This window comes from Anser brachyrhynchus (assembly GCF_964034855.1).
Source record: "Anser brachyrhynchus genome assembly, chromosome: Z".
In the NCBI taxonomy this organism is placed as follows: domain Eukaryota; kingdom Metazoa; phylum Chordata; class Aves; order Anseriformes; family Anatidae; genus Anser; species Anser brachyrhynchus.
In genome coordinates this window covers 19,729,376-20,017,733 of record NC_137697.1, presented here as the reverse complement: position 1 = coordinate 20,017,733, position 288,358 = coordinate 19,729,376, and the positions used below count along the sequence as shown (strand labels likewise).

At 39.2% G+C, this 288,358-nt stretch overlaps 4 protein-coding genes and 1 long non-coding RNA gene across 17 annotated transcripts in view; 3 read left to right on the top strand and 2 right to left on the bottom strand.

The window, feature by feature from the left end:
• The window catches only part of DMGDH (dimethylglycine dehydrogenase), an 88,562-nt gene extending 2,454 nt beyond the window's left edge, over nucleotides 1-86,108 (bottom strand). Inside the window, exons 1-16 of one of the 9 annotated variants that reach the window (XM_080573098.1) lie at nucleotides 85,810-86,108; nucleotides 85,644-85,730; nucleotides 78,815-78,886; nucleotides 51,605-51,770; nucleotides 44,609-44,707; nucleotides 43,215-43,379; nucleotides 42,592-42,796; nucleotides 35,514-35,762; nucleotides 34,081-34,279; nucleotides 29,015-29,184; nucleotides 28,727-28,880; nucleotides 27,652-27,817; nucleotides 24,506-24,636; nucleotides 22,070-22,287; nucleotides 21,042-21,199; nucleotides 19,924-19,983 (exon numbers count right to left, since the gene is read on the bottom strand). In XM_080573098.1, the coding sequence (XP_080429224.1) occupies nucleotides 19,924-19,983; nucleotides 21,042-21,199; nucleotides 22,070-22,287; nucleotides 24,506-24,636; nucleotides 27,652-27,817; nucleotides 28,727-28,880; nucleotides 29,015-29,184; nucleotides 34,081-34,279; nucleotides 35,514-35,762; nucleotides 42,592-42,796; nucleotides 43,215-43,379; nucleotides 44,609-44,707; nucleotides 51,605-51,770; nucleotides 78,815-78,858 (2,184 nt within the window). In that variant the 5' untranslated portion in view covers nucleotides 78,859-78,886; nucleotides 85,644-85,730; nucleotides 85,810-86,108. Of the gene's footprint in view, nucleotides 1-19,923; nucleotides 19,984-21,041; nucleotides 21,200-22,069; nucleotides 22,288-24,505; nucleotides 24,637-27,651; nucleotides 27,818-28,726; nucleotides 28,881-29,014; nucleotides 29,185-34,080; nucleotides 34,280-35,513; nucleotides 35,763-42,591; nucleotides 42,797-43,214; nucleotides 43,380-44,608; nucleotides 44,708-51,604; nucleotides 51,771-52,756; nucleotides 52,918-55,330; nucleotides 55,435-55,583; nucleotides 55,781-78,814; nucleotides 78,887-85,643 lie in introns of those variants that run through there. The other 8 variants (XM_080573099.1, XM_080573102.1, XM_080573103.1 and 5 more) reach the window with 8 other exon arrangements.
• On the top strand, nucleotides 53,117-70,864 carry LOC308185247 (betaine--homocysteine S-methyltransferase 1). Its single transcript, XM_080573130.1, has 8 exons — nucleotides 53,117-53,256; nucleotides 56,763-56,895; nucleotides 60,665-60,783; nucleotides 63,962-64,153; nucleotides 64,743-64,890; nucleotides 65,733-65,915; nucleotides 69,235-69,463; nucleotides 69,960-70,864. The coding sequence occupies exons 1-8, from the start codon at nucleotides 53,218-53,220 to the stop codon at nucleotides 70,132-70,134; spliced, it is 1,218 nt and encodes a 405-aa protein (XP_080429256.1). The 5' UTR covers nucleotides 53,117-53,217; the 3' UTR covers nucleotides 70,135-70,864.
• Nucleotides 86,109-99,334: 13,226 nt separating the features above from the next.
• JMY (junction mediating and regulatory protein, p53 cofactor) lies at nucleotides 99,335-191,130 on the top strand. Of its 2 annotated transcripts, XM_080573095.1 has the most exons (11): nucleotides 99,335-100,546; nucleotides 119,305-119,478; nucleotides 139,910-140,060; nucleotides 142,176-142,345; nucleotides 151,992-152,157; nucleotides 156,300-156,487; nucleotides 164,771-164,857; nucleotides 167,263-167,358; nucleotides 168,642-169,194; nucleotides 171,584-171,894; nucleotides 174,814-191,130. In XM_080573095.1, the coding sequence occupies exons 1-10, from the start codon at nucleotides 99,713-99,715 to the stop codon at nucleotides 171,889-171,891; spliced, it is 2,727 nt and encodes a 908-aa protein (XP_080429221.1). In that variant the 5' UTR covers nucleotides 99,335-99,712; the 3' UTR covers nucleotides 171,892-171,894; nucleotides 174,814-191,130. The 2 variants fall into 2 exon arrangements, with proteins under 2 accessions (XP_080429221.1, XP_080429220.1); XM_080573094.1 differs by having other exon boundaries at nucleotides 171,584-191,130.
• HOMER1 (homer scaffold protein 1) lies at nucleotides 189,262-277,225 on the bottom strand. Of its 4 annotated transcripts, none has more exons than XM_080573134.1 (9): nucleotides 277,129-277,225; nucleotides 254,408-254,564; nucleotides 247,060-247,191; nucleotides 242,380-242,472; nucleotides 235,103-235,245; nucleotides 211,033-211,189; nucleotides 197,522-197,632; nucleotides 195,930-196,010; nucleotides 189,262-191,929 (listed from the first exon to the last, which is right to left on the bottom strand). In XM_080573134.1, exons 3-9 carry the CDS (start codon nucleotides 247,159-247,161, stop codon nucleotides 191,741-191,743), a joined length of 876 nt encoding a protein of 291 aa, XP_080429260.1. In that variant the 5' UTR covers nucleotides 247,162-247,191; nucleotides 254,408-254,564; nucleotides 277,129-277,225; the 3' UTR covers nucleotides 189,262-191,740. The 4 variants fall into 4 exon arrangements, with proteins under 4 accessions (XP_080429260.1, XP_080429258.1, XP_080429257.1 ...); XM_080573132.1 differs by lacking the exon at nucleotides 277,129-277,225 and adding an exon at nucleotides 276,059-276,584; XM_080573131.1 differs by lacking the exon at nucleotides 277,129-277,225 and adding an exon at nucleotides 275,688-275,966.
• On the top strand, nucleotides 275,521-280,047 carry LOC308185254. The gene is made up of 2 exons (XR_013943220.1): nucleotides 275,521-275,729; nucleotides 277,613-280,047. It is a non-coding gene; the product is annotated as an uncharacterized lncRNA (long non-coding RNA).
• Nucleotides 280,048-288,358: the final 8,311 nt, after the last annotated feature.

Below are 288,358 nucleotides of genomic sequence, written 5' to 3'. Positions count from 1 at the left end.
AAAGAAAGCCCCTTTCAATGATGCTGACAGTTCAGACAGAGGATGAAACAGTAATTAGACTGGATCTGTGCAGGAAATATGAGGAATAGTGTGTTACAAATTCTGCCTTTTTTTTTTCTCATTATTTTTTAATTTAAAGGCATAGATCAGACACAACAAAAGATTTGCATTTTACTAATTTGTCAGATCCACATCATCCTGGCCTGTGGGCAAGAAAAATAATAGCAGTTACGAGTTCATCTAGTTTTACAGCCTTTGCTGAGAAGATGAGTAATAGTGAAAGCTATTTTAAGGCACATGGTCCTAGGTCAGTGTGACAGTTCTTGTACATCTGAAGCAGGATTTTTAGTCATTTGATGAGTGCTTAAGAGAAGGAAGTGAAATATTGTTGAAGATAAAATGCAATTTCTGGTAATGTTCTTTAACTTCTGCAGAGAATTATACAAACTAGATCCATCCTAGCACTATATTTGAAATACATCTATAGTTAGTGCTCTGCTTATGGAGAGAAATTCAAAATAAATAGTTCTAAAGTGCTGTACTCTGGGAATTTGTCATTGTCACTCCTTATGCGTCAGCACTGAATCATTATTTTGCAGTAATAACAGAACTACAAGTACAACGTATTGTACTTGGAATACAGTATTACACAGTTAGAACATGTTCTTATTACTATACAGAATCACAAAATCATCTAGGTTGGAAGAGACCTCCAAGATCACTGAGTCCAACCTCTGACCTAACACTAACAAGTGCTCCACTAAACCATATCACTCAGGGCTACATCTAAATGTCTTTTAAAGACCTCCACGGGTGGTGACTGAATCACTTCCCTATTCCCTGGCAGTCTATTCCAATGCCTAACAACCCTTTCAGTAAAGAAGTTCTTCCTAATATCCAACCTAAGCCTCCCCTGGCGCAACTTTAGCCCATTCCCCCTCGTCCTGTCACCAGGCACATGGGAGAATAGACCAACCCCCACCTCGCTACAGCCTCCTTTAAGGTACCTGTAGAGAGCGATAAGGTCGCCCCTGGGCCTCCTCTTCTCCAGGCTGAACAAGCCCAGCTCCCTCAGCCGCTCCTCATAAGACTTGTTCTCCAGACCCCTCACCAGCTTCGTCACCCTCCTCTGGACTCTCTCGAGCACCTCCATGTCCTTCTTGCAGAGAGGGGCCCAAAACTGAACGCAGTACTCGAGGTGCGGCCTCACCAGAGCTGAGTACAGGGGCACAATCACTTCCCTCGCCCTGCTGGCCACACTGTTTCTTGTGCAAGCCAGGGTGCCGTTGGCCTTCTTGGCCACCTGAGCACACTGCTGGGTCATATTCAGCCGACTATCAACCAATACTCCCAGGTCCTTCTCTGCCAGGCAGCTTTCTAACCACTCGCCTCCCAGCCTGTAGCACTGCTTGGGGATGTTGTGCCCCAGGTGCAGGACCCGGCACTTGGCCTTGTTGAACTTCATGCAGTTGGCCTCAGCCCATCACTCCAGCCTATCCAGATCCTCCTGCAGAGCCTTCCTACCCTTGAGCAGATCGACACAGGCACCTAACTTGGTGTCATCTGCAAACTTCCTGAGGGTGCACTCAATGCCCTCATCTAGATCATCGATAAAGATATTAAAGAGAACTGGCCCCAGTACTGAGCCCTGGGGGACGCCACTAGTGACCGGCCTCCAACTGGATTTAACTCCAGTTAAATTGAACTGGATTACAACAGCAGGCATGTTTCCAGCCACACGTGGTTCAGAGGAACATCTCTGCAGAGCCTTGCAAGGACAGAACCCCCCGGCACCTCGCTGCGCACAAGGGGCTCAGCAGCCACTGCACAGCGTGCTTGCGCTCCAGCCGCCTGAGCCTTGTGCATGCCACACCACTGCCAGCCTCTCCCCAGAGGGCTGCCATTCCCCCCTCCGCCCCACAGATTGTGGGGAGGTGCTCCAGCTGACCCAGCCTGGGCCAAAGGTGCCACGAGGGACTCCCCCTGCAGAGGCAAAAATGGAACGCCAAGAATGCCTTTTTCCAGAGAGAAAGCCGAAGAACATGGCAAAGCTGGCAAACCGCAGCCTGCTGCACCCTGAGGGGCAAGGGAAGAGCACACCCTGGGCTGGAACAGCTGGGAGCTGAGAGCTGCAACGTCCCTGACAGCAGTTTTGTTCAGCGGGATCCAGGGCCACGTTGGACAGCCTTGGGTGTGCCTCCCACTGCGCGCTGCAGCCTCTCTCGCCTCCAGATGGGTCACTGTTCTCTGCAACGTGCCGTGCCCTTCAGCACACTTTCCCCCTCTTTTTCTTGGGGAAGAAACCTCTGACTTACTCTCACACCTTCGGTATTTGTGGGTAGGGAAAGGAGGAGAAAATACTCTGTATAGAAATGCCTTCTCCTTCTTATGGGGAGGCAGCAGGCCATCCAGGCAGTGTTCCCTCATTCCCATTACAATTGCCTGCTTTATTCTAACCTGGCTCTCCGCAAGAACGCGGGCTGAACTTCCCAATGGCCTGATGTGCTCATGCAGCAACATGGAAGCTGCTCTGCAAGCTCCGTGCATTCACTGATGGTCAAACGAAACCAAATGCCACTTTGTCCTGGTAAGCGACCAACAAGGGTCACTGAAGTCTGTCGCTGGGGCTGGGGACCCACTGCGTGGGGAACTCCGCTGGCTTCAGCAGAGCCCCTCTGCATGACGTCAGGCAGAATTCTGACCAGAATTGGACTGATTTTGGTCACACCAAGACTAGAGGTCAGACTGATCTTAACAATGTCCTTCAGAGTTTCCTTTAGGAGTATCCTTTCTGTTAAGGGAAGTGTCCCTGCAAATGATGTATAAAATTGACACCACTTCAGCTGCTTTCATTTTTAGTAGAGTTTTGGGATTTCTTAGTTTTTCCTCAACTTTACTCTTTAGCTGAAATAAAGTTCATTTCAAAGCAATTTCTGCTACAGCTACTCGATTCCCCTCCCCAGAATCACAACCCGGGGCTTTGGGCTTTTCCATGTTTATTATTCACTTAGTTCTTCCTTCGTGCTTCCACGGTGGGCAGGAACAGACGTGTCCCCCTGCGCGGCGATGGGGGGCAGCCGGGGGGCTCCTCTCTGCTTGCCTCTCCTCTTCCAGCCGCACGCACAGGCAGCGATGGGACGGAACCGGGACACGCTCCTGGCCTCTCCCCCTCGGCGGGGAGCTCTCAGAGCTCTGCAGGGCAGGCAGCACAGCCCCACCCGGACCCCAGCACGCTCCCACAGCCTGCTGGCACGGCCCTGCAGCCCTGCACACACCCCTGGGCGCCTTTTCCACCACCCGGCCCAGGCCTGGGCTCCGTATCACCTGCTGCCACCCCACAGTGATGCACTGCCCATGTCACAGCAGGCAGGGGGTGCCCCCTGTCACAAAGGGGCGCGGACGGCCTCGGCCCCGGAACACTGGCCCCAACGGCCACGCAGGCCTGAGATGGCTGCCCGTGCTGACAGGGAGGCTGCTCAGCTGCCTGCTCCTGCTGCTCCAGCCTCAGCTCTGGACACACACTCAGCCAGAGGAACTCAGCTCGTCTCTCCTCTCTCCTCAGGCCCACACCTCAAACGGCTTTCAGCACCCTACAGGACACTGACCGAACCAAACCACCGCACACACCTGGCCACTCCTTTCCAGCACTGTGCCGGACAATAGTCCACGCTCTACAGGACAGGTAACATCACCCCAACCCACACCCTACCATGATCTCATAGCAAGCAGACAGGTGACACGTTCGGGCCGGGATGGCAGTGACCGCTCCATCAGGACAACGGGACACGGACAGCCTCGGTGAGATGCTAGAGACTCTTGGGCAGAGAGGCAGGGGCTGCCCGTGGTCACAGGGGGATGCTGCTCCGTTTGGTGCTTCTTCTCTTTCAGCCAGAATCACGCAGCGACGGGACCAGACCATGGCACAATCCTGGCCTCACTGCCCTCGACCACTCAGCTGGAAGGAAGAGCTGCCAACGCTCTACAGGACAGGTAAGATCGCCCCAACCCACACCCTACCATGGTCTCATAGCAAGCAGCCAGGTGAGACGATTGGGCCAGGACGACAGTGACCGCTCCATCAGGATGATGGGAAGACGGACGGATGTGGTGAGACGCTGGAGACCCTTGGGCAGGGGCAGCCCATGGTCACAGGGGGACGTTGCGCGGTTTCTTCCTGCTCTTTTAAAGCCAGACACACACGGCAATGAGACCAGACCACGGCACGCTCCTGGCCTCTCTCGCCTTGACAACTCAGCTCGAAAAGATGCCAGCACTCTACAGGACAGATAAGACAGCCCCAACCCATTCCCCACCATGGTCTCACTGCCGGCCGGGCGGTGATGGCTTGGCCCAACACAGCTGACTCTTGGCTGTCAGGAGACACAGGCTGGACGGCATTAATGTCAGGCTGGGAGAGCCTTAGGCTGGGAGGCATGGTCTGCTCCTGGCCACAGGGGAAGGCTGCTCTCTTTTGGCTTCCTCTCTTACAGCTGGAAACACACACAGCGATGGGACCAGACCATGGCACGATCCTGGCCTCACTGCCCTCGACCACTCAGCTGGAAGGAAAAGCTGCCAACGCTCTACAGGACAGGTAACATCACCCCAACCCGCACCCTACCATGATCTCATATCAAGCAGGACAGTGACACGCTCAGGCCAGGACGGCAGTGACCGCTCCATCAGGACGACGGGACACGGACAGCCTCGGTGAGACGCTAGAGACTCTTGGGCAGAGAGGCAGGGGCTGCCCGTGGTCACAGGGGGATGCTGCTCCATTTGGTGCTTCTTCTCTTTCAGCCAGAATCACAGAGAGATGGGAACAGACCACGGCACAATCCTGACCTCACTGCCCTCGACCACTCAGCTGGAAGGAAGAGCTGCCAATGCTCTCCAGGACAGGTAAGATTGCCCCAACCCACACCCACCACAGTCCACAGCAGACAGACAGGTGACATGATCGGACCAGGACGGCAGTGACCGCTCCATCAGGACAACGGGACACGGACAGCCTTGGTGAGACGCTAGAGACTCTTGGGCAGAGAGGCAGGGGCTGCCCGTGGTCACAGGGGGATGCTGCTCCGTTTGGTGCTTCTTCTCTTTCAGCCAGAAACACACAGCGATGGGACAAGACCACAGCACGCTCCTGGCCTCGCTGCCCTTGAGAATTCAGCTGGAAGGAAGAGCTGCCAACGCTCTACAGGACAGATAAGCGATCCCCAACCCATACCCCACCACAGTCTCACAGCATGCCAGAAGATGACACGGTTGGGCTACGAGGGGCATCTCCTGGCCGTCAGGGAGACGTGAGATGGACAGCCTTGGAGTGAGGCTGGGAGAGCCTTGCTCAGGGAGGAAGGGATGGCTTTCAGTGTTGGCAGGGGGTGGCTGCTCTGTTTGTCACCTCCTCTGTTACAGGTGGACTCACTGAGAGTGAGGGAACGAAGCCATGGCACACTCCTGGCCTCTCTCTTCCAGCACTCTGATGGAGAATTCACCACGCTCTCCAGGACAGATAAGATCACCCCAACCCATTCCCCTCCCCGGTCTCACTGCCTGCGGGAAGGTGATGGGCTTGGCCCAACACGGCTGACTCTTGGCTGTCAGGGAGACACAGGCAGGACGGCCTTGCTGTCAGGCTGCGAGTGCCTCACGCAGGGAGGCTGGGACTGCTCCTGGCCATGGGCTGGGGCTGCTCTTTTTGATCATTTTCCTTTCTCACCCCATCACAGAGCCCCGAGCACACCAAGGTGTGCCACTCTCCCTTCCCTCCTCTGCCCAATCCATCCACGGCCACTGACCTGGAAGCTGCTGCAGCTTTCTACAACCGCAGCCACCGAAGGAGCAGGAAGCACACAAGGACCCCGTCTCTACCCTACTGTGGTCCTACAAGCACAACAACGGGCCCTGCAGCTATGGACAAAGAGAGCTCGGCACGCCTCCACGCCACCCCACCCCATCCCATGTCTCTCTCTAATGTTGCTCAAATAAACGTTCTGATTCACAACCTCATCGGCTGCTTTTTCCTGCCCTTCCTGGGGAAACCTTGCGGGGCTTTGCCTTTTGCAGAAGGAGCGAGTGCACCAGCCTCCTCTTCTTCAGACACTGGCATCAAGAGTATTTCAAAGCAGATTAAGGGTCCTAATTTAAGACCGGTGTCTGCAGGCGTGGGTCTGGAAACCAGTTTGCTCCCTCTTTTACCAAGGGACCACACGTGTATAAGGAAGGAAGAACACTTAACACAAAAACCTCATCTGCTCTGATGGAACTGCTTGAGGGAATTCCCCTTCCTGACATGCGCTCTGCACCCAACGTGCAGCCGCTGGGGGGGCTGCCCCGCAGCTGTAAATCAAAGAGAACCATGCTTTCTACCTGGGAAATTAAGCGCCTCTCATAGCTTTGCTGCACATTTCTCCCACGCACCAGCCTTGCCAGGGCTGGCCATCACAGCTCACTTTAGGCCAACTTCTTCCCAGTGGGCTTGGCTACCTCCTGGTTACAAACCTGACTGCCAGAAGCAAACTGGGACTGATTAAAAACAAAAGCCCAGGGGACGGCGCTACTTTTGCACACTCACGTTCCCGACTCTTGTAGGAGACGCATCCAGAAATGCCCCATGCACTGAAACACAGACCTGCGCTGGGAGGGAACCTACAGAACCTTTCTACCCTCGAGCAGATCGACACATGCACCTACCTTGGTGTTGTCTGCAAACTTACTGAGGGTGCACTCAATGCCCTCATCCAGATCATCGATAAAGATATTAAAGAGAACTGGCCCCAGTACTGAGCCCTGGGGGACGCCAGTAGTGACTGGCCTGCAACTGGATTTAACTCCATTCACCACGACTCTTTGGGCCCAGCTACCCAGCCAGTTTCCAGCCGAACGAAGTGTACGCCAGTCCAAGCCAAGAGCAGCCAATTTCTCGAGGAGAATGCTGTGGGAAATGGTGTCAAAAGCCTTACTGAAGTCAAGGTAGACCACATCCACAGCCTTTCCCTCATCCACTAAGCACGTCACATTGTCATAGAAGGAGATTGGGTTCGTCAAGCAGCACCTGCCTTTCAGAAACCCATGCTGACTGGGCCTGATCGCCTGCTTGCCCTGCAAGTGCCACGTGATGACACTCAAGATAATCTGCTCCATGAGCTTCCCTGTCACTGAAGTCAAACTAACAGGCCTATAGTTTCCCAGGTCTACCTTCCGGCCCTTCTTGTAGATGGGTGTCACATTTGCTAGCCACCAGGACCTTCCCCGATAGCCAGGACTGCAGATAAATGATGGAAAGCGGCTTGGTCAGTTCTTTCGCCAGTTCTCTCAGCATCCTAGGGTGGATCCCATCCGGCCCCTTCGACTTGCATACATCTAAGTGCTGTAGCAAGTCGCCAACCATTTCCTCATGGATAGTGAGGGGCATAGTCTGCTCCCCATCCCCTTCCACCAGCTCAGGGTACCGGGTATCTAGAGAACAGCTGGTCTTGCTACTAAAGACTGAGGCAAAGAAGGCATTACGCACCTCAGCCTTTTCCTAATCTCTGGTCACTAAGTTTCCACCTGCATCCAGTAAAGAATGGAGATTCTCCTTAGTCCTCCTTTTCGTGTTAATGTATTTATAAAAACATTTTCTATTGTCTTTAACAGCAGTAGCCAGATTGAGCTCCAGATGAGCTTTGGCCTTTCTAATTTTGTCCCTACACATCCTTACAATGTCCTTATAATCCTTCTGAGTGGCCTGTCCTCTTTTCCAAAGATCATAAACCCTCTTTTTTTTCCTAAGCTCTAGCCACAGCTCTCTGTTCAGCCAGGCCAGTCTTCTTCCGTGCCGGCTCATCTTTGGGTACGTGGGGACAGACCGCTCCTGAGCCATTAAGATTTCCTTCTTGAGGAGTGCCCAGCCTTCCTGGACTCCTCTGCCCTTCAGAACTGCCTCCCAGGGGACTCTGCCAACCAGCGTCCTGAACAGCTCAAAGTCTGCTCTCCAGAAGTCCAATACAGCGGTTTTACTGGTCCCCCTCCTGACTTCACCAAAAATAGAGAACTCTACCATTTTGTGGTCACTCTACCCAAGACAGCTCCTGACCACCACATCTCCCACCAGTCCTTCTCTGTTTGTGAACAGAAGGTCCGGTGGGGCACCTCCCCTGGTAGGCTCACTAACCAGCTGCATCAGGAAACTATCTTCCACACTCTCCAGAAACCTCCTAGACTGCTTCCTCTGAGCTGTATTGCATTTCCAGGATATGTCTGGGAAGTTGAAGTCCCCCATGAGGACAAGAGCTGACGATTTTGCAACTTTTGCCAGCTGCCTGTAGAATTCCTCATCCGTCTCCTCATCCTGGTTTGGCACTCTGTAACAGCCCCCCACCAGGATGCTTGCCTTGTTGGCCTTCCTGCCGATCCTAACCCATAGGGACTCAACCTTATCATTCCCAGTCTCAGTCTCGAGTTCCACAACATCAAAACACTCTCTAACATAGAGAGCCACACCACCACCCCTTCTGTGCTGCCTGTCCCTTCTGAAGAGCCTATAGGCAGTCATTGCAGCACTCCAGTCATGGGAGTAGTCTCACCACATTTCCGTGATGGCAATCAAGTCATAGCTAGCCTGCTGCACAATGGCTTCCAGCTCCTCACGTTTGTTGCCCATGCTGCTTGCATTCGTGTAGATGCACTTCAGCTGGGCCATTGCCTGCTCCCCAGGCCCTGACATTGTTCTCCCTGGCACACCTCTAACAAGCCTTAATCCCTCTCTGTCCCTCTTCCTACCTAGTTTAAAGCCCTCTCAATGATCCCTGCCAGCTCCTGTGCTAGTGTCTGTTTTCCCCTTCGAGACAGGTGGGACCCATCTGCAGTTAGCGGGCCGGGTGCCGAGTAAAGTGTCCCATGTTCAAAAAAAAAAACAACTAAATTTCTGTGTTGGCACCAGCCTCTGAGCCACCTGTTTATCAGGTGGTCTTTCCAAGTCTTCTCTGTACCCCTCCCCGCCACTGTAGGGATGGAGGAAAGCATGACCTGTACTCCCACTCCATCTACTAATCGTCCCAGTCCCCTAAAGTCCCGTTTGATAGCCTTCAGGCTTCTCTCTTCAATATCATCTCTGCCAGCCTGGACTATCAAAAGAGGATAGTAGTCAGAGGGGCAAATCAGGTTGGGAAGCTTTCTGACAATGATGTCCCTGACCCTGGCACCAGGGAGGCAGCAGACTTCCCTATGGGTAGGGTCAGGTCAACAAATAGGGCCCTCTGTTCCCCTGAGAAGGGAGTCGCCTACAATCACCCTTCTTTCTTTCTTAGTGGAGGCAGTCCTGAGGTGTGGAGTCGACTTCTTTGCCCTAGGCATCCTCCTGGGTAGACTGTTCACCTCATCCACACCCACCGGTCTCTCAAGCTCCAGGGCCTCAAACCTATTGTGTATGGGCACCTGGGGAGGCAGGGCCGCTAGGGAGAGGGGTTGCCTGCGACATCAAACAGGGACCTGTTTCCATTCCTCCTCATTTCCTAGGTACGTCTTGTTCAAGTTCACATATGTCTGTGTACAGGCTCTGACGAAACTATTAATGCACTGATGAATTTTGAAAGATTGGACTATGCAAGCAATTGTACAAAACAGCTGATGTCGCGAACCAGCTAAGGACAAGTTAGACTGAAAATCATTGTGGATCAACTGAAGATAAAGGCTGATGCCCCATTTTGGGGAAAGGCAGCATGAAATACAGTCCAGATCAGAAAAAGACAGGACTGTGAGGATTGACTTGAGAACTCTCAAGATGCGTTGGAAAAATATAAAGCAAGGCTCTCAAATCAGACAGTAAGTAGCTACTGGGTAGTTCCTTGTCACTTTTCACAGAATTGCTTTTGTGTTACACAGGAATATTTATGACAGGAATAACCTACAAGTAGAAACCCAAATGAGATGGTATACCACAGCATGACACACAGACTAAAATGCTTTTCATTAGACAGAGAGATACCTAAGAAGCAAATATACTACAGGTGAAGTTAGCGCTGAATCAACCCCTTCCTGAACATGCCAATGTAGCACTTGGTATTTAGTCTTAAGGAATCTAACTGTGGAACTAAACACAAGTATTCAAATAAAATGGCACGTGACCTAGGGCCTCCATCTGCTGAACCAGGAGAAGATAGGTCTCCCTTCAGTCTCATATCTTATTTACAAGCCCAGTGTGGATGTTACGGCTGGCACATTAAGGCATCTAAAATGGCAGTAGGAATGTCTTTAAATCCCCATCCTTAGGTCTCTTAGTAATGTCAGAGTGGTGTCATACAGGACTCTCAGAACTAGCTTCTGACTGTATTATTTTGCTAGATTAATTAATTAAAATAATTAAATTCTTCTAATTTATGCCCTTTTCCTCTATTGAGTCACCCTCCAGTTTTGCAAAACCAAAAAGAATTGTAACCCACAACTTTGGGAATGTGGTATCACATATCATTGACATAGTTTTGTACTGACAGCATGGATTCTTTTTTGTGGAGTATTCATGTACTTGTAAATGCACGGATGTAGAGAGAGATGAAAGCCCATTAAAACATGTATCATTTTCATGGGTTTTTGTGTGTGTTTTCTTTTTTTAATTCAAAGTTTCTGGTTAATTTTTACCTCTGTAATTTCATATTTTCAAGTGGAAAAATATTTTCTATAAAGGTTAATGCAGCAATCATAACCAGAGCCTTGAATATGACCTGGTAGCATATGAAGTGCTGCTTTAATGGGTCATTTGAGATTAACTGTAGAGATGACAGTTAACTCCTGTTAACCTACTTGTAATCTTGATAGTGACAGCAAAAAATAAACAAATAAATAAATAAATTTGACTTTAAGTTGTTAATTACCTTTTAGATATAGAAACAATTATGGAAAATTCTAAGCAGCTTGCCAGTTTTAGAATCTATGTATTTCTGGAATGTTCTTTGCCTATTCATTACAGACACAAAACGAAATTCTTGCCCAGTTAATTTCTGCTAGGCCAGGCTTTTGACCCAGATCACTGTGTAGTCCTTATGCTACCTGGAGATAGATCTGGGGGCTTTCATGCAATGGGCTTGTTCTGTGTGGATTTATATTCCTTGAAGTTTAAAAATTTTCTTGTCTTTTTAGAATTCAGGCCTGCAAAAATAACCCAGAGGTACAGACTCTGCAAAATACATACACATCCACAACCACACGGTCTGCAAAAATGAGTATATAAATTTATGTGTACATACATACATGAACATACACTTATATGAATGTTATATGAACATAGCTAAAAATCTATGACTGGACATATGTGTATATATAATATACATCTCTGAATATATACATATGTATATATATACATACACACACACACACACATTTTAAAAACATTTAAAGCAACCTCTTAAGAAATTACAGCTATATGAATACAACTAAATCAGTCTTCTTATTCTACAGTTTGTGGGTATCCACATCAATTGTACTGACCACATTTCCACCATTATTCATTTTTGATTTATGAGCAAGTGTATGTGTATGTGTGTGTGCATGAGGTTGTTCATTCCAATCCAAACAGTATTTTGGAAATTGACTCATTCGAACTCATAGTGTCTATTCTTGGTAACTGCTTCCTGTTTCTAGAAGAAGAATAGTCAGTCTGTTTCTATTTCTTTTAGGTTGTCACACTAAACGTAATGCAAGATGAAATCCCATTCAAAACAGCATAAATCACTAATAGAAATATTCTGAAAAAGAGAAACAAAGAAAAAGGAAGAAAGAAGAAAACAACAGAAACAAAGAACAGAAACAAAGGGAAACACCAAACAATTCCAACGTCAAGTGTCAAATATAAATGAGCTCCTATTGTTCCTATATAATCACTTGACATGGAGAAACAATACAAAACTTTTACTACCTAGTATAACGAGAGTCTCATTAAGCTAAGCCTAAAATACAGAAGAATTTTCATTATCTTGGCAAGAGTTCCCAAAGCATTAAGATGGGGCAGATGTAATGTTTTTCACAGTAAGTAAAAACACTTCTTAGAAGCGAGAAACAGACAACATTTATGACTTAGCTGTATGATTTTTGAGTGCATTTTGACAGACAGAAGCAAAAAAGAAGGGTTGTGATTTTTACTTTATGTACTGGTATTAAGAAAAAATTGTATCACAAAGACAAATCAGTTAAGATTTTCAAATAGCATATAGCTTCAGGAAGCCCATAGATTATCTCATCTATCACCATATCAAAGAGATATTTTTGCCTTACCCTTCTCCTCATCAGGCTTTCATATTGCAACAGTTACCAAGTGTTTACTAGCACAAGATAAAACCACTTTTTTTTTTTTAAAAAGACATTAGGAGACATTAACCAATTAGGTGATTTGAGGCACAGTGTTATATCCTGAAAAGTTTAATTTAGTTCAAATGTGTTTCAAATGTGCTTGATTTGCAAGGCGTACAGATACTATTTCTAATTCTTCATTAAAATCTCTTGTTGCTTATGGGATGCAAAAAATATAAATTACCTATAAAACTTTCAATTTTCTTTTTTAAATTGTGCAGCTTAATAGAATTAAGTGTGGGTTTCTAGGAAGACAAATGTCATATCCCTTCAACATTAATTGGAAGGAAAGATATGCAAATATCTTTTAATAACAAAGTATTGTAATTTATTTGGTATCCTGCTTATGAATGTGGGCTTGAAGCCAAATTATGTACACAAAGCCACCCAAATGAGTTAGGCTGCACCAACAGCTGCTGCAATCTGCTATAACCATTGCATTACAACACACTGGAGACAGCATTAATGCAATATTTTGAAATTAATTATTTTTACTTGGATGCTCTTGAATTATTTCAGGGTATCACTCCAAATGATATCAAAGGGTGACAACTGAGGATCATTTTACTCCACAGGTAGCAAACATCTGATAATTTTATTTTTCTGCAGCAAACCAAAGCTGCAGTTTACACTACACAAAACAGTTTTCAAAGGGATTTATGGACAGTCAGTATGTATGGCACCTGCATCACTGCATCTTTCATTCAATCTGTCTAAGTCCTTCTTGTATGCAAATGACCAGCTCTAAGAAATTGGTATTAAATAAACTGCTGATGAAAGGTTGAATTATTTTGGCTCACAATTCCTAGCTCAGTGGTTGTCTATTTTGTTATGTGATCCAATGAACACAGAGGGAGTGACCTAGGAGTGAATTTTATACAGATAACAAAATCACTGGAGATATTTTTCCACTGTATTTCATGCTCTGTGTAAATTAATGGGATAAATCTTCTGTTTTCATGACCCTCTGTACACCAGATGAAGTAGCAACAGAATATGATAGAGTATTATATAGAGTATTCCACACCTAAATCTTAATTTGAATAAGGACAGGATTTAGGTGGAAAGGTACGTTGAATAAATGTTATAGGCATATAGAGTGAAAGTGAGAGAGGGAAAAAAAAAAAAAAGTTGTCCTCAAATACACTGGATCTAGTACCTCTTAACTGTCACTCTATTCTTTTTCATATCCTTCTACCTTTCCCCAACCACATTATCCCTTCTTAAGTAAAATCTCTTTCTTCTCCCCTCTCTCCTTTTCTTGCTTGGAGAAGAGGTGGTACAAAACATAGCCTTGTTCCAGGTTGTGGAGTGGGGTCAGTAATCACTGCTATGTTCATTCCAGTCTGAACAGGAGGGATGCGAGTCACAGAAAGGGAAGGATGGACAGACATTGACAATAAAGGGGAATTAACAGAAGCTGTAACAGGTTGGCCTGTCCAGCACTGAAGGGCTTGAGCTGTGCTCCCTGCACACTCAGTCAGCAAATCGAGACTGCATTATATGCTTTATACTGCAAGAAGAAACAAGAAGATAAAAATCAATCACTTGCTATGATCTTCCAAATATGGTTCCCATTTTAAAGTCAGTGGTTGTTTAAATAAAACAAAATTCAATTAAAAATTGGAAACATGCAAATGGATAAAAGAGGTTGTTTTTCTGGTAACCCCTTTTCACTCCTTGCCTCCAACCCTCTGAAACCTATGAGTCTCCTGCAGGTGAAAGGTTTTGATTTCATAACACTGCTTAACAGTGCTACAAGCTACATGATCTAAGTGTAGAGTCAGAAAGTAGTACCAGGTCATAACGACAGCATTTCCCACTCATGATGATATAAATGACTACGTATGCTTCAATGCTGCAGAGAATCAGAGCCAGCATGTACATCTTACTTTCTGCCAGTTCAACTCTTTTGTTGTTCTTTCTCAAAACTGCACTTGTAAAACGATGAAAATAACTTTTTTTCCTACAAATATTCATTGTTCTGTGCTTTACAAAAGCAGAACACACCACTTTAAACTGTGGTAACACAATGAGTTGGACTGACACAACTGAGGGGCAGTTCTGGCAGAGTGGAAAGGAGGGAGACGAAACAACTGTAAAGAGAAGGGCGTGAACATGTAAGACTGAACTTGCTACTTGAACTTGACAAAGGAATAAAATGGTGGAGGCACAATTTAAAGCTGTTTGTCTTAGTTTCCTATGGGATAAAAAGTCATGTATAGTTGTGCTGGAACCTAGGTCAATGTTCAGGGACTGTATCTTTGATTTACAGTTATTCACCATCTGCATTCTGCTGGGGATGTCACTCAACTTCTATTCATAAAAAATAAGGAAGCAACTAAATGCTCACATGTCCAGTAGGTGCAAACATAAAAGCCACCATAGAAATCCAATGTAAAAGTTAGAAGAGATAGACACTTGTTATCTTAGAAACATTGTTTGACATCCAAATGCAGGCAGTCACTGTGCAGGCTTGGTAGAGATGAGAGAAATAGTGAGAAGTCAACAGGGAAAGAAGCCAAAATGAAGCAGAATGCTAAAAAAATTGAAAGAAAGGAAGGAAGGAAGCGCTGATATAGTGGGCCTAAGAAAAGAAAAAGCAAAGGGAGAGAGATTGTGGGTAATGTGTAATCTGGAAAGAACACAGATTAGAAAAAAAAGAAATGGTGAATCACAGAACCGTTACAGTTGGAAAAGACCTCCAAGATCATCTGGTCCAACCACCACCCTACTGCCATTGTCACCCACTAAACCGTGTCCCTAAGCATCACGTCCAACCTTTCCTTAAACACCCGCAGGGACGGTGACTCCAACACTTGCCTGGGCAACCCGTTCCAGTGCCTGACTGCTCTTTCTGAGAAGAAATATCTCCTCATTTCTAACCCAAACTTCCCCTGGAGCAACTTGAGGGCATTCCCTCTAGTCCTATCACTAGTTATCTGCGAGAAGAGGCAGACCCCCAGCTCCCCATACCTTTCTTTCAGGTAGTTGTAGAGAGCAATGAGGTCTCCCCTGAGCCTCCTCTTCTCCAGACTAAACAACCCCAGTGCCCTCAGCCGCTCCCCATAGGACTTGTGTTCCAGGCCCTTCACCAGGTCTTCACCAGGACCTTGGCCATGTTGAACCTCATCTCATCAGCCTCTGCCCATCGACCCAACCTGCCCAGGTTCCTCTGCAGGGCCTTCCTACCTTCCAGCAGATCAACACTTCCCCCCATCTTGGTGTCATCTGCAAACTTACTGAGGGTGCATTCAATTCCCTCATCCATAACATCAATAAAGATATTAAAGAGGATGGGGCACAACACCAAACAAATAAATTGCCCCAGTAAATAAACAGGAATTCAATAAAGAAACACTGTCTCTGATAAAGGTATTCCTACTAGTGGAAACAAATACTAAATATTAGCTAACGTCTCACACTGAAGCCTGGAAGAGCACATTAGAACGGAATCCAAAGGGTTTTTCCATCATCTGCTGCATTTCCCCCCCAGTGAGCTGTTGCTGCAGACAGTGCCCAAGAGATGGCAGTCTTGTACATAGTATAGCAAGTAATAAAAACAAAACCAAACCAAAACAAAAACAAACAAAAAAACAGTTAAATATGGAATTTTGTAGCAGTATACTCCTAAAGATTGTTGCCACTACTGGATTCACGTGGAAAATCATTCTGAAAGAGTTCCTTGTTTTTCACTCTAATATGAAGTTTATTGGGTCCTCTATGCTCAATAGAAAATCAGGCTGTTTTAAGAATAAGCTACTAACAATCAGCCACTTGAGAAAACTGCAAATGCACATGTTCGCAGATTCTGAAGACACAAGCATCTTCTGGAAAGACGAAGGAAGTAATATTTTTTTTTCTGTATGTCAGTAGTGAACATAATAATTGGTTAGAACTTTAAAGTATGGTAAGAAAATATTTTCTAACATAAGGATGGTGAATTGTTAGACTAGACTGCCCAGGGAGACTATAGTACCTTCAGGACTGGGAGGGCTCTTTAATTTTACGCACAAAATTTTATACATACAACAAGGTAAACAAAGCATGAGACTCCGGAATTAACATATGGTAATTGCTTATCTTTTCTATGGTATTTGACAAAAGAGTTACATTTAAACCATGATTTTGAGAAATAAAAAGCATTTAGAGGTGATATACCACCTGAACCATATAAAATATAGCTCTGACCACCTGAACCATACAAAGTTCAAATGTCAGGTGGAACTAAAACGGTAGCCTGGTATATGAAGCAAAAAGAGTTGCAACTTTTTCTTTTCTAAAGATACCCTGTGAATTTCCTGCCACAAAGTCAATTAGGACCGTATGGAATATTTAGTAGCAGTGCTTATTCATGAGAAGAAATATTAGTGAGTGAGGCTATCTAACAAAGAACATTTAGTAAAACCAGATGAATAAAAAGATAACAGGTATTAAAAAAAAATCCCACCCCTGAAACGGGAGATTTTCTTAAGAATTTATGAAGATGACGTGCCCACTAAATTGGAAATCCTACTACCATACGATCTAATCACAGACCATCCTGCTCATCTGAGCAAGCAGCTAACACCATCAGAAGAAAGGAGTACTAAGCAGAAGCCAGAGGAAGATATATAGAACAATACCATCTCTCTAGTCTTACTGATAAAACGAAACTTGCCACAGAAATCTTGAGGAAACAGGTTTACTTGCTGTTATGCTATAATAGATTGTGAAGAAAAAAAAAAATCAACTTAAGCTTTGAAGATTTTTTTCCCGCTACTCATCACAAATAAAATTACTAGTCTATATGTACCTGAAGATGATGTATACACTAAGATATTTAAACACAGAGAAATACAAGAATTTTATGGGGAATTTACATCTCTTCATATTTATTTGCCAGACATTTGAATGTCCTTTTGTGGAAATTAAAATAATTCTGATCGTATTACCTTCATTGGCATTTGGTGGTTCATTCACTTTAATCTGTTTATGAGCTGTTTACATTTTCCATGACGTATCACTCAAGATTCACTCATATTGAAGTTAAGTCTTTCTGTCCATTTTGTGAGCTATTTCAGCTACTTGTTGCACAGTAAGAAGCATTCTCTAATAACTAGCTGAATAGTTTATTTTGGTTTTAATTTACAGAAATAATCCCTCTCTCCAGCTGGGGGTGAATAGTTAAAGGAATAATCCCTGTCAGAAATTTCCTGCACACCAAGAATGCAAACAGAAGAATTTGTTGCTTATCTGATGGACTTTTTAAAAAAAAAAAGTTTACTTGACAATAGGAGCAAGCGATAATGAGAGGTCTATGCCATGACGAAGGGACACCAAACCAGAGGCAGAGAATTGTAACTAAAAATGGGACTCACAACCCCAAGCTGCCAAGAAGCAGAGTAAACAATCTCACATGGCGCCTCATGCTACAGTGTTTAGACTGCTTCCAATATCTGAGTTAACTCAGGTACCTCCGCAGTGTCAACATGCAGTCACAACTGCCCTCTTCTCTGAGTCAATAAATAAGCATCGATTATTTCCTTCTTCACATTAGTTCAAAAACACTGGCAAATGTTTAGGCATCTGCATCTGTGCTAGAGGTTCACTTCACATGTATTTGTCTACCGTGATGAGTAGCCATGCAGAGAAGAGTGCAGAGCAGTAAAGAAAGAATTGCTTCATGCACGTTAGTGCCTTTGCATGTTCTGCATGGGCATTTTGGCATATAAACTTCCCCTGCCTATGGCTGCTTTCCTACCTATACTTAAAACAAAACAAAACAACCAAACAAACAACGAAATAAAAACAGGCATATCAAATGGAAGTGCAGAGAAAAACAAGTAGCAATAACATTATTTTCCATTGCATCTCTCTGCTAATGCTCTCCTCAAGATGGGAAATTCCTTGATGGTTAAATAAAACATTATCCTTACACACAAGGCTCCGTATTTCCTTTGCATATGACATTTCCTCTGACCAGGGCAAAATTACACAACCCAATGGAGACAGCTATAGCTTGACTACATGTAGGAAGGGCCACTGTCATCCATTCCAGTGGATGAGCTCCATAGTTGGGCAGGAGTAACTTCAGAAGTTGTATTTCATGCTAGAGCACACACTGATGTTAGACTGGGGCAAGAATGGATATTTTATCAATCCTGCATTAAAGCAATCACGATTTAACACATACGGAGAGGTTCAACACTTTGAGAGTAAAAGCATATTCCTGTGTTCATTCCTCTTATAACCAGTACACTCCTCACATATAGACAAAAGCACCATTTTATGTTTAACTTGAGTCTGCAACTCTTGCCTACCCAAAGATAAAGATCTATAGCTTATTTGGAGCTGTAACTTAAAGTTTGGGATTCTTTTTATCAGTTCCACAGTGCCTCCATATGACATAATAAAAATTATCAAGTGTCATATATTATCTGATTTAGTATCCTTTTCAGGTATAAGGAAAATGTAAATAAGAATATAATTTGTCCCTGTATTACACTAAATCATTATAAAAAATGAATACTTCAGAATAACTACTTTTTCTTCTTACTCTCCCTTATGTAAAAACATTGGCACTTTCTCTATTTTACAGATGAAATTCCAAAGCTAAAGATTAAATCACAACTATCCCCTAATTCAGGGCACCTAATGTGAAATACCTAAGACCTGTTTTTTAGGTTAGAAACTTCACATCTACTGTGCAGGTAACAGCTGTGTGAGTCATTAAGCTATCTGGTAGCAACAAATGGCATTAGAGCTGCACAGCAAAGGTTTCACAGCGTTTTATCGAAAATTCTTCTTTTTGACAGAGTTTGGACACATGGTTTGTTTTTTATTTGGACTAGAAAAGAAAATTACAAGCAAATTCTCTATCTATTAGAGTGCAATAGAGTTTGATTTCCTAAAATATTAATATCATATGAAAATGGGGTTGTTAATAAAGGGAGATAGGATAATAAGTTTTCACTTTTATCACACATTTAAATTCAACTAGTCTCATTCTCTGAAATTCAAATCAGACAGGAACAATTTATGATGGAGGATCACATCAGAAATTCTATCAAGAACTACATTTTTTTACCAAAATGCGAACTTATATTTGACTCAAATCTGAGTTGTCAGTCAGCAGTTCTTCTGAAAAATCCATTGTTTTTTTTTCAGTGATTCCTCTACCAAAGTGATAGGCAGAGATAAAGGTGCTACAGACAACTCCTTTAACAAGACTAAGCAAGTTAAATGTTTTCATAATATGAACAGGCTTGTTCAGCTTTTTTATGGGTAATATATGCTTGCAAAAGCACGTAATAAATTTCTCTAGAAAAATAAACCACACTCAAAGAGTTATTTTGATACAGATTTAAATTAAATTAAATTTATTACTTAAATTTACTACTCTCAAATTTCTGGTCTAAGATATAATTTTGTTACCAAGAAGCATGTAAATATACATGTATTTAAGATACTTCATAATTATTCTCGAATAATGTGAAAATAGTTAGTTCATTTTCTAATACCTATTCTATTCTACAGATAATTACATTTTTCATTTCATACACTTAAAGGAATAACCTTGTACATAATGGAACAGTTTAAAAATCATAGGACATATACCTTGTTTAGCTTTACAAAATATTCCAATCCAGCTTCCAAGGGATTTGTGTCACAGTTCATCTGTTAAAAAAAAAAAAAAAAAAGCCATCTATACATGAGGGACTGTCACAGGTTTTACTTTCATTATTATTATTATTATTATTATTATTATTATTATTATATGCATTCTTCTTTTTACTCCTGGGTCAATGTCATCTACACTACTGATGTGCAGCCTCCATTTTAATACACCATAAATTTCCTATATGTGATCTGAAGCAGAATATCTGCTATTATCCTTAATATAAAGCATAGATTTGTAAATCATTCTCTTAACTTTCAGTATGCAAAGTAATACACACTTCAATAAGAAACAAGACTCTAGAACCTGCAGAAGCCTGAATAACTGAGGTATAAACATTAACTGTAACACACCAAAATGCCTTAGCTGGAGATGAAAATAAAATACAATGCCAGCTATTTTTATCACCTTCCCATCAAGGGGAAGAGGGACATATGGTTTGTTAGGCAGCAAGAATGAAAATAGTTATACATGGAAAAAGAGAAAGGATTCCCAAATGTCCAGCATTTCACCTTCGTGAATTCTTTCCTTTCCAAAGAATTAGAAAAAAAATCAGGTAAGTGGAAATTATAATGGTTTTCCACAAATTCTCTAGCTCCCCTGAGTAGTTCTTTACTGTGGATGAGCAAATTCAGCAAAAAGAAGCTAATGGGAAATGAAAAAGTTCCAAACACATTATGAAGCAAAAATAATTGGCCTCTCATGACATAGTTACTACAAAAATAAAACATTTTCAGAACCTATCAGCCAAATCTTTGATTTTAGAAGACTAGAGCTCAGCAAAACCCTCATAATTTTGCACAAGATATAAAAACATCAGTGAATCAGCATAAGTGCCTCTTTACCAGTAATTAAATGTTTGTAGTAGTTATCTTTATTTAGAAAAGACACTGTTCAGAATAACAGTTTTTTCCTGTTCAAAGTAAATTTTATTTTCATGCTAAACTTAGAAACTGGAACAAATACCATCTTTGTTAAGTCTAAATATAAGCTGTATAGTCATAATGAAATAAAGAAAATAAACAGAGAGAATAATTAAAAAGTTTTATTTCCTGACCTCTGCCCCCCAGGCTCGGAAGCCCTTTTCTAGCCTTAAAGCATTCAGAGCATATGTTCCAAAGTTGTCAATTCCCTCTTTCTGGCCAGCTTCCATGATTGCACTGTAAAGAGCTACAGAGTCTTCTTTTCTATGATACAGCTCCCAGCCCAATTCACCTGTTTGACAAACAAGACTAGCAGTTTAATCAACTCAACAATGAAACAATCCTAATAAATGCAGTCTCTTCACTGGTAAAAGTGGGGATCACTGCTGTGTTAATTCACATTAGAGGGTCAATTCTGCAATCATATAGAAAGTCAAATTCCCTGCAGGAACCAAAAGAGGATTCATGCCCTAGATCTTAAGCAGAGGCACTATTATTCTAATTTAAACTGTAACTGAAATCTACATGGAAGGGGGAGGGGGAGAAGAGGACAATAAAACATAACTGGTAAGGAAAGGTCATGTAATGAAGTCAATTAGCAATTAAGTTTAAAGGCATTACAAGCAGATGATGAGTTGGCAAATGAACAGCAAATGTAACAGAGTGTAAATAATAAAGTGAGCATGTTTCGTCATATTTACTACACTTCAGCTGCTTCAGAATGCTCTGAATTCAGTTCATTGCAGTAGAGATGGACATAAAAAGAAATAAAAAGTAACCGAGAAAAACAAATACTCAGCACTTCAGTGTTACATTTTCAAAGCACTTGACAAACAATAACATACGGTAATCCAAAAACAATTCCTGACGTTGGTTTTGCAGCAAATACCACAGAGGTTATCAGAACTGGCCTTTTGTTCTGTAAAATAAATATTTACACCATAGGGTATTCTAGAGAAAATGGTCTTGGAAAATTTGGAACAGACCATGACCAGAACACATCTGAAAAATCAATGTACTGCATTTCCTCACACTTTTAAAAATAAAGTGTGGTGAACCTACTACCTATGAATACATATTGAGATGTATTTTTCAATCTATTTTTAGTTATATTTTTTGGCCTCTTTCCTTCTTTATTCTGTCTTTCTTCTCTATCACTTACCTGTGTATGATATCCTAATGGCAGTAACAGCAATATCAGAGAGTTTCAAATGTTTAGATTGGAGAAACTTAAATGAAACGTCACTCAGATCCTCAGCTGTCAACTTCTGGAGGACCTGTCGTGCATATGGACCCGCTACACCAAGTACTCCCATCTCATCTGTCACGTTTTCTATTTCAACTTTGTATCCACCTCTCACTATCTCCTCTTCTATCCATCTGCATGTAAAACACAACAGTGATGTTAGCTTTATGCATTAAAAATAACTGATTCATATAAACATTAAAAATGAAGGGTTTTTTTTGGTTGTTTTTTGTTTGTTTGTTTGTTTGTTTGTTTTGTTACTGTTCATCTTCTGTTGGGATAACTGGTATAGGAACTCAGGTGTCTGTGGTACAGTAAGGAAAGTTCAGAATTTAAATTGGTGGAATCCCAAAGTCCCAGAATGGCTGAGAGTGGAAGGGACCTCTAGGGGTCATCTGGTCCAACCCCTGCCTCAGCAGAGACACCCAGAACACGTTTACCAGGACCATGTCCAGGCAGCTTTTACATATCTCCATGGAAGCAGACTCCACAACCTCTCTGGGCCACCTGTGTCTGTAACGCACACTATAGGCTCATGTTCACCTCGGTGTCCACCAGGACCCCTGGGCCTTTTCTGCCAAGCTGTTTTCCAGGTGGCTGGCCCCCAGCATTTATTAATGCAAGAGGTTGTTCCTCCTCAGGTGCAGGACTCTGCATTTCTTGTTGAACATCATGAGGCTCCTGCCAGCCCATTTCATCAGCCTGCTGAGGTCCCTCTGGATGGCAGTACAACACTCTGGCGTATCAGTCACTCCTACAGCTTTATGCCATCTGCAGTCTTGCAGCGGGTATACTCTGCCCCATCATTCAGATCATTAATGAAGATGTTATACAAGACTGGACCCAGCATTGACCCCTGGTACGCCACTGGTTACTGGCCTCCAACTAGACTTTGCACCACTGACCACCACCCTCTGGGCTCAGCCATTCAGACAGTTTTCAATCCACCTCCCTGTCTGCCTATCTAGCTCGTACATCAACAACTTGTCTACAAGGATCTTAGGGGGGACAGTGTAAAAGGCCTTACTGAAGTCCAAGTGGACAATATCCACTGCTCTCCCCTCATCTACTAGGCTAGCCATTCCATCATAGAAACTTATCAGGTTGGACAAGCATGACTTCTTGGTGAATCCATGCTGACTACTTCTTTTCTATTTCCAAGATAAGAAAAAGAAGTGATATCCTAAGACTGAACAGAGATCTGCCTTTGGATTCAGAATGTGTTAATAAAACTCGACATACTAAAAGATACAAATACATCGAACGTAAGAAACCTCAAGATAAATTTCTGTGTTAACAGAAATGTACAAATGGGATTGTTGCTTCCTGAACATAGTATTTACAGTACTGCCGGGAAGTTTAGTTTTGAGTCTTGCTTTAATCAAATGCATCATCTGGGCACTGTCTTTCAGGAATCTCACAAAATAAATAAAAGGAATGTATTTAAAATAATATAAATTACTGATTTGTTAAAAAGTGTTTAAAGATTTCAGCACCAGGGGAGTACCAAATAGGATGGCAGAAATTCTTTAAAAGTAAATACAGTAGGCCTACCCTTTTTTACTTGCATTTGGTTCCTGAATGTGCCAATGGTTCATTGGTTCAATACACAAGCAGTGTATTATCCGTCATGTGTTAGGGTAGCAAATTCCAGTCTTTTATGTATTGATTCATTTTGAAGAACTGATTTTTCATCAATCTCCCATAAGAAAAAAAAAAATCTTTTTTTTTTTTTCAGTATGTGTGTACAGCCACTAATAGCCTTAGAAATGTTCCAAGGCTTCCAATGTGCATGTAATTGAAAAAGCAAATGAAAATAAGTCAACCTGCAACTGCTTCTAGCTCCTTTCTTTCTTTTATTTTGCTTTGTGACACCAGAGCCCAAAGCAGAGAACATTATCACAGTATCAGGAAGACTGTATTACCCATCTCTGCTGGCCAGGCCAGTGTCTCTGGGGTCAACCATGTTAAAAGGCAATTTTCTTTTTTTACATAAGAGAAAACACTAGAAAGGAACAACCGTGCTGTGTTCCACCATACAATGCCAAATACAAACAAGCTCAATAACAAAACAAGAACTACTCACACTAGAGTATATTACATATTACTATCAGTAAATTATCCTGTCCACCTTTTACACCAACAATTAATCCAGTATTCAACTGCTTATATTTCAGGATTCAGCTTGACTGAGTTTCTAAGAAACCAAGATCAATGAATAAGTAGAATTCTCTTGAACCTATTGCAAGGATTATTGAGTAATAATTAAGAATTTGGCACTTAATAAAAAAGATTTCTATATTAATGTGACTGTACAGCACTATGTACTTACTGTATCAAAAATAAACTCACCTCAGATCATGGAGTTCTGACCCTGAGCCAGTTACAAGCATAAATTCTCCTGGATACAATTGAGAGACTGTTAGCTCAGCATAAACTTTTCCTCTTGGTGTTAACATATGGCTTATATTTGTGGTACCAACCTACAGAAGAAAATTTTCAATATTAAGGATGCAAATTAAAATCTTTGAATTCTTAAACATTATAAAATATATGGAAACATACATTTACTTTAAAGAATAACTTAATATGTTTGTTCTGCTGTGCCTTAATAGGAGAGGTTACATACACAATTGGCCAAGTTTAAGATTTACAATGGAAATTTCATATTTTTCTTCATAGCAAAAATGAAAATTTTGAAATGAGATAAATCAAGACCTTCATAAATATTTGTTATTTGTTTATTAGACAAGACATTCTCAATAATAGATTTTCAGTGCAAACAAAATCAATTTCAGTTTGTTTGCTGATCATCAGAATAAAAAATTCTACTTGTTATTGTCATAAATAATCTTTTTCAATCATGTGATTGACATTTTCAGAGACAAAAATATAACATATCCTTTGCTCCTTACTTAAAGAAAAAAAGATATTGAGCTGGGTTATGCTTTTGTGGTCCTGATTTATGCACATTTTTCATATTTTATGCAGTTGTTGACTATTAATCTACATCTCTGTACATTTCGATCAGATACTGTGTAGAAATGTGATCTCTAAAGGCAAACTTTCAACAGCTACTTAGCTGTGGCTACAACACGTATGCATGTTCATACAGATACTATCCATACAAACAGAAATGTGAATGCACCATAGCTGTTGTTCTGGTCTGATTCCAGAGACAGAATTTAATTTCTTTCAACTCATTCTGTGTCCATAAGAACCTTGTCAATCACCCAACCAGGGGCCAGATTCCAGCCAATAAGTGGAAAAAGTAAAAATATTGCAGATACTAACATTCCTTTGCAAGGTCATGCTACATAAACAGAGTTGTTGTTACACTACAGGTGCATAGTCAAATCTTCACAGTCTGATGCTAGTCACACCCAATCTGCTTGTGATAGAAGAGTATTTCCAGTAACTTCACTGCACTATTTTATGATGCAGACAAGCATGAATGGCACCAGAAATCAGACAGCTTAAATAATCAACTGTTGTGAAAGCTGGATATTTAAGTGGACTCCTAAGCTGTTCATTTTGTTTGCTATCTTTCTTTTTAGCTTCAGCAACACTTATTAAATTCCATAGAAAGCACTCGATATGTCTTCATGGTTTCCTGTTTAATCTTGCTTTCCCTGCAACACTTAAATATATTCAGCAAGTGTTATCCATGCCAGCTGATGACACAGTCACCTCACCTCTAATCCAAACTGTAGAAAAGACAAACATCAATCTATATTGCTATCACAAAATGAATACTGTAAAATATATGACTGTATGGCAGTTCAGGTTCTCTTTTCTGCCAAACCTATGGGACACCATTCTTGTGTATAGCCTTTCCATTCTGTTGGCTCTGACTCCATGAGTCCATATCTACCTCCATGACTGTAGTTTCAGTGTACTTAATGTTTCCCTGTACTTACTTCCTCTGGTGTCTGAAGCAGATAAAACCATAATATACAGGGGAAAAAAAAAAAAAAGAAAGGAAATAAAATCTGTGCTAAAATGACAGAATCCCACTTCAGAAAGGAACAATCTGCTAGCTGGAGGTGTATCTCTGAAGCTAGACATTCTGTGAGTGTTTGACAAAGCATGAAAACAAAAGGGACTTGTGGAGCGCTACCTGACTGGTAATGGGTCTGAGTCTTTACGTCCCACTACCCTTCTCTGACTCTTGCACTGTTCTGAAGTACAGTTGGAAGAGACACAGTGAACTGTTGCCATTCACAATAGGTCTCCTTCCAAACCTGATGGAGTAGCACTATTAAACACTAGCCAGCCAACCAGGCTGGTAGCAAGACCTTGTTGTTTTTTTGTTGTTGTTATTTTGTGTGGTTTTTTGTTTGTTTTTGTTTGTTTGTTTTGTTTTGTTTTGTTTTAATTGTTTTGAAACAGAAGTGCTGAGGTACTGCAGGCCAACTCCTGTTCTCATCCCTGCCATCAGAGTGGTTCCAAAGAGTGTTTATCAATATGGTGGCAGGCACTTTGTATATATAAGTATAAATATACATAATAAATATACATATAACATATATAATATATATATATATATATTTAAAAAAAAAAAAAAAGAGAGGACTGAACTGAGGACCAAGAATCAGAAACCTGAGCTATGTTGTCAGTGTGCCGTTTTTGGTAACAGGATCGTACTCTGAGGATCTTAGAGCAGAGTCAGACTTGTGAAGAAAGGACAGATGTGACTCTGAAAGATGAAAATGCTGAATATTTGCAACCCTGCCTGCTCTAGACAGGTAGCTATAAAACAGAGTAAGTATGAGGGGAGTAAAAAATAAGCATGAGCACATTTAAAAAAAAATGTTCCTTTGGCCATCCAGGAAGAATACAAAATCCCTCTATGGTCAGGCAAGAGCACATCCCACTGCTATCCTCTGCTACTTAAAGCTGCCATAATGTGGCACAGTCTTAGGCAGGCAGTTCCCATGCAAGTCTTAGCATGGGAGTTATTCTTGTATGGGAGTAGCATGGGAGTATTATTGTAAAATAATTCCATGTATCATTCCTATGGTCCTCTTCATATCAAGATTTGAAACACAGGAAGTTCTGTCCAAACCTAAGAAAACATTTTTTAATGTCAAGGTGACAAAGCACTGGAATGAGTTTCCCAGGGATGTTTTGGAGTCTCCATCCTTGGGGATATTCAAAAAAAAACATTTGGACATAGTCCTAAGCGATCAGGTCTAGGTGACCTGCTTTAGGTTGGACAAGACGATGAGAATGAGGTCCCTTGAGCACCAGCAACTCTATGACTCAATGATTTGTGTCAAAAGGTACTTTTTCCTGGGACTATGTTAGTACAAACTCCAGTGTTTGTGCTCTTAACTGAGTAAAATGTACCTCCTGACACAGGAATTTCTCCAAAGGACCTGAGTGCTTGGTATCTGAAAGATATTATGACAATATTATGTCTCATTTTCCATTTCTGAAACAGATCTTTCTTTGTCTAAATCCTACATTAAAACAGTTATCATCATCCCATTTACCTTTGGAACAACATTTGCAAATAGGTGATCCAGCAGCTTAACAGAATCAGTGCCTTTTACTTTAAACTTGCCAAATGGTGACAGGTCAATTACACCAACTTTTTCCATAACCTGTTTATACTCACGACCCACTGGGTCAAACCAATTTGTGCGACGAAAGCTGGGTCTGAAACAGAGCATTTATAGACATAAAACACAATTTGGCCATTTTGTGCTCTTTTCAGCAAAATGTAGCCTTCAGTTTCATCAGTTTAAAAATCATTCAAAAGATTCAACTCTCCTAATTGTAGGTAACTTACACAATATTTTCCTTGGACTAATATAGCTTAATTATTAAATCCTCTAACAACAGAAAAGATATGGGTTGATATTTTATCAACCACTTTGTAATAAACTGTGAACTGTTCAAATGTTGGAAGAAGTAGTAGTCTGTCATGTGTAAATTTACAGCATACTTTGTTGCTGAATCATTTATTTGATTTTAAGGTGTCAAAGGCTTTATATCTCAACAGCAGAGTGTGTCTCCTTATTCCTTTATGAGCCTCATTTAGATTGGGACTACAGTAGCCCTGGGGAAAACATTTGCAGCGTGCTCCCTGATGTAAGCAGGTAGGCAGGCACAGAAAAATAAAATAAAATAGGAAGGAGGACTGAACTTCTCCTTTCCTGATAATTATACAGACAGGAATGAGCTTTTTCATGAAAACATTACACTGCACCAAGGGAGAAAGTACAGATTTATTTTTTTTTCTATCTCTTTTGATAGAAAAAAAAATCTCTTTTGATAGATTTTAGAACATTTTTTTTCTATCTCTTTCTTGAGGTAGGCTGCTTTCTAACACCCCATCTCTAGAACACCTACAAGTTAACTCGATCTGTGTTTTGCAATGTCTGCATTAACAGAATGAAATGGATTCTAAAATATGGAAAAAACAATAACAGATCTACCGAACAGATATCTTTTAGCAGAAATGAATGATAAATGTAAGATTTCCATTAAGTTTAACTCAGCTTGCCCTTGCTGACAATTTCTTAGGGGAAAAAAAAAAAGAAAAAAAAGTAATATTTCATTTACTTATATCCAATCTCATCTCCAGGTTTGTAAAACCAGTGGGGTTGCTCCCATCCTGCATGAAAGCCCATGGAACATTTTGACCTCAGCAAATCATAGAGGGCACCGGCTCTCTCTGTTGGTCTCCCAGCAAATCTTTCCTCTTTAGGGTAACCAACTAGGGAAGAAAAATAAATACTTTACCAGGACAGAACGCATAAAAAACATGTATGCAAACAGAGAAATCTAGAGGCAGGCTTTGCTGGAATTCATTTGCAGGATATAAACACAATTCAGAAAATATCTTCTTACCAATGTTATTAAAACCATAAGATTCTCTTGCTTTGGCTGCTGTGTATTCTGTGGTGGTCCACTTTCCATAGCGATTAGGGTCTAATTCTATCAGGTCAAATGGAGGTTCCCCCTCAAGGATCCAGTCACTCAAGTACTTTCCTATGCCCCCAGCATGTATAATGCCATACCTTAAAAACAGAAAAAGTCCTCAAGTGCTATGTCTTTTTTTTTTTTTTAATCAATACTAGCTTATATTACTAATACATCTCCTATTCCCTCCCCTCCCCCCTCTTTTTTGGTTTGTTCCATTTTGTCTTGTTTTCCAAGGTTATATGTGTTATTGACAGATAGTTCTACTGCACCACTGTCAGTAGCAGAAGTCCACTAAAGTATGGCAGTTATGGTGCTAAAGATTATAGAAAGCTCTTACTTTCTCTGAAGTTCAGAATTTAATAATCTTTTCCAGGAATGTTAACAGTTAATACTAAAGAAAGTTGTCTAACTTCTGATATCCATAAATAAACTTTCTAGCCATAAAGTACCTCTTCTTTGTTGATTAGATTCAATTAAACAAGACTCAGAATTGAAAACCATACTGAGACATTATAGTAGCTATGATGAAGATTTACATTACAGTGGCAAGAACAACTGCACCAAAAATAAGGAGACGACATTACCAAGCAGCTTTAAAGAAACTGGAGTAACAGAAGGACTTCTTATATTGCTCCACTGAAAACCAGACAATGTAGTGGAACTGGGGGTGAAACTAGGAGAATTTTGCAGCGGTGCCAGAATGGAGAGCTGCCTTTTCTTACTTGATATGCCTTCTCTGTTCTCTGCTACGAGAGAGAACTGGTTCCAGAACATTAATGCTAAAAAAATACACAAGTAGGAATGTTCTGCTACTAGTCTGTAGCAAAAGCCTGTCCTGTTTCTACCTAGTAAGTGTGTGAAGCATCAGGCAGTAGAGGAGGTCTCTTGTTAGAAACCTGTATTAAAGGAACCATACCAGACAGCAAAGGTAAGTACTCAAAAGTTATGAAATGATAGATCAAAGGTTTTCTTATTTAAGTATTTCGTACATAATTTGACCTTTCAAAATGCTCAACATCTTGATGCCCAAAAGGAGAATTCTATGTGTGAAATATGCTTCTACCAGGTAGCTGAACTGGACAACTGGTAGACAAGGAGCTTCAGTGTACTGCAATATGTGTATGTCACCACTCAATATACATGCAACCAAACAGCACTATGTAATGCTGAATTACAGGCAAGATTATACATTGAAATGGTTAATGACAAATAATTATTAATAACAAAAGATTTAAAATGTTTGATGTTAATATATCCATGAATTAATTTACCGTGTCTAAAAAAGGGCCTAAATATCCTTCTGTCATGTGAAAATTAATTATTAATTATTTGTGACATGCTCCAATGAGCAGAACAGAAAAATCCTTGAAGAAATATGAAGCCAATGGAAAACCAAATTTAGATTAGCATGCAGAAATTAAATCACAGAGACTCACACTGAATAGTGATGCCAAAACTTGAGCTGGTGCTCATCAGCTCTGCATTCAGAATTCTAGGCCCTGAATTAAACAGTCCAAGATCTTATGAAAAAAATAGAATGTAATCATTTAATCCCAATGCATATGTGTAAGAAGAATTGGTCCTGGCACTTAGTCCTGGCACTTCCTAACTGTAGAATGCCTGACTTTATAATCTTCATGATATTGGTTTGATACAGTAGTTTTTTTATCTTTTTGTTTGTTTGTTTAATAAAACTAATATCAAGTAGTTGAGTGCATGTAGCAGTTCTGCAAAACATAACCCTTTAGGACATTCAGCAGAAATCTTCAGATTCTCACCCCAGTTGATATAGAAAGGATGACTGCTTGTCAACTGCCACTCTATAAGTACTACAAAAGAGCTAGCCATTTCTGGTGTTAATTTAGTTAGACTCACTTGGGAAATTCATGTGTGCAAGTTTTGTGAGCACAGCTATGATGCCTTCAGGACCAGCTCCAGAAGTTTTAGCCAGCTCAAGTCTCTCTGCACCATTCACTAAAGCCAGAAGCACAAAGACCATTGCATGACTGTGGATGGAAACAGACCAAATGCACTGGAAATTTTTAGGTTTATTTGAAGACTGAGTTGATGGCAGGGTAACCTTGGGAACAAGACAGACCAGGAGGCAGCCCAGCAATGTGGATTTGCTAGGTCAGGTGGAGCAGTGCACCTTGTCTGACTGGTCTCCACATTTTGCAGAGCTTTTCAGCATTGTCTCTGCTCATTTAGTTGATTCTGTGCGTGCTCTCCATTGGGCCTACATCATCAGAAATGTTACGGACTACCCAGGGTGCCCAAATCCTTCATCAGCTGAGATAAGGAGAGCTGATAGTATTAATATATCCACTGCCATTCTTCTAAGAAGGAATGACGTACATGGTTTGCAGGGATGGGATAGGATGGGGTGGGATGGGATGTTACAGGTGTAAAGAGTGTTACTGCTTAGGAGTCTCTGACTTCATATGAAGATTTCAATAAATTGTGCTTTAGTGAACACGAATTGCCCTCTGCTCTTCTCTCCTTTCAATCCATGCCAGCCTTGCTTTGCTCTGTGGTCTTCCCCACTGTCTCTTTCCTGTTCTTGTGCCTTACTGGTTTGTGATATATTGCTTCTCACCAATTTTTGGCTCCTGAAACTTTTCACTCCATTCCTTTTTTCCTAGGAAATCTAAGTCCCTGCACACCATGGTCCCTTTTCTAGTGACTTTGTTCAGCCATTTTTCGACCCCATTTCTGCAGGAAAACTCCTATTCAGTCTCTGGCTTTAGAATACTACTGTAGATAGAACTCATGAAGACTTAGTGAATCTCTGTCAAGTGTTATGAGCTGTAACTTCTCTGAAGGCTTGTGAATGGGCCTTGCAGATAGATTTTGTGAAGAATGGCAGAAAGGCATATCTTTAGGAGAAAGGTCACTTCTGCCAAACATGAAGTTCATTCTCAGCAAATGAGGAGGTTAGAGTTCTTCAGAAGAAAGACTTCCCCCCAAACCTGAACATGGCAAAATGGCATATCTTCCAATAATCTCATTCTTTTGAAAGATTATACTGCTTTGACACCAAATAGGGTCAGAAAAAAAAATCCAGCTTATTGTTAACACTTTCAAAGCTATAAGTAACCAAAACCAGTCTTAAATGGGAAGCATTGAGCAACCTTGATAATAAACAGTGCTACATGCCCTGCTAACTATACTTATTAACCTCTTTGCACATTAAAATGTCTAGCATGCTGCTAATTTTAGATAATAAAAATCCTCTAAACTAACAGCACTAAGTCCTCTGTCACAATGTCCCTGCTAGCTGATTGTGAGATAAGGATTTGCTAATGCACACAAAAAATTACAACACTGGCAGAAACACTGCAGTGACCCAGAAGCGCAGAACAGAGTCAAAAGTCCCTGAAAAGCAGACAAAGCAATCCAGTGACAGCAACATAATTGCGACCTGTGTCTACACATTTAGAGATTAATCAAATTCCTGAAATAAGTTGTTTTAAGAAACTTAAGCATGTAACACCGGTCTCTGGTTATTCCTACACGGAACTTTGACTCTGCTCCTATTGATGCCAAATGAAGGAAAACAGGCTCCAAAGTCTGGCAACACGGTAATGAACTTAAACAGTCTTTCTGGTGAACTAGGACTAGGCAAACCACTTTTGTAACTATAAGATCTGCAAATGTTACTAAAAGATAACAATTTTGTTGGTTCTTTTTTTTCAATCCAAGCAGCAAAGGTGAACACCTTTCACAATGAATCATTGCAAAATTACCAAACCCTTTTATTTTGAGGGCCTCGGAAAGCATGTTAGTGATACTGCCTTATCTTACGATCTGAGGGTTTGTTTGGTTTGGACTGAAAGAAAACTGGAAAAACTTAGCTGGATTTTGAACGGCAAATTAGGCAATTGGAAAAGCAATGTAAACAGAACGTGTTCAATAACATGTGCCTAGAATTGCATTCAGTTCATTCTATCCATCTTGAGACAACAGGCAAAGTGAGACAACTAAAGAAAAGTCAGTAGGAGCTTTACCACTGACTTCAGTGGAGCCAGAGTATATAAGATGCAAATCACACTCAAAATAAATGTCATAGTGGGCAGGAGAGAATAAACAACACCAGAAAAACACCCATTCTTGTTGTCACACTAACCTCGTCACATTAACATCTTCATTTGCTTTCTTCCAACACCCAGCAACATCATTTCTCAGCTCAATCTCCAACAGTCAGAACTATGACTGTATCCCTAGAGCAGTAAGTCATCCAGTGTGCCTTCAGTCCTCTATGCTTAGCATGCTTTCAACTCTTCACCCAAAAGTTATTACTTCTGATTAGAAGTTCTTCCTGTAACAATCATTCCTGCCACAATTTCAGTGACACCATTTTCCACATACCAAAAAAGTATTGAACACAATGTAATTGAAAGTGATGCATAAAATGAACTGGAAAGTGTACTGCAAAGACCAGCACTTTCATGGCTTCAGCTTGCTCCACAGACATTACCAAGTCCTACCCACTTCTTGCTGCTTCATAAAGTGTCACAGATAGTAGCCTCCACAATAAAAGGAGGAAACAGATTGAAAGAATTGTGAGAGTTATGAAAAAGAAGAAAGAGAGAAGGATAAGTTCACAACATGTGGGTAGTGGTTATTAAGATTATTTCCAAACATCTTTTATATAGGTACAAAGAAAAGAGAAAAAGAAAAAGAAAAAGAAAAAGAAAAAGAAAAAGAAAAAGAAAAAGAAAAAGAAAAAGAAAAAGAAAAAGAAAAAGAAAAAGAAAAAGAAAAAGAAAAAGAAAAAGAAAAAGAAAAAGAAAAAGAAAAAGAAAAAGAAAAAGAAAAAGAAAAAGAAAAAGAAAAAGAAAAAGAAAAAGAAAAAGAAAAAGAAAAAGAAAAAGAAAAAGAAAAAGAAAAAGAAAAAGAAAAAGAAAATCCATAAAAATTTTGCAAAGTTCAAGCTAGCTATCATTTTAATAACAAGACAGACAAAAGTTCTCACAAAGAAATTTACTCACCCAAAACCAATAGCTACCCAGTAATTTCTTACACCCTGATGTGGTCCCACCATAGGAAGAATGTCTGGAGAATAGGTGATAGGACCTGCAATTGTGTTTATGATGTTTGCTTGTTTCAGAACTGGGACCATTTCCATAGCAGCCTCAATGTGTTCCATTATTCTGTCTAAATCAGACTCAAAAAGTTCTTTTCCAAAACCTGCACAAATATTTGACTCATTATATACTTGTTAAATACACTGAAAATACATTTTAATCACAGTTATGCAATCTAAATACATAAAATTTATACGGAATTTATCAGTTAGTATGTTCAAGCATATACTATCCTACCTAAGAAAAACGGTGTGCATAAAACCTTAGTTACTTGCAGGATCAAGTACACTGTCACTGCAGTTACACTGTCTTTTACACATATTTGTTTAACCCTAAGGTCACACAAATTCAACAATGAAGTAGAAAGGAAGTGGAGAAACACAGAAACTTCATCTGTGTTAATAAGACCCATTTATTTTTCTCAATATGGCAACAATTTGAGGAGGGAAACAAAGATATTGCCTGTGTCAGCTTATTTCTTCCATGGCACTTTGTGAATTCCTGGATACATTTCAGCCTTCAGCCTGTGCTCTAAGAATTACTGAACATGACTCTGTAGAAGGACTTGACACTAGTGGAGACAAAAAGCTTACTAAGCTAAAACAGTGCAATCCACAGCCCAACAATATTAATTAATTTGTTCTTCCTTAAGAAACACTTTCTGTTGTTTTTTTTTTTGTTTTGGTTGGTTGGTTTTTCTTTTTAAACTTCATGACCATTCACTTAAGATAAATTTCTGTGAAAAATTGAATGTAAAACTGGAGCCTAGGTATAGCACAGTACTTATTTTTATAACCATCAGTATGTCAAGCTTGGGATTTTTCTTTACAAAAATTCTATACATACCTACAGCTCATTTGTACTTATATCTTAGCACAGTATTTTGTCTAAGCCATTCCTTTGCTGTATCTGTGTTCCTTTTTGACAACTACATTGTCTCCAAGGGAACAGCGAAAAATTCATAGCCCTTGCCAGTATGTTGGAGAGAGCTGTAGCTTAAAAAAAAATTAAAACCTATTCAAATGCAAAAACGTATATTTAGTGATTGGATTTAATCACTACACACAGACACCTATTCAAAGAGTAAGATAATACTATGTTGTAGATGTATACTTTGTGCCTATTTCAAATAGCCTTTTTTATATTACTTTTTTATTTCTATTTACTTGGAACATTAGAGGTCACAGCTACTCTTTGAAATAGTTTTGCATTGCAATCCTGCATTGCCCATGTTTTCTATTTTCCAATATATAAGGCAATGTGACATAGTGGGATTTATACATATTAAAATATATGATAGTGCTTATCGAGTTTGAAGGTGTAATGTACTTAGTTACCTGGTGGGACTCCATTTGTTACCCAAGAGTCCTGCAGCTTCATCTTCTTTTCACTTTCATATGGACCAAATAAAAGACCATCTCTTTCCTGTCTTAGGTAATATGATCCTTCTAAGTCACGAATCACAGGTAATTCTCTTCTTAGGGCTTTCACTTCAGGGATGGTTGATGTCACAACATACTGATGGTGGACAGGTATAAGAGGGTGCTCCAGGCCAACCATCTTGCCTATTTCACGAGCCCAGAAGCCTACAGAAGACAACAAACAACACACTAACATTCAAAGATTTTCCTTTCAATTAATGGAAAATAACAGTAAAACATTTTCAAGAAGCACAGTGCTTTGTGGAATGTGACAAAGAAATTTTTTTTACACACTTTCACTTTTAAAATTATTTTTCATACTATCCAGCACCATTTTCACTCCATAATTTCATGCTCTTGTTCCTAATTATGCTACCATAAATTACTCTAGTTTACAGTTATTCAAAAATGTAACTGGAAAAATATGAATTAGGCTTTTAAAAGTTCAGAAAGGAATTCAATGATCAGTTCCACAAAACCCACAGTTCATTTCAGTAAACTAGGACTGCAATGCACAAAAATCAAAAACACAAGCAGAATAAATTAGTTCATCTATAGGTGTTATCCTGGACTCTTACTATCAATCAAAAGAGCTAGTGTGCTTTCCCAAACAGTAGTCAAGTGCTAACACAGCAAGGTAGTACTTTCAGCTGGCTAATCCCCAGAATTCATTTCCCTCCTTTTTCACATGCATCATGTAACTTGTATTACTTATGCCTTTCATGTATTAATCAATTCACTATGATGTTCCTATTGGCAAGTAGTTAGCGCACTCTCCCATAGGTGTCCAATTAAAAGTTCTGATACAGGCTGTGATCAGAAACAGTAAGAATCAATTTCCCTGCCCCTGAAGCCTGCTCAAGGTCTTTCATGTAAACTCCTAAGCATACATTAAAGAAGGACTAATTCTTCTCTGTTAAAGTCCTTCCAGACTAGCTGCTCGTACCTGGTAAGACGCATTCACTTAGTGATGTATCAGTGTCGAAGCCAAGGAGTAGAAACTATTTATCTCTGCCAGGCTTATTAGTTAGGACTTTGCATCATGGCTCAAGTCTGCTGTGAGATCGGAGTGTATAGATGAGAGAATCCAGCAGATACAATTGACTGTGATGGCAGCTGCTCTTAGAGATTGGAATACTCTTTAACATCGCTCTCTTGACTCTTTGTAAGAAGGAATGTAGGTCTCAGAAGTAGGAATGAAGGGGGTAAATCCAACAGAGCAGGAATTTCAGGGGAATCTGTGGGGTCAGGAGTAAGGGTTGGGAGAAGGCAATACGGAAGATGAAGAGGTAGGAGGGCCTTTCAAAGAAAAGGCTACATGCTGTATGCCACCCAGGAAAAGGAGGCAGTTCAACCGGGTTCCTGTGTAATCAGCTAACTCCCAACTTCATGAAAAACTATCTCCAGCAAGGTTTCCCACTTAACACGGCTGCCTCTTCTCCTGGGACCTACACACAAGGATGCCCAGCTTAACATGCAATTTTTCTTCCTTTTTGCTGCTTACTTGGCTTCAGACCCAGATGTTCCTACCTCTCTCTTCAATTCTACCTTTTCCAAGAACTGGCTAAATTTTAGCTCTCAGGGCCCTGAGGGCACTAACAGGTCTCAACAGTCCTGAGCAGCCCCATTGGGACTTTCACCCACACACCTCCCCATGGGGCCTGACGCCCCATTTCTGCTCAGCTCAGGGACATCAGTACCAGTCTGAGCTGGTTTGATCGGAGGAGTGCCTGTTTACAGCTCTGTCACAACCATGCCCGTGCCTGGCCATGGACCTCATTGATCCAGACCCTGATCCGTGGACTACTTCCCAGCTTGGCCTCACCCCAGACTCATCACCGTGGACCTGCCTGTTGATCACTGGGCAGTGTCTGGCCCTGGTTACTGTCACCAGACCTGCTCTCGACCTGCCTTGTCTGCAGGCTGGATTTGTCACTATGGCTGCCTGTGCCTCTTCCCCACAAAGCAGTCTGGAAATCTGGACTCTGGGTGGATGCCAAATGCCAAATGCCTGCCCAACTCCCTCCATCATGCCATTTAGGACAGAGCCCTGGCTGGCAAGGCCCATGCCCTACCAGCCCTGTTACCACTCCTGGCGCCTTCTCCCACAGAGAGTACCCAGCCAGTGCAGCTAGCTGACATCGACTTGGGAATACAGCCGCTCATCTCTGGCACGGCCAGAGTGACTGGAAAAGATAAGTTGGGCTGTGCTGGCTTGGAGCTATTCCCTGCACACAAGCAAGCCTCTGGGTCTAACACCCACATATAAAAAAAAATAATAATAATCCAAGGACAAGGTTTTCTGTGGTAAATCAGCTGACAACTGCTAACAGACAGGTAAAGCAAGGGAGAATGAAACCAAGGATCATGACAGAGAGACTTGGTTAATTAAAAGCCCCTGCCCAGTAAATGGTAAAAAACGGTATCTGTTGTACTTCATTTATCATATGTAAGACTTTGCTTCTTAACTGAATCCTCAATACTTGGAGGAGACTCACTGACAGAATAGCTGTTCTCTTGGTAAATTAGCTGAGGGAAGATCATGCAGCATACAGTGATTCAAAAAATCTTTTAAAACTACTGAAACCTGATTTATGCTCCCTTATATAGAGAACAATCAAAAAATGCTAATGAAGTTGAATTTCTAGCACATCTTCAAGGGCTTCCTCAATTAAACATGACAAATACACATTTGAATTTAAGCATAGGCTAAGGGGACCTGGAGATGACCATTATGGAAAAAAAAAAAAAAGAAAGAAAAAAAGAATGTATGAATGCAATGAATGTATTTACTCTCATTTGCTAGCCATTCATGTACAGTGTCCTGCTCCTACCAAGTCCAGCCATTGACTAGTCAACTACAATTACTGTTTAGGGAACTTCTTTTGATTTGTGTATTTCCATGTCACCTCCAAAGAAGACTACTTTAAGGTAAGGTCAGTTAATGAGAAAAGAAGGTGAAGTAGCAAAAAATTCCACAAAATCTAGTATCATACACTGTTTTTCTGCCAAAATTTTTTAGACTCAAAAGAGATATTTGGAAAAGAAATAATACTCCAGAAATGCACTCTGAATAATTTCACTATTTTGCTTACATGTTAAAACAGAATTAGTGGGAAAACATTAAAATAAAAATATTCAAGCTCCTCAGAGAAAATAAAAATGGCAGACAATTTTAGATCTTTGAAACTTATTTTTTTTCTTCCAAAATAATATCAAGTTTCTTAACCATTAAGTTTCCAGAAGTATATCACAAACACAGCTGATTTTAAACTGCTGTTGAATTAAAAGCAAATACTTTAGGCGTGCTTAAAATCAAATTTAAATGCCATAATTCTAAAAAATATATATTCATACATAGACTAAATGCTTATTTAATTGGTTAGAATAACAACAGCTGGCATTTACTAAATGAAATATATCATAGTTTCTTTTTTTTTAAGTTTTTGAACCATGTGCAAAAGCCATTACAAACTCAAAAAATGACAAAAGATAGAATATGTTCTCTAAAAATTCTAATTGGAAGCAGATGTCAAGTCCTATCACACAGAAGAGATAAATGAAAGCATGAATTATATCTCAAGGACATTTATAAAGATAGAATTGTAGAGATTGCAAACATCTGATGCTGAAATATTTACTGATGGTATTACTGAGTATAACTATTGAACTATGTAATCTGACTCTCTCTTGTGTTTTAAAAGAAGAGAAAATATTCCATCACTACATGTATATAAATGGTTTTATATGAATTGTGTACAGGCCTGCACGTGTGCATACGTATGCACGTGCATATTGTATAAATAAACTACATTCACTTTTTTTTTTTGCAGAATTTAATCAATCTTTATATTATAAATAGGCTGAAAAACACTCTAGCTGGCTCAATACCAGTTAATTTATGTCAGGGATTATTTATTAGGCATCTGCTTTCTTCCAAAATGGAAATCTCACATAAGGAACAGCTAAAGATTGGTTGAAACTAGTTTGTTCCAGTTCCACTGCAGATGTCGGTTGGGGGATGAGGGAGGAAGAGAGAATGTGGAGAGCCTTCTGATATATTCTTCTCTACTCATATTGCAACATGAGCCTAAAATATGAGCTCTGAATTATACCAGTCATGATCTGTAGTGGAATGAAGCAAGGCTGAGAAGAAGAATGAATGTTAGCTGAGGGAACATTTATAAAATATATTGGTTATACGGTATTAATTTCACATCCCTAGCCAGAATGTTAAGCAACATGTGCTTCAAATGTTCATTTTGGCTGAACAGTTAGCCATGTATTGTTAGTTTAATAAGTTATTAAATAAAAAAAAAAAAAAAAGCACTATGAAAATTTCATAAGGACTCATTCTGATTTTTACAAATAGACTTTGAAAAGCAATTACTGAAAAACTCTGCCTAATGTCTACTTGATACATAAGCCAAAGAAAGACAACTACACTACAAAAATAAATAAATAAATAAATAAATAACATCTGTGACACTTTGTACATATGATGTAGAGTCAGTATTTTGGAATAATAAGCACCTACAAGTTTGAGGCCTAAATAAGAGGTCTAAATGCCAAAAGAAAACCCTGCCTCTCCGTGCCATAATCTTGAATTGTTTCCAGACTAATAAATCCATCCTGTGTAACAAATGACACAAGTATCCTATTAGTAAGAGAGCTTGTGACTTTTTTGTCTGAATGCTGTCCCATAATTCATGTCCAAAAACCATGAACTGTGAGTCCATACGCAATCTAAATATTGATGTCTTTCATCTTCTAAGTGCTTGACTTTTTGGTCTAAATAAAATTATTTTTTTGGTTTCCCGGTCTGTGTCATTGCTTGCTTTCTAACAAGCATACTGAACTCCTTACCTAGTCCTCTTTCTCTCCAAAATGTTGTTATGTTGCACTACATTGACATCATGACAGCTCATGAGCGTGCAGAGAACCTCAAGGTGAACTTTTCAGACCCCTGCTAGTTTAGCAAGGCTGATAGCCATAGCAGGTGATCACATGTACGTGGGAGGTATACGATGAGAAAGCACACTTTTCAGTGTGAAATGAATGCCTAGAATGATCTAACACAGGGCTCTCTGCATTCCAGACATGGCAAGAAATGTCACCCAGTACATACCATTTTTCTGTCCAGAGCACAACCCTTTTATCCCATTCCCTCCAAACTTCTCTCTGTGCCAATCTTCTCTCTTCCCTAACCCTGCTTTTCCTGTACCTGCTTTTCATCTCAGTCTCAAGCTCTTTTTCAATCACTCTTTTACAATACTTTTTCATCTAGTTGTCTCTCTCCACGTGCAAGTCAGCTTTCCTCTTTTGTCAAATCCTGTCCCATGTGCCTCATCTTCCTTCCAATCCACTCACATTCACCTTTCCTTTGCTTGTCTGACAGTCTTCCATCCTCAGACAGCTCAGAAAGTCTCAGTTTTCCAATTCCAGTTTCACCCACAACCAGTCCTCAAATATCCTTCCTAATCTTTTTGTCCAGAAACGCTCCAGTTCCCATAATGAAACATGTCAGATCCTTTCAAGCTATCTCCCTCCACAGTGTCACCCCCACGGTTGCTATCACCACAGTCCTTCCCAGTCTGAGCTTCCTTATTCAGTAAGTCCTCTAGCACTTAAGCTCTCCACTTGCTGCCTGTGCTCCCAGCCACCTCCCGGCATCTTTCCCAAGCACTTTCCCAGCACTCTCCCTCTCTACTCTCCTTCCAGTCCAACTCTCTCATATTTCCAACTACCAGCCATGGTTATTCTCCCACCAACAAGAACAGTACCTGTCTCACTCAACTCCTTCATTTTATCTGCCTTGCATTAGAGACATGCTTTTCTGTTTTGTTTTTCCACTGCACATATGTAGAAAGGAATTAAAAGGATTATATATCCCTGCTCTCAGTTCACTCATCCCATCTAAAGAAGAAAAAGTCTCCTGGAGTCATCACGCCTCCCAGCTGAAACCTGATTATTCACTGGGATGGGATGTATGAAAGACTATTTCAAAAACACAGGTACGATTCAGTTTGAGGCTGTCAGTGTCTGCAAAAATTTTATCCAAATGGTAAATATTCAGCAAATATTCAAACAACTGAAAACAGAAAATCTTCTGCTAGGAGCCATTAGGCACACTCCCTGTGGGAGGTGCCAATGGTCTCACCAGTACTGTGATTTTCTGTAATTTGTATAAAGCAGCATAAAAATAAGTGAAGTTTGGTTTGAATACTGCTTCCTAGACCTACCAACTCATTTGGGAAAACAAAATCAAATCCTGTTGGAAAGATTTCTGAGGCAGAAACATCAGTTTAGCTTCTTTAACAAAACGAGGAATATACAATAAATAAGTAATAAATAAGTAATAATAAATAAGTAATAATAAGTAAATACAATTTCCTTTGAGTTAGGAAATTTTTATTATGTGGAAAAATGTATTATTAAACAAAGTGTATGTTTAAAATACTAATCAAATAACAAAAATTGCTCTTTCAATGATATGTGGAGAGTTAAATCTTAGAGAAGATAATAATGAAATAGGCAAAGTTATCTTATTGGCTGCAAATCCTCAGTCTCCGAAAACAAAAAAAAAAAAAGTGAAGATATTTCTAGTTCATTTGTACATCCCATATCCCTTCCTAAGTAGCTCTCATAATATTTTAGAGGACCACATTCACAGACAGTAACCTGTCTCTTCTACACCACTTACTGCAGACAAGTAAGGGTCTATTCTGCTTCTGAAATCTAACAAGGCAGCCTAACTAGTAAATGCTGGAGACAAGCCAGAAAGTAATATTATTAATGCCTAGTCAAGGACATTTATCTGAAGAGCTAAATTTTCACAATACTGTAAAGTAATAAGCACAGAGTATATTTTACCACAAACCAAATATCCAAAAACGTATACTTATTCCTGTAAACCACACAAATCTGCACAGATCCTCAGCGTCACCTAGTTTGTAAATCAGAATAGTATACAATTGATGATGTTAAATCCTACCTGCAGTGTTCACAATTCTCTTTGCTTGAATTACTCCAAGTGGAGTTTCAACTTCCCATGTCCCATCTGATCGGGGGTTCAGATTAGTCACTTGGACCGGGTAATTCAGTTGGGCACCATATTTTCTGGCTCCTGCAGCCAAGGCCATTGTGAGAGAATAGGGATCAATATGACCATCTCCAGGGTTATACAGGCCAGCTAAAACCTATGTGGAGGTAAAATCACACAAAGTGAAAGAAATTAAAATTTATCAAAGTCAACTAATTTTGTTTCAAAAATGATTTATTTCTTGAATGTGATGTATTTCTTGAGTAAACCTTAAGGAGTCAAATCAAAAGAAATTTTGAAAACATAGCACATTATAAAGGCTACAGCTAACAACTTAACAGTGGTCCTAAGGAAGCAAAATTCCTCAGTTCTCAGATGTAATTAAAAGTTTTCAGTGCCTTAATATTATAGCATACTGTATTCACTAAAATGCACAAGTGATTTTAGTTTATATATTTTTCCACTGAAATAAGAGAATTTCTCATACCATTTGTATAAGTGGAACAGGATCTAAATACCTGCTAGACCGACATTTAAATGCAATGGAAGTTGTTCCATGAAATTATTTTTTTTACCATATCCATGTTCAATAAGGGGAACAGCTCTTGTACTTTCTCAGGAGTAATTAGGTACTGCTCTGTTGGGTGCCAACCAGCTCGAGTCATTTGGTATTTGAATTCATCTACCCTAGTAGGGGTTGAAGCAATTCTGATGCTGCCAGGCTGATGAAACCCCACAGCCTAAAACAAAGAGAAAAAATGAAATACCGTAAGAACTTTTACTTATCTCCATAAATGCATGTTCCTATGCTATGGGAAGTCCGCAGGAATTTTGCCATTAAAATGACTGGAAAAAGACTCAGTGTAAGTTAGGTGCCCTTGGAGGAGCAGGACTGAGATGAAAACTCCTAGAGTTAATTGGCTTCCCAAGTAAATACATGCTATCTGCAAAAGAATTGTAAAAAGTTTTTATTGAATGTCATATTTTTATTAAGATTTGATTAATATCTGAATTTATGAACTCACTTTCAAACCTATAATCAGATACATCTGAAAATAAATATGTAATAATTTGTATTAAAGTTTATCACCTACATAATTTGCTATTGAGAGGCAGCAGAATAAACTTAACAGACGAAGCATCTCTATTGACAAAATGAACAACCCCCCTCCTTTTTTATCTTTTTAATAAAGCAGAAATCCTTATACAGCTAAACACTGAATGCTCACTTTCAGGTATACATAATGTATTTTATCTTTTCTCTGTTAATTAACAGGACATTAATAGGGTTGTATAAGTCTTTTATCAGAACTCACAATGATAATTTGCTGCAGTGTTTTATCTTGCTGTAGTTAAGAGCAGCAGAATGAAGAAAAAAGCACATTGTGACAATTATCAAGTTAGTACTGCAAGGATCATGGAGGTTCTTCTGCAGTCTGAAGCAAGCAGAGCATAGTAAATGAAATCTATGTGGCTGAATGTTGCCAGATAAGGAAGACCACTCCTGTGTTTCTCTGCATACCCATTCCCTAAGTCACTAAATAAAAACATGTCTCTGAAGGGGATGGGAAGAATTACAGCAATCTTCTCAAGTACAGACCATCATATCATATGAAATTATAAGCAGACAAGTTTAAAGCAGGAATGTATCATAATCAATCCATTCATTCCAGATCCTTGATGCTATTTTAACTCCTAGAGCAAGATAAAGTTGCAGACTCTCAGTCTGCTGAACTTCTGAGATGTTTGATGAAAACAATCTTCTTAAACTTTACAGAGATCTGAGAAACTATCTAAAACATTTACTGATTAAACACAAGACTTCAGTATAGTTATGCAGGCAGAATATATTTCAATATAAGGAAAGCCTTATGATAACCCTGAACAAACACATACACCCTGTCAATTCTTTCATGAGACTATTCGTAAGATTGATTTGAATTAATACTTAGAAAGTTAAGGAGATTACCTGCCCAGTCTCTTCTTCCAGCTTTTCATAGAGTTTGATGCTGTAAGCATGGATTTTCTTCAGGTTTATTCCAGGATGAAAGTAGGTAGTTAAACCAGCCTCAAATAAGAAATAAAAACAACACAGAAATACAATTAGAAACGGAGTGTTGTCTTTCCCACCTTCCAACTGTCATTCAAAAGTGAACCGCTATGATACTATAAGGAAAAGCAACACATGTATAGAGCCAAGTGCTACAAAAATAAAAGCAAAATTCTTTCCCTACTCATGGCATTCTTCTCTCTGCATATGTTTTTCCACCTGTCTTTTCTCATCAAATCTGTCAGCTCATGATACTCTTGCAGTTGTCCTCTCCTATGGTTTCCTTTCTTCCTTAAATTATGCAGTTGTCTGTTTCAAATCTTTTGGAAGTGACACACAACTTAGTCCTCGATCAACTGCAGCCTCTGCAATTGCTGAAGTAGCTTAAGAAATTAGTGTATGAATTTTGCACATCATTTTGCTAGGCTTGATTTTAGAAAGCAGATGAGCCCTTTTGGGTTCATACAACTGTAATATCCAGAAGGTACTACAGACTTTTCTGTATTTAAGGAAACTGTTCACCTCCCAATACTACAGACAGCTTTGTCAATATAATGACATTCATAAGTGCAGATATTTAGCAGTTGAAGGAAGTTTAATTCTTACAGACTTAATTTAAGAGTTTAAGTCTTACAGAAGTTAGGTTACATGTCTGCATATCTCCAGAATTTGACATCTCACTAAAGCCCTTCTTCGAAATGAGATAACAGCACTGACAAGTTACATTAGATTTTCAGGCTAAGTAACTACATTGATTTAAATATTTTTATAGTGAGACAAGTTTGCTAACTAAAAAAAAAAACTTATTCATACCTAATGTTTGTTTTAATTAAGAACCCAATTTATATATAATAGCTTCATTTACTTACATAGATGTAATAGAACAAATGTACATTACAAGATTTTTAAAAACAGTTAAGGGAACTAGACACCCGAGTTCACCTTTGAGTTCACTGCCATTGTGAGATAAAAAGAGCAGAGAATCTAAAGGTGAAAAATAAAACACATAGTAGAATTTTGATAGTTTCCTTCTAAGTTGCCTGCTAAGCATATACTGAAACTACCCTTGATTTTCACTCATCAAATCAGCTCTGTGCAACAAATACATAATTTTAAGGCCCTAACTTTTAAAGCTAACTTAATAAACGTATATATATGAACAAAAAAAGTAAGATTTAGTGGTCTATAAATACAGATTCTGATTCAATCTAGTTTAATTTTGCTGAGAACCTATTAAACATTACTCTTCTCTGTAATTAACAATACTCTTCTGTATAACAACATATATTGTATGCATTACACATTCTCATTTTCTGAAACAATGGCCTGTTGTGGCTCATCTTTCTTGTTGCACCTTCACATTTTAGACCCATTTTTTCCTTCAGATAAAATTAGCTTCAAATTTCACTTAGCAAGTTGTTTCCATTCAAATGCCATGGCCCTCAAAAAAAAAAAATTAATAATTCCTAAGTCACTCACTGCCTGAGATGACAAATACTCAATCTCTTCAGAGTATAAGTGTCTGGCATTAGTGATTGCACAGCTTTATGCATGGTGTCAAAGTTTTTCCTACTTTTCTTCATGTGGATTTTATCTTCCTGATACCTTAAAGTTTATATAAAATATCATAGCATACCAAATGAGTGAAATGACATATTTTTCATTTGTGATGGTATTTTATTCATAAATTTGGCTCTGGTTCCCTCAGTATGTTTAGTATTGTTCATTACCCAAATGTTTTAAGTTTAAAAGGCGATCATGAAAATCTGGAGGAGAAAAAAATATCCACTGAGGGCTACATTAAATGCAAAGCAAGCCCCTTGGATTCAGGAAGTCCCTGAGATAGAAAAATAATCTGGAAAAAATATTGTTTGTCCTTTTCTTATTATCATATTGTATCATCATCATATCATCCAGAGACTGGATATTTGACAATGTGTGCATTTGACCTCATTTATTACATGTGGTTTTATGCTGTTGTGAACACTTGTATTTTATTTTCCTCAAACTAAAACCCAAGGCTGCTTCAGTAAAGAATTTGTAATTAAAAATTGCTTGTTTCCTAAAAAAATAAGTCCCAAAGGCCTTTTTGCTATGTATAGAGAATAAAGAAATAAATTAGGCATTGAAGTGTTCACATTTCTTCAGCCATTTACAATAATCTATGGGTAATTCATTCCCTTGTGTCTAGAAATCATGCCATAACATATTATTTCTACTGTCCTCTTTCATTTATGTAAATATTTTCTGGTTGGTCTTTTGTTATTTTTCCAAATGTAGCAATATATTTTCCAGATGTAAGGAAATTCCATTTTAGTAGCCACTGTTAGTGAAGTCATCTCAACCAAATGAAGCATTAATCACCTACAAGTTGGCTATAAAACCATATAAATTCAAGAGCATTTAATTGCAATAATTAAATCAAATCTCTGATATTTTTTAAATAAAGAAAAAAATTCTAAACACATTTAGTGCCCTTTGGCTTCTCATGAAGAATGTTTCTGATTTCAGAAGTGTAATTAGGAGACAAATATAACCTGACTGGACTATATCAAAATTAAAGTAATAGAAACACAGAATAATTTAGACTGAATGGGGACCTCTTGAGGTCCATATCTATGCTCACGCTTTAAGCAGGGTCAGCTACAAGAACAAACCAGGTTGCCCCGGGTTTTCTCCAATCTGGAAAATCTCCAAGGACAGTGACTGCACTATCTCTATGGATAAATATTCCAATACTTTGCATTTGTCCTTGTTAAATTTCGTGACGTTTTCCTCATTCCATCCCTCCAGTCTGTCTGGGTCCCTCAACATAGCAACCCTGCCTTCTGCTGCACTGACTGGTTGCCACAGTTTGGTGTCAACTGCGAACTTGACAAGCATGCACTTTGTCACCTTCTCCAGATTATTGATAAGGATATTAAACAAGATGGGTCCAAGGACAGACCCCTGTGACGCTCCACATGTTTCCAACATTTGGGTGGGGTAAGATCCATTAACCACTACTCTCTGAGCCCAAACATACAAGCAGAATTTTTTTTACCTATCTAGCTGTACCACCATACAGACCATAACATCTTAAGTTAAACATATGAATATTATGGGAGACAGTGTCTCAAGTATTGCTGAAGTCCAGGTAAGTGACATCAGCTGCTCTCCCCTTGTCCACAAATTCAGTCAATTTTAACATAGAAAGCAACTGTGTTTGGTCAGGTATTTTTTATGCTTGGCAAATCTATGCCAACAGTTCCAAATTACTTTCTTCTTTATGAGCTCAGATATGATCTGAAATTCACTCCATGATTTTTCCAGGAACCAAAGAAAGGCTAGCTGGCCTTTAGCTCTGCTGATCATCCCTTTGGATTTTTATAAAGATGGGTACTCCCCCAGCTCCATAGTATTTCAAAAATGATAAAACAGCAGCCTTGCAATGCCATCAGCAGCATTCTTAGATTCAGCCCATCTGCTCCAATGTATTTGTGAGTCTAGTGCTCCTAATCCCGGACTTGATGATACCTGTCCACTGCTGGTAGTTCCTCTACTCCTTGAACTTTTCTTCCAAGCACAGAGGTGTGTGAAACTTTGTCAGTGAAAACTGGCAAAGAAGGCATTGAGTACTTCAGCCTTATCAGTGTCCACTGTGGCTGAATCACCCACCTCATTCAGCAGCAGTCCCACATTTTCCTTGTTCAGCATTTTACTGCTAATGTAGCAGCAGAAGGCCTTGTTGGCTTGCTGTTCCTTGGGAGTCTTAACTCCAGTTGGGCTTTAGCTATTCTAACATTCCCTTTGCATGCCCATGCAGTTTTTCTAAATTACCTCTTTGCAGCTTCTTCCTGCTTCCAATTCCTCTAACTCTGCCATGAGCTTTCTGTTTAGCCTAGTTAGCCTCACAGGACATCCACCTCCTGTCCTGAATTTCAGGGTCGACTGTTCTTGTATATGAAGAAGATTTGCCCTCGGTTTTGCTCCATTTTTGTGAGACAGATGTTGTTGTTGTATATGAACATGAGCTCAGGAAATAATTTTCTGTAGAATGGCCACTATGCTATGAAAATTGACAAAGACTTTAAAGCATTTTTATAGATGAAATTTTTTATATTTTGAACTTTTCTTGTGTTCTTTTCCTTCTATTCCAATCTGTTTCAGATTTTATATTTACTTTACTATTAAACTAGCTTTCTGGAGAAAATGGCATTAATACTGACGCTACCTACATTCAGTCTTATTTCAAGTTTGAATGAGCCTTAACAAGTTTTTATTTGTCTTGTGCTGTGATTTATTAACCATCAGCAGCAAAATCAACTGAACGTTGCGTGAAACAGTATTACATAATAATGATACATTACACATTTTCTTAGAAAACACCTTGTCGAAAAATAACTACACAAAAAAAACAATTTGCTGAGTGAGTTATATATGCATTGTTCAGTCCTTAGAACGTCAGTGAGATTGCAAATGATTTGACTCGCAGTATACTAGAACCCTGCAAGTTCATGAAGTCTAAGTCCTGACCTAGTTTACATACATACAATAATCACTACTTTGTCATGGTTAGATGGCATAAAAAATGAGCAGCACTCACTCTCTTATTTATATCTGCTCATTATTTCATGTTATTCTCATAGCTAATACAAAAATGTGCATGGTTTCTGTCCCGTTTTCATTTCAATAAAATGAGAGTCAGAGAAACTCATCTCACACCTCAGAAGTGGAAGTTTTAACAGCAACACTAACAAGAATATGATCTATATGAAATGTGATCCTGAGTGCTGGCAGAACTTACTGGACTGTGAAAGAGGGAAAATCTGGTACAGTACAGCAATATCTGAACCAGGCTTTTTCAAACTGTGTGGCCGCAGGCAATATACTATGTGCTATATGACATGCGAAATATACGTGTAATTTTCATCTATACCTAGTATTATATCCCTATGAAGAGACCACTGATAAATGCACAGTACCTACTGCAATAAAGAATTGACAGTCACAATTCTGATCTTTTTCATCATGTGAAACAGACAACAATTTTTTCATCTTCAGACACACCACTCTAATATGGAATTCAATGAAGAGCATTAGCATACCATGTATTTTATTTAATAGTTATCCATTTTTAACCTGTCTCATAACTAGGTGTCTTTCTGTGTTCATCACCCCGCAATGCTGCAGCAGGTACTACAAGTAGTAGTACCTCTGAGTAGCCTGGTACAGGCATCTTCTCTACTGTGGTTCCTCCCTGTCTTTACAACAGAGTTCCTCACCCGGTGCTCCATCATTGCGTTCACTAAAACTGAACAGGCAAAAATAATGAAGGAGAGGTTGCTTTTACATAGTTAGGAGCAATAAGCTAGAGTGAGAGAGCATATCAACAAAACATTAGAAACAAATTCCCCCATTCACGGTTTTGGTTTCATATTAAATGAGGGGATTTTGATTATTTTTTACACACACATTGTTCTGTATATGCATTGGGTAGATAGAACTCAGTCTGTGACTCTTTTATGTTTAAGTCAAATTATTTCTCTGAACATTTTATAATTATGATTCATTACACAAGATGCATGATCTGACACTTACTATATACCATGTTGCATTCTGAACTGCATCAGCTGAGGTATGATTGTCTAAAAGAAGTGAAATTACTGATTTTGTTTTTCCTAACTTGATACAGTGTGTTTTCTTCTGTTTTGTTTGTTGAAAAGCAAGTACAATAAACATGCTTATACATTTCAGGCAGTTATTATTTTTTTTAATAATTTTTTACTAACATCCTCTTTTAAGGCTCCAAACCCACAAAGTATCTGCCCTATAATATTTCAAACTTGAGGCTTTCTCCTCTAGGAAGAATGTAAGAATATAAATGGAACACAATGCGAGTCACCCTCCTTACTTTGTTCCTAAAAGTCACTCAGATATTCTAGTTGTAAGCACTGCATAAATGCTCTATTGTATTAACAGAGTAGTCCCAGAGACAGCAAGCTGTTGCTTTTATATGCACTTTTATTACTACACACAGGGATCACTTTCTCCTAACTCCATGTGAGCGTAGATGGAAATGAATGGAAAAAGCATCTATTATTGTGGCAAGCTTTATTTTATTTCATTACACTACCTACTCCAGACATTGACACATACAAAATATGTAGTTACATACATGCATGCTATGCACCACTATATCCATGTGATTAGCATTATTATAGGAGGTGTCCCCAGCTGTCATTATTACATGTATGTCTTTTTAGTTCTTTTCCTTAGACTACAGACAAACAGTCGGCCTTACAAAACAGCAGTGTACAATTGTCGGCTTTGCTCCTCCAAGACTTTTTGCAGTGTCAACAATGGTAGGAAAGAAAGCTCTTGTCTCTAATAAGAAACAATTTCTGAGACAATGATGTTCTCTGAGAACTGGACACTGATGCTGGTCCTTAATCACCTCTCTTTCAGGATAACGCATATATAAAAAACAATTAAGCATAAAATAATGCCAATTTAGAAACTTCTGGGTTTTTTTGCATGGTATTATAACCACTTCCAGTGATAAAGTCTGCAGTATAAACTAGATTACTTATGACATTATAACTTGTTTTTAAAAAAATCCAAGTTGAACTAAAGTTTAAAGTCTAAGTCCACTTAGCTGCCAAAAACATATAATAATATTAACAGTTATCTTCCAGTAATTTCAAAATACAATATTTGTCCCAACTTCTACAAATGAGGAAAGTATACTATGGATAGCTGAACCAACTTTTCAAAACTCACACAGCAGGTCTATACAGAGCTCAGTGCTAAAGTTTGCATCTATAAAATAACCAAGACAATCTCTGGAAAGCCAGGGAATATAAGGGTAATGAAACTTCCACCACTGTTAGATAAACTGTTGTTAATCTGAGAGATTAACAAAATGTTCCTTACTGCATGCCAAGTAGATCCTGCAGTGAGCTCAGATTTTTCCAGCAGAATGACATCCTTCAAGCCAGCCTTTGCCAAGTGATAGGCTAGGCTCACACCGACGCAGCCACCTCCAATGATCACTGTGTCTGCTTTGTCTTTCCGCAAGGAAGGAGATGGATTTTCTTTCCTGGGAAAAAAGAATAACAATTACAGACTGTTTCAGAAAGACAGTTACACATTTGTCCATCTTCATTGTTTTCAGCTCCTATCATTACGTAACTTGGTCCCTGCTTGGGAGTCTAACTTAGAAAGTAACCTGTTCACTCCTATCTGCTTTTAAAGTAAATGCTCCTAAAGGGTTTTATACGTACACAGGACTAAGGAAAACTGCAAAGCAAGTTTGCTTCCACTCACAGCTTTAAATCTTTGCTATTTGTCCCATTTACCCTTATATGTAGTCTTGTTTCAAATGAGAACCTGTACCCCTGTAACAATGCCAAGATCTGGCTTTTCAGAAGTGCGAGTGTAACACGACACAGTCTTTTAAGAATGACTACTTAGTAAAGCTCATTAACACTTTTTTAAAGCGATATGTCAGCGTTCACCAACAGTGAAAATTAATATTTATTTTCAAGTTCTGTGTATCTTAACGTGTTCTACTTTGCCAGTCAGAGCATTATGGAGACAGGTTTTTCTCAATGGCTTGCTTACACCTGCTACAACGCGGTTTCACAACTACTGTAAGCCGGCACAACTCAGAGCTGTCCCCCGGGGCAGCCCATTCGCTTCCATCTTGTGTGACCCCCCGCGTCGGCCGTCCCTTCCGCAGAGGGCCGAGCAGCAAGCCAAGATCAAGAAATGTATCAGGATAAATAGCCAAATGAAAACCGGCCATTTTTTTGGATGAGCGGGGCAAGGTCAGACCTTTTACTGCAGCAGAATACTGTGGCACTACAGTACCTGTCCTTTCGGGACAGCTAATCAACACTCATTTAACTTTATCTCCCCCCTCCTTCTACGCAGCTTTTTGCTCTTTGCTTTCTCAGCTTCTCCGGCAGAAAGCGATAGTGTGTAACCAACTGATCTTTCACCCGTCTGCGCTCAGAAATCCGACCCGCTAGCTGCAGGCATGACGATGCACATGACAAAATGGCATTTTAAGTACAAACTCACCCGCCCTGGGTGCCCGCGCCGCAGCCGAGGGGCCGGGGGGCGGCCGCGGGCAGGGGGCAGCGGTGGCGGCGCGGGGTCGGCAGGCGCCGCAGGGCCGCCCGCAGCAGCGTGCCCATCCCGCACACGGCTCGCCCGCGACACGGGGCCGGCACACAGCCGGATCTGCGCCCCCCGCCGAGGACGGCCCCCGAGGAGGAGGAGGAGGAGGAAGGCGCCGGACCGCCCCCCTGGCCGCGGAGCCGGCTGCCCCCGCCGGGACTGGGGGTGGAGGACGAGGGGAGGGCCCCCCGAGGGGTCAGGGACCGGGCAGGGACGGGACGGGACGGGAGGGGGGTGTCGCCCGCAGCGCTGCCCACCCCCTGCCCGGGCTATAAGAGGGCGGGCGGCTCGCTGAGGGCATCCCCTGCTCCGCACAGAGCCGTCGGGCAGACACGGGCAGCCGGCGTCCCCGGGCGAGCAAGATGCTGCCGATCGCCAAGAGCTTGAAACAGGGCAAGAGGGTAACTCCCCGCATCCCCCGCGCAGCCCCGGACCCCTGCTCCCTCCCCCCTTCTTCCACCCCCCCCCCCCCCCCCCCGCACCTCCTCTGCTCCCTCCTTCAATATTTTTAATTTTGCAGCCCCTGCTGCAAAACCCCCCGCTGCTGACAGCCTCTGCTGGAGGGGCTCGGTGTGACTGCGGGTAGGGGCGTACTGCGAGAACCTACATCACGGGCGTGGTGTGCATATATACCTACGTAGTATACCCATATGGTATACCTATACACCCATATGGTATACATATATACCTATATAGGAGCTATGGCTGTTCACCTTCGGGCCCCTGAAAGCGTTTGGACACCACTATAAGGTGGACGGATAAATTGGGTTGGAGTTAATACTGTGGCAGCTCCTGGGATCTTGGTTTCTCCGAACGCCTAGCCACCAAAGTTCAGAAGCTTTTTGCTGTATAGTGTTTGATATGCAAGCTAACCTGTGCTTGCAACACATATAAATCATGAATGTTGTAAGCGTAAGCCTTCACTGCATGGGGTTTCTCTCTCTAGCATCCTGCCAACACTATTTAAAAGCTCCAAATCGCTCTTCCCTTGATTTATATGACTGAATACCAGCAGTGTTTGTAACATGAGTGCAGTCTCCGATATATGCATGCCCTTTGCACTCTCGTTTAGCTGAAGATAAGCCAATATAAAAAGTTATTCAGGCATCAGCCATTCTGCCTGTTAAGACAAAACTTTGAGTATTGTCTAAATCAAATTCTGGCATGCACCACTACTGCTACCCAGTAGTGGGACGGTGGGTGGAATCATATATTCTGCCTTCCTCTCAGAAGGACAGTGTTATCATTAATAGGACACAACTGTTTTTATTCATTTTTATATGTAACATACAAGTCAGAGAACAGAAGGCCATGGGAAGAAGGCTCAGCTTTGGGCCTTTCACGTAGATCAGTTATAGCTGAAGGGCTCACTGAAGATCTGAACAACCGTTTCGAGCTGCATGTTTCTCTCCACTGATGGAAAGATAGGACATTGGTAGAGCAAGAAGGCTTTACACTTGCATGGTTTGGTTACATTCCTAAAGCTGGTGGGGGGGGATATCTTCATACAGTCACTTGTACTCTTTCCATGGATAGATGTATGAACTATGTGGTGCAATTTCATTCATGGTAGCAGAAGTGAAGCAGTGAAAAGGTGGCTTAAAAGCTTTGGTTAGCATTTAACAGATACCTTTTTTCATGTTATTTAATATCAGATTTGTGCATTATGGACTGCCTGATCATATAATTTTGGTCTGGATTGGGTGTGAGCACACAGCTGTAGTTCTGTTGTACAGGACAAAACAGAGTTGATGCCAAACTTACGCTAGCTATATGTCAGTTGAGCCAATGGTATTTTATCGACTATGGATAAGTAAAAATGGTTTGAGGAGATGATATCAGATCTATAATAAGAAGTCTCAATACAGGAATTATATTTTTGCAGAATTTGAACTGAAAAAAAAAAGCACATTTGTATTAAGTGCTTCGTGCTTTATAGTTATGTCACCTTTTATCTGCTATTAGGTGCTCTTATGCTATGTTTAATATATTGCACTACATTATATATTAAGATATCACTTACTGTTATATCATGGCTTACATTGCTTCTCTGTGTTAAGAAAAAAAAAAGGAAGATTATTTACAGTGTAGTTTGAAAAAGATAGAACTGTGAGGGAAAGCTGCCATTAAATCTTAGAAGTGACTTGTCAAAAAAAAATCCGTCTTAGTTGCACTGCATTGAAATATAATATCCATATATTATGTCAACATGTATCTATTAAATAATCTTCAGTTAACAAGCAATGAATGAAGTTTCTTGTATGTTCAAGATTTTTCCTTCCGCACTCCTGCATGCACTCTGCATACTAAACTTCTGAAGCAGGCTTTGTCTGTTGTCCCTTGGCAAGCAGAGGAAGGAAAGACTCAGTCATTGGTTCCTCGGCTTCTTTTCTCTGGCTCTGTTTGAGGCATTCTGTTACAACTGCGAACTAGTTAATTGCAAGCACAATTTTTACAAAGCCTCTGGACACTTACACGTACAAGAGAGTTGCCCTCTGTTGAGGAATGACTGGTAGACTCACTGGAAATTACTGATTTTGTGGATTCAGTATTGCAGGTTGAGTTTTGCCCGGGTCCTGCTGAAATGAAAATAAAAGCTCATGTACTTGAAGCTGTAGAGTTAATCAGGTCACTATTTAGGCAAATCCAAAACGTGCAATAGATTGGGAAGCAAAATCTGCAAGCCAACACTTGGCCAGGCTCATATGCCTGCACTGCAGCCCCATACCTTTGTTGCCATGTCAGCACCAAAACATGAGTCAAACATGCTGACCCTTTCAGCCAGTCTTTGTAGCCTCAGGGTAGCCAAACACGGCAATGCTTGGTACTGGAACGGGCAGAGGTGGCATGGTGCTCCTTGTTGGAAAGGCATACCTCATCCCTCCTAAAGGGCAGTGGTGCTGAGAAGTCATAGATGTTTCTTTCCTGTATATATGTGATGAGATAAATTAATTAATGGAGGAGAAATTATCAAGAAAGATAATCTATTAAAGGTTGGCGGCTAATTGTTTAAAAAAACATCCTCTCGGTGCACAAGCTACACTCAACTCTATGTCCATAAGGCTTTTCTTTGTCCTACTCCTTCAGATTTCATTTAAGGCTTTTTGGAAAATTTGAACGAGCCAATGAAGCAATGAATGGAATACAAAAAATAATACATATTATGTACAACCAATCCATATTTTTCTCATGTTTTTCATTCTACAACAACAAAAAGACTTGCCTTGTGTTAGGGTCGTTTTCAAGGCAGAAACAAGGTTAATCACAGGGTGTTGTAAGGTTTGGCATCTTAAATTATTTCTGGGCTGTGCAAAATAAGCAGGATTTTCTTTCATTTTCTAAGTCTAGGTAAGCAAACACAGGCCAGTGAAAACAGCCTGTCAGAAAATGGAGGCATTTTGAGGTGTCTTATTTGCTTGGAAAATGTTACATGCTTACTGTTTTATGATGCCTGTTATGTCATCTTCTGTCATGAGCTACTTGTGCTGAGGCTCTGTCAAGATGACATTTGTAGCTAAAGAGCAAATGAGCTGATACTTTATATCACATATATTTTAAAGGAGAACTTGAGACTGTGGTTTATATTCATATAGATGAAACTGTACCGTTGACTTCTAGCTCTGGGGACTATGCCTTTAGAATACAATAAAACTGACTAATGAGAAGTCTTAAGTAATACATATTCATATATTAAAGCCTGATGTTCCTATAAAACAGACTATCTACCATTTTTTCAAGAGAACTTCAAGAAGTGAATGGATTACTTTTTATTACTATGGTAAAGACCTTTCTGGTAGCCCACAATTAATTATATTTTCTTTGTAAATACAGGAAATGACAATGAAGTCATGGAAGCTCATGAAACTGAAGAGCTGTAATTATTAATCTTTTCTCCTGCTTTCTTCAGGGTATTCTAGAGCGCTTAGATTCTGGAGAAGTTGTGATTGGAGATGGAGGATTTGTCTTTGCCCTTGAAAAGAGGGGATATGTAAAAGCTGGGCCTTGGACTCCTGAAGCAACAGTAGAGCACCCAGAAGCAGGTCAGTTTACTGGGAAATGGTAATCCTATAATGAAAGCAAAATGGTTGGATAAATAATAATTATATAGGAATTTGTAGCAGGTTTTAAGTATGGCTTGACAATGTGGAATTAAACACTGTTAAGAATAGCCTAAAATGCATACACCAGAAAATCATTTTACCCCATAATCTGTCTCTAATATTGTCCAGAAGTGTTTGACAAGGGACCAATGAGTAGTGCAAACATAGTGATACCTCTCTAGAATGCTCTCTGTCTTCAATAACTTGCAGCCCAGAGACTTTTTCACACAAAAATGGTATCTTTGTGTTCAATAACATTCACTGATTGCTCTTTCATGGACTTGTCCTGTCTGTCCTAGAGCTGGTATCAAACTTATCATTCACAACATCTTGTCACAAAGAATTAGGCAGGTAAGTATCTGTTTGTTTTCTGACCATTCTAGGATTTTTATATAGTTATAAGCAAATATAGCTTGTTTATTAATTCTTTCTGGAAAACGGTAGCTTCAAATAAGCAATAGGAATAAGCAAATAGGAATAGGAAATGGGAAAGGAGTGTTTAATGTATTTGCCTCCACTATGAAAACAGGAATGATAAACCTCGTAAGAACCTAACCATTCCAATAAAGCAGCACCAGTTCCTGTGTCTACACTATTTAATGGAATAACTCTTTACAGTGGAGGGGAACAAAACAAGCTTGTTGTGTTCAGAAGAGCATTTTGTCTCCGTTTTCAGTACTTGTGAGAGTTTCTATATGGAAGCAACTTTGTAATTTTGCTTTACAAAACTGAATTGTTGGTTTCTAACAATACTGGTTACCTTTCCTGGACCACTTTTAGTTCTAATTACCACATCTGATAAACAGGACATAATCACAAAGCTATTCAATCTGGGGAGGGTCTATTGCCTATGAGCTAATGTCAGCTGGCTTAGCCTGGACAATCGTCCTACTAATTGCTTGCCTTGCTGAGATTCTGCTTTATGCTGGAAACTAGTTCTTGTTGTCAGACAGTGCTTCAAAGGATAAGACATGCTTTCAGTGAAATTTTGTTATTTGGCTTTCTTTAACATGTTTTATGTGAGGAAAACCTCTAGATGAATTCAATATGCTAGATGAGCAAACAGATTTGCATCAAATAACTGACTAGTTGCCATTGATTAGAGCCCAGCCACCTAAATTGCTACTGATTTTCTTGTAACTATTTATAGAACACATTGGCTATGTCTGTAACGCACTTATAACATTTTAATAAACCCTTTATAGGCTATTTATAAATATACCCTTAACTGGAAATGTGTTAATTTCTTTTAGTGCAGTGTGCTGCCTCCTCTCCATTACTGCTTTTTGCTCCTGCATGTTCAAGAGTCATGTTACTTTGAAACATGTGAAGAACACAAGGAACAGCTGGCTAGGCCAGCTGGTATAAAATCCATACAACTACCAGGCCTTCTTCTCTTTGTAAGGAGAGAGGGAAAAGGAGGGAGGTTCTTAGACTGCAGCAAGGCATAAAAAAAAAAATGTGAATCAAAAGCCGTAAGAGAGGAGGAGTTCTGCAAGACTGAAAAGTTCAGAAATGAGATCTAAATATTTGTTCTGAGCCAGATCAGGTATCAGAGCTACTGCTGTGCACAGGGCATATACACTTACTGCCCCCATCTCCTGCTGGATTAATTTTTTTTGCTAAACGTCCAACTCACTGTGAATTGAAAAGAAAACTCAGTGTTCTACACCTGACTCCTAAAATGCATCAAATTATTAACAATTATTTGGCCTTACATGTGGCTGTTATCCTCATTTCTCAAACAGTGGCAGAAAATACAGCTTCATTAACATGCTAGAAGTCACACAAGAAGTAAATTACAGTTTGTTTTTTTGTTGTTTTTTTTTTTGATGGTGTCATGCACACTCTTGTTGACTTTATAATAATGACAATGCATTCTAGCAACAAATGTTTGCCTGAGATTGAATGAGATTCAAGCTGATACTTTACTTTTAAGGACATTCTTTCTCTCCAAATGTGAACAGCAGTCCCAAATGGATCTACATAACTGATAATCTGGGATATCAAGTTTCTTATTTACATGTGTTAGGTTGTTTCATTTACTTGCCTATGTCACTGTCTTTATTCACACAAATCCCAAGTCTTTTTCTAGGAATGCAACAACTTTATCTAAAGACCACACTAACACTGTGGATAAATAAAACTGATTTATTATGGAAATGTCATAGAGCATTTGTGAAAGTATATGTAGATTTCCACCCCCTTTTCCTACTTCTTGATTAGTTTTCATAAGTACTTTTTTATGGGGGAGAATGGAAAAACAAACTACAGACCACTAGAAATATACAGAGACAGACCTTTTAGTTGTGTTTTAATGCTTCAGGAAAAAACAATACTCCCTGCACTAGGAAATTTTTGACTTTGAGTAAAGGTTGTAAGACTGAAATCTGATTCTGATATTTCAGGCAAATTCTAGGGGCTTTTTGAACTGTAGCCATACTACAATCTGTGTTCCTGAATAGGTCTTTTTGGTTGCTGGGAAAAGAAGCATTGTATTAAGTCACAGTGTGGTTAGCCAAGGCTACAACTGAAAATGAAATGCTCTACTAGCAGAGAAAACCAAGGAACATTACACTGTGCTTCACTGAAAGTAAATGTGTAATTGTGTGTTTGGAGATTGACTCTAGCAGCTACTGTTTGAGCTTCTCTGGTGTAGAAGTCTGTGTTTGTTGTAGCTAAAGACAATAATTTTATAATGGCATATTCACACATTTTCCTAATGACACAGATCATCCGTAGGCAATGAGGTATGATAAAACAAGACTCCTGGAAAATTTCCAAACATCTGCCATAGAAACTGAAGTGTTTTCATGTCTGTATGCAATATCTAGGGAATAAATTGCTCCTGCATTTGCTATAAGCTGTTGAGCCTTTCAACTCCATTTTGCATGATTGGTAGTGTTCTGGCAATTATAATTGTTTTGTGGGTGGATATATATATATCCATTTTATATTATATATATAAAATCAATTGACAGCTCCTGTTCTGCTCTTGTGGTGTCAGTTGTGATGCATTGCTTACTGTGATGAAGTCAGAACTGACATAAGAGAGCCTACTCCCACAGTAGTAATGTAGGAAACTTGTCCATTAAAAGTAACGCCAGCCTTTCCTTCAAAAGAATTGTTGGCTCTGTAGTAAAATCATCATGTAACAACTTATGAGACAAATTAAGTCTGTGTTATGATTCACTTTTTTTGGAGCAATGAATCATCTCTTAATCAAGTGTTCGTTTAGTCAGAGAGCTTTGGTCTCAGCTGAGGCTAGGTTTTGCTTGGAGAAGAAAAGTAGAAAGTACAAAGTGGATGAGATTTGATGATCTTTTTGTCTGATATTCCTTGCTATGCTTTATTTTGCCAGTTGTCTGTTTCCCCCTCCCAAACCATGATGCGGTTCTATAAAGTGAGACTGGGAGGTCTGAAGGACTGGCAAGGTGTCAGACAAAACTGAATCTACTGATGAACTAAATAGAAATCCTCAGCCATTCTTAGCAGAGAGTAACTGAGGAGAATGTCTTCTACCGAATGTTCTAAGAGTGTGAAGAAAAGGAGTTCTGCAGACTACTGCTTCTACTCTCTCACAATGACTCTTCTAGTAAATACTGTATCACTTGTTTTACAGTAACATTAATTCAATAAGCATTCAATTTGAGGATAACAATAGTAATAACTGTTCCAAACATCTCTTCGTCTCTTTAATTCTTTACAGTTCGTCAGCTTCACCGGGAATTCCTCAGAGCTGGATCCAATGTTCTGCAGACATTCACCTTTTATGCCAGTGAAGACAAACTGGAGAACAGAGGCAATTATGTAGCTGAGAAAATAACTGTGAGTAAAATACATTTACATCTGTTTTGATGTGATGTGAAATAAGTGGATTCATTTCAAAAGGCTCAGTAAAGAGATTATGGAGTATTTTCAGTTTTTGATAATGGTTTTGATTATATTTGACGACCAAAGTATGAGATAATGCAGTTTCAGAGGTAGGAGCAGTAAGAAAGACAAGGTTAAATGCAAAAACAAACAAAAACACACCAAAAAAAATGGCACAAGGATGAAGAGAGGAAGGAGGATGCCCACGTCTTATTTTTTTCAGCTGAAGAGATTAGATTACTGGAGTTTTCACACAAAGAGTACGGGGAGAACTAAGAGCACAGGGAGAAAAATCAGTTAGGGAAAAAATACTTTAATACCTAGAGAGACAAATCAACTGCAGAAAATGGTGAAGAATCCTAGAAAACAACTTGCTAGTAAGAGTGGAATGTTCACAGAATCACAGAATGTTTTGGGTTGGAAGGGACCCTAAAGACTACCCAGTTCCAAGCCCCTGCCATGGGCAGGGACACCTCCCACCAGACCAGGTTGCCCAAAGCCCCATCCAGCCTGGCCTTGAGCACCTCCAGGGATGGGGCATCCACAGCTTCTCTGGGCAACCTGTGCCAGTGCCTCACCACCCTCTGGGTGAAGAATTTCTTCCTTATCGCTAATCTAAATCTCCCCTCTTTTAGTTTAAAGACATCACTCTGTGTCCGATCCCTACACTCCCTGACAAAGAGTCCCTCCCCAGCTTTCCTAAAGGCCCCCTTTAGGTACTTGAAGCCTGCTCTAAGGTCTCCCCAGAGCCTTCTCTTCTCCAGGCTGAACAGCCCCAACTCTCTCAGCCTGCCTTAACAGGAGAGGTGCTCCAGCCCTCTGATCATCTTCGTGGCCGTCCTCTGGACTCATTCTACTAAGTCTATGTCCATCTTGTGCTGGGAGCCCCACAGCTGAACGCAGGGCTCCAGGTGGGGTCTCACGAGAGCAGAGCAGAGCAGGAGAATCACCTCCGTTGCCCTGCTGACCACGCTGCTTTTGGTGCAGCCCAGGACGCAGCTGGCTTTCTGGGCTGCAAGCACACTTTTCCAGCTCATGTTGAGCTTCTCATCAACCAACACCTCCAGGTCCTTCTCCTCAGGGCTGCTCTCAATCCATTCTCTGCCCAGCCTATGTTGGTGCTTGGGATTGCCTCAGCCCAGATGCAGGGCCTTGCACTTGGCCCTGTTGAACCTCATGAGGTTCGCACAGGCCCACCTCTCAGGCCTGCCCAGGTCCCTCTGGATGGTATCTCTTCCCTCCAGTGTGTCAACTGCAACACTCAGCTTGGTGTCACCGGCAAACCTGCCAAGGGTGCACTTGATTCCACTGCCCTTGTCACTGACAAAGACGTTAAACAGCACAGGTCCCAGTACTGACTCCTAAGGAACACCACTCGTTACTGATCTCCACCTGGACATTGAGCTGTTGACTGCAGCTCTTTGAGTGTCACCATCCAGCCCATTCCTTACCCACCAAGTGGTCCTTCCATCAAATCCATGTCGCTCCAATTTAGGGACAAGGTTATCATGGGGGACAGTGTTCAATGCTTTGCACAAGTCCAGGTAGATGATATCAGTTGCTCTTCCCCTATCCACCAGTGCTGTAACCCTGCCATAGAAGGCCACCAGACTTGTCAGGCACCATCTGCCCTTAATGAAATCACATTGAAATCCTGGATTGCCTATACCCTGCTGTGCTGTCCCTCCAGAAGATATCAGGGTGTTTGAAGTCCCCAGTGAGAACCAGGGCTTGTGAATGTGAGGCTGCTGCTGTGTGTCTATAGAGGGCCTCACCTGCTTGGTCTTCCTGGTCAGGCGGCCTGTAGCAGACCCCCACTACAATGTCCCCTGTCCCTGCCCTCCCTGTAATGCAGACCCACAAGCTCTGTCAGCTCCTCATCCATCCCCAGGCAGAGCTCCACACACTCCAGCCTCTCACTGACATAGAGGGCAATGCCCCCTCCTCTCCCCTGCCTGTCCTTCCTAAAGAGCCTGCATCCGTCCATTACAACACTCCTGTCATGGGAGCCTTCCCACCATGTCTCCGTAATTCCAGTGAGGTCACAGCCCTGCAGGGATGCGTATGTCTCTAACTCCTCTTGTGTATTGCCCATGCTACCTGTGTTAGCATAGGGACATTTGAGCTGGGCCCCCGATGAAGCTGACTTACTGGCTGGAGTGGCAGGAATTCCTTCGTGCTGCTGTTAAAAACGTGCTGCTGTCTTTTAAGACCATTTCTTCAGTAAAGTAAAAACTAACATATCCAGGGAAGGCTCTGTGGCCAATATTGCCCTCTTCAGGCGTAAAGGTAATCTGGCACAGCAGCAAAGCATAATGGTGTTTTCTAATGCTGTGCAGTGAGGAGCTGTAAGATGCTGGGTGCCTTCACTAGATGCAGGGCACAGCTCCACTTTTGGCATCAACATTTCTAGATAGTTCCTTTGAGTCTAGGAAATTTGGCATTGGGAATTTTCTCTGATCCTTTCCTTTGGTCATATTGTTTGTTTCAGCCTCTGGAAAACAGAGAAGATTCTCCTAACAGCAGAGTGAAAAGAATATATTTTTATATATGAAGATATACCAGGCCAGAAATTAGAACAATCTGGACACTAGGGAAACAATTGTGGCTTAAAATTAAGAGATCGCTTTTACCCTAATACTGTTGCACATATCAGTATGCAATATATAGCATTATTCTCAAATCATCATATTTGACACCAGCTCTCAGCTATCTGGGCTTCTTGTTTAATAAAAATAAACACATCTTTTATACAAGTATGAAAGCCTAATTTTTATACTTCTTTCTAGGTAGTAACAAGATTGGAGCCTGTTTCTGTACAGAGGATATAAGTAATTCTGAGTAGGATGAATCATAATTCTTCATATTCTAAGGGGCTAAAAACATTGGTCATTACAAATATTCAGATACTCTGCACAGCTTAGAAGATATTGATGTGGGAATGATTCCAAAGAGGGTGGTTCTGCTTCACTGGGTGGAATTTTTGGGGGAAGATCTTCCTGATCAAATTAAAAAAATACATTTAAATTCTAAGCGAATGTGAGGTCAATATGGGCTTTGATTCTTTTGTCCTCTTCTGTGCTCCATGCATATCTCTGACCAGGTAAAACTGATGTAATCTGTATTCATACAGGGCCAGAAAGTAAATGAAGCTGCTTGTGACATTGCAAAAGAAGTGGCTACTGAAGGTGATGCTTTAGTGGCTGGAGGAGTCAGTCAAACACCATCATACTTAAGCTGCAAGGATAAAGCAGAGGTTAAAGCAGTTTTTCGAAAGCAACTAGATGTCTTTGTGAAGAAGAATGTGGACTTCTTAATTGCAGAGGTAAGACTTAAACAGAAAAAAAAAAAAAGCGTATGCCTTCAACTGGTACAGTGTGTTAACTTTCAGATATGTAGTCTACTTTGGGGAATAAAGTATATACTGCTTCCTCCTTTAAAATTTTATGCTATTCTTTTATTCCAGTAGTATCAGAATTCTTTGTAAATGCCTAGAAAAATCTGCAAGTGTTCAAGAATGGGACATTGAATCCTAAATTTCTATCTCAGTCAAGTCAAATTCTATACTGGCACAAAAAGAATAGGTGAATGTGGTCTTAACTAGTTCCAGTTTCCTCCTGTACTCTGAACAACCAAACTGTGGTGACTAATCTGCATGAAACTAGCTCTTTGGGGGTGAGTCCCTGATTAACTCTCTACGTGGACATTCCTACTCTGGAGCAAGAGTGCCTTTATTTTTTTAGTTTCACTAACTAACTCTTTAAAATCCTTTTTTTTTTTAAACTATGTGGTCAGTGAACTCAATAGAACTCTTAGTGTAAGTCATTGTATTGCTAATGAGTTTGGGGTCTGGATTAATGTGCTTATGCTTCATCTCCAAGAAATGAAACTAGCCGAGTTTAAATTTCTTTCAGTATTTTGAACATGTTGAAGAAGCTGTCTGGGCAGTTGAAGTCCTGAAAGAATCTGGCAAGCCAGTTGCAGCTACGATGTGCATTGGTCCAGAAGGGGACATGCACGGCGTGCCCCCAGGACAGTGTGCTGTCCAACTGGTAAAGGCTGGTAAGAATCTGTTTTAACTGGCCCTTTAAAAGTATGGAATAAAACAAATTTCTTAGGCACTCATTTACTTGAGATACCCATCCATGTAATTAGCTTCCTGATTACATCTGCAGATATAAAAAGTCTCTGTGTTTATTTTGCTAGAGCAGTCTTTTCAAAAAAATAAAAAAAATAAAATAAACAAACCAACCAACAGAGGAAAAAAAAAAAAAAAACATAAAAATGCAGCTATTAAATCTTTATTATCCAGGGTGGTATTGGGAGTAGAAGCCACAGGTAGCTGATATTGCATAGAGCAAAATGCTAAACCTATTCCAGTTTGGATACAGAATCAGCCCCAAGTTCTGTGCTCAGTATTAAGAAACATAAGCAGAATCCAATGCAACCTTTGATTCTCCACTCATGTTTTAAGAAATGTCTGGAGCACAGTTCAAATCCAGGATGAGAATGGGGTTGAAAAAATATGTCCTTTTGCCTATCAAAGGATGGAGGACAAGGGGAAGGAGGACAAGGGGAAGGACAGAGGGCATGAATCAATGGCATGATGGTTGGTACAGGGGTTTTTACTGTATCTATCCTGAGCTACTCTTTTCCTTTGGAGTTAGCATTCACAAGCAAAGGCAGAACTTGTGTTAGGAACCAGCTAGCTAATTGCATTTGTGGCTGTGGATGTTACTCACCGTGGTGTTTCCTCTGGAAGGTAAAGAGGAGTGCAACTGAGATGTAAATGCTCTGATCAGGAGAGCAGAGGCTGGCTCTAAGCATGGAGTGCCGTGGCTGAGAACTTTCACCCCCTCCTTCCCAGGGAGATGTGACTTGAACAATTATTTTCTTCCTCACAGGTGCTTCTATTGTGGGAGTCAACTGCCATTTTGATGCAGATACTTGTCTGGAAACTGTGAAACTGATGAAAGAGGGCTTGCAGGCTGCTAAACTGAAAGCCTACCTGATGTCTCAACCACTTGCTTTCCATACACCCGATTGTGGGAAGCAGGGATTTATTGATCTTCCCGAATTTCCATTTGGTAAGACAAGGGTATCTCTTTTTTATTGGCTGTTTCTTTTTTCTCCATTTTTTTTTTTTTTAGAAAAATTGAAACTGCAGTTTCTCCTCCTGTACAATAGTATTAGTCCCTATTATCTTGTCTAGCACTGTGCTTAGAGGAATTGCAGTGTACTGTTAGGTGAAAGATCATCCACATAGTGAAAGTACTTCAGTAGTATCATAGTATGTGAATGACAGTAAAATTATAATGAAAATTGTTAAAATGCCACAACCTAAACTCCATTATAAGTATAGCTCTTCCTCATGCTATAGAGCCTTGTTCAGAACAGCTGTAAAACAGCTCAAAGAATTGACAAGATCTGGACTTCAAATACCTTTGAACTGGAGCTCCCCCATGTTCTGGTTTGTGACATCTATCTCACAAACCCTATAATGTTTATCTTTATAGGAATTTAATGTCCAGCACATACATGGAAATAGATCATTAGTACAGGTGCATGATTACTGCAACTCAGTCTTGCAAACTATCTAACTTGAGATTAGAGAGAAACCGGAAACAATATGTTCCTAGATGTAGCTAACAAGTGGGTTAGCAGTTTGGAGATGGATTCACCACTGTTATGCTCAGGAGAAATTTTACAGAGACTGAAAGGCTCATCCACTTTTGTATTTAGAGCTTATTTGCACCTGGGATGTAGAAGATCATATCTTCCTAAGATGAGAGGACAAAATCAGCCAAAACATATTTATTTTGATTAGAAAAATACCTTTCTTTTCAAGTACCATGCACTCTTCTTTTCAAGATCAGTCTATGACATAAGGTATTGAAACAATTGAAACTTGAGTTTGTAGCAAAAACTAAGAGAGATGAGATTTTAGGAAGGTCTCTTGGTCTCTCTCTTTCTCTTTTTTTACTTCCTCTCTTTAAATAAAGGAAAGAAAGAATGAAGCCTGAGGTTTTCATTAGATGATAATAGTGTATCTAAATTCTGAATATATTCTGGAATATTTCAAAGTGTCAGGACCTCATTTGTGCTATTCATTCTTTCATATAACTGCTCTGATTGCAAGCAAAAAAGATAGAACAGATGCAGTAAGTCATCAAGTGAATTGAAGGATTCACTATTTGGTTTGTTGTGGTTCTTGGCTTGTCTGTATAAGCAGTCTGTATGAGATCTCATTTTTTAGAAATTTCATGACTCAGTTGGAGAAGCCTGGTTCTGTGAAAATTTTCAATACCCAGATCAATTGATACCAGATAAGCACTTTGATAAATGATTGTTAAACTAACCCAGTTTTTGTGTGTGTGTGTGTGTGTGTGAGAAAGACTATGCAGAAGAGGCATTTAGTTGTTTGAGGTGTGCATACCCTCTGTAAAGACCAAGACCTCAGTTTCTAGAAAAGAATTGTCTATGTTGTATTCACAAACTCCAGCATCAGCTGCCAGCAGTATTTATTTATCATTAGCAATTTTTTCGGTTTTCTGTGTCTTCCTTTTAACTGTAATTGCCCTCAAATGTTAAGGAATAACAGTGTTTTAGAAAGGAATGTGCTGGTCAGTTATCTCATAAGTAGATACATGGAGGGGCTAAATCTAGGAACTGATTACAATCTTCACATTCCAAAGTTTATGAAAACTTCAATCTCTTTTTATCATAAATAACCAAATTGTTAAGCTAGGGATATATATCTCTGAGTAAAGCCAAGAAAATAAATGCTGTAAAATGACAGGAGTGGAAAATAAAATGTTAAATAATTTTCGTGAGGGTAAAAAATACAACAACAAAACATGATCTATGTGGAAACTTCTTTTCATTGAATATTGTTTGCTTTTAATCATCATATTCTACCACATGAGTAGCCAGTTTGTACAGAGGGGTCTATCCATGTTCCTTTAGAGAGGTTAGGCTCTTGCTGTCCTTATGCTTATGATGCATAAAGGACTGATTGTGACAGTGTGGGTGATGGAGAAAACAGTGAAATATTCTATGCTGTTCGCCTGGAGTTTAGTTGCTTATACATGTATCAGCTGCGTGAAAGATGATGCATTCTTACCATTCATCCCTTTGTATCAATTTTGCATTTGCTTTTTAACGATATATAAGAGACAAAGAAATCATCAACAGGACTGAACACAAACTTACATGTATGTGAAAAGCTTTCTAAGATAGTTTCATCTGCTTTTTTTTTCTCACCATTAGACTATCTTAATTTCCTCTGTCCAGCCCCTCCATGTGAGACTAACTTTTATTGAAGAACACTTTTTTTTTCCTTCTGTTTTTTATTTTCTGACCCCTATTTAACTACTCATTGGACTTTAATCAGTTCTGCTTTTTGTCAGCTTCTTGCTTGTTAGGCAGTTCTGGGACAGGGTGTAGGCAGAAGAATCCTACCTCTGTGCAGAGGTGCCAGAGCCTTACTTCCTCACCACAGCTTGTTTGCCTAGGGGAGTGTTCTGTGGCCTGACCTCACACTGTTCTCCCCTCATAACCTTGCTGGTTAATTTCCTGCAGGTGTGCATAAAGAAGCAGGAGGATTTACCTCCTGTATTTTTACTCCTCCAAGTTTCTTTTCCAGTCCTTGGTCTTTTCTTTTCCATTCTGCCACTTGTTGTGCTTCCTTCCCACTCTGGTGTGCTTTTCTTTGTTCTTTTCATCCTCTGTTTGCTGCTTTCCTTCCACAAGTCTTTCCTCTCAGCTCTGTTGTCCCTCCATTCTGCTCACCACTGGGTGACAGGCTCAAAAGAAACGTGTCATCTACACATAGAATTTTCCACAAGGAAGGAAGTGGCATGTGGCAGCAAACTGCTTATGGATGGGAGTATAATTAATTAAGGGATGGGCTAAGAAACAACTGGCTGCCACTAGCTGATCACGGAAAAAAAAAAGTTTAGTAAGCACTCCAGAGGAATAACAAGCAAGCTTATTGCTGTTGCAGGTAGTCCAATACCCTCTCCTCTCACAGATTAGAGTGCAATAATCAGATTTCCCACCTATTGATAGGTCACTGAAAATGTAACACTGAAAGTGCTCTAATACTCCTGTTCAGAACTCTAGCAGAATGGCAAGCACGAGGCCCAGGGCTTGGTCAGTCTCAGAGGACATGAGGTGCTGTTTTGCAAGAGCAAAAAAGCTTAGAACAAACATATCTCAGTAGTGCTTAACAGAACCTAAAATCTAGACTTCCAAAAGTTTGCATCATTAGTTTTAGCTCAGACAGTTCAAACATCTACAGCCACTTTTGCAAACAGCGTGCAAGTGTTTCAACAATGTGATTCCTTACTGAAAAACTGTGGAAATGGAGTGTGCTGGATGCCTAAACTATGAATGTCTTTGCAGCTCTGGAGCCAAGAATTGTCAGTAGATGGGATGTTCAAAAATATGCAAGAAAGGCCTATGACTTAGGCATTCGTTACATTGGAGGCTGCTGTGGATTTGAACCATACCACATCCGAGCAATAGCTGAGGAACTGGCTCCTGAAAGGGGATTTTTGCCTGAAGCTTCTGAGAAACATGGTAGCTGGGGCAATAGCCTGAGCATGCATACCAAACCCTGGGTCAGAGCAAGGTATGTATATGTGAACTGGAAAGCACACCAACACAACCCTTGCTTAGGCTTACATTTGTCCATGCAGCAGACTGGCTTAACTGATAGGGAGGTTTTCTTTATGTTAATAATCTGGAGGAATTAAATCTGATCTGGGAATAATGAAAGAGGTGCAGGGGCAGCAGAAGATTCCCAGAAGTTCTCACACCCCCCCTTTAAAATGAAGAGTTGGTCATAATTAATGTGAAAGTAATTCATGAAAGTTAAGATGGAAACCTAACAGACTATGGTAGAACAGCTTCTAATGGTGAGTGGCTTACAGTGTTCCTTTTGAGGGTGAAAAGATACTTTTTATATGTGTGGCATTTCTTTGCATGCTTTAATTCATCCTTCTGCATCTGAACACAAAATCAGCCTGTGCAAGTCAGATGACCCTTTGTAATAATGATTTAAGCCACAGTTCCTTTAGTATTGCAAGGTGCTGGAACAAATACTATATTTATTTTTATTTATTTAGGGCAAGAAAAGAGTACTGGGAGAATTTGAGGCCTGCCTCTGGCAGGCCATATTGTCCTTCACTGTCAAAGCCAGATGGCTGGGGAGTGACCAAAGGAGCCAAGGAGCTGATGCAGCAGAAAGAAGCAACAACTGAACAGCAGTTGAAGGAGCTCTTCCAGAAACAGAAGTTCTAATCCACTGCAGTTTTCTGAATGTTAGGATGTTAGAACATCTCATGCTTCATGAGAAAATCTGTGAAGATGAATACCCTGTTAATTTATCAGTTAACATGTAATGAAAGAGACAAAATGCATAGAGAATGTGATTATAGATTAAATATGTGAAGCTTTGATAATAAAGTCTTTCTCTGGTCAAATAGTTTAGAAGGAGATTTGGATTCTTATAACAATTGGGCTTCTGTTAGCTAGGTGCCACTTATTGGGTAGACATAGATATACACGGAAAGTAATAATTGGCTCAACTGGCCTGTGCATAAAGGAGAAAGCCACCTCTAAATGGAGTATCAATGGACTTCCACTCTTGAGACTGTTTTCTGTTTGGAATTACGTAGGAGCTTTCTCAGACCTCAGCATTTGCTGAGGGCCACTTCAGGCATGCACAAGCTGCCAGTGCTTCAGACAGAGTTATCTGTAGTCACTTACTTTAGTTAAAGAGAACAAAAGTATATTGGAAAATATATCTTACAATGGAATCAAAAGATAAGAATCAGATCTTGCAGGAATTTCTTACATGCAGGAGAAAGGTTCAGAGAAAACTTAGGATGCAAAAATGACAAGTAAATAATTCATTGTTTTTGTCCTAAGTTATCATGTTCACAAAACTTTTTTCCTTTGGAGACTCTGAGGCTTATGAGATTATTCTGAAATTATATATTAAAAAATGAATAAATTAAAAATAATATGATGGAATAGTACTGTATTATCTTCACACTTGAAATCGTACGATCTCAAACAAAGTAACATAACTCAAGTAAACAACTGTCATTGTCAAATGCTCCAGCTGATTTCTGGATATCTCATTTGAAACACTTGGTTTTATTAAAAATCGAGTATTCTATAGAAAATTAGCAATAAGAAGGTGTGAAAACCCTGTTAGGTAACAGAATCATCCACATAAGTTTAAAAAAAGGAAAGAAAAATTGAACGGTAAATTTGCTGAGAAAGGTTTTCTTAGGAAAGGTATCTCTATACTTGGAAACCATGAAGGACATATTTCCATAGTTTATTTTTGTGAAATACTACACAACTGAGAGTTCTGTCTGAAATCTCATTCCCACCCATCCTGCATTAGAGCCGCTGCCTTCCTTTATGAAAATATTCTTGAAGTTAGAATATTGAAAGCCTTAGTTGGGCTACTTTTTATGTATAAGATTATTTCATTATTTCTATATCCATGCTGATATTCAAAAGTCCAAGAAACATTTCAATATGCAACACTTTACTGGGAAAATTCAAATATATTTTTCAGGCTGTTATTGGCACGCAAATTTTAGAGAAAGTCATCTGCTTTCACCATGTCTTTAGCAGATTGAAATAAATGCAACCTGGAAATTTTGGCTAAAAGCCAAAAGCAGACAAATCAAGAAAGTGAATATTTTTAAATGTAGACTATTTTGGAAAGCATCCATTTACATATCTGTGCATTACATTAAACTCCTTTCCTTCCTAAACCCTTCTGGAAGTTCTCCCTGCAGAAAATGCAACTATGCAAAATCTATGAACCAAAAAAGCCATCTCTTTGATCACCACCAAAATGATCACAGCATTAAAGATATATGCATGACGAAGTGGCTAAAATATGAGCTACAATTGCTAAGGAAGTGCTTTGTGCAATCATTACCAGTTTAGGCACTTCCTGTAGGAAAAGATGCAGCTTGACCATCATACTGTATAGAAACAGCTGGACTGACTTTTTTTTTTTTTTAAAGCCCAAACATGCAAAAATTCATATTGAAGTGAGTGAATTATCGAGGGTGGAAGGACCTTGCAGAGAGATCTGGACAGATTGGAGAGCTGGGCAATCACCAACCGCATGAAGTTTAACAAAAGCAAGTGCCGGGTCCTGCACCTGGGACAGGGCAACCCTGGCTATACGTACAGACTGGGCAATGAGACGCTGGAGAGCAGCCCCGCAGAGAGGGATCTGGGGGTTGTGGTTGACAGCAAGTTGAATATGAGCCAGCAGTGTGCCCTCGCAGCCAGGAGGGCCAACCGTGTCCTGGGGTGCATCAAGCACGGCATTGCTAGTCGGTCGAGGGAAGTGATTGTCCTGCTCTACTCCGCGCTGATGCAGCCTCACCTCGAGTACTGTGTGCAGTTCTGGGCACCACAGTACAGAAAGGACATGAAACTGTTGGAGAGTGTCCAGAGGAGGGCAACGAAGATGGTGAAGGGCCTAGAGGGGAAGACGTATGAGGAGCAGCTGAGGTCGCTGGGCCTATTCAGCCTGGAGAAGAGGAGGCTGTGGGGAGACCTCATTGGGGCCTACAGCTTCCTCGTGAGGGGGAGCGGAGGGGCAGGCAACAATCTATTCTCTCTGGTGAGCAGCAATGGTTGGACCAGATGATCTTGAAGGTCTTTTCCAACCTTAATGATTCTATGATTCTATGACCTGAGGAAATGGAGTCAAGCTGTGACAGGGGAGGTTCAGGCTGGACATCAGGAAGAGGTTCTTCACCGAGAGGGTTGTCACGCACTGGAACAGGCTCCCCAGGGACATAGTCACTGCACCAATCCCGTCAGAGTTTAAGAAGTGTTTGGACTGTGCTCTCAGTCATATGGTCTGAATTTCTGGGGACACCTGTTTGGAACCAGTTTTTGGACTGGATGATCCCTGTGGGTCCCTTCCATCTTGGGATATTCTATGATTGATTCTGTGACTTGACAATACAGAACATTTAAGAACCATAACATTTAAGATAACAATCAAATATTATTTTAAGGACTTACTTTTAGATACCCAGTTTAAAAAGGACCAAATTTTAATAACCAATAATGATGATGAGAAACACTGAGGAGTTTAAAAACTGTTCTAAAGGAGACCTGGCCCAAGGGTAAAGGTGCATGATGCCTGTTAGATTGTTATCTCAAACTGGGCTTAGAAAGAAATTGACCAGGTGCTTTATTGATCACTACAGAACCCTCAACCTCTACAGGAAAACAAACAAACAAATCCCAAACATAAACAAAAATCCTGCAGAAAAGCCAACAAAGTTTTATTTCCGATTTCTTTCTGTGTAACATCTGAGTGAGGGGTTAAGGAGCTGTTAGATTTTTTTTAAGCTTTCTAATGCTTTATTATATGACTAGTTAAGGAAATAAGATGGACCAAGAGCACAATCCTAGGAAATTTGTTTCCCTAGGAAGCCTGTCTGAAAACTTTGATAATTAGAAATGAAAGGGGCTTCAGGCAGCCACAGGCTCTATTTAGTACCATAAGGCAGGATCAGCTGTTCATAGGATACATTTGTATCAACTGTTTGGAAAGGCACCTAACCATAGAGACTCTGTGCCAACCCCACCCAATATGGTTACTTCCCTTGTCTTAAGAAATTGTTCTTAATTTGGTGACCCTGCTTGAGCAGTGGGGCTGGACTAGATGATCTCTGGAGGTCTCTTCCAACCTCAACCATTCTGTGATTCTGTGATTAATCTGAATACTCCTTGATATAATTTGAATACACCATGATGGAATTTTAATCCATTATTTCTTTCCAGATCATTATAGACACGAAGAATTTATTCCCTTTGTCTTCCCTGAAACCTTTTATACATTTGAAGATTCATACACATTCCTTCTTTCTCTCTTCTGATTGAGAGACCCTGTTTGTCCATTCTTTCTCTGTGGCTTCTGTGTCTGTGATTCATCACAAACCCAGAGATCATCTCCATCAGATCTTTTACCAGAGCTTCCTGGGTCTTAGCATTTTTCACATGGAAGCAGAATTGAAATGACCTGAACTTTGGAAGTCTAGGTCCAGAAGTGAAAATACAAAGTCTTTGCTATGTAAACAACAAACCTTTGCTAACTAGGATGAATGTAAGGACAAGAGGGATTTGAACAAGAAATAAGCTTTGGAAACTTTCTACAAGCTCACTGTGCTCCACAGAGAAGATAAATACATTTTCAGTGAGCTCCAAATTTTTTCAGGAATCCCATGCAAAGAATGCTTGATGGCTTAAGAAATTTCAGTTGTACAATCACGTCTCCATCTTGCTGGCTGGCTTGATTTACCTGTAAACTGCAGGAAAGCAAAGATTTGCTTTCTTTTGTAAAGTAGGATGTTCTGGAGTAAGATACAAAATCATGGAAAACACTTTTTTTTCCTCTTGCTTTTGGAGGAGAGTTTTATAGGAATCCTACTGAAACAGAAATCTCCATGTACCATCAAGTTCTTCCAAAAGCAGTTTGTGGCTCATGCCTTCCTACTTCAATTCTATCCATAACTGCAGTGCTAGGTTCAGTGACAGTTTTTAACTAAGCATTAAAAAAAAAGTCAGTTCATATATGTCTTGTTCTACTATATTGACTTGATAAAATATCTAACATAAATAATCTAATTTCATCCTGCAATGTCTTAAATTATTCCAGGTATAGATACTATTGAAATAGGATGAGCAGATTATCATAAAATATATTTTCAGTATCTCACTTTATTAGAAAAAATTCTTCTGTATTGCCTTTTCTTTATGTTCCACTTATTGACATGTTTATGGACAGATGCTTTCTGCCGTAAGTTTTGTAAAGAGAGAGTTTACAGAGCTCCACCTACATGGAGTTCCATGGAATTATGATAACCAGTTTGGTCAACAGTGGATGATCTGTATACACACAGCTCCTGAGACAGAGAGTAATCAATTACGTTCCAAATTCAGGAATCAGAAGATGGAACTCAATATATTTTGGTCAACTTCACCTCAGAGCTTCTATATCCAATAAAGTTGTAAAACTGAAAAGAAAAACAAATTCTGGGTAACAAGACTTGAGGCATTCTGAGCAGAGGGTAGTAGCTAACAAAAGAATTTCAAAGCAAGTTCAAGAAGTGTATATTTGGAATAAAGAGAAGAAGCATAATTCTATCTCATGACTAACAGAGCAATAGCAAATATGCATTGAGCAAAAGATGCTTTACAGGCATTACCAGTTATCAATTGGTTGTTCAGGAGTGTTTTGTAGCATTCATTTGCAAATATTTGCATGTTGTCATTTCAATGCAATGGAAGAAAGAGACGAACTGGCAGCTGAAATACAATAGGAAAATGGTGAAAAATGAATAAACCCTACTTTGCAACTTATCTGCTTGCAAATCCAGAGACCAAACCTGTTCAGCCCTGTATGCCAGTCACTGCCTTTTAGCAGTCAGGTTAATAAACTTTATAGCTGGTGTATTTTCAGCCAAAGAACAAAATCAGGACAGTTTGATACATGGAAGACCAAGAATAAAAAGACTGTACTGTTTCTGAGTCAAGCAGTAGTGTTCTTTTACACTGGGAAGGAAGGGAAGTCTTTTCTGCAAAAGGTGTGCAGTGGAGTATAGAAGGAAGAACATCCTTATTCCCTGATCTACCTACCTTATCCCAAGTCCCACATATCTTGTTGATGGTTCTCCATCAAAGATGAAAACCTCGTATCTTGGGTTCCATAGACAGTTCCATAGTCTGATTTGCCATAGCTGTACCAGCCCTTCCCCCAAGATTTTATGGTCCTATGTAGCTTTAGGGACCCTCATGCTTTAGAACCTCAGGCTATGACTTCTTAATAGCTTGCTGTTACTTATCCTGAGTGTGGTGCAGTTTTTAGACATTTTTAAAAGATCAGACACATTCTGTTGCTCTGAAAATGCTAGTTACAAACAGTGGTACTAGTAAAAGGCTACCTGCAGAGTAATCTAAAGCTAAATCTCTGATAAGCAAAAGCTAAATCCATATGCATTTGCTGATGCGTATCATTAAAGTTGCTGAATCTCTGGAGCTGCCTTTTTTTTTTTTTTTTTAATCTCTCTAATAGAGGAATTTTGCCCAAATAGCAAAGGACTGAAAGTAAAGACTGTGGTATTGTTTTTGCATTTCATGAAACTGGATATAATTGTTGTCATACAGATGACTCCTCTACTTGCCAACTCATTTCCTTGATCAGTGATCAGTACATTAGTAAAATGTAATTGTTTCAAAAAAAAAAAAAAAAGTTATATGTTTCTGTATATTATGCATTATATATAGTTACAGTGTAGTTATGAAAAAAGAAGTCGAAGAAAGGCTTGTATGCAGGAAACCTTGCATTTATTTATTTTTTTATTATTGTTAGTTGGCCTGCTGGAAGATACTACTTTTTCCTCCATACCTTTCTGTAAAAAGGCATTTCTTAGTAGTATCACACTACTACAACTTCATGAAAAATCAAACAGATGTCTTATTATGGCTAAAGCTTTTTTAAAATCTTAGTTTTTACCCTTTAATTCCTGCATAAACTTTTTTTCTGTGTGATGAGATGTCATCGTATTGCAATTTAAATACAGAGGCTTGTTGAAACGTGTAAATGCTGCCTCCTGGCGACTCACTGTATGGCTACAGGATGGGGGAATCTCAAATGGATTCTCAGGCTTATACACAGAAATCAGAAGAGCATTTTATTTGTATCTAACTTCAGAACAGACTTAATCACACCTGTATTTGTTACTTAACAAGGAATTTTTTTCTTCACAAGAACTGCCAAAGATAACTAAGCACCCAATTGTGCAATATTTCATTCTTATTTTCCTGCCAGACAGAAAGAGCTGGAGTATTACTTCAAGTATGCTCAGGCTGGCTCTTATTTTGAAATGTTAGGGAATGTAATATGGAATACGATGTAGACAAATATTTTAAATTATATGAAACAGGGTAGTGGAGAAAACATGAAAATAGAAGGTAGTTAACAAGTGTAAAACCTAAAATATATCTAAACACTGCCTTCTCCTTACCTCCCCTCTAGCATTACTCTGAAGTCCAAACATTACTAAAATGCAGATTTTTCTACATAGCTTAATTCTTAGTAGTTAAGAAATTTAACCAGACACCCTTAACTGTCTGTGTGCTCGTCCTGTACAATGAGGAATACCTAGGCAAAGAGATACTGTGTGTAATATTAAATGCTATTCAACACTGTATCAATCACACAATGGGGCAGAAATTAGCTGACGTGACAGGCATGCAGTACTACATCCACTGTAGCCACTGCTCTCTGCAAGGCTAGGACTTGCCAGGTTTGTCTGCTGTCCTGGCAAGACAGACCTGTGACCGAGAAGCAAATCGAGGCCACATTCTTTAAACCTTCTTACTGTCTTTCTTGATGCTTTTATTCATTTATGAATTCTTTTTGCAGACAAATCTTTGTTATTCCACCCTACTTTGCTACTGCTACACCTATGTTTAATATGACTGGTTCTGCTGGTTGCATGAGGCAGACAGGACTCAAAGATAATTAGTATTTTCACCGATGACCTGAAAGATGATTTGCATTTGTTTTTTGGACCTGAAGGTGTATGTGCTCCATTCTGTTAACACTGATATGACAGCACAAAGGAATGGAAACTGGATTAGCTGTGTTTGCCTGGAAACTAAGCAATCCTTGGGTGGCACAAAGATGATATGTGTGACTCTTACCACCAGCTTCTTCCCAGTTGTGGGAATATGGAACATTCCAAAGACGTGACAGCATGGCCACAATAACTCACACTCCAGCTACCTTTGACTAGAAAATTAAAATACTTCATCAGTTTTGTCATGTAAGCCTTTGAAAAGAGGGTTGCATAGAACTACAAGCAAAGAATTATGATCTATTTACTCCTTACATTCATTCTGGATAGAGTTATTACCAGCTGCACAGGGTTTAACAGCAATGACTTTTAATTTTCACTTGTAATTTCTACCAAAATATTTACTGTATATATACACTGAGATGTTACTGAAAAGCTGTGCATGAAAGTTGTCTTCAGCTGAGGATAGAAAGGAGATAGGAGTGTGTCCAAATGGCAACTGCCAGCTGTATTTTCAAATGGTATGCAGAAAATTGCCTGGCCAAACGAGGATTTGGCCCCTGGTTCAAAGCTTCATGAAGAAACCATGGAGAAATCCTATTTAAATGGATTAGCTATTCTGTTCTCATGAACAGAAGCAAAAAAATTATGGATTTAAATCATTATTCCCTTGGATTATTGATAGCCACACATTATCACTCAGATGAGCATTAAAGGCTGGCAGACCAAAATGCTTTGCTCCAGACCTCCAGGCTGGTCACTTCCCTGTGGCATAACTGCGTAGCTAGGATCAAGGCAACAGACAGACCACATGCATGTAGTCCACTGCAGCAGAGGCAATAGAAGCAAGAATGGGCTGTGTTCACTGTTAGGTACATTTTTACTGTTTATGGCTTCGCTTAATAGTCTGTCTGAAACAGTACCTGCTTTAACAGTGTGTCTGGTTAACAAGCAGTTATTTCTCTGAAGCACAAAGAGATTTCTGAGTAACATTGACTATTCAGTTACTCAGCTAGCTAGTTGCAGCTAATAAATCAAAGCTCTTCTCATTCTTTTATCCTAATATTCTGGCCTCATTTCTAAAAGTAGTGCCTCAATATGTGCTGTGCATGTGATAGATTTACTTATGAATCCAATCCTACAGGCACTCTACAGCTTTGCAAACACATCTGTTAGGACTTTTTTTTTTTTTTCCCCAGCTATATAGAACATGTACATGAAGCTTCTACAAAAGAGCAAAAAATCACATTCATTTACAGGAGCATACAGTGACATTTGTTATAATCTCCAATGAGGTGATGCATGGAATTCATTAAAATAATAAAGTGTGCGATACTCACAGCTCCGTATTTCCTTGAACATGAAAGACAGTAATATTTTCCATGTGAAAACCTGCTGCCCCTCACTGGTTTCTAAAAGAAACAATGGAACAATGCCATCAATCACTCAGAACAGTAAGGACATGCTTAGAATCCACAGCTTTTAGTTAATAACTAAATTAAGAATAGCATGATGTCAAGGAATAGCCTGTAAACAGAGCTAATCATGATGCCTTGTTGGTCTACTTAATTACTAAGCCTAGCACATGCACCTTCTTCCCTCCAGTGTTTGTTGTCATTTCCCGTAGAATGAAAATGAACTTTGAGTTAGATTATAGCTAGAGGTCATAGTTGATCCTGGAAATGGCACAGAGGGAAATGCTGTCGTAAAGAAATTCTGAAATTCTTCAGAAAGACCTATGTTTAGAAACATTTAGTGTTTGCAGCTACAGAATGGAGCAATGTGACCTGCAAGCAGTTCATGTGTTCAAAACAAAATTCTTCAACGAGTAAAGCAAATAAGGCCGGGATTCCTCATCTGAAATAACATCTAGTCTCTTCAACCACTAATAGCATGAATAAACAACAAGGATGTAGCAGAGGGTTATGGTAATGAAAGTGCAATTCATCTGAAGAAGCTTATGTAATTGGATTATATTTATATAACCTCCCTTTTTGCAGCATCTCATTGCTCTGTACTCTTATAAAGTGCTTGATTTTACAAGAATCCAGGCAGGCAAATAACCACTGAACACAGATGGGAAACCAAATTAAAAGAAAGAATGGGAACTACATTCAGACTGATTCACAAAATTAACTTCACTATCATAAACGACTCCTCCATCGGTGCCGTAGGGTCTTCCAGCCTTGTAGAAGCAGTGTTCTGAATTGCTGTGTGCACTCCTAAGCCTGGATACCTCAGCAGTGGCAAAACCAAAGGTTTGTACTGAGAGCAAGTGGCCTGAATGGGGCCCTAAAGAGCTTTTTCATGGTAATGCTTTATTTGAAGTAAAACAGACAGCTGTAGTTAGATGTTTCACAAGTCCTGCTGGTCGGGCAGGAATAATTCTGGGGAAGCAGTAGTTCTGTAAGTAATCCTTTAATGTAATGACAATTTTAGGTGAGCCAGAGGAAAGTGCAGTCTCCTCTATCCAGCTTCCTAAGGTCTTGTAAGTTTTTGGCAGATATTCACACACCCATTTTACCCCATGATTCCTTTCTTCCCCACAGCTAGTTAGTCCCTCTCTTCTCTGCGACCTTTTTTCCATTTAAGAGACCAAAAGCTTTATTTTCAATTCAACTGAAGATGATTATAATTGATGTGAATTATGCAAAGCCTCTTGTCACATTTTCCATTCTGGCTGACTCAAAGCCCTGGATCTCAAACCCCACTCTGCACTGCTGTTCGAGGTCTGATTGTATAGATCAAATCCATTTCTAGTTTCAGAGATCTTTGTCTAGTTGATCATATTAGTAATTATGGTCTGTATGAACATAACTCACAATATTTAAATGTAAGTTAGTGGATGAATACCATCAGATGAAAGTGTCCTTTAGTAAGTCCTTTGTAATACATAAATAACTCTGCTGAGAGCAAAACAAAGGCCCTTTGTGTTATTGCAGAGTGGAGCCAAAAATGTTCTCGAAGCAAAGTTTGTTTTCAATATAATTACATACAGCTCATACATAAAGCAGCTTGCCATGCTGTAGCCAAAAATGTAGTCCTTTAAATTCCATGAACATCTCCATCTATCTATATTAACAATAGAAACAAATATATGGTAAGACTGTTTATATTTCACTGGTTCCTTTATTTTATTCTACTTGATATATTACTTGTTGTCTAAGGACACAGTCCTGCAAGAATCTTACTGCTGGCACAAATATCTGCCTGTACAAATGGCCTCGCAGCACTGGGAGTCCTGTGAGTGAATTCAGGATTGTTTTGATATGTTTTGGGATAGTGCCTGTTACTGATTGTGACTGGGGACTTTAAAAGCTGCAGTGACAGAACAGAGCAGAAAACGTAGCAAATATATTCTAAGATACTACAGAAAAGGATGAAAACAAAATCTTAGATAATTTCTTTATATTAGGTGTGCTAAGAACAGGAGAATATATTCAAATTTCCCTGTGAAAGCTTAGATGCCTAAGAAATTATTTTAGGAAAATGAACACGTCCCCATACACCTGATATTAGCCAGCTGATAGATCAGCTGAAGCATCCTGTCAGGATGATCCATTTGGAGACTTCTCAACAATTAAATAACCCTTCTGCACTTGAACTGATGGAAACAATTCTGAATCCCTCAATGTTAATGGGAGAACACTCCCTCCAAGAAAGCACCATAATTCATCTGGAAAATTTTGTCCTTTAGTTATTTTTCCTTACATACCTGCATCCTTCCATTCCACAGTATAATGACTGTAGAGCCAGATGCCAATCATAACCAATTCTCCATTGTGTTTTCACTTGTATATCAGTATTTAACATCTTTCTTTCTGAATGCAGTAACAGAAAAGCAAGTGATGATAATCCACAGTGCAGTCTCATTACTCAGTAGTGTATGTTTCTTTGCCACTACAACATGTTGATGTGGTTCCAGGAAGAATCACCACTACAGAAATAATTTTCCTTGTATAGAAGTCCATAGTCAGTAAAGGGCTGCTATAGTTGGACAGTAGGGATGTGACGTCTATGCCACACTGAGATGTGGAACAGACCAAAGGAGAGCCAGTAGCTGAAACACCTCAGGACCACAAAAAAGCTTCCTCTAAAATCCTTCCCCTGCTCAGGATAGGTCAAGTCCCTGGAGGTCTCGGATCAAAGTAGACAAGATTTGCACTGAGCACAATTTACTTTGCTAAAAGAACATGAACCATGATGTCACCAAAGGGTCTAGGTCTCTAGAAATTTTCTCTTATTTTGGGGGAAAGTCCATTTCCATCCCTGTTTCTGAATTATTTTTTTTAGTGAAGCAGAAGACAGTTGTGACCCTGACACAACCTACACAACTGGAACAGTACATAGCTATTATTTCCACCAACAGGCTGGGAACCACACCATCAGACATCCATAATCCTCTTATTCTTCCCATCTGCTACTATCACCTGCATCTACTCATGTACTAGCAAAAAAAATGTGAATAAGGAAGGCATCCTAAACCCTTTTGCATTTCTCACACAAGCAGGCAGGCTAGACCACAGTCTTGTCCTAAATCACTATCTGTTTAGCCTAGAAATACTAATGGCACACCAAGCTGTGCAGGAGCATTGATCTGGTTAAGGCTGGGAAGACTCTGCGGGGGGATCTGGACAGGCTAGGTCAATGGACTGCATCCACTTGCGTGGCATGCAACAGGGCTAATTGCTGGGTGCTGCACTTGGGGCATAATGACCCCTTGTAGCGGTACAGGCTTGTGGAAGGTGGCTGGAAAGTTGCTTGGCAGAAAAGGACATGGGGATGCTGGTCAAGAGCCGGCTGAATGTGAGCCAGCTGTGGCCCAGCTGGCCAAGAGGGCCAACAGCCTCCTGGCCTGCACCAGAAATGGTGTGGCCAGCAGGACTAGGGAAGGGATTGTCCCCTTGAATGCAGCACTGGTGGGACCGCATCTTGAGCACTGTCTTCAGTTTTGGGACCCTCATGACAATAAATTGAGCTGCTTTTTATCAAAAAGAAGTAAGATCTGCTCCGAGGATTAATACGCATTTTATACTTATTGTTAAACCCCTGGAAATAAAATTGTTTAAATGACTTCTTGTCTAAATAGTTTCAAACTAACTGGTAAGCTATACTGACAAAAGTACTTCTTGTTCTGAGAGACAAATGAAGAGGTAAACACAGCCATGATAAGTATTCTCTGTCAGGGAAGGAAAACTCTCTATACACTTTTCCAACGTGTGTCACAAGTGAAAGCTGGCAGATACAGGATCCACCAAAGAACCTACAAGTTCCTAAAATCACAGAAACATAGAACCATCTGGGTTGGCAAAGACCTTCAAGATCATCAAGTTCAACCATCAGCCTGACCTGCCAAGTTCCAACACTAAGCCATGTCCCATAGTGCTGCATCCACACATCTTATAAATAACTCCAGGAAGGGGACTCCACCACTTCCCTGGGCAGCCTTTTCCAATGCTTGACCACCGTCTCTGTGAATAAATTCTTCCTAATGTCCACTCTAAACCCTCCCTGGCGCAACTTGAGACTGTTTCCTCCTGTCTAAGATATCACTTCTAAATTTAAAATTGAAGCAGGAAACAAACAAACAAAGAAAAATTAACAATGGGATTTTGGACTCTTGAAACTTTAAGCAAAGGTAACTGTGTCTGCCAGAGCAGGACCACCTGTAGCAAATCTCAAGGTAATGCTGCACCTCAGTTTCAAAACACAGAAACCACATTTATATCTCTGCAAACTAATACCACGCTGGCAGTCTGGGCCCTAAGTTTTATCTTTGGACACTCTACCTGCATTCCAACAAAAATTTCAGACTTAAATGAGGACAATATTGATCAGATTCACTAGATACCTGATGGAAAAACTAAAAAAGTCAAGCTGAAATTTTTACTAAAAATGTCATTTAAATATGTGGAATTTGAACAACTTAGTGCTCACTGAAGAGGACATTTCCAGAAAATGTGTGTGCCAAAGTAGAAGTAAGAATGTGTTTTATGTGGTTTTTTATGCACACCCCTAAAATGGTGTTTCAGTGTACGCTGCAGACACAAGCATTATGGGTTCCTAAAGACAGACCAGTTCAAAGCATTCCTGTTAACACAGTGACTGAAGGTACACACACAAGAAACCATACATGTTTTCTGGTAAAAATGAAAACCTTGGTTTTCGGGAACAGATATTGCTCAGTGCCAAGTTGTGCCATCTGCATAACGATAGAGCCATAAAGGATGATCTATCTCTCTCTATCAGCCAAATTCCCCATGAGTATGTCTTTGATCTGTGGGCAATTGCATGACTTAGCTGAAGTTTCTGGGCATGATAATTATCTTACATTCAGCCTGAGGAAACAATTTAGAAGGACCCCTTTGTTTGGTGATGGCTAAAATAGGAGCAAACCAGTCACCTGGGGACTGAGCCACGCGGAGGCCGCAGCAACCACTGAGCTGCACAGTCCCATGGGCTCTCCCCGCGTGTGGGAAATAGCGCGGGCGTATGGGATTGATTTGAATGCAGAACAGTGTGTGTGCGTGCATGCGTTTGTATATGCATGCATATGTATACATGTGTAACAAACAGAGCAGTGAAGAGAAACTGCTGATACAAACAAGTCAGCAAAAAAGCAAGACCCAAGCAGAGAAACAGCAGCTGGAACGTGACCATGAACAAAAACTAGAGCAAGCAAGAGGTTTGGGGCTGCCTGTGCTGAAAAAGGCTTGGAACTGAGAACAGAGAAACTTGCTCCTGTTACTTGAATTCAAACATACTCAGAGAAATACGCTCTGCTTCTATAAAAGCACTGGATTGCATTAAAAAAACACCTAACTGCATTTTCAGTTTCTTCTTTTACAGGAAATATCCCAAGATTCATCCCAAAAATTATTCATGCCAAAACAGGAAAACAACATAAAGGTAGAAAATTTGGGAAGCTGTTCAGGAACTGGAACTAAAATCTAAAATCAGAAGATTACCTGGAATGTATCTGCAACTAGTTTAATTTCTTGGTTTTGGGTGTATGCTTTTGAAATTGAAATAAGTAATGCCTTCAGCTACTTGATTTATGATAGTTGCACAACACCAGGTCTGCAGCTTATGTTTATATAAAACTGTTGTCTAAAAAAAAAAAAGGGTTGCAATTCAGTTTTGATGAGAGAGAACCTCCTTAGTGCCCTCTCTAGCCAAGTAATACCTCCAGAATGCAGACAGACAGATGTCTTTCTCTGGCCTGCTTGTTCCTTGTCTCATCTATTAGAAAGCAAATAAAACTGCACAGACCAACAACGTTAATGAGAACAGTAGAAGTTCTTACTGAATGAAATCACCATATTGGAAAAGAAAATATACCACATATATATTACAAATCAATTACACAACATTCATGACTTCCCTTACCACACAAAAGAAGATGTAAAAAAGAAGAGATAATGTAGTGATTCAGCTGGACTCGCATATTACATTATATTTCAGGGTATCTGTGTACTGCATATACCACTTTGGTTAAGGTACAAACCTATGTACTTGCTGAATACTGGAATATACACAGAACATTATTTTCCTCCTATTGTTATTGAAAGACCTTATAAGAAGTTGTAAATGATGCTCCTTTTTTTAGAGGTGCCTCCTCCACGTGAGAATCAAGAGGCTACAAAAGGTCTTACAGCAACTGGGAGTTGTAACTAGGAATCAGAAACAACTTGCAGTTAGAAGTCCCAATAGCAAAATGAAAGAAAATGGAAGTAAAAAGTATGCAGAGCAGAGCTAGCCAAAGATAAAGGCACAAATATTATTGCTTTGATTTAAATTGTAATAATTTTAGAGGGAAGAAGGTAATAAAATAAAATATCTTTATAATGCATACACTCATGCACAAGGGAGAAAATGAATTGAAGTTTTTGAAAAAATATTTTAGGGTCAAAATTTCAATAAATTTTTGTCATAAACCAAAAGGGTTTTAAGTCAAATTAGGTTTTCTGAGGAGAATGTAGTAGAAGAAAAATTGTTTTCTTAATCCAAAAGTGCAGTTAGGAACTATTTGGGGCATCCAAAGAAGGCCAAACAACAAGAACGCAAGTGATGGAGTTGGAGAGGAAAGAGGAAAACAATAATCAAATTAGAAAGGAAATAAAAGCAGAGAAAGTAGAACAGTAAGAAGGAATGAATCAAACTGCTTACCTCTTGCTCCAGTGCTCTGAAAGGTTTTATGTCTGACTTATCTTTTACACCTACAGTGTCCTGCCCAAGGATTTCAGTGTTTCACAACTGTTGAGATGCATCATCATAAGAATGCATTTGCCTCACAGTATACCCCACATTCTTTCAACCTTTTTTCTTGACTTGCCTCACACCTGCATCATTGACGACAGTCCATCAAAGTTATTTACAGTGCGCTGCTGTGCCATCAGTCTGTCTGCAACTAGTTCATCACTTCAGATTCCCACCCAGCAGTTTCCTGTCCCTCTGCAGCTGCACCTCCCACTTCCTTCCAGGCTGCATCTCCTCAAGCTGACAAAGTTCGTGATGGTAAAATGGATGCACGTGTTTAAACTGGAGAAACTGCTTCTTTCAAGGTGCTCCAAGACCAAACCAAACAGTATTTATTCCTTATCCAGGCGCCAACTAATTCTTCCTGAACCCAAAAAAGAAAAAAAAAAAAAAAAAAGTGGTGTTGGGGGGGGAGGGGGGTTGGGAGGGGGTGAGGCGCTGATTTTCTTTAAATCTTGTTGATTCCTTCAAATCCTTTTGCCTGCAAGCAAAAAGATGTGCCCAGCTTCTGGGCTGAGAGGCAGAAACTTACATCCCAAATTGTCCAAATGAAAAAAATATGCAATGCTATCAGTATGAAGAAGATGCAGAGTTAATTTGAAATTGTATGGTGAAGATGGGAACTACAAAGTAGACTGTATGGCAGGATATCATGAAGTGTAGGTTAAGAGAACGTGTGCTGCTGGCTGAAGAGAAACACAGCGGTTTGACCTGCCATGTGGAAGCCCAGCCAGACCAACTGTTTTGAACACTGGGATCATCTGGTCCTAAAAAAGAAGAAGCAAACAAACTTAAAAGCAAACAAACAAACCTTTCCTTACAAAATAAGGTTTTCCTCCCAAGTTAAGGAAGAAAATGCTTAATAAGGGCTAGTTAACGTTTACCCTGTATCCATTCCAGCTCATAGAAAAGTGCAATCATTCTTTAAGGAAAACACAGACAGTAGCATGGTAAATTATGGTATTTGAAGAGCGATGCATGGCTGTCAAACTGTAATAGGAACAGCATCTCAGATTATCTGATATCCAATGGCACATGCTCTGAAAGAAGCTCAGACTGAGAAAAGACAGCCAGGAAACATCAGTGTTGAACAGAAGCAGCAAGATGTAAAACAGTATTATTTATAAAAGAAAAGATTAAAGCTAGAAAGGTCTCCAGGTACCCACCAAGGACCATAAAGGACAAGGACTGTGTGACAAACAAACAGACCCACCACTGGGTCTCCTTTCATCAGCCCTAAGGAACATCCTGACAAGAGGTGTGCCTAAGGGGAAGGCGTGCATGACACTGCCTCTTCTGCCAGCTTCAGCAAACGCTGGGCTGAAAGACAACTTGCACTCCTCCTGTCACGTCTCTTCACTTGCGCCCTTTTGTTTCCCCAGTGTAGATCTTCTTGTTTCTGTTCCTCTCCCTATGCCGTCAGCTTATGTCTTAGCTGGCCAGATCACTATTTTCGGCAGCACTGATGCAAGTCTAAAACAGGGAGGCAGAGGAAAGCAATGCCTTTAAACAGCTCAGTGCTTATAAAGGTTAGCCAAATCTTGGGAGTTACTGCGTGCTGTGGTCAGTCTCCTCTAGCAACAACGTTGTAAATTAAAATCAGGAGCAGAAACAGAAGGTGCACTTTCTAACTTGGCCTTTTTTCCCCCCCTTTATTCTTTTGTGGGTGCTTGCCTTAATTTGTCATTGAAGAGGCAGATTTAGGCTTTTACTGCAACAATAATAACAGCAGCTCTGGCTCATCATCTTAATTTCTTCTTCATCCAAAAAGAGCAGTTACTATCATCTTTAATACCAGCTAAAAGACTGCCAAATACAACAGCTTCCCTTATAAGAAACAAAACAAAACCAGCAACCACTACTGCAGCTATGAGGAAGGAAGTAAGAGATGTGGTTAAAATCTCACTCAACCATTTTCCCTGTTCTTTTTTTACTTTTCTTTGTGGCTAACAAATGTTAAAACTTCTTGGCTTTTTTAGATGTGGGTATTTGCTGAAATACATTTGGTTGTTTCTGAATGGCCAGACCTTAACTACTTAGTATTATACAGTGGGTCATGTAAATAAATACCTCTGACCTTCCTGACTCATTTGTTCCAGTAAAACAGGCTTAAAGCTTCTAATTAATACAGGATGTCACTATCATCTTTCCATCCCCCACCAATGACTCCATAAACACTGTGCCATTGTTTCCTCATTATTTTCTTCCTAGTGCTTCTCCTCTCACTGCTACAAGCTGACACTCCTTGGGTTACTTCCTCATCCCTACTGACTTAGGAGCTCCAGTCATTGCCGCTTCCCCCAGGAAAGTGCTCCTGCTACACTAATTCCTTTACTGAGCTGGAAGGCAGTCCTTTATGCCAGACCCCGGAGTCTTTGCTTATTCCTGGTGACATAATCTTTCTGATACCTGAGAAAACATACTATTCCTGGCGATGACAACATGAGGACTGAGTGCCTTCTTATAGTTCAAATCATTCATATTCTTGCCTTCAAGGTTCTGGCCTGCAACAATGATTTGTCATCCCATTTCAGTTCAGAAGGCTCTCCTTTCTGGTCTCAGCAGCCATGGCAGCATGTCCATTTCTTTGATATTTCTTTGAATCTTGGAAAGATTCTCTAAGCAAGCCAGGCTTCCAAATATCCATCCATTCCCAATCTGTTATTCTTTACTAATATAACAAGTTCTAGACAATATAAAGCCAAAGGACTTCACCCAATATTGAAACTGCAGAAGGTAAATCAAGTTAGACACCAGAAAACACTTTACCATTGCAAAGAAAACTAGCCATTGCAATAGTTCACTGAACAAGAAAGAGGAATCTCCATCTTTGGACACTTCAGAAAGGAGGTGACAGGGACATCTGGCAGTGTATTATGTTCTGGGAGAATGGGATCTTTGGCATGATCTGTCCAGGTCCTTTCCAGACATGGTTACTGTTTCTGTAATAAAAATAGCAATGTCTGAACCCATGTAACTCAGATAGCCTAACTTGATTTCTGTTCAAGAGGTCACTTCAAACCAGTGGTCAAATCACACTCAAGCCAGGCTCTTGATAACTGTTTACAAAAAGAAACTTTCCCACTAACTGTGGCCCCAATACTTATGCCCTTTTTGTACCTGACTTTTCCCATAACCCCTCCTCTGCCTCTTAGTGCCTGCTCTGACTGCAAACTTGTTCAGACAAATAGCTTACGTGAAATCTTGGCCATACTACCTGGAATGGAAGATATTCTGTTTAAGTCAGTGAGACAATTCAGGGTAGTGAAGTTAAGCACATACTTGTCTAAAAGATATTAGCATAATAACAGTGCAGATTTGAAGGACGGTGGGGACTCACATTCAGATAGCTGTAATAAGGAATTATAAATCACCTACACTGAAGTTAAACTTTTGATGACTGAAAGATGATGATTGAAGCTTTTGCAATTCTTCAAAGTAAAAACAGGACCCTGCAATTAAACAAAACAAAACAAAAAAAAACAAACAAAAAATTGTTTTCATTGCCATATAAAATTATAAAATACACTCGGTAGTACTCAGAGTCCTCAGGAAATTTCCAAATGAAATTTGGGAAACTGAAATGAAGGGATGATGAACAAAGGCACCAGATGGGGACTCTCCTGTTAACCAGCAAGCTCGCCAGTGAAACACCTCCATTCTCAGAAGGAAATGATAAGTATCTCTCTGTAGCAAGGGTAAACAAAAGATGAGGCAACGGAATTTTTTTATTTGAAATGTTGAACTTCGTTGACATATCTAATAAAATCAGAGGATCTTACAGCTGACATAACTTACTCACAAGTGAAAATCTCCAGTATACTGGTTTCTATCATTAAACATATTCAAAACCTTGGCTGAAAATGACCAAAGGATGGAACACAAATTAAAGTCCATCAATCTATTCTAAAGCCTTATAGAAAACAGGAAGCACTAAAAAGAATGCAGTTGGTAATTGCAAAATAATCAGTGATATTTTAAATAAGCAAAAAATTGAGGGATTAATGGATAAATAAGCTTGCTATGTTAAATCAAATAACAATACTTGAATATTTTTTCCTCCCAGCTATATCTGTCTAGCAAAAGATCTCTCTGTCCCTTGTTTTGAATAGTTAATCTTGTATTTTTGATAACTATTACGACCAGAATATGTCCAAAAGGAATAAATATACAGAATATAGTTTTGGCACAATTAAGCAGAAGGGATTTGCCACAGGACAATGACAATAACTTACCAACAGGAACTTCAATGACAGCTCAGACCTCTTTAGTTCTTGCATCAACAGCAAAGAATGTCAAGATGTGTTTGTCATATGATGCAATTCTAGGAATAAAGACTGGCTGGAAAAGGTGTCAGCTGATAATTAATGACAAGCACATGAGAAGCCATTAATAAAACCACTCCTGCAGATGCCCTGTTCCTCTGTAAAAGAAAACAAGACTGCAGTCTTAAAGCAAATATACAATACTGTTATGAGAAATGGCCTGTGTTATGTACGTTACATCATGTTACATCATGTTAAAATCTAGCAGGTGATCACAGTCTTACTAAGTTTCCTTTCAGTAATGCCAGGCATGGATGAGATTTGTAGAACAGATGCTGAAAGTAAACCTTGGTAATATGAAAAGCAGAGCCTGGGCTAGCAACACTGAAGTGCCAGTGCCACAGCCCATTGCTAAGTGTGCTGTGGTAGCCTGATCTGAGAAAGCAAGGATTACACAGTCACCACCAGTCAGTTTGTGCCTCTGTTACTCCATGTCTTACAATATTTGAAAATGCTGGCCAGTTTTAGCCAAATTTGAAACCAGCATTGAATTGCAAAATCATTCAGCTGGATGATTCTGACAGATTAAATGTCCAAAGGTAAACTAATTTTAACTACCTTGAAGCACCAAATGATTCTGGTTGGATGAGACCTCAAGCAATCTGGTTCACCTGGTGAAGTGCCAAAAGGGTAAATCAATCTTTCACAAGTTTAAAAAAAATAAATAAATCAGTCATTATACGTATATATACACAGATTATATTTTGCATCAGCTGAGTGACTAAGACATACATACCTATATTAACATAGCTTTGGGCAAGTCATAGCACATACTGATTCTTACTCAGATGGGGTGGCACCTTGGGGGAGTGTATGGTGAGTTAGGGTATTGAATTGAGGATACAGAACATAAATCCGTAAGGAAATAGTTTTGAATATTCTATTGCTCATAGTACAAATTGTTTGCCTAAGGCATAAATGTTAGAACTGAAAAGAGTAAGGCTCATCAAATAGGCTACAGAATACTAGTGTTAAGTTTTCTGCATAAAATCTGACACAAGCAACCTTCTGATTTTAATTAAAAAGGCTATGTGTCATTTCTGCCTATAAACATAGTAATGATTTAGATGCTGTTTCCATTCTGAAGGGCCCACAGTCAGAAGCTGAATTTTTGTGCAAAGGATTTCAGATACTGCTTAAGAGGAAAAATATTTATTTCTAAAAATAAAAGCTGCTCGTTTTCTTACAAGTCTGATTTGCTTTCAGACCAGCTATTCATCACCAGTCACATGACAGTAACAAAGAATCAGATCAACAACCACTTTCTACTAATGCTGAACTTATCTGGATACAGAAAAGTGTATTATTTCTAACACTACAACCTCTCTCATCCCACATCCAGGAACTCTGCTGTTTCACTGAAGTATGACAACTTAAGAGGGTTGCCAAACAGCAATGCCCAGTGACGTTACAAAAAGAAACAAAACACATTTCCCCTTTTTCATTCTCCTTTAAACTACAAATTACTGCTCTGTATGAAATCTCTCTTGGACTTCACTACTCTTCCAGATCTGATCATCTGGATTCAAGGGGGGATGTAACCATTCACTGGGAAGCATGCAGGCCCATCAGCACAAGATTTGGACTTCTTTTTACAAGGACTGCTTCCCTTTCTCAGCACTGCCAGTGGGATCACATGGCAATTCAGCTGAAGACAGAACCAGATGAAGATACCATCTGTTTCTCCTGTACTGAGTAACTGGATCAGACTCAAGTATGCAGCAGCTTCGGGTGTAGCTATGTCTACAGACAGCAGCTCATGCTACCCAGTATTTCTCCAGAACAGTTTAATTGGGATGAGAACTTGTTTCATAAGTGAGGCTAAATGTCAGGCCTTCTACTTAGCAGGCAGGAGAACACCTAAGATCTCCTAGATGTAAGGGTCTCACCCTGACAAACTTTGGAGAAGACACCTGGGATTCAGGCTTGCCATTAGAATCAGCAGTGTTGCTGTGACCTTTCACTCCATAAGCTGAGTTTATTCTGTTGTGTAGAGTGTTTACACAGTGCTCTGGTGAATTTTGTTGCAAGACTTTCTCACTAGTATGTATTTTATTTTACTCAGCAGGCTGTTCTCTTTCTTGAACTGTCTCCAACCTCATTGGATCCCCAAATGCTGGAACAAGTATCTGGCAAACCGTAGCTGCTATCTATAATTATTTCTGCTCAAAAACTGTTAAGACTTTAAACGTCTCTCTAGCCTGCTGACTCGTGTTTTATTAGGAGACAGACTTCCAAAATGCCTTGGAAAATACTCTGTGCTTAGTAAACATCATACAAGTCTAAAATGTTTTATGCTGCAAAGTCTGTTGGTATTGGCATTATTCTGGCTTGTGTTTTACCTTCTGCCCCAACTCTGCATCACACGCTAGCATACTCTGTTGCTATTGCGATGACCAAAGATGAATGTATAGATTTTCTGAGATGTTGCTATTCAAAGACTATTTACACCACAGACAGGGCTGTGACTACATCTTGCACAAATGTTTATAAGGCAGCTTTAACATAAGCAGGTTGTATATTTAGAACAGTATAGCTGAAACTGTGGGGAGATAACATACAAGCTGGACATGAACTAGTTTCTGTGGAGAGGCTAACAAATGATTCAAAATGCACTAGGCATTCTTGAGACAGTATGAATAATAAAGCTAATCAATAAGTATTCATGGTCTTCCCTGACCTGTATGAAAGAGAATGATAAACAACAGAATGTTTTGTTGGGAAAAAAAAAAAAAAAAGTAACAGTGCTCCAGTGTTAACAGTGTGATGTTTACAAATCAGAAACTTAATTCAGTAACTACTATGCTTAGAATATTTTTGATTATTAGACTATATTTTACAATTATTTTTCAAGAGTTTTTATCCATGAATCACGCAAGAACAGAACTACCATCAACTAGAAAGTGTTTCTATTAAATTTTACATTTTTTGGATGTATTTTTACTTACGCCATTCACACTTATCTAAAACTTAAGCAATACAAAGAAAGCAGTAAGGATTAACGGGACAGCAAAAGACAAATTTCCTGTCACTCCCCTCAGGTGTTTTGACTGGAAATCTCAAGATTCCTTGTCTGCTGTGATAACTCTGAAAGTTACAGAAAATGCAAACAAATCCTGGCACTTTCTTGGCTCAGTGGCAATTTTTGACACCTTAATAGATGAAATCCATCAGATTCAAGCTAGGACCTCTTGAGTATTTGCTAGAAATGGTATATTTACCCCTCACATAACTGAGTAATTTTTGCCCATTACTTAATCTATTCTTAGCCTTTTAGAGAATGTATTTTACCATCCACTTGTGACCCAAATACAGCATTGGCTGTACATACAATAGCCTGTTATGCTCATCTCAGCCAGTGTACAATGTAATGACACAAGTCCTGCAGAATCTCACAGGGGTCAGATGGCCTGGAAATGTACTGGAAATAGAGTGACTCATCCAGTCTTCAAAGTTTTTTTTCCCTCAGAGCAAAGGAACAGCAGCTTACATGTTTATGGGAAGTGCCAGGATCACACACTAAATCGAAAGCTAAGTAGTCTTCAACCCTCTCTTTTCATCCAAATGTCAATCCAGAATTCCTCAGATAAACCTTTTTCCATATAATCAAATTATTTTAGCAATGACCTCATATGATCTTGCAGACAGATCAGGCTGTTGGTCTGTCAATCTATCTGTTTATCAGGCTGAGAAAGGATGGAAACTCTAAGGCTAATTAAAAACATCTGAATTGTGTTCTTGTCATATGTTGCACTGATTAATCAGAAGGCGGACTGTATTCACTGCCACGGGAACTATGATTTCCTTTTTTTTAGATTCACGTAGGTATTTTGTCTGTTATAACTCAATGCTTGTCCTGTGGTTTGGGGCTTCCCCTATCTAGTTACAAATGTTCTTGATTGACTGAGGTGAATTGTGGATGTGGCTAAGCATATTGCTTCCTCTTTCCTTGAATAACAACACCCAATACTCCACTACAGCCTGTACACTGCTGCACAGCTGGACACACCGTATTCACAGCCAAGCAGGCATTTTCTTTATTTCTCAAAATATATAAACTGGACTTTTTCATTCTGGCCCTCAAAGAAAATATGACTTTTAAGGAGCTATTTACAAATTCCCTTTGTTTAATTATGTGATACTAAATATGACCAAAAAAAAAAAAGGCAGAAATATTTCTTGCATTTTTGCACTTAACACAACTTAAAAAAAATGTTTTCTCAAAACTACAAATTTTTCTTTCCGTCATCAGGATCATTTTTTCTATTCCCATGTACTTGGGTGGAGCCCATCAGAATATGGTTTCTGTAAACAAACAAGTTGAAGAATTGCTTTGTAAACCACTACAGAGAGCTGCAAGCACCATCATTCCCAACTCATCCAGCCTGCAAGACAGGACTGCTCCTGTTGTATCTCTTGTTGCAAACTTTTTTTATTTGCCACAGAGCCTACTAATTACTTTCAAATAACTTAGTAAAATTCTTATTAATCTTGGAATTTTCCCACTATAATAGTACGTCTAAGTTGGAAACTTAGTTTTTGTATCATCTGAGCTTTCAGGGAGGGATTCTGGAGTATTGCTGACATATTTTTCTCCATTGTCACTTACATAAACTATCAATCTCCTTGATTGGTTAAAAGAGAAAAGATTGACTTTTATGAACGATTCCTTTCAAGGAAAGATTGATTTGTATTTAAAGTATCGGATCCTCTCAGCAGTGAGAGAATCCATTTCATGTTCAGCTTATCATATATTCATAAAGCTTACCACACAGTAATAATTGCACGTTCTACAACTGCAACAATATCTGGCTGCAGAAAATTTTTCAGTTTCGAGCCAGCATAAATATCCAAAGTATTCAGTTTTCCTACACAGAATGGATGGGCTTACCAAACACACTGCACCTCTATTGTTTCTCCTGTACAATACAACTCCTTGTACCTGGAAACTGCCCCAAATCTCCTCTTATATCAAAATGGTAGATACTTTCAGAATTTCAAGTGCAGAGACAACTATTACTAGAAAGTGTGCTTTTTGATGGATGTTTTATTGGAAGAGTGTTCCTAAGCCATCACAAAGTCAATAACGCTTTCACGCAGTCAGCTTCTAGTCACACTTCACACAGACATACTCTTAAAAAAAACACAACCTTTTGCCAGAAAAAGACTCCCACTAACAACAAACAGACATGGCTATTTGGCCTGCCCACACTAAAGTTTGAATTACACTATCAACAGAAACCTCTTAAAAATGCTTGTCTGCAATAGTTGCATTAACACAATAACAGCAATTAAAAAATTAATAGCAATTTCAGGACACCTCACAATACTCACAATGCTACAGTACTCTGAAGCATGCTAAGGAATATTCTACTTCATCTCAACTATTTTAAGGAATTGCACAGCTAGTTAACCAAGAACACAACAGTCTTGTATTTGGACAGAAATCATATTACAATAGCGGTAGTTTGGAACTGATCAAACATCAAATCAGGCTTCTCAGCTGAGACCTCGTTTTCTTAAAAATGCTTTGTACTAGAACTAGTTTATTCAAGGTGTTCAAAGATTCAGAGGGGTGTAATTTCGCTTCAGCCTGAAGCATTCTGTAGGAGTTACACGCTAGCTGGAATGTTTGTATAAACACTTAGAGGAGTATTTCTGTTCTTGTTCACAACACCAGCATGCAGAAGACAATTTAGACAGCACTATGAGATCACTTTGCAGTGGTTCTGGTTGTTCAATCCACAGATGACCCAACCTTTTACGACAGACAATTAACGACCCACCCTACACATCCACAAATATGTATGAGCAGTTCCATATTGTATCATCCTATCACCAGCCCTGTTCAGCATTTATTATGTCTGGATCTGCCTAGGCAGTCTACAATCAATGCAGCTGAGAAGCATTCAGTATGTCCCCTTCTGTGCTGAATTTGGATTCTGTAGTTTCCTTGTTTTTCCAACACGAACCTGAACTGAGATCATGTCTAAGAACTAGCATAAACAGGTTCAGGTAAATGATATTGCAAGGCACAAAAATCACAGATAAACACATGCAACTTTGCAAAACTATTTGTCACTGGCTTGCTAACTTAAAATCGTATTAAAAATCACTGCTTGGAGACTGCCCAGGGATAGCAATGACTCAAAGTACTCCCTGTATAAAAGTTCTGGCATTTAACCCAATTCTTTAAAAAAAATAAAAATGACATCAACTAAATTCCCAAGCTTACATTTCAGCTCACTAGCAATAGAGCGCTTGTGGCTCTCAGAAACGTTTGGCTCCTTGAAACATAATAATCTAGCTTGTTGGCTGTGTATCTGCTACTTCCAACAGCCCTGCTCGTGAGGTTTACTCGGCCTCCCCCATGTGCAGTTTCCAGGTTAGCGATGTGATCTACACACTGAAGTGCTGCAGCACTTTCTCGGCAGCAGCGCTGCACAACTCTCCATGCAGCTCATGTTCTCTTAGACGACAGAGGCACTCCCCAGTAATTGTTTCACTTTTCGCTTTTCTAAACTGTGGAAATCAACCACAAGCCAGGGTGATTGGGTGCTACCTAACCCACCTCTGGTTAGTGTACAGAGTCACAGAGTGGTTGAGGCTGGAAGAGAACTCCAGAGGCCATCTGGTGCACCCCCCCTGCTCAAGCAGGACCATGCTCAGATGGCTTTTGAATACGTCCAAGAATGGAGACACCACAATCTCTCTGGGCAACCCATCCCATTGCTCAGTCACAGTGAAGTCATGCTTCCTGACGCTCAGGAGGAACCTCTTGTGTTTCAGTGGTGCCCAGTGCCAGGACAGCACAGCAAAGAGCCTGGCTCTGCCCTCTTTGCGCCGTCCCTTCAGGTATTCATGTACATTGATGAGATTCCCCTGAGCCTCTCCTTTGTCAGGCTGAACTGTCCCAGCTCTCCCAGCCTTTCCTCCTACAAGAGGTGCTCCAGTCCCCTGACCATTTTTGTGGCTCTTTGTTGGACTCTCTGCAGTAACTCCACCTCCCTCTTGTACAGAGGAGCACAGAACTGGACACAACAGTCCAAGTGTGGCATCGCCAAGTGTGATGAGGAGAGAAGAAGGATCACGTCCCTCAATGTGGTAGCAACACCCCTCTCTAAGGTAGTCCAGGATACCAGTACACTCCACTACAAGCCTTGTTTGGAAGGTCATTACTAGCCTTTCAGAATTTTATTTTTTTTTCTGTTTTACTCAGTGGAGTTCATTGACATATTTCTTTTAACCACCTTTATGAACAAATCAACATAGTCTGAAAAGCCTGCCCTATTATATTGCTATGAATGAACAGTTATGCATGTACTGCAATACCGAAGTTACTCTGAAGGTTACTCAGTGCTCCATGACAATGTGAGCTTGAAAAATTGCTAATACCTTGCAAGCTCTTTTTTTTTCCCATAAGGGCACAATTTTGGCAAAATGTAATAGCTGTTGAGATCTGATGGCATAGCTTTCCTGCTGCATTAGAAGAGGCCAATCAGAAACTTGACTGTTGCTGAGCAAGTTTCATACCAGTTTTCACGCTACACTTACCTAGTATCTCCTTTAAATTCTACCAGTTTGTCCCTCCGTTATTAGAAAACAGCCAGGCTAACACTGCTTCAAAGACCTTGGCTTCTGCAGTAGCTGACCTGACATACTAGGACTGATCCTTTGGCTGATGAGGAATCTTGAATCCATGTTTAATTCTCTTAAGACTGGGTATATACAAATGCATCTTCATTATTTTTTCTTTCATGCATTACTAATGACAAAACTGGATTGCTACTTACATTCATCCACTGCAAATTTGCTTCTGAATACTTAACAGAATCAAACTGTAGTTTCCCCACCAACATATTGATTGCTTGTTTTCTTAGCCACTTCTACACGGGGTATAATCTTATCTTTCAGATAATTTCACAGGTGCTTTGATCTGCGCCTTAATTTACAGCAACAGAAGAGAATGTTATTCTCCGAGACGTAAAGCACACCAGTTTATGGTCCTTTCCTTTGGCTGCTGCGCCATCATTTCCTTCTTTTTCCTAACAGCTGTGACTTTTGGTATTTGAGATGTAACTCTCCTGAATACACGAGGTTTCTCAGTTAATGACCTGAGAATGTTTGGATTGTCAGAGGCTCTCCCCAAATACTTTAGCCTCTAAGGACAGGATGCTAGTCAATACCTTAATTTAGAAAAAAACAGTGACGGTGACTCACTCTGTTTCTCTGGCAAGCTCAACTGAAAATGTTTTATTCCCCTGGTGCTTCTTCAATTTACAAAGGAACAGTATCACAGATGAGCCAATGCATACTATCTCATTTTTGATTAACCTATTTTCGGACCTCTATCATTAAGATTTTTTTTTTCATTTATACACAAAGTGAAATGGAATACCCCAAAGGGCAACAAGAAACCGACCGTCGGCCTTAAAATTGCATTTGATTAATCATTCCTTTCAGACTTTAGTTGTCCGTGCTGGCTTCCTGTAACCTTCGACGTGCTCCTCAATACACTTGGAAAACTCCGCGAGGTTTCCACACTGCCAATTCTTAAGTAGGACAGGCCAACACAAGCACAAAACGCCGTGCCTCGGCGCAATCAGTTAACTTCATTTTTAAAGGCACAGAATTGCCCAAGACAGCTATTTCAGAACATGCCCTCCTCCCCAGGTCTCCCTGCAGCTGCTGCGCTCCTTCTCGGCCAAACCACAAACTCCTGCTGCATGGAACACCGCGAGGCACGCTTGATAAGGGCCTTTGAACTACTTCGGTTCGATCTCTTGTCAGAACGAAGCAAGCTGGCGAAGCGACGTGTCCTTCCCGGTAACCACGTAGGAAAAGCGCTCTGTGGAGCGCGAAGAGCAGGAAGCAAGCTCCGTACTGAAAAAAAAAAAACTCTGCCAAGGGCTCAGGGGAGGGCTCGGGGGGGAGGGGGGCCGGGGAGCTGCTGAGGCCGGTACCGGCATGGGCGGAGCCGTGAGGGGGAGCCGTGAGGGGGAGCCGTGAGGCGCCCGCCCCCAACGGCCGCCAACGGCCGCCACCGGCCCGGCACGCGCCCTCCCCGGCATGCCCCGCGCTCCGCGTCCGAGGGAAGGGGGCCGGGGTGAGCGCGAGGGGCGGGGCAGAGGGCGGGGGGGCGGGGCGAGCGGCGGCCAATGGCGGAAGGGCCCGTCGGGGTGGGCGGCGCCGGCGCCGAGTTGCCGCAGCGCTGCCGCCGCCGCTTGTAAACAGAGCCCGCTGCCCACGTGACGCGCGGCGGGTACCTGCGCGGCGGGCGGCGGGGCGGGCGGGCATTGTCCGCCGGCAGCGCAGCGCGGCGCGGCGGGAGGGCGGGCGGAGGAGGACGGGCGCTGCGCCAGCGCCAGCACCAGCACCGGGCGACGCTGCCTCACCTCACCCCCCCCCCTCCCCCTTTATCTTTCCTCCTCCTCCTCGTCGTCCTCCCCCTCCCCGCCGCAGCGGCCCCCTCGAGCGCCCGCCCTAAGATGGCTGATGGTGGGCGGTGAGGCGCCGCGCGGGGCTGCGGGCGGCCGTTGCCGGCCGGCGAGAAGCGGGGGCGGCTGAGGGGCGGCACAGCCCGGCGCGGCGCGGCGCGGCACGGCACGGCACGGCACCACACGGCCCGGCACGGGGCTCGGTCCGCGCGGCGCCATGTCCGCCTTCGCGCTGGAGGAGACGCTGGAGGCCGACTGGGTGGCCGTGAGGCCTCACGCCTTCCAGGAGCGCGAGAAGCACAAGTTCGTCTTCATCGTGGCCTGGAACGAGATCGAGGGCAAGTTCGCCATCACCTGCCACAACCGCACGGCGCAGCGGCAGCGCAGCGGGTCCCGCGACGTGCGGCGCGCCGGGGCCGAGGCCGGAGCCTCCGCCGCTGCCGCCTCCAAGGCGCTGCGCAGGGGCCCGGCCTGCGGCCCCGACCCCCCCGTCCCGGCCCGCAGCCCGCTGCGCGCCCGGGGCGGCCCGTCCCGCAGGCCGTCGCGGGGCCCGGAGGCGGCGGGTGGCGCCGCGGAAGATATCGAAGTGCTGGAGCTGGGCAGGGAGGAGGCGGCCGGCTCGCTGTCGTCGTCTCCGCCGCCGTCGCCGCTGCAGGCAGCCGAGCCGTCCGCTCCCGACGCGGAGCCGGCGGGGGAGGAGTGCAGCTGGGCCGGGCTCTTCTCCTTCCAGGACCTGCGGGCCGTGCACCAGCAGCTGTGCTCGGTGAACTCGGAGCTGGAGCCCTACCTGCCCGCCTTCCCCGAGGAGCCCTCGGGCATGTGGACGGTGCTGTTCGGGGCCCCCGAGCTGTCCGAGCAGGAGATGGACGCGCTCTGCTACAAGCTGCAGGTCTACTTGGTCCACTGCTTGGACACCTGCGGCTGGAAGATCCTCTCGCAGGTGCTCTTCACCGAGACGGACGACCCCGAAGAGTACTACGAGAGCCTGAGTGAGCTGCGGCAAAAGGGGTACGAGGAGGTGCTGCAGCGGGCCCGCAGGAGGATCCAGGAGGTGAGGCTGCTGCGCTCGGTACCGGTCTCCCCGCCTTTTCCTTACTCTGTGACATCTGTAGTTGTTCTCTCCAGCTGCTCTTCTCTGCCTTTGAAGAACAGATCGAGCCATAGGACAAAAAAAAAAAAACTATCTAGTTGATTTTTTGTTTGCTTGTTTTTTTGATGCTTTGAGAATCTACGTAAGAAAACAGGACTTAAGCTTTCCAGGGGGTCTAGGGCCAGGATTTAAGAAAGTGCAGATTCCTCTAGTTATCTCAGCGTGGCTCACTACTTTACTCTGTGCGATCAAATGTAGACATTTGTGAACAAGGATCTGAGGGACTTGGCAATGTCTTGCTGCCAGATTTTTGTTGTTGCGTTGCTTTGCAGCAGGATGTGTTGGAGTCTGATTTCTCCTGTTTAATAGGAGCAGCAACATGTGGTGTTTATTTTGACAGTACAATTTAGGCACTTGAGGCCAAAAAAATTCTAGGTTTTTACAGGCTCTGGGTGATGAATCTGGTATTTCAAGTGAGATGATGTCTTCTGGTGGAATTGGCATAACTACAACTTTTGTTCGTTCTTGGTAAGTTCTTAGAGTTGGGATTTCAAAAAGAAAGCTATCTAATCTTAGAGAGGATTTACAGCGTTGACATTGCTAGAGTCTGACAGGTCTTGGATGTTTCAGGGCTTGAGTGTTTCAGGATGTTTCATCCCACTTCCCCATGCCCGTACTCTGTTTAGACAGAAGCAGTTGAGGAGGTTGATTCTGTTAACTTCTTAGCATCAGTGTGTAAGATTTTTTTCACATCTTTGTGTGCTGAGGTGTATGAGGACCCAGATTTTCCCAGTTAAAAAAAAAAAAAAAGACTTGCATTTGTTTATATGCTTCTGTGGCCTTGGATCAGGATGCACCAAGATCTATCTTGGTGTGACTGTGGATGAATCAGGTTATGGAATTTTTGGTTTTTGCAAATGACATCTAAATTTTGTTGTATCACTGTAAATCAAGTTTGGCTGCTTCAGCTGCCCCCTTATATTCTTGCAGGATTGCGTGTTCAAAAAATGTGTGGTGGTGAATGGTTTTTTTTTTTTTTTTTTTCCCCTGATGGAGTATGAGCACATGCTCTTGCTGTCTGTTTCGATGGCATAGTTTTGAATCTTTGTAGGATTCTGTCCCAGCTTTTCCATAGTGACTGAAGCTACAGAGTACGAGAAAACTGTTGTCAGTGATGAAATCACCATAAGGGCATCTCAATGTAGCATTTTCAGGTACAAGCTTATTTCCAAACCGTAACATTAGGATTTATCGTGGGAAAACAGAAAGAAAGAAAAACCACAAATAGCTATTGAAAGGGAAGAATTCATCATCATTAATTTTTCTATAGTACTGGTAATTAGTCTGATAGTGTTCTGCAGTAGTCTTAGTCCAGAGAATATGCAACCGTATCATCGTCTACTTTTTTCTTTGGCTACATGAATGCTTGGTTGTATGTACTTAGATTCACTTGGCCCTCAGCTGAGCAGTTTTTGTAAAGAGCTGATCAGGACGAGAGAAGTTCCTGTTAAACATGGAGTTTTGGAACTGGGTGTCAAACTCTAAGTGAGTGGTGCTTTTGAAGAAACACTGTTTCAGAATTACTGTGCAAGAGCTATTTGTTTCTTGAAGAATCTCAACTTTGGTTTTGTTAGGACCAATGCTATGGTCAAAAATTAAATCAGGTATTGGTAGGCAATGAAAGCTTTATCCTAGTCAACCCATTGTTCTCTGTTAACATTGAGAATTTGGTGGAGTCAAAATGGCAGAATGTATTTGTGCATTTGACCACAGTACAACCTTCCTTTCCAATGGCAACCAATCTACTAGTGCGCCTCAAGTCAGTATGGCTGTACTTCTGTCACTGCTCATGATGTAAACTGATCCTTCTTTAATTAAATGTAGTTCATGTTTAAGAAAAGACACCAATTGAATGACCTGCTTGACCCTTTTGGCTCTCAGGTTTCTCTTTTCCTTACCTGTTAGTGGTTTGTATGGTCCATAATGTTTTCCTTCTAAGCAAATACTGATATTGCTTGTCATTGAATTCTAAGCGAATGAAGCAGTGGATGATGGGTGCTGCCAGGTATTTCTGAAGGAAAGGGTTTTCATACTTTCAAGCAGAACCTACTGAATCAATGTTTTGTCTCTCATTTTAATTTACTTTTCCATCCGTACTTGAAACCTGCCTGTTAGCTGTTTGGAATGTTGGTTTCCGGCAATTTTAAACAATTTTACCTCTCTTAAGAGAACTTCTGAGGAGAAGGAGAAGGACTTGGCACTGGCAACTGAAATAGTATGAAGGAGCATAATGAATATAGAGGGTTTTCATGTATGTAAAGTTGTGTAAAATACAAGTTAAGAACTCTAAGATTTTGGCTTAACTTTTTAAGATATACAGGAAATAATTATAAACCTCAGAAGTGTAACTTTCTCCAGGACAGTTATTCACTGTGCAGTTACAGCATTATTTAAGAAGTGCTAGTAGTTTCTGTTGACCATCTTCTTTGAGGCGGAGACGCAAAGTGAGCAACAAAACCTCTCATGTTCATTGTTCCAGCATCCCCTATTTGGCCATTTGTTGCTTTCCATAAGTTACACACAAGCCAGTTTATTTTCACAGCAGTTAATAATTGTTGCTTTTTGTAATAGGCATTTTTATCATTGTCTCAATTATAAAACTTTAATAGGCCAGAAGAATGTTACAAGCAGAAACAGATCCAAGATGAGAAAGCTCCTCTGCAAGTATTTCTATATGACGTGAAATTAATTTCTTCTGCATAATTTGCAGTTTAAAATTAGCACGTCTTTTATTTAAAAAAAAAAAAAACACACAACAATTCTGGAATAATTTAGAAACACTAAATTTATGTCACAGTAAATACATGTATCTAAAAGAATACATGTGAGTGTAGTAATATCAAAGATGGTATTGTATCTCTGCTGTGTTGGCAAAAGATTGAATGCAGTCTCAGTATTACTGGATAAAAACTGTTATTATAAACTATGGTTAAGGCTATTTGTTGGCATAGTCATGGCAACAAACACATTTTTTCTATGGTTATCTTTTTACTTGTTCCTGCATAGCAAGTTGTGAATATGGGAACCTTATCTTTACATTTCACGCTTATTTCAGCGTCTTTGAATTAATGGTACTAATGAATCTCTCTTTTTCCTTAGAGTTCTTAATTGCTGTGGCATTATGAAATTTGGCAGGTAATAGTCAATAGCATCTTGAGTGCCAGTTATAAGACTAGTCACAGACTCGCTTTCGTTTTGATGTTTCTCTATGAATTCTTGCGTCTGTAGGCAGACTCTTGAAAGACCATTTTGTGTATCTGTTCTCTGTGTGTTCTTCTGTGTTGTTTTAATATAAAAGCTCAGAAAAAAACTCTTAGTAGATGATTAAATTCTAAAGAAATTCTGAGAGAATCTTATTTTCAGTGGCTAACTTAAGACTGCCTTGGGAGTGGCAGTGTCCTTCCACTGTGTGGTGGAATATCTTACTAAGCACCAGAGTAGCCCTGCGAATTTTTATGTTGGTTGGCTTAGTTTTCTTTTGACTCAAAGGGCTAGAAAGGTTAAGAAAAATTAATGTCAGTCTTTTGTGTGTTTTGTTATAGTAACCACTTCTTTATAAGAAGAATTTTTTTGACAGCTGTTTTGCCATTTTCTTTCAAATTAGTATATATATAATTTTTGAAAATAACTTTTGCACAGCTTTAGTAGGGAAACTGTTTTCAATGAGTGAAATATGACTGTCAAATCACACAGATGAGTAAGTATTGGCTCACGTGTAAATCAAAGGATCTCACATGCTTTCCAAAGGCACTGTCAAATATTTTTATTTACGAGAAAAAAATCTAAATAGTATCCATAGGTTATTCTTTTGTTGTTATTCTAGTATTTCAGTGAAAAATAATAGTTGCAGTAGTCTTAGTAACTTGTGTTTATTGCTTCTGACCACGTGCGTTCAGATCTAAAGTGTATATATGGTAGGTAGTGAGGCACTTCATGAAAAATTGAAGTTTTCCAGAGGTGAGGTGACCTCTCCCTATTCAGTGATCTACTCCTAAGCACAATGTGATTTAAAGAGAGATTTCTACATCAAGGAGTTAAATAATCCAAGAGTAATTAATACAAAACAGTACGAAAAGTATTCAGTGATGCAAAAATTAAATAATAGCAGTAGTGTTTCCATCAAAACCAGTGAAACATCTCTGTGCAAGAGGCAAAGAATCCTGGATTCTACAACAGCTAGATCTAGAAGACACACAAGGTGTTTCAGGAGGGAACAGAACACCAGTTCAAATTTAAACTAGGGTGCGCGGAAGATTAAAATAAAAGATATACTGTAGATTATTGTTGCTATTATTACTTCTCTATCTCTGTTGAAATGAATAGAGCAGGGTTAATTATTAATTACTGCTCAGCAATAGTCTAGAGCATTCTGGAAATCCAAGCCTATTTTTGTTTGAAAGTTGTTTTTATGTTCTCATCAGTTGTAGTGGTTAACACTTGTTTGTGGTACAACTACTTTAATTCACTCCTAAATACTCAGTAAATAAGCCATCTAACCAACGTACTGCTATGTTAAGTTAATAGTAACCAAAATACAGTATGGCAGCAGGTGTAGGGTATGCTCTATAGAACAGGTAAGTAGTCTTCACCTTCCTAAGAAACAGTTGCATGATAATAGTACTCTGGCTAGTACTTCTATTGTTGTCCAACCAAAGACTTTTTTTTTCCCTCAGTGTTAAACCTTGCCAGCCATCATCTTTTTTTTTGTTTATCTAATCTGCAATTGGAGTTATTAGCAATTAGGTTTGGTTGTTACAAACTAGTCCTCAGTTAATAAATATTTTAAAGGCTTGGCATTTTAGTGGTTGGAAGTTCACACCTGACTCATTCTGCAAGCATCAAACACAGTGGTGAGGATACCATGATACATTTTCAGGTAAGCAGAATAAAATGCGGAGTGCTTCCCACGCTTTTCTGTGAATAATAAAAATCTAAGTCACACTTAGAATGAATTCTGTGAATGTAAATACTTGTTACAAGTTAAACACTTTATTATGGTGTGATACCACTGAAAGGCAGGAAACTGATGTAGAGAAGGCTGTATCACTTGAGATGCTTGGTCCTCGTTGCAGGGAGGATAAATAAATACTGCAACAACTTAATCATACGGTGGACTTAAAATTGCTGAAAGTCAAAGCTGTTATTGCATACCATTGTAAAACACATGCTTTAAAATGGCTTCTAGGAATTCAGTATTTAGGGGACATTGACATTACCACAGTCTTTGCTTATCTTAAGCCTGTGAGTTAAACCCTTCTAGGTACTACGCAAAATAACTGTTTACCTTTTAATTGGAGATATTTTATCTCTCATCCTTCTTCTGTTGGATATCTTCCTGACTAAATGTTTGTTTTTTTCTAGTGCCCTTCCCTTTTACTTCTCTTTCATAGGTTGTAGCAAGTTGCTTTTGATTGCTTGTGACTTGTGATTGCAAGTTAATTAAAGTTTTGGGTGCTAGATTTGTTTTTGCCAATATTTTTTTGTTGTCTCTTTCCAGCCTGAGTTTGATATTTCTGGATTGGAAGTAATATTTTTTATTCTTTTTCCTTTTTGCAATCCACTTATGGCATGTATATGTAGACAATCTTAATGTGTTTTTCTAGTTTTGCCTTCTTAGTTTGACAAGAGCTAGCTGAAGATGATGAATACTGCTACCATATCTGAAAACAGTAGAGAGTGTTTAAAATTATACACATTTCTTCAAGATGTATAAATGATATGTGCGCAAAGAAAAGGACTTTTGCTTGGAAAGTTCAGTTTTCCTTGACAGAATGTGAAAAATAAAAGTACATTCTATAGAATATAGCAATACTGTTCAGGATAACCCTTAATCAGTAAGCATAGGCTTAATATTTAGAAACTGAACACAGCAGCTTGTTCTTATAGTTCTTATAGTTTTCTGCCCTATCAAAATACCTGGGAGAAATGCAATATATGCTCTGTTTAACAGTCTGAACCCTGGCTGGGGAATCATTTTTGTCTTGTAGTTGAGGAGGTATTCTAATGAAAAGTTTATTTTAGAGGTAGACTTTACTTTTATAGTTGTTGTAGCTAATAGGCAGTTCTAGCATTTTCATATGCTAGAGTACTTTGACAAGGTGGGTACAACCTATGTGATAAATCCTCTGAAACCCATTATGCTCTTGGGGATTCACAGCCTACCTTATTTCTTAGCTTTTAGATGCTGTGGTGAGTTTTTTCTTCAAATTTACATTACTTTGTCTTCTTGCATATTTTTTCCCCATTTTTACCAGCATTACTTTCCTTCTCACTCCTCAACTGAATGTCCTCCAGGACTTAGGCCTTCAAGTCAATGCCTTTTAATACTGCTTTCAATATCCAGTAACTTTTTTCTCCTCAGTTTCTTGCTGTGATAATATAACACAGGCTGGCTTAGAATTGGAAAGCAGATTCTTTCTAATCGTTGCATCTTCTTACATTTCTTTCTATAAGACACTGCTTACTAGTAGATGGTCTTTGAGGTTTATGTTGTACTTATAAACATAATATAGCTTCCACACAGCTTAAAAAGCCACAGTAAAGCCTTATATTTCAGAAATGGCCAAATCTACTATTTTTCCTCTTTTGGGAGGTGAATGTTTAATCTTAATAGAAACAAACCCTTGCAGTCCACCATGAAACTGCTGTTATTGAAGAGGACTTCAGATAAAGTGGGGACCTGGTGAAATGAAAGATACATATATATAAAACTTCTCTGTTTCAGGAGATGAAAGCTTACCCATAAGGAGTATGTTGGGGAGAGAAGGAAGACAGGGCAGGAGGAAAGGAGAGGGAAGGGCAGTAAATAAAGATATTCTGAAGATATATTTTGAGTAACTCAGTTATATTATGTATATATCTGCCCTGTTGCTCAGAATGCTGTCTGCTAGATAGCAGTAGAATAAGGTTGCATAAGTAGAATAATGCTGCACCTGTTGCTTTAGCAGTTGAGAGTATCTTCTAAATAGGCTCGATCCTCATCTTCCTTCTGTATTTTCTCCACAGAAGAATCAACTATTAAGATTTCTTTCTACTATAATTCTGCTATGGTTGATAGTGTAATGCCACTATGTATTTTTTTAGTACCATACGAAACCAGGAGAAGCAAATGAGCATGTATTGCAGTCAGCAGAGGAACCTGCAGCACCTAGAACATTATTCTGCAGTGTTGGGCAACCAGAGTGCTCAGGATTTGCCAGTAACATGACACCTGTTACATTTCATCCTCCCTCAATCCTAGAAAGCAAATGAACAGAAAGGTAGTTAAAATAGATAAATTTATTTTTTAAAAACTTGTCACAAGTTGTTAATTTACCGTGTAATAAAAGCATGAAAGTAAGGTATTATGCTGTTATAAACCTTTTGCTGTGTTAAGAATGGAGTGTCCAGTTGTTTTGTCCTGCTTAATCAGTGGTCAGCGTGATAGTGCTCTGGGAAAGGGCTGACATACAAGGCCAACGGAACCTGTAGGTTTAACCATGTTATATATACACCAATCTAGATGGTTTTGAGAAAGGGTGACAATATACACTGGAACAATTTATTTGAACTAGTCATATGTTTTGCATAGTACTAACATCACTATAACCATTCAGAACAAAGATCTTGGATAGTTCATTGAAAATCCTGCTCTAAGTGCAACGCTGTTTAATAGCAAACAGTCAAGAATGTTTTAAGAATGGTAAAGAAAGAATTCTTGAGCCCTTGAAAGAAGTAGTAGTATGATCTCATCAGAAATCTGATGTTGATATCTGCTAGAGTATGTGTTAGTCTCTAAGAGTAATTGTTGAAACCCATACAAAACTTGATATGGGATCCTAAAGTCTAGAAAATAGTCCAGATTATTTGGACAGGAGAATGGATGATTTCATAGTATCTTCCAGTCATAAACTGCATAAATTAGCAGGGGAAATGTGTTTTTGTTTTAATTAGTTCGTTGTTGAAACTTGCCTAATTCCCATTTTCTGAAGAATTTGGGCCTGAAATACAAACCAAGCCATTATAAGTTTGCCTGAAAACTCCATGAAGAACTTTAACACATAGTGCTAGATTTTAACTTTCAACATCTCCACAAATGTCTCCTTGTTTTCTAGCTCTTACTTTTCAGCTATGTACATTACTCCTAATAACTTCTTACTAGTGGCACATTTGCGCAGTTTGGATTTTACCTTTTGCTTAAGTCCTTTAGCTATAGCAGCCAGAAAGGTATTTCAATGTGAAGACAGCTTCCTAGGCAAGCTAGCTTTTGAAAATCTTCATCTGGAGCTGTTGAGAGTAGATATAAATAAATTTCTGCTGTTCAACTAGCTATGACTGGTTGCAATAATTTTGGCATAGGTTGTTTTAAATTAAAAACCCTTTTACTGGTAAGCTCCTATCTCTGGGTTTCCTTTTAATCTTTTTTTTTCCTGTTTATGGTATTTGTATAGTAAAAACTATGGACTTTTTTTAAATGTATAGGGCAGACCAACATTCACAACAATTTGAATGCTTAGTGAGCATTTCTGTTTGCTGTTTTTTTGTCAATTCAGTAGCCCATTTTATTGTTTCTTTTTCCAGTTCTGAAAATTGTTATTTTTTTGTGCTACTGTTACAATACTTTTCCAACTGGATTTTTTTCTTTTGAAAAATGTTTCAAGTATTCAACTAACATTTGTTAACTAAAATGAGTTGTAGCACAACTTTTCACATACCTTGCATCATGGTTTTCATCTAGATGCTTTTTGGGAGAGGGCTTTGTTGAACATTCTTCAGTAACTTAGAATTATAGATTATTATGTTAGAGAAGAAAATTTAGTGTTTTTTTCATTTGTTTTTAATACCTCAAAGAACTCTTCATACTTTCTATCTGTTTTAAGGAAATTTTAAAAAGTAAAAAATAAAAAAAGGCATGAATACAGATGCGAGGCTTCTGAAGGAGAAAAATTTGTAGATCAGTTTTAGAAGTTTCTAAAAAAGTTTTAGTTTTTCTACAAACAGCCCTGAGTCTACAGAACCCAAATTGTTGCAGTTTGCTTCTGTAAGAAAGTTATTTTGCCTTTTTTATAGTTGTTTATAATTGGGAGATGTCAGAATTTCAAATTTAACCCTTTGTCACTTTAGAGAAGTAAAATTCAGGAAAATATCCATACATGGGAGGACTTTTAAAAATCCAAAACTACTTAGAATATTGAAACTGACGTGGAAGAGTTTAGTTAATAGGTAAATTGTACATATTATTTCAACTGTGTTATATCATGATGCTTTATCACACATGTATTTTATTTCTCTGTGTCATGTAATACATATACCCATATATATTTAATACATATATCATTTCTCTATGAAAACAGGACTAAAAACAACCCAACTGGATAACACTGCAGAATACGGGTCTATGTTCATCTGATATTAATTTAAATTGCTCTTTTCTGAAATGTTGTGCTGCTACGAAGGTGATATAATAGCTTACTGTTTGTGTGGTATTTGTTGCTAGAGTAGGAGGAAAAATAGTGTGCATGATATGGTGTTTCAGGAGTTTCTTCATACTACAGCCTTTTATTAGTAACAGTGGACTGTAATAGTGGACTGGATGTTGTAATTTTCTTTAAGAAGCTTTAAAAATAGGGTGTAGTCATGTGTAAACCTGTTCCTTTCTTAGACCTAACTTCTCTGGCTTTTTGTGACTTCACTGTTGTATAAGGTGCTGCAGAGTTTGAAACAGTATTGAACTACATGAGCCTTGGGAAGCCATGCAAAGGGCCATTTCAGTTATCCATCAGCTGTTGTCCAAGGTTTAAAGGTGGCTAATCCACAACACCGCTGAAGAACTGGACATGCTGTAATGCAGCGCTTGCTGATGCTGAAGGTGGGGATGGGTGGGATCCTCCTGCAGCTTTGTGTGCCTTCCTGTTCTGCATTTCTGTCCTTGATGATTCAACGCAGCGTAAACCTCAGTAAATTCATCCAATGGAAATAGTTTTTTGCCTGGTGCTTAGTTAGCTTGCTGAAGACATGACAAAGGTGGTGCAGAGGAGGAATGGTGCACCTGAGAGGAGAAGAACATGGAGCCAGGGTGGAGCTGGAAGAAGAAGAAGAAGAGGGGTGGGAAGTGGGATATACTTTCAGTAAGAGCAAGTTCATCTCAGCTTTAAAAAGTAAATTCGGTCTTACCAGTGCCTGGAACCTGTTGTCATAATGCTTTACCTCCTTTGTATTAGATGTTAAAAAGCCTAACATCAGATTAGTATCAGACATTTGAGAATATCTGCTGCCATGACAAACGTATTGTAAAACTGTACTAATTCTTTACTGACTATGTGAGTCCCATGAGTTGACTTCAGTGTGACAATGATAGTATATTTGTTGTTCCCATCAAATTCTCACATTTGTTTTTGTAGAAGAATATTTGTTGTTTAGCAGAGTGGGTGTTTCATTTGTATCCTGACATTGCAAACCTTACACAGAGAAAGTGGTTTTTAGAGTAGTGTTGTAATACTTTGTCAATTAAATGTACTCATTGTATGCGAATATTAGTTAGAGATGGCTGTCAGTTTTGACAGTCTTGAATATGTTTTTCTGATGAATATCGTAGTTCAGAAGCACAGAAAAAGAGGGTCCATGGACCAAAAATTAATGAATTTTATGTCACAGCGTGAACATCTCTTTAATGTATGTTCTAAATATTTTTTTTATTTTGATTGGATTACTGCAGAAAAAGTTACTTAGAACTCATTAGGACACAAAAAACAGCTCTTTGCCAAGCCTTCAGGGTGAGGTGTTGTCTAGAAGTTTTTTGTTCAAAGTTACCATGTTCCAACTAATCAGTGATTCATTACTGACTTTATCTTTTAGTTATTTTACCCCTTTCCAAGGGGAAGGAATCCCAGAGTACCATATTAACTTTGAAATAAGGTAAATATTAGATGCCCCTAAGGGGTCTGTCCTGGAACTGGTACTGTTTAATGTCTTTACCCATGATACACACAGTGGGATTGAGTGCATCCTCAGCAAGTTTGCATATGACACCAAGCTGTGTGGTGCAGTCAATACACCAGAGGGAAAGGATGCCATCCAGAGGGACCCGGACAGGTTGGAGAAGTGGGCCCGTGTGATCCTAATGAGGTTCAACAAGGCCAAGTGCAAGGTGCTGTACCTGGGTGTGGGCAATACCAGACATGAGCACAGACTGGAAGAACTCACTGAGCAGCAGAGAAGGACCTGGGGTTTCTGGTGGACAAAAAGCTCAGCATGAGCCAGCAGTGTGTGCTTGCAGCCCCGAAGGCCAACTGCGTCCTGGGCTGCATCAAAAGAAGTGTGACCAGCAGGTGGAGGGAGGTGGTTGTGCCCCTCTGCTCTGCCCTTGTGAGACCCTACCTGGAGTGCTGCATCCACGTCTGGAGTCCCCAGCACAAGAAGGATGTGGGGCTGTTAGAGCAGGTCCAGAGGAGGGCCACAAGGATGATCAGAGGGCTGGAGCACCTCTCCTGCATGAAGACAGGCTGAGAGAGCTGGGACTGTTCAGCCTGGAGTAGAGGAGGCTCTGGGGTGAAGGCTCCAGGGTGACCTTATCACAGCTTTCCAATACTTAAAGGCGGCTTATAAAAAAGGTGGAGAGCAACTTTTTCGTCAGATAATGACAGGACAAGGGGGAATGGTTTTAAACTGTAAGAGGGGAGATTTAGATTAGAGGTTAGGAGAAAATTCTTTACTCAGAGGGTGGTGAGGCGTTGGAACAGGTTGCCCAGAGAAGGTGTGGGTGCCCCATCCCTGGAGGTGCTCAAGGCCAGGCTGGATGGGGCTTTGGGCAGCCTGCTCTGGTGGGAGGTGTCCCTGCCCATGGCAGGGGGCTGGAACTGGGTGGCCTTTAAAGTCCATTCCAACCTGAGCCATTCTATGTAGATAATTGGTACCTGTGCTGTTCTGAGTAATACACTAAATTCAAATAAATAGCTGGCTTTTATGGGCATTCGTTTGGCATGATAGCTGTACCTCTCTTAAATCATGCTACAACACACAGTATGGTAAGGTGATCAGAGAAGTACCGTTTTATATCATCTTAAAACAAAAGCAACTTTACCACACTATTACACATACGTTTGTCTTGTTCACAGAAAAGGAGATACGTAGTTTTCACTTGTTAACATCTCCCTCTCGAACTTTTAGAAGAGATCTAGCGTGCCATACATTGTTGTCAGAGCTGGCAGCTTTAAGTCTGAGCCATGTGATACTCCCATGAGTTATGTATACATAGTTCTGCTGAGACTTCTATTTAGAATTTTGGGTGGGAGGAGAGAAATTGCATTGTTCAGTAATGCTGCATACATGGAAATAATATTTTGGCTCACTTCACTGCATTAAAATACTACTTCAATTTTTCTTACCCAGTAATTGAGTACTTTTTCTGCTGACTTGTTTTACAGGTAGTACATTGAAATGAGGTGCATTTTGGTAGGCAGTGTAAACGAACTTGACTAAAATGATTTTTACTATCCCAAGAGCTGTTAGTCTGAGCATAAATGAAAATAACTGTTATAACTGAAAAGAGGTTAAGATGGCCAGTCAGCACTATGCTGGTCTTAGCCTTCTGGTCTGCTGTCTGCATTTAGGTACTGTAGTAAAAGACTGTTTTAAACAGGGTTTAAAGAGGATTTAATCAAGTAACTCACTCTATGTGAGCAGCTCTTCACAGCCCTAAAAAGAAAAGTGTGAAACATGTTATGAAAGTGTTCCTTTTTGTATCTTGGGTTTTAAAGAACCTATTTTACTTCTCAAAACCTTTTTGTTGCTGTTTTTTCTTGGTGTTTTGTGTGTGTATGTGTTGCTGTTTGTTTCTTAGAATAGCTGCAAAGTTTGATAAACTTGTTTGTGTGTGTTTGGTTTGATTATTTTAATTAGCTCATTCCTTCTATAAACAGCCATTCAGAAACTCCTCCCCAAAATTCAGACAATAACCTTTGCTACACATTGGCATAGACTTGATATCCCCTATCTTCAAAAGCCTGTTTGAAAAAACTGGACCTTTTGGTCCACTCAGTAGGTAGAGGATTGCTTTAGGTACTAATTATAAACTCTGTGGTTTCCAAAGAAGTTTAATATGTAACTAACTTGTTTGTATCTTCTTTTAATTTTGAGATTGGAAATACGTAGTGCTGCTTCCGACACTTCTCATTCTGAGCAGTAGTACCTGGCTTATTTACAGTGTCCTATAACTCCGTATCCTCTTAGATGGTTTATATCTCAACATTAAAAAATATCTTAGATCTGTATTGGAGAGTCAAGCTCTGGTCTGCTTTGAGTGCATTTATCTGTTATAATAATGCAAGTGGTTCTTTCTGTATTACATACAAAGCCAAGGCTGTTGATGGCAATGCAATCATGCAAACAGAAGCAAGGCTTGATCTTTTAACCACAACATGTGACATTTCAATACAGGAAAATGCATTTAAGAGAGAGGAAAGTAGTTTACCTGTAGAACAGATTTCATGTAGTTGAGACTCCTACTCATTACCATGATATGTATGTGTGCATGATTTGTGCATGCATTAAGAAGATTGTTCTTTGTTTAAAGACAGCTTTAGAAGAGAGAATAGAAACAATTTTAAACCTGTTCTAATGTAAGAGCTCGAAGTCTAAGTTTGGTTGCTGAAATTTTGAATCCCAATTTTATGTACTCTGGAAGTTTTACTTTGTAACTCATTGCCTGGAATTCATTGTAGTCTATTACAAGTTTATCATCAGGTGGATTCATTCTGGAAGTGGCAAGTAATACTTTCAGGCATTTGAGAACTTAATAGGAGAGTATCATAGAATATCCCGATTTGGAAGGGACCCATACAGGTCACTGAGTCCAACTCCTGGCACCACACAGGTATACCTAAAAATTCAGACCAAATGACTAAGAGCACAGTCCAAATGCTTCTTAAACTCCAATGGACTTGGTGCAGTGACTACTTCCCTGGGGAGCCTGTTCCAGTGCACTACAACCCTCTCGGTGAAGAACCTCTTCCTGATGTCCAGCCTGAACCTCCCCTATCACAGCTTGACGCCATTCCCATGGGTCCTATCATTGGTCACTAAAGAGAATAGATTGGTACCTGCCTCTCCACTCCCCCTCATGAGGAAGCTGTAGACTGAGATGAGGTCTCCCCTCAGCCTTCTCTTTTCCAGGCTGAGTAGTACGTTCTGTAATTACTGTTATTTCAAAAATATGTAAAAGCTTGGGAAGGGACTGGAAAATACATTGCTTGTTTTAGCTAAAATCAGGTATGTGTCATGTTGTAGAGTTTTTACAAATTACCCAAAACGAAATGGGAATAACCGTGAAAGTTTTGGGAATAACAGCAAAGGAAATGTAAGAAAAGGCCCTTCACTGATTAAATGAAGCATTGGATTACACCCCCAACTGATGGCAACTTACACATAATTGCACTGTCTTCTGTGGGGCTTTTAAAGGTTTATGGACAAAATATTTTTTTTTAATTCTGAAGACAGAAATAATCTTCGTTATATAGCTGAAATATGTGCTGTTAAATTGGGAAAAAAAAAGCCTGTTTCCTCTGGCTAGAGTCTATCTGCATAATAGTTGCCTAAAATATATGGATTCATTTAGTTGTGAACAATGTAACATCTGTGAAACATGATTCTTAAAATAAATGCAGTATTCAATGGGTATTGCACTAGTCAGGCCTGTACAGGATATTACTCTACCCTCCTCCACCCACTTCTTTAAATAATTTAATTTTAAAAAGTTGTGGAAGTCAAAATTTCATACCAAGGTTGTTGAAGTAAATGAATGGTAGCACTGAATGTCTGTGCTGAGAATTAATCATCAGTGGGACATAAAATATGTCACAAAGCTCGTTCATGTATTTTATGCTAACAGTTTGCAAACTGCACAGTTTGAAGGTACCAGGTTGGTTTAGGCATTTGGCCAGCTTAGCCAATGTCTCCATCTTTCTGAAAGGTAATAGCTGACTTTTTTGTATTTCTAAAACAGCGTATCCTCTAGATACTGCCTGCATGAAAATTGGAACATACAGAGTTAAACAACTTGTGAGACTGTGGAGGGCCAGGTTTGCCTTATGACATTATTAATTCAGTGGATTCTGTGCTAGACCCAGCATTATTGTTATCTGATAGTCCAAGTACTGCCTGGATGGCAGCCAGCTAAGAAAAACGTTTCATCTGACTTGGATCTATGACAGGAAATCTTCCACTGGACTGCTTTATGGAGCAGGGTGGGAGAGGTCCTCCATGCAGCTGGCAGTTCCATCCGTCTGCGATATTAGTGGCCCCTTTAGGACTGGTAGCAGTAAACCAGCCTTCACTCTTCCTTGGGCTTATTAGTCTGTGTCTAGTAGGAGAATCTAAGCTATCAATCTTCTGTTCATACCATGCTGTATCAGTGAAGAGTGTGTTAATCACATCCGCTCCAAAAAGCGGGACAGAGTAGTTTGAGACTTCCATATTCTCTTAAACATTGCGAGTCGTAAATGTCAGTTCAAATGCAAGTCATAAATCTTGTGTTGTTTTTCTTTTCTAGAACTGGATCATGTGATAACTTCTTCACTCTCCCCTTTCCCTCCTGTAGCTTTTAAGCCAAGTGGAATTTGAGGCAGCAGTTTTATGGTGTTGACTTGAGAGGATGAAATGTAGGCATGCTTTTGAGCTGATTCGCAGCTTTTGTAGAGGAAGTTAATGTTTAGATGTTTCCCCTCAAATGCCACCTGACAGCTTTTTATAAGAACATTTTAATAGGTGGGTGCGTGTAATGAGGCTGTCTGTAACCTGTGCTCACAGGTTAGTAATTGTGCTACCTGTTTTGAAGAATATCCTATTTGATAGCTCTTTCGTGTAACCAAATAAGGTGGTGTTTGGTTGTTTCTAAATCAGCTTTGCAGTTTTGTTATGTTTCTTCTGGTAACTGTAGCTTGAATGACACTGCATCACCATTTTCATTGAAAAAGGTCTTCATTAGACACAGGAAATGGAAACTGGGGATTCTTGCTGTAGGAAGGAAGAAAGGTTTCTTGACTTTTGTTAATTTCAGAATATATATATATATTATGAATGAATAATCTGTCCTCACTTGCATTTGTTTTTAAGAGTTTACTCCTTGGGGTTTCGGTGTCTCTGAAGGAGTTGAGGAGCATCTCTAGGCATAGGACTGTGGGACCCCAGGAGCAGACCAAATAAAATTGGACATGGACAAGACCCTGAAATGATGCCCACTTATTTTCTCTATGTGCATGAACTTCGTGATGCTTCTTTACATTATCAAAACTGTTTCTCATTGTGGACATGATTTTCACTGAACAACCAGCTAATCATAAGTAGATGTATGCTGTTAGTGTCCTGAAAATGTATTCGTGCTATACTGATGATCATAAAATTGAAACGGATCTTCATTTCCTGGAACATTTTCACACTGAATTCTGCAAAGTTGTGACTGTCTTCCAGAATATCAGAACTTTTAGAAAGACCGTAAGATTGATCTGTGAAGGGAGGAAAAAAAAAGTACTGTATTGTATTGTTCTGTTCCTGAAATTAGATTACTTAAGATTCTCCTTTAAAGGGTGATAAGTTTTCTCTAATTGTTCCTTTTTGTTGCCTTGTAGGATATGTTTTGTATTTGTTTTTTCAGTATGTTGACAGAGATGATTATAGTTCGGGACTACAGGTAGAGTAGGAAAAGGCTTGAGTATGGCAGCTCTTCCTTGAGGCACTAGAAACAGGCAAGAGGAGCTGAGGAAGATGTTGGCTTTGTAGACTGAAGGGTTAAAACTGCTAGAGGTCTGGAATAATGCATGAAGTCTGTAGAAACTTAGGAGTCAAACCCAAGAGCATCTGGGATGACTTCTGTCCCTACAACTGCAAGCTAAGGCATGCACATTTTGCCCAGAAAGCTCATTAAAATACTGGTTTTACAGACTGCAAGCCACAAAACACTACCCAGTACCTTCAGTGAGAACTCAAACACCACAGAATATTACGCACTGCTGGAAGACAAGAGAAGGGCAGTGTTCCTACCTTGCAGTAGGTAATGATTTCCTAGGTGAAACTGCTTAGGTAATAGAACAAATTGCTGCTGAGAAACATCACATCCATTCTGCACCATCTCTCCAAGACCTCTTTTCTCTGACGAGCCTTGCTGAGGGAAAGCTCTTTTTGGCTTGTTGTCTGACAATCACTTTAATGCCGAACATGTAAATAAAGCTACTGAGAGCCTCCCTGTGTTCTGTCTATAACCTTGGCCAATCTTCAGAGCTTCAAAGGAAGTTGAGGTAATGTTGCAAGGATCTTCAGAAGCAAACTTTACATCACAAAAAAAAAAAAAATATTACTCATTTGGATAACAAAATAGCAGATTAATACAAATGTCATGGAACAGAGTAGACACTATGGTAAAATGTCATGTTTTGACATTCCTGGCATACAAATGAACCAGATGCCAAAGGACTGTTGATCAAAGCTTCGGTTTCTAATCTGCAGTTCCCTCTGTTTTGTCTTTCAGTAATTACACTTGATACAGCTTGGTATACTGAGAATGTTTCATGTAGGATGCTTATTCCATATTATTCCTAATCTATATTAAGTAATCTATATTAAATTTAAGTAAACTTGGACTGTGAATGTATGCTTTTAAATTGTTGATACAAAGAACAAGAGTCTGACTTTAAATATCCGAAAGTTGTGTAAGAGGGGAATTAATTTCAGCTAATCTTGTCTCTGTGAACACATCAAGTACTCCATGTGTCTGCAAGAGATTAGTTTTAGTTAAACATTTGAATATTCTTTTGGAATATTGGAAATGGTAGAAGATTTCTTTTTGGAGAATGGTAAAAGATTTCCAGCAACATGTGAGGTCTGCCCAGGCAAATGCCCAAAATAGATGCAAAGCAAACATAAAAATTGAAAACATACGTTGTAGCAAATTTGTAGAAACAAATGAATTTTCCACTTCACAAGAAATAAAGGAAGGCAATGGACAGAGCCTTCAGATGTTGTTTTATATGAATTAAGACATACTTCAAATAAAACAAAGTTTTTTGGTTTTGTTACTATTAAAAGCTTATAATTTCGTTTTTTTAAAGATATCTAGTGGAAATTTTGTGGATTTGAACTTCATGGGTAAACTGTCTAGGGTGAAATGCAGATCACTGTTCTGTTTCATGTAGATTCTTCTTTGTGTCTGGAGCTGCACTGATATAATGGAGCTATGTGAGTCTAAAGTAAAAGGGAGGCTAGGAAAAAGCAACTAGAAAGCTCAAAATCTGACTTCTGCTTTGACTTCCCTTTCTTTCCCACCACTCCTTCTCGCCATACAACTTTGTGAAGTATGTGAGATAGCATATCTGATGAATACGTTGTAGATTGTCAAACACTGAGTTGCTTTTTGTGCTCTCTTTGTGCTAATTTTCACTATCTTTTCGAGATCTTTGGAGAGAAGAAAGCAATAGGAGTGCTGCACGTTTTGAGTTAAGATTATCAGAAAAATGACCATACTTAACTGGCTAAGTTCAAAATATGGGTGGGGATTAATATATTTTTTTGTTTGGTATGTCAGAGTGGTGATTTTACTGAGGAGGGAAGAGGATAGGCTAAAAATGTTTTTAAACAATTATCAATTTCGGTAGGAATTTTGAGCACATTAATTAAAATTGGTGCTTTTTTTACAGCTTCTGGAGAAACACAAAAACACAGAAAGCATGGTCGAGCTGCTTGAACTGTATCAGATGGAAGATGAAGCCTACAGTAGTCTTGCAGAAGCTACTACAGAGCTCTACCAGTACTTATTACAACCATTCCGAGATATGAGGGAACTTGCAATGCTTAGAAGACAGCAGATAAAGGTATGGTAAAGGTAACTGAACTCGTTAATGGTGAAATCATGCTTTAATTTACTGTTTACTAATTAGTTCTCTTACTGTGAATATATGCAGTTACAGTTTCTCCACTAACTGCTGACTGTATATTTCTGGTTCTTATGCTCAGAGGAGTGCTTTTGAAGAGTGAGAACATCTCTGACATATGTAACTAACCATTACTTGTTTAACTTCTTTGTTTGACTTATTCATTGCTAAATAGGTGAAACTTAAAAATTTATGATTACTGGGATACTAATACATAAAATAGAGACGCATGCTGTACGGTGTATATATATAATTGTTAATTACTTTAAAAGATTCTACAGGAAATTACTTCTCATTTTATTTTTCTGAGAATTTGATAAACCATTAGGAGTCAGTAGTTTCTGATCTTACGTTGTGAAATGTTTAAAAGTATGAAATTTGTCGTAACACTTTAAAAGTATATTTTCTTAAGAGCTACATTAGTATAGCCAGCTGAAGAATACTACATTTGAGTAAAACTGTTTTATGATGCATGTGTGTTACTTAAAAATAATTCTCATCTCTTTAAACTTTTTTCTCATCTTTTAAGTGCTTAACCAAAAGGAACAAATGTCCTCTTCACTGCATTGCAGAAGTACTTTTGATAATCATCAGTTCCTTTGCTGTTTATTAGACTGTAACCTTCTGAATATTTTTAAATCTATATTATGACATAAGAGCTAAAATAAGCCTATTTCATTTAATCTGTATTGCAGATGTCAGTTTATCTCAGCTTGGCACCTTACTCAGTTAGCCAAAGTTCATTTTACTGGATTAGATTCAAAAGATTTTGCTCTGTTTGAGTATAGAATGAGGGAGACAGGCAAGAGGATTTAAGATTCTGAAACTAGTTTTAGTTTGAGCTATTGCTGTCTAAAAGCAATTTTTTTCAGGAAATTCAGCAATCTGAAACTTTCTCAAAATTTATCAGTGAGATAATTAATATAAGAGTATTTGAACTAAGAATACCTTTTACCGATGAATGATCAATGTTGCATAGAGAATTGGGATGAATATTTGTTTTGGGTGTATTATACTGTTGAAGATTATGAACAATAAATTTAATAAAAGCCTTCTTCAAAGCATGTTGAAATATTTTCCATTTTATTCGAATTTGTAGAACAGGAATGGCTTTTTAAAAAAGAATTTTGCTCTTTTGTCAAAAAAAAAGAGATAAATACTGTATTGCATATAGAACATGAATTAAGAGTCTTTTCTATTTTCAGCTTCATTGATCTCTTGTATTTCAGTTTTAAAAAACTCGTTTTTTTCCTTTTTGTGAAATAACCTCAGTAAACTAAAGAGACATGTTCTGTGGTTTATTACTTTATTTGTACATAGTTGCATCTAATGTACATTAAGTTCTCTTCCTAACTTGGCAATTTGTGAGCTATAAAACTTGGTCATCTGTATTCTGTGGTAGAGAAAGATGCCATCTCTTGTTTTTCATTTCATTGTTTGAGAGAAAGCAGTACTTGTATCTATGATGACAAAATATATATTACGCTGTGTAGCTAGGGTGGAGGAACTGGTTTATAAATAGAACTTGTGCTTAAGATGGTTTGTGTTAACTTGCTGCATATGTTTTTCTGGAAGGCTTAATAATGGAATAAAGATCCTTAGGTTTCTATAGACCATTACGGCTGGGCTTAGCTCCATTTTCATACATAACAGAACTATTTCTGATGTTTCCAGTGAGATGGGAACTATGAATGTACACTGCCTGAATATTGTCAAGGAGGAAGAGTTTGGATGTAGGGCAGGGTAAGGAAGATAGAACCTGTGGAGTGAGTTACTAAAATGAAAACAGTAAGTTACAGGGATAATTATACCTGGATACAAATACCAGTACTTGGTCAAGATTGTCTGTGCATTCTGTAATTCCTTTATGTAATATTTTTGCAGCCATTCCGTGTTGGGTACCTGTCTTTGATTTGTGAGGAAGTTGTCTTATTTTATTTTTTATGAATTTGGAGTTTTTAGTAAGCATTTCAGTTAGTTTCATTTTGTCTGTTTTCAAAATAAGATTACGAAGAACGGAATTTATTTACCTATAATCCTTGAGAACAGTGTTTATTGTCCTCTCCTTTTGGAGCAAGACATAAAAATTGTCGAATATCATCTGGGTGTTGAATTTCTGCTCTTACTGTGGAAATTTAGGTGAGAGACAAGCCTGCAAGAGGGAAGTGAGAAACACCAAATTCCGTGTGCTCAGTGGAGACTTGCTAGGGTAGGGCAGCAGAATTCCCTGCAGATTCCTTCTTTAGGTAACATAAAAATTTGTTACAAAAGTTAAAGCATTTAGAAACTAAATTGCAGGGTTCTTGTACGTGATAAAGTCTTTTTATTTTTTTAACCTGATCATATGTTAGTATTTCAAATTGTATTTTGTATTCATTGAGTGTGAAGGATGGGTAACTCAGTATGGATGAGGAATCAAAGCTGTAGTTTGAAGCAGACAGTTTAAGCAGCTCCTCACTTAAATATTGCTGAATTTGGAAAATGTAATGAAAAAGGGATGACTTACGTAATAGAATGACACTCTGGAAAACTGTTTGCCAAAATTCTATCATGGGCTCTAGAATAATTTATGTCTTAGTTGGTTTTTAAACAGGGCATTTATTTATTTTTTCTAAAGTCTCATATAATAGTTTTGAGGGCATGATCTTTTTGTGGTGAAGATTTTGAAAACAAAGTTACGTAAGGCCCACAGAGGACACTAAAGCAGCGCTGATTAAACTATGCCACTTGCGTGGCAATCAGCTCAACCTCATTCTTCTCACTTTCCAAAACAACATTCTCCAGTAGTTGCAGACTAGTGACTTACTGACAACAAGTTAGTGAAAAACATCTCATATAAAAACTATGGTAGTAAGCAGAATAATGGATGAAACACTTCAAAGAATGCCTAAGTCTCTTTCAGTATATCTGTAGCTGAAGATGTATTCTTGTATCATCAGAAATCATAGTTAGATGAACTTGGATTTTGGAAAACCTATAGAGCAGGTAATAAATATTAATCTAAGTTCATGCAAGATGGCTGGATTTGCAAATAAAGGTAATAAACTGTTGAAAATACTGCTTTCTTGTTTGAGAAACTGGTGTGGTATAGTGTATTATGATGTGATAGCTTTTATAGTCTCAAAGCCTATTTAAGAAAGGTTATATTCAGTCCCTGTTCACATTCTGAGCTATAAATCCTGTAGATTCATTATATAGCTTTTCTTTATATGAAATGATACCAAAATGTTTTGCTTATTTAAAATTAGGGGGTTATGGGCTTTCTGAAAAATACTTCTCTAAACAGGCAATCTGATGGAAGGCAGGCTGGTAGACTGAGCAGTGAGGAGCCTGAACTCGTTTTGTATGGTTGCTGACTACAAATCGTAACATATATCTGATCACTTAAATCTGCAAGTGAATGGAATTTAAAACTGCTTGGATATTCAATTGTAAAACTGACTAATAAGATTTTTTAGAAAATTCTATTTGTTTGAATGCCAATCTTCTGGGGAATGTTGCCTTACAAAAGACAGGATTGGATAATAAAATGACAGACGAAGTTGTTAATAGATGAAAAGTAATGAAGGGTGAAATGAACAGAAAGGTGATGACAACATCCAAGAGTATACGTGCTTGTTTGTGTGCACTTAGCTGGAACTCCTGATGCAAAAGTATGACAGTTATCTCAGGCAGTTCTCTGAAAACGACTTGCCATTCAGCATTCTTAAAAAGGATTTTTTTTTCTGAATTATTAGAGGGGAAAAAAAAAAAGGTAAGGGCATTGCATGGAGACAAGGAGGGGGCATTGCCCTCTATGTCAGTGAGAGGCTGGAGTGTGTGGAGCTCTGCCTGGGGATGGATGAGGAGCTGACAGAGCTTGTGGGTCTGCATTGCAGGGAGGGCAGGGACAGGGGACATTGTAGTGGGGGTCTGCTACGGGCCGCCTGACCAGGAAGACCAAGCAGGTGAGGCCCTCTATAGACACACAGCAGCAGCCTCACATTCACAAGCCCTGGTTTTCATGGAGGACTTCAGCCACCCTGATAACTGTTGGAGGGACAGCACAGCAGGGCATAGGAGGTTCCTGGAATGCACTGATGACAACTTCCTTCTCCAAGTGACGGAGCCAACAAGGAGAGGTGCTGTGCTGGACCTCATTCTCACCAACAGGGAGGGGCTTGTGGGGAATGTGAAACTCAAGAGCAGACGAGGCTTCAGTGATCATGAAATGGTGCAGTTTTGTGTTCAGAGGGCAGTGAGGAGGTAGCACAGCAAGCTCTACCGTGGGCTTTTGGGAGAGCAGGCTTTGGCCTCTTCAGGGATCTTCTTGGTAGAGTACCACGGGACAAAGCTCTGGAGGGATGAGTGGCCCAAGAAAGCTGGCTAATATTCAAGGATCACTGCCTGCAAACTCAGGAGCAATGCATCCCAACAAAGAGGAAGTTGGACAAAAGCACCAGGAGGTCTGCGTGGGTGAACAAGGAGCTCCTAGCCAAATTCAAGAAGAAAAAAAGGAAGACTACAGAGAGTGGAAGGAAGGACAGATAGCCAGGGAGGAGTACAGAGAAATGGTTCAGGCAGCCAGGGATCAGGTTAGGAAAGCCAAAGCCCTTTTAGAATTAAATTTGGCCAGGAATACCAAGGGCAACACCAAAGGCTTCTGTATGTACATCAGTGATAAAAGGAAGACTAGGGAAGTTGTGGGCCCTCTCTGGAAGGAAGAGGGAGACCTGTCTATCCAGGATATGGAGAAGGCTGAGGTACTCAATGACTCTTTTTGTGTCAGTCTTCACTAGCAAGAGCACCAGCCACCCAGGACTGGGAGAATGAAGAACTGCCCAGTGTAGGAGCAAATAAGGTTTGAGACCATCTAAGGAACCTGAAGGTACAAAAGTCCATGGGACCTGGTGAGATAAATCCGCAGGTCCTGGGCGAGCTGGCGGATGTAGTTGCTAAGCCTTTGGCCATCATGTTGGAGAAGTTGTGGCAGTCCGGTGAAGTTCCCACTGACTGGAAGAGGGAAAACATAACCCCCATTTTTAAAAGGGGAAAAAAGGCAGATACGGGAAACTGCAGGCCAGTCAGTCTCAACTTTGTGCCCAGCAAGATCATGGAGCAGATCCTCCTGGAAACTATGCTAAGGCACATAGAAAATAAGTAGGTGGCTGGTGACAGCCAACATGGCTTCACTAAGGGCAGACCATGCCTGACAAATCTGGGGACATTCTGCAATGGGGTTACAGCATTGGTGGACAGGGGAAGAGCAACTAACATCATCTACCTGGACTTGTGCAAAGCATTTGACACTGTTCCCCATGATATCCTAGTCTCTAAATTGGAGAGACATGGATCTGACAGAAAGACCTCTTGGTGGGTAAGGAGTGGCCTTCCAGTACCTAAAGGGGGCCTACAGGAAAGCAGAGGAGGGACTCCTTGTCAGAGTGTAGGGATAGGACAAGGGGGAATGGCCTTAAACTAAAAGAAAGAATTAGGAAGAATTCTTTCTGTTAGGAAGAAATGGAAGAAATTCTTCACTCAGAGGGTGGTGATGTGCTGGCACGGGTTGCCCAGAGAAGCTGTGGATGCCCCATCCCTGTAAGTGTCCAAGGCCAGGCTGGACGGGGCTTTGGGCAACCTGGTCTGGTTGGAGATGTCCCCTCCCATGGCAGGGGGTTGGAATGAGATGGTCTTTAAGGTTACTTCCAAGCCAAACCATTCCGTGATTCTATGCAGTTGTGAATGTGTCTCCATATAGTTGCATTGTGAACACTGCAGTTTCTGTTCCTTCCTCCCAATAAGATACTGTAGCATTAGAATAGTTGCAGGATGGCAGTGAGAATGGTAAAGGTATTTCCCGTGAACAGGCTCAGTGCAAGGAGAGTAAATGAATCAGATTGCATGCTTTGAATGGCAAAAAAGGCAATGAACGTTAAGATAAGAAATAGATCTATAAATCATGAATGCTGTGGGAAAGGATATAATGATAGTTGTCCAAGTATTGTATAAATATTGTAGGAGTTAGGTTCCATTCCTTGTGGGTCCTTTCCAACACGGGATGTTCTATGATTCTATGATTTCTTTCACTTTTTTTTTAATAAGAAAAAGCCTTGGATCTGACCTTAGGATAGTGTATTTGGGGAAAGGGTGAAGGAAGATGGTAAACAAAAGTATGCGTTCAAAATACATCTTGATCAAAATACGAAAGGATTTTAAACATGAAGAAACTACTAACTTGTGTCACTCTAGGGGTAAGGATATAAACAGATGTGATTTTTTTTCTTCTGCCATGATAGAGACAGGGAAGGAATAAGAAAGAAGGAAGAGACTTAAAAGCAGACTGTGTAAGGCAAGGAAGGGAGCTTAAGAAGTTCTTCGAAGACAGAAAAACTCACTCATGAGACTGTGAATTTTGCAAGTCCAAGTTTTCCTAAATCTATAAATGGATTGAAATCTAGTACTTTTTTTCAGTAGTATTAAAAAAAACAAAAACAAAAAACAAAAAACAAACAAACATATTTTTCTAACCTTTCATACTTTTTGCTGACTTTATGCTGGACCTATTAGGGCTTTATTTGCAGTTACTACAGTTCTTTGTAGTATTCCTATTCTTGGGTATTTATATGGATTTATTCAGATTTCTTGTCTAATTCTTAAGGGTTCTTATTTTCCTTTTGTTCAGTATATCTGTATATACAAACTGTACATCAAGAATTCATGAATGTGTATATGTGCTTCACATTTTGTTGCATATACTAAGTTTTCATTCACAAAAGGAGTCTACAGCTTCCTGAAACAGTCAATTTAATTTAATTTAACACTTGAGCTCATTTTCTTAAGTGATGTGTTCATGTAACAAGTATTTTTTCCTTCTTTTTTAAATTAACCTTTTGTAGGTGAACTTTTTTTAACCTGAAACTCAATCAGTGGAGTTGAAAAGTTAGTAAAGGTTGTATCACACATGCATGGATAAATAGGGAAGCCAAAACTCAGGGTACAAAAATTAGCCTTAATCCTGTCAATTACTAATTAAAATATTTTAACTGTAATTTAACTTTAGCACTTACATACACTGTCATGGGTCTGGAGGAAAAAAAAAAAAAGAAAAGCAATTGAATAATCCCAATCGTTCCTCTTTACTCTTGTCATAACTCTGATCTTCTATATTTTTCTCTTCTGAATACTTGTTAATTTCTCATTGTTCTCCATAGTTCTGGAAAAAACATTCACCACTGTAGATTGCAGTACAATGACGTTCTTGTTTTGTCTTTTTTCTGTATGTGTTAACATCCTATTTGCTCTTTAGTTTGTTACTGCCTTTACTGCTAATACCTTAATTAAAATATTTCTGTCATTCTCCTATATATCGATGCAGGTAATCAAGCCCTTGGAGTTTTTAATGGTAGTCACAGGCTTCAGATATGTTGTGGATTCAAAGCCCTCTAATCTGAGCTGGTTTGGATGTATTAACATTAAAATTAATCTCAGTATTTGTTAGATAAAACCAGTAGAACTGTAAAGCCCATTTTAAAGCTCAGTGCTTTCACTGCATGTATTTATGGCTGTACATACAGCATTAGAACATCTGTTGGGAAATAACGTTGGGTTCATGTTACTAGCTGGGAGCATAATTAAATTAAAACCTGTAAGACAAGCTTTAAGAGTCCCTGAATGTGTGATGAAGCTGAAATGCATGCTTTTTCTCACTATATATCTGGCATGCTCTGGTTAGTATTTTTTTTTGCCTGCTGGACTGTGTCAAAGAGAGGCAGCTAAGGGGTTGAACTGAAACATACCTTTACGTATGAAGTTGTTTTCCTCTTTGTATATTGCCTCTGCCATGTGTAGTGCTCCCTCAACTTACTTTTTTCATTCCTATGATATAGTGACCTAGTATTAAATCTTGTGGGTTCTTTTCCTTTTCTCCCAGTTATGTCTAGGAAGATAATAAAGGGAGCTGTAGAGATAGGACAGGCGATAATGTGATGTGACCTAAGTCTGTTTTCTGTCAGTCTTGTCCTTTATTGTTCCAGTTGTCTTGAGTCAGGAATTAAAAATATTCAAGAGCCTTGAGGAGTATTTCTGTACTTAGGAGATGTATACTGCATAAAACTTAAGAAAATCTTACAGTTGCAGGCCTGTTTCTCCAATCTTCTTGCAGTAAACCTACTTTTCTCTGTTTAAAAAAGGGATAAAAATGTGACATAACAGCAATATCTCTGAAATTATTTGGAGAAGCATGATTGTGTACTCCAGTAGAGAAGTTTTGCCTCTCCTGTTTCTTCTCACTTTCTCACAGACTAGGCTGAGGACCTCATTTCAGTTTGTTTCCTCTGAAGAACTAATTAGTTTTCTTTCTGATACATACCCATGCAGTGTAGGAATGTGTTTTTGCGATCAGTTACTCTGAAGTGATACCAAATGGAAATAAATGTTTACGATCATGTGTTGACATAAATGGCTTCTGCTGTTTCTTCCTTTTCTTGTGTGCTTTCTGACAACTACTTTTGTGAAAGCTGTAAATATTTTTTTTAGTTTCAAAGCATGCAAAATATGAAAGCCTTATAAAGCAAATCTCATCTTCAGAAAAAAAAAATATTTAGCCAATTTTACAATTAAGCTTGGATTTTTCTCAAAGTGAACACAGTTTTTTTAGGAAGATATAGCTGGAATGTGCTTTCTGAGAAAATAATTGATAGAAAGTAATCTTAGGATGTGAGGAAATGACCCCAAGTTGCAGCAGGGTAGGTGTAGATTGAATATCAGAAAGAATTGCTTCATGAAGTTGTAATGGACTCTCCAGGGAAGTGGTGAAGTCCCTGTTCCTGGACGTATTTAAGAGAAGTGTGGATGTGGTGCTTAGGGACATGGTTTAGTGCTGGACTTGGTAGTTAGGTAGACGGTTGGACTTGATGATGTTGAAGGTTTTTTTCCAACATAAATGATTCTATGGTTGTATGATTTGGCTATGTGATCTAGTTGTGAGATGAGATTTATTTTCTCATAGACCACACTTATTTTAGAACTTTAAGTCCAAATGAGGAACTTCAGAACAAAAAGTGAGTTTGTCCTTTGTTAGATAAACTTCAACTATATCAAAAATTCCTAATTTTTAACTAATATAGTTTTTTACCGAATCAGAAGCATATACATAGGTTTACAAGGAGTATCAATTAGATGATGGCAGTAGATTAACATAGGTTTACAAAAAGTATCAATTAGATGATGGCACTTTTTTAGTTTTTCTTTCTTGCTGTCAATTTTAATTCTTCAGCATCTTCTCGTAGTCATATCTATCATGGACAGTAGTCATTTTGATAACGCAGAATAGAAAAGAACCACTTCAGGTGTAACCAAAAGTTAAGGCATATTATCGAGGGCATTACCCAAATGTCTCTTGAACACTGATAGGCACCTAGCCACCTCTCTATAAAGTCTCTCCCAGTGTTTGACCACCCTCACAGTAAAGGAACTTTTCCTAATGTCCAGTCTGAACCTCCCCAGCACAGCTTTGTGCTCTTCCCTTGTGTCCTGTCATCAGCGACCAGGAGCAGAGGCCAGCACCTCCCTCTGCACGCCCCCTCCTCAGGAGGTCACAGAGAGCAGTGAGGCCGCCTCTCGGCCTCCTCAGCTGCAGATAGGACAACCCGGGTGTCCTCAGCCTCTCCTCACAGGACAGGCCTTCCAAGCCTTTTACAAGCTCTGTTGTCCTCCTCTGGATGCTTTCAAGTAACTTGACATCCTTTTTTATTTTGTGGAGCCCAGAACTGCACACAGTGCTCAAGGTGAGGCTGCACCAACACTAAACATAGCAGGAGAATCACCACATCCGACCGGCTGTGCTGTGCTCAGTGCACCCCAAAATGCGGTTTGCCCTCTTGGCTGCCTGGGTGCGCTGCTGGCTCATGCTGAGCCTGCTGTCAGCCGGTACCCCAGAGCCCTTTCTGCTGAGCTGCTCTCTGCTGTTTCTGTTTATTCTATAAAATGACCTGTGCTTTTTTATGGACTACAAAAACAAAGGATGCTGGCATCATAGAGATGTGCAGTGAGCAAAATGAAGCCTAAATATATTACGCATGCATTGCAAACAGTAATGGAATGCAGTAGCACATAGGATCTTCCTTTAATTTCTTAATGACATTTATTACTGTCACAAATGCATTTATTAAAAGGGATTAATTCTGAAGAGAACATAGAAAACAAAGTCTTCAAAAAGATGGGCCTATTCAAATTGCTGTTTAGTGATCCATGTGTGTTTCCCTTTTCCTCTTTAAACTGTCAGCTAGGATAAACTGCAGATTTGAGAGCATTGTTTCTTCCTTCTTCCTCTTTCATAAAGGTATTGTAGGTGGGTAGGCAAACTGCCATGTGTTCTTCATGAGTCGCAACCTCCATAGACAGCTTGTCTCTTTTCTCCCCAACTTTTTTCTCTATTACAGCTGTCATCTTAATTAGACAACTAGCTTTTTCCATGGACTTTCTATTTCCTAAGATAATATACAACTATAAATAATTAGAGTTGATATATCTTCTATATAAATATAATTATATATTTTAAATTGTGTATTGCAATTTAATACTTATTTGTATATATATATCCTCTTGTGAGCATTTGTAGCTCTTGATTCCCAAGGCTCTTGTCCCGTATTCTTGTAGTTTCTCATTCTGAATTTGTCACTTTAAACTTCAGTTGCTTCTGGTTGATGGGACAAGCAGTGTACTCAGGTCTTCAGTTGTGGATATCCTAAACAACAGTAGTAAGGACTAAACGTAGTGTTTCCTTACGGTCAAATGGTTCAGCTTATTTTCCCATTATTGTAGGCTACTTGATGGCTGTGAAGGGAACAAGCTTTTCAGTTAGTAGTGTAAGGGTTATCCATATGTCCTACCTAGCCACGTTTCTTAAGGAAACAGTTATGGTTTTTTACTTGGCAAAGACTGTTTCCCACTGGTATCTAGATTCTGTCTCCATCTACTGAATGGACATTCCCTTAGAAATGCCCCCACCTCCATCATTTTCTTAGTTCAGGAAGGAGAGGAACAACCTTAGGCATCAGGACATGCTGTGGGTCACCCAGCTGGAGAGCAGCCCTGTAGAAAAGGACCTGGGCATCCTGGTGGGCACCAAGCTGAACTGAGCCAGCAAGGTGTCCTTGCTGCCAGGAAGGCTAGTGGTATCCTGGGCTGCATTAAGCAAAGTATTGTGAGCAGGTTGAGGTAGGTGATCCTTCTCCCGTACTCAGCACTGGTGAGGCTGCACATGGAGTAGTGTCTAGTTCTGGGCCTGCCAGTATACGAGAAGTGGACATACTGGAAAGAGTCCAGTGAAGGACCATGAAGCTGGTGAAAGGACTGGAGCGTCTCTCCTGCGAGGTGAGGCTGAGAGAGCTGGGACTCTTCATACTGAAGAAGAGGAGGCTTAGGGGGACATCACCGATGTCCATAAATACCTGGAGGGAGAGAGCAAAGAGGACAGAGCCAGTCTCTTTTCAGTGTTGCCCAGTGCCAGGACGAGAGGCGGTGTACACAAACTGGAACACGGGAGGTTTTCTCTGAACACCAGGAAGCACATCTTTACTGTGTGGGTGACTGAACATGGGTACAGGTTGCACAGAGAGGCTGTGGAGTCTCCCTCCTTGGAGGTAATACCAAAAAAAACCAAACCAAACCAAAACAAAAAAAAACCACACCTGGATGTGATCCTGGGCACCCTGCTCTGGGTGTCTCTGCTTGAGCAGGGGGATTGGACCAGATGGCCTCCAGAGGTTCCTTCCAGGCTCAGCCATTCTGTGATGGCTTTGGAGCCAGTAAGTTAACATTGTGTGCATGTGGGGAGAGCAATAGTTCTGCTGCCTTATTGAAGCTATGTAATGAAGAGGTCAAAATGCCTGTGTATTCTCCTTGCACATCATGTACACTGGACATGCCTTGGTCGTCTGTTTGTACTACACTTCAGGAAGAATCGTCATCTCCTCACCTGCTCTATTCTGAATGTCTTGCTAATTGACAAGCTGTGTAGCTATAGATGTTAAGCATAAAATCGGGTAGATCAAGGCTCATAAGTGAAGTGCTTCTGTCCTATGTTTCTTTCCAGGTTTCTACTGAACCTTTTATTTAGTGTGCTACTGTTGCAGTAGCCCCAAGGTGTGAGGTTGGTCTGTTCCTGTTCAGGCAGCTTCTTGGGGACCAGCTTTGAAATAGTAGTCATTAGTGGAGAATGCTTCTTGGTATCTTAAATGTGAATGTCTATGAACAGATGCATAAAGGGAAAGTTTCTTATGAGCATCTGTACCACCTTGAACAATCCTCATAAACGTTTACAACTCAATCTTCTTGTGTTTTCCCCACTTTCTAAAGCTTTGCAGAACCATGGCCATCTGCTTATCGTGTAGTGGTTTTACCCAGCTGGGCAGCTGAACTATACCACAGCCACTCTCTCACTCTCCCTCGTTAAAGGGAAAGGGAGAGAAAATAGAACGGAAAGGGCTCAAGGTCTGAGATAAGAACAGGGAGATAACTCAAAAATTATTGTCACGGACATAGGGAGATTAAAAAAGTTTATTGCCTACTACTAACAGACTAGAACAGTGAGAAACTAAAAGCAAACAACCACCACCTTCCCCTCCGTTCACCCTTGTCTACCTCCTCCCACTGAAATGATGTAGGGGAACAGGAAATGGGGGCTGTGGTCAGTCCCTGAAGCTTTGTCTCCACCACTCCTTCATGGTCACTCTGCCCCTGTCCCTGCGTGGGCTCCTCTCCACGGGCTGCGGCTCCGGCCCGGGGCCTGCTCCTGCGGGGGCTCTCCATGGGCCGCAGCCTCCTCCAGGCCACATCCACCTGCTCCACCGGGGGCTCCTTCTCATCTGGTTCCAATCCCCTGCCATGGGTGGGGACATCTCCAACCAGACCAGATCATGCCAAATGAATGCTCATTTATTTGAATTTAGTGTATTACTTGGAACAGCATAGGTACAAATTATCTACATAGAATGGCTCAGGTTGGAAGGGACCTCAAAACCCATCTAGTTCCAAGCCCCTGCCATGGGCAGGGACACCTCCCACTACACCAGGTTGCCCAAAGCCCCATCCAGCGTGGCCTTGAACACTTCCAGGGATGGGGCATCCACAGCTTCACTGGGCAACCTGCTTCTGTGCCTCACCACCCTCTGAGTAAAGAATTTCCTCCTAGCATCTAATCTAAGTCTCCCATCTTTTAATTCAAAACTGTTCCCCCTGATCTTATCACACTCTGCCTGTGTAAAAATCTGTTCTCCATCTTCTCTATAAGCCCCCTTTAAGTACGGAAAAGTTGCAATGAGGTCTCCCCAAAGCCTTCTCTTCTACAGGCTGAATAACCCCAAATCCATCAGCCTGGCTTCAGCCCTCTGATCATCTTTGTGGCTCTCCTCTGGACCCACTCTAACAGGTCCACATCCTTCTTGTGCTGTGTGCCACAACATGAATGCAGTAGTTCCAAGTGGGGCCAAAAAGATGCTTCCCTTTTTTGTTATTTGTAAATACTCGCTCTTTGGAACAGAGGCATGCTTGTATTGTGCCATGCTAAATCTCTAGCTTGTGCTCTGTGTGAATAATGTTTTGGCGTGCAAAACTAGATGAAGAAATGTGAAGAAATGCTACTTTGAGGCTTCTTATTCTCCTAGAAATGATGGCTATCGAGAATGTTACATTACTCAGTGATCCCACGTCAGTTTCTGTATCAGAATACCTCATCTTTGTCTAGGAGTAAAGAAGGAAGACTTTTAACTGTATTTTTGTTCTGCCTCTCAAAGGAGCTTTCTTTTTCATAGTTCTGTGTAAATGGAAAGCATTAACTTACCAGTCATCATTCATTGATGTATACCTACAGTTTGACTTCATTTAGAAATTCTTGTCTGTTCACTCATAAGCATTACCTGTGGAAACTGTGACACGTGTGCTTCATTGAATTACATGTTACAACCTATCTAGTAAGATTAATATTCACTTACAATTTGTTCATGTTTTTATTTTGCCTATGTCTTTTTTAATGGCTTTGGAAGTAGAAGTATGAAGTAGATTAAAGTACTGTATTAAACTACTTTAAACATTTTTCTGTAAATGAATAATTACATAGAATGTATCTCTATATTTTTACTTTCAAAAATCATCTTTCTAAGAGATGGGTTAAATGCATATATAGATGAAGGGATGCAAGACACGGACTCCTGATGGCTCTTGAACAGGAGAAGTTTATTGCCCTTTTTCACTACTACATATACTTTCCCCGTAGCCCCACGTGCTGTCCACGCACCCAAATCTGTCTTACACCTGGTTAGAGACCCTCAGACACACGCCTTGAGCCAGCCAGCAATTGGCCACTGCCCAAAGCTCATCTTTAACACTGTAGCCAATATACTTTATCTCGCCCTTGCTCAAGTTTTTGGTTCTACCGCTGTTTTCCTCCTTATCTCTAACTCAGGGATGTGTGAAACAGCACAAAGCTCCCTGCGAATTCCTTTCCCACAATTTCCCCTTTTTTATTTTCAATCAACTAAACGCTTTCTATAGATTTTTCTATCAATCACCCCAGACGCTGCAATAAGCAAGGTACAATAAGCAACAGGGTGAAAATCGCATGCAGAATTACGATTGTAAAGTAGCGTGCCTACTAGAATCTACATCAGTCAACAAGCCACTAGGCGCTAGGGCTGTTGCTTCGCAGCGATGCTGCTTCTCACTTGCACAGCACAATCATGCAAAGAGGCCTCTTGCACTTCTCATTCATACCACAAGAAAATATAACTTAAAATAATTTGTCCGTGGCTTCGGGAGGTCCTTGTCTGCTCCCGTGGTGAGCAGCTGAGAGTGGAGACCCGTCCGAGGAAAATGCTCGGGGTGCACCTAGGGGCGTCTGTTTCACAGTCGATCCCACATCCGAACAGAGCGGCTCCTGGCGCAAGGAAGGATGCTTTTATAGTTTTGTATAATTACAATAAAGAGATGCATCGCAATAAGGAGCAAGTGTGGCATTGACCATTTGTTTCATGATTTGTTTTTTTTGCCTGAGCAATTAAACCTTACACATGCTGTTGCTCTTTCACATCCCAGGATATCTAATTCCTGTGGCTCTAGGGGCGCTTGCGGCAAGTAGATAGTCCAGTCTTTGTTATCTGCTGGGCTCCCCACCAGACATGTCATGAACGGGTCATTAGCACTAGCCTGGGACAGGCACATCGCTTCTTGTCCTGTCATGTTGGCGAGGGTGACCCAGATGTTGCAGCGTGGTTGGATGGAGACCCAGGGCTGGCAATAACCGATGACAGTGGCGATTGTGAGGAGGAGGCCAACCATGGCCTTACCCCCCTTGCTGGTACCCATCTTGGTCCGTGACCTGTGGAGACACAAGCATACCCTCGACCCCGAGTTATTAGAGGCTGGGGTCCCTTCCAAAGACCTGTATTTAAGTTTTTTACTATTACTAAGGCCTGCTCTGACTATGGCACCCGTGACAGCGTGGAATTCATATTTTTGTAATGTTTTACTGTGGGCGGTACCTCTTTGTGAGGAAAGGGTAATGATAGGTGAGTCATTACATGAAGTGCCTTTCCCAACCTGTTCTGTGGTGTTTCCTGGGTGTCTCCCCCTTTTTGTTTATTTGGCAGTGTTTTCAAGGTGCGATGTGTGCACTCAACAATGGCTTGACCCATGGGGGAATGAGGAATGCCTGTGATGTGTTGGATACCCCAAGTTTGAAAAAAGGTTTGAAGGGAGTGACTACCATAGGTGGGGCTACTGTCGGGTTCTATTTCTTTTGGGATGCCTAGCACCACGAAAGCAACACGGAAGTGAGCCTGGACATGGCGACTAGTTTCACCCACCGCAACTGTCGCCCAAATAGCATGAGAGAAAGTTATCTACCGATACGTGAACATATTTCAAGCAACCAAATTCTGGAATATGCGTTACGTCAGTTTGCCATAACTGTAAGGACCGTAGACCTCTATGGTTTACCATTAAAGACAGGGTCGAAACATGTTGTTGACAGTCAGGACGTGTTTGGACAATCAATTTGGCATCAGTGATCGATATAGTGAATTGTTTCGCCAAGACTTTGGCAGATTGATGGAAAAGGGCATGGGATAACCGAGCTTGCTCCAGCACCTTAGGCACCAGGGCAGTCAGGGTCATATTAGTTAGCTGGTCAGCGTGTGTGTTACCCTCTGCAAAAATACCAGGTAACATGGTGTGACTCTGCATGTGAATAATACAATACAGGTGCACTCGCTGCTCTACCAAAAATAATAGCTCTTTAAATTTTAGAAACAAGTTTTCCTTCGGGATATGTCTGAAATGTGCCCTCTCATTGCGCTGAGCAACACCTACAGCATATTGCGAGTCTGATACAATATTCAAAGGTACTTTTTTTTTCTTTTTTCCTTTTTTCTCTTTTTTTTCCTTTTTTTTTCTCCTTTTTTTTTTTTTGTTTTCTGGCTGTAATGTCCTCGATCACTGCATTGATTCGTCGCAAATCATGCAGTAATCTCCATTTCCCACTCTTCTTCTTGATAACAAACACTGGTGAATTCCATAGGCTGTTTGTCAGAACAATATGTCCTTGTTGGAGTTGTTCTTGAACCAAGTCCTGCAGACTACTACTCAGAAAAGAATCAATTGAGCAATTCTAGTTCCCTTTGATATTGACAATGGTGGAGACGGTGTCCAAGCCATAGTTTGGATTTGTCCATTATAATCGGCATCAATTATCCCTGGCAAAACAAACAATCCGGTCAAAGTTGTACTTGATCGTCCTAGCAGCAATACACTACAGTCATTCCCAATTGGTGCTTTGACGTTCAATGGAATTTTATGAACGTGAGTACACCACAACGTGGCGTCTGTTACTGTGGAGGCATCCACTCCAGCACTCCCTCTGGTTCTTGCTGAAAGGGTGTCCACGGTGGTAACCGTGGCAGCGGGGCTGCAGCGTGGAACCCTGCTGCACCGTGGTACTGCATGGGCTGCAGGGGGACAGCCTGCTTCACCATGGTCCTCACCACAGGCTGCAGGAGACTTCTGCTCCGGTGCCTGGAGCACCTCTCCCCCTCCTCCTTCACTGACCTTGGCGCCTGCAAGGCTGTTCCTCACTCCTCTCACTCTCCCAGCTGCTGTGTGGCACAGCGTTTTTTTCCTTTTTTTTTTTTCTTTTTTTTTTTTTTTCTTTTCTCTTTCTTACATCTGCTCTCACAGAGGCTCAAACAACATCGCTTATTGGCTCAGCTCTGGTCAGCACCGGGGCCCTTACCTAACATGGGGCAGCTTCTAGATTCTTCTCACAGAAGCTACCCCTATGGCCCCCTGCTACCAATACCTTGCCACGTAAACCCACTACATTCCAATATACTCTCACGTTACAATTATCACAATCTTCACAAACTTCACATACATAAAAAAAAAGAATTCCCCACACTAAAATAAACATAACATCATCACAACGCCAACGAGGTGGACAATTTACACACACACCACCCCTCATCCCTTCACCACACTAATATGAAACATTCCTCACAATTGCTGCTTTCTTAAATTCTTCACAACTATTACATTCATAAAAAAAAAATCCAGTCCATGTTTTGCCCATTCCTTCTCTCGACTATCATCCTTGTCTCAAATTCTTTGAGCCCCATGTTGGGCAAATAAAAACCATAAGAAGTTATCACGGATTTGGGGTAGGAGGTTTAAAGAAACCAATCTTCCAGCAGTATCGGACAATAAATGGCACAGAAACTATAGTAATGCTGAGTGATACTGGAGCAAACAATTTGTGAATAGCATATGCCAACAGAAATGTGCCTGTACCAGCAGCCCTTTTAGATTGCGGCGATGATTCACTGAAACCAAGTTTGAAGAGAACTGCAGTCATATCCACACCACTTAACACAGCCAGGTAGAAGATTCCTAGAGATCCTAATGAAATTCCAGCGTGGAATGAAAGCCCTACAGCACCATATTCTTTGAAAACTTTCTTCAGCTGCTGGGATTAATTGAGTTTGTGTTCACTGCTGAGGTCTGTGGCTGCCTTTTCTGGGGGATCCACCCACATCCTTGGCTGAGCTGCCAGCGGCAGGGGGGGGGGGGGGGGGCAGCCCAGAGGGGTGGGCAGCAGCGGTGACGGGTGGGGGCCCGGAGCTGACAGCGGGGCGGGTGGCGGCGCTGGCGGCAATCGTACGGCACCAACAACTGAGCCGTCATAACGTTTTCTAACAGTGGCTGAGTAAATGGTGCGTGTAATCAATATGTAGGCACAGTCTTTCTTAATTCTTCAATTAGGTCCCAGTGGAAGGCATTATATTCATTTGGACCGTTGGGTCGCACCTGTACCGGGAAAGCCATTCCCACCGATCCCCGTCCTTTAGCGCTTCCTGGCGCACCAGCTCCCATCGTTCCCGCGGGTCGAAAGCTCAGGCCCCCAGGGAGACATTATCGGGGGCAGGCAAGGCGGGAGCTGAGGGGGGTCAGCGGGAAGGGGCTCTGCGGTGGTGGTCCGCAGCCCTCTTCCTTGTCATCCCCCAGGTCTATCAAACTGCGCCACTCTGGTGGCCTTGCAGGCTCTGATCTCGGTTCGGCTGCTGTTACTGCCTGGGCAGCGGCGTTCTGTATTTCCTTTTCTGCCTGCCATGATCTTAAAGTCTCAGTCACCAGCCGCCACGTAGTCATCACCTCAGCAGCATTAGTATCCCCACTGGATGCTGCTTCCCGTATTTTTTCCCCTACTTGGTCCCAGGTTTTTACATCAAATACTGAGGAAGCCATTGAGGGGAGCCCTTGTTTTCGCAAAAATTTCAATAATAGCTTTATCTTAAATGGATCGTTTTTTACTCCCCTGGCTATAAGGAGTTGCGTTAGTAGTTTCACTGTAGCCTCTTCCTCTGCCGAAAGGCTAGCTCCCACGATTAATGCCCAGCCGCTCACCTGTCCTTCAGGTGGTGGCCCGGGGCTGAAGCTGCAGTCCAGCTGCGAGCTTGACTCATTCAGCTGGGTTCCCTTCGGACGCTCATACAGTGCTGCTCCTCCCTATCATGTCGGGGTCACCATTTGAAGGGGTGCAAGACACGGACTCCTGATGGCTCTTGAACAGGAGAAGTTTATTGCCCTTTTTCACTACTACATATACTTTCCCCGTAGCCCCACGTGCTGTCCACGCGCCCAAATCTGTCTTACACCTGGTTAGAGACCCTCAGACACACGCCTTGAGCCAGCCAGCAATTGGCCACTGCCCAAAGCTCATCTTTAACACTGTAGCCAATATACTTTATCTCGCCCTTGCTCAAGTTTTTGGTTCTACCGCTGTTTTCCTCCTTATCTCTAACTCAGGGATGTGTGAAACAGCACAGAGCTCCCTGTGAATTCCTTTCCCACATATAGAAGTAGATCTTGAATGTTGTAGTAAACCTGTAGAATGGAATGGTTTTTTGAGATCAGATTGAAGCTTTGTGAAATTGAGATGAATATTTGAGACATTAGAACTTCAGGTGAAAATACCTGGTTACACAGAAGATTATGAGTACTTTTGGCTTTTTTTTTTTTTTTTTTGTGTAGTGAGGTACCTTCTTGACTGAGATAAATGAAATATTCAAATATATGAATATGAAATAGTATTTGAAAAGTAATATTCAAATATTCAACTATAAAAATATAAAAATATTCAAAATCAATGCTTTGGTATTGCAGGATCAACCTTAAATATTTAATTACTTAGAAATACAGTCTGTTTTCTGCAGTGGGACTACTGATAACCTTAACTTTTAAAGAGTGAGTAAAAAATCAGTTTGGGAGAGAAAGCTATAAATTTTACGAATTTTAAAAAGAAACTTCGGATCTTTTACTGGCTTCTTGTAGTTACCAAATTGCTTTGGTCTTAGGAATGAAAAAGTATTTGAATTCCCAGTCCCTGACTCTCCAGAGGGTCCCTTTCAACCTCAACCACCCTGTGATTCTGTGTAAAACCGATGATTACTTCCCAGCACCCCAGCACATTCCCTGTTTCCAGCTTCATTCTGACCTAAGAGATTTAGTTTACTTCAGACCAGAATACCCCAGGCTGGAAAAAAGCCTGCATAAAGCCTGCTTTTTGTCTGAACATATGATATTTAACAAAAAGTTATTGGTAAATCAGATTTATATTGGAGTTTGTTGTGCTTTCAGTAAAAATAGTAACGAAACCACAAATGTACTTTTTCAACAAAAACACTTTTTTCTGTTGAGTAGGACACATAGTGATCTGCTGGTGGTTTTCTCTCCTTTTTTTCTTTCTTTCTTTAAAGTGTTTTCTTAGCCACACTGAAACTGATCGCTGTTTGCAAAATAGCAACAATTTAATCGTGTTGTTAATTATGGTCTGATTTATTTTCAGATCTCAATAGCGAATGATTACCTAGGCCCCAGAAGAATTGAGAGTCTGCAAAAAGAAGATGCCGATTGGCAGAGAAAAGCCCACATGGCTGTGCTTTCTATTCAAGATCTTACGGTTAAATACTTTGAAATAACAGCTAAAGCACAGAAAGGTAGTTATTTTCTACTATCCTATACTTCAAATAAAAGATCTTTATAGTTTATTTAATGTTTGTCATGCTCTGTATTGCATTGTGTGACTTATTTTTTTAATCAGTCTTCTGTAAGAAAAATGCAGTCATCATTCCCATTTGTTTTTTCCTTTATGTCTATTTGTATCTTTCACCAATAAGCCTTTTCAGAACATCATCAGAAGCAGGCAGAACAGAAATTATTAAATAAAGTTTCACAAGCATCTTCTCAGCGTGATTTTATTAGCTGCATTGTACATTTGGAAAAGGTTTAGGGAGCACAGAGTCCCTGATGAATACTGTCTTCTGTATTGGTTATGGCAGACCGCAGTCGTAAGTGTCTATTACCTTTCAGTTCATTTCTTTTTCCTGTCTCCCCGGCCTTTCTGTACATTTTTTCATAGTTCTAAATACCGAGTAACAACTCGGTTTAACTATTCAGTGAAAACTGCTCTGCTTGGAAATCTTTATGGATACAACCTCTGCGGCAGTTTTACTAAACGAGTTGGTGCAGTTAAACAAGGCTGTATGACTTGCATAGACATCCGTATTGTTATCCTTGTACCATTTTAACCTAAATGGGTTAATTAGGGCAAACAAACCTCAGGGTGCGGTTTCATGTTACCTATTTTAGTTTGACTGTGGGCTACCACTTGCACAGTTTATGTCCCACTCTTTTCCCTGCCTGACTGCAGGTTCCTGTCTCTTTGCCTTTAGTGATAGTGATTGTACAACAAGATGAATGAGCTGTACCCCGGGAGAAAATCTTTTTTGATGGGTAGGTTTCCTGTCATCTCCCTGCATGACTGCTAGATCTGCCTCAAGAGAAGCAGTCACTCACTGCAAAACAATTCCTTTCAGTGACAACCCAGGTTAAGGATAACATGAAACTCCACCTTACTTGGAAAAAGTGACTAAACCAGTTCAAGCATGTTGGCATTTAATTAGAGCAAATTCTAAATGTATTTAGTTCCTTTTCTAATGTGATAAATGTGCCAAGTAAAATACCCCCCTAGTTAATAAAGAATGTATATTTATAGTTACTTTATTTTTTTCCACATAATATTTTTATGTACAGCTGTAAGGATTGTGAGAAAGAACACTGGGAAACAAAATGTCTGGAGATTATTGACAACTGTAGAACTTTGGTGTGCAGGTTGTTTTCTTGTTTTGCTATGTCTTTTGTTTTTGTTTTTTTTCAAATGTGTGGGTTTTTTTGGCCTCCTCCTGATTTTAGGGAGGTCTTATATACCAAAATAATAACACATGACAGGGGAAAAAACACGTGACTACAAACAGGTATTTATTACCAATAACAGCATGTAATATCTTTTAACATCTAGGGACCAAATGCTACCCTTTTGGTTGAGTTTCATGGCTTTTGCTTTGCAAGGCTTTTGCAAGTACAGCATCGTGTGATTGTTCTGTATGTTAAAAACGGTGAAAATCTCATGTGTATTAGCTCAGGTGTTGTCTGGGGCTCAAAAAGAGAGTCTGAATCAAGGGCAGATTGTACTTTATTAGTTAATTTAAGTTAACTCTGTCAAATAACTTGCATTTTGATTTTTTAATTTTTGTTATTTAAATTCATTATTCTTGTAGAATTGTAATTGACTTGAAGATGAAATTTTTGTTTTAAATTATAATTCTTGTTTCACTGTGCAAATTTCTATTAAACTTACTACTGCAATGTAGAATTTATCAAGGGAACTGGAGACCAGTATGTGATGATAGAGGTTTTCTGAAGCAGGGGAAATTTGGGATGCAATTTAAGACCACATGGTAACATTAAACAGTGTTTTTACTAAGTCAAGAATTTGAACTTGTGGTTCAGATGTTCAGGTATTATGTATTTAGAATAGTTCCTCTGTGAATAACAAAAATTGGAATTACAGTGATGAAATTATCAACAAATAGCTAATTGTATAAATCCTAAGAATAATTGGATATGAATGTTAGTACTCTGTAAAATGTCTATTCTACTAAGAGAACTCTGTATGTTTTTTGATACAAATGTGTGCATGGTCTCTACAGTAAAATTACTAGAGATTTGAAGACAAAATTGATAAGCTTTCTACTTTTTCTCCCCTTCTGTAGCTGTGTATGATCGAATGCGAGCAGACCAGAAAAAATTCGGTAAGGCAGCATGGGCAGCAGCAGTGGAACGTATGGAAAAGCTTCAGTATGCAGTTTCTAAGGAGACTTTGCAGTTGATGCGTGCTAAAGAAATCTGTTTGGAGCAGAAGAAACATGCATTGAAAGAAGAGGTAAATTTTCATAACAATAGATAGAAAAATTAAACATGCAGAGGAAAAAAAAAGAACTGTAAAGAGTGTTAATGCACTTGAAAGTCATAATTTTTCAGCCTTTAATAATAAAAGTCAGTATTTTAACATTCCCAGCATCCTACCATGTTAGGCGCATCCTACCACGTTAGGCAAATGGAGTTGCAATGTTGGTGTGGTGGGTTTTGTACCTACCACCTATTTATATTTTCCTTTCACCTTTTCCTGTTTAGTCAATCAGGAAGATGGCTTCTACTGTTAATGTTTACAGCAGTCCACTGAAATGAATAGAAGAAAGAGAAAGGGATAGGAACAGAAATATGCTGCTATGTAATCTCCACACTTTATCTCTTAGAGACGTGAACACCTTTTTGGAGTAATTTCTGACAGTACAGATGGAAGAAGTCTGCACATTAGTAATTACATGGATGACTAGCCTTGTTCTACAGCACTTTCTTTGTCTCTGCTTAATCTATTTGTTAAGGCAGTCTTCCAGAGGGGATGGTGGTAGCTAGAGCACTTGAGGAAAGAGTACATGCGTTAAAATTGTGCTTAAATGCCTTAGCAGGAAAAAAAAAATCACATGTATTGGATTTTATTATACCTCCTCAGAGCAAAGGTACTACCAATCCTCTTTTAAAATTCACTGTCTTGTGGATACTAAATGTTAAGAACTTGGCTGTCATACTTATGTTAATGTACATTTTAACCATGGAATTGCTTATTTTAGAGCACTTTCAAATTCATGTTGGCCAGCAAAATTTCACTAACCTGGTGGCTTTGTTATAAAAAGGTTATGCAGAGAACTAAGGACTTTAACACAGTGTAGATTGGTAGGTTTGCAGGCCTAATAGATTATGTACCTATTTTATGAGTTTCTGTAGAAGACAGACAGCTTGATGTTCAAGGAAGAGAGATTAAATGAAAGACCCACAGCATGAAAAATAAAGTTGTCTTCTTTAGAAGGCTGTGTTTGTATTTAGAAAGCCAAGAGTTTTCAGAAAACCTGAGTTTATCAGGCTGAATTGATGAGAGAATCTAGCACTGACAGTTGGAAATATTGTATTTAATATATTCACATGTTTAGGCTAGGTGTGCACTGTCTTTCTATTAGCACATTTTATTTTTTTCCCAGTGGAGTCCTCTTGTGAATTTTTGATAACAGAGATTTGGTTTGGTGAATGAATGATTGTTTCAATGTGGAAAAGCATTCGGGGCTGGATAGAAAAACAAATTATGTTACAGTATAGTGGTGTGATGGAGGTCTCTGAAGTGAGAAGTTGAGGGCCTTTTGGGAAGGAGAGATGAGAAACATCCGATGGGTGTGAGTCAGCATGGTGCTTCAGGATTACAAGGTATTGGGAGTTCTGGATCAAAACAAGCTGATGGGGTGATACAAAGACCAGCTTCTGTTCTGAAATGTCTTTTTTGTGCTTTGAGAATGTAATAGCCCTAACTGTGCAAATTTGGATGTGACAAATGTGACAGGGAACCTCATATTGTAGGTGGCAGGATGCAGTCTTATCATAAAAGAAAATGTTTCTTAGCTGGTGATATATTAGCTGGTTGTTTTGGAAGAGATGGCATTGAAAAATAAATAAAAAGATGATTAGATAGATTTTTTTTTCCTTTAAGCTTGAGAAGTGAAGACCTTCCTGCTGTGTTTGGTTACACAACTTTGCTCCTACTGAGTAGGAAAGGGAGACAAATGGGAAATAATATACTTGTTTTTCTTATACTTAATAATCCCTTATTCTCCCAGTCTAAAATTGTCTTTCTGATTGATTTTTAAGAGGGATGAAAAAATATATCCTTGTTTCTGAAAAATGTTCTTGTTTCTGTAGTTTTCATTTAGTGTGTTAATCAAGCACTTTTTTGTCTCCTAAAATGTGTCCATGCTTAAATACCTAGAAAGCTGCTAAATTTTCCACATTATCTTTATAGGTAGATCATCTGCCTCTTTCTCACCTGAGCAGTAATAAAATGGTTTTCTCTATGTATAATACTTTTAAAAGACTTTAATGAATAATTGCCTGTGGAGGAACAGTATCTTTTGATTTTGGTTTCAGTACAGAGTTTTCCAAATACTGTGCAAAACTTTTATTTGGAGATGATGGAAATAAACACAAATACTACAGACTTGGTAAAGCCTGTGTAAGCTGCAGATAACAGCAGCTGTGTTGGAGCAGTACTGTTAGATTGGTATTCAGGAGGTTTGTTAGTGTAGTACATGTAGTGTAGTTCTTTCTGTTTTCTAGTGATGTCACAACAAAGGTGGAGTTCGTTGGTGACAAAATTGGGAGATTTTTGTTATATCATTGAAATGACATACTGGAAGAGATGGATAATCCTAGAGACTAACATAGCGGAAACAGAATGAAAGTACTGGGGTCAATTCTAAATTAGCCAACTGACATAGTAGAAATGATTTGTACATAGCCATGGCACTGCCAAAAGCATGAACAGTTTCTGGAAATATTTCTGACCTTTACAGCCCTTTATTATTCTGCAAGTGTTGGTCTTCAGTTTAAATACCTCTTCTTCTTCACTGGCATTTATAATCTCTAATTTAGTTACAGGAAGCTGTGCTATGTCTGCTCAGCCTTCATTTTGCTAGAAAAAAGCAAGTCAGGAGAGGCTCTATATTCAGTTTATTGACCTGGTAACCTTTTCAGTAACTGCTCTGCTTTGGGCTTGTTTCTTTAATGGAGATAACCACTGTTACATTTATTACAATTGCAGCAATACACTTCTGTCTTTTGTGTCAATGTATCTTTTGAAATAAAACTTGGTGAGCCCTATTGGATATCATGTAGTCCCTGCCTGTTGACAGGCCTACAGAGACCTAGCACCAGCTGTTCCTGTACCATGCTCTTTTATCAGCAAGGGTCTGTAGCATTATGAAGATTGGGGACTGAAATTTCCCAAAGTCCTGGATGCCAAACCTCTGCTAGACACACTACCAGCCCTCTGAGCTTGGTAGGTACATAGAATCAGAATGGTTTTGGTTGGAAGGGACCCTAAAGATCACCCTGTTCAGCCCCGCTGCCATGGTCAGGGATGTCACCCACTAAATCAGGATGCTCAAAGGCCCATCCAAGCTGGCCTTGAACACAGGGATGGGACATCCTCAGCTTCTCTGGGCAGCCTGTTCCAGTGCCTCCGTACCCTCTGAGTGAAGAACTTTTTCCTAGTATCTAGTTTAAACCTACCCTCTCTTAGTTTAAAGCCATTCCCCCTTGCCCTATCATTGCACTCCCTGACAAAGAGTCCCTCCCCAGCTTTCCTGTAGGCCCCCTTTAGGTACTGGAAGGCCACAACAAGGTCTCTCCAGAGCCTTCTCTTCTCCAGGCTGAAGAGCACCAACTCCCTCAGCCTGTATAGCTGATGGGTGATCTGCCAACCAGCTGTCCCAGATGTGTACAACTCAGGGAGACACCGTCATCTGGTTTGAAGGGAGTATGTAGTTGTGAAGTAAAAGAAACCCTGCTAGAAAGTCATGTGAAAAGTTTCTTTAAAGGATTATGTTGATTAATTTACTTGGAATTACCATGTGGTTATTAGAGAAGAATAGCTGGTCTCCTGCTACTTGATCCTTTTGCACCCTCATGTATATTATTTATTGGATAAAACAATATAAAACAGCTAAAGTTGGCAGTTGAACTAAAAATAAAGTCCTCTTTTTAATACTTAATTTCTTTCTCACTGTGACAGTATTTTTTTTTAAAGTTTTTGCTTATTTTCATGCATGGACTGACGACTACTCTAGTCACACATCAAAAGCTGCTTAAAGAAGCTGACCGTGTCAATTATGGTGCCTTTGAAATAACATTAGTGTCATCAAATTTTAATAAAATGCCAATTTTAATATTTTGACTTATCTAAGAGAAATGGAGATTCCCATAAATCACTAATGCACTTACATATGTAGAAGGAATGTAATTGAAAGTATAGAGTGATAAGGGATTTAGGCAGTTTGCTACAGTAGGAGGAACAGCATATGGCCTCTAACTTTGCATGCATAAATATTTGGGATCTGAACAACATCTGTGAAGTCTGAACGGTTAGCTTTATGGTTATCAGTATTTTATTTATTTATTATTTTTGTACCTTAAAGGAGGCTATAATGAGGTGGGAATTGGTCTCTTCTCCCAAGCACCAAGTGATAATACAAGAGGAAATGGCCTTAAGTTGTGAGAGGAGGTTTAGGTTGGATATTAGAGACTTTTTCTTTACTTTCAGAGACTTTTTCTTTACTGAAAAAGTTGTGAAGTATTGGAACAGGCTGCCCAGGGAAGTGACTGAGTCACCATCCCTGGAGGTCTTCAGAAAACATGTAGATGTAGAAATTAGTAGCATGGTTTAATAGTGGACTTGGCAGTGCTAGGTTAAAGGTTGGACTATATGATCTTGGAGGTCTTTTCCGACCTAATTTGATTTTATGATTCTGTGAAAAAAATCAAAAGAAGAACTCCACACTAATTACATATTGAGCTATTTTATTTCCTGCTTGGTACCACTCCAAATTCCATATGCTTTTCTGAATTTTGTTTGAGGGGAATGATGAAAACTTTCATTTTGAGGCAGACCAGAGTCTGTTTTTGTGGGCTGGTTCCCAAGCCTTGTCCTCATGACAGTAAACAGAATCACTAGATCACAGTGAAAATCCTTGGTAATCCTCTAAGTATGTGAAATAGTTTGGACGAATGGAAGTGAGTGACTGGACACTTAAATTCTAACAAGTCCCTTCCTGCATGTACAGGAATTAGTAACTAGTCTTTTTTTTTTTCCGCTTTAGAAGTGTAGAGCTGAGTTCTAAATATTCACTTCAAAACAATTTAATTTATATGGTAAACATTTAGAGATACTTTAATAAAAATTAATTTCAGCAAAGTACTGCTTGGGTTCTTTATTTTTTTTCATAGTTTCATAATTCTGAAAGTTCTTTCTTTTCCTGTACATTAAGCCTGAATCAAAGATACGTCTGCTTCCAATGACTTTGAATATTTAAGCATGTCTTGGATTTCATGACTGTCATTTTGCTTTTGCCTGCGTTGGATGCATTGGCAAAAATAGGAATTTTATTAGGGATTTTATTCAAGAGAGCATGAGTAGCTATTCCTAGAAAAAATAATATTTTTTGTTGTTGTTGTTGTTAGAAATAAATAGCAGTTTAGTAAAGATGCAACAAAACATTTTTTCACCATGGTAGCTTTCCTTGTACCTTTTCGCAGCCATTTTTCTTTCTGTGCCAGATTTTTGGAAAGGCTAAGTAAAAAACTAAAATTGGGAAATCTTTGAATTTTTATTTAAACACATTTGAGTCAATTTTAATAACAGATTATAAATGATTTTGCTTTCTTCACTTCCAATGTTACAGTTGATGGTGGCAATAAAATAACTGCTCAGTACTAGTGCAAAAACAAGTGGTATTAACTGAATTAATAAGCAGATACTTAAATACAGAAGAAGATTTCTAGCAGGGAGTAGAGGAAGGAGTAACTGGAACAGATTTCCAGTAGGAGTTACAAACAGACTTTTGTGGGAGCTTTTTATTGTTTGTTTGTTTTTGCAAAAGCAGAATAAGAACTACAGCAACAACATGGAAATTACTTCAAGAACTCGCTTTAAGAAAGCAGTTATTTTTATATTTGTCTGAAAGCATTCTACGATGGTAGAAAGCTGGATTTGATGACCCTCTGTGCTATATTCTGTTTGTCTATTTTTTAATTAATTTTGTTGTCTGTTCTCTTAGTATGTGTGCTACAGTTCTTGTAAGAGGCTTTCTGTTTTAATCCATTATACCTTTATTACCTGTGGGGGGTTTACAGATGGTGTTTTTCTTCCATAGAACTATTAGGAAAGCTGGGTTCCTGCTTAAGTTCTTCACTTAGTATGAGTGAGACAACAAAGACCTTAAACAATGTAACTTACATTAGGGCTGCAGGGATTAAATTATTTGCTTGAGTGAATGCAGGCAGTTTAGGTATAGCAGGAAATTGAACTCATATCTCCTCAGTTCTAGTTCTTCATCCAATTGCAAGATGTTTCTTTACTGTAATTGCATTCTCACTTTAAAATTCCTGGTATTTTTATCACTATGTTGATCAGCCTGCGACTTTTTTACGTGTTTTCTTTCCTAGCAAGGATGCAGCACATTACTAGAACAGTTTAGATAACATAAAGAGTCAAACACTCTTAAATTATAAAACAATGCTCAAATTTTCCTAAAAGTGATGATGCTGGTTTATTATCCATATGTACTATCTCATATGAACTTCCAACACAAATGGCTGAAATTAAAGGTCCTAATTTTTCTTTTTCATGAGGCAGTTGTATAGCTAGATTGTATGACATCCATATGACAATATTCTTTTTCCATTGCTGTTGCATCTCAAAACTGAATTATAGTGATGTTGTATTCCTAAAATAGATCTGGTAGTTGGCAGCATCTGTAGCGTATGCTTGCAGGGCTAAGATTTGGTTGCAGAAAGGTCCTTAATGGTGCAGACACTGGTGCAGCTGAAAGAAGTTTGGAGCTGCTATAACTTGATTAGCTGGTACTTTTGAAGATAGTCAGTTTATGACTCTGTACAGTCTTTCTGCAAAATCTGTGGATTTAAATTTGTAAACATCTTTTATTAAAGAATATATATATATATATATTTGTCAGTGAACTATAAAATTCACCCAAATGTGTGTATATATACATATATATCGTGTCTATTGTATATATACACACGTTTGGGTGAATTTGTCAGTTCACTGACAAAGCCCAAGAGTTTTAAGTTGTGACAGAATTTTTAATGACATCTCTACTGGGTCTGGTTGGGATGGAGTTAACTTTCCCTGCAGCAGCTCATACAGTGCTGTGCTGTGCTCTGCACTTGTAGCTAGAGCAGCACTGGTATCACACCAGTGTTGTGTCTGCTGCTGAGCAGCACTGGCACAGCACCAAGGCTCCTTCCAAACTCCCACAGAGCCGGCAGGCTGGGGGTGGGCAAGAGGTGGGGAGGGGACACAGCCAGGACAAGGTACCTAAACTGATCAAAGGGATATCCTATACCATGTGGTGTCACACTCAGCAGTAAAAGCTGGGGTGGGGGGGGGTGTGGGGGGGGGACCCTCTTGTTATGAAGACGCCTGTCCTCCCAGACAGCCCCTATGTATTGAGGCTCTGCTTCCTGGGACATGGCCAAACATCTTGCTCATTGGTGGGAGGTAGGGAACTTTTTTTTTCTTTGCTTTATGCTTCTGCATGACCTTTGCTTGTTCCCCCCCCCCCCCCCCTTTCTTTTCCTTTTAATTAAATTATTCTTATCTCAACCCATGAGCCTTTTTTTTCTTTCCATTGTACTTTCTTTTCCCCCCCTCTTCTTTTGAGGAGGGGCAGAAAGAGAGCAGTTGTGGTGGAATTTAGCTGCCTAGCAGGGTAAAACCAACACAACATAGCATTAATTTGTTGGAAGAAATATCTATGATATATATATATATATATTTTTTTTTAGAATGAGGAAATAATTTTAAAATGCCAAAACACAGGAATCTCTCTGGCAAATTAACACTATCCCTCTAGTAAGGAAAAACTGGAAGGTTCAAGAGGATCTGTTCTTTCGCCCTGAAATTTGCCATCATCACGTCATTTACTGTTTTCATCACAGATAGTAGCTTGATATGGATGTAGAGTAACAGACTGCCATAGCAAGATGTTTTGGTGTCACTGGACTGATAGACATGAACGATGCGTTATTGATTGTAAGATTTATGATAATCACTTAAAGACTTAATGAGCCTTTCAGGCTGATAGCTAATATATCAAAAATGCATTCAGTAAATAACGTAGTAGAAGGAATTTTAAAAGTAGAAATTTCAAGAAGCTATTCACAGTCCTTCCATCTATTAATCTCATATGGAACAGAATATAATTTAGGGAACTGCTCCTTAGTGTTTAATAAAGCTGTGAAATCCATGTCAGTGAACAATGAAGCAGATGCTAAAAGCTTGCATGCTTTTAAAACAGGGGTAGGATAAAGTCATTAAGTAAAATGCAGTCAGTGTACTTAATATAAAAGGCATCTTAAGAAGCCTTGAGCTGCAAGCTGTCCAGGAGGCTGGAGAACCAGTTTAGAGAAGTGTCACTGCACTGCTTACTACATTTCATCCTCCTGCATATTTGCTGTTGTAACCTTTGTCCAAAAAAGGTTATTGAGTAAGACCAATTTTTGATTTGATTCAGTACAGGTATCTTCCTGGTTTATTATAATTATTTCTAAAAATGCCTGATAAATAAATCCTAGGAAACCCATTTGTGGCTATTAATTACAGTCTTAGTCCTTGAAGAAACCACCAAAAATGTAAAAACCTACTAGCAACTGGTTTTTGAATGTATAGTTTGCTAGTTCTCTTTATTTTTCCTTAGCAGATGTTGCTTTTCAATGAGATAGGTAGATCACAAGTCTTAGTAAAAATCACAATTACTTTCATCCTTCATATGGGAGAAATATAAGACCTTCATTTTTGAGAAGGTAGAGAATTTGAGTGTGTGTCTAACTCTTCTGCATGCAGGTTATAGAGCTGCTTGTCTTTGATTTCCTTCCACAGTGAGCTCATAAGATCCACTTGCATGTCAGTGTTTCTTGAATATGGTCTGATTTGCCAACTGTTGAGCAGTTAAATCTTGTTTTGTTGAATGCATGCTTGCCATAGGTGGAAAGGAGAATGATCTGAGCTCACTTAGGTTGTTCCTTGTGTCTTTCCTGGGTCAGACATATGAGACAAGTGGTAAAATATATAAAAATATTTAAATTACATTTTTTTATCATATGAAAGACTCCAGAAACAGTGCTGCTATAAAATTCTGTACATTCTGATGAGACAGAACTTTCTTAAGCTTTCTGGGTCTTTTTCCTTCCAAGCTGCTGTACTAGATAAAGGTTATGAGATTTTTTTTGAGGAAAAAAATAGGAAAAATAGTATAAAGGGCTGCGGCTTGTCAAATGTTCTGCTTTTCTGCTTTGTTATGCCTTTATTCAAGAAGGTTAACTGCGCAATGCAGGAGAATAAAATACGACAAAATGCAGGAGAATAAAATATGACGAAAAGCACCAATTTACCCCCTTGGTCTTTTTTTTTTTTTTTAATTTTTAAAGAAACTCCTCAGTTAAGTTGTTATTACAAGAGGATCAGTACGTGTAATTTTCCCAGTTTCCACCACCTTTCACTTCTTTCCCTTCTTCACCTTTACTGACAATTTTAACTTTATTTTTTTAGATGCTGTTAGCAAACCAACTTTTACACTTTTTGAAGATAGTAGTAATTTCATTATATCTCATTAGAGAATCAAATGGTAGAGTAAATGAATTGTAGGGACATCTCACACTACTCAGTATGTGACTTCGCACTTCAGCAATCACAAGGAGTAAGCCAATGTCTTACCATATGGAAAAAATGTCAAGTATTATAGATGGCTGAAAGTGTGTGCCTGATCAAAACTGATCTTCTTCTCTTGATGTGTTTAATTTTAACATGTTATATTTAGTGTACCAGACTGTATCTAGCTGTACTCATAAAGTCAGCGATGTATTCTTCTTATCCTGCAACTGTGTTGTTTTTTTCTCTTTCCATTTAGATGCAAAGTCTGAAGGGTGGTACAGAAGCCATAGCCCATTTGGACCAGTTAGAAGCTGATTATTACGATCTACAGCTTCAATTATATGAAGTGCAGTTTGAGATCCTAAAATATGAAGAGCTACTGCTGACAGCACAACTTGAAAGCATCAGAAGACTGATGTCAGGTGCTTTATGCATTTTAATTAACACATAATCTGTAAAAGATAATTCTCTTCCTAAGAATCTAGTAAAACCTGCGGGAATGAAATGAGAATGGTTTCTCTACCACGTTGAGCTGGATTTTCTAACGTACTGCTGACATTTGCATTTGTTCATAAGACGAATACATACAGATAGAGAAGTTTTGGTATGGTTGTCATTGTCTGTGTTTGGAAGTAAGTATATAAGGTACTATGTAAGGTTTGGAAAACTAAATTCAGGGAGGAAGATATGTCTTAATTACTGGAATTGTCTCATAAAAATCTGCATTGGCATTACTTTTTTCTTCAGAGTGATTAGTTTCCAAAAGATATTCCTGTAAGTCAGAATTCTTCAGCTAAACTTTGAAGCTTGTTGTATTGCCATCTTACTCATTTAGAGCAGTGGTGCAAATACCATGTTTCCAAAACCTATTCTGTATCTTATACTTACAAGCTACTGAAGTTGTACAGGCAAGTCGTACAGCATTTTTGAATCCAGTTCTGTCTTTGGACCTTTTTGTGCATAAGGTTTTTATTCACATAAATCTGTTTTATCGTTTAGTGAATAGGGCTTGTGGAACAAATTCTGTTGTTATGGATAGAAAAGTCACTTGAGAATAGAGATATGAAGGTAGGTTGTACTTTGACTTGCCTCTGGAGAAAGAAAAAATATACCTATCACTGTTGTGAAAAGAATCCTCCTTTCAGGCTTGTGGTGGCAACAATATTAACTGTTCCGATGGAAGATCAGGATTGAAAATTCTGACTTCAAAGAAATGTGGGAGCTTTGACCACATGCCTCTGTGGAAAGCTAGTTAGTGATTTATAGATGGTTATTTGTACTTGGGAAATCAGTACTGATTGTACTGAAGGAAACCTCTTGAACAGGAGGCTGAGAAGAAATGTGTATCAAAATCCTTTCTCTTTGGTGTAGTGATAGTAAAAACTGAGAGCCTTCAGACATTAAGGCTGCTGTAAAGACATAATTGGTCATTACAAGTTGTCACTAATGTTTTCTTCAGAAATCTCAAAAAATGCTCAGCTCTACAGCCTGACCCAAAATAAAACAAAGCCCCAAGTCAACTAAACAAACAGCCCTCTCATTCCTGGATGGCAGCAAAATAGTTCACTGTTTTGGCTTCCTTTGCTGTTTTAAAATTATAAAGTATTCTTTAATAAAGAAATCTTATATATATATATATATATATATTTAACTAGAGCTGTCTGTGTTAGAATGAATTATTGTTTTTAATAATTCTCAGACATACCAGAAAATGGAAAATGCAGTTCCTAAATGTGTTGAAATTTTGTTCAAATGATTAAGTTACCTCATTGGACTTTACTTGGGCAAGAGGGAATAGAGAAATAAATTGTGTGAAAATTGTGACAATAAAGGAGCTACACCTTTTCCAAACTATTCTATACCTAATCTGAATGAAAGCTTCTCAATGATGTAGTGGTCTTTTTGTATGTGCAACTTCAGTGGGTTAAAGCAGAAAAGTATGGTCTGTGGCATCTTCAGTTATGCTTTCTTTTTAAAGCATACTTACAGTCAGTAAAATAATAGCCTTTTAATTGGGCACATCTGTGTGATTTGAAATGCATGTGTCTTAGTGACTTCTAGAGGCTGTTGCTATTCTTTCGTCATTGACTATATGGGCTCTCTGGAGATGTATTGGGGGGTTTTGGGTTCTGTTCTGATTTACAGGACATTAGCAGTACTATAGGTGAAGTCCCAACTGAGAATTTTTTGAGAGCATGATTTGATTTCTCTGCCAGATTGAATTTGGAGGTTGAAAGCTAGAAGAAAAGTGTTTTCTTTTGTGAATTCAGCACATTGAGTCTGAAAAATATTGAACAAAAATGCATTGCTGTATTTTAAATGGCAGTAGTAGTCTTTTACTGTCATTAATCAAATACCTGTACTAAAATTCAGAAAATGTGAATTTACTAAGTTAAAAATTTTAAGAGTGTTATTCTGTCCATACAAACATCTTTGTAAGATGGATTTGAGGTGGATGCATTGCCATCAACAGAGCAAGCGATAGTGGCTTACTGTTTCAGTTGGAAGCTATTGAACAGTTAGAAATAATGCGGATCTTATCTAAAGAGGAATCATTCTCACTGTTTTATTGAAAGTGTTAGAGCCATTAGAAGTTTAACTACCTACCAAACTTATAGTTAAAATGACTTAGTCATTTTAGAAGCTCAAAAGCTGTTCATAGAAAACTTGTGGAGTTTTTGAAGGAAGTGCAAGAGATTTGCAAAGTTTTTCTTCTATTGGTAAAAAAATAGTTTTAGATGTTTTAGGACTGGTATGTTTGACTGGTTTGCAGCTGAGCTGTTGGGGTTTCATTTATAAATTCGTCCTTAACTCTTCATGAAAGCAAATTCTAAAACAATTTCCATGTAAATTCTCCTTCAGACAGGATCTTCTGTGAAGCTGTTTTATTCACGATTGCAATGACAGGTGTCCTGCCAATTAGGAGTGCATTATAGTAAACAAATCATAACCTTTTAGTCTCTATTACCTGACACTTGATCACCTCTTCTGTTTCCTCATTGGCTGAGTACTACAGGTTCACAAACTACTCGACGCTCCTCTATACCATATATGTACAATTTTTCTTTTTTTCAACCCTTTAATTTCTCCCTTTTCCCTTTTTTTTCCCTTTCTTATGTTTTGAGAACCTGTGATCTTTATTTTACTGTTCCCACACTGCTCATCCTGTTTTTCTCAAGCTTCCACCTTATTTTGGAACAGTGAGGCCTTCTACTGTCCACTTATCTACTTAGCATTTCTCCTTGTTATGACTACACAACTGCCTTGGAATACAGAAAATTAGTTCTCTACTGCAAAAACACAGCTTACTTTCTCACAAAGGGGGTTCTAATGACTTGGCTGTTTTATGTCTGGATGAAACTTTTTTTTTTAACTGAACACTAAAGTAAAGACTTAAGTACATCTGTTTGTATTAATTTTATTTTAGGTTGATATAATTCTGTTATTTCTTTTCTGGTAGTGCCATGTCCAGCTGAGCTGAAATTAGCATGACACAATCAGATTTTTGGTTATAGCAGAGACCTTGCGCACAAATAACATGAACTAAAAACTGCTTTTATAAAACGGTCAGTGTTCTGAAGAAGACCCTGCCTTCTTCCCCAGATAGTCTAGGAGCAGAAGTAGGAGGAAGTTATGGTCTTCTTGAAAGGTAGTTAAAGGAGAAAGGAGAAGGCTTGGTAGTGCTACAGAGGAGTCACTTGACAGTCATGCCGGCTTTAAGTGCTGCTTAAGCCATCAGTAATGCATATCTTTCTTGGTGTATTGCAAGCAACTCCTACTTGCTATGCCAATGAAGCAGGGAACGTGACCTTTTCTGCTTCTTCATTGAAACATTCAGCAAGGATTGATAATTATCACTTTCCTTCTTGGCAAGAGATGAGAAGTCAACATTCAGAGATGAGCTCGATGTTACACTGAGTGCTCCACTCAGGAGGCTAAAAATCATGAGTGTTGATAAAACTATTTACAATGACAAGCCTGTAATGCTTTGAAGGATTGCCTTGAAGTTACCCTCCCACTGCTGCCTCTGAGCACAGGACATGACTGGGAGGTCAAAGACCTTCTGAGAGGATTTTTATCGTTGTGTTGTCTAATTTCCCTCCCATGAAATTAATAGTAGGTTGTGGCAGAAGAATCTCATGCTAAAGACTTCAGAGGGTCTGTATATCCTGAACTTTGTAATGAAGACCAAAGGATATTACTGTGCAGCGTGGATTCCTTATAGTAAAGAGACCCAAAGACGTGCATGGGCATTGTGATCAAGTTATATTACAGACTTAAGCACACGTTTACAGCGTTTATTCTTTAATGTTCTGAGCTTACCTGAATAACAGGTTGTATGTTTCATTTGTATTGATTTCGGTTTGTCATACAACCTTTAAAGCCTTATAGTGCTTTGCTCTTTAATGCTGTTACACTGACCTTTTGTTTCTGTTCTTACTCAGAAATGACTCTAGCATTCTTATGCATTAAGTCTACTTGAGGCTGTTGTTGAACAAAACAAAACATTAATCAAATACAAATTATTGATTTGACTTTTTCATTGCTGACATTTTTAAAACAGAGAAGAGAGATGAAGTGGTATATTATGACACTTACGAAAGTATGGAAGCCATGCTTGAAAAAGAGGATATGGCAACATCTGCACACTTGCAAAAAGAGGAGCTGCAAAAATTGCAACAAAAAATTCGCCAGCTGGAAGCAAGGCGTGGACGTATTTCAGCCAAGAAAGCCTACCTCAGAAATAAAAAGGTACTAATAAATTGCAAATTTCTAGCATAATTAGCAAATTTAATAAAACTTCTAAAGATTATATTTCAAAAGATTACATTACATGCAAGTCTCTTAAAATTTTTGTGGACTATATTTAATAAATACTAAAAATTATTTTACAGTGTAATTAGACAAAATAGTATGTATTTTCAAATCAATATCTTTAAAATTCAGTATATCTTATAGCTTTAAAGGAACCTTTCATCACTTGGAAGACAACAAATATAAAATTGTTTCTATTAACTATTCAGAATACTTGCATGTGGAGATTTTATCATGTTTTTACAGAGAACAGATTTATGTCTTGATTTATAATTTACAGAAGAGAATCTTCAAGAGTGTTTTCTCTCTCAAGTTATATTTTCATTCTCTCACTTTGTTCTATGAAACCTAAGTGTTACGTCATTGATTCTGTTTTCCAACCATATATGCAACGAATTCTTAATTTATAAAACTAGGTGTATACTTATGTACTAAAATCAGAGTCATTTTCCTTTTTGATGCATTTCATGGTTGAGATGTGCAGAAAATGGTTTTAATACAGCAAAGATTTTGAAATTGTATATGAAATGTAGGTAAGTTTATTAATTCCTTTTTCCAGAATGACTTGTTTTTTGTTCCCAAGCAGTTTGCAGTTACATCAATATGCATTATTAATAAGATAGCTTAGTGAGTAGAATAGATCAAAATTTTGATATACCAGTGTAATACTTCTTAAAAAGAGTATTTCTACCCCATACTATATACTGTAAGGCTATGTAAAAGTCTCAGTTGAGATCCCATTCTAAATTAGGGTCTTTATATTTTGTGTTTTTATATGATTAGTAGAATATGAGAAGACTATAAATAATTATAAAAGCAATTTCTCTTTTTAGTCTGTTACAGGAAGTAGTTTGCTCAAAGCCATTGTGTTTATTTTATGTGGTTTTATAAAAAGTATCAAAACAGTACTTCTTAGTCCTTTATGTAATAAAGGACTCTTGTTTGTCATGTTATGTTAATTAATGTAGGCTACATTGTAATAATTATGCTATTTTCTCCTGAATATGAAGAGACAATGCAGGCACCTTATGGAGTACACAGACCTGCTTAAAAGCTAGAGGCTGGTTGTTTTTCCTTACTTACCTTAAGGAATTACCAAGTTGAGAAGTAACCCTGCAGCAGGAGTTTAGCAGGAGATTTTTTAGTGTGTCATACCAATATAATTAACTAGGCACTGTCAACTGGTTTATTTGTTTCATGGTTATGCTGTGATAAAATGCCCTGTTTATGGTGAAGAAATTGGTTGTTTTAGGTACAGCACTGCAGCATGCCTACTTGTGCACTAAAACATGATGTAGGGATGTGTACGGTAGTATTGCTCGTCAGGGCAAAAAGAATCATCAAACTTAGTAGCTTGGTTGCATTCTGCAGCATTTGTATGAAAAGAGCACAGCACATTAGCCAACAATATTTATGTTAGAGGTAGTTATTGTAGTGGCTGTTACGACTGCTGAATATTACTTGGAACCCTTTTCAGCTTACTAGTAAGTACCTAAAAAATCAAGACTCTCTTGTGTCTTTGATTGAAACATAAGCAATCATTGTATATGTTGAGTTGCCATTCTAGTTACATTGCAGAATATTTTTAATGAATTCTACTTACAGTGCCTGATGCAAGTTCATTATACTTTACTGACCTGTGAGGGGAAAAAGGGGCTCTTGCCTTGAAGTTTTTGCGATTTACCTTAGGTATGCAGAACAAAGATACAGATGGGGTACAGAAGTGGAGTCTAGATGGTGAGAATGAGTGCAGTGATAACTGAATGCTAAATGGAGAAAAGAATGAGGTTTTGAAGCTGGTTTTAGAAAGTACTGACTATATAAATCTCTTTCTTAAAAGTCTCTCTCTCTCAGGTATGTAACATTCATTGCTGAGAGTCTATTTCATGTTTTTCAGATTGTGTTCCTGACAATGTTTGTTTCAGCTTAAAATGTAGTTTTAAGCAAGTTCAGATTGGATTAGTGGGGTTTTGGTAGGGTCTGTGGTGGTATGTACAAAAATGTTGTGGTATATTTAGAATTTATAGTCCTTGCTCATTATTAGCTTTTTGGCAATTGAAAAAAACTCTTAGGAGAATGCCTCCTTTCCAGCAGCATATGTGTATCATGATTAAGGAAAAAGGAAACAATAGGAAATGATTCTCTATGATCAGTTTTTATTTTTCAGAGGAGGTTGTTTCACCATCCAAGTATTCTAAAATTTTGTCTGTTGAGATAATGAAGCAAAAGGAAGCAGTTATTGTGTGTAGAGTAAGACTTCTATGTAATACAAACTTCTGTGACTATAGTCACTTTGTTTTCCAGAAATTCTTTACTTGTTTTTGCAGTTGATACTTTTCTTAATAACATCAAATAATTTAAAATAACCTTAACTTAGAAGCTTTTTCTAAAGATTTGTTAGAGACCTTACTCAGTTGTATTTCTGAGTTACTGGGCCAGCAATTTTTAAATGTATGGCTTTGCTGAGCTTGATATTCTTTCGCTATACAATTATTTTACTAGTATGAGTATAAATTCTTATATTCTCAGCTTTTTTTTACAAATTTTACATCTATTAAGCAGTCATTTCCTGATGTTACTTTGTGTTGATGGCAGTTATAAACAAAAGAAGATTTTTTTGTTGCTATTATTATTTTCCTTTTTTCTTTAAAGCTTGTTACGGATTTTTCGTTTTTTCATGCAGGATGTCTCTATTGTTAACCCAGTCTACCCCCTGCTGGCTGGACAGTAGTATTAATTAGTTTTTAGTATGAAAAACATCTGTTTTATTATGGATCTAGATTTATAGCATAGTCGTGGTAATAATGATACTCTAGAAGTTGTTTGTAAAAATAACTTAAAAAAAATGGAGTTAAGAAGAAATTGAATTATTTGACATCCAGTAAAAGTATTCCTCATCATGAGCAGTGGAGAGGAGCAACTGCTTGGTGAAACAGTTTGGGGTGTGCTTATAATGCATTCTCTGATCTAAGAAGCTTCTTCTGTTGTGTCCATTTAATAGGAGACCATTACTACTTTGCAAACACACAGGTTAAAGCATGGCCCATGCCAAAGCAGGTGTATGTACTTACAGCAACAGTTAACATAGGGTTATGTTGTATACTTTCATAATACTATTATTACATTTTAAGGGTATAACTACACAGAAAGCTTACAATATGCTTCCTGCACACACTGAGTTTACTAAAGCAGAAGATAACTTTCTAAGTGGGATGCTTTTCAATTTGAAAGCAAGGTTTAGTGGATCTAATTAAAATAATACTAATACAGACCTCTTGGTTTAGTGGCACTAACTAAAATTATACTAGTACAGACCTCTTTTCTATATATTAGAAAAGAGCAATATATATATATATATATGAAAATGATAATATACATTATATTATTTCTATATATGTTATATGCTTCTCCCAAGCACCAAGTGATATGCTGAGGGGAAATGGCCTCCAGTAATGCCAGGGGAGGTCTAGGTTGGATATTAGGAGAAATTTCTTTAGTGTTGTGCAGCATTGGAACAGGCTGCCCAGGAGAGTGGTTGAGTCACCATCCCTGGTGGTCTTCAAGAAATGTGTAGATGCAGAACTTAGTAGCATGGTTTAGTGGTGGACTTATCAGTACGAGGTTAAAGGTTGGACTGTATGATCTTGGAGGTCTTTTCTAACCTGAATGATTCTATGATTTTATGATATTTCATGTTACTGGTCTTAAATGTAGTAGCTTATCCAGTGATAAAGGTTGAAATGGTTCATTAGCTCTCCTTTTCTGTCTTTACAATAGAAGCACAAGTTGATATTATAGAAACCAGTCAGATGATTGAAAGAGAAATAAACACTTCTGCTGTATGCTTTCTGAAGTTCGTACAGTTAATCAACATGTTTCGTGAAGTGTGGCCCTCTGACTGGGCATCATGCTCCTACTAAAGTTTTACCAGTCCTGAGATGGAAGGATTACTTCACATGTGTGTCAGGCTACACTCCTGTTCATATACCCATGTTATGATGTTTTATTTTTTTTGCCATGGTATGAGGTTATTGATTTATGTTAATCTTGTCATCCACTGAAGGACTTTGGGGTTCTGGTAGACAAAAGGCTAAACATGATCCAGCAGTACACGCTCGCAGGCCAGAAGGCCATCTGCATCCTGGGCTGCTTCAAAAGAGGAGTGACCAGCAGGTGGAGGGAGGTGATTGTCCCCCACCTGGACTGCTGCATCCAGGTCTGGGGCCCCCAGCACAAGAAGGATGTGGACCCGTTAGAGCAGGTCTAGAGGAGGGCAACGAAGATGATCAGAGGGCTGGAGCGCCTCTGCTGTGAGGAAAGGCTGAGAGAGCTGGGGATGTTCAGCCTGGAGAAGAGAAGGCTTCAGGGAGACTTATTTGTGGCCTTTCAATACTTAGAGGAGTCTTATAAAAAAGATGGGAAAGAACTCTTTACTCAGGTAGATAACGATAGGACAAGGGGGAATGGTCTTAAACTAAAAGAGGATAGATTTAGACAAAACATTAGGAGGAAATTCTTCACTGTAAAGGTAGTGGAGAACAGGTTGCCAAGACAAGCTGTGGATGCACCATCCCAAGGCCTTGGCCAGCCTGATCTAATGGGTGGCATCCCTGCCGGTGGCAGGGGATTTGGCGTTAGATGATCTTTAAGGTCCCTTCAAACCTGAGCCATTCTATGATTGTAATAATCCAGGTCACTTTCTTCAGTTCTTCCACCAGAGTATTTTTTCTTCATCCTTAGTTTGCAGTCAGTTGTCTACAAATATGTCTACATCTACAAAATGTTTACACCTTGTCTACAAATAGAACCCTGCATTTGTCCATATGAAATTGCAACCTTTCTTTTTTAAGAACATTTCTGTAATTAAGATGATTCAGAAGTCTAGTCCTGTGCTGCAACATGTTTTCAGCCCCTCCTCGTTGCTTTTTTTTAAAAAATAATTATTATTTTTAAATAATGGAGGCCTAATTAAATTGAAGTAGGTCATTATTTATTAGTATAAAGTCAGCACCAAACATGTTTTTGTCCAGTTTATGATCTTTCTTTAAATGCTTAAAATATATTTCTTTATTGCTCTTATTCAGAAATGTTTAAATATTAATGCTAAACAGAATATTTCAGAAAAGTATGATCCCAATTATTTATGAGAGTATCTTCTTGCAGTTTTGTATACTTCTTTAGTCTTGCTAGCATATCAAAAAGCCAACAACAACAAAAAACCATAAACAGAACCTACAATCTTAATTATTTCATAATATTCTTTTAATCAAAATGAATGCATAGAGAATAAACTGTACAGGTAAATCAGTACAAGTTTTACAAAAAGTTAGATTCTCTAATAATATTCTTAAGCTATTACAGATTCACAGATTTCTCTAGGTTGGAAGAGACCTCAAGATCATCGAGTCCAACCTCCGACCTAACACTAAGTACTCCACTAAACCATATCGCTAAGCTCTACATCTAAACGTCTTTTAAAGACCTCCAGGGATGGTGACTCCACCACCTCCCTGGGCAGCCCGTTCCAATGCTTAATAACCCTTTCGGTAAAGAAGTACTTCCTAACATCCAACCTAAAACTCCCCTGTCGCAACTTTAGCCCATTCCCCCTCGTCCTGTCACCAGGCACGTGGGAGAATAGACCAACCCCCACCTCTCTACAGCCTCCTTTCAGGTAACTGTAGAGAGCGATGAGGTCGCCCCTGAGCCTCCTCTTCTCCAGGCTGAACAAGCCCAGCTCCCTCAGCCGCTCCTCGTAAGACTTGTTCTCCAGACCCCTCACAAGCTTGGTCGCCCTTCTCTGGACTCGCTCGAGCACGTCCATGTCCTTCCTGTAGCGAGGGGCCCAAAACTGAACACAGTACTCGAGGTGCGGCCTCACCAGAGCCGAGTACAGGGGCACAATCACTTCCCTCGACCTGCTGGCCACACTGCCTCTTATACAGGCCAGGATGCCGTTGGCCTTCTTGGCCACCTGAGCACACTGCTGGCTCATATTCAGCCGACTATCCACCAATACTCCCAGGTCCTTCTCGGCCAGGCAGCTTTCCAGCCACTCATCTCCCAGCCTGTAGCTATGCTTGGGGTTGTTGCAGCCCAGGTGCAGGACCTGGCACTTGGCCTTGTTGAACTTCATGCAGTTGACCTCAGCCCATCGCTCCAGCCTATCCAGATCCTCCTGCAGAGCCTTCCTGCCCTCGAGCAGATCGACACACGCACTTAGCTTGGTGTCGTCTGCAAACTTACTGAGGGTGCACTGGACGCCCTCATCCAGATCATCAATAAAGATATTAAAGAGGACCGGCCCCAGTACCGAGCCCTGGGGGACTCCACTAGTGACCGGCCTCCAACCAGATTTGACTCCATTCACCACAACTCTCTGGGCCCGGCCATCCAGCCAGTTTCTAACCCAGCGAAGCGTACGCCAGTCCAAGCCCCCAGCAGCCAGTTTCTCGAGGAGAATGTTGTGGGGAACGGTGTCAAAAGCCTTACTGAGGTCAAGGTAGACCACGTCCACAGCCTTTCCCTCATCCACCAAGCGCGTCACTTGGTCATAGAAGGAGATCAGGTTCGTCAAGCAGGACCTGCCTTTCATAAACCCATGCTGACTGGGCCTGATCGCCTGCTTGCCCTGCAAGTGCCGCGTGATGACCCTCAAGATAATCTGCTCCATGAGCTTCCCCGGCACTGAGGTCAAACTGACAGGCCTATAGTTCCCCGGGTCTGCCCTCCGGCCCTTCTTATAGATGGGCGTCACATTGGCTAGCCGCCAGTCGACTGGGAATTACTGTGTCTTTGAAATGCAAAAATTAGGTAGAATGTACCTCTGTAGTTACAACTTTAATGGATTATCCTTTGAGGTGGTATTAATTGAAATCAATGGGGAAAAACAAACAAACAAAAAAAAACAACTACACAAGCAAACATAAAACCCGTCAGCATTTAGTTATATGTACACCTCTGAAGTTGGGACAGTATTTCCTCAGAAACTAGTGCTCTTGTCAGAGCATTGCATGTGTATGGCAGCAAAATTGATAGACTTATGTTCAAGACAACATGGTATTTCTTGCCTATGCAGGAACCCTGGCTACCTTTTTACAAACGTGAACGTGGTCGCATAGTCAGTTTTTAGGAGAATGTAGGCGTATTTCTGCAGCTCCCAGTGTCTAAAACAGGGCATTTTTATCCCTTCCCTCTGATTTTGTGTCTTTCTGCCACGAATGCAGAATCTTGCTTGATGGCTGATCTTGATCAGCTGCCCCAAGTAATGTGTGACTGTAAAGTGCCTGTCTGGCTCCAGCCACTCAGTCAAGCTGATGGATCCTGGGATGCCCCATAGGTTCTTCCAGTTGCAGTCACACTCCAAACTGTTTCCTAGTAGTGGCCCCTCTTACACAGCCATGAGTCTTGTTTCCAACTACACATCTGACCTTGTTCTATTTCTGTCTGGTGCCAGTACTGGCTCCAATTTCATGGCCTGTATTGAGGGATGTCCTGCCCCTCAGAATTGTCCTATGAACTTGTCCATCACTTCCCTACTCGAAGGGTGTGCCCCATGCTTATTCTTTGCAACAGATACTTAAATCAGGTCTTTTTATATAATATACCTTACGTTTGAGTGTCATGCTTCTTCTTGTTATCTACTGTTTTCTTTTAATCTATTCTTATTCTCAGGCAACGTAATAAATGCTTGTTTTGAAAACAGATACTACAGCCACAAACTTGGTATAACAAGAAAACTGCGTTTGCATAAAATTGTAACAACTTTATTAATGTTTGTGCTTTCAGATTACACATGCAAAAGATAAGCTCACACTTGTAAATGGGAAGCTACCTACTTGCATAAACAGAAATACATAATACATGATTATTATCCATGTATACAAATGCATGGAGCTGCACAAGGCTTTTATGAAGTACTTGACAAATCAGCATTTCTTGCCACTTACGTACTTGTAGAAGAGACTTTTCAAGCAGCTGTTACTTGTATATTCTTTTGACAGCTAAAAGTAATGTTTGTTTTGTGTTTTTTTTCCTCTTGCTTTTGTTTCCATTTCAGGGTTTTATTTGTAAGTTAAATCACCTTGGTTAAATTGGGTTGTCTGACTTAATAATTTTTATTTTTCTAATTCTTAGCGCTGTCTGTGAAATATTACATTATGAATTGAAAATTAGTATTTGAAATTCATACTTTATAGATAATATTTGATGTCTCTACAGGAGATTTGTATTGCAAAGCATAATGAAAAGATCCAGCAGCATCACCAGAGTGAGGAGGAGTACAAAATGCACCATAATGTTCAGCTAGTAAGTGCAAGTTTTCTGCTTCTCAGTTTAGCCTTAAGTTAATAGCTTGCATTCTTCATTATACAATCATTAGTAGAGTATTCAAAGTGATAGCTGTTTTAAAAAGATGGTGCGTATCCTTGAACTTCAGATAATGGATTTTTATATCATATTGTGCTGGTAAGGGAGAGTGTATGCCTGTGTTAGGATGTCATTCAGTCCAGTCAAATAAAAAGGTTCAATAATGCTAGTTTCATAGTCCAAGTGATTACTGTTAGACTTAAAGCTGCATGCAAAATTTGTTATGATGTGCACATAGAAGATACTGGACATCTCTGAGTACAGTATGAGGTATGCTGAAATGAGTAAAGAAACCATCCACATTTATTCTTGCAAGGTAATAAGCTTGCTCTTTCTCTTTTCACTACAAAAGAAATCAATTGAATTGTGTTGTGTAATACAGTTCTAGCTGTATGCTCCACAGTTCTCTGCAGTCTCATCACAAGAGTAGGCTGCCTAGTCTGACTGTTTGTGCTGTACATAACACATTTTATTTTAAAGAGTATTCAAACTCTGGGCTGGGTCTTTGGAGCTGATACAGTATCAATATTTAATAAACATCACTGACAAAGATGCATTGAAATCCAAGTCTTCTTAATTCAGGCTTCATTTAGATTAGTGAAAGGGATTCTGTTTCATTCTTATACATTTTTAACATTGATACATTTGTCCAGGAAGTCAGCTGTATAATTTATTTTATGAAAAGGCTACTTGTGAAAGACCAGATGTACTGGCATACTCTTCAGGAACTTAGAAATATACATTTTCAGTTCTTACAGTGATGCAAAGGATTTTGCTATGTGGATTGCAGACTACTTACCACTCATATTTAAGACTTGACAAATGTAAACGACTTTCTTGTCTCTCAAATATTACAGGGCTTTTTTGTTACTTATTTCATGGATTTGCCAACTTGCATTATATAATATATAGCATTTATATATAATTTTAATATAATTTTTATATAATTTATATATTTTTATATAATATATAGCATATATTATATAGCATTTAAGCTATTTTTTGTCTTCTTTATTCTGTTAATAATTTAAATTAAAATATCCAATATTACATAAAATAGGTTTTCAGCCACTTTTTTCATGAAAAATTTTGAAAATATAACCTTGGAGGTGTCCAAGCCTGAAACCAAATAAATGTTGCAATTTCACTGTGGTTGCTAAAACAAACAAAACACACACATGGCCCACCTGCTCCTCCCTCAGGTTTGAGACTGCTTCAGGAAAAATTTGACTGGATTGCATATGAAAAATGCAGGCGTGGTGGTAGGAGAACTATCCTTTCTTCTTGTTATAATCTTTTCTTTGTACTTCTCTGTTAATTTATTTGCCCCATTTCTGTTACTTTCTTTCACCACATGCTTCTTCTCCTTTTTGTTTCCTGTCCTTACCATTTTTCATACGTCCTCCTCTTCTTTTCCCTAATGCATCTATATGTATCTCCTTCGAAATCACAGGAGTTGGCTCTTTGTAAAGGACAACGGGAAACTAGCTGATTTCTGAAAACAACAGGCAGGCAGACACTACTTTTATGTTAGTTGAATGAGAATAAAAGTTCATGAAGCTGATAATCTGAACTTTAATGACATTTATGAGCTTTTACTCACTTAATGCCGTGAGCCTTTTAAGAACTAAGGCTGCTGTTAATGCTCAGGAGACTTTTCTTTGTAGTTATTTGTTCTATGCCTCATCATTCTTCTGATAATTCCTGTACTTATGCATACAGTGACTTTTGCCATCCGATAACTAGTGTCCATTTTCAATAAATTTGTCTGTAGCGTTTTGATCAAAAAATCAGTAATTTTGCTGAAATTTTATGAATAAGAATGACTAGTTAAAGGAGGTGGATCCAGATGTGTTTCCACTGAGGTAAGATCTACAAACAAGAAAAAATACTACTGCCTTAGCTGCAAGGAAGAGCTTCAAATGTTTATTTAAATAAGATTACTGAAAATCAAGCTGGATTAAATAATGACAGATTAATACAGAACTTTAGTTTACTATTGTAAATTTTAATTTTAAAATGCTTACTTAATTTGTTCAATACTGTTGTTCAGTATGTTATTTATCATCTTTCAAAGTAAAAAGTTCCAGTCAAGTATTCCAAATTCAGACTGAAATCTTTCTTTATTGAGTTTCGTATTTCAGTGAGGTTATAAAATATGAAATTTATACTGTTTTTCAAGGGGAAAACAAAGGCACAGTTTTGAGGTTCATAAATGTGTTTATTGGAGAAATAGATTGTTAGGTATTTCATTAAAACTAGTAGAGGAGTTATTTTTATGGAGTATTTTTATGATGCTAAACATAGCATTGGATGTAATACTTATTTTCCATATATTTTCTCAGAAGCGAGATCAACTACAAGATGAAGAGGAAAGAAAGAGCTCCTGGGTTAGTCAGGAACGACAGAAAACACTGGACAGACTTCGCACATTTAAGCAGGTAAAAGAAGAATTGTTGTTCTTCTTTTACATGTTTTTCTTCCGCAAAACAAATGTTTACTCATTCCAGGACTATAGTAGACTACTAGGTATATTCTTTCATTGTTCAGTTACCTGTTTTTTGGAAAATTTACAACAAGATACAGCACTGGTGGTAGCAAATCTCTCTGGTCATTGCATTATCAGTACCATAATAAGCTTCTGTTGTCTGTCACATCTGTATGTTATGTAAAGACATTTAGCAAACTTTTCTAAAAGAAATATGATCCAAAAGATACTTCCTACAAGGAGCATTGTAATCTGACATAGCCCCACTACCACTGATCGTTAAAACACCTGCCAATACCTCTCCCTTCCTATTACGATGTTGGTATCAGAAAATCAATAGAAGATGGAATGAAGGAGAGAAAATAAGGAAAGGAGCTGAAGTGCAAGAAAATGGAGACTGAATGAATTGGTGAAGACTGTAAGATAGTTATGAGAAGTTTCTTTACTGGAAAGCTGTCTTGCTCGTCAGTATACTCTTCATATCCCTATTTTTTGCAAGGCTTTTGAATTGCATAGACTCGGTAAATTGAGGCAAGTTTACTTATTTTAATCAGTTCTTGATAGTGAACTGACTTTTTACATGAGTATGTTTATCTTGATACAATCTCTCTTGCTTTAGGCTTGTCACAATTGTTTAAAATTTTTTAGACCTGTCTTTCAGAAGCAGTTTTTACTTTTGCATAAAAACAAAACAAAACAAAAACACACTTGTTTGAGGAGACAGACACACCAAATTTAGGAACTAAATTAAAAACACTTTGGAAATTCTAAAAATGTTTGATATTTTCAAAAGGTAATTTTTAAGCAGTGTAATTCACATCTACAACCAGCATATTAGTTCAGAGAGGACTTTGTTGCAGAGAGCCATTGACCAGCTTTAGAGAAGAGAAGAAAGAGAATTCAAAATGGAATTCTGAATTTTTGTTTTTAGAAAAAACAGTTTTGAACCTACAGTCAGATTATTAGTGAAATCTAAATTTTAACTTGTGTGTATCTCTGGTTAGACTTATCTACATGTAAATTATGGCTTAACTAAGAATAGAAATAAGAAAAATGGATCGTATTTGCATAAAGGTAAGGATATATTTGCTTTGTTTTTATGTCTAGAGCAAAATGAATGAAAATAATAGACAAATTCTACTTGTCAGAAAGGCAAACCCTAATGACAAGTGTTTAATACCTAAAATAGTGTGCTTTCATGTACTTATCTAATTGTAAATAACTTATTCACTCTAGCGGTACCCTGGGCAAGTAATACTTAAATCAACCAGACTACGACTGGCTCATGCAAGAAGAAAATGTGCAGCCAGTTCGGTGTCCTCTGTAGATCAGCCTCAGTCTTTGCCAGCAACCATACAAACCCAAGATAAAAGTGAAGAGGTGGAATTGGAAAATGCAGTTCAGCCTTTGCAAGTGCAGGAATCCACAAGCTTAGAACAACTTCAAGATGTCTCGTTACCTCCCAATGGTGTTACCTCTGAACTGCCTCATGTTAGTACTTCTCCACTCATCAGTAATGAGTTTCAAACAGAGACTGTTACTGTAGTACCACTTCCACCCCCTTTGCCTCCACCTCCTCCACCTCCGCCTCCACCTTTGCCATCAAAAGAAGATGCCACCAAATCCTTAGAGAAAAGTGACAGCTTTGTTAAACGTCAAAGTGAAGAGAAGGGAGTCCAGCACTCTTCCAGTGTCCCAACAGCACATCTGTTTGACAGCAGTCAGCTAGTCAGTGCCAAGAAGAAGCTTAAGAAGACAGGTGATCTAGAGGGTTTACAGAGAAGGAGAGGTAATGTTTTCATTCTTGTGTATTTAAATGTAATATACATCAATTCCTCTTTTGAATTGCTATATAGAAAAGTGTATGCTGTGATTTAGTTATAATTATTAATGGACTGAAGAACATTGGCAACTCAAAAAACAAATGTTAGGACCCTCATGACAGCATGATGTATACATGTTCAGTTAAACAGAAAACACTTGCAAGTCTGATTATGTGATGCACCATGTCAGCCTAGCTAGAAAATGGAGCTAAACTTGCCTAAAAGAATCTTTTCCTACCTTGTTTACAGCTTAGCAATGCAAATAGTATATGCTTAACCTGAGGGTTCAGTGTTTTTTTAATAACAGAATTTTATATAATTTATGATCTAATAAGATGACTACTTGTCTTGGGACATAGGAAACCTTGAGAATGTTTTCTTAAAGGTTTCTTCAAATTTTCTTACAAAAATCCACAAATTGTGACGTCAACTTGAGAGCTGAATAAGAATATACAACTTAACTACAATTGAGAATTAAACCTGTCATAATTCAGTCATGTATCTTAACTTCTTTGGAAACTGAGGTGAGTACATAGAGCACAGGGCTAAGTTAGGAGATGTTACAGCTTTACTGTATGATTCTGTGCTGTTTGCTTTTAACTGGTTATCCTTTATCACATATTTAAAATGGGGAGATAGCAGCCATGTTTGAACAAAATGATGTTTAGATGAAACACGCAATATTAGAGCAGAGTTTTTATTTGAAAAATGGAGATGGGATCTTCAAAAGCACTCATCTGCACCTTTGTCCTAGGAGTCACTGAGAAAAAGTACCTTGGGTGGACCTTGATTCACACTGCTGGAAATGACTGCAATAACTTTCTATTAAAAGTTCTGTTTTTGTCAGTTACAACTGCAGTAGACATCCCTCAACCAATATTTCTCATCATCCATATAAAATCAAAATTACAGCTGTTTTTATCTATCAGGCAGAAACAAGAGTGTTTCCTCCTTAATGCTCTTTAAATGGCTAAAATACCTTGAAACAACTGAATAGTTATAGAATTCTTAAGTTCTTATGAGACTTGCAGGTCACAGGTATGGTGTCTTAAGTTCATTATCAATTTTGCTGCTGCTGTGCTCTATTTTTATTTTTCTGTAGTCCTATTTTTTTATTTTTCTGATACCAATTTTAGCTTTCAATTTTATATAAAACATATATGTGCAATTTGATATACCTCATAAAACACCAAATACAAAATTAAATTATATCCTTCCCCTTAAGAGTATCATTAATGTTTGTAGCTGTACATTACCTGCTGCTCTGTATTCCATGACATGTTTCAACTCTCTAAGGAGCTTCAGAAATGTCAGTCTACAACAGATGAGTGTTTTACAATCCTTCCTTTCTGCTTTAAAACTGCAATCCTTATATCTTCATATCTTTTCTTCATGTCTATTCTGACTGTCTGGGCCATTAGTCACCTGGACAAGGTCCACTCATAAATGCAAAGTAGGTTTTAAAAATGTATTCTACAATATGAAGAAAAGAACTAGAGCTCTGTATTCATCTGTGTGCTGCACTTTTATGTGCTAGTGTATGCTGACTAGTTTGGATTGTTTTACTTTATTGTATCACGTTTTGAGACATAGAAATCTGCCTCTAGTTCTTGTACAAGCCAGAGCCTAATTTTATTTCTGCAGAGAATGAATTTCAAATTGGTGATAAAGGAAGGATTTGTGATAAAGAGTAAACTCTTATTTCTATGTCTTCATTAACTATAAAGGAAAGGAATTTATATAGGCACTCGGTGACTAGGTGTTTATACATATCTGAATCCAAAGGAGCAGGAAGATGTATCCTGTTCCAGCTGGCTGTACTGCTTCCCTCACTGGCATGTAGTAGTATTCATATTACCTACTATGTAGGTAAATCATCCACAACTGCAAGTGCTGGGGATATAGATTCTCCGCTCTGCTTGCATTCCTGTGACTGCACAATCCAGTACTTAAGATACGTGTTTGTTACCTGAGTTTCAAAGTCAAGAAATGGAAAGTAATACACACTTTGATTTGGCTTCCTGCAGCTATTACAATTTTCTGGACTGCAAACAGGAAAGCCAACTTGTCCAAAAAGTTCTACTGCTGTCCTGTTAGGAGGTTACATGGTTTCAGAGATTATAATTGTCAGTATAATCCAATTTTGTCCTGGAAATAGGGAAGATAAATTTGGAGGCTAACACAAAAACAGAGCTACAGAATGATAAAATTGAAAATACTAGAGTCTCCTGTATTTTTATGGTATGGGACTATTACGTGAATTGCATGTGGCTACATTTTGTTACGTAGGAAACATAATTGGATACTGAATAAATTTAGTAAAAATCATACTGAAAGTCTTTTGATTTACTGCAGTGAGTTCCCCGATGGATGAAGTGCTGGCTTCCTTGAAGCGTGGGAGCTTTCACTTAAGAAAAGTTGAGCAGAGAAGTCTCCCTCCTTTTCCTGATGAAGATGATAGCAATAACATCTTGGCACAGATCAGGAAAGGAGTGAAACTGAAGAAAGTGCAGAAAGATGTTTTGAGAGAATCCTTTACAATTCTGCCTGATACTGACCCTCTGACAAGGAGCATCCATGAAGCATTGCGACGAATTAAGGAAGCATCACCTGAATCAGAGGATGAAGAGGAGAGTTTACCTTGCACAGACTGGGAAAATTAACCTGTAATTAACTTACATTTAAAAAAATCTATTTCTTCAACATTTTTTATAACAATAGCTGCTAAGCCTCAGGTTATGCAATCTAGGGGACATAGTATGAATGTGACTAAACTGTCTGATGTACAACATGACAAAACATGCACATATGAATTTAGTATCACTGACTTTTCAAAAGAATTCAAGGTTTCTATTAAGAAAAAGTTTTATAAGGCAACATCTTAGTCCTGTTCTTGTTTGAATACTTTTGCTGAATAGTGACAGGACTGCTCCTATATAAAGCTCTATTTTATTTAGTAAATTTGAAGGGACTGTTTGCAGCTTATAAAATAGCTTAAAAATGCTTTTAAGTAACAAAGCAGCACAGTCACTCTTGGACATACCCTATAATTATTTTCTAATTACCTTTGGCCTTGTAAAAATGTAGTGTTTACTACTTCTGACTGAATAGCTCCAAATCAAGGATGATTAGATTTGACTGCTGGACACACTGAAATCTCATTGGTTATCCTGTGTGACTGACTCTTTGATAGCTTGGTTTCAATTTGTGAACACTCTGACTTAATTGAATTTCTAAACTATAAACAGTAATGTACAATTTATGCTTCTGCTACTCATACAAATCCCATGAACTTTCTTTATATTAAATTACAGTGCTCGAAAGTACAGATATTAGACTTCAGCAGATGAAGTTAGTGATTTCAGAACAAAACAGAGATTGGCAAGAAAGGAGTTTTCAAATTTAAGGTTGTATCAGCCTTAATTCTTGATTACAACAGCACTGTCCTTCTCTGGTGATTCTTTTCTGCTACTGGTGTGCAGATGAGCTTAAGTCTGAATGAAGGGTCACACTAAACTTATTTGTGAGTATTTAAAATCTGGAGAAAAAAGAGGTGGGACAACCTCTAAGGAATTTAAAAATCTGTTCAGAACTCGAAGAGTATGGAAGATAAATATTTACAATCCTTGTAACACAGCTAGCAGTGGGAAGAAGATAACCTTTTGGATGCTTTCAATCAGGCAATTCTATACTGGTTATTTTTTACTGTAGCTGGAGAGTGGCTAATTGGTACAGCTATTTAAGAAGTGATGGTGATGTAACTCATCATCTGCTGAATATTGTTGCGATTATATAATACTGTCTCAAATTGTTCACTGGTATGCCATTTTCAAATAATTCTATTTAAAATTTTTAAAAAGGAAAATAAATGTTGCTTTTTTTTTTTCTCATGAAATAGCAAATCACTAGTGTGGCCAATACCTACTGTTTAACTATGGCGTGTTCCTACTATCCGAAACGTATTACCACTTTTGGAGTTAAAATCACGGAGTGCAGATGTACTAAACTTGTGCTGAAACTCTAAGTTCTCTATTAGTTTGCATACTGAAAAATCCCATTGTCACAGCCCTTTAGAAATCAAGTCATAGCTATGAGAAACTTGCCTTGGAATTGACTTGGTTTCTTGATGTAATTATTCCTTCTTCATTTCTGAGATAACCTAGCAAGAATACTCTTTAACACTGTAGAACTCATAAGAGAATTTATTCAGAAATTACTTTTTTTTAAATCTAATTGGTGGACCCCCTAACCATTTTCCATTGGAACTGTATCCTCTTAGAATTTTTATGAGTACATTGCTGTACAATATAAATACACACTTTTCTCTGCTGTCTTTTGCAGCCCTTTAGAAGCAGTTCAAAGTGTAGGTTGAAAATCACAGCCATGCAGTATCTGTAGGGCCCAGTGCTTGTCTCCTTTTTAAAGAAGTACTGACCTGAATATGAATTATCTTGCCAGTTTACAGTTAAAGTCTTTTCCCTTTCAAGGATGTACTCCTGCCACATGCTGAGGTCCCAACAAATAGTTGGACCTAAAGCAGGGTGCAGTGTCACTGTTCTGTGTGTTTGCTCCTTGGAGTTTTCCATACATCTGGGATCTGCTCTCTTACCAGTATCTTATTTTGTTATGAAAACAATCCTGTTTTCATGAGATGAGACTTTAAATTCATGCTATGGAATTATGTGAAATAATCTGATAGACCAGAAAGTTGAAACAAAGCCCACGTGAAATTCAGCTGAATGAATACTTTCCACATACATGAGTGTGCTTGCTTGATCACGTAGACTGATCACCCAGAATTTATTACACAGGAATAAAATCTAACAGAAATCTGTTGTAGAATAATGTTTCTTACTATTATCAGTTATTGCTGTTCTCAGTTTAATACCATGCTTTATTTAAAAAAGAAAAGATTGATCTACTGATTTTTAAGTTAAGCTCTGCATATCCAAAAATAGCTGCATAGAAATTTTAGGATCAAAGAAGTTATTTAAAAGTATATTGGCACCTTTGTTACAAACTTTGTTTAATATGTACACATCGTTGTAGGCTAAATGTAATGCAATTATTTGCCTTAAGAATGAAAGCTAAATTTGATATGATTTATGTTTATCAAATGCCAAAAAGTGTCTTAGTGCACATGCAGTAGAGGAAAGAGTATTAACAATGTACACTGAAGTCATTTCCTTAATTATTGAGGTTTGAAGATAAAATAATAGTAATTAGTTCTTGCAGGACACTTAGTTATCTCTTTTATTAGCTGCTGTATGAGTTAACTTCTGTGTAAAGTTATGTTACTACCTTTTCTTTAAGAGCACTTCCTTCCTTATGGACACTCTAAGCCACGTACAATAATGTTGAGGCATTCCATGTATCTGAAGTACAGCTGAACAACCATTATAAAGATGTAGTAGCTTCCATACAATAGTACAGAATCTTGGTTAGACCTAGGAGCAAAGAGAACCAAGGCTTTTAAAGACATAGCTTAGTACTGCATGTTGGAATTGCCTAATACGTTGATCAGAGAGGATTTGTAAAGCTGTTTAGCTTTTCAGATGTTCCTTTTTTTTTTTTTCCCCAAACAGGTGACTTACAGCCACTGGAGTGAGAAAAGAAACCCCAGTTGAAGATTACTTTTCCTCTTCATTTCTGAATATTGAGAGCCAGCAGTTTTGACCATCAATTCCCCAGGAGGTTTTTTGGCAAAGAAATAGCCTTTCTTTGGCAAAAGATTTAGCACCTGGAAAAAATGACCTGAAATGTTACTTTTCAGATCACTTTTTTCTTTATTTGTTCCAAAATTCTGGTTTGAGTAGAAAGCTAAGTTGTGTAGACGTGCATTTCATATAACCAAGAATGCCCAATTCTTAAGCACTTTTCATATTTCTGTTATTAATGTGTGGCCAGTTAAGTGAAGGGAATATTTTGAGTTGAGAGAATACTTGCATTTAACTAACTTTGGGATTTGGCTGAAACAACAGCTATAAAATCTACCCTTCACTGCACTGAATATATCATCTGCTTGAAAACCAATTAAATAGCTCCTTGCAGAGAAGCTTGCTGCGTAGCAGTGTGATGTTACAGAAAGAGCAGAATTCCTAGTTGCACTACTGTAGCTGAAATTCAGTATTGTGCAACCAAGATTTTTTTCTTCTTAGTTTGAAGAATTGTGTGTCAGGATGAAAAATAGCATGTGGCTACAACATAATGAGAAGTAAGAGTTGAATTCAGTACATATTCAAGAATGTATTTGTTTCCAGTATGGTACAATTTAGCAAGACATACTGCAGCAGCTTTTTAGAAGGTCATTTGTAGTATTAAACCTTTTTAAAGTAGACATTTTCATGCTTTTTAAAAATAATATTTAGCTATGCTCAACCAAGTTAGTTATACTTTATCATTTATTATAAGAAGCAATATTTTGTAATTTCATACTTAAAATTATTTTTCTTTTTGGTTTAAAATGGCTTTGTTTGAATACCGTAAGCAGCCTTCTTTAAGAAAAGATCAAAGCACTTAAACATACTAAAATACTTCAGTTGCTTCTCTTGCTATTTTTTATTATTCTCTTTAGTGGCTGCAAAAAATATTTGTATTTCATACCCAAAAGCCTGTTGTCTGAAAAAAGTTTCCTTTTGATCATGACTATTTTTTTTCAAAGGAGAGTTATAATTTCCTCTGCAGTGAATTCTTAGTAGTAACCCTAAGCTTCATGGCTAATGGCTGCAGGCAGCTACACTTACAATAAACATCACAATAATAAGAGGTATGCCAGTACAGAGAGATAGTATTGGACTATCTAGAAACTCCATGTGATATTAAAATAAAAAAAACCATTAAAATTTTAAGGAAGCTAAGCTTTTACTAGCATTATATTTTTACTAGCATGACATACACTGTGTTTGAGAAGTACACAATCCCTGTCCTTTGTGTAGTGTGTTCCATTCACTTTTCCTTTTGTGAAGAACAAACTACTATGTGAATGATTTTTTTTTTTAAGTGGAATTATGCATCGCTGCTGTCACATAACGGAACATGTACTGTGTCAGTGTTTATAACAGGAGATTTCATGTCTTGCCATTTACTTTTATAAACAGGAGCAGGAGTACTTACCTTAGCAACAGGCTATATAACCTACAGGAACCTCAGATGTTGGACCCTTCAGCTGTTTGCTGTGGCTGTCCTGAAATTAAAGCTCTATCAAACATCTCAAATGGATGCCACTTTACCCTTGCTATTGACAGGCATTTTCTTAACCTTGTTGCCTTATTTATAGTTAGTGAACATTCATTTTCAAAGCACCCATGAGCAGCATTATTCCAGAGATGTATTGATTTTGCAGTATGTATTCGTTGCCAGGTCTGTATGCTTTTCTCCTGAGAAGATCAGCTCTATAAAATGCTTGATATTGGCTTTCTAAGGACGTAAAAACCACAAGGTATATTTTTCATAAACTGCTTCTCTGAACTCGAGTTAGATGGGGTGGTTATAAGCTGTCTAATACCACGCTCATGCAGCAATAATAGTAATTTCAAAGTTTATCGTTATCATCTGACATTGACTGTACTGTAACCTGTGGTGTGTTTTTGCTCTACGTTTGTCTACACTTCCAGTCATACCACACTTAAAACTGAGTTAATCAAATAATTTTTTGGCCATAGCACAAAGCAGAATTATGATGTAGAATGGTAATTCAAATTATATAGTTCATCTGAATCTTTGTGCTATATTAATTAGTGGTGACTGAGCAACTTCTTTGTCAATTTTCTCCTGTTTTCCAGCCTGCATTTTTATTCCTTACAGTATGCATATGGGACACTAGCAAAATTCGAAGTCAAGAGAAAATAGTGTAATTTTATGATACAGGTGCAACGGTCCCTTTGCACAGTGTTTGTGTCTACAGTTTACCATTGTGTTGTGATATATCTAAATAGCTCAATGCTTTACTGTACTACAGTCTTCAGATTTATTTGCCATGTGATCTGTCGACTTTGCCTTGAAAATGTGTGCATGATGAGAAAAAATACAAAACTACTGTCCTTAATCTGTTTTATATTTAGTTGAAATCGTAGATTCCTGTAATAGCTTAGTTTATAGAAATGGACTTCTCATAGTAGCAAGTGTTTTATGTGCACACAAATAGAAGTTGTTATGCTGAGCAAAGCAGTTTATATCAGTTCAGAACTGCCATCTTCCGTGTGGAAAGTAAATGTTTTTTTCCCCCGCATACTGCTGAAAGCCCAAATGCTTGATTTTAATCTTCCATGAGTCCCTAGATGTCACAGTTTCACGTAAGTCTCCATTGTGATATAAAAATTGTGCATATGTAGAGTACAGTTAATGCATAAAACTTCCCATCCTTCTCTGCAATGTGAAGTTCTGCAGTGGGATGGCTGGAGCAGCAAATGGGGGAAGTATATCAACAAGAAACTTAGAGAAATTACGACAATCCTACATGAAATTTGGTTCCTCCATAGCTAAGAAAAGTTCTGATGAATATGTTGGTCCTTGAGAAATCATAGCAAGCATCATGACAGAAAAAAACAGTTAAACATATGCACAGAAAGAGAGCCTCATTGTGGTGGCTGCCTTTGTCTGTTGTTAGTCATTTATCTTAAGCAGCGTGTCTGTTTTCAGGCTTTTTCAATCTTTAGAAACTTACTTTCTTGCTTCAACTTAAAGCTGTTGTAGTATTGTATAACGGATTCGGTGAGATAAAGAGTTGGAGTGCATAATGTTTATTGTGTAAATGCTTGTTGAGGACTGAAAAATCTTGTATGAGTGGGAACAGGAAATACTGAATTTCTGTTTACATAACCAAAATGTAAGGTAAACAGGAAGTTTTTCCTCAGAAATAGAGTTTGCATCAACATTAATTTCATCCTCTCATTCACAGACGTTCCAGATCCTTAAAAAAATTACCAGTATTCTTAGTTTGTTCACTTTCTTACTGTTTTCATGTCGTAGTTAAATAACCTGTCTAGGGTAGATGAATGCTTTTTTACCTTCCTTAAGCATCACTTTTAATTTTTCATCTTTTAAATCTGATAGCCTGCATCCTACACCAGACACCTTTAAAACAAATTAGTATGATTATATATTTTGTTCTTTTGTGGCTGCATCAGGGGTAGGACTCAACACACTTCATTACATTATTTGTAAAGAATCATTTTGAGTATAAGCACTATATTCTGTAATGTCTAATATTAAAGTAATGACAGGTGCGTTATCGAAGATGCAACTTACTGAGAGGAGGAAACAGAAACTTGTATTGGTTAATGTTCCCCTTATTCGTTTGTTGCGCTGAATTTCAAGAGTAATTTGTAAATCAACTTCGTTCACACGTCTATCAGATTTTATTTTCATTGTAATGCTTATGTAATTAAGTTACCCATATATGTTTCTGGTAATGATCGCATAAGCATGGACAATGTATTGTTATGTTTAGCACTACAGAATTAATGGTTAAGAACAAGCGAAGCTTATTGCAAAGAAAAGGAGCAAACAGAAGCACCTTACTGGGAGAGCGTGTTGCATAATTTCAGTGCTACGGGAGCTGACAGACAGTAGGTCATTCTAAGCTTGACTGCAAATTGCTCTTTGGTGTAAGCACATTGACATACTGCTATCAATGCTGTAAAAAGTACAGCAATGGCTGTTTTTAACCTATAAATATACTGTAATTTAAATTTTTCCTACAAAACAAATTTATATTTAATTGCTGCCTAATACATGTACGTAAAATTAGGATTTTTAGCAGGGTTGAAGGTGGGTGGGCATGCCAGTTTATTTTGGGGATGGGTTGTTGTATATACATTTCTTTGCACTTCCTGTTCAGTTTAACTATTAATCCAAAACTCCCAGCTCTGACTGTCGTGAGTCTGCAACCTGACACTTACGTATTTTTATTCAGGTCTGCTATATTCTGTGGCACAGAGCTTCAGAATTTGACAGAAAAGGTCTTTCCATTCTCAAATGTGAATACTCTGATGTACCTCTAACATGGAAAATGACCAAGCAATGAATTTTACTCTGCTGAGTTTAATGTTACTGTGGAGTATTATTTAAAGCTGATATCTAAGGCTGTTAACCAATGGTGTGTCCATTTGGGAAAAGTAAGAAGGGTGATTGTTATTTCAGTGGGTAAAGTCCAAACTCTGCAGAGATTTTATTCTAGATACTGTCAGCTGTTCAGTAACTAGTTTGCCTTAGACTGGCTTGACTTTCAGATTCTTTCAGGAGCATTTTTTTTATTTCTGAATTACAGAATAGATATTGGGGATAAGGGACACTTCGTGTGTCCCAGCACATTACTATAGTTGCTATATGTTTTGGATTTTGTCTTACATATTTATGAATACATCATTATAAGATGAAAGGAATATAGATGGCTGCAGATCGTCTTGCATGAATGACATCAGTAAAGGTAAATGACACTAGCTTCTTTTTTTAAGCCTGTTGAATAAGAAATAATCAAACCAGTTTGCCATTCACTAGCTTTGTGCAATATTATTGGTAGAATCAAACACTAGCACACTGTGCTTGGCTTTAAGGAAGCTCTTTAACACCATTATATTCAAAAGGACATATTAAATGCATATTTTATTGTAAACAACTGCAAATTTGCTATACCTACAAATGCTTAATGGTATAAAGTATTAAGCAACAAGTATCTTTAAGAAAAAAGGCAAAAAACTAAGCAAAACTTTCCAGCAATACCTAAAAACTAAAAACTAAAAACTAAAAAAAACACTTAACTGTCTGCCTTTTGCTCTTTTTTCTTTACTGCGGCTTTTCTGCAATGCAAGTTTATTGCTGTGTATCATGGTTTTTTATTTTCTAGACTCAGAATTTTAAACCTGTACACAAAGTACTGAACTCACCTTCTTGTACATGCGATGTAACATCATACTCACAGTTTTGGTGCTTAAAAATGATTCCTTTTTTCTTTATTAAAGGATATTTATTTGACCACTGTCTTGTTTTTACTTTGCGTATATAGCAATGTTTAAACTATATATATATAGTTTGGTTCCCACAAAAAAAATAAAAAAAACAACAAAAAAGCATATATACTAAAGTTTCCATTGTTATTCTTTTAGTTCTTCAAGCTGCGTTACTGCCATTGCTTAATGGCAGATGATTGTGTATATGCTATGTTGCAGCAAGGAGTAATATCTTTGTAAATTGTTATATAAATAAATTAGGTATTATAGAAGAACCTTGCTCTTAAGTAATGCAGGATAATTGAGCTTAAATACAAATAAAAAATTGTTTCCATCTCTTAATGAAAAGACAAAAACAGAGCAGAAATTTAAGTCCAGAAATGTTAAGAGCTTTGATCCCTTATTGCAGTCTCCTACATTTTAGAGCTAGCTAGTGACAATGGCATTCTATGGAGAGAGAGAGCAAGCCTCCAACTGCAACCACTTAATTTACAAAGAGCAGTAATGATAATGGAAAAGCTCAAATTGAAAACCTTCACTATTTTTGTTTTTTTGGTGTAAGTGCAATATAATATTTCAAAAACAAACTAGATCATGCATGAATAATTCAGATACTTTAGAAGTATCATTATGAGTGTTTTGAAGAGAAAGGTTCTACCTGTTTTCTGAAGGAAAAATACCCTAAAATCCACAGCTGATCATTTCCCAGACTAGTGTTGCCAGCTGTTGTTTTTCTGTTTGTTTTGTGTGTGTGTGTTTTTAAGTAATACCACAAAATGAATATTATCTAGAGATAAAACTACAAAAATACTCATGGTGCACAGAGGTCTGTTTGCATTGTGCACCTTTTTCCTTTCAATCTCGTGTTTCTGGTACAAGAACCGCACTGCAGGTAAGTCAATGTAGGCAGATTCTATGCCCAGCTGGTCCTTTAACATGAAAAAATAAAAATTTAAAAAAAATAAAAATAAACTGTGTACTTAATGCAGTAAGAACTGTTTAGAGCTATATAATCCTCAGAAAACAAGAAAAAGTTACGATGTTTCTAATAGCAACATGAAGCAAAGGTTTGCTGGCAATACAAACCTACACTGCAAAGAGTCTCATCAAAATACAAATCAAAATTTTTCTTGTGTTGTTGTTTGCCTCTGGTAATAATGGCATACACTATTAATTTTGCACTGCGGCAGAACAAGTAGGAAGTCTGCTTTGAAATAAGCAAATTCTTCAGTCATCTCTGATTATTGCTTGTGAAAGATGAGGATTATGTTTGTAGCCAGGGTCTATTCCTAAATGCTTTCACTGTGCTCAGCAGCATGTGCTCACACCTGGCCTGGCAAGTCTGCTTCCACACACGTTTTGCTCCACAGAACAAACTTGCATTTAAGAGCATTTGTTGCCATCAACTGCTGTCTACCCTGGCATTGGCTCGAGCAGGTAAGTCGCTCCTTTTTTAATCACTTCTAGGGGTATTCCTACAGGCTGGAAGTATGTCTAATGCATGCATCGGATTTGCAAATTAGTGAATAGATCTGGATGCACACTTCCAAGGCAGTGGTGTGGTACTTAGAATAAGGCCTAAATGTTTGCACAACACATAGAAGATGGGAGATGGGTAGAACCATCATTTATTTTTTTTTCATATTAGTTACACGTCAGATGTAAAGGAAAGGTACATTGTAAATAAATATTCATTGGGCCACAGTCCATCTCAAAGTTATAAAACAACACCTCTTTCTCACAGAAATCATTGGTATATTTAGGATTTGTTCACATTCCACCAGTTTATGATCAGCAGAGGGGATGTGGGGTAGGGAGAGATAAATATGGTAATTGAGTTTGTTCCAAAACCTGAGAAATGTTCCTTTTCTCAGCAATTCTTACTGCTGCTTCCCATTGTACAGGTTTTGCTCCTCCTGTTGTAGCCGGGAGGTTACAGCGAGCCACCAGTGTGTCAGCACCGCCAGCAAAGCCCGAGCTTTATGCTCACGCCGCAAACAGCTTATCTAGATCTAATGCCATGAAGTTTTGTTGACGTGTTTTTTCCTCTTTTAGGATGGAGCAATGTAATTAACTGTAAAACGTCATCTGTAAATTTCAGGTGTAGCATGTAGGCCATGTAAGTGATGCAAGCATCACTTTGTTGATACTGCAAAAGATTACTCCAAAGGTTTTACCAGGTGACTACTGGCATGGCCAGGTGGCCAGCCTTGGATGCAGGCATGACCAGTTTTCCATCCTGCAGAACTGCAGACCTGCAGTCATCTTGCTGCCATCGCGATGCCCTCCTGCCCCTTCCCCATTTACTCCGAGACTCTCAGCTGTGTAACTCTCTCTAGACTTCATGCAAATCTGCACCCCTGCCGTGCTGACTGCCTTGACTTTTGTTAACATGACAAAAGATGGCAAATCTTTTAAGATGGGGATCTTATTAATGTTTTGGGGATCTTATTAATGTTTACAAATATCTTAAATGTGGGAGACAGAGGGATTTGGCCGACCTCTTTTCAGTGGTTTGTGGGGACAGGACAAGGGGCAATGGCCACAAGACAGAGCACAGGAAGTTCCGCACCAACATGCGAAAGAACTTCTTCATGGTGAGGGTGACGGAGCACTGGAACAGGCTGCCCAGGGAGGTTGTGGAGTCTCCTTCTCCAGAGATATTCAAGGCCCGTCTGGACGCCTACCTGGGCAGCCTGCTCTAAGGAACATGCTTTGGCAGGGGGGTTGGACCCGATGATCTCTTGAGGTCCCTTCCAACCCCTTCAATTCTGTGATTCCGACATCTCCCCTGACACCTTGACACCTTGCCTCGGTGGGGAGGGCTGGTGGATAGAAACAGGCAGAGATTCTTGCCCATGCTATTACAGCTGCTGCCTGTCTGTGCTAGTGCTGGGGCATGCCCTCTTCCCATTAATCAACCAAAACTGGTAAAAAAACATCCCACTGCATTCAAGATCAGGCATCTGCCACCTCCTCCCATCATTCCTACTATAACTGTGAGCTGTCTGTGATGTTTGTTGGAGGCTTGTGCCAGAGATAATCACTTAACCAAAGACAGTAGGTGATTTCTCTGAGTGTGATTTCTCTTTTCACTACCTGCGTCCTACATTGCTTATAGAAGGCCAAGCACATTTATTGTCTTTCAAGCATCATTTACTCTTTACTTCATTTTTTAATCTTCTTTTCTAACTTGCATCATGCTCCCTCTGTATTTTACTATTTAAAAGTCACAGGAATAACAAAATCAAAGAATCATGCAATACATACAAAGCATTTATATTGGCTATACTTTTTCTTCCTCAATATTTTATTTTGATCCCATTAAATTTCAGTAGAAATGCATCTGAACTCTTAGTGTACAAAATCATCAACATATGCTCTAACTGCCATGCATGTTAACTACACAGTTTAACCACAACAGATGTTTTATGAATCAACTTTATATGAAGCACCATAAAGTGATGACCTTTCTTTTTCCTCCTGTTCACTTGCTGAGAGTAAACTGACGGAGTGGACCGAGACCCACAAAAATAAAACATTGACAAGCCATTGCACACTACGCTTGGTTTTTAATGGCATGTTGGAAAATAAAAAGTCTTGAGTAGGCATTAAGAAATAAATAAATCACATAGCCTATCCCCTTGTTGCTGGAGCACATACACCTATGTTATTCCTGTAAGTTTCCTGAGGGCTTTTATTGGTGTAAGGTCACAGCCTCTGAATGAGCCATCACAGTGCCTAGAGGCTGAAGGCTAGTAACATCAGGCCATTAATTGTCATCCTGCCCACCACTGCTGTATGAACAAATTACGTTGTCCTCTCTGCAACAGACTATTCATGCATCCCCTTGCTCCCCCCTGCTCCAATACATGCACACACACACACACACCTCACCCCGCTCTTCCACTCATCCATTAAACCAAACAGCACCTGGAGGCTCAGCCTGGTGGAGGCCGGCCCTTTGAGAGGCCGGGACATTCAGCCTCCAGACATTCAGCCTCCAGTGCTCACAGCCAGCAGATGCAACCAGGGAAAGCAACCTGCTGGTGAGCAATGCTCATAGCACGTGCATGCTGATTTAATCCTCTCTGGGAAAGGATGGGAGGGGTGCAGAGCTCTAGTTTTCTCAGTCAAAGGTAGAATTAATTAAACAAGCTTGATAGAGCAAATTTCTGTTCAGGAAATGGAATTTTGTCACTTAAAAAAAAAAAAAAAGTCTACTCAGGCTTTGTGTCTGGGGAAAACACCTGCAGGTTGCCTACCATGACATGCTTTGCTTAGGTTTGTATACAAACTATCATATCTTAGCAAACACATTTTAATTTGCAGTAAGAAATGTCAAACAGAAATCTAACCAGCATTTGCCAAGGCTGCGCTATCAGCGATATGGGGTTGACCTGTGTTCTACTCCCAGCCACCAGCTGCCCACAGATCTGAAGTCTTTCTGCCTTACCAGGCCTAGACACACAAATTTGCTGAAGTCCTTCCTTAGTGGATGCTAAGTTTCAGGAATGCTTCTGAATAAGTGGGAATGTAGTGCTATTGGTACCAGCTTGCTTAAGCTGAATGCAAAATTTAGGTCCTGCTCCATCTGGAGCTTTCCCAGCAGCAGGGACCTACCTGTGCCCCAAGAGTTCATGAAGTTTTTTTTTCCATTATCCCCTTAAGATGTCATTGAGATAGCAGATTATGTCTTGCCTTAAAAAAAAATAATCTTGTGAATACACTGAAATCCTGTAAATTACAATTTATGTTATCTGCCAAGCCCTTCTGTCTGATGAAGGCCTGATTCCCTGAAACGCCATCACTGTTGCCACCAGTGTTTTCCACGCAGCAGCAGTATTTTCCAACACAAGGCAGAGCTGTTCTTACAGGAGGTCGTGAAGCTCAGCTGACAATTTCCCCAGGTAGCGGCTCCCTCTTCTGGTGTTCTAAGATATCAATGGAGTGAGTGACAAAAACCTTCGACTTCTCAGGCCGGATCGCTACCTACCCAACCTGCCAGCCCAGGCTGGGAGCCTTGTGACAAGCTCTCCCAGTCTGATTTGGGAATACTGCAGCTGCAGTCTTTGTACAGTGACATTTCCAAGCAGCACGCTTTAGTAACACTTGCTTAGAACATGCCTGATGCTTCCTTGTTGCCTCTTCTCCAATTCTGTGGCTTTCCAATGCCTCTGAGACTAAGTAATGTTCAGACAGAATCGACCTCACCCCATACACACATCTATGTACCTTCTGTGTGCTTCTAAGTTGTATTTATGACAAGAACACAGATGCAAAAAAAAAGGAAAAATAAAAAACAGGGTTGAAATAAAGTTTAGACTTGTAGGTTCAAAAGATAAAAGAAACCACTCCAAATAATACTTTTGTAATTTCTTTTTCTTTCATGTGGGTGGGGAAAAGGTGTTTATATCAAAACAGCAAGTTACTCTGCTTCTCTAAGAGCTGCTGAGCAAAAATGCCTGTATCCAGATGTGGAGAGTGTTCTGCAGCAAAAGGGCTTGACCAGCAGTGACGGTGCTGCAACTCAAGTCAGCGGCTCCTGAACAAAGTTGAGCAAACCCTCGGGACGCCTCCAGGACGGGCAGGGGTGCAGCCAGCACCGCCGCGAATAGCAGGGAGTAGAGGGGAGTGCCGTGCAGGATGCTCGCTCCAGATGAACCCTTGTTTTTGCTCGCCTACACCCTGCTATCCTGGGTACTCTCACTAAGTAAAAGTCAAAGAGAAAACTGTGCTTTTCTTTGTTTTTAAGTTATATTTCTGGTTGCCACTGCTGTGGGTTCCTGAGGAACAACACTGCTGAAATCATAAAAGAACAGCATATTGAGATGTAGAGAAAAATTATTTTTTTACATTTCCATCTACTAGTTAAGGATTGTGATGTCTCTCTTGCAGAGAAGTACAAGGTCATTTTGCTTCCCATTTGCTTTTTTGTGTTTGTTTTTGTTTAAAGAAAATTCTGCCATGATTTAACAAATATAATCCAGACTAAGAGAACTTCAAAGGTCTTGTTCCCTCTTGGAAAAGCTTAGCTTGCAAATACGTATATGGCCATATGTAATGTAACTCAAAAGGGGGAAATCCATACACAGAGATTATACTAAAACATACCTTTTCAGTGTAGGTCTTCCTCTCCCCTTAGTACCTGGATGCATGTAGTGTTTGTGATGGTCCGGGACGCTGCACCCTTCTTGATCTACTGGGAAAAAATTCTTCCTCTTCAGAACTGTCACAGAAATGTTAAGTTCTCTTTCCAAGAAAACTTCTGGGTTGCTACTCCCAGTCTAGAGGAGGCATAGAGGGCTGGGACACTGCTGGATCCAATCCTTGCAGTGAGATGAGACTTGCATGAGAGCAGATGAGAATCCCCAGAGCAGGGATGCCAAAACTACTTCAAAGTTAAAGACAAGAGAGAGAAATCCCTCCTAAACCCAGCTAAGAACTTTGTTTCACAAACACCACAGATGGTAGGAGCTGAGGGCAGGAAAAATAGGAAGTGCCTTCACCCGCTGCAAGTGACTAATATCGACAGCAAACCTCTAGACTTGTGAAGATAAAAGAATGGAAAGGAGTGGGTTTTGCAGACTGCCAGGATTTGGCTCCATTTATAAAGCACATGCCTAATAACGCTGACCTCAGGAAGCAGTAGAGTTCTGGGGCTAGTCAGATGTGCTCAACATTGGCATGATGTGACAACCTAGGGGAAGCAGGACACAGATTAACAAACTTTCTGTCACTGCTGCATGGTTCGGATGTTCTGTCCTCTGCTGTGCAAAACTTTCTTGCCTATTTTACAGCTACTGGTGCCATCTAAGGGAATCCTTTTGACAACTCTACATTCCCCCCCCCCCTCCCCAAATCTGTAACATCTTCGATAGTTATTCCTCCTTCCCATGCCCGTCAGCATAAGAACCAGCATTTGAAAATGACACAAACTACCAGACGTGTTGTTCCAGCCAAGCTGAGCTTGTGCAGGACCAGGCTAGGAGGGAGAAAGCATGTATAAACTAGGCTTGTGTTTCTTTGGTCCTAGGAGGAGCTGCCACCAGTGCAGAGGCAGCACTGACAGCTGCAAGTCCCTGAGAGGTTGTGGCAGGCAAGCTATGGGACCCCGTGAGAGTGAGCAGAAACCCACCGCATGACCCAAAGCTGTTGCAGGCACTGCGATGCCAACCACTGCACCTGCCTGTTGGCTGCGTCGCTTAGCCAGGATGGCGAAGGTGAGCTGAGCTGACTCTAGGATCAAACTAAACTCCGTTTGTTGCTTCTGAACGTTTAACAGAATGGGTGAAATTCATCGTACTTATCTGAAGTAAGTGGAGTAAGCGAAGGAACTAATTCTATAAAGCAAAAATTGGTATTTTAGAAAATGTCTACTACTCTGTAAAGTATGTTCTCTGCTTAGCACCATTCAGAGGTAGTGCACACATGCAGCATTATTGAGAAAATGTAAACAAGACGATCTGAACATTGTTTTGCACGGTCAGGTCCATTTCTTGAAAAAAAATCAGCATATAACTGTGCACTTAATTGTCATGTTCAGTTACCGAGACTACACTCATTTCGCTGGAGTTTCTTGATGTTTGTTTTTTTCAATTGTCTTTGACATCCAAACCTAATCTCCCTATTGGACTGATATTTGGCCTCAAGATCCAAGATTTCTTTAACCAACCAAGTTGAGTGCTTTTTGTTGAAACACACAGTTCTGCAGAGAACTAAGATCTGCAACATTTTCCCAGCCCTCTTTCCATGCTGTATTTCTGAAAAAAAAAAATGATTTTTGCCTTTGAAATGAATCTCCCAATGCACGTGGTGGTGTTCACAGATCGCTGTTCAGTAGCCACTTCAGTACAGAATATGAAAGATGATTTAAAAAGTAAGGTTTATCCCCTTATTGAAGGGGCTAACATGGAGTTAGTCCCTAACTGGTAAAAAATGAACAGAAAACAGAAACCTTCCACAACTGACAAGACACATCCCAAAATATTCATCTTTAATTGATGCATCGTTCATTCCTGCAGGGTTTTTGTTGGAGGAATTGTCCTGGGAATGCCACCAATAGCATTAAACGATACTTTTTGTGTAACATCTGGTTTAGCCCTTTATTTATTTATATTTTACCTGAAAATGTGTTTTCGTAGAGACCATATAACACTATTTCCGCATTATCAGTTCATTTTGTTCTCCTCTTTCCTGGGTATATTAGCCAGGAAAAGGAATTCCCAGTCTGTAACAGACATGAATTCACACATTTTACTTTGTCCACATAGAAAAATGCAGTTTCTGGATCATTGAGGCAGATGGATCATGAACAAGACACTCAAAAACTAACTATCCAGGCGGGGATATACTTACAAAAATCTTTTATGTCAAAGTCAGGATTTCACAACATAACACACTAATGCAAAATCCAGTAGCACCTGAAAGATTAAGGTAGCTGCTGCTATCACTTGCACATACTTGAAAAAGATTTAAGGAAAAAAATAAAGAGTAAAAGTACATTCTCCAGAGAACAGCAAATGTATTTCAAAATAAAAATGGTATTTTTGATTTTTCTTTAGTTTTTGTTAGGTGTTTCTTTTTTTTTTTTTTTCTGTAATTCTTTTTGCCCTTTTTTTTTTTTTTTAACATGCCTGTAGTTGCCATAAAACAAATTATATGTGATGTGACTGTTTGCCTCTCCCATGCAAGTTCTTGTTTTCAGGCTACAGTACTCAACACTGTCTTCAGGTATACATATTCCCATAGTTTCGTCAAAGATAGATACAATTCTTAATACCTGCCTCTGGGAAAAGTAACATTTCAAACAGGCAAACTACTATCTTAGAACAGAATTGGAGAGGCTATAGTAGGTCTAACCACCCAAGTATGAACCTTAGGTTTCAGTTACTAAACACGCACCTACTGTAAATAAACATTAAAAATACTCTTAGCATTCAGATTTTATTTATATGTGCACGTATGTCCACCATATCCCCATATTTATGTTTGACAACTATTTAGGAATTCAAAGGTGCAGCCCTCAGTAATCGTAAAAAATGAAATGAAGCATATCTACTGCATGAGAAAAGAAATTCTCAAATATCAATTTCCAATTTAAAATTTAATTTCAATAGGAAAATATTAAAAATGTGCACATCTAAATTTTTCCATGTTCTTTATATACATATGTGTGTGTACGTATACATAGAAATACTCATGTACCACACATATTCACAAAATTTAAGTGGAAATACTTCTGTCCACTATTTTCCCACATGTAAATGACATCATATCTTTAAAAATGTCAATAATAATATCATTAAAAATAATATTACATTTATTCCATCATCAACTTTCTTTTGTTTTTAGTTTCTTCATCCTTATATGTCCATCGAGCATTAATGGGCCAGATTTTCCTTGCACTTCCACAAATGTTATGCCAACTGAATGTTGCTGACAGCACATCAGAGTCACATCTGGTTTACAGCAGCACAAGTGACAGGAGAATCAGGGCCAAACATCACCAGGGTAAATTAAAACCTGGCGAAACTTGCTCATGTGGACCTGATGAAGATGTACACACCATCGCCTAAAATCCACCGAATGAAAAACATGTAGCTCACCACAAAGTTTTCAACCAGTAGCACGCTGAATCAAGCTCCCCCCACCCCATTAATAAATAAAATAGGTGAGAAAATACCCTAAAAATATGGATAAAACTTAAACATTGTGTACACTACATACAGTATAATACATGATGGTTTAGCATTTGACCTAAACCATTTTCCTGACTAGTCAGGGGACACCTGATAAATCACTGGTAAAGAAAAAAAAAAATCTTAGAAATAAAGCATGTATTTCTAATATAAATGATAACCTGTGTGTATTATATGGTATATACATACAGTACACACATAAAACAAACTTTTCTTTTCTAGTTTTCAATAGCAGTCTCTAAGTGGAGAGCATTGTGTTGTACAAATTTAATAAGCAGCTAGATTTCATGTTTAACATTCAAATTAATTTGGGGAGCAAACAAAGGTCAGTGCATCTTTCGACTCTGAAGTCTGACACTCATTCGTACCTTTTAAAAAAGCCCTCTTCAAAGTTACAAGCAATTTATGGCAAGAATGTACTTTGATGCGAGACACATGACACTTGGCTTACCTTTCAAAGAGTTGTGTGTGTGTGTTTTTTTAAATAAATCTGTTATATAAAGAAATGTGTGTTTGCCAAAAGTCTGTTAAAATTACATCAGAACAACTTTAAAACCTGCTCACTGAGGATAATTGAATTCAATTATTTCCTGTTTTTAAACATTTAGTTAACAGTTCAGAATATTGCCTGGTGTCATTTCAATAAAGATGTGATATGAAGACCCATAAAAGAGTAAACATGTCTCCATTTCAATTTGTTATGACAACAAAACTTCTAGAAACAGCTTTCTTGGCAGGACAAGTTCAGTATATGAGTAATCCCTTGCAATAGCTCTATGCTCTTAATGCAGTCTATAATAAACAGTGCTCCCCATAAGCCATTACAACAAAACCTGAAATTCATGTGACATTCTGAAAAAGTCTCCTGCAGAACAGGCTAACAGTTAATTCAACATACATATTTGATATACGCAGCAAGGCCAGAAAACAAATGACTGGCTATTTCTTGTTACCTGTGCAAGTTAAATTTTACATTTAAAATTCTCATTTCTTTTTTTTTCTTTCTTTCTTTCTTTTTTTTTTTTTTTTTCCTGGGGGACTCACCTGCCATCATTGGTTGGATTCAAAATACAATTTAGTGGAAGATAGTATCTCACTGTAATTACATGGAATTCACGTGAAAAAGTAAACCTTACATTGGACAATATTGTAGAACACTTGAGTAAGTTCCATAAAGAAATACGGTCTTTTATATAAATTAAAAAAAAAAAAAAAGGCAAAAACAAAAGCAACAAACAAGCAAAGAAACCAACCACCAACTGACCAACCAACTGAAATAACCCAAAAAGAAGAACTTTACACAAGCAGTTAGTAACTTCGTTTCAATTAAAGATGCAACTCTCTCTCACCCCGGCAAGAATAAATTGGTAATGGCACTGTTTCTCCACAGTGCAAAGTATCCTGAGAAATTATTAAGAACAACAAAATACAGGGCTGTCATCACTAACTTCTTGCACAAAACACAGCAATTAAATATCTTAAATAAATAAAACAGCAAACAACCTATATTGTGTCTATCACAAAAAGGGGATGTGACCTGGGACACTGCTAATTCTTCCATCACTGATACTTAGAAAAGGATTGCATTCAATTACTGTTAGTATCTTTCAAGTTATCTATGGCCAATAATGTACAAGGAGGTAATTTGTAATTCAAGTTTTTTTTTTGTTGTTCGTTGTTTCTTTTTCTTCAACTAGCTACAAGCTGAGTTCTAAATTTTACATTGAAATATGACTCAAATTTAAAACAAGCCCTCTCAGAGGAGCATTTTCTAATTTTGTGCAACTTTGATGCAGAGCCCAACACAGTCCTACAAAGAGAGACAGTGCATCTTTAAGCTGATTGGCACTGAAATCCCATTTTCTTTAGCTGCATTCTATTAGCTTGGCCAAGTTATCCCGTAACTCTGTTAGTTCAAATATTTTTCCATCAAGAATTTCTAAAAGTGTCTTCAAGTTATTGCGAAAAGCTTCTTGCTCATTCTGACTTTTCTCCAGACGTTGCTCTAGATCAGACAGCTGGCCTTCCAGGTCTTTGTTTCGAATTTCTACTTCCTTCAGAGAAAATACATAACATGTTAATGCGTTATCTACAAACAGAAAGCAGTCTAACCTCCTCTTGGCATTCATGCGCTACTTTTGTTTTTAGAATAATTTGTGACCCTTTGAAGTTTCCATAATGCCAAAACCAGAACCCAGACTGCTATTTGGATTGAGAATCTATCCTTTCCTCCATTTTTTCAATAATTCATCTGAAGGACAGACTCATTTGAACAGAGATAAAATTTAGTCGGTGCACAATGTATGTGATATTTAGTTATCACTTCTGCCATTCAGAAATATGCCACCTAGTGAAAACAGCTTCTCAAAGGATTACTTAAATTCGAAACTCCCCTTATTTAGACTACATGAATTGCTCAAGGACATCAGTCCCCATCAGATGGACTCACACAGAAGCCCATCCAGATCACTGCTTTATGTACAGGGGAGTAACACCTTACTTCTGTCCCAAGTTATATGCCTTTTCACACTGAAAATTAGGACTGGAATAAAACTGAGCAAGACCGATCAAGGTGAAACCACTTGTAGAATACTTAAAGCCTCAAGCACAGGCTGGGTGTCTCATCTGGCTGCCCCATCGCCAAGGTCTGCACCATAGTGGTCCCAGGCTGGGACCACCAGCAGCGCTGGGAGGAGAGATCACGGCTGCTCTGCAGTGAGGGCAGATGATTATTTCTTAATTTCAGCTATGAAAACCACTACTGAAGGCAGCACAGGGACAGTGCACTTGGTACACCATACACCCTGAGCAGCCATTTTCTGGAAAAGTGCACACCAAATTAGTATTTATGTGCAGTGACATTTTTTAAATGCTGCCTGCCTTTACAGCAGGTTTGGGTCACACAGCTTTAATGGAGCTGCTCTCAGCTTTCGGACCAACTCGTTTCACGCAGCCACATCTCCTCATAACCAGAGTGCCTCGCCTACTGCTTGTTTGTAAAGGGGCAAAGTAAAAATGACAGATTTTTGGCCACTGGCCTCGAACAACAGAGCTGAGAGCAGGCATTACCCCTTGCCGCCAGGATCAAGAGAAAGATTATTTTAATCTGTTTCACACAGATAAAATAGTTGCCAAGGGATTAAAGGAGACTAGCTGAAAAAGGGAGCTTGTAGAAACTACGTAAATTAAAACAGGTGTGTACTTAGGCAACGATCAGCTTCCTCACAGGTGTTAGGAGCAAGCAAGCTAGGTGACTGTAACCCCGTCGGCACCCACCGCAGGCTGTCCCTTGCTGGGCCTACACCTGACCTCCACGCCAAGCGCTGGCACGTGCTACATGGCCTCAATGCCACAGGGACTAGGGCCCTCCATGGCAAAGTGACCTCGTGTGGCATGGAAATGGGGCTCAGTGTCCCCTCAGCTCCGCTGGGTGGCACAGCCCTTCTGGTATTTCACACAATACTGGCCGCTCAAGCCTTCTGCTGTTGGTTTCTGGAAAACGCTGCTTACCGAATTTTACTTGTGATCCTGACATATCTTACCCTAGATTAGTTTTAGTGATTGTTATAATAGTATTGAGTTACAAGTTCATGTCCGGATCATGTGCAGCTTCCTATTACAGTCCGCCTCAGAACTGCTGCTTCTTAATGGAAGAAGGGGAGAGGTATCCACATAACATAATCCATTCCCCTACTTGTGTCATTTCGCTTTATTTGCAATTAATCTCACCTACTCTTCTGATCCATTCAGGCCCTTTACAAGGTTTATTGTACACTGTTTTTTCAAGCTCTTACAGCAGGCATAATCACTTCTCATAGATTATTTTCTTTTAAAAAATAAATTATTAACAAATCATTTTTGCTATTCGCACTGTAATAATCTCTTATGGAAGTCAGAGTAAGGATCAGTATTAAATATTCAAATCATACACAACAGCTGTATTTAGGGATCAGGCACAGTAATAAAGATATCCTGACTGGCTGTGAGAGTCACACTGATCATGACTGATTGATATGTCTTAATTAATTAAACTATTAAGTAACAAGGGCCCTGATACTTACCCTTTGCAGTGATAACATACTGCTGCTCACTGAGATTTCCCAGTGATGGATTTCAAATTCATTCCCTGATATAAATGTGTCAGAAATGCAACATACCTTGGAATAATAATTTCTTTGTATAATGTTTTTCATATAGGCTGCATTCCAAAATATTATAGAGTTACATAATCCATTTGCGAACACAAGAGGGTGAAAAACAAAGCGGAAGAGAAAAGTGTGTGATGAACAGACACAGACCCTAGAGACAATCACTCTGAAAACAGACAATGAGTCAACGAAGCGAACAGATGTGGGATGGTCAGACCGGAGCTATGGAAGAAAACACAATTTCTCTGACATCACAGGTGTAGGGTGAAGTGGCTTGGAGAAGGCCACTGCTGTCAAAGCAGAATGAGTACTGCAGTACACAAAGACTTAAGATCTTTTGTAAGAGCTGCATCAGGTCAGTAATAAGCTTTAACCTGAAGAAGAGCAACTTTTATGTCAGATCCTAACCATTTTGAGAAACTGATCACCTACAATGTGACATATGGACCTATATATATAATACATCCATTTGGTTCCTAAGATAAATATATATCTCAAAAGGAAGCTACAACCTTTGTGAAGTATAATTATTAATAAAAAGTTAGGATTTACAGATTCTCAAAAATCTTCAGCCTTTTGCTAGTATCTCATAACTCTGCTTGCTAAGGATGACTATTTCCCAGCTCATTATTACTTTTCATGTGGTCTTATGCTGATATTATTACATATGTCACTGCTAGCACAATTTCTAACTTTCATTATAATCTCATTTTTAAGTCACTCATATAAGTTCCTTTTCATCTGAAAACTCCCATGCTTAAAGTCAGCAACAGTTTTTGGAATAGTGGAACAGGCAAGCTCAGGTGTACTCAAAACAATCTTCAAAGAAGCACTGTAATAACATAGTTTTTTTTACAAATAATTTGACTTAAGAATGGGGGAGAATGAATACAGTAATTTTGTTCTAATGTGGTTTATTCTGTAGGTTAAAATGAGATTCAAGAAAGTTTCAATTCACATAACACATTTCAAAGAATATCCACTTGATGATCTTTTAGCTGTGGATAGCCTGGCAGAGCTTGTTTTTGGCACGATATAGGTTAAGATGCAGAATAGTGATGGTCACGTTTCAGCACTTTGGATTTGGAGCTATTTAATGCCTGAGTTTCCAGCTGTATCAAAACTCTGACGTCTGAATTCAGAGTTTAAACCCATCTCAGCTCTGGGTCAACCTCAATCAGAAGGCTGATGCTTCCTAAGGGGGTCATGTCCATGCTGGCTGGTCAGCCCAGCAACAGAAGGACAGGAGCTCAGACATGGCAAGGGAGGGTATACTGCTTCCAGTAGGCTGAGGTATCTGGCTCTACACACAGTGAAGGATCAACACAGAAAAAAGAAGACGACAAAAAAAAAACAACAACAACAACAACAAAAAACAACAAAACAAAGCAAAACAAACAATAAAAATACGATTCTAAATAATCATATATAATCCTAAAAATAAAATGTCAAATTCTGTTTTTAAAGTCTGTACTCTGCAAGAACACTTTAACCTTTATCAGAGAATGCTTAGAAGCTGAATACAGACTCATACCAACATGATGCTTATCAACAAGCCTGATAGTTCAGTGGCACATGAGACCTATGACAAGACATTGCTGTGAAAATGAGACCAGAACTGCCCACGACATGTATTGATGAAGGACATCTGCTTGCCTCAGAGCTGGGTGGAGTTCGGTGGCATTATAAATGAAATTTGGTTCTGTTTCCTTGGTAAAAAAATAATGACTTACCGCAGGTGGAAATTGTGGTACAAATTCCCCAAGAGCATCTTGACCCACCACTTTACAACTTATATATTTACCCAGCAGCTTCGATCAATACAGCAGAAGTTGCTGATGTAAACTGCTCACTTGAAGATCATTTTTCCCTTCTATCTAAATGAAGATGATGCACTATAGCTCACCTGTAACTTCTGGGTCAGAGAATCCCTCTGTGCCTGGAGCTCTCTGGCATTGTCTATTTCTTGTTTCAATCTTTCTATTTCCTAAAGGAGAAGAAACAACTTCTTTAGCAACATATTATTTGGATTGGCTTCAGTACAGGTAAGCTGGCTACTTCTTCTTCTCCTGAGCAAGGCGTAGCAATGATACCAAAACTGGCAACTGGCTACTACCTATCATAGCACATGAAGTTTAAGCTCTGCTCCTAATACTCCTGAATCACAGTCCCCAAAAGGCAATCCCCTTGTGAATAAACAACAATAAAGACAAGTATTTTCTTTGTCATGCAAGTCCAAGCCTCCTTCCCATCCAAAAGACTTGAAATATTTTTTTTTTCTTGGAATATTAAGAGTCCTTGTAATTTGAGAAACAATTTTGTTTTTTATGTTCTGTTATAATCTATCCTTTCCCATTTTTTCATGAGAAAAATCCAATTTTCATCTGTGAGCTGCTTATTATGTCACTAGCAGCAGGGCTGAGCATCAAAAAATTACCAGCCTTGACCACTGATTTCTATAAAAGACTTAAAACTAACAAATATTTCTCCCTACAGGGGCATATTTACCTTCCAGAACTCCTCTTGGAAAGGTATCTCTGCATTCAGCAACTCAGCACAATGTGAAAGAGCAAGGGCACCAAAATGGGAATCATTACCAACCTAAGGCTAATCTCAGGTCTGAGGGAGCTTGAAGAAGGCTTTCCTCCATTTTGGGAGCATGTTCTGTTTGTTCCTAGGAGCTCTTCGCCTGCACCCTCCTCAGAAACAGCTAACAACAACTCAGCTGGAGACCCTGCAGGACACACTGGCCCTCCAAATGTACATACCAGTGCGTGCTTTGTCTGTGCCCATGCAGAGCTCAAGGGATCTGATCTTAAACAGGGCAAGCAAACCATCATACGTGGCCCCCTCCAACTCCTTCTTCCCATCTATAAAGGGTCAATCCCCAGTCATTCTGTGGCACAAATCTTTTTTCCTCTAGGACCCATGCCAGTGCAGGTGTTACTCCAATTCTTTGTATTTTCCTGTTGCTGGCCAAGCCCAAGGCAGATGGCACAAAAAATATCATCCAAGTTACAGACTGGGGGTTTGGCACGCGTTAAAGGAGAGGGCTTATCTTTGGGATCATAAAAGTCAGCTATATTAACACAGACTGAAAAACAGATTGGCCTGAAAAAAAGGCATTGATATATTTCTTGCTCCAAACCCCTCTCTCCAGAAAAAGGAAAGCATGCTTATGACTGCTTCCCTTCTTAGTCAGTGTGGACAGCATTAGTGTGGTGATTGCTCTAAAGAAACCACATGTGCCTCAATGCAGACTTACTTTTGCAAAGAGTAAAAGCAAAGATGAAAAAATGATATTTTTTGTTCTTCAGATACCTAGCTCTATATTGGACAGAAGTAGAAGGAAAAATATTAATCATTTCAAATAAGCTGAAAAATTAAATTTTTACATCCATAGGAAATACCACGACACTTACTAGTCATTGCAAGATTAATATTGAATTCCTTTAGAAAAGATGTAACAAAAAAGCCAAAATAAACATTAGCAAATACCTCTTCTTTTTTCTTCAGCGTAGATTCTAATTCCTGTATTGTCTGGTTTAATTCTGTTTTATGTGTGTGGACTGCATTGGCTTGACTGCTCACACACTCTAGCTCAGTCACCTGTTGAAATAAGTGGTGGCAACACACAGAGAATTAATTGCAACAATTTCAAGGTACCATTATTTCTTAGAATAAATAGCTGAATTTGAAATATACCCTTAGTTCTGGGTGACTTATGTTGATTAAAATGGTGAAGCTGTTCTTATGAAGCTGCGTACAAGTCCTTAACAAGTTGTTTTGCAGAAAATGGCTGCTGTGACTTCTAATGTTTACTGTAACAACTTGGAAACAATAAATTTAATATATTGCAGGCTGAAAAGAACATTAATTAAAAGTTATACTCACTAATTATTGAAAATTTTACAGAAGAAGCTGAATTACCATTTCAGAAACAGTAACATCTAGATGATTAAACACAGATCTAAGTAACCTCTCCATCTGACATTTTTTAATGTTGCACCATCTTAATCAACTAAGCCACAATGCTCATCCCCTTCGTAGCACGCCAATTAACATTTCACAGCCTCAATTTCTGACTCCGCATCAGAAGATACTCAGCTACCAATGTACAGCTGCCAGCTTCTTACTTCCTGTAGTCTCAGACTTCATCTCTCAGTCACAAAACAAACAACTAATGGCACAATTTGGATTTGTACTGTTCCTCTTTATTAGCAGGCAGCAAACATTCTCCATCTGCCCTTGGATAAGATAAGATACCTGGCAATAGTATGCCCTTTTCATTTTATATTTTTAATTGATGAGATGTTAATATCCTAACATTCACAGAAAAATGGTTGTCAAAAATGGCTTATGCATTAAAGAAATAAAAGTTCATGCAGCTACAGTCTACACAGACTTCGTTCACGTACCTCTCAAATTACAGTGCAGTTTCAGAGAACTCTCACACTGCATGTCTGCATGGATTTCTGCACTAAAACCTTTTTGTTTAGGAACAAACTGTAAAAAAATACTATTTAAAAACCAATAACTCATTTTTTTCCCAGACTGTCTGTCAGTCTTAGTATACGGTGTTTGACAGAGCTGCATCATCTACCTACAGAACAAATCTGCCCCAATAACTAGTTTGAACATAGCATGTTTCTGTGCTACCCAATTTGTCAAGGAAAACCCCTAGGTCTCAAATTAAATTCCTTAGAGAAGTAGCCCCTAGACAGAGGGCATGTATTCTCCAGGACATTTTTCTTTCTTAGATGAAAATCTTGAGGAATCAAGGGTGGTGTCCTCCACCACCAATATAGTCTAGCCAGAGAAGCCACTGTGATGCCAGTAATTTAAGACTCTGAATGGTTTGCAGGCTTAAAAAATAGATTACTGAATGCAGGGAGAAGTTGAGGGAAAGCCAAGATTGAAATACAAGAAAATTAAAACAAAATCCCTCTCAGCTTTTCTTTCTGAGTCACAGGGCTTGAAATTCCCTTGTGTTCCCCTGTGGCCTGAACAGTAGTCTCGTTTCTCCTCCTGGAAAGCTGTCATTTGACATTTTTGCACACCAGGTTAATAAATGTAGAGACACTAAAATTACAGCAATTCTTTGGAGGGAAAAAGGGAATGAGGGAAGAGAAGGTAGCTTGACAGGACCCCCCAAGAACTATCTTATTTACTGAAATTACCCCAGAAGAAACATCTGTGCTCATGGCACAAAGTAACAGCAGTTTGTTCAGTTTTATATGTTACTGAGTATTTTGATTGCAGTCTTAGACCTTTTCCTCAATTTGCCAAAACTGCACAAAAAATATATCTATTTAGATTTTTTTTGTAACAATTGTAACAAGCTAACAATTGTTACTGTTACGGTATTCACTGCAATAACTACACAGTCACAACCAACCAGAATTGCAACACACCAGCTGGGATAAAGCTATGTCTAAACAGTGTCTGAACTAACACGTTGTTCTACATTACACTGTGTAAACACATCAAGAATCACCAACTCGCAGAATAATTTAGGCTGGAAAGGGAGCTTGGTGCTCATTCGGTCCAGGCCCCTCATTCAAAACCAGGCCAATTTTGAAGTCGTATTTCATTGCTCAGGGTCTTGTCCAGTCAGGAACCATTCACCATTTCGTAGCGTCACCACACTTTTATCCACATCAACCACCTTCACCTCTTCTGAATTTCAACCTAGTAAACATTTCCAAACTTTTCTGCTGAACCAAGTCTTGAATTAGAGACAGAAGCTTCTGTGAACCCAGGGGTAGTGTTGATTTAGAAACCCACATTCAGACCCTTTTCCACCCATTTTGAAAGTCTGGAACTTTATACGATAACCTCCAAGAAGGTCAATCTCTCTCTTAAAGCTGTTGTACCCACTGGCTCTTACCAAGTACTGGTGCAGTGAATACTCATTTACACTGAGTGGTACAGCCTCAACAGGAGAGACGGGAAAAATCAGTCCCCAAAACACCTTTCTCCTAGTGCTCTAGAAGCAAGGGTGCAGAGGTCTCTCTCCCTGTGACTAAGGAAGAGCTTGAACCCTACTGTTTTCCATGGGGTTTCCTCCGGGCAGGCACACACGGTGAGGATGCATGCATACTGTTAGCGCAAGCTTGGAGTCTGAGGGGGCTGGTGGATTGAGCTGGGGTGGGTGAAATGTTACCTTGCTGTTGGCTGCAGGTATTGCTACCAGCCAGAAACACCTCCTGCGAGAGACCCACTGGCTGCACGGCTCGCATGAACACTCCTCAGTGTGCTCTGGACATACTAACTTGAGACACCTATTGAAATTGCTTAAGCAAACACAGTTGATTTTGCTTGAGCAGGGTAGAGTTTGCTCCACAAACTTTCTTGCCAACAGTCAACTGCTCTCAGAAGGGGCTGTGATACCTTGCTCTGGTCCAGCTTTCTTGTAGGCAAACATCCATTTTTTACTGCTTGTGCAAGAAAATAATGCATGGTTCAACTGTTTTGTTTACTGCTGAAAGCCAAGTAACTTGGGAAAAAAAAATCAATTTAAAAACATGTTTACTTTAATAATAGTCTTATTTAAATGTCCATTCCTATAAAAATGTGAAAAGATGTCAAATATGCTCATGATGCTCTCTTTCTGAATGCACCTTTAAAAAAGAAAATCATATTACGACCTTTCAAAAAATCTGCAGAGTAAGATGGAAAATGATGCGATATAAAGCATACATAATTGAAAACAGAAGTAACAAAATATAAAGCTCTAGGCAAAAACATGGATAACATTTACTTGCTCTATTTCCTTGTTTCAAATTGAATTTATTTTTCTAATGACCACTGGTCCAAAAAACATCAAAAATAACTGTTTATGCGTTATGCACAGAAGGGGGCATAACAGGAAGCTAAAATGCTTTAGTCTGACCCTCCCACATGCTATTTTCAGGGACATCTCCTTATTTGTTTTTTCACATTTAAGAGCAAGGCTCAAGCAATCATTCAAGTCTTTGCACAGCAACACTAAATAATGTATCTGTGATTAAAACTTGTTTCCAGTACAGAATTCTGACTGTATTCTGACTTCTGACAAAGACTGAAAAAACAGTCTTTGAACAATAACTGACCAAACAAGGTTCTTCATCATAAGACTGCATTGACTTCCATATCTGGAAAAAGTCTGTACTGTGGCTTCATATTTGAGACTTAAAGGAATATTGTTCTTAGCCCCTGCTTCTGTACTTTACATTTGTCATCCAGGTAAAGATTGCTTGTAGAGAAAGAAATTCTGAAAGGGCTTTTTAGTGACTATTTAATGGGCTATTTTTTCCCTCATATGGACATTATTATACTTAAATGCATACTTTAGTGAGAAATTCATCAGTTGAAATAAGACAGAAAGGCAACTTGTTCTGACAGAGCCTAAGCCTTCTGAGCAGAGGCCATTAAAGAGTTTTCTGGAAATTCTGATCTAAGGTCAACACCCTATAAATAGAGGAGAACGCCAGGCAGACATTTTCATCATGCTGTGCAGCTGTTGCCAAGACAGGAGGAGTGAGACCACGTAACAGAAGGGGCAACAGATTTTATATAAGCTTAAGACAGTAATTGCACAGAGCTTCTCCAAGAAAACAAACCAAATCAAAGCATGAAGAAAACAAATGTAGAGATCGTATCAAATCCTAACACAGACAACTGCTTCATGAGTGAAGACTTTGGTTAGACAGAAGCAAAGAACTGGGAATGACAGAAATATTTCAAGTGGTTGCCCTCCCAGAGCAATTACTGACAGAATGAATCTGAGCTACGTTTGCTCAAGGTTGATTAATTTTTTTCATATCACTTTCTTGAAATAGATTTGTATACTTCTAATCTCAATCAACAACTGTTTTTTTTTCCTGTCTTAAGAGTCAGTACCTACAAATCATTAATTTCTCTTTAAACTTCATACAGAAATTACTTTAGCTATTACAAAAATGCTGAGAAATACGGGTTAAAGTACATTTTCAGTGTTGCTTTAGTCTATTTTATAGATATACCTGACTATCTTAACTTGTTGTTTCCTAAAGGTATTTTTGACACTTATTTATTGTGGAACACAGTATTTAAGGTCTACTAACCCAAGCTACAGTGCAGAACAGAGAGAGTACTCGTGCAAGACAGAATTTAAGTATTACTTATGCATTTTTAGCTGGTTGAGTTACCCTTGCTTAATGGATCACAACCGTGATTGTGATATTATTCCATCAATAATTGAAGATGAACCTCCTTCAAATTAAACAGAGCCCTTTGCTTTCCACAGTAAGTAGAAAAATGATATTGTGTAGCTCAGCAAAACAAGGAATAACTGCATAAAATTTCACATAAGTTTTGCAGAAGAAGCTTCTCAGTTCTTCATGGTAGACAGTAAGATGGAAGACAGCGTGCAAACAAGACAACCATAAAAAACAATCTAGTATAGCTTTCAAGAATAAAAACTCTGGGAAAAATTTTGGTTCTAATAAATGTGAAAATGCAGAAAACAAGGAAAATTGCTTTCCTAGGTTGCTGCTGAAAAAAAAAAAAGTGCACCATCGTATTATCACTTCTGACAGCAAATTAACTACTGTAGTCTTTCAAGATTTACCCATAGATAAAATGATAACCTGAGAGTAAGGGGAAGAGTTTTGTGTATTACCAACAATACATTACTTTTTTCAACTTAGAAATCAATTAAAGATTTTGCTGAAAAGGACACATTTTTCTCTGTGGGCACTGAAGCCTCAAGCCATGGAAATATCAAAATGTTTTCTACAGTTAGATATTTCTGCAGAGATGAGAGAGGAATAATCCATCATCTGCTTGATTTTTGTGAAAAACAAAAATGAAACTGAAGTAGGAATATTTGAAAATACAAGAAGTATAATAAAATCGATGCTCTGAGCTTCAGCCATGCATTGCTATTTGCAACTGATAGTGTTAATACTAACTTCAGGGAATATCCCTTTGTCTGAAATTCAATTAGTAAGTTTTTTTTTTTTTCCTGCTATCTGACCAGTTCATAAAATACATGCAATAACAAACTCAATACAGATATGTCATCTTTTAATCCTGTGGACTTTTAGTTCCTGTAATTTCCTCATTCTCCAATAGAGTTTTGGAATTATAGGTTATATTTCATTCTACAAAGCTTTGACTACATAAAAATGCTGCAGTATGCCTCCACAAAGTGCGCTTTGTATACCCTGCAGATCTTAACAGTATTCCCTCTTTTTAGAAAGATGATGAAGATGGGGATGAGGGTCCTTAAGTGAAAACATTTTTTTTACTATCCCAGAGTGACCGCAGTTACTTTTTTATCACCCCACATTCAGTGTAAGTGAATTTCCACAAAAAAAAAAAAAAATAAAGACATTGTCTTGGGTCATAAATGGAAATCTGCTCTAAAAGTAAATCAAGGCAAGCAGAAGATAATAAAGGACTTGCCTTCAGTTCACCATCCATAAAAAAAAAAAAAGTTGGCTTCACATTCTGATTACAGGAAACAAAACAACTATAACCTGATTCACCTGCTTTGCCTGAAAAAGGGCAGATTTTTCAGTAACTTCGAAGTATTAAACAAGGTTTGATTCTTAATAAAGGCTAGATGTGGACTATAAGTATTAGGAATCATGCCTAAAAAGGGACCTGGGAGTCTGTGGTAGACACTTCTGTCCAAGGAAATGTTCTGACATTCTAAATTCAAGACTGACAACAAATAAAATTTCAAAACCAGTATGAAATTTATGATAGCCGAAATGGATATTGGAGGAGCAAAAATGTACATCTGAGAGAAAAATACATATCCCTTGAAATAAAATGCTCACATTTTTTCCTTTGGTTATCCCCTAATATCATGCAACAAAGGTGGCCAGGTCACAAGGCTCTTCTCAAGGATTCTTAAAGTACCGCTATGGATTTCTTTTTATTAGAAACTAGTTCTACTGTTGGAATAACAGACCTTAGGAAGGTAATTACAGCCTGCCCTAAAACATAAACTCTTCTTTTAGGAAATGATTGCAATTTCAAAAATAAAAAGCAAAGTCACTGTTTTCCCACATACCTTTAGAAATTCAACAGTTAGAACAATTAGCCTTTCCAACACAGACCTAAGACTGTGTTGTTTCTTAACACTCCCCAGAACGTTTGGTCAATATTTAACATTACTTAACATAACTTGGGCAAAAGCTACCTATGTATTTTGTCTTTATCGGGATTTTCAAGTGCAACAAAAATTTGCTTGCAATTCCAGATTAATGGAATGCATATGTAAAAATACAGATTTATTTGTCTGGTTTTTGTTCACTTAGGATTGGTCCAACTGCACACACATTTGTTTCAATTAAATGCATTAAAAATGCTAGCAAAATGATAGTCCCACTGTTTCAATTAAATTGCCAAATGAACCATATTTACCCTGCAAAATGCTTATCTATTTTCTTCATAAACAAATGGCACCACATGACTACCGAGCCGCATGCTAATTACAATAATTTAAGAAGGAAATTATACTCAAGTAGCCTTTCTCTTTAATCAAGCAATCTAAGTTTAAATATAAGTTCATATTTTTCAGGAGGGATAGGAGGGACACAGTCTTGAAGACTGTATAACAAGAGATAGACATCACATAAAAAAAGACGCATTGCCAATAATTTTTTGGATTAAATCTCTTCTTCTTACCACTCTTTCTGTCACCTTATTTCATATTTCCACTTTTAGAACATTTCTTTCCTCACTTAAGTAAGTTATTCACAGTAGTCTCATATTGGCGATAATAAATTCTTCAATGAGCACTGACTTCTCAGAAAATCAGAAATCCACAGCATGGGCTCTGATTCAGCAAGCAATTGCACATCTGCATGTTTGAAACTGAGTCTTGGCTATCCATTTATTAATGCAGGTGGTGGAAATGTGGAGGTGACTGCTAGGGGTCTGCAAAGATTTTCTATAGACATTTTTAGGATAATCTGAGCAGATGATTTATATGGGGCCTCATACTTCCTGTGGACTTCACCAACTGCATTTAGACATTTGTTTTCTTTAATTAGCATACAAATGGCATGGTAAAATGATCATGGTTTTATTTCTGCATGCTCATGCATTTTTTTAAATATCCACTTAAAAATTTCTTTTTACAGTAGTGAAATCAAGATCCATTATTTGTCAGGTGTTCTTGACGACTGCATAAGATGTCTTCATACTTATTTCATTCACCGGATGAAAGAACCAGAACATAATAAGCTAATTTTATCTAATTTTCTAAGAAATTTTGGTAAAATAACAATCTAGAATTCAAGAGTTTACCTCTCTGTTCTTTTAGAAATACCCAAGAGCTTGATCACTTGCCTTCATCTTGTCATTGCAGCTTTCTTTTCCTGCAGATATATGATCTTCAAGGACTGCAGCTCTTTTATTATGCACTGGTGTTATTACTCTGAGCTATTGCCCAGTGTCATAGGATGATTTACTTTAGCAGTTAGCATACAAGAAAAAAATGTATAATTGTAATTTTTTACATGACAAAGATGAAACTTTGGGATATGTTCCATAATTTATATCACCACTCAATCATTTCCTTTCTGTGATACCAGGATTAATGTTAGTACCACTGTTATTTTATTTGTCTGAAGTAGCTACTTCAGTTGGTGTTTTTTTCTGTTACTGAGCTGTTCTAAACTCATGAATCCCTTTTGACTTCAAATGTTACACAGGGTGTGTAGGAGTGCTCCCCAACCCTGTTTAAGGGAAATCCTTGTTGTTAAGCTGCTTCTGAGCAGATTAGAAGACAGAAGGCTCAGAGCTCTAAGTTAAGCTCTTGACTGGGCATCATGTCTTCTCAAAATTATTATCTCTTTGTATTTTAAAAGGAAAAATCCATTCAAAAGTTTAGTCAACTTTTGAAAAATATGTCTGACAAAATATCAACATACAGTATTTCTGATTTAAGCTCAAATTATAACAGAAGAGAGCACAAAACTTTAATTTATGGAGAACTTTGCACTCAGACACACTGAATTTGTATCTATTTCTTCTCAGCTCTAGGCATTACTAATGAAGAGAATAAATGGAACAAAGAAAACAAAAGCCTCAGAGAAAGCAAATAAGTGCAGGTTAATGTGAGAAACTAAATTGTCGTATGTGGAAATCTTAATCGGAAGAAAAAAAAAGATAATAAATTAACTTAATTTTTTTAAAATGTAATCACTAATCAAAGAGGGGGCATTGTAGCTTTGTTTCTATTATTTTAAAAGTGTAATCTGTGATACACAGAACAACTATTTCAGTCAAATTTGAAAACAATTATAGAACAGAAAATGATGGGTTTAAAAGAATTTAAAACCCCTGAAAAATCAAAGTTTACAATGAGTACTGTATGAGGGTAGAAAGGATCTGCAGAAGGATCTGGACAGGCTAGGTCAATGGGCTGCATCCAGTTGTGTGGCATGCAACAGGGCTAACCGCTGGGTGCTGCACTTGAGGCATAACGACCCCTTGTAGTGGTACAGGCTCGGGTAGGGTGGCTGGAAAGCTACCTGGCAGAAAAGGACCTGGGGGTGCTGGTCTACAGCCAGCTGAACGTGAGCCAGCTGTGGTCCAGCTGGCCAAGAGGGCCCACAGCCTCCTGGCCTGCACCAGAAATGGTGTGGCCAGCAGGCCTAGGGAAGGGATTGTCACCTTGGACGCAGCACTGGTGAGACCGCACCTTGAGCACCTTGAGTCATCGGTTTTGGGACACTCACTACAAGAAAGATATTGAGTTGGCGGAAGACATTAAGGGAAGAACAATGAAGCTGGTAAAGAGCCCAGAAAACAAGAATTATGAGGAGTGGATGAGGGAACTGGGGCTGTTTAGTCTGAAGAAAAGGAGGCTGAGGGGAGACCTCATCACCCTCTACAACTACTTGAAAGGAGGTTGAAGTGAGGTGGGTGTTGGTCACTCTTCCCGGGTGACAAGTGATAGGATGTGAGGCAACGGCCTTCAGTTGCACCATGGGAGGTTTACAGTGGATATCGGGAAGTATTTATTCTCATAAAGGGTGGACAATCATTGTAACGGGCTGCCCAGGGAAGTAGAAGTGGTGGAGTCAGCATCCCTGGAGGTATTTGAGACGTGTGGATGTGGCATTTAGGTACATGGTTTAGTGGTGGGGCTCGCTATGTCAGGTTGATGGTTGGACTTGGTGATCTTGAAGGTCTTTTCCAACCTAGATGCTATGATTCTATGAGCCAAAGGAGCTATTTTATCACAGTGAATGAGAATAAAGGAAAGTATACAGGTGAGATATGATATAAAATCAAAGGATATTTATAAATTAAACATGACAAAATTCGAACTGTGGAGAAAGGTACCATAAAAAGTCACCTAATAAATAGTATTAGCAGGAAAAAAAACCACATTCCTTTATTTTTAAATAGAGGCAATTATTTAAGTAAGACTATATATAAAGCTATTTATATAAAGAGGAAGCTAAAAACAGAAATAATAAGATAAAATTTCCTAATCAATATGCATTACTTCCCCACCACTACCACACTTGACAGAGGGTATGAGTCTGCTGTGGCTTGCAGATAGATAGATGACTCAGGCACCAAAACTTGTATATATACTTAAAGCACGTAAGGAGTGAATACCACAATCACATTATATATAAACCACATAATATGTTATTAAATTGCTCTAAACTTAACAGCTAGTGGTAGAAGTACAATTCTTTATTTTGAAAGCTGGTCTATTTTGTACAACACTATGATCTTACAAGTGTGTGTATCCCTCTAATGAATACAGATCTACACACATTCTACTTCTCCAGTGGGCAAGATGCTGTGACAGCCAACTTTTGCATATAAAACAACTACATTGCGACTAAACATGCAAACTATTTTCCAAACTTTTGTTTATCCTTGAAGTATTTTTTTCTATGAATATTTTTAAATATCATCTATCAACCCTTTCTCAACACAGTTTCTTCTGGATTAAAAAGCATTTGTCTTCTGAACTGGCATCATCCACAAGTTGCAGTACGGCATATTCTGAATAGATATTACAAAAACCAATTTGACAAGAAGGGTGGTCAAGCATTGGAACAGGTTGTCCAGTGATGCTGTGGGTTCTCTATTTTTCTGGATTTGACTCACTGTCCTGAGTAACCTGATCCAACCCTGGAGCTGGATCTGATTTCAAAGTTGGACATACTTTCAGTAGGGAGTTGGGCAAGATAAGCTCCAAAGTTCCCCTCCATGCTAAATTATTCTGTGATTCTGTGAACTAAAGATGGAGTTCATCACATGTCTAGAGGATTACCTAGACGATTATCCTATGGAGAAGGGCAAGCACTTACAGAAACAAATTAACTCAATACGTTAGTCAGTTTTCTTAGACTGGTACACCCATTCATGTTTCTGTGTCTATATGAATCATCTATATAAAAAAAGAGGACCATCCAAAACATGATGTGTAAGTTCTACATAATCTCAGGAGAAATGGATTCCAATTTAGGGAGCATTTTTGGATCAGTTGCAGCTGGTGCTTACACTGAGCTTAGCAGATAAACCTAACAGAATGCTTACATCATAGTCTCTTAACACTGCTTGCTATCAAACATACCATAGCCAACAGTCTCCACATTCACCTTTTCAAAAGCACATTTTCTGTCCATGTAACAGAGAAATATCTGAATTACAGTTTCTTTTTGGAATGGGGACCTGCTTCAAACTGAAAGATCAGTGCCCAGTGCGCAGGTCAGAATAGCTCTTGTATTGTGTTGTATGGGTAACAGATAAATTGATTTTTAACATCCTCTGCAGACTTTTGCCCAGACAGTTTGATTTACTGTGTTAGCCAAGTCTTTATTTTTCTCAAAGCAATTCCAATAGAGGGCAGTATTCTTGAGCTGTAGTAATTTACAGGCGTGCCCATTGAGACATATGCAGAGAGGTTTGTGAGATATTAGTAAACCCCAAGGTCCTGGATTACAGAAAGATTTAATACAAGCACATAAAAGGTGATTGTAAAAGAACATCATAGATGATCCCACATTATAACATTCTGTATTTCCTCAGAAATACAAAATAATTGCAGGAAAGTTGCTGGGTTTGCTTGGTATCAGGTGCAAGCAAAGTAACATACAAAAAAAATCTATATTCAGTAATTATGTTTGCCAATAACAAATTTCCAATAACAGGATAGGGCTAAGAGTGACAGTAATATCAAGAAAAAGGGATTTTCTATCACCATGCTGTGCTCATTTTGTCTGTTTGGGTATCCCCACAGTGGGCAGGCAAAAAATTCAGTTTCTGTTTTTCTGCATTACTTTTTTTTGTTGTTGTTGGATCAGAACTCTATTGTCTCTCTCACCTTTGCAACTGAAGTTGTCAATACATTTTATTAAGAAGAATGCTACCTCATCTTCACTGTAAAACCTAACTAGTAGTGAAATCCACCTTATATTCTGCAGTATCAAAATTTTATCAAATCTGACTATTATCTTTCATCCACAAACCTGGAAAACAGGTTAGAACTTCCACTCTTCCAAGGGAGATGCTTAAATGAGACAAGAAAGTGAAAACATCTCTGTACGAACATGCATGACAAGCTTGTGCCTGAATAGAAAAGTTCCGAAGCAATGCAATTTTGTCAGCAACCATCAGTTTCTTCAATTGAAAGCACTTTGCAAAAAGCACCAGTTTTAATTACATTTCATGCCTTTCATCCAGACAGGTATCACACACGCAGTTAGAGTCCATTGGAAATTGTCACTCCTCCCTATTAAACTCATTTGGCTAGGATTTCAAGATCCTTGTTTCAAATCAGTCTAGGTATAGGACTGCCCCAACAACCTGACATTTCCCCGGGTTTCTCAAGTCGTGGGAATTCTTGCTACTCTTCCAGGGCTGGGTGAAGGTTAGGTGCAACCTGCTGAATTTCTCATCCTCAGATCAATATGATGTTTGCTCCCGTGATAGCCTTCAGTTGGACAGGTCCAGTGCACGTCTGAAAGAAGCCTTTGTAATTTGCAGGATTTGGCTATGGCTATCTGTTATTTCCATACCTTATTTTGTATAAGAGACTACAGTCTATAAAATCAAATTAAAAAATCTGCTGTGTTTGCTATTTAACCTTTCCTGTCTGTCAGCTTATTCATGAAAGTGGTCTTCATCCACAAAAGTATACAGGTCTTCTGCCTTTTTTTTTCTCAGTTTTCTTAACTAAGTTCATATTAAAAAAAATCTAAAAATACTCCACCAAATCTTTTCTACATCTTTTTCTACATCTTTTCTACATACATGTGCTAGACTTGCCTTCATTTTGAACAAAAATACGCCCTAAGCTACAATGACACATTCACATGGATAAACGTGAATAAATTATACCAATATATTAAGTGCTATATGTGAAAAGAAAAGAGAAATTGTATACTCTATTCCTCTCTCAAAAACTGTTACTCCTATCCCACTTGTGGTTCTAATTTCTGATTTGCCAAATGACTTCTGCAAATTTTACAGTGAATGGAACAAGACCCTGCCCCTCCTGCATGAGTGCAGGAGCAGATCATTATTTGCACATAACGAGCCTGGTGCTACACACAGTTTTCTTTGGGTGCAAGACCAAAAGGAAGCTGCTAGTCCTTGGTAACTCTGGGAACTACAAGAGGGTTCCTTTAACTTACAGATCTGATGTCAAGTTTCTATGGGCTTAGCTGCAAGAGGGAGTCACATGTAATGTTATGGTGAAAGTCCTGAAACAGATGCGATGCAGCTGGCATAAAGTGAGGAGTGAAAGCTGGCGAAGGTGGCCTAAGGTTTAGAGCATAGATAACTCTGGCTACAACAAAACCCTCTAAAGAAAAGGAACTGCTACAAAAGAATTCGCTGAGAAACTCTGTGTGCTTTAAAATGATCTTTAGCGTCTGTCTCAAAGATTTACCTAAAGCTCAACAATAAGCTTATTTGTTCCACTTCAAAATGAGTGAATACAGTCACCAGTACTTCCATCTCAATAACACTGGCTGTTTGCTTTGACTTACCCGCTTATGAAGACGTTCTGCTTCCTCCTGATACGCAGCAAGCTGTTGTTTCCATTGTTTTACATTGGCAGTGGACTCCAGCAGGGCTGCTGTGAGCTTAGCATTATTACCCTTGAGCGTGGCCAGTTCTGCCTCCCAATGCTTGCTGATTGTCGAACTGCAGAGAGAGAATGAGAATGGTCAGAGAGTTCAAACCTCTAGGACTAAATGTTCAAATGAGAATAGAAGTGTGCAAATCATCAAAACTTCAAATTCGGAAAGTACTCATCAACAGAATTTTTAATATAGATTTATCATTACCGGAAAACAACCTCTACCCTACTAGTTCAAGAGGTTATTTTCTTTAAATAAAATGTTATGGATGATGAAATCCAACCAGCTCCAGGGAAGACCTCATTGCAGCCTTTCAGTCCTTAATGGGGGCTTATAAAAAAGGTGAAGAGTGACTTTTTACATGGGCAGATAGTGATAGGAGAAAGGGTAATGATTTTAAACTAAAAGGGGGAAGACTTAGATGTTGGTAGGAAATTCTTCACTCAGAGGGTGGTGAGGCACTGGAACAGGTTGCCCAGAGAAGTTGTGGATGCCCCATCCCTGGAGTTCAAGACATCAAGTGGATAGGGTCCTGGGCAACCTGATCTAGTGTGAGGCATCCCTGCTCATGGCACGGGGATTGGAACTAGATGATCTTTAAGGTCCCTTCAAACTCAAACCATTCTGTGATTCTAGGAAAAGTAACAGCATGTAATTCTAGAATATGCACATGATTAGTCATCATTTTAATATATATGTATTATGTATAAGTGCTTTTTCAATGTATTACTTAATGAAAGACATTGTAGGGAAAGATTTGTCACCAACATGATTAAGAGAGCTAATGTAGTGCTTTGGAACTACAGATTAGTTGACCTAATGCAAGCCTTCTATGCCTGAAATATACTTTTTATTATTATTATTAAATACCATACTTAATTTGGACTTACAAAATCAAAGATCTTGAATTTAAACAACATAATACTGTTAATAATTCTTCAGTAATATCAGCAAAGAACCTAAAGATCAAGAAGCATAGAGATATTATTCCTTTATTGCAAATAGGATTGTGATGGTGGGATTTATTTACGTAGCCATGGAGGAACAATTCTTGCCTATAATTTAGTTACTATCTGCGCAAATACAGGATTTTAATTTTCAAAGATAATTAGTCAGCCATCATCCATAGACCCCATCCTTATACTTAGAATGCAAAGGAAAAACATCTCAGATATATCAGGTGATTGTATTTCTATGCAAATAGGTCATTACCATTTACTTTTATAAAGACAACCACATGTGAGTTGCACACCTACATGAAAAATACATATAGAAAATAATTAATTTTTGTCTAATTAACTTACTAGTAAAGGCATCACTGACAACTAATGATCTGTAACTCTAACCAAAATGACTTTGCATATAAGTTTATAGTGAATTATGAATAATTATTGTAATCTATTTCTAATAACTAATATAATTTAATATCACAGAATCACAGAAAGGCTTGGGTTGGAAGGGACCATATGTTTAATTATAGTTTACTGATATTTTGTATATAAGCTCATAGGCTTATTTGAACTTTGCACATATGAATCATTCTGCCACCATTTCACCCACCAAGTTTCTTTTTCTCACTTCTTGCATACGCACAGCCTGTTCCACAAATGCACATTTCAAAAACATTATGATTCCTACAAAAACTCCTTAGGTGTTCAAAGTCAACCAGTCACTAAGTGCCACTCATTATCAACTCAGATCACATCTACAGTTTCACTAAAATGGGATGTCTGATTCTTCCATGCTCCTGCATTTTCTTCCAGATATACTGCTTCTTCCCTTGAACAGGAATACAAACTCTTTCAGAAGAGAAATACAGGTTCTTTCAAATTGCTCTAGCATTTCATGATCTATTCTACTAATTAGAAGTTCACCACTGGAAATTTTAAATCTTCAGTGACTAAACTAATATAATGATAATCCTACTTCATTAGGGAACACTGACTCACATATTAAAGAAGATGAGAACAAATTTATGTAACAATATCTATACTTCTGTTTCTCTCAACAGATTTACTTTTCATCTATAGTAGTACAGCAGATCAACAACTTCTGTAAAAATCATGCGAAAAATTCTAGTTCATTATCATAATCGCATTTCCTCCTAGATGTTCTGATCTTGCAAACAAATGTCCACACCAACTTCATGCAAGTGAGTGGTCCTATTTAGTAGCCCTGCTACAGCAGGACTAGAAGTTAACTGTGTGTGTGACGCTTACTCACGTTTACAAAATGTATCTTACTACTTGTCTTTTCTCACGGAAGAGATATACACACAAGATCCTATATTCATGTAATCCAGCAGATTACAAGCTAATTATCTGGGATGGTTACAGGAAGGGAACTGTTTGATCGCTTCATGTCATAACTGACGATGCAAAAAGGGTAGTGAATGGATTTTTTTCAAATTATTTTTTATACTTACAATAATAAAAGGCAAAATTATAAGCAATGAAAATCCCAGAAGACAGAGTCCTAGTCAATGCTGAGTAACCACATGAGTGGGATTCCTGGCATGTCTCACCTGCACCTTTGCCCATTGCCCTTACCACCCTGACAAGAAAACAGCTAGGAGTTCTTCAGTTATTTCTTGTACACTGGAACATCAGCGGTAAATACAAATCATGTATTTTCTGTAAACTGCTATAGCTACCCTGGTTCAAAAGCTGGAAGGTTTCTTTGGAGCTTGTTATTTTAAATCAGTCACTTTCAACAGGACTGCACTAGTACTATTTCTCAACTTTACGTTTTATCCCTAAGAAATCTATACAGTGGGTTTGAACACGCCTATTGTAATGCAGAAGTTGTTTATAACATACACTGTACATTTTTTCCTACAAATAATCGCTACAATATCTTTTGTGGATTGTACTACTGCTCCACAAAATAGAAGCCTATTACTTAATTTAGTCTAGTTTTGTATTTGATAATACACTATAACTTCTCAACTATTTAGACTTATCCTGTTTCTTCTGGAAAAAAACTCCACATTCTCTGACACAAATATGTGATGGATATCATACCAAGAAACAAAGGCCAAAGACACTTTTTTTTTTTGTATTTCCATACTTCGTAAAATCATAATCTGATTAAAATAGCCTGTAACCAATCATAGCAATACGTAGTTATTTTCAAATAACTTCTTCACACACACATGCACACAGACAAATGTATGGTTTGTGAATTATTTTGGTTAAAACTGGACTTATCTTGATTTAAATTAATTATTTTAGAAACAGATCAAAGCACACCTACAACAGGCTGTTCTTAAACTAGATTAAGATTATATGCATTGATGCTCCTATCTGTAGGGCTACATGTGTTCAAGTTTATTAACAGCTCCAAAGTGAACACTGAGAAACACACACTTCAGGCACATACTTCAGGGAATTCTCCCTCAGGAGAGAAAATTCTGGAGCTAATACCTGGGATGGTAAACACTCAGGTCCTGAAGCTGAAAGTACACACGCCTCAAAAACCCAAAGGGCTCACAACAACTGCTAGACCCTGTGGCCAGGATATTGATGATGAAACAGCTGCACTAACGTCACTTAGGATAGGTGTAGGTGGGCTACCCATACTCTTTCTCTCTAAAACCTCTTGTTTAACTCCTGATTGAAAGGCTTTTTGCTAAACGGAATTGATTTTGCCCTCAATGTATTAGATTGCATCAGAGGAAATACAAACACACCTCTGTCAGGGTGTCTTAATGGTTGTAACAAAACCATTACACAATGAAACAAAACCAAAACATTCTTCATGTGTTCCAAGATTATTTGCCCACATGAAATGGGAACACTTATTCAGTGATGAAAGTGATCCAAATTACAATGCAACTTCTGCCAGGACACCCTTCAGAGTTACACTGCAGAGCAAAGAGCTGAGCTGTATGTATAAACACGGTGACACAGGCATGCACACATTTGCAGCTTAAGAATTCAACCTGCATAAGTATGTTGTTTTGTTTTGTTCTGAAAGCCAGGCATCCTTTTACTAACAACGTCATGATTTAAATACTTATTTCTTCATACTCGTCACAATTAACATCACTGGCTTCCTGGCACAATTTAAGTTTTAAGTTAGTTTTTCAAAAAAAGAGACATTTTTCATACCTGTTCTTGCCTGTTTCTCATCATGAAAAGCTCCACTGAACTTTTAAAAGTATCATAACAGAAAATGAAGCCTTGTCATTTCCTTGTGAAAATTCTGAATGTTTGAACACAGATGACAAACTGCTTTACAAACATACCTGCACAAGTGTTTCTACAGCAGTGGAGGATAAGCCCAATGCAAGAGCAAAAAATAGGTCTGTTATGGTTAACAGCAAAATACAAGTTTTATTGTCTCCACTGAACATGGTATACAAAAAAATTCTTCCGTAACACAGGTTTAGGTCACACTGATTGTATGTAAAATTATCTCTACAGTGATGACTGTTCATGGGATTGTAAGCACTTCTTAGCAAGTAAAAACTCAAAAACCTCCCAGAACCTCTGATCCTTGGTGTTGGCCACAGTATGTGGTATGTGGGTAATGTTAGACATGTTCACTGCCAGAATGGTGCATGGTGTCCACCTTCAAGGCAAAGGATTCAAAGTCAGATATTTAACTTCTATAGCACGCAATAATTTAATCACTACCACAACACACTCCTAGACCAAACCACTGACTGGTATCCTATGGCATAACTGTGACACCCCTTGAGACTGAAATAGGATTCTACAATTTTCAATACTTTTAGGCATTCTGACCAATTAACATTGACCTGATCTCCATTCTCACTAGGTATTAGCTACAACTCCAGTAAGTGACTGAGGAATAGCTTTGCTATCTGTCCATCTGTGACCTGAATAGAATGCGAGAGGCTATAAATGCATGATTATCTTTCTCTGCGAAGTAGGTCACTTAAGGAAAATTAATCCTAAAAGCTCCAGTCCCATGTTTAGGCAGTTGGAGAAGACTTGCAAATGCAGGTGCAGGGAGCCCACATTAATGAGTTGCATTCAAAATTAAGTTACTTCAAGAGATCCCTTCACAAAACAAAGAAACAAAAGCAGTCCAAGTTAAAAGACATTTTCTGCTTTTGGAATCAGTGTTGCTTATTCATTGCTTGCTGCATTGCAGGCAATATCAACACTATAAAACATGGTTTAAGCTTTAGTTTAGATTTACAGAAATAAAGGGTGTGCAGAATTATGCTTTATTAATATTCTATGTTTTTAATTCTGGAACTGTTGCTTAAAAATGAATTAATTTAACAGTTGGATTTCTTACTCTACTGTAGTCATGGTTTCAAACTACATCTGCTCAAAGGCAAGTAAATTCTTTTCTTCAAGTGTCACTGGTCTCCACTTCAGATATATGGTGAGCAGTACTGTCTTGGGGTGGCAGAAATGAGGAATTTGGTTGAATGGAGACTGAAGTACTTTCACCATACAATTTGACATCTGGTATAGTAACTAACTCCATAAGACTTGACAAATATGAATGGAGCAGAGTCCCTGTAGCTGCTGTTCAGATTATAAATAGTGGCATGTTCTGGAAGCAGACCAAGTGCCTGGTGATGTAAGCATTACCAATCAGCGAGAGAGGTACGTCAACCAGCTGGTAGCAACACATTAGCTGCACTGGCAGCAAAGGTTGATCCTTACTGACAGCCTTTCTTGTGAGCTGCACAGAGCAGCTCTTCAAGCTCAAGGAAGCAAAGGGTTCTTGTAAATGATTTGGTTCCCCTACAGTAGTGTCAGAGAGTTCTAGTGAATTCAATCAGCATCACTTCTCTTTGGAAGCATAAGGCAAGTGTTTGGACTTACATAAGGCTTTCAGCTGAATTTGGGAAGGAATTCTGCCTGAAGTCCTTATGCAATCCTTCACATGAAATAAAGCCATGTAAGTGTTCTTCTACAGAGGCCTGAGAACGCTTAATGCTCCTGGCTGCAATAATGGAAACTATATGTGATGCTGTTAGAATAAGATGGTAAGCTTTAAAGTGTGGTTTAAGATAACTTCACAAGCTTCTGGATGATGCTGAGATCCCAGGCAAGAAGGCTGAGAACTCTGCAATGGGCTATGCTTGCAATTGCTTTCATTGGAACAACATGACTGCCCTGTTAGAGGCCAATGATGACACTGCTGGCACACAGGATGATTGCAGCATTCCTGATAGTATTCCTAAAAGTTCACAAGAAGCCTTCTCTTTCATTCTCATTGAGAATTAGTCTTAGGCTTCTTACTTAACATCCTGATTTAGAAAAAAAAACAACTCACACTTCTGGCATTTTGGGAATTTCACCCCTTTTCAGAGATTTCAAAGAGCGTCTGCTGTGGCCATATATTAAAAGTGAAAAGTTACTTCCACTTCCTTCTTCTATGATAGAAAGGATTTAAACATTATGGTTTTAGTTTGTCCTGCTGCTAGTCCAAAGCACCATATGTCCTAGGGCATGAAATTAAAATTCTGTAGTCTCTCTTCCTCTCTCTTGAATCTTCAAAGCAAATTTGGAAGCAGAAAAGGGTTTTGTCATGTATTTAATTATACCTAACTAGGAGTCCTAGAGTGAGTGGGAAGCTGAAGAAAGTGCTGAGGACCAAGCAGGTCCTATCTCACCATTCCAGGAATAGGCAAGAAAGAAAAGTCTTGAGCTGTTTTGCCATTTTTGCCTTAATACAAAGCTGTCTGCTTGTACAGGCCCAATAGATTCAACCCCTGAAAAGACTCTGAACTTGTTTGCATGAAGGACACAGTCATCTGCTGTATAGTTAAGTAATTAGAATGAAAAACAGCAAAAGAAGGAAAGCTATGGACATAATGACAGCTTTTGTAGAAAGGAAGCCCAAAAAATAAGACAAAACAAAAAGACTTCTTCATGGCTACTGCTTATTGTGTTTTTATCAGTAGTTGTGACAAACCGGACACATGCAAAAGGAAGTTTTATTTCAAAAACTGGAATTTATTTTAAAAAATGGTAAGTCCTCTCAAAATTATAATCAAGAGATAATTACCAGGAAATTGCTTTGAGTTAAATATTTTCAGTGAGGCCAGTGAAAAACTAATTAATATTCAATGAGATTCTTATTCTTAATTAGAGTATTCAAAAGAATTTCTAGCAAAGGAGAATAGGTACCCTGGGGAGAGAAGTAGGAATGTTAACTGAGCATGAAAGATCTGTTCTTCCCTTTGGGACAAGGAATATCGACATGATCTCAATGGAGTTACATCAGCACAAAACCAGGGAAACATAGTTGTGAATCATCTCTTTAGACTGGAATAATGTGCACAGTTTAAATGACAATTTGATAGTAGCAAAAAAGATTAGGGAGGCTCATGAGGCACATAATATTTGAAGTGAGGAGATTAATAACACACCTCCTTGAAAGTGAGAAAGGCTACAGAATGGCTGAAAGCAGCAGGTGAGAGCATAACTTTTTAGAGTCTATCATTCTTCGCAAAGGTTGAAGGTTTATCCCACTCCAGGATGTATTTTCTGTTGTTGCTTTTTATTTCTATTTTTTTATTATTTTTTGTTTACACCTCTTTGCTCAACTCAGAGCTACAATATGCTTGAACTCCTAATTCCTATCTCAGTGTAGAAGACTGAAATGTAGAAGCTTTTCCTGCAAATTTGGAATGAAGGGTGCTTATGGAGTGATTAGTGATTTTTCTTTCAAGGTGTTTCAAATATGACCTTTCATTTGCACTTAACCTTTGAGTTTGACTGTGCTCTCAGGTTTTGAATTGTCCAAAGCACACATACAGCTTGTGGACAGAAGTGTTGATTTTCCGGTGTTGTTATAGGCAGTTCTGTTATTAGGCATCTCGTCATGTTTTATCAGTCACTGGGGCAGGGTCAAAACCTTTGCAGAAGGAACCTTCTGCAAAGAAGCTGACCAAAGAAACCTCTCAGTAATGGTACAGACCTCTTCCACTATGTGGCACATGACTAGGCAATGAAAATCAGTGGCTATATCCTATTTATCTCTACCACCTAAATTTACATTCTATATTTCATAATACTGTCTTAATTCATCACAGGACCTACAGAAACCACCATAGCACAGACCTTTCAATACGGAAGCTTAACCCTGAGGAATAGACGACATTAAATTCTTTTTTAAGGACGGAAAATTCTATATAAGTATTTTGCACAGTATCCTAGTATCATACTCTTCAAAAGATAACAAAGCTTGAAACTAAAATGCCCAGGTAAGGTGGTATTCACTGCTTACTGGAACACTAAGAGTCAATAGTAGTAGAAGAGTTTTTGAAAGCCACTCCATGGGATGCAGAAGATAGGGCATTAACATAAAACAAATGCTTCAGCTATGATCCTTATCAGTCAGGGATTTAGATCGCAGTCCTGACCCAGCTTAAAGTAGTGTTAAAAAAGAGTCACCCTTCTCCACAGAAGCAATGAAAGAAGTTTCCAAGCTTCTTGTATTGTCTGCTATTTACATAGCTGACATTTAAACTGTTTCTCATTAAACTTACACGATTAACAACTTAATGCATGTCTTTTGTATATTGTAACACAACACAAAAGACTTGTATTTAATCTAATTTATCACAGCAGCACCAAGAAAATCCCTGATTCCTCTGAAGAGGTTCAACTTTTATTTTAATTTTATTCTTTTAACGAGATCTAATTTTTGTCTTAGTCATTTGGTTTTATACAATAAAGGGACACTAGGTTATCTCTTCATGAAGGTCATATAGCATAAAACAAAATCAATAATTCTTTTTAAAAAACTTTTAGCTCTTTGCAAGAGCAAGCATAGCCAATTAATTCCTATCTTTTTGCATTAGCCATTAAATCCTTGCAGACCTAAAATTTTAGCATACTCTGAAAAATTAAAATAAAGATTTGTCCTTGCTTTTTTATTAATAATACTTATTAGCATCAGTAAGAGTATTTTATTCTCATACTTGTGAGACCTTGCAGACCTAAAATTTCATTGCGTCCTCTGAAAAAGTAAAAAATAAAAGATTTGCCCTCATTCCTTTTCTGAAATTGCTTATCAGTATCACTAGAACTGATACTTTATTCTCACACTTGTAATGTAACTGATATTTTTCAAAACTAATAACCAGTCATTTTTTTTTAGTATATTAAATTACTATAGAAGATGAGGCATAATTCCATGCTGTTGCTATGGTGTTGAACACTTCAAATATTCCAACAAAACGAAATGTTCAAAAGCAACCTAGGTAATTTAGGAACTTATGTCTCATTTTCTAAAATGACCAGGTATTTGGCTGTAAAGAAAGTCAAACTGACTTGGGCTCCTATGGCACTTAATCAGTTTAAAAAAGTAATTAGATGATGTGGTTATCAGCAAGTGAGGTAACAGGACACGATGACCCTGACTCTAAACTTATTTGAATTCTGACTCTGAACTTATCCGAATTATGGCCGCTTTCATTCTGGAACTCATTTGTACGGACAAGAATTTAAAGCAGTTTAACTGTAAATTAATTCTTTGAATTAGTACAGATTAATTTTCCAGAGGCCCCTAGGTAGAAAAAAGCCAGTTTCTTTCAAAAATCCTACCTATAACAACAAGTTATGTGTACATTGATATGATCTGTTCTCTGTCTCTAATGTAAGAAAAGGTAAGAGACTATGTGACAGCCCTGCGGTTCTCTTACTCATTTACTGAACGCTATTCTGGCTTTAAGGGTTTATCTGAACTGTGCTCTCAATTACATCTCTGTGAGTTTGAGAAACTCTCCTACTTTCACCATGGCTATGCTGTGACAGTAAGGACAAGGAACAGCTCTTTTCCCAGTGATCACAACTCCACCACTAAGTAAAATAGGGCCAAAAGGCCCGGAGCTTCTGAAGGCCATACAAATTTGCAGTCTCCCCAGACATCTCCGATCCACACCAGTTGGCCCAATCCTGAGCACAGTTTGGATCATAAGACATGCACATAGGTAGGGTTAGTGCCCTTGCATCTACGGAGTCTTCCAAAATCACCCTACCAGGCTTTACGCCACCTGCAGCCCTCCCCTGCCCATCTGAAACACTTCTGGCCGCGCGTGCATGTCCTTGCTGTTGTGCAAGGAGAAGCCACGCCGGGGGTGGCAATGTAGCCCTCAAATCTTTGCAGATACGTGGAAGAGGAAAAGGACCCTACACAAAAGTAACTGTGCCGTGGGCCGCAGAGACACTGTGTGGGCCCATGCTGTAATACATGGATGTGGTTCAGGCCTTCAGTGTCCAGGCCTGTTTTATTTAGCCTTGTAGACATGGCCAATACAAGGCTGCTGCAGCTACAGGTCGATTCTGCGGAGATCAGCAGAGATAGACAGATTTGCAATGACAGAGTGAAGACAGGTAGAGCTACACCGGAGCGGGCTGAGGAACGGCAGCCAGGCTGCAGCACATATTGCAGCGAGGTGGTAAAAGGGCTCTCTCCCAGTCCTCTAAATCCAACACACACGACACGCCAGGGTCGGAAATTCTTTGCAAAAGCTTCTGCCATGTTTCTGGGCACTATCACAGCTTAAACTAGAGTGCTGTGCACCTCAGCAGCACCTCTGCTAATGAGAGCAGCCATTACGAGTGGTATAATGTGAAAGATATGCATGCACTTATTTTAGACGTTATTGGAACTTTCTGTCAGTGATACCACAGGATATCTCAGTCTCTAAGACCCTTAATGCTGGTTCCTGTTCTCACTATCACAACAAACTGAATCTAGCAGAACAACTGTTGCAGATGCAGGGCCTTGCAACTCCACTACAGGTACAGAAAGACATCCTATAGAATGACAGAAATATTTGTATTTAATTAGGCAGTGGGAAAAAGGTTCTGAATGGTGACTATTTGGTGTCTGCCCAGCTAGTACATTAGGTTATGTGCCAATATCAAATAATAATAACTACTGGTGCAATTCATGTTTGAATTAGAATTGTCAATTTGCTTATCCTGGGAAATATGACGACATGAATTAATTGCACAGTTGGTATCGGAGATGAACTGTCAGTTTACATGCTGACAACAATATCATTTTATTCCATTAAGGGAACGGAAGCTACGTGAAAGCATGGCAAATTTAATTAAGCTTCATTTATCTCCTATGATAGCCATACAATTACTCAGAGGCAATAGCTTAAGTACACAGCGCAAACTAAATAACCTGTGGAGCTGTCAGAATTATTTTGAAGAAAAAGCAGTAAGTCCACATGAACTATGTGACCACAATAAACCACATATTGACTGTACACATTTGAACAAAAGAACTTGCTAGTGTGTTGCAGCACTTCTCTGTGGATACTACCATTCACGTCGTTTTCCATCACAGCTTTTTAAAGAGAATCAAAGTACTAAATTGTTGTCTTGTTTAAACCAATTCTGAACCCACAAAAAGAATATATTTCTTGCACTAGGTTGGTCCTAGTGTCAAATTTACTAAAGAGAGATTGAATTGATGAAAAAAGATTAAATTTGATTTGAAAGTCTCTAATACTGGCACTCTTTGTATGACAAATAGGTGAATACTTGGAAGAAACAGACCCCATATAAGTTTCTGTCTTTCCCCTATTGTAAAATATCAACAGTTTTTCTTTAAGAAAAAAATCATAATGTCATCTTCCTTAATTCACTGGTCATTGCTAGTTCTTTTTCATTCAGCCTAGACTTGCTGGATCTAAATGATTTTGTTTCCTTCAGCCTCTTTTCAGAACAATGCACAGGTCAGATGATTTGGCTCATAACTCAGCTTAAAGTTAGAAAGTGAAAAAATATATAGACCAGTTCTTCCAAATTCAACACTTCTTTCAACTGAACTACCAGTTTTAAAGAAGAATATAAAGTTTTTGTCCCTACTCATATGCCCCTCAATTTACACAACTCATCACAAACCCAAGAGGGATGCAAAGAGTAAGAAGCAGCATGTGACTTCTGCTAGTTGTGATTTCACAGACAGCAAAATTTCACAAGGCTATGCCTACATGTCACAACAGTGTTGGAGCACATTTATTTTCTAACATTGTGAGCTCTATTTCACCTTCATTGATAAGGCATCTCGAATAGGAATAGGGTAGGGCAAGCCACAGGATGTGAAGATGTTTAAAAGCAAGCAAGATGCTTAAACTACTGGGAGGCTTTCCCGAGCCTCCCACTGCTCTGAATGAATGTTAGCCCAGCACAGATGAAACGAGGTGAATGTATAAGTTGCAGTCACACGCAGTGACTGGATCACAATTTGAGGACATAGCAAGCTATTTTAGTGATCCTCTTAAAATTCAGGCCAACTTAATAGGAATGTATAGCCTACATGAAAAAGTATTTGGTTTGAGACAACAAACCCGTATTTCATTTCTATGCTTATTCTTGCTAAAGAGAGGATTTTTTTTTTTCCCCAGCAAATGAAAGAGTTGGATAACTTACTACTAGCATGAAGCACAGTTCAGTTGGTGTATGTGTGTGTATGTTTTGTTTTGCTTTGTATGGGCCTTGCTGTTTAAATAAAATGACTTTGTAATTTCCTATGTGGTTGCAGCCTCCCAGAAGAATGGTTTCCAAAGTTCTAAGTTGAATTTTGAAGCTAAACCCTTTGCATTTCATGAGAAGACAGAATGCCATTACACTGAAGTGCCACAAAATAAAAATCGTAAAGGTGACAACCCTAAAATCATCACAATGGATGGACCACTAACAATGTTTTATTATTGTATACTTGAGAAAACAGAGTCCTAGACATCTGAGGCATTTTATTTCATCACTTTCACCCAGCTCCAGCTTCCTTCATTTGCCATGTGGCTTAAAAGCCAATAAAGAGAAACCCCCATATTCTACACAATTGCTGATTTGTGTCCACCCAATTCATTACTGACAAAACTCTGACAAACAAAAAAATGTCTCTTTTTTGCTTTCCTAAAGCATAAAACTGATGAAAAATTAGAGGTGATGTTGATCTCCATTTAACTGTATTCCCCATTCTATTCTTCAAGCTCAAGAAGAGATTATATCAAGTACTTCATATTTTTGACATATAAAATATTCCACTTCCATTTTTATGTGTGCCTACCCCTAACCTCTACCCACATCTTCAGGAAGAAGGTTGATGCCATGGAACTTCTGCAAAGGGTCTGCCTAACAAAACACAACAGAAAATAATCAATGTGACAGCCATCCCGATACAACTATTTTCAATAACACAACTGATGCATGTGGAGCCTCAACAACGCTTATGTACATTCCAATGCATTTTGAAACAGCTTACAGCTTTGGACTCTTACTTTATCAATGAGCTTTTACTTTAGTCTTTCAGGGGCTTGAGCTATCTTGATAGGAACCGTCACCAAGAGGGGGGAGTCAAGTGAATTAAATAATAGCCTACCAAGGAGCCATGGCAGGATGACAGCAATGCCAAGGAGCAGGGTAATGTTTTACCTCCATAGAAAACATGACACACAACTCTGAATTGTAATGTTGGCAGGAGGTACAACCTTACGCTGGACCCAGTAAACAGAGCTTAGTGGATGAAATCCATCTTCTCCGGGTTTAGATGTTTGAAAGCTAAGACAAGTATCCTCAGATGGCAATTCATCAGACCAATCTAAGGTGACTATCTAGGGTGAAACGCGTCAGGCACTATAGAAGGCATAATTTACAGGCCTCAGTGTCACACAAATGAGACAGATTTTTGCTGATTTACCCCAGTGAACACAGGCCACAGAATGTTCCAGAAGAATTACTACCTTAACTAGGTTTACTTGTAAAGCCTACCTATAAGTAACGGAAAAATCTTCTGCAGTCCTAATTCATCTAACAAAAATGTTATGCTCCAAAGAGTATGATACTGATAGGTCAGTGTGGATCTTCAGGATTTAGACTCAAAAACAAGCTTTTTACTTTATGTGAAAATCCTGGCCGCTGGTCCTATATCTCTTGCAGGGATGCAGTGACCCCTCAAAGCATACACAGCTTATGAAAGTCAGTCAGCTCTACTGCACAGAAGTTCTGTACAAAAATTACTTTGATGAAAGCTATTTTTTGCTTAAGAGTTTTATTTGAATATGAAACAATTATTTTAAAAATACACTAAATAGTCATGCTATATATTTTTAATATAGAAAGTCCTCTAAACTGCTTTTCTCTGCTTTGTCAAACTTTAGTTTTTAAATACGAGTTCTTTCTAGAAGCGGGCAGAGGTAACCCGTTTGGCAGGATCCTATCAGTAAACATAAAAAGACCATCAAATGGCTTTATCAAGTTCACCACGATTTCTCTGCACCACACAGACTACCCTGTGTTGGCTCTGAACTGAAGAATTCAACAGGCACAGCACAGTCACTGCCTAAGCTGGGCTCCACATGTGCCTGGAAGTAAAAAATATTCTAGGTGAAAGAAGTGTTCACTCAGCTCTATTCAAGCCTGTTTGCTCTGTGACCTCTGGAGGAGTCCGTACCAGCTGCTCTAGTTATTAGTTAGCATGAACTATGGCAAAAGAACAGGAGGTGCAACCACTTCTAAAACTCACACACCTTCTCTGCTTCGTATAAACCCAAGCAGAATTTGTCAGAGCAGGCTATTGATTTCATAACTTCAACAGGAAAAGAATCCATAACTTAAATAAAATATTTGTTGTCAGCTATCAGTGGCTCTGACTTCTATGGACAATCCCCCAGGAGAAAGTTATCTAATAAATTAAAAATTAATTAATTTATAAGTCCATATGGACTTCATTAACTCAACCTGAGTGCTTTGCAAATGGCAAAACACTCATTTCTGAATCTATGTAGTACCTTTAGTCCACAATTAATAAATAATTCACCATGACTGAAAGCAGAAACACTATATGACTTAAGATGATAGGCACCTTATAACTCAGGTCAGATGTAATGCGAATTCCCCTGCCCCATATCTTTATATCCTTATCCTACAAGGATAAATTAAATTACAGGCTCTTAAGCTTAAATCACTGCAGAGGATGGTGCTGGGTAGATTGATTTCTGCTTCCAGAGTTCCCTCTTCTCCAAGGACACGGGACAGTTAAGAAGGGACTAATACAGAAAAGACTAGAAGGAATATAAAAATCCATAAAGTAAATTGATCATTTCATCTTCAGTGTGAGCTGCTAAAGCTGTGTTTTTTTAAAAGGTGTATTTGTTTATATTCTGCTTGGAAGTTTGAGAAAAAAATTAGTTCTGTGGTGTTTTAAGAACAGTAACTGAGTCATTTGTGTTGTCATCATACTTGTATGTTATCAACCGATATTCCAGATGACAGTGAAACTGTAACCACGCAGCACACAAAAAAAATCAGAACTGGGTATCTATCTACATGTATATGTTCAACTTCTCAAATGAGAACTATGTCTCATGACCCACAACTACACCTCAGAAAACATAGAAGACAAAGAACAATGTTGTTATCAGCAAGAGAAGGACTAAATTGGTATTAGATTTATTCAGCAACTTGGAAACCCAAAGAGCCTGCATTTGTAAAGACCTAATAACTGAAAGGTTTGGGCTTATTTTTTTTTGGAGCTTTTTTACAGCTTCTTTTGTTCATATGATTTAATTTTAGATCCCATCTTTTCAGTAAACTGGGAAACTAATTTTTGGAATACGGGTGAACTTACAGAGTTACAAGTGGAGAAGTTTCTTCAGTAAGAATACACAATACAGAAATATTCAAGAAAGAATGGTTTTGGGATACAGGTTTACAAGGGCTTGAAAAAAATAAAGCTATAATTTTAAAGTCTATAATTGGAACGACTTGTAACAGATTTTAACATACCAGACTGACAATGTTGGCCTTCTGAGCTATGAAAAACAAAGTTGTCTCTTGTTTTCTGCATTTTTGTTTAAATATATTTTTTAGCTTGTGGACTTTGAGCTCAAAATTGTTCAGGGGTGCTTCATATTCCTGTACATCTCAGGAATATGACAGGGGCATTTTACCATGAATATAGCACTGCTATAAATTAAACAAGTTCATCAATGTTCTGTATAATGATTTTACATTCTTCTTTACATCTTCCTTTCTCTGAAACTGTGTAGCCATTTCAATGTTTTCTATGTGGATGGGAATGCATAACCTGAAACCCAGATTTAGACTATTCTCCAGTTTCACAGAATGAGATTATGACTCCAGAGTCCATTCTAGAGATAGAAAACAGCAAATGAACAAATCTGGAAAAGTTTCTTTAGTGCTTGTTTACTGAAACAGATGGTTGCATAACTGTTATGTTTTTGTGCTGGCAAAGATAGGTGGCCTAAGTCTTGCACCTGAAATGAAGCAGCTATATATCAGCTACTATGAACTTTTACTCTTCTAACATACTTTTTACAGTCCGTTGGGCCATTATTTGAAGAGGTCCACTTTTGGGGATGCAAAGCACCTGTATGTACTGATGAGTGCAAAGTGGGTGATACTCTTACCTGCCAAACAGATTGCCATAGGAAAGTCTTGTTTACAAATAGTCAAATTCCAAACTCTAAAGAAAGCCCCCAACTTCCTCATCAAGAATTGATCCTAAAATGAAGGTATACTTCTACACATCAACTTTCCTCACCAATCAGGATGAGACAGCGAAGTCTGAGTAATCAGACACTGTTAAAAGTATATTCATATTTGCCCTGCAAAACATCCCCTCTGCCTTTTGCTTTTCATAAAAGGTTTCTCTTTTCAAGGGTCATGACTGTTAGAAAATGCACTTGAGACCTCAGGGATTGATAGAAATGTGTTTCTTTTTTTCCTGGTAACTTCAGGTGTTAATGTCTTTCTGTTCATGTAGAACACATTTTTTAAATGGGTGTCTGAAAAATATCTGTAAATATATACTGAGGTTTCCAACCCAAACAAGGCATGCCATTTGTACATTCAAAGTATTAAGTCTTTCCACACATGATTTATAAAAAATGTAAATTCCTCAAAGTGGCCATTTCCTTTCAACATTTTTCACTTTTTTTTTCTCCCCTCTGGAGAAGAGTGATTTGAGAGCTGCAGCATTTTTTGGTGTCTGCTCTTTAATGCTAGAATGTTGAAAACAGTTTCAAAAGACACTGGTAGAAGAAGTATTTGCTATAGTTAGAAGTGCTGACCTAACTTCAATGAAAATTATCCAGACATCTCTGGTGTATTAAAGACAACCTCTCAGACTTATTCATGATGTCCTGGGAAAGTTCAGTTTGGAGTTTATCCCTAGTTATTGGTAGAATGGTTTCCTATGAGGACTCTCAGCAATGTCAAAAGACACTGAATAATGAAAGTATGAGTGAAGAAAATATGAGGTACGAACTGTCTACATAAGATCACCTATGACTACAGTTGGAATTCTTCTTGAAAAGATGACTACATGTTTGAGCTTAAAACTCAGAAAACCGCAGATATTCTAAATACTATATGTACAAATAATCCCATAAAATAAACCTCACAGACACTTGCTTACAAGTTTAAACAAGAATACACACCCAGTACCAGAACATAAAACAGAAAAAGTTCATTGTGCCACTAAATTACTAGGAACACATAGAATAAAGAGAATAGCTCCACCATCAGTGCCTAACTAGCAAAAAAGCCACTATGTATCAACAGTAGAGTCCTAGAGGGAGTATGTATTCTTGAAATGTATTCTTGAAAATACCTAACAAAGTTCATGATAGTGTGTTAAAGGACACTGATTTGGTGCTGTATGTGATAATCATAACAGCAATGTTTACCTGTTAATATTAAAAGATTACAGTTGGTGAAATATCATCCATATTTTGGATTGGTAAAACAGAAAGGCTATATTCTTTTAAAAAATGAAAGTTTATTCCTTAAGCAATTTAGCTCTTTCATTTTTACCAGGATTTTTTTTTTTAATTCTTATGCATATGATTGAAAGGGGAAAAAATTACATATTCCAAATTGTATGCCTTTTTTTTTTTTTAATTTAAATTACATAAGGATTGTATTCCTCTTCTAAGAATGTACTTGACAGATAAGTTAGAAGAGTGCTCACTGGTCCCTGAGGATGGTATTTACATCATTGTTTTTCAAACACCCAGCTCTCATCTTCTGAATCACCCCTTGGAGCACTCATTAAATAAGTGACAGGAAGTGGATAATTCACATGCTCCAAACTAGAACTTACTTAGGTGCTCAAGGGAGGCAGTGAAATTACTTTTTTTTTTTTTTTTTAAAGTGTTTAGCTATTTTTAGTTTTGGCTCTCATCCATTCCCACAAATGTTACAATCTACATTATCAGCTGCTTTTTTTGAAAGAGCAAAAGCAACACATCCACCATGGCCATTCTAGTAGGTGTATACAAGTCCTCTCCACCTCTCCTTCCATACCTAGAGACATCTTATGAAAATGTTACAGTATGACCTGTACTATACTGTGCTTGACACACTACTGAATTGAAAATATGTAATGGTTTAGCACATATTCTAGATTTCCTATAGCATTTTCAGTAATTGTTACAATCATGGAAGTCAGAGAAAAAATAATTTACACAAACACAAGATCTTCACTTCAAATCAATTATTTCCTAGCATGAACTTTTATTGCAAAGTCAGCTGACTTGAGCTAAATCCCAGTCACCTAGGCATAAGCATAGGAGTGAGGGAAGCAGTGGGAGTTGGGTCAGGGAGGAAAGGAAGAACAATCCTTCTCCATGTGCTTCTTCCTGAGACCACCAGGGTCTTGCTGGTAGAGCACAAGAGGCAGAAGAACACCACAACTAAGGCCTTCACAACATCAAACAAAATGTTGTTTGAGGTGAAGTCAAGAAGTAGTTTTAAGTTGCTCTATTAACCAGTGCTTATACTGACAATGGGAACCTGTGAGTTTCTTCTCTAAATGTGCCTGAAGAAATAATAATCTTTTCTCTACAGAGTAATTGAATTTACCAGTGTTCCTCTGATGTGCTCTAAGATACCACAGTTCATTGTAGCACCGTGCAGTCTGAAAACAGTTATTGCCTTTTATGTTATAGAGAAACCTTTTCAAAAGGTCTAGCTTTAGCCATCTCCATTCCTGGAGGTTTTCAAACCAACTAGGTAAGGCCTAGAGCAGCTTGATCTGATCTCATGGCTGACCTACATTGAGCAGGAGCTTGCATTAAACACCTCCTGATGTTCCTCACAACAGAAATTAATGCTATGATCAGTTTAGACAGCATTGAAAGTCAAGAGTTAAAAAAGTTATGCATGCTCCCACCCCTATTTGGTAAAAAATCTACATATAACGCTATAAGGAATATCCAAGCATTAGGATTTGACTATAAATTGAAACAAAAAAAAACAGCACAAAAACTTAACTCAAAACTTGTCTTCAAAGCCAACTTAATTCAACATGATCCACAAAATACTTTTACTGTAATGTAACTAAAATATTTTAAGCTTATAAAAGTGCATGGTTATGATACACAAAGTGAAAAGTCTACTGAAGAGATTTCTGCATACAACTTTTAATGAAAACTCAGTTAAAGAACATGAGCTAGCAGCAAGATCTTAGGAGGATCTTATCTTTTTTCTTGTTGTTGTTACAGCATTGGATTTACATGCAGCATTATTAAATAGTAAGCTATCTAGACAATAACATATCTAAGATTAAACATCATTTGAAATAAGTCCATTTTCACTAAGGCAATGAGTCAAAATTTTATATTAAAAACTTGTTTGAATACAAAAATAGGAATTTTAACGAACAAGCAACAAACACGTATATTGTGTAATCAAAACATTATGTTATAGAAAATCCAAGTTTCATTAAGTTTAGATGGAACATCTTTACTTATTACATGAAAAAATGACGTAACAGGTTCAAGTCATGCTTGACAGAAAATTGAAGACGTTCAATATTCATCCCAGAAGAATCCTCTTATAGTAAGTCTTTTTCTGAAAGCATGTTTTATCCCACAGCTTTCTAAAGTGCCAAGAATGGAATAAAACTTGTTACAAACAAATGTATTCTTTTCAAAGGGGGAGAAAAAGCAACTTCACCAAGCAGGTACCAAAACATTCCAAGCAGCAGTTGGAGATTTACATACTATTCAGTTTTTGTATTTGAATTATATTCTAAGGCTGAATAAGCTTAGAATAGTATTCCTTTGGGCTCATTCAGACGACTAGGCATTCTATACTATGCACCAGCATGATTAAAACTTTTAAATAAAAGCCAGGTGCACGCACATCATAAGCGGTTACAAATTTTTTAGCATCTTTTTTCTCTCCAAACTCCATTTCATGACCAACCTATTTTTCAGTTTAAAAAAATCACTAAAGAATACACAAAATATTGGGGGGAAAAAAGGAAGAAATAAAAAAGAACAATGTCTAAGCAGACCACAATTTAGTTAAGAAAGAAAATCTATACCTTTTCCAGTCATATTTAAAATATTAGATTTGATTAACAAGCATTTGTTACAAAAAAAGCATTCCTGGACTAACCATAGTTCAGAAAAGGACTGATCAGTGTCTCAGTCAAGATTATTAAAATTCTAATGCCAGGTTTATGCTACTTTTTATTTTCATTTATTCTGGCAACATTTAGTAATGACAGCAGTGCTCAGGCTATACATTAAAAGAAGTAGAAGTTCCCAAGTGATATTAGTTCATAATTCAACGTTAACCATATTTAGTTTAAAAAAAAAAAAGGTTTAAAAGAGGTTTAATTGCAAGAGTTTATCTTTCTGTGCAAGGCTGATGACTGTTTAATATCCTTTTCTCTCGAGCATCTGACTAGAAACACACTGCTTGTGAACAGCTTTAGGACTTTCCAGTTACAGATAAATTGAAGCAACTAGACTGATTTTTGCTCTGTTATGCTCATGGGATATGAATGGAATTATGGACATATACTAGTCAAAGTTCATTTCAATACTAGCAATTATTTACTGAAATAACTGGAAACTGAAGTTCTAATAACAAAACTCTGGTGACTTAAGTAATGCTTTTATTCAGCTTTTGGGTATAAATGGTCAAAAAGTAACTATAAATACCAAAGTAGTCTACATTTATGCTGCAGAAACAACACAAGCTCAACTACCTACACCAAAACATATGAAGTGCAGAGAAGAATGCTTGCAGAAGATGCCGTATCTGTCCAGAGAGGATGTGTTATAACAAAATGAAATTGAACATTTTTCAAGTATGCAGATTAAAAGTGACAAGATGTAGACTAAAGCATGAACTCCACACTTCTGATTTCTGACCTTGTCAGCTCCTATCAGGCCCGCACTCAGCTGTGCTCACTGACCCTCTCAGCAGCAACGTGGTTCCCACCTCAACCGTGTGGTGCCATGGCACCTTGTCCTGCCCACAGACCTCCAACTTTTGCCCCGTGGCTGCCCAGGCTCCTGCCAAGTGGCTCCACATGTGCCTTCCCTATGCTCCAGCCTATGCTGAGGACCTTCACTGGATGAGCAGGTACTGTCATGCCATAGCAGAATATAGCTTTCCTATTCACGGGAGAAATGAAGCACGGCCAGCATCAGTAATTCACACATCCCCTACAGCTGAACTCATTGGAGGGAATACTGTATAACCTTTTCTTCTGAATAGCAGCTAGCATCTGATCAGTTCCTGAAATAAAGGTAAATATGTACAAAGCATTGCTGCACACATGACTAGACACACGCCTTCCAGTGCTATCCTCCTCACCCAGAAGCACTACCTAAACTTTCCTTTTGCTGAAACGCGGGGTGCGGGAGGCTCAGTGATCAGCAGAAGTCAACAAGGCGCAGAGGGAAAGGGTTCAGCGTGGCAGCCCTTCTCCGTCAAACGTGGAGTGTCACCAATGCACAGCTTCAGCAAAAGGACAGGAAACCAGGAGGACTACAATCCTTTTCCATACCACTGACACATGGAAAGCCCAGGGAGTTGCAAATGATCAGAGTGTAGTTTACCTTTTTTTTTTCTTTTTAAACTGGGGACAGGCAGACTGCCTGCAGAGAGCACTCTTCCAGCCAACACACGTAACTAGGTATCTCTGCTTAGTTGCCCACTTACTATTATCACATCTTCTCAAAAATATGCCCGCTTAGACACAACTAACACAATCCTGGAGGCCCCACCTTCCATCTCTTTCATGCATGTATTATATAGTGCCATTTTAGAGAGCCTTCATTAAAGCTAACAATTAAATCCAATTGAGGCAGCTCATTCCTAAAGTTCAGACATCAACTTGTAAAATATTATGGTGCCTGGGAAGTACCTGGCAACTTCTGAAACATATAGGATTTTAAATGGTAGCTTCCCTCTGGTTGAGACGGTGTTCCTTGACACTCACACACACACACAAAAGGCTTCTTTGCTTTCTATGTGAAAACAATTGTGAGAAAGCACTTAAAAGCATTTTCTTTTGAGTTAAGTAGCAGTATATAAAAAGCCTCAGTTGGGCTTTTCAGTGGCCTACACAAATTTTTATTTATAAAAATTATTCTAGCTAGTGGTATATGATAAGACAAACTAAAAAAAGGCACTCACACTGCATACATGAAAGAAAAATGCAAAGAATGTAAGTTTCGTAACCTCTATTCTACCCCATCTTACAACTGGAAAGTTTCAACAATATCTTCAGTCACGCTCAATGCAGAGCAAAGTAGTCACTACATTAGCATACCAGAAAACACATCTGTGTGTACAAAAAGAGAGGGAAGATCTTGCAGCTACAACAACAACATAAAAACATTTCTAGTGTGTGGACTTTAACACAACTACTTTTCACAAAAATATTGAGAACTCCAACGCAGAAGTAACAAGTTTAAATGAACTCTTTACAGAACACTGACAGATGTGCAACATTTGTAATACTCTTTCAACATGCACATAGTACTCTTACAAAGCAGCATTTCTTCTAAAATATATGATAGATGCACTGGTAACAGCTGAAGTATAAAAATAAACAGAATCATTCTGCTAAAAAATTAGTGCAAAAGTATCCTTTTTTCCTCATTTGAAAATGTAGATTATTTTTTCCAGATAACTTTAGTAGTATTATTCTCTTACATAAAATGAGAAGTCTTCAACAATTCCATCTTTGCTCATTTCAAATTATTTGCATGATACATCTGAGGTGCTAGTGTTCCCCAGATATTGATCTTACACTCTACTTAAGCTGCAATAAGACCATGTTATTTAAAAACAAATAAATGTAGAATACTTAGTTTTGCTCTAAGTTCATCAAATATTTATAGTACTCTACATGGTCTCAGTCCATAATGTGTTTTATTAAATGTATCCCACTTAATGATAACTTTTAACGAGCAAGATACATCCATCTTAACTCATTGTTTAAATAAAAAGTCCTTCTTTTTTAAAGAACAATGAAGTACAGCATTCATAGAATCACAGAATGGTTTGGGTTGGAGGGGACTTAAAGATCACCCAGTTCCAACCCCCTGCCATGGGCAGGGACACCTCTCACTAGAGCAGGTTGCTTCCTAGTGCAATGAATTATAATTCAGTCTGGAGCAGGACTACACATCTCCTATGTTCTTAAAAAAAGTTGAAAAATATTTTCAACTGTCAGAACTGTTCAATTAAAGATTGCTTTAAATTGTATAATCCAGAAGCATTGTAAGAGCCCCTTTTCTTCCAACAACTTGTCACTGAAAGGCTGATCCAATACTATCAGTCATTTAAAGAAAATGTGCAGAAAAAAATAAATTTAATTGGAATAGTCTACAAAGCGGTTAACTTTACTAAGATCTCAGACATTGAAATAATGCTTCCTGTTAAAGGGACACCTGCACTAATGAGTGTTCAAGTGATTGCACTCAGCTGATAAAATTATAAAATAATGCCTCCCCAATCTCATTTCAAGATATTTCCTCATACATGGTTTTGGTTTGTGAAAACAAGGATTATATTGCAAATCTGAAAGCCAGTCCTGTATTTTATATTTTATAAAAAATCAGGTAACTTAATTCTTAAGTGTGCCAGGTAGAAGCCATGACATGGGAGAAGGTCCCTTTAACGAGGAAGGAGACAGGTATCACTTGATTAGGATGTGGGAATGGAATCTGTACCTATGGGTAAATGGCAATGCGTTCTGGGTTGGTTCAGCCCTTGGTTCTGAATTCTGTGTCACCTCCGGCGTCGCTCTCTCGTCATCTGTCCCATTGATACTTTCTGGTGTTAAAGGAGACTGAATATCCCCTCCAGCTGATTCCTTGAGTAAAACAAACAAATGATAAATTAGAATTAAAAACTGACCTCCTCAGGAAGACAATGTCCTTACAAGCACTAACAATAATTCTCAAATAAGATATTAATTTTAGGCAATATCGATGTGAGGCTCACAGATTTTCTGCATCTCCCATAGATATTTTTTCATCATGTGGTTTTAATTTAGAAGCATATTACCATCAGTTCACACTATCTTGTGCAAAACACAGCTGGCATATGATTTTCTTTGTAAGCCTCCAGCATCCTGCTTACTACAGACTTCTCTCACTCTTGCCTGATACTACATTCGATCACAAACTGATGACTACTCACACCCAGCATTCTTACCTCTCAATCTATATTCTAACACAAAACAAAAATTCTGATATGTGTTTCAAAATTCAGCCTTCACATTCTGTATTAACTGAAGTGAACAGTGGGAGGGTCCTTGTTAGTGCAGCCAGCCTCACACATGAGCCTCACTTGTAAAGAACACTTGGCCAGCTAAGTCCCTGCAAAACTTTCACAGTTACTTTAGCCTGGCCCTCACTCTTGCTGTTCATGGTACTATCTGGGAAGGATAATACTCCAACTACAACCAAACAGCTTCCACTACTGCTGCATAACTGGATACCTGAAAAAAAATCAATGGCTATCTCCTATCAGAAGGCACTGGTGCATTTTCAATCACCCTTTACCATGCCAGCACGTACATTTGTATTTTGGCCAACAAATACTACTTGCTGTTTTCTAGTCACCAAAAAGTATGTCTTTTTATAAAACAATGTACACCATGTAGCCCACATCCTAACTTAGGACATTATAGGATTTACAATCCCTGTATGTTGTTTAATTTTAGCATTTTCTTTCCTAATATATTCTTTTTCAAATAATGGCTTTCAAAGGAGATAGAGTCATAAGCTAAGTAGCTCATCTTGATTTTAAAATACCTTTCTAAGCTTTTAGTAATCAAGTTGTAACATCTAACTCCGAGGAAGAAGACTCATGAACAGAGTTCAGGGGATGTCATGGACGGGTGTCTGAACAGTAGAGGATGGCTGAATAACAAGCTTTCCAAAAACTAAGCATCTCTATGGCCACAAAGCATCTAAACATCTGCATGGGTAACAGATAACGCTGCTATTTAATATAATTAAACTGAACCACAAGCACAGTCTCTGAAAGGCTAACTGCTTCTCTTTCCAGCTCTTTGAATTTTCCTTTTTTTTTTTTCTGCATAGAAAGCTGAAGAACAGCAGTCACAGAAGGAACTGCAAAGCACCTAGAGATGCTCACTGTCTTAAAAGATCGAGCTCTAATTTTGAGCCTCCACTTGCAGCCTTCAACTACTTTACACAGATAAGGCTTTTTGAAAGCCAGTACTGAATCTGATCCTCCATCTATAGGAAAGGTGGCCCAGGAGTTGGAGACTTAACCAGATGGAAAAACGCAGATCTTTTGATGAATTTAAGTTCTGGCTTTCAACATCACCTTCCACAGAGCACTGGTGTTACTTAACCAACAATACAGTAGATCAAAGTTTTCATTGTACTTTGAATTACATTAAGCAGTTGCAGCACAACAATTATCAAAATTGTGCTTTTATTCTGACTTGTCACATAATGAGACATACATCTCACATTCTGACAAGTATCTTACTCTACAACACGAACTTGTGGGTGATACAGAGTCGTACTATAACATTTTAATACTAACTTGAAGTTCTATTGTATTTAGTGTTTATCAAGCAGCAGTACGTATGTGCACAACTGTCTCCATTCTGCACCTTTTATTAAATTCCTATGGGTTATAAAACAGAAAATAGTAATCCTAATTTGTTACACAAATTTACACGATAAATGCAAATTGTTTATTATATGAATGCAAATTGTTTCCTACTTTCAGAGAAATTCTGGTTTTTATTTTTACTTTTGTCATAATAATATAAAAGTAAAAAAATAAATCTTGATTTTTACAGAATGCTTTTAATGAACTGAAACTGAATTGAAATTAAGTGTGAAAAGAAAGCATAGTTGGCAAGATATTCAGGCACATACATTGTGTTATACAAATTAGGCATTTTTGTCTATTATTATCCTCTGATGTGGTAAACAGTTTCCACTAACATTAAATGAAAGGCATTATGGGCCCCAAAATCTCTGTTACTACCTCCTCTTCTCCAGCTGCACTACATGTTCTGAAAAATACGTACTATATCACATAAAGACTGGTTTGCTTTTATCTTTAAGCTGAAATTCCTACAACGTTATTATTACGCAAATAAAGCCAAAGATGATTTATTAACATGTTTTATTTATGAAAGCATGAAAACTATTTCAGTAGAAGAAAAATGTGCAGGTTCTACCAGGCCTATTCTTCAGTAAAGCACTTTCACAGACTTCTAATTTAAATGAAATTCAAGTGATAAAAACTCACACAGAGAAACATCACAGTCTATGTTATACCTAAAGTTTCACTGCCTGCAAATTCATGAGGGGCTGATATGTATGTAGAAGAGAAGCATCAGAACCTAGTACATATGTCTTCCACTAATGTAGGTCAGTCAGTGCTCTCATACAGTCACAACTATCCCTGCCACATTTATTTGCAGCCAAATGTAATAAAGCTGTCTATGAATAAAGCACCAAATGCAACAGAAAAAGCATTACTTACACTGAAAAAAAAGCTTACAAATAACTTATTTGCATTTTATATTATTTAGAGAGAACAAAAGAATTCTAGAAACATTTTTGTGAGATTAAGTAACAAAGTTTTTATTCTGCATCATTATAATTTCACACATCCAAATCAGATTTTTGCAGAGCTGGGGAAGAAATTATGGTTAGCTTAAAAAGATTTTCACCTCTCTATTCCTGTTGAAAGAGCAGGATAACTTAGTTGTAACATTCACTGTATAGATCCTATATGGAAAAAACTGCTTAAATTGAAAATGGCATATATTTCTGGAAAAAATTATATACTTTAAGGTCTGCTATTTTCCTCTCATGAGAGCTACAAATAGACATTTCATACGTTTGAGAAGAAAGGATTACCAGCTCTCCTGTGTGTAAGGCCATTATCACATCATATATAGGTTTTGGGGGGATATTGAACTCACACCAGTCACTCACCAGTTCTGGATTTACACATGAGTTAGTGAGAATTACACTCAGGAGTATTTTGCTATTCTAGAGTTTGTCATAGATCTGCACAGTATAAAGGAGCCCTGGCCCTACTAATGAGTAGACAGGATGCTGGTGATGCCAAGAAATATATAAGCGACAGTGCCTGTGGTATTCCAACTATGCATAACATAGGGCAATGCATCAAAAGATGTCTAAAATTTCAGAATCCTGTAAAAAAAAATACATGCAGCCTAAGAACAGTCTCTAAAATAAAACAAGCAGACTTCACAGCACCAATCAGGCCAACTTTCAATGGTGACAAAATACAGAACAGTAGAAAAGGAGGAGGTTGTTCTAAAATTAAGAACAAGCTAAATCAATGCTTTTTTTATTATTATTATTCACTTTTTTTTGTTGTTATTAAGCATTCCATACACTACCCTGGAGTTGCCATTCTTCAAAGAGCTTCTCTGTTCAGTACTGACTGGCAATAGCACACAGCTGTCAGCTACCAATTCAGACGCTATAATATGACGCTAAAATTGTTCTAGTATAGAAATTCAAACATCCCACAGTCATTTTTTCACAAGTTTTATAAGCAAACAAAAGCTTTGCAGGCTTGCACAAAGAAGAAGCTAACAAGTGAGAGAACTGCAACCATTTTGCCCAAATCATCCAATTCCTTGCACTATAAAAAAATCTAATACTAAAACTTAACAGATGTTCACCATTCCTAATAGCGTGCATAGGAGGGGCTCAGAATTACTTAAGGAAGAGTTGAACTGTTTTGACTAAGTTACTCACCACACAATTTCAGATATATTATTAAAATGACCATGGTCCCAATAAATATCTGAGGACAGATTGTGGCTTAAAGAAGAAGAAAACCGAGGTTCAGACTCCAGTTGGTTTTAAGACTATTGGGGTAAGGCACCCCAACCTGCACCATTTGGTTCTGTACTTGAACCTAATTAAGTTTAGTTTCAAAAACAAACAACAAAAAAACAGAAATAAAAGAGTTTTCAGGCTACTGTTTCATGCAGCTTGGTGAACTGCGGAACAAAGTGTTGTTCTTTCAGTGTACAGGAAAAGCTGCAACTGAAAATAGGCCATAGGTGGCTTGTCATGGGTTTTATGTCATGAACAAAATAATTCTCCCATTGAAAGATGAGTCTGGAAATGAAGAAGTGTCAGAGCAGGGAGAGCCAGTATTTTAGTTTTATATAAACAAGGTAAGACCCTTGCAAAACCCTATTATATAAGCCTGAGATAAAGGGACAACAGATGGGGTACCTCTGTGCACAGGTGGTCTTAGAAGTACCAAAATAGACAACTCCTTTCAAGTACACCTCAGACTGAAGCCTCCAGACAGCCCGTCTGTATTATTATATATATCTTAATAGAGCTGGGTAGAAAGTGCAAGTTCTTTAACAAAGCAATAATGCTTTTCTCTTTATTTGAAGAAAGCAGTGCACTCAGTGGGACTTACACATAACAAAGCAGCATCTCTTTTGTAATTTGTTGGTTGAGACCACTGTCCTTCTCTGGACAAGCTAAGTTCTTTTTAGAGTCAAGTTCAATCGTAAGTTTATATATTACCTGATATTCTGGGAAATTAAAGCAAAAGCTGCAGGTCAACAGGAGGAGAACAAGCAGTATTAAAGAAACAACAGGAATGCAGAATTTAAGTTGAGCAGTGGGATAATGGCCCTGGGGAGCCTGCCCCAGTGCCTCACCACCCTCTGGGTGCAGAACCTCTCCCTAACCCACAGCCTGACCCTCCCCGTCCCAGCTCCATGTTGTTCCCTCGGGTCCTGTCGCTGTCCCCAGAGAGCAAGGAGAAAGAGAGCTGTAAAATGACTGAGAAATGCAACACTGGAATTACATATTTTGAAATCATTTTTTGGTAGACAATCAAAATGACAGAAAGTACTCCATCAAGTGCCTCCAGGGTCCCAGCTCCCTTCACCACTACCAACCACCCATCTTCACCCCCAAGTTACTAACATCTTTGAAGAAGCCCCAGCACTATGGAAATGTTACAGTATGCTGTGAAGCCATCACTTCTCATCTGTTCCAAACTCCAAAAGTTCCTGATTCAGCTCCCTTCTCTCTGGGGAACTAATGAGAATCATTAAGTATGTGACGGCTATTATGCTGATGTGTCAGCACTTGCACTAACTGTATCTTTTGAAATAATACACTAGCTTATCAACACAGCTAAAAGCCAAGAAATGAAAAGTAAGGCCTGAATATGAAATTATTCTTAAGTGTGCAGTAATTAAATTGCAGCTCTCAACGTGCATTATCGAATTGCTCAAGGTAACACTTCTATAGCTGCCTACAGTATAAAATGTTGGGCTCCACGTATACAGGGAAATCTGTACAGGAAAATGAACAATATTAATAGCTCATACAGAATAAGAGAAAGCTTTAACCCTAGGCAACAGCTAGATGAAAGCATCCTGTCTGAGTAATTCAAAATTATGTCCACGCCAAGTAAGTCACTCCATTTGACAATGTCAGATTTAACTTTGGAGTCCAGACTATTAATCAACATGTCAAAATAGAAGCACAGTAATTGCTTCACCTATAACATTGAGTAACTAGAGGCCTGGCTGAAGTACTCTACTGGCTATAAAACCAAGTGTATACTAGGTTATAGCATCAAAAATATCTGTATCCATTGTGTATGTGCTTATTTATGGAATTTACCATAAATTTAGGGACAGTCAAGAAAACTTGACTAAAAAAAGGCTGAATTAAAAAAAAGACTGCTTTTTTTTTCTCCTGTTACAGTATAGTGATCGGCTTCGCTTTAATACTGATAGCCAACTGAGCACCTGGGCAAAATGCCTACCAGGGAAAACAACATGAAGTTGGTTCATTGTGTATATGCTTGTGGTTGTTCCACTGACTTGTCTTGGAAGAACACCAGATGTAGCTTTCTGGTGGCAATAAGCCTATTTCTACAGCATCTTGTAAACTGCCTGCCATCCTTTTTCCATCAAAGATCAGGAGCATAATGTAGCGCAAAGCACCCAAGAGATGCATTGATTCAACAAACAAAGATGCACTCCCCACAAAAAAAAAAAGACTCAGCTACATTAATCCTACTCAGGAATCCCTGCTGAAGTTTTAAAGCTGCTTCATCCTCCAAAAGCAGGAATTACCTTTGTCTTCACTATCGCTTAAAATAAAACACATAGCTACACACACAGAGCCAGAAACACTAGAAAACAGAGCCATAAATTCCTCATGCAATTACTTTTTTTCAAAGCATCCATTTTCAAGTAAAGCACACATATTCAAGTAATTAATTTTAGGCATGACTAATGTCAATACGACTATATTATATTAAGTTATCTTCCTGTCGGGCCTATGTTAGATCAGTTTGTATGTTTTGAGATGTCTTTTTTGAACTCTTGTTTTACAACATGGCTAAATGTAATAAAAGTCGCATGTAACTGTCATCTCTCTAACACATTTCACAAATGGATACCACACAGCAGGAAATAAGCAAAAATAGTTTGCTAGTTTGGCTTTGATTTTTGTTTTTATGATTCTTATATAAAGTTCTTTACAATGTATCAACTTAAGTTTCACAGATACGATAAGAAAAGACACAAAAGGTCTTCACTATGGATTTACTTACATAACTGCTCACTATCTTTATTCTTTTCTGGGGAAACCTCAAAGAAAGGAATAGGAAAAAACATGAGGCCTATTTTTCTCCCTAAATAAGCAAATAAATAATCCACCCTTAACATAGTATGGGACATCCCTTTGTTAATTTTAAGTCAGTTATCCTGGCTGTGTCCCCTCCCCACCTCTTGCCCACACCCAGCCTGCTGGACTTTGTGGGGAGCAGTTGAGAGGACTCAGGGTAACTGGGCAGTACCTTGTTCATTATTTAGTACAATATGTATGTGTAAGATACAATACAAATTCTTAAAACAGTTAAGTAGCATAGACTTTAAAGTACTAGGCTTGAATCAAGCAGTAAGACTCACTTGAGAAGGTGTACTTGTTAGCTCCATCTTTTCCTGGGATTTTTCTTTTGCCAGCCGTGCAGCTTCTTTGAATTCCTGAAATTTTTCCGCAAACTGAAGGTACATAAGTTCAAAAAAGAGAGAGAGAGATTGTAGGCGTGAAGTAGTTATTTTACATGCAGAACAGAACGCTGTACTTAATATTTTACAACATAAAATTCTGTCAGTGGAACTTGTTAATTTTTCTCCTTATTAGATACTTATCTGAGCAAGTCACACAGTGACATACCTTCCAGTACCTTTCAGACATAATGTATTCTGTTTATATGGCAGGAAAATTGAGATTCAACAAAGTTTCATCTGTTGTTGATAGTATTAAAAAAAAGACCCTCAGGTATGGCTAGTAATAGCGGTAAACTGACTTAAACATCGGCTTTCAGATTCAGATTTTACTCTCTTCCTTACAATGAATGATCGGGTTCTGAAGCCTATTGTGGTCACTACTCACTTCAAAAAGCTCCATTCTTTCCTAACTGAAAAAATACTAATTTTTCCCCAAATTTTAACATTCAAAATTCCAATAGCTAACTAAGAAATCAGCAGTGGGAATACTTAGTCAGGTTCATTTCTTGTAGTAACTGTCATGTGAAGCTTGATTTCTCTGCTACATGTACGCGTAAAGCAACAGTTTAGAAATCCGTGCAGACTTAAATTTGAGAGTTAAATCACTTTTAGCCTAGATTCTCTGGCCAGAGAAAAAATTGGCTCCATTGGTCTTAGCTTTACATTACACCAATTGCTATAGCAGTCAAGCACTCGTTTTCACTTGCTACTGCGTTTATACAGAATATGATCTTAACTACAACCAACTAAAGACTGAAATAACTTTGCAGAAACACTGGAGACCTTCATCAATAGCTTCTAAACTTCTCCAGCAACAGCATACAAAGAAGTTGTTTTGCACTGCATGTATTTAGAAAGACGAAGGCTATTTTTGTGTGACACAATCTCCTCAACTATTTTCAATCAGAATTTCACTTGTTATCCAAGATACAAAAAATCTTATTGTCTTTAAAGTTCTCCTAGTGTGCTATTAGTACTTGAGGAAGTATCATTTTTCTCCTCCTGAATCCTATATTTCAGTTGGCAGGTTATTTAAAAGCATACATTTCCTGAATACAGGAGGAGACAAATGCCATGCTGAAACACTAATACAGCATCAGAAAAGGTCTTAGAATAGATGATAGAACTGGCAACAGATCCCCAGACCTATATGATACTCATTTAGGACTCATAGATAGACCTCAAAATCTCATGGGTAACCTATTATTTAAATAAGTTTGAGGACCAGAGGACTGGTAAGTGGAAAACGTGACACCGAGGTTTAGAATACATGGCTGAAGAAACACTAGGCAGTAAGTGTGATCTTCTGTATCACAGAACAAGGTAGAAACTATAAAAAAAACTATAGTGAATAGACAGATAGGCATTAAATATTCTGAGAAAGAGCAACAAGGCTAATGTAGAGGAAAATTTCATAAATTTACTGGAATTCCTTGATACATGCTATCATCCGTCACATGAAATCTCTTGAAACAATCCCTAATTAACAAAGATGAGATCTTACGGTATGAAAACAAGGGTACTCTGGAGGATTAATAATCTAAGGAAAAGATGAAAAGTTGTGGGAGGAGAATATCCATTATGACACTTTTGCCATATAGCATACTCTTAAATTACTCAGAATAAACGAGGCTAACTAGTTCAAAGGGATAAGAGACAGCAAATCTGAGGAGCATTTCTTCCCATACAGAAGAATGCTATCAAAATATTTTGGTATTTTATTTTATATGACTTCATATGACTATTTTATTTTATATGACCTATATTTTATATAAACATTTCAATTATATAAAGTTATTTAATTTTAGTAAATATTAAATTAATCATTCACTATATACAATTTAAGTATATAAGATTTTGTTTTTTATTATATATATATATATGTATTTTATATTACTTATATTTTGGTTGAGAAATGAGCCTCAGTTTTCGCTGAATGTCATGAGACATTCTGCTCCTACTACACCAGCAAGAGAGACTGTACTAAGTACAGTACTACTGTACTACTCTGAAGAGAATACTCTTCAAGATAGAAATCATCTTTTAAGTGCCATTGACTACTGCCTGACTCCTGACAGGACAATCTTGAAGTGAACCTGTGGTCTGACATATTGAGAAAAGGTCTAGTGAAGGTAAACAAATGTTTAATTAATTTTCTTTTATTCTGTTTGCATGTAAGGAATTGGTAACTGTGCCTTACTTTTCCATCAAATATTCTGTCACAATTATCATACAGAAAGAGCTTACCATTGTTGCACTCTACTCTGGTAATCAGATTATGAGGACAATGGCACATGAACCAAATAGTCCAAAAGTCAGATACTTAGTATGAGCTTTGGAAATCATCTGCTTGTTTAGAGAGACACAGCTACGCAGACAATGATATATTGATAATATTGATATATGATAATAAATATTTTATTAGAAGTCCTAATTACATGTTTCATTAGTCTTCTGAAATCACTCACAGACTAGACTGTTTTGTGGTTGTTGGCTCCCTGGAATTTCTAATATTTCTCTTGGGCCCAGAGACACTACTGTAAAACGAATTACATATAACAGGGCTGTTCACTTTGGGACTTCGATACATCAAATACGGAAAAACGTTCCAGAATCAATTTTAAGTCAACTTCTTGAAGCAACCTGTTTCTGAATAAAACCTTTGATACAGTTTATTTGCTAGCACCGTTACTACCATTCAGTAGTACCTCCAGCCCTTAATTAGATTTCATGTCCTACAGTAGTAGGCGTATCAAAGAGTGCTCTGGTGAACATGACTACAACGCCAGCGCATAGAAATGAGAGTTGGTAACTTGACCAGACACACAAGACAAGAAAGGAAAGATAGATGTGATTTCTCTAAAACTACATAGCAGATTCAGGGTTTCTAATTCAACTTTTAAGATTCTAGGACCAGTACAGCTACCAGCTTCTGTGATTAAACAGATTATGATCTAAATAGGTTTGTTTTTCTTCGTCAAATACATCTTTGTTAATTTTACAACATTAACATGAAAATTTTCACCTCTGAAATTAAGTAGCAATGATCAGCAACTTTTACTACAATCAAAATCATAGTTTGATAATTCAGATATAGTATACTACAGGAACAATTTCCTGAAAACGTCCTGAGGATTCATCTTCCGAATAGGTCTGTGACTTGTTATTTTTCTCAACAGATTTGTGTATTCTTCATGAATCATAGCAATCCGAGTAACTGCTAATCAAACATGTCATTTGACAAAATATCTACTGTAGCTTTTCAAATTATTAGGCTAGATTCTTTGAAATATTAGCAAAAGTTATAACCATATTGGTGAGCATGTGCTTCTAGGACATACACACCAATTTAAATAAATGAGAAAGTTTCTAAGTTCACTGAGGTAATTATATACATAAATGTACATGCATATATACAGCATTAATACATTAATATCACTCAATTTTGTGGATTTGTGGTGCTTCATAGTAATGAAAGCTCTCTGATTATGAAATGAAGAAACCCTATAAGCATATCAGATTGTCCAAACAAAGCAGATGTACTGGTTCTCATTTTAATGAATTTTTAGCAGGCCCATGCTTACCCCTTGGATAGTGACAATTATTTTCTGAAGTGGGCAGGTCTGGTTTTTTTTGTGGTTGTTTTTTTGTTGTTGTTTTTGAAACAAGCCAACCATTATTCCCTACTTGAACATGTACTACCACTCCTTTTCATTGCATTTGGGTTTCCAGATCTTTGGTATATTTTGGTAAAATTTTGTTCTTAGTGTAGAGGTACATTCTTAAACAGAAAGTCCTTATCTGGAGAAAGGTAATGTTGTACGTGTTCATGGACTTACCTACCAAAGTAGGTATCAATAGCAAGAAGTATTGTAGAATTAGCGCTCACAGGAACTATATCACTACTTTGAGAAAAACTCAAAGGGGGTTACTGCTTTCCTTGGATTAAGGCTGACTACCGTCCTACACAACTAGACCAGAAAAAGAAAAGCCATATAGGGCACAGCTTCTTTATTAAATATTTCAACAAGAAGTTTGTATTCCAACAAGAAACTGTACTTTTATTTTACATGGAATAATTTTCCCACTACCTTTACCTTAAGCCTACAGATGTTGAAATATTGGCAACAAGATGCGCTACATAGCAGAAAAGAAAAGATGAATGTGGCTTAAAAGACAAAAATGCATCTGAAGATTATCAACAACTTTTTTTTCTGGACTATCTCAATATAGAAGAAACACTAAATTGTCTACTCTTTTAAACTCTGTCATGAAAAACTGTAACAGAAGAAAAACTTTAAAATTGAGAAACCTAACTAATAATTAGAAATCATAGAGAGCATACAGTGTGATAGCTTTAATCTCCTTCCTTTTCTCAATCAGTTAGAAAATTCACAAGTATCAAAGTGTTAACAGCATATTGCCATCATGACCTGTCTTATGTTTTACATTATAAGGACAGATACAGATTTTGTAAATTATTTGTAAATAACAACAGTGAGTCAAGATACAACCAGAAGGAATCAATTATTCTTAAGCTGTTTGATTGGCCAAATAGTTACCATTCCTCATACTTACTTTTGACAGATGATGTTCAGATGAAAATCCCAAGCCATAGACTGTATTCGCTCTGCTGTCTGCCCATTGGCCAAACTTCTGGGATGTTTTAGTAAATGTCATGTTGGGGGTGATAGTGCTATTTATTATTGCCTGAAAAAAAAGTAATAGTTGTTAAAGAGTGTTTTTCTTTTGTTTGCTTCAGGTTTTTTTGAAGACTACTTATAATTGAAACTACCAACACTATAGTCAATTATCTGTGTACATTGAATGAAACACAAACTAGCAACTAGGGAACTGTCTTCTAATTCAATCACAGCTAAAACTATGAAAACATATATTGGCATACCTTCTGAAAAAAAAAGAGCAAAAGCTTGGGGAGTACCTGTTTGCAATTACAAGCAATGATTTAATAGTAAGTCTAAAAGGAGCCCATTAAAGCATCCACATAGGCTAATGAGATCTGAAGAAAAGAACAAGCAAAGTTTTTTTTTTTGGTTTGGTTGTTTTTTGGTTGGGGTTTTTTTTTTTTGTGTCTCACAAGTGTGTTCCCTTGTCCCTTAAGGTAATGCCCCTCAAGTTCCACTGTTGTAATCCCCCCTGTTGCAAATGCAACTGTCACCAGAAAACATGCAGTTAATCAAGAAGCACAATTTATTTTTAAGTTTCTGTATTGCAAGAAATTGTTTCTCCTCTCCATACACACAAACATGGCTAACAGTGACAGGGTCATACAACTACAGAAGAAGAGCTACTCTGTATTTTTCTCCTCTCATTCTTGTTACGTACAGGGCGGAAGACACACATGTTCCAGCATAAAATTTATTCTCATGTATAGCAAAATACAACTTTTAGATGATATGCTGGTTCCACTAAAGCCAACTGAAGTTTAACCATAGATTTCAACAGGATTTCCATCACAATAAAGTTTGTCTAACATTTGAAATCTGTGATGTGGAACCATTTGAACAGTTGAGTTGAAAGTATGCCTGGATAGCCTTACAAGGACACCAATGGGTTCAATTTAACTAAAATACTGGCAGTTAGCACAGTTTATAACCAGACAATGTAAGTAAGAAAGACTAGTCATAAAGCCAAAGACATGCATATTAAAGCGAAACGCACATATGCTTTCTATGCATCTGGCACTATCAAGAGTTTCAACCATATTTGTTAAACAACTAACAGCCCTTTTCATAAAAGCATAGGTTAGTATGTGCTTTTTAATAACCACATGAGAGAAACTTTTTATAAAGAACATCCTTAAAACTTCACAGAAAATTATACATACTGTGAGCAGAAAGCAATATAGAAAGAACCTTTCTTTATGTCAGCAAAGAGCAGGTTCAAGACCACCTGATGAAACAGACCAGGTACAAGTCTATGGGGCTTGACGACATGTATCGCAGGGTCCTGAGGGAACTGACTGATGGAGTTGCCAAGCCTCTCTCCAGCATATTTGAAAAGTCCTGGTGATCAGGTAAGTCCCAGTAACTGGAAAAAGGGAAACATCACTCCCGTTTTTAAAACAGTTAGAAGGAAGAGCTGCAGTGCTAATGACTAGTCTGCCTCACCTCTGTGCCTGTAAAGAACATGGAACAGAGCCTCTTGGAAGCAATGTTCAGACACATGCAGGACAAGGAGCTGTTCCAAGACAGCCAGCACGGCTTCACCAAGGGTAAATTGTGCCTGACCAATCTGGTGGCCTTCTGTGATGGAGTGACTGCATCAGTTGACAAGGGAAGACCAACCACTGTCATCTACCTGGACTTCCACAAGGCCTTTAACAAAGTCACCTGTGACATCCTTCTCTTTAAACTGAAGAAAGAAGGATTTGAAGGCAGCACTATTCGGTGGATAAGGAACTGCCTGGATGGCCACAGCCAGACAATTGTGGTCAACGACTCAATGTCCACATGGAGATCAGTGACAAGTCATGATCCTCAGGGATCCGTCTTGGTACAAGTGCTGTTTACTATCTTCGCCAATGACACAGACAGTGGCATCAAGTGCATTCCCAACAAGTTTTCAGATGACACCAAGCTGAGTGTTGCAGTCGATACAACAAAAGGAAGGGATAAAATCCAAAGGGACCGGGACAAGCTTGAAACGTGGGCCCGCATGAACAGCTACCATCCACATCAAATTTGCTCTTATTTCTACAGGGCAAGCCTGAAAAAATATCAGCTGAAGTGCCAGCAAAGCCTACAAAGAGCTTCCAAGTGTATATGCTGATTATCAGATGAAGTGGGGGAGAAGAGCATTGCAAGTAAACTGAGAAGAACCTGCAAGCAACAGGCAGGTTGAAAGCCTGAGGACTGGAATCTGATGCAGTGACTGCAAACTAACCCAGTGGAAAACCTTGGAAGAACCAAGAACCAACCAGTTTTCAGCTGATGCTGCTCACTGCTTCAGCTGACCACAGGGCTGGCAACATAAGAGAAAATCCAGGAACAGGCTGCATAGACCAGGATGTGATATCAATTCTGACAGCAGTCTGCATCTAGGTTGGGTTACCTAACTTGCCTCCTTCCTTTTGGTAGGAAGAAAAATTTTTAGGAAAAATAATTGCACTGAGAAGGAGTTGCTGTTATTCTGCCCTCTGTTTTTCCAACAGAGAACAATAAGGATGCTCCACTCCAGCAGACAGCATTAGTCTGCAGGTAGCAAGTTTATCGCTGGGAAGATTACACTCAGATCCCACTGATACAAAGACAAATCCTTTCATTAGAAACACCGAATTTAAAAGAAAACCAAGGCTTTCAATTCTTTCTGAATTAAAAGCATTAGTGCGCTCAATCTCTCATGCAAAATGAATTATGGTTTAAGTGTGCATCCTAGAGCATTCTACAGATACAGCTGCTGTTAGCCACTTCTGGAAATACTAGATATTACTCTCTCAAACCTTCAGCTTAAAAAAACTCAGAATTTTTAAATTATCATTTATAATCAAACCTGTCTTGTCTACTCAGATAGGTACTGTTTTTAACTGCTCTAGGTACTGTTTTTAACTGCTCTCCTGTATGCCATGAGATTTCACTGTACAGTCACCAATATAACAAATGTCAAATATTTCATCAATCTTTTAAGAATGTTGTTAGTCTAAATGTGCAAGAATATCTTAAAACAGAACAGAGTCAATCTGACAGGCAGACATTTAGCTTTTGAAGAAAACTGATTTTGTTATCTTTAGATTTGGTTGGAATAACAAAATAGCTTTCATGTTTTCCTTTCAAATGAGTTTAGCTATGAGAAAATAGGGCATGTGTCTAACTAAGCTGTTCATTTTACTGACAGCAAACCCAACACCTGCAAGAAAAACACCAGCAGTTACGGCAGTCAAGTATGATTTTATCTTGTGCTAAAGATGATGCCAATAATAGTTAAGACATAAAGCACCTTTGAACTTCTTCAAAACCATCACTGAAGACCTAGGCTTACAGGTCTTACTTTAAACCTGAATTTATCATTAAAGAGATTATCAATTTAATCTGACTCTAGTTTATTTTAAAGTCATTAAAATGTAAAGATCACTTATTGCAATAACGCTGAAGGCCGACTTGACTCAGAAATATTACGTGTGTAGCTTATGGAATCTACAGACTACTATTTTCCAGAGTCATCTTGTGTTTTAGATGAGCACAAATTACTGTATTTTTTCCAATCTTGCAACTGTGAAAACAGTATCACAGTGTTAACTAGTACTGCAGGAACCACTTTACTTATTTTCCTTTCTTAGTGACTGCAAGAGACTGATTGGAAAAGACAGAGGGGTTATGGGAATAATCTTAGTGTCTGTCTGCAGTGTTACTGGAGAAATAATGGAGCCATCCTTCTACAACCTAGGAGAAAATCAAAACAAAACACTAAGACACAAGAAGATATGAAGTGACTATATAATTAATGAGATCTGAAAGCCTTAGCAACAGCTTCTCGACATTGTCATGTTGTGTTGCATCAGAGATTTCATTTTTCAGGCTTCCTCTTGATTCTTCGATTGTATGAGGAAAAGGTTGCATAAAAGACATTTACTCGAGGTCACACAAATCAGCCTTGAGTTCTATCAGATTACTTGCATCAGGATATCCCTGACACCAGTGTCAGAGATCCAGATACTGTATGTGACTATAAAATATGGCCTGTTCACTGAACACTTTATGGTACTAGAGTGCTTACCAGAGGCAAGTCAGAGGGAGATGCATCATTTCTTGTATGAGGTATTTTAAGAGAAGACAGTAGCTTCAGAAAACAAGGTTACACAAAGGCAGGACATCAGTGAACAGGCTTTAAAGGTGCATAATGTATGTGGACTGAATAATAATACATCCTGTGGAATTACTCAAAGGACTCATAAAGGGACAGTTAAGCCTACCTAAGTACTAGCATCCACAGGAAACATTAACCCAATTATTTGTCCAGCTATACTTTGTTTTACATAAGCATTAATCTACGAAGTAAAAATGATGGATTTCACACAATTTTGAGAAGGAATAAAGCTGTTTGGATGAGTTATGCTTGGCTGCTGCTTCTTCCAGTTTATATGATACATTTATTTACTGCTTCTGTGAAAAGAATAAATAGAACTTGTTTCTATAGGACCTATCTCAGTTGAATCTGGCTCACATACTAATTGATATGGAACAAGGAAAAAAATCCTCTCACAAAACACACCAAGGATCTCCACAAGCAAATTCAAGTGGATATCTGAAATGTATGGTAGGATTTCTCAGAGGTGAGTAAAGATCATGTCTTACAAACATACTGTTGTCAAGCAGAAATATTTAATCATGTTCTGTCAGTCAGTATAGAAGTTAAATTTTATTCAGGAAACCTACTGAAACTTGAGTAAAAATAAATAATGTGGCTCGTGTATTTTTTCTCTTCAAAGCAGCACCAGAACTCCCTGGTTTCAAGGTACTCTGAGAATACAAACAAAGAAGCGTTCCAGTTACTAATTCAGAAAAACAAATTTGATTAAAAACAGGTATGGAAAATAGCTCTCAGAAAAGGTATCTCTGCACTCTGATTTGAAACTTTCAGTTTCTGGCAGGATAAGCAGTCTGAGATATAATTCTAGATATTCTTAAAGATGCTTATTCTCCTTAAGAGCCGCAGAGGGTTTTGCGGAGGGTAAAGTTTTGCTAATGCTCTTTCAGTTACCTTAAGGGAAGAGAAAGGACCTAAAGAGCAGAAAGGGGCAGGGATGACAGAAGTAGGATTATCACTCAAATCAAGTATCTTTCTCTTGCAAACTTTCCTTTCTACAGTCTAGATGGACATACGCTATCACTTGCTATCACTTACTGAATAACTGCTCAACACCTAAGCCACTGTAGCTGAGCAGCCACATGCACTTCATTCTCTCCAACATACAAACCCATAAGGTGCTATAAACCTCACCAGTACTATGTCTTTCAAGAAAATGTTGGATGATCTATTTAATCCCCTTGAGGGATGAGCGCTGCAAAACCAACATAGTTTGACAAGTGTTTTTGGCAGCTGACAACATGTAAGTTTGAGACATTTTCAATGCAAATTAAGAAAAAAAATCTTTATACAATTTCAATTCAAAACTCAAAGATGGAGAATTAATTTGCATTTTTTTAATCCTTCACCAATTTAACACTTTTGTGTGACCAACAGACAATATAAGGCATTATAAGCTCAGAAACCAGTAGTGTTACTGACATACAACTGCCATACAACTACATGTATGCTATATAGCAGAGAGATTGCCTGCATGTGCTCCAAATAAATGGGTGCTTTATATTTATATTTAGCTGTTCATACATACATTTTATATGCACAGATATATTAAAAAGATAAGACCATAATTAGAAATAAAAAAATTCACTGGGAATTATGCTGCAAACCTCCAAAAAGTTCTTCCACAGGTCCCCCCGCTATTCACCTGTGTGTGTTTCAGAGCAGTGTTGTGATAGCTAAAACAATGGATTTGAATCATGATTGTGATCCTAGATTTTAGTCAGATACATAACACTTGGGATGAAAACATTATTAACGTTGCAGCAATCAGAGAGTAAATAAGTGACAGACCGCATTATCAATACACTTTGCCAATAGTACTGTACATACAAAGGAAACGCTGCAGTAGACAAAAGAGCAAGTAAACAAAAACTCAGCAGTCACGTTGCAAGAAGTGCAGCTAGACAAAGGCAAAAGAACTCCAGTGGATATCAGAAGGGTTTTGTAAACTGTGCAGATCAGTTTAGATGCTACAGATTACAACTACCAGCCTCCATTTCATACAGCATCTAGCCCCAGTCCAAAAGTATTTTCTAAATGGTCACACAAAAGGTATCTTAATTATTTGACAGAATGAATAATCATTGGAAAGAAGACTGGGAAAGGAAGAAAAAGTATGAATTAAATTCTGAGACATTTTTCTAAACTTTGATGGCAGTCTCAGTCACCTAAGAGGTATTCATAAGTGATCTTTGACAAAAAACTCCTACAAACTTCTGTATGATAGAAATTCTTTCCTCAACTAAAATAGCAATACTCTAGATATTCTTAAAAATGCAGAGTAATGTTTTTCAGCTTTCAACAAATAGCCAAGAAATCTCTGTGAATACTGCTATGCTTTAACAGAGTGTTTTAGTTCCAGCCATCATAAATTGACACATCCCCAGAAGCTGTAAGTGATGCACCTTGAAAGAATTACAGCTTTTGATTACACTTGGTATATCTTTAATGATCTTATTGCTGAAATTTCTGACATACTGTTTGTAAAGCTACTGTTTTTATACCCACTTGGGGCAGAACCTATGCAACAGTCAAGTTTTTTCCCCAAATCCTCTAGTTTATTACGTTAACATTTCTTACAATAGCAGCTCAACACATAATCTTTCCTAACTTGGAAAATAAAAGATAACCCTCATCCCAAGGCCAACCCAAATGAGTTTTTATAAAAGCTTACTATGGAGAGTCACATTCTATACTTCTAAAAATTGGAAGACTAGGTAACAAAGAAGTATCTACTGAGAGATTACAAGCACTGAACAGATATCTTTCATAATGCTGAAGCCAATGATATTGACAGCGAGATAGAAAGAGCTTATTGTAACACCCTGTGCTTTTTAGTAACCTCACAGGGAATGTCTTTTTAAATGGCTCAATATTAACTAAGTAGCAGGCCATCATTAAATTCAGCAACAGCTTTATCAACTTAAATACAAACACAAGTAAAACACTGTTTTCCAATGAACACTGAAAACATCTAGTGAAACAATATAACAATTTTAGCACATCACTAATGACAGAAGTATCTAGGAAGATACGTGAAGGAAGTCAGACTAGAAAATTACAAAAGTCAATCAGCACGCAAGTTCTCCAAAATAAAATCTACCTTGGAGCCATCCAAACTGATTATCCTGTAGACATTTCTTGTGCTGTCATAGAAGTAGGACACAGTAACAGCATGCTTGCTGGTGGGAACCCAGTTCTTCTTAGTGTTTGGGTCAATCTGGAAGACATGAGCTCGGGTGCTGAAGATGGGTTGTTCCCTGAAGGACAGAAAGTAAAAGTCATGAATTTGATGGGGAAGTAATGTTATTGCACATAAGTTATCTAACAGTTGTGCCCACTGAGATGTTCACATTTCACTTTGCTGGGTACTTTTTTCCCCAGTAACTTCTTTTTGTGTTGCTGCAAACAGCAAACAAAGTGCATTAACATACATACGCAAGCAAAATGCAAGCCTTCTACAGTGAAAATCGACACCTAGCTGTACAGTTAGATAAAGACATCTCTAAACATAAGCTTAACCCTGTCCCATCCACTTCCCTCCCCTCCCATCACCTCCACCTAATCCTTTAAGCTGCCATTGATACATGTGTAAAACTTCATCTCATTGCTCTGCACATTACAGAATGTGTGAAACTTTGAGTGATCATCTTCTCAAGTCTTCTAATACTCTGGTTTTTCAAATCAATCTTAGGCCATAATATGAAACTAAAATGGCTAATTCAAGGTGATTGCTCTAAAACTGACATTAATTAGGATCAGGAACATTATAATTGTTCTGAAAGCCTCACTCTTTAAAGTTTACACCTCAATGTTTCCACAGCAATACTAAACATGTGTAATATACACTGTTTGAAGTTAACTGCTTAGCAAATAATATTCTGTAATGCAAAAAAAAAAAGTTACTTTCAAATGTAAGACATACTTTTCCTCATGATCATTATCAAGATATGTGGCCTGGGAATACCACAGGGATGCTGTCCAGAAAGGTAAGGATGGGATAAAGTAAGCCAAGGCAGAGTTGGAGTTGAACATGGCAAGGGATGCAGAGAATCATAAGACGGGATTCTACAGGTACATTAGCCAGAAAAGGAAGACTACCTCTTGACCATCTGATGAAATTGAACAGGCACAAGTCTATGGGGCTTGATGACATGCATCTCAGAGTCCTGAGGGAACTGACTGATGGAGTTGCCAAGCCTCTCTCCAGCATATTTGAAAAGTCTTGGCAGTCAGATAAGTTCCCAGTGCCCAGAAAAAGGGAAACATCACTCCTAGTTTTAAAACAGGTAGAAGGAAGAGCTGCAGTACTAATGACTGCCCTGTGCCTGTAAAGAACATGGAACAGAGCCTCTTGGAAGCAATGTTCAGACACATGCAGGACAAGGAGCTGTTCCAAGACAGCCAGCACGGCTTCACCAAGGGTAAATCGTGCCTGACCAATCTGGTGGCCTTCTGTGATGGAGTGACTGCATCAGTTGACAAGGGAAGACCAACCACTGTCATCTACCTGGACTTCCACAAGGCCTATAACAAAGTCACCTGTGACATCCTTCTCTTTAAACTGAAGAAGGAAGGATTTGAAAGCAGCGCTATTCAGTGGATGAGGAACTGTCCGGATGGCCGCAGCCAGACAATTGTGGTCAACGACTCAATGTCCACATGGAGATCAGCGACAAGTCATGTCCCTCATGGATCCATCTTGTGGCCAGTACTATTTGATATAACCCATTACTAACGACATATAACAGTGGGATTGAGTACATCCTCAGCAAGTTTTCAGACAACACCAAGCTTGAGTGACGCAGTTGACATGACAGAAGGAAGGGATACCATCCAGAGTAACCTGGACAGGCTTGAGAACTGGGCCCATAGGAACCTCAAAGTTTAATAAAGCCAAGAAGTCCCACAGCTTGGATCAGGGCAATCCCAAAAATGAGTACAGACTGGAGGATGAATGGATGGAAAGCAACCACATGGGGAGGAACCTGGGGATGACAATGGATGAAGAGCTCAACATCAGCCAGCCACGTGAGCTTGCAGCCCAGAAAGCCAACTGTGTCCTTGGCTGCACCAAAAGCAGCGTGGCCAGCAGGGCAAGGGAGGTGATTCTGCCCCTCTGCTCTGGCCTCATGAGACCCCACCTGGAGTCCTGCACCCAGCTCTGGAGCCCCCAGCACAAAAAGGACATGGAGCTGTTGGAGTGGGTCCAGAGGAGAGCCATAAAGATGATCAGAGGGCTGGAGCACATCTCCTATGAGGACAGGCTGAGGGAGTTGGGATTGTTCAGACTGGAGAAGTGATTGCTCCAGGCAAACCTCATTGTGGCCTCTCAATAATTAAAGGAATATTATAAGAAAGACAGAATTTTCACAAGGGTCTGTAGTGATAGGAAAGTGGTAGTGGTTTTAAACTAAAAGAGGCGAGATTTAAGTTAGATATAAGGAAGAAATTCTTCACTCAGAGCGTGGTGAGGCACTGGAACAGGTTGCCCAGAGAAGCTGTGGATGCCCGATCCCTGAGAGCGTTCAAAGCCAGGCTGGATGGGGCTTTGCACAACCTGATCTAGTGAGAGATGTCTCTGACCGTGGCAGAGGGGTTGGAACTGGGTAATCTTTAAGGTCCTCTCCACCAGAAATTGTTCTTTGATTCTAGACAGTATTGCAAAGAAATCTATAAATATTTTAGTATCACTAAGATAGTTGTCACTTTGAATTTAACTCCACTTAATTGATAAATAGATTGCTGTATACTTCAGGGAATGTTTCCATCAACTCCCAAAGATATGAACTACTGAAATTTGAAGTTGGGTATAACTGTAGGGTTTTTTATTTATTTATTTTGCTTTCTCCTATTTCTAGGATGTGAATAAACATGTTTTTTGTCCCTGCCATCATCTCCCTTTAAGTAAGAGGCAAATTCTTAATACATTTTTCTGCCAAAAATAAAAGCAAAAGAAGAAATTAGGACATGGGGTAATCAATGTCAAAGGGTTTCAATCTGGCCTTATTATAAACAAGTACATATGAACTCTTAGTAACATTTCTAATTCTTGGCAGTGACAGCACTCAGGGCCAGCTGCTTTCAGTAGCAGAATTGTATACCTCGGCTGTGAAGTTAATGCTTCTTGAAGCCCATCTGCCAGAAGATGTGGTGTTCTCCTACACTGCATGTTCAAAGAAATTATAGAAGGAATATGGAACAAACCAAAAGACAGTATTGTTTCAATGAGAGATAAAGAAGAAGGTATACAGTCAAGGGGTATCAATGCACATGCTAGTCCTTCATACACTCAGCTTCATTAATGTTCTCCTATACCACCCAGCTATCTGAGGTTGGCTGTCTGTTTTCCTGGCCCCAATCCCTTGCACAAACAGAAAAGTTATGCAAAAGTGACTTTTATAGCCCTTTTGTTTTACATAATCTTTAAACTAATTCTTATAGCTCCTTTGAATGTCTATAATTACTTCCTCAAATTAAAAATTTTGTTCTCACCTTCAATATTAGATGAAGGTATCTTCCATTTACCTCCCAGTTAAGCATACTCAAATGCAGTGTAATGCATATTACCATAATGCAACCAGTTCTTTAACGCTGAGACCATAAAAAAAATCTTAGAAGCCATCCAGAATTATTTGGATGAAGACTGACACTGGAAAGAGAAAATAATGGCCCTAACCACATTAACTAGAAATACAAAAAAAAAGAGAATACATGTTTGACCAGAACTGCTATTCAGTTCTATCACAGTACAGGATATCAAGCAACTGAGACATTCAAAAGACCACAGGTTAGGATTTCAGTATGTACAAGGTAGGAGAAAACTATACAACTAAAGCAGGTAGGAGAGTCATTAAAAGTTCAATTTTTCAACACTGAGTTGCTGTTCTCCTGCACTACCAGCACAAAAAACTTCCATAGCCCTTGCTAAGTCTCCTCAATTTGCTTCATTAAGTGGTCTGCAAATTCCAGCTGATTGCTCAGCTGTGTTTCTCAAAGACAAACCACAGCACTTTGCAAGGCACATGTGTGTGGCTAGTACACAGTCAGGTACGGAACAGCAATAAAGCTTACTTGCACTTTATTATTATTATTGCTTCTGATAAACTAGTTATAGCCTTTTCTTTCCATGCTTTAACTAAAGCTATAGGTTTGCTGAATGACAATCTGTCTAGTAGATGACACTGCTAAAAACCATGGCATAAAAGCATAAACCAGTTAGATAAATCATGATTTTGCCAGATTACTGGGGTAATTAGGTGGTTTTTTTTCCCCCACCAAGGATGCTGAACTTCAAATGTCCCTAAAAGTAGATTAACTAGAATAAGTTGTGACACTTGATGACGAACGTTCATACTGATTATTTCTTCATACAAATGTAAGTTACTTTATGTCTACAGGATAAAGAATGTTATAGAATCAGTCACTAATTTGCCACTATTGACCTTCAAAGCTGCAGTACAATTACATCACTTGTACTTCCATTTGGCAACACACTATAGAGTTACTTCAGTTTTAGATTTGCTAAAACATTCAGATGCAAACATAAGTTAGTATGTAAAACATATACAATATTTACAACTTCAGCTAACCAGTCTTTACTCTGAGACTTTTTGTTATTCCATTATCCTCACAGGACATGAGGCTCACCCAGTATGGAAGTTTAAATTAACCCAGCAGAAGTACTACTAGTTGTATTAAACAGGAGAACAGCCTCCTTTTTCCCTTGCTAAGAGCTCAGACATACACAGTGTGCAAGTGTATATATACATAAACACATAAAAGTACTTTTGCCAATATAGAGCTGCAAGAGATAAAAAACAACTTTAAATAAGTAAAAATAATCATGTGGAAACTGTAACTTTCTTACTCTTCCCTCTCTTTCTTTCAGCTTTCTCTTATCATTCTTTCATGACCACGAGGTATTTAGTACTCACTAAAGACACTAATAAGAACTAAGACAAGAACTCACCACTAATGACAATGAGAAGTCATTCATTTTTCCAGAAAAATCCTGAATAAGAAAACAGACTAGCAAACTGTCATAGTAACACAAACCGACTATTAGAAATGTTTGCTCAGGCATGGCAGAAACATTATAGCCAATATGCTGCTGTTAATTTGCTTACACTGCAACAATAGTCAAACAGACTTAAAAGAAGTAAGTGGTAAGTCCTCTTGGACTTAACTGGCAATGTGAGGACTAAAGAAGGATGATAAACACCACTTAAGGAGGTAGCATCACATCTGTTGTTTTTGTTTTGTTTTTTCTGTCACTGATACACAAATCCATTTGTTGGTATGTGATCTGTCCTTGGTTAGACTAGGGAGAAAAACCTGTGTCCTAACAGTTGAACGAACACAACTCCCAAGTTATTCTCACTGCTGAAGTATCTACATCTTCTCAAGCCTCGTATTCTGTTTTCTTAACTACTCTAAAAACTATGAGGCCAGTGAAAAAAAAAGGTATGAACTTCTACAACATTAGCTGATGTCCTACCTGACTGCCCTTCCAGTGTGTATACAACAAAAAAAAACCTCCCTCTATCTCATACTGGGCTAAATTCCCAGTGCAGTAGCATAAGGAACAAACAGCAATAGAAGAAATGGAGCCACCTAGCACTAGATCCCCATCTCCTGTTCTGTCACTGAAGGGGCTGTGTGACACCTGTGACAAGGGGATGGGACATCAGGAAGGGGCTAGGGAGGTGTCTGCAGAAAAGAATAGGTGTTTTCTGTGTTTATTTAATTGTTCGTCCTCATGTTAACTGGCAATAACTAAATTAGTTCAAATTTCCTGAATCAAAATGGCTTTGTTGCCCCTACGCCACCCCTGACACTCATTCTCTACTGCGAGCCCCCCGTCACACCTAAAACTTCATGTAACCTCCTCTGGGATCCCCAAAGTGTTGAAATACAGCAGGAGCTTTAGATCTTCCAGCCAAACTATCTTCCGCAACCAGTAAGACAAAAAGGAAAGAATAAACAGGTCCAGTATAATGGGGTCCTTCTACTCAGCTCAGCTAAGAGATCTCTAAAGTATCCGAGTAACAGGAAGTCCATGAGGATGAATGGTTATGTCCATCATCTCAGCCATTTCTATTTTCCCTGATATGGATCTTGAAAAGTTAAAGTATGGTTCTCTAACGTGCATTATCAAGACTTCCTGTTTTTGAGGAACATGGAGTCCACATACAAGACGGTTTTCAAGATGAGTCCAACAATACATGCCTGGAGTTCCTTTTCAACACATCTGCAAGTTACAAATGGAGCAGGATCTCACCCTTCAGATTTCAGTTTCAGAGGTCCTGAGGGAGACGATGCTCTGAATATTCAAAGAAAACAGGACAACATCTCTGTGCTCAAAAGCAGAGGAGTACAGCCATGCACCGAGTTCCCTACCCACGGCAAAGCTTGGACAAAAAGCATACTGCCCTCAGCGCAATGCAGCGATGCATACAGAAGAACCCGCCACGTGGCAGCCTGCACGCCTATCACACGCTCTGGCAGTCCTAAGGACTGCAAGCTCTCTTGGTAGGCATCACACATGTTTTTGCAGACAATAATTCTGCACTTAGCTCTGGGCCTCTGTACTGTTCGTCATCCAAGCCAGTTTCTCTTTGTATCAGAAAGTGTGAATCTTCTACAAGATCTCTCACACATTTGCTGGTTATCCTCAGATTTAGGTTAAGACAAAGACTCTTCTGCTTTTTCAAAATGACAGCATACCAAGACTACAGCTTTCTCCCAATGCCCTGCTGCAGTCCTAAAAAAAAAAAAAAACACTTTCCCTGGCTTCTTTGTAAAACTGCAGCAAGCTTTTGTTACTCTAAGCAGCTTCATGAGGGATCCCTGAAAAGAAATGAGAAAAGAGATCAACAGTGCAGCTACAGTCAAAACTAATTTGTCAACTATGGCATCCAAACATGACCAATGGTTTCTCATGAGTCTGCATCAACAGGCTCTGTAAACACAATAGAGCAAGAGAAAAATACAGAATTGTCCATAGTTCTAAAAATGCTGTGTGAATACCTGAAGCCTGATAAATATTGTGTGCAGTAGCTTATGGGGATAGTATCACATAACATTGGCATCTTGTTGTATGGAAACTGCTCTAAAATAAAATCTTTTTTCCGGACAGAAAATGACTGTGACAACTGACATCTTGAAATAAGAATTAAGATTATGAAGTACTCAAAACATACTCAGTATACTTGTGAAACGAGTAAGTCCTAAGATTTTGCTTTCTATATTTTATACATGTAGTAAGAACTTTGATATCTTAAAATGAGTTTTGAAATAATAAAAAAAGTTACGATTTAGCAAACAGATCAAAATCTTCAATACCACCAGTTATTTATCTAGTTTTACACTTACATTCTTAAACTTGCCTTTGCTGTTAGGTTTTGGGTTTAAGCCAGGCTTACTCACAGTCAGTCAAAGTTTAGGAAGTTGCTCTTAAAAGCTTATTTTTCTGTATTCTGACATAAGTTAATACGATATATGCCTATTTACTTGTAGCATTCAGTGACTTACTTTATACAGTACGCTTTATGACTACATAATTCTGCAGAGAGCAGTGCCTTCAAGCTATTTTCTAAACTGTTTTGTTCCCATTTAACGATCAGCTTTCAGTGTTGGATCTTTGACCACTTCTGAGCTAGCATATCATCACAAGTAATAGCAGCAATTTGTCAGGAGCTGAGGGGAGAAAAATGGGCTAGAACATTCCATTAAACCTAAAAGGTTAAGGAAACAATACCTTTACCTGGGCCAGAAACATCACCACATTGTGAGAATTTCAAGGATCTGAAGTTTCAACCAACTGAAGTGCTTCAGCTTGAAGTCAGATACTGTGCAGTACTTAACAGACATAAGACATGGGAAGCCAGAAGCAAATTATTTAGTTATCTGCTCATATTTTCATTTTTATGAAATTCACCTTCTGTCACAGGCAAACAAAAAGCAAGGTTTTGCTGATATGGGACCAGACAGCTGCAAGGCCTGCTGTCTTAACCAGCTCTGGCCAGTTCTGTTTGCTTTTCCAAGCGAAAGTTGTAGCCTATGTTTGCAATACTCATTTTAAAAATCTACAGTAGACATTCTGATGCGGGGTATTGCCTATTTTTAGGCACAAAAGGTCCAAAACCCAGGCTGCGGACTCTTGTTCCATCCTGTCCCCTCCCCCTTTGCCTACGCTGCACAGTCTGTGCTAACTCCCATGCTCTTTCTCTCCTCATTCACTCTAACATATGAACAAGGAAGTCTGAAAGATGGTACAAAACACAGCATGCTTTGAAATAATTATACAGTTCTTTGAAATTACAAATCAGACAGAAAACACTAAATAATTATTCAAACATTGGACTTTTAAAATTCCTTAGATGTCAAATAACTTTAAAAGATAATAGCAAACCTCCTCCTGAAATGATGAAACAGCTTCTAATATTAAAGAGTACATAAATAAGCAAAAGCATTGCTGGACTCCCTTCTTAGTCAAACTGCATTGCACAACGGTGACAGACTTTTTAGTCATAGCTGGTTTTAGAATTCAAATTGATTTAGTAACTTTAGTCCAGTGAATGGGAAATCACAACATGCTGCAAGTTACTTTAAAAGTTGTTTACTACTGTAAGTGAGTCTATGATGGGTTTATTTGAAAAATATCTTACAGGAAGAGACTCCAGAGCAGTGGTATTACTCCTAGTGAAGGTAGATAATTATGGATTTGGTTTTGGCCACAACTGCATGATAATAATAAGGTGTCAAACTATGAGTCAATGTCAGAAAATCAGTCTGAGTAAAGGGAATAAGGTGGGTTCTCTTACAGAGAATACAGATATAAGAGAAATAACATGGTACCCATTCCAGTGGAAATGTGACAGAGGACTTCATATTCACAAAGTTCTACACCTGTACAATTTTGTTTCATCCTGAAGAGACATCCTATCATTCAGTGCCACATTCTGTTCATTTAATAAGGAGTTGATGGTGATGACAACCTCTATTACACTACTTTAGCTAGATATTTAAGTATCTGTAAAAATAGTAGAATTAAAAAATATTTGTCTAACACCGAATTCTATCTCACAGTTGGACCTCCAGTGTCCAACGAAAGAAAACTTGCACCTGAAACCTTTCTGGCTGTTGGGGAATACCCTGTCTTTATTCTCATAAAATTCTCAGAAATCTATTATCTTTGAAACATCAATGCCCTTATGAAGGCTGGTTGAAATTTGAGAATTATTCAGGCAGGACAGGGAACAGTCTAAAAAAAAGGTAGAAAACTAGGTGCAAAGAATAGAGTAGACTCCATTTCACTGACTGTGAAACCCTCCAAAACAGCAGGAACAAGAGTCCCTTAAACAGCTGTTCCCTAGACATCTGTCTCTGATACTCTTCTTTGTTCTGTTTCCTTTCATTACCTTAACATCACATTCATTTTGACACACTCTGATCAGTATTTATACATCTCTCTATATATATTTATACACATATATATACCTTAAAGCTATTACACACAAAGAGCTACACAGACAGGACTGACCCATTGCTTCAAATTTCTTAAAACAATTAAAAGGACACACAAAATTAAAAAAAAAGTTAATAGATAACTTCAGTTAGTATACCTTGAGCACAGCGCATCAACAAGATTCTGCCTAAATATCTTACATTAAGAATAATTCCCTCATAGCCAGCCCTCTTTGGCCCTCATCACATCACCAGGCACAGAAGATGCAAAAGCACTCAGAAGCAAAAAATTGTCCTCTGCCTCATCATCCCCTCTTCAGACACCTAAAATGTCAGGTGGAGAAGTATATTAACTTAGAACTCATGAAATTAATGGAATAAATTATTTTGGTAACTTCACTGCATGAAGATGCTTCCAAATTTTTTTTTATCCCCTTCATGTCCCAAGCAAATTTGAGATAACAGCAGAGAAGTTGTAATCAAATCCCCTGGATGCACTAGTATTTCTGAGAATACAAGGAAAATATGAACGGCAGTGCTCCACTCATTTTCCTTCAAGCAAGCAATGGATCAAATTCATCCCTGACACAGTGAAATCAGATGGCCTTAATAGATATGCTCTACATTCAGATCAACAGCAAAAACTCATGATTTGCTTTGTCACAAATCAGAGAAAGCAGAAACCAAAACATGATTCTGTGCACACATTTTCTGAAAGAACAGGACAGAGCACAGAGCACTCTGCAATAAAATTCTGCTTACTTAGATGGCACCTGTAGCATTTCATCCTGCTGTCTAGATAGTGTCTCAGCTTTTTGTCCTCCCCACGATGAACCTCAGCTAGAAGTCTGTCTCCTAACTGCACAAAATGGCTTGTAGTCTAGCACTGCTACTTTCTGGGGCTCCCAAGATGGTAAAGATGCTTCTGCTGAGGTCTAACCAGCAGAGGCAACATGCCATCATGTCCTAATCAAAACAGAATACACTGAACTACATTGAAGATACAAACTTCTGCATTCTGAACACATAAAATTAAGGTTTGTATTCTACATCAAAGAAAAAAGCAAGAAAATTATTCTGGATTTTTTGTACAGAGTCAGTGAATGTGGAGCTGCTTGCTTCATATGCTAAAGAGGTTAAAAAAATTAAAAAGGTACCTGGAAGATATGTACAGTGTACTGTTAACCTGATTAAAAAAATATATAGATAGATAAAATTCAAACTTGCTATCGCTTCTATAATTCTGATATTTTTATAGGTCCAAACTGGACCTTTTCTCTAATGCCCCCAGCTACATGTGCTGCTCAAGTTCTGTGGACAGGCAAACATGCCAAAGTGTTAATGGAAAAATCCATACCAAGAACTTACCACTCATTATGTAAGTTCCTCTAAATTAAATATTTTCTAATTTGACATTCAATGTGATTTTGTGCCCTTCATCAAGTCTTGTCAAAGCCTATGCCAGACTTTCTCATTGCTGTTTTTCATGAGTATGTGGCAACAGGGACACAGATGGTCTATTTGTCAATAGAGAGAGGTGTGGATTTTGGAACCTAAAAGGAATAAAGGAAGACAGGATCATACAGTCACTTCATTAAGTGCTTTGACTGAGATAATCAGCAAGTACGTGATAAACAGAGCAAGTATTTAAAAATAAGTATTTTTAGGTGAAGTTAAACTTAACTAATTTTTTCAGATCATCTTTGACTTTTAGAAAAAACACTCAATACTAGTCATAATTTTGCTGTTCTAAAGAATAGATTGCTTGGCAACTTGTTCACATTTGGAAAAAAATAAAACAGGGAATAGGCATCTTCCCTGCTTAGAATGAGACACTTGGAATTTGTCTCTAATGAGTTTCTGTAGCAAAATAAGGCTTCCTCACTAGGCACCATCATTTTTAGCAACCCTCTTTGTAACATTTCTTAGCACTGCTCTTTCATTACCCTCTTTATTGGATTTAAATTTTCATTTGCTTCCTTGTACATCTCCATACAGAAATAACCCCATCTTCTTACCACTTCTCACCCCATCAACCAAATCCATTTCACCTTCTTCATCTCTAAGTTACTAATTTTTGCCTTCTACATGAGAAAATACTTTTTATTCTAGTGGCCTTGACACTTGTCATTCCTTTTATTTCCAGCTTAAACCCGACAAAGCCCTTAATAGAACATTAAGAAATTGCCCATTAACAATCAGTTTTGAGAGCTTTTACATTTAACCCTCAGAAATAGATGCCTTGAAGTAAATCACTAGTGCAACCTCGACTGCAGATGCCTTAATGCTGAAGACATGCTTCCACCAGCACAGCAGAAGTATCTGAACTTACATATGGAGTGAGTAGAATGAACCAGGCTGGAAAAACATGCATTTTGTCACTACCATCACCAACTGCAGTTCCTTCCAGATTGCTGCAGCTGCATGCTATGTTTCAAAAAGAATCATTGGTCCACATCACAAGATGAGAATTGGATTATTTTATTTGTGTCAAGGAACTGAATTAGACTCCCAGAAAGGTAAACAAATTCATTTCATATTCATAAGTAACAAATCAATTTGTATCATCCCACTGAGCACTGCAGGAACTATAAAGCCTCTTTAATTCACTTTGAGTATGCCCTTACCATGCCAGCAAGTCCCTCCCTTTTAATAACTTACAGCCTAGTAAGCACTATTGGATTTAGGAAGCAGTGGTTGCATCTATATTGAGCCATAACTGAAAGCGACAGATCTCCGTTCCCCTGATTGTTCACAGCACACATATGCAAAATAGGTTATGAAACTCATCCTAGCACAGGACCCCCAGATCCCATCCCTCCGTAGCAGTTTGCAAGAGAAATCGTTCAAGGCACACCCAGGACATCATGCAAAATGCTGTGCCTCAGGGATGGACCCTGTCTGCAGCAGAGGAAGAGCCATGCCAGGACTAGGCTGTCTCACCGATAAGCAGCTCACAGGGAAGGTGACGGTGCTGGAAGCACAACCCACCGGTACTACCCATGGGTATTGCTTTCTGAATAAAGCAGCATCTCTTCACTGACTACTCATGTCCTAGCTTTGGTTGCACTGGTAACGGCAGAGTCACATGTCAGTTGTACTGGAACCCGAATATCAACTGGTTTGCAAACAACACTTTAAATTGTAATTTAGACATCAAAAAGGCACCTAACAATGACGGTTGTTCTGGCTAGGTTAGCAGGTAGGTACCAGGTATTTACCCAAGTGGAAGTTACTTTACTTCTTGGAAGTGCAATTACCAGACAGAATCCAGTCTCAGGAAACCACTCAGGGTTTTGACGAACTGAGAAACAAAATGCACAGCAGTCTGCACAGACGGGTTTTTTTCCAAGTTTCTGTGGACCTGATAAAGCTAGAATTTTCTATTTTTCTCTGCTTCACTAGGAATTAGACTTACCTATGTTAAAGCCTATATTTAATCATTCAAAAATATTCAAGCAATAAATTCATGCCATTATAGAGAGGAAACATCTAATCAAAGACCAGGAACCAGTGCTAGTTAGTTATCTCAGTATTACCTCTTTTTATGAACAGGAGCTGTTTTCCTCGCATGGTGCCCGAATGAACTGGTAGGGTTCAATCCACTCAAAACTCACGTATGAACCAAGTACAAAAGCTTCCTTCCCTCACTCCTTTGCATAAATGTTAGAATAGATACTTAACACTTGGAATAAAAAGTCTTACTGTTTCCATATCCTTGAAATAAACAGTGGTCAGAAACAAGTAGGTTTACTATTTTATATTATTATTATACTATTTCTTCTATGAAGAGAAACTGAGGGATTTGGGGTTGTTCAGCCTGGAGAAGAGAAGGCTCCAGGAAGACCTTACAGTGGCCTTCCAGTACCTAAAGGTGGCCTGCAGAAAAGCTGGGAGGGACTCTTTATCAGGGAGCATAGGGACAGGACAAGGAGTAGAGAGTTTAAACTAAAACAGGATAGATTTAGCTTAGATATAAGGAAGACATTTTTTACTCAGAGGACAGGGAGGCACTGGCACAAGTTGCCCAGCAAAGCTGTGGATGCCCCATCCCTGACTGGATGGGGTTTTGGGCAGCCTGGTCTGGTGGGAGGTGTCCCTGCCCATGGCAGGGGGGTTGGAACTGTGTGGTCTTTAAGGTCCCTTCTAACCCAAACCATTCTGTGTTTCTATGATTACTTACTTACAGAATGCTTGCCATTGCAAGTCACTTTTAAAGAAGCTGTATTTAAAAACATTTTACTCACATATGCAAAACATAGTATAGTCTTATCCAACTGAAGCACACAGTGCTCACATGTTCACATCCAAAAGAGGTTTAACTGAAGCAGAAAATACAAGTCCACGTAGCAAAAACTGGCATTTCTTGATCTCTAACAGGTTTTGTGTTTAGAAAGTGTACATACTATGCAATAGAACTACTTCACATGGTAAAATTCTTTAGAAGAGAATTCTATAAGCACTTAGTGCAGTTCAGTACCATACTTAACTGCAAAAAAACCTCAGTGTTTATATGCAAATGAAGATGAATATTTCTTTACAAAGGCAAACATCATATATATGACTCAATTATTTAGAACAAACTTTTGTATTTCCCTGTTAAAGCTTCAAGTATCAATTTTAATCAATATTTAATATTCAATAAAATTAATATTCAGTATTTAATTGTCTTACACTTAATCATGACCACTAACTCCCCAAACCTCTGACATACAACCATATTAGTTCAACAGTAGAATTCTATTTTATTTTTTAACTTGACTTCATTAAGACGTCAGGTGACATAAGCAGGTCACCATGACAGTGAAGTTTCAGTTAAGATTAACTGCTGTTGTGCCATTCTGGCTAGGGATATTTCTTGCTCAAGACAAGAAGTTCAAAAAGACAACACCTCTTCCCAAGCACTGTCAATCATTTCATGGTAGGAACCCAATTCCTGCCTATGTCTAGATGCAGAGTTCTTGATGTCTGAGCAGCAAGTTTGCTAAATCAGACACAGATTTAGGAAAGAATGAAATTCCGTTACGTTTTCCAGAAGAACATGAACAAATATTGGCATGGAAGAAACATATACTGGGATGCTGACAAAGCATTTGGAAAACAGCATTCAGAACGTGAAAATAATTTAAATGAGAAGAAATTGTTCCTGTCTAATTGCAGATTATCTGTCACTTATACTCACACAAAAGTCAATGGAAAATACAGCTGGTGCAAAAGCAGTTTCAAAGTCAATTGGCCAAGTAGCTGCTTAGAGCCCCAGTTATGGTATGGCATAATTTGACAACAAAGCTACATAGAATACATATGCTTATTTTTGTTGGCATAGAGAACACTTTGTACCCTAAGATCACCCTACAAGGCAGCATAGTCCACAGTGAATCACGTGTTGGAGAAAACACATATACTGGTTTCACCAGTATAACGCAGAATATTCTTTTACATTTTTGTACAGTCAAGCCAGGGCTAGCAGACTGTTGGAAATGAACAAGCACAAGTAGGAATTGTGAGAACACATGTCAAAGATGATTTATTTCACCAACACTTCACCGTAAAGTGTTGACCATTAAAATGTCATTCTTCAGTTTTCAAAACTCAAGGAAGATTTCCTTATATATCCTGCTACAAGAATAGCTCCAAGATTAACTATGGGTTCAAGACTATAACATACTGCTTACAGAACAAGTAATTTAAAAACATTTTAAAAATTCTAAAACCTTGACTGTATTATGCTATTTCTTTTACTAAAAAAGACACCATGAAAGGAAGAAAAATGCCACTGCTCAACATGCTGAGAGACTCAAACTGGTGGACAGCCTCAGAAAAAACCTTCCAGACTTCAGCTTCAAAACTGAGGAACAAACTAGGACATTTCAATGCTTCCTGCCAGGGTAAACATACACTGCTGTAGAAAAAGGTAGGCCTAACCGACCTGCAATGACACTGTGCTTGAGCCAACTCCTGTATTTTTACAGCTGTGTAGTAGCTCAGTTAAAATGCTCACCTAGCACACTGCATAGTCAAGCATTTGTGTCACAGTAGAGGCAACAAGAAAAAGTAGTCCCCATCTTCTGTTGTTCCCTCTTTTTGGTGGCTAGCTCAGTGAAAACTTAATGATCAAGATATTGACATAGAATAAAGACACGAGACGGACAAAGCAATGCATGTGGATTGCTTGCAAGTACTTGGAGGAGTAAGAAGAACCTGAGAGGAACTACCTATTTCAATCTCTTCCTTGTTCAAGTAAAGCTATTACTCAAAACCAGTCACACTCATTTCTTAAGTTAGCTCACTTGGTATCTGTAGCTGGGGAAAAAAAAATCATGACAAGATACTGGAAATGTCAATATATGCTTGTATCTGGCAATCCAGCATGACCTATTGAATGCTTAAACAGCGTCTGCCTAGACTAAATTTTTTTAATGATGACTGGCATTCACCACTACCTGCCACCAGAAATGTGTGTCAAAATGTAGTGTCTTGCCAGAAGCACATTTGTGAGGCAGTTCCAGAAAAATCAATACTATATTCAAACACTGTTCGAATACTTTGCAGAATGGAGCAGATGACACAACGCTACCACCAGGACACTGTGTAGATGCAACAAAGGCCAACAGTGCATATACAAGACTGCATGTGGCATAAAATCACAGCTCCCTCTGGCACCCTTTCTCCTCCAACTTGTCTTGAACATAATGCTAATTTTGGTGGATCCCGAACTGCCCAGCCTTGGGAAAAATAGAAGTCAAGATACTCACAACAGAATCAAGAAAAGAAACCTATATTCACGGCTAGGTCTAAAATTCTATATTTACTAGTGCCATGCTTTCACACCCACTGCACCTCATTTGTGTCTGGACACATTTCAAACAGCTTTGCAGTGAGACCAGCATGAAAACCATGCTCTTGCAGAACCTTCTACAGATGTCTTCCACGTAAGTAAGGACTTGAAATACACATTTCAACCTAACATGGTATCTTAGGAATAAAAAAAGAAAAAGAGTAGGGACCAAATTCTCTTATTTTTACTTATTAGCAAGTAATACAGGATAGTTTGTTTCTTTGTTCGTAGTTACAGTTTCCTGCTACTAAGACTATAACCACACACAGGGAAGCCTGAGACTTCTCTCTTTAAAAAGTGCGGGTTTGTCTCGGATACAAAAGGTACACTATTAAAACCCAAGCACACTGAATTTCTGCATAAATACATGCCTATAGTGATGTGAGTTGCAGGTATAGCCCTAGTCTCAGTGGGTAACTCTATACCACACTCACACCCTTGACTCTTAGAACTTCTTTAAGAGTGACCATCCCTTGATACTCATTTTAGGCCTTAGCAACTTCAAAATTAAAGATATCTAAACAAATGGAAGAGCTAGGTTTCTAATCTGCACATAATGTTTGCACTGTTTAAATGGTCACTGATCTGGAATACACTAGAAAATCATGGGCTTAATTAAAATCACGTTCCAGGGGCCTACACTAATGAGAAACTAGTAGTAAATCAGTGCTGCATCGCTAGATCATGTCTTCTCTTTGTAGTATGCTAATGCATAGGCATAGACTTGGAAGGCTGTGATTTAAAGAGTGATCAGCTATGAGCTTTACATCAAATTGCAGTCTTAAGAGTCAATCACAAAGAGAAAATGTTTTCCAACAAAATTTCCATAAACACGATACCTGATTTCAACTTATGTTATTAATTAGCAAGCATAAACCGTCTCATGCCACTTAGGGTGTCATTGTTTCCCCTGGTTAGAAGTGACGGCCTGCTACAGTACTTCAGTCTATAACAGTCTCTATGGTTTCAAGACTGCATATTTCCTCAAGTACCGGCATGACATCCAGCCATGAGCCCTGCAAGATGACAGGAGTCGTGGTTGGGAGGGAGACTGTGCAAGAAGACAAAGAAAACATTCGTCTGATGTTTGCTTGGAGACATTGAGATAAAAATAATCTCAGCATAATGAATGAGAAGGATTTACGTATTTTTCAGCAGAACTAGGACTTCACCCAAAGAGCTGGTCAATACAATCTACAATGCACGGCAATATTGAAACAGATCAAATGTTCAAAAAAAAACCTTAAGTTATTACAAACACCTTTACTGAATCAATATGGAGGTCATCCCCCATGGCATTCAGGATACTCGGTTATGTTCTGACAAGCCAGAAGAGCTGTTTTAAATTTCTCATGCTAATTTCACGCTCATAAAACTACTGTGATAGAGGATAACTTAAACAGGTAGAAGTCTCCATGCCTTACTGCCTCACAAAGTAGTTTATTAACCATTTCAAGCTGATTTACATACAGCCCATCTGTCTAGATATTTATACCTTACCAATTTTTACAGACGATCAAGTTTTGTGGGTGTTCCCTATAGCAAGTGATGTTGATCTGTTTCTGCTACGCTCTACACACTGCTACAGAAAACACCACAAACTACCTTGCTGCCACTGCTTTCCCACAATGAGCATCTCATTTTGCACTTGAAATGGCAAGATGACCAGGAATTGCAGTAACACTGAAATACCACCAAGAAGTCACACCTTCTGCTCTTTTATCTGCAATATTTCTGTGTCAGGAGAAGCACAGCTGATGGAACTGTTGCTAAGGTGAGGTTTTGGAAGAGCTATCTGCGTGGGAGTGAAGAAGGCTGAAGAACTCAAGTGAGGTCAAATTCAATGGTTAACAATGCTTCTGGCTCCTAACAGCTTTATATTTCTCATCGCCCAGCTAGAGAAAGGAAATCGAAAACTTATAGGATAAGAGTTTGGTTTGGAAACACCTGAAAAAAAAAGCAAGAAGTCAACAAAACCCAGTTTCCACAGCAAGTTTTTCATGTCCTCAACTAATGCATATTATCAGATTCTAAGGCTTCAGACTGGCTTTGTAAAAGTTATTACATTACATCCGGAAGTTCATAATTCTCAGTTCCTCTATATATCATAGTACCCTCCCTTCAAAACGGGACTTTGCCTTAAGGAAATGCGTTTGACCAACCCTCCGTACCTCAACAAGGGTAGGAGCTAAGAGTGGACCAACCAGAAACAGCCATTTTCCCCTAACTGTCAAAAATTAAAATACTTATTTCCAGGCAACCATGATGCAAATAGGTACATCTTAAAATATTCATCTTCCACAGTATTCTCTAGCCAGCTTAAGAACTCCAGTATTGTAATTCTGCCATCTCAAACTGACACATACCATAACCATCTCTGCAAAGACAACATACTAAATATAGTCCAACAAAAGTGAAGCTGAAGTCTTTATAAAGACACCTTGATTAACATGACATGACAGAGACAAGCAGATCTAAAGAAACTTTTACCTTGTAATTCCACATCATTCAGCAAGAGTGAAGGGAAAAGACAGTTAAATGAATTTGGATTCCTGTCCACAACACAAAAGGCCAAAAAGGAAAGTAGCTACAGAGAAACTACTCATCAATAAACTGGGAATTAATCCCAGAGATTATGTTTTACAGAACAGCAAACTCTCTACCAGAATTCATGGCTGCGCAGCTTCCATACTGCTTCCAGCATCGACTGCATTTCACTCCAGCCTCAGCAATGAAAGCATCATAGCCTACAAATACTAACCTCCAATTCCCCTGCCATCAACTGAAGTAAAAGCAGTACCAATGACTGGTAAAATAAGGTAATTTAACTGGTCAATGTATACATTAATCTGGGCTACCAATACGCGTTCTGAGTATGTTTACTTAACTGTTTCTTCAGGATTTTTAATATAATCAAATCCCTGCTCAAAGATGCCATTGTACAATACTGGCAATGTTTTTATTTCTCAATACTGGCAACACAAAAGAGACACAGCACAAACTAGCACAGAACATACTGATGGAGGACAAAGTAGAAGACAGTGAGAGAGAGCAGCAGGCAGAGGAACAAGAGTGGACATCCTACACCAGAGCCTCAGGCTTGATTCATTTACCTTCTCCCATAAGACAAGAGGAACACCGACATATACACGAGATACAGCACTAAGAAGAGCAGCTCCTCAACTACTGCACCCTATAAACTGTTCTGAAGCTTCAAGTTTCTCAGAACAAGTAATTAGCTGCCGTACAGCTTCAGAGACCAGGTCACCTAGAGCTCAGTATCCACCGCATACACTGCATAATTACTTTGTGTGCTGGATGGCACACAGTGAGCTGAGCAGGCTGAACTATGCTGGCAGAACAGTGAATTCTTCGCTACAACACGCATGACTAAGAAAGCTACTGCCGGTTAGGTAAGCCAGTAAGTATTGCTCCACAGTCCCACACTTTCTTTGTTCTGACCACTGGAATCGGTAAACTCTCCACCAGCCAGGCACTACAAGTTCACCACACAAGCTCATGCTGGACAGCAGTATCATTAAATACAGAATATAATACACAGACCCCCGTGTGGTCAAGTACATGAATAATCAGTCACTTGCAACTTGCTACTAGAGGGCTCAATTTTAAGACCTTAGTAGAATATCAGAAGAGTACTTTTTATAACTGCAGTGTTAAGAGTCTAGCACGTGCTGGTCTCAAAGCAGCCTGAAATCCATGGGCAACAGCATTTAGATGCCAATTCAAGATCGCTTTTGGAAGAGGACCTCTGCTCTGAATATTAGCAAGTGTCCAATACACAACTGCAGACCTCAGAGTTGGTGCTGGGTCTTCTCACTCACACTTACATAGCAGGAAGCCTACCGGTAACACACACCCACATTCCTGTTTTTGTCTATCTGTTAAAAGATGTTCTGCAAAGGAACTCTACGTTGCCATGCCCCAGTGTGTACCATCTAAAGAGTCTTCAGAGTATGTGCCAGCAAATTTTGTCTTCTTCATCTCAGTGTGCCAAGATACTACTCAGAAGTCATCACACAAACAACTTCACATTCCTTCTCCAAGTAATTTTTATAGTCCTTCAGTATTTAGGGTTATTACCACTCCCTCTACAGATAAGGGTTTGTACTGTTCATTAGAGAACTGCTGCATAAGAACACCACTGCACTAGAACAGCAGCAGTAGTGAGTTTATGAAATTGAGGGGTCTTCTGTTTTTTGTTTGTTTAGTTTTGTTTTAAGTCCAGAGTTTGTATCCAGAAATGCTCGGTTTAGTTCCGGAGAAAGTACAAAGTTTATTACTCTACAACCATTCTCAATATTTGCAATGAGTTACACCTAAATGACAAATCTACAAACAGTACTGATTTTAAATAAATGTTTTCCATTACGTGAATTTAAAAAGCTAAATAATCCTATCTGCTTAGCAGTTTCAATAATATAGAAACCCCAAACACCATCCTATCATTTAGACATTTGGCAGGTTTTTGAAACACACTACCACTTCCCTGAAAATGTAGACAGCAGCTGCAAGCTTAGGTTTATTCTGCCTGGATGTATCATTTATTTATTTTAAATGGAAACGAATACAGGAGGAAACCAAGATCTAGTGACTAAAAAGAAGTCGTTCCTTCCTACATCTTGTACAGGGAGCGTGCTCCAGCGACTAGGACAGCGGCAGGGATGCAGCTGTTGCCTCCCTCCCAGCAAATCACTACACTGGAGAACACCAAGCGCCTTTAACAGCTTGAGGAAAGAAGCACTCGCAGTTCCACATTACCGACTTCACATTCAAATTCCTGAACGACCGAAACACAAAGGGCTCGAGCGGTAACCATTATACCCTGAACTATGTGGCAGCATTTAGAAAGCCAGCGCCTTGGTCGCGCACTGAAAGCCTGCCTCTACCTTGCAGTTAGCCAAATCACATCGGGCCTCCGTTGCCTTTGCACATGGACGAGCTTCCACCCCGTTCAGAGGTTATGGGGCAAGCACAGCAGTAGGGTCTCCGTTTCATCGCCTCACTACACCGATCGCTGAGAACACAACTGCGGAAAGTTTTCGCGGGTACCTACGTTACGCCTCCTGAATTAGACGGAATCAGGCTCATGGCAAAGGTCTTACTGCTTCCAGTCTCCTTAAAATCGAGACCTCGGGCGCGCGTCCCGGTTTAGCTGGGCGACCCGCCGTAAGGGGTTGGGGGGGGTGTTTCTGCGTTGCTCTACCGGGCAACCGGCACGCGTCCGCCCCGCGGAGACCCGTGAGGAGTTAAAACCAGCCCTCCCCGGGCTCCAGCTCCACCCGGCCACACCGCAGCCGCCTCCCCGCCGGGGGAAGGAAGGTGCCGGGCTCCCGGCGGCCGCGACCCCCGGGCCGCGACCCCCGGGCCGCGCAGCGCTGCCCCCCGCCGCCGCCCCCGCCCCGCCGCAGCCCCCCGGATCCTTACCCCATGGCGGCGCCGGGCACCGGCGGTGCCTCGCGGGCCGCTCCTCGCCTCGCCGCGCCTCGCAGGCCCGGGGGGGGGGCGGGCGGAGGGAGGGGGGGGGACAGCGGCGGCTCGCAGCCGAGCGGGGCCGCCCGCGCCCTAGGGAGCGCCCCCCGCGGGCCGGGCTCCCATGGCCGCCCGCAGGCAGCGGCTCCGGGGGCAGACGGGTCCCCTCCTCCCTCCGGCGCTCGCCTGCCTTCTCCGCGAGGGGCTGTCGGCCGGCGGCTGCGGCGCTGTCGGCCGGCGGCTCAGGGACGGGGGCAGGCGGTGGGCGCAGGGCTCCGCGCCGCCGCTCTGGCTAGCAGCAGCCCCGCCGGCAGCGCGGCGGGCAGCGGCGCATGTTCCCGAGGAGGCAGGGCGAGCCGCGGCACCGGCATCGGGCTCCCGGCGTGCGGCGGCCGGAGGACGAGGAGGAGGAGGAGGCGGCGGCGGCGGCTGGCAGCGGCGGGGGGCTGCGGCCGCGCGTCCCCCGCGGGCACCGGGGTGCCGCCGCTCCGCCCGCCCGCCCGCCCCCGGCTGCGGAGGTGCGGGGCGCCGCGGTGGTGGTGGAGGTGGTGAAGGTGGTGGCGGTGGTGGGTCCGCCGGCGGCCGTCACGCCTCCTGCTGCGGCGAGCGGGCGGGCATCGCGCTGGGTCGGCCGGTCGGTGGGTGCCGGCGGGAGGGGCGGCGCGGAGCCCGCGATGCTCTGCGGCGGGGCCGCGGGCTCAGCCCCGCCGGTGGGGTGGGGTGGGGTGGGAGGGAGGGAGAGATGAGGTGGGAGGGATGCGGGGAGGGAAGGAGGGAGGGAGCGAGCACCGCGTCAGGCGGTGCCCGGCTGCTGCTCCGCCGCTGCCTGCAGCAGCCCGCACCCCCCCCTCACGGCCCGTCCCGTCCCGCCGGTGCCGGTAACGGGCGCTGACAGGAGCCCGGCCCCGCCCCTACGGCGCGGCGCCGCCCCGCCGCTCCCCTCCGCGGCACCCGCCCGCTCTGCCTCCATCCGCCGCCCGGCCGCCCTTAAATAGCCCATCACGTCACCGCGCTCCCCTACGCACCGACGTCACGCACCGCTCCCGGCGCTGACGTCACCGCCGTGCGGGGGATGACGTCAGAGCGGCCCGCCGGGCCGGAAGCGCTGCTATAATAGGGAAGGGCGGCGGGGCGGGGGAGAAGATGGCTGCCTCCGTGCGCCAGCTGCGGGCGCCGCCGCCCCCGGCGAGGGAGAGGGGGAGGCGCGGGCGGGCGGGCGGGCGGCCGCCGCAGCGGGGCGAGAGGACGGAGGGGGCCGGCGGCGGGGTGTGAGCGAGCCGCTGGGTGTCAGCCCCCTGTGGAAATGGAAGGAGACCCGAGCTCCGCCAGTGGATGTGGTGCGGCAGGGCACGGCCCGGGTGGCGCCGCTGCGGTCGCTGGTGTTGGTCTCTCCTGAGACGGAGCCTCTCCCAGCTGGGGTGAGAGGGTTTTCCCAACCATCTGACCTCCCAGGGTAAAGACAAGCGCTTTCACGAGCGTTGTCAACTCATACATGCACGTCTTTCACAGGTCCTCGCCTCAGCGTTTTCGCCGGTAGAAATAATCCCGTATCGAAGGGGAAAGATGGAGACAACAAATCAGAGAACAAAGGGAATCTCCAAACAAACCCAAGCATGAGAAGCCTACCGTGAATCATCCACACCAGCAGCAGCGAGGTGTTGTGCGGATTGCCTCGCAAGGGAGAAAATAACAGCTTCCTCAGTTTCACGTTTCTCACGTGCTATCTTAAAACCTAAAGTGAAGGCACCGAGCTACAAAAAGTTTAGTCGTCTTGTAGTGGCATCAGTCTGAGGTTTAATGTGTGCAACACTCAACATGCACAGTTACAGCTAGGCTGCTTTACTCTTCTGGACTGCTGTTGTCATTTGGGGGGGTTCACATGCTCAGTCTGAGAGAGATGAAACTCTACGCATCGCCCACCAAAAACCAAACTAGGTATACAGGTTTCTAGCAGCAAGCCTGTTCGTGGCAGTCTCCTCTGTTGTTAGGGGAAAAACAAAGATCCACACTGTTTTTTTTCTTCCACATTGTAACAGTGAAGAGTGAAACAGACTACGATAAAAAATAGTTCAGTCTAGACAAATGTAAACAGCACACGCCTTATAGATATTTTCCTTGATGTCAAGGAGCTAGAAGCCTAGATTGATGAGCTTCTAAAAGGCCCACATGATATTTTGCGTGCAGTAACAGCAGGTCAAGAGCAAAGAAACTGAGGCTCTAAATCCATATACGAGCAACTGTTGCATCAGTTTTATTCTTTCAGCTCAAGCTCGCACACTAATGAAAACGCTTTAGTATTTCACTATACCCAAAGTATTTTGTTTAGATATCACAGAGATGGCTCCATCTGTCTCTGCCTTTCAACTCGTTCACATATTTGGCTTGCATGAAGTATGATGTTTTCCCACTGCATGGGTGCAAAAACAGAATTCACTGAGACTGAAGATAAAAGAAAAAAAAATATAAAAGAAACCAAACAGACACTGAGACCCAGGGGAAAAAAAATGCATGTGCACTTGAGAAACAGAGGTGTGAACAGATTCAGGGACAAAGCAAAACTGCCATCTCCAGAACAACCCTGTGTGGGAATACCAAGAATGTATTTATACTGACTTGTGAATTGCCCTATATGTTTCATGCTCCTCTGTAAATAACAATATGTGGGGACAGGTAAGATCCTGGGTAGGGTAACAAGAGCTATAGTATCCTTTTCTTCTCCTCCTTTGTCTTCTCTTTCTCCCCCTTCATCTTCTCCTTCTTATTTTTCTTCTCCTTATTCTTAGTTCTTCTTTTAAACAGTGTTAATTTATTGTTACGATTAAGCATAGCAGCTCCACGTAATTTCTTGCTTCCCTTCCATATTTATTGTTATTGTTCTTCAGGTCTGACTAAGCTATCTCTAAGCCTTAAGCTTCCTCTCAATTACATGCTTTTACAATTTTGATAAGTTTCCAGGTTGATTTGGTTGAGTTAACATTATTTGTCCGGTGGAAAAAGCCTTTGTTTATGCTTGCCAAGCTAACTGAAATCACTTCTCCGTCTTGCCATTCCACAAATTAATGTAAGAAAACGTGGTGACATCCATCAGCTAAAGCTGAACTGTACATGCAGATATAAAGACAGCAAGCTAGGAGATTAAATGATAGGCAGCATATGTGCCATTAACAGAAGCGATACACAATCATCTTATCTTGAAGACTGAAGAAATACAGTGCAGTGAAATTCGATGGTGATAGCTAGAGGTTCAGCTTTGCCATTGCTTTAGAACCTTTTCTTTGTCTGGAGCACTGGTGGAGGTGGTCTTAAGCTGCAGAGCACACGCTGCCTGCTGGAAACTACGAGCAGGTCAGTGGCTGTAACGTTCTGTAAGGAATGCCACCATCAAACAAGAGATGGATGGCTTCAGGCAGGGCAAAGCACAGGATGGTGCAGGAGAAAGCCTGTTGGCTGCTGCTGTGAAGCAGCGTATTCCTGGCATGTGTGTTCATAGCCAGTGACTGAGCTGCCAAGCCCTTTTCTGACACCCTTGCCCTAAACGGCCAACCAGCTGGGGCAACACCTGTAAACTTGGCAGCAGCATCAATACCTCTGAGAGGAGTGTTGGTTGAACCTCCCAGTGGAATACCTGCAGATGGAAAAAAAAAAAAAAAACAGGTGGCTGTGCCATCCCAATCCCTAGGCTGCTGAGCACCAACATGGCCACTGGCCTGGCCAAAGTCCCAGAACAGCAGCAGAACAGGGCTGGAAAAACAAGGAGCAACACAAGGGTCTATGTTTTCACTAACCCTGCATGGTACCTCTGTATTCCCCATGCAAAACCAGATCTCTACAGGTAGATCACACATTGGTTATGAGCTACCATCCTTATGAAAAAGATAAAGAGAGACAGGGAAATTCCATTTGAAAGATTTGATATGCAATCCCTTGTTCAGCGCCAGCCAGCACTTTGAAAAGAAAGGAATTGTAGCTGCACCAAAACCAGACAAACAATAAGGACGTTTAGGGAACCTGAGCACTGTTATTCAAGAGTAGAAAAATAAAACTTGGCTTGTTTGGTCTATCAAACTAAAATGTGAAACAACATACTATTATGCTTTCCAAACGTTCTGGCTGAGGCCAACACAAACAACGGAGCAAAAGATATTAAAGGGCGAAAGAATAAAGGGTATAAACTTTCTATTGATAATTTCTCCTGGCAATCCAAAGGTTGATTTTCAAGGCGCTGGTAGCTTCAAGAGCAGCCATCCAAACTAAATTCAAAAACCAGGTGCAAAAGAGACAATGACTGAAGAGTCATCACAGGATGCGGGTGGCAGCCCTCGCTGCCTCCACGTGGGAGAGGCGAAGGTAGCTGGAGGGAGACACACTCCGGTGGATCACAGCCTGCAGTCACCACTGCGACCGCGGCTCTGGGCTGCTCCCTTACAACAGCTGCTGTTTGGTTTAATGCCCGAAGAGTGTAAATTCCAAAATCCCTAAGGAGTGTTTATTCCCTTTGAAGATGAGGGAGCCAGCACCTCGCACTTTCCTCACTTCTTCTCATGCACTGCTGCTGTTCTGTGTCTCTTCCTTCCTCCTACTCTTTTATGCCTTTTCTTTGCCCTGCTTTCTCTTGTCTAATCACAAATCTTTCTCCCCACACACATGGTTCTTTCAGTGAGTGGGATCACTTCTCCATCATTTTCACTGGCAGGATCTGTATTTAATTTATAAATGAAATAGAGAAGAGAGGGGAAGAGAGTAAATGGCCTCTTCTTCCCTGAGCTCAAGGTTTCTGTCTGCATTTTCATTAGTCTAAAAAAATCCTCACTGTCATATCAGGTTTCTGGAAGAATTTATATTCGCCTTTTTTTTTTTTCTTCTGGAATAGATGAAGAAACTTAAGTGCTGCTTTATATTCAAGGAAATGTGGTACTGTGAAACTAGGACTAGTTTTGTTTTTGAAAGCAACTGCATGACATAATTCCCTCAGATGCCTTATGGTCCAATATTTCTAACTCAGTCCTGTTGCCAGTGAATGCTAGTTTTCCGGCACCCACTTCCAACATCTCATTGTTTTACCACCAGAAATAGATCACACATCTCCTACACAGTTCTGTGGCACTACACCCCTACAGGATTTTTTTTTAAGATACTGAGCCCTGAGTAATGCATTCATTTCTTAGTCAGATTTATCAGTGGCTGTAATTCCTTCCCATGTTTTTTCTGACCACAGGGAAAGCACAGTTTATGCCAGCAGACTGATTATGTCAGCTTGTCATTTCTGTCTAAGTACTCCAAGTTTATCTAGATACATTACTCAACTTGTTTCCCCAATTCCTTGCAGGTATTTTTGCAATTTCAGCTGAAGATGCTGAAAATACTGTAAAACAAACATAAAACAACAACATAAAGAAGAAGATGAATATTTTTTACTTATTAGTTTTGGAATATAGCAGTAATGGCATTGTGAATATGAAACCTCTCCAAGAACACTCCTTTCCTGGCAAAACTGTATTTGCAGACAAAAAGCCATCTTTTCTCTGTGGGTCACATCCGAGAAACCACATACTTTTAAAAAACCTTTTTCAGTAATATTTACATTACAGGCAATATGATCTGTGTTTACAGAAAGATTAAGTCATAGCAATCATATGGCATTTCTCTTTTTGATAGAGAAAAATATCAAACTCCTGCCAAAACAGACTAACTTGATTTCTAACAGAGCTCCTAACAAATACCAAATTTCATCCACGATTTCTGTGTCTGTTCTTCCTATTGCTCCCATCTTTGAAATAGTAGATTGGTATTATTAAGATTATTTCCCAGTGTCTGAAAGCTTGCAGTATATGAGGAACTCATTTACTACTGAGTATGACATTGCCTTAGAATAATTAGCTTCTGTTTCCAGCAATTCTTCTTTCCTGCTTATTTTTTAAAAATTCTTCTAGAAGTTCTAACAATGGAATCTCTCTGGAAATATTTGAAGAAACTGCCTAATTTTCTGCCTGAGTTTTCCTTCTTAGCAATGAGTTTTTCTGGGACTTTGAGAGTGGTATTTGGATAAATTTATTCTGTATTTCTGTATATCTTTCCATAAAGGACATCTGGCACTATTTACGTAGAGTTTCCATGCATCTGGACTTCAGCTGCTGCTAAGAACGAAGTCCTACACATTTGTTATCTTGTCCACATGAGAAAGTTTTGACCAAGTTTTTGACCAAGCTTCCTTTGAGAACAACTCCATGCTGTGAAGCAGGAAATAGAAATTTGGCCGTGAACATTCTGAATATTTTTTTACCCAGTTTTAGTCCTTTTCCATTCCTCTGCCAAGGATTAGAAATTCCAGAAGTGAAGGTATACAGGAAAACTTCTTCTTCTTCTTGTGTATATACATAATGATGGAGTTATTCCATGATTATATATATATATATTGCACAGAATTCCCACCTCACTCGATGAATAGGACAGTTCTGCTATGAAGACAGATCTGCGAAGAAGGAAAACTTCCCTCTAAGAAGTCTTGCTTATTGCATTACTTGGAAAGTATGCCTTTCCTGGAGGAAACAGTCTTTACCTGCCTGGAAAATAAGGCTTACAGTGTGAGGCTACAGAGCCATAGAAGAGCCACAGAAGCAGGGTTTAAGTGCAAATAGAGGAGAAATAAAGGAACAGAGAGGATGATTTTATAGTCATTGCAGCTAAATGCTGCTCCAGGAAACCTAACTCCTCCTTGCTACACTACCTGTGCAATTCTAGCTGAGGGGCTTCTTTAAAGTTGGCGTTAGTTCTATCCATCTCCTGGGAGACTAAAGATTTGGGGGATTGTAACAGTTAGGATTGGTGTTAATAGGATTTCTGTTTGAACAGACTGAAAGATGTATTATTTCAACATAATGCATACACATAAAGTAGCTGAATTAAAATTACAGAAGCAACATCATTTCTGTCATTTCCCAACCTCCAAATGCCTGGCTTTACATTAAAATTCAATTGGCATAGTTTAGCATAGTTCTTTCTATGTCTATGATTTATGTAAAGGGGTTAAGGTTTTCCTTTTCACGGATCTGTGAAATACAGAATTCAGATTGGGACGTTACCTTTCTCCTCTATCTCTGTTCTTATTTTCTGATGCATTCCATTTATTCTCTTTGTCTTTTCATCTTGATCCTGCTCATCTAATGACTTAACAAGCTCTGTAATAGCCCCATGTCAGCACCCGCTGTCTTGCCCCACCACCAACCAAGACACTTCCACCCTCATATTTCTTTCAAACAGTCTAATAAAAAAAAATAGTATTTTTTTTCCTCTCTTATTTCTAATTCCTCTTGCCTGCTGAGGGGGCCAAACACCTCACGGTGTCCTTTCAGCTACTCTGCCGTGTCTTCTGTTAACCACACTAGCAGCTCATGGGCTGGGCAGGGCAACCAGTGCAGCCTTCCATGCAGTCCCATCCAACATCCTCCTCCTGTGGCATGGCCTCATGGAAGGCCAGGAAGGGACAGGGTGCTGCTGCTGAGACACTGCATGATGTCCTGGGGTTGCATGCCTTTTGCTGGGTCTGTGTATAACCAGACATTTGGGCTCATAAGCTTGTTTGCCCATGTAACTGAGCCCTAAGCTCTCAAAATCTGTTCAAACCACCAGGACAGAGTAATTTGAATCAATTTACTAAGTATTTAGCTTTCAGCCTTAAATCTCTTCAGATGCTGCTTGATATTGATTTTAGCCATATAAATGTAGATAATCCACTACCCATCAATTGACCAGTACATGTAGTCTGAAAGTTAAAACAGGTCAGAGTATCCTGACAGAAGCCATGAGGTAGCATTCACCCCCCAACCCCCCACCCCGTTGTCTACTGCAGTTAGTGCTTTTAATTTTAATTTATTTATTTTTAACAGATTCTCTTACTTCACAGGAACTACATAAACCTTAGGAAGCGTTCTTGTACACATCTCTGCCTTTGCCTTATGGAAAGCACCATAAAGGGCACAACTCCCGCTCTGAAAAAATAATTAAAATCTGAGATGGAAAGTCAAATCTGATTTTCAGCATATTAATTAACTTAAAAATATCTATCCTCATACTTGTCACAGAAGGAAACCTAAAACTTATACTGAATGATACTGTGCAGGGACCTCAAGGTTAAACCATTTCAGACCTTGCGGTTCCACAGCTAAGTAAACTGTTTTTCTAAAAACTGAGCTATTCCCCTCAATCACCCAGACCACAACTCTGAGTGTGTTCTAACAAAACAGGAAAACAGTCCTTTTTTGATCTTGACATCCACATAGTAACATACTTGATTTTTAACCATCAGCTTGAATTTCTTAAGGTTTAAGATTCTTTATTGTAGTTAAGAGCCTACAATAACTTCTGTGAGATATTTCCAATGTGCACGCCAAAAGGTTTTTTTTTTTTTCCAGTTGAATAAGGATATGAGGTAGCTTTTTGAAAAATTAGCTTCTGCAGATGTAGGTGGTGGGCTGGCCTTGGCTGGCAGATCCCCACCCAGCCACAGTTTCTGTCCCCCTCCTCAAAAGGACTGGGAACAAAATAAGACGAAATATCTATGCATCAGTATAAAGACAGGGTGATCATTTACCAATTACCACCATTGGCAAAACACACTTTACTTGCAGAAAATTAATTTAATTTACTGACAGTTAAAAATAGAGTAGGATGATAAGAAACAAAGAGAAAAACCTAAACACATCACCCTCTGCCTTTTTCCCAGACTTAACTTCACTCCTTTATCCCCCTCTACCTTAAGCAGCACAAGGGGGTGGGAAATGGGGGTCTGTGGTCAGTCCGTAACAGTTTGTCTTGGCCACTTCTTCCTCCTCACACTCCTCCCCTATCTGATGGGAGCAGCCATAAAAGACAAGGTAGTTGTAACAGGAAAACACTGACAGAGAATATCTGCTGAAACACTGACAGAAGATGTCTGCCAGTCTGGGAGCTGCTAGGCTGGGAACCTGACCTAAAAGCCAGCCCTGTGAACCTGAAGCATCCTTGGGAAGCACAGCTGGCAGCTTTGAAGTGCAGCTGGGTACCTGAGAACCACAGACATCCTGAGATACCCTCAAGATGCACAAAACCAAGAAACCGCTTATTGTCCAGAGAGGTAAACAACAGTCAAAGGGTGGGAAACAGCCGGGGAAAGAGGGAATTAGCAAATTCAGCTGGAAGAATAGAAAAACTGGTTGGGAAAAGTAAATGTTTGTCTGAGAGAACAAAGAACATCCTCTATTGGCTGTCCTAGGTGAAAAAGAAGTTAGCAGCAGCTACTGGGTGTTTCAGGTGGTGGTGTCTGATGACCCCTTATGCCTCTACAATACAAAAATGACTTGATTTCTACCCAAAATGGTCCCTCTTTCAGAGACTTCTCCTTGCATGAACTTCTATCAGACCTCCTGGACAGACCGAAATTTCACTGGGGATGCTGGCTGACTTCAGGCTCTGTAATATGGATCATTTCTTACTTTGTCACCAATTGGCCCCATTCCTGGAAGGGTTTTGTGAGCATCGTGCTGGTAACACTTTGAATATATATACATGTATTCAAAAATATATTCACTGCTTATATATATAAGCACGCATATAAGCAAATAACCATGTTTGCTGCTTTAACAGTGGTCATTTGTGTAGTAACTTAAAATATCTATATACTTGCTTTCTGGTAGTAACTTTGTAGTAACCTGAAATATAAGCTTTTATTAGTAGGAACTTTTAAGAAAGAAATGCTAAGAAAGGCACACCCCACCCCGTGTCCTTGCGCATTGTGGGCTCCTGGCAGCCCACCCTCACAATCTGCACACCCTGGCAGGCTGGGTGACCCTTTCGGCCATGACTCTGCTCCTGCGTGGGCTCCTCTCCACGGGCTGCAGCTCCGGCCGGGGGCCTGCTCCTGCGGGGGCTCTCCATGGGCCGCAGCCTCCTCCAGGCCACATCCACCTGCTCCACCGGGGGCTCCTCCACGGGCTGCAGCGTGGAGATCTGCTCCGTGTGGGACCCGTGGGCTGCAGGGGGACAGCCTGCTCCACCAGGGGCCTCTCCACAGCCCGCAGGGGAACTGCTGCTGCCTGCCTGGAGCACCTCCTGCCCTCCTGCTGCACTCACCTGGGGGGCTGCGGGGCTGGTTCTGTTGCATCTTCCCTCTCTCCTCATGCTGCACCATTTCTCCCAGACTTCAGCAGGGAGCTGGCTGGAACTGGCAGTGTCTGGCTTGATGCAGCCTTGGCCTCTCTTCATAGGCACTGCTGCTGCAGGCCCCTTGCTGTTGGCATTAAAAATGATTGTGGTAGATCAAGGCAGAAAATTTAGTGTTTTAAAAGAGGGGTGGGAGGAAGACTAAGCACTGAGTTGCTGCTGCCAGCAGATGACCAGAGTGACAATACTGTGGACAAATTAATGGCCTCTGCCAGTACCTCCAGCATGCTGTATGTCCTCATGGTGAGCCTGGTGGCAGGCTGTGTGAAAGACGTGCTCTTTTTTTAAATAAACCGAGTGTTTCCTTAAGGACCTCCTTTAAAACTTTTTTTTTTTTTCCTTACGTTTTAAGTGTTTTATCTGGACACACTCAGAAGAGTTTTTCCATAGTCAGAAAATTGTGTGGGATGAGGAGGACATATACTACATTTTTTAATAAATTTGAAGTCAGTGAATCATCCACAAGCAATAAAGCTCAGAGTCTTAATGCATGTCTTCTTAATTGTTTAAAAGAAAGTAAATCATATTTTGTTATAATTTTAGCATTTAAGATGTTTCTTTGATGTTTTCTCATAGCTTGCTTGTATCTCAATTTCTTGTATGCTAATCCTAAATTTTTTATTTATTCCTTTTTTTTTTTTTTTCTTGCCCTATGTACAAGAATGATGCTATGGCAGCAGTCAAGATCTTAAAAAAAAGCATATCCTGAAAGTTGTTCCCTTCCATCTTGCAGTAGTTACATTACAGCTGTGTTTTGAGAGTTATGTTAGAAACTAGTTATAAGTATAAAGTAATCTTCAAGTGAGGAAGGAAAATCATGATGTGACCTTTCAAGAGGAATAAGTTTAATAACATTCATCACGGTAGATCTTCAATAATAATAATAATAATAAATAAATAAAAAATGAAGTGATAAGAGTTGAAGAAGTCAACATATTTACTTATGCTCTTGGACATCTAATTTCCTCAGACTGCAAAGAGTTACCTGCATGAACTGTCCAGTACATATGATAGAAAAGTAAAGCACAAACAGGTGCTTACCTGTTTGTTGTAATCAGGTTTGAGTTATTTCTGAGGGTGAGCAGTCAGCTATTTTATTACTTCGGTTGTAAATGCAAATATATAGAATTGACAGTTTTTCCCTATCAATAACAGACAGTTGCTTAAGCCATAGAAAATAATGGTTTATCCAAAGACTTGACAGCATATAAATATGCACAGAAAAAATACTGTTGCTGCCCAGTACTCCCTTAATGACATCTAACAAAGAGAATAATAGGATGTTATTTCCTACACCTCTTCACCTCTCCAGACTTGGACAACATTTGGAAATTATATGGAAAGCATATAATTACAGTTTACACGCTTTTACTTCTTATCTCTTAGAAATATTTTTGCTGTTCAAAACCTCTCACTGTAGTTTCGAGTTCTCTTCCTGTAATCAAAACACAACAGCTTTTCTCATACCTCCCACCCCCAAAATATAAAAGCAATCTCTCATCAAAGTAGATTCACAGATATATTGCTGTGTTACTAAGGAAGAATATCGACATTAGATTTGACCTGTTTGTGGAAACTCTGACAGAGAGAGAACAGGATTTATTATATAATAAATGCTAGCCAAAATGTTCTGGCTAGTTCAATAGCTTTCAGAAGACCACCCTGTGTTCCCTGAACCTTGCAGTATTTGGAGTAACAGCGCACTGTGCAACCTTTCTCACTTCTTATGTTCTGGTCTATGGACTACCTTTTAAGCATGATCTCATTCATAGGCTATTTGTGAAATTCCGTGTTGTGAAAGACCCGATGTCTTCAGGGGTGGTAGGGAAGGGGATAGCATGGTAAACATACATAAGCTTTGCTCAATAAGAGGGGAGGAAAAACACCTTCAGGAATGCCTCTGAATTATTTGAAAATGAGCTGTTTATCACAATCTATCTATCTATCTATCTATCTATCTATCTGTAATTTCTGGAACTAGGGATTCTTGTGTTATGATTCATACCATCAGTGATAACTTGGATGATACATCCCTTCCACTAACTTACCTAGGCAAGTGGA

Bases quoted from the DNA above. Each gene is read 5' to 3' on its own strand.
- LOC308185247 (XM_080573130.1), top strand. From the start codon at position 53,218: ATGCTGCCGATCGCCAAGAGCTTGAAACAGGGCAAGAGG. The intron at 64,154-64,742 runs GTAAGACTTAAA...AATTTCTTTCAG, and splicing joins TGGACTTCTTAATTGCAGAG to TATTTTGAACATGTTGAAGA. The intron at 69,464-69,959 runs GTATGTATATGT...TTATTTATTTAG, and splicing joins AAACCCTGGGTCAGAGCAAG to GGCAAGAAAAGAGTACTGGG.
- JMY (XM_080573095.1), top strand. From the start codon at position 99,713: ATGTCCGCCTTCGCGCTGGAGGAGACGCTGGAGGCCGACTGGGTGGCC. The intron at 119,479-139,909 runs GTATGGTAAAGG...ATTTATTTTCAG, and splicing joins TTAGAAGACAGCAGATAAAG to ATCTCAATAGCGAATGATTA. The intron at 156,488-164,770 runs GTACTAATAAAT...ATGTCTCTACAG, and splicing joins CCTACCTCAGAAATAAAAAG to GAGATTTGTATTGCAAAGCA.
- HOMER1 (XM_080573131.1), bottom strand. From the start codon at position 275,722: ATGAGCCTGATTCCGTCTAATTCAGGAGGCGTAAC. The intron at 242,473-247,059 runs GTAAGTATGAGG...ATGTACCTTCAG, and splicing joins CTGAACATCATCTGTCAAAA to TTTGCGGAAAAATTTCAGGA. The intron at 197,633-211,032 runs GTAAGTCAAAGC...TTATTTCAACAG, and splicing joins CAGAACGTCTTCATAAGCGG to GTGACTGAGCTAGAGTGTGT.